We start from the raw sequence: 259,773 nt of genomic DNA, 5'->3' as shown, positions 1-259,773 counted from the left end.
AGCTGTTGGAAATGATGAAGCTAAAATGTGACATCATCGTAGGGTATAAAATCCAAATAAATTAGCAAACTATCAGAACTAATCAGAAGATTTAATAAAATGACTGTGAATCGATAAATGTAGCTATTAATAATGCTCTAGTATTTCAGCAAGATAATTTCTCCCTCACCTCATCTTATGTTTTTAATTGCAGTATAGTTGATTTACAACGTTGTGTTAGTTTCACCTCATCTTTTTAAAAATGTGTGCTAAATACAGTTGGTTCTTGTTATGTGTGGTAGTTAAGTTCTATAAAGTTGCCACGAACTCTGAATTAGTGAATATTGAACCACTGCTTCTAGGGGGAACACAGGGATGGGTTTCTGTGAGCCTCTGGTCACAACATTTTTGTCGACTGATCAATATATGACCTTGCTTGTTGTGTGTTTCTGTTTAAAGACACTTTATTTAATATATAGTGTTGACTCACTAACACTGATCTCACAGCCAACAACACTGTCACTCAGGGGACTTCCCTGGTGGTGCAGTGGTTAAGACTCCACACTCCCAAAGCAGTGGGCCCAGTTTCAATCCCTGGTTAGGGAACTAGATCCTGCACGCCACAACTAAGGAGTCCGCATGCCACAACAAAGATCCCGTGCACTGCAACTAAGACCCGGCACAGCCAAAATAAAAACAATTTTTTAATTTAAAAAAAGGCTGTCACTCATGCCTGATGGAAGCTTACCTAACACATATTTTCTCTGTAAGGTAATCACAGCCTTGCACTTAGGAACACTAGACAGCACTTCTGCTTAGGGCCATTTTAAACAGCAAAATCACCCACAAAAAGCACAAAAATGTGAAAACCATGGCACTAAATAGATTGTGAAAAGGACATTTGTTGACATTTTGAGAGCTGGCACAGAAGGCAGAGGGTCACCTTGTTCTGCCCTAGCTGGGAAGGTGCACATTCGGTGACAAACATTTTCCCCAGTCTTAGCATTTGTGTGTCTGAATGACCTGAAAGTGTTCTAAATAGTGGTTTGTGGTTACAAATAAATTTTAGTAAGTAGGCAAATTAAAAAATAGAGAATCTGCAAATAATGAGGATTGGCTGTATGTAAACTTACAAGCACACACATAATTTTACAAAAATACATATGTACCTTTTTTTTTTTTTTTGGTACGTGGGCCTCTCACTGCTGTGGCCTCTCCCGCTGCAGAGCACAGGCTCCGGACGCGCAGGCCCAGCAGCCATGGCCCACGGGCCCAGCCGCTCCGCGGCATGCAGGATCCCCCCGGACCGGGGCACGAACCCGTGTCCCCTGCACCGGCAGGGGGACTCCCAACCACTGCGCCACCAGGGAAGCTCCTGTACCTTTTAATGCAATTTTTCCTTTAGCGTTTTGGTTCCTTCCCCTTTTCATCCTCCTTCCTCTCCTCTATTACATACTCCTCTATTTTCATCCCTCCCCCAGGGTAATTTATGTTGATAACTTAATTGACATCATTCCATCTTTTCCTTATGCTTATTTAATCATATTAAAAAGCCCACATGCACATAAACACATGTTTTACAAAACTAGAATCTTAAACAAATCAAAACTAGAATATTAAACATTCTTATCTCCATCTTGCTTTTCTTACTCAACAATATCTTATGGAAATTCATCCAAGTCAACTAATGTGTCTCTAACCCAATCTTTCAATCTTTACAATAGCTGTGTCATATTCCATAGTTTTGGGGGGGTGTATCTATTTCCTTCTTGATAAACATTCACTTTGCTAGAACAAATAATGCTGCAATAAAGTTCATAGGACATATATTCCTTTATTTCTGTCAGCTAGGTCATCAGGAAAGGGACTGCTGGCTGTTGTCAGATTATTTTCCAAAAGGTCTCTAACAGCTGACATTTCTATCAGCAGCATATGAGAGTACTCTTAACACACATCCCTATAAGGAATAGATGTTATATGTCTTTTTTATTTTTGCCAGAATGCTAGTAAGAGAGTAATCTATCTCTTTATCATTTTAGTTTGTATTTCCTTGACTACCACTGAGATTTTGTTTGTTTTCATTTGGATTTGCTTATCTGAGGACAACCTGATTTTCCACTGTTCTGTCTAATCCCTTCTTGTTGAAATATAAGAGTTCCTAATATATCAGAAATCTTAAATTTGTTTTCTGATTTAAAAATACTTTTCCAAATTATTAGACTTTGATTATGGTATTTTTCCTAAACATGATTTTAACTTTCATATAGTCAAAATGTTCAAATTTCCCTTTTTTTTTTTTTCTTAAACAACAAACTTTAATTATTCACAGTTCTGGAGGCTGGGAAGTCCAGAGCAGAGTGCCAGCAGGGTCAGGTTCTGGTGAGAGCACTTTTCCTAAGAAAGAGAAAGTAAGTACTCTTTCTCTCTCTCTCTCCCACATAAAGGCCATGTCTCTTCTTATAAGGGCACTAATACATAGGGCAGGCCATCAGGAAGGGCAGGCTGGGGCTCTCCTGCACAGTCTGAAACTGCTATCCATAGGCAGAATTTCTTCTTCTTTTTTTTCTTTTTTTCTTTTCTTTTTAAAAAATACTTTATTTTATTTTCATACAGCAGGTTCTTAGTAGCTATCTATTTTATACATATTAGTGTATATATATATATATATATATATATATATATATATATATATATATGTCAATCCCAATCTCCCAGTTCATCCCCACCCCACCCCCACTTTCCATCCTATGTCTCTATTTCTGCCTTGCAAGCTGGGTCATCCATACCATTTTTCTAGATTCCACATATATACGTTAATATGCAATATTTGTTTTTCTCTTTCTGACTTACTTCACTCTGTATGACACTCTCTAGGTCCAGCCACATCTCTACAAATGACCCAATTTCGTTCCTTTTTATGGCTGAGTAATATTCCATTGTATATATGTACACTCTCTAGGTCCAGACACATCTCTACAAATGACCCAATTTCGTTCCTTTTTATGGCTGAGTAATATTCCATTGTATATATGTACCACATCTTCTTTATCCATTCATCTATTGATGGGCATTTATGTTGCTTCCATGACCTGGCTATTGTAAATAGTGCTGCAGTAAACATTGGGGTGCATGTATCCTTTTCAATTATGGTTTTCTCTGGGTATATGCCCAGTAGTGGGATTGCTGGGTCATAAGGTAATTCTATTTTTAGTTTTTTAAGGAACCTCCATACTGTTCTCCATAGTGGCTGTATCAATTTACATTCCCACCAACAGTGCAAGAGGGTTCCCTTTTCTCCACACCATCTCCAGCATTTATTGTTTGTAGATTTTCTGATGATGGCCATTCTGACCAGTGTGAGGTGATACCTCATTGTGGTTTTGATTTGCATTCCTCTAATAATTAGTGACATTGAGCAGCTTTTCATGTGCTTCTTGCCCATTTGTATGTCTTCTTTGGAGAAATGTCTATTTAGGTCTTCTGCCCAATTTTGGATTGGGTTCTTTGTTTTGTTAATATTAATCTGCATGAGCTGTTTATATATTTTGGATATTAATCCTTTGTCCGTTGGTTCTTTTGCAAATATTTTCTTGCATTCTGAGGGCTGTCTTTTCATTGTGTTTATAGTTTCCTTTGCTGTGCAAAAACCTTTAAGTTTCATTAGGTCCCATTTATTTATTTTTGTTTTTACTTCCATTACTCTAGGAGGTGGGTCAAAAAAGATCTTGCTGTGATTTATGTCAAAAACTGTTCTTCCTATGTTTTCCTCTAAGAGTTTTATAGTGTCCGGTCTTATATTTAGGTCTTTAATCCATTTTGAGTTTATTTTTGTGTATGGTGTGAGGGAGTGTTCTAATTTCATTCTTTCAAAAGTAGCTGTCCACTTTTCCCAGCACAATTTATTGAAGAGACTGTCTTTTCTCCATTGTATATCCTTGCTTCCTTTGTCACAGATTAGTTGACAATAAGTGTGTGGGATTATCTCTGGGCTTTCTATCCTGTTCCATCGATTTATATTTCTTTCTTTTTTTTTTTTGCCAGTACCATATTTTCTTGATTACTGTAGTTTTGTAGTATAGTCTGAAGTCAGGGAGTCTGATTCCTCCAGCTCCATTTTTTTCCCTCAAGATTGCTTTGGCTATTAGGAATCTTTTGTGTCTCCATACAAATTTTAAAACTTTTTTTCTAGTTCTGTAAAAAATGCCATTGGTAATTTGATAGGGATTGCATTGAATCTATACATTGCTTTGGGTAGTATAGTCATTTTCACAATATTGATTCTTCCAATCTAAGAATATGGTATATCTCTCCATCTGTTTGTGTCATCTTTGATTTCTTTCATCAGTGTCTTATAGTTTTCTGAGTACAGGTCTTTTACCTCCATAGGTAGGTTTATTCCTAGGTATTTTCTTCTTTTTGTTGCAATGGTGAATGGGACTGTTTCCTTAATATCTCTTTCTGATATTTTGTTGTTAGTGTAGAGGAATGCAACAGATTTCTGTGCATCAATTTTGTATCCTGCAACTTTACCAAATTCATTGATTAGCTCTAATAGTTTTCTGGTGGCATCTTTAGGATTCTCTATGTATAGTATCATGTCATCTGCAAACAGTGACAGTTTTACTTCTTCTTTTCCAATTTGTATTCCTTTCATTTCTTTTTCTTCTCTGATTACTGTGCATAGGACTTCCAAAACTATGTTGAATAATAGTGGCAAGAGTGGACATCCTTGTCTTGTTACTGATGTTAGAGGAAATGGTTTCACTTTTTCACCACTTAGAATGATGTTTGCTGTGGGTTTGTCATATATGGGTTTATTATTTTGAGGTAGGTTCCCTCTATGCCCACTTTCTGGAGAGTTTTTATCATAAATATGTGTTGAATTTTTTCAAAAGCTTTTTCAGCATCTATTGAGATTATATGGTTTTCATTCTTCAATTTGTTAATATGGTGTATCACACTGATTGATTTGCATACACTTAAGAATCCTTGCATCCCTGTGATAAACCCCACTTGATCATGGTGTGTGATCCTTTCAATGTGTTGTTGGATTCTGTTTGCTAGTATTTTGTTGAGGATTTTGGCATCTATATTGTTCAGTGATATTGGTCTGTAATTTTCTTTTCTTGTAGTATCTTTGTCTGGTTTTGGTAACATGGTGATGGTGGACTCGTAGAATAAGTTTAGGAGTGTTCCTTCCTCTGCAATTTTTTGGAAGAGTTTGAGAAGGATGGGTGTTAGCTCCTCTCTAAATGTTTGATAGGATTCACCTGTGAAGCCATCTGGTCCTGGACTTTTGTTTGTTGGAAGATTTTTAATCACAGTTTCAATTTCATTACTTATGATTGGTCTGTTCATATTTTCTATTTCTTCCTGGTTCAGTCTTGGAAGGTTATACCTTTCTAAGAATTTGTCCATTTCTTCCAGGTTGTCCATTTTATTGGCATAGAGTTGCTTGTAGTAGTCTCTTAGGATGCTTTGTATTTCTTTGGTGTCCATTGTAACTTCTCCTTTTTCATTTCTAATTTTACTTATTTGGGCCCTCTCCCTCTTTTACTTGATAGGTCTGGCTAATGGTTTATCAATTTTGCTTATCTTCTCAAAGAACCAGCTTTTAGGTTTATTGATCCTTGCTATTGTTTTCTTTGTTTCTATTTCATTTATTTCTGCTCTGATCTTTATGATTTCTTTCCTTCTGCTAACTTTGTGTTTTGTTTGTTCTTCTTCTCTAGTTCCTTTAGGTGTAAGGTTAGATTGTTTATTTGGGATTTTTCTTGTTTCTTGAGGTAGGATTGTATTGCTATAAACTTCCCTCTTAGAACTTCTTTTGCTGCATCCCATAGGTTTTGGATCATTGTGTTTTCGTTGTCATTTGTCTCGAGGTATTTTTTGATTTTCTGTTTGATTTCTTCAGTGATCTCTTGGCTATTTAGTAATGTATTGTTTAGCCTCCATGTGTTTGTGTTTTTTACGTTTTTCCCCCTGTAATTTATTTCTAATCTCATAGTGCTGTGGTCGAAAAAGATGCTTGATATTATTTCAATTTTCTTAAATTTATCAAGGCTTGATTTGTGACCCACAGTGTGATCTATCCTGGAGAATGTTTCATGTGCATTTGAGAAGAAGGTGTAATCTGCTGTTTTGGGATGGAATATCCTATAAATATCAATTAAGTCTATCTGGTCTATTGTGTTATTTAAAGCTTGTGTTTCCTTATTTTCTGTCTGGATAATCTATCCATTTGGTGTAAGTGAGATGTTAAAGTCCCCCACTATTATTGTGTTACTGTCGATTTCCTCTTTTAGAGCTGTTAGCAGTTGCCTTATATATTGAGGTGCTCCTATGTTGGGTGCATATATATTTATAATTGTTATATCTTCTTCTTGGATTGATCCCTTGATCATTATGTAGTATCCTTCCTTGTCTCTTGTAACATTATTTATTTTAAAGTCTATTTTATCTGATATGAGTATTGCTACTCCAGCTTTCTTTTGATTTCCATTTGCATGGAATATCTTTTTCCATCCCCTCACTTTCAGTCTGTATGTGTCCCTAGGTCTGAAGTGGGTCTCTTGTAGACAGCATATAGATGGGTCTTGTTTTTGTATCCATTCAGTGAGCCTGTGTCTTTTGACTAGAGTATTTAATCCATTCATGTTTAGGGTAATTATCGATATGTTCCTATGACCATTTTCTTAATTGTTTTGGATTTGTTTTTGTAGGTCCTTTTCTTTTCTTGTGTCTCCCAGTTAGAGAAGCTTGTAGCATTTGTTGTAGAGCTGGTTTGCTGGTGCTGGGTTCTCTTAGCTTTTGCTTGTCTGTAAAGCTTTTGATTTTTCCGTCGAATCTGAATGAGATCCCGCCAGGTAATCTTGGTTGTAGCTTCTTCCCTTTCATCACTTTAAATACATCATGCCACTCCCTTCTGGCTTGTAGAATTTCTGCTGAGCAATCAGCTGTTAACCTTATGGGAGTTCCCTTGTATGTTGTCATTTTTCCCTTGTTGCTTTTAATAATTTTTCTTTGTCTTTAATTTTTGTCGATTTGATTACTATGTATCTCGGTGTGTTTCTTCTTGGATTTATCCTGCCTGGGACTCTGTGCTTCCTGGACTTGGGTGGCTATTTCCTTTCTCATGTTAGGGAAGTTTTCAACTATAATCTCTTCAAATATTTTCTCGGGTCCTTTCTCTCTCTCTTCTCCTTCTGGGACCCCTATAATGTGAATGTTGTTGTGTTTAATGTTGTCCCAGAGGTCTCTTAGGCTGTCTTCATTTCTTTTCATTCTTTTTTCTTTATTCTGTTCCATGGCAGTGAATTCCACCCTTCTGTCTTCCAGGTCACTTATCCGTTCTTCTGCCTAAGTTATTCTGCTATTGATTCCTTCTCGTGTATTTTCCATTTCAGTTATTATATAGCTCATCTCTGTTTGTTCTGTAATTCTTCTAGGTCTTTGTGAAACATTTCTTGCATCTTCTTGATCTTTGTCTCCATTCTTTTTCTGAGGTCCTGGATCATCTTCACTATCATTATTCTGAATTCTTTTTCTGGAAGGCTGCCTATCTCCACTTCATTCAGTTGTTTTTCTGGGGTTTTATCTTGTTCCTTCATGTGGTACATAGTTCTTTGCCTTTTCATTTTGTCTATCTGTCTGTGAATGTGGTTTTTGTTCCACAGGCTGCAGGATTGTAGTTCTTCTTGCTTCTGCTGTCTGCCCTTGTTGGATGAGGCTATCTAAGAGGCTTGTGCAAGCTTCCTGATGGGAGGGACTGGTGGTGGGTAGAGCTGGGTGTTGCTCTGGTGGGCAGAGCTCAGTAGAACTTTAATCCGCTTGTCTGCCAATGGGTGGGGCTGAGTTCCCTCTCTATTTTTTGTTTGGCCTGAGGTGACCCAGCACTGGAGCCTACAGGCTCTTTGGTGGGGCTAATGGTGGACTCCAGGGGGCTCAAGCTAAGGCGTACTTCCCAGAATTTCTGCTGCCAGTGTCTTTGTCCCCATGGTGAGCCACAGCCGCCCCCCACCCCCACGACTCTGCAGGAGACCCTCTAACACTAGCAGGTAGGTCTGGTTCAGTCTCCTATGGGGTCACTGCTCCTTCCCCCTGGGTCCTGATGCACACACTACTTTGTGTGTGCCCTTTAAGAGTGGAGTCTCTGTTTCTCCCAGTCCTGTCAAATAGCAATCAAATTCCACTAGTCTTCAAAGTCTGATTCTCTGGGAATTTCTCCTCCCATTGTCAGACCCCCAGGTTGGGAAGCCTGATGTGGGGCTCAGAACCTTCACTCCAGTGGGTGGACGTCTGTGGTATAATTGTTCTCCAGTTTGTGAGTCACCCACCCAACAGGTATGGGATTTGATTTTATTGTGATTGCGCCCCTCCTACTGTCTCATTGCAGCTTCTCCTTTGTCTTTGGATGTGGGGTATCTTTTTTGGTGAGTTCCAGTGTCTTCCTTTCGATGACTGTTCAGCAGTTAGTTGTGATTCCAGTGCTCTCATAAGAGGGAATGAGCGTACGTCCTTCTACTCTGCCATCTTGAACCAATCCTCGACATTTTAAAATTACGTTTTCCCAGTCAAGGACATGATGCCTCTTTCCATTTGTTCAAACCTTATTTGATGGCTCTCAAAGAGGTTTTAGTTTCCTTCATGTAGATCCCAGTCTTGTTAAATTTATTTCCAAGTACTTGACAGATGTTGCTGCTATTATGAATGGAAAAATTCCCCCAATTCTTTTCCTAGGAAATTATTATTAAAATAGAGAAAGGTTATTGACTTTAGTACTTATAGGCCACCTTATGAAATTTATTAATACTAATGCATTTTCTTATTAGAATCTTTTAGGCTTCCTTGGTATAATATCATCAGCAAATAGCTGGTTTTTATCTCTGCTTTTCCAGTGTTAAACCAGTTACTTCATTTCTTCACCCTACTCTTCTTGCTGTAACTTCCAAAACAATGTTGAGTATTATGGTAGTAGCATGTAGTCCTGTTTTGTTCCTGATGGTATTGAACACCCAGTGAATGTTTGCTGAAAATCAGGCAGTGTCCTAGGGTCTGAGAGTACTCTGGGGAATAAAACAAAAGTCCCTGGACACATGGTGTTTACATTCTAGAAGGGGGTCCATGGAGGGACTTTGAGTACCTTTGTTCCACAAATGTTTGTTGTTTCTGATTTTCATCTTGTGGCTTTAGTGTTTTTCCATTTAAAGACATTGTTTACTATAGATTTTTCATAACAATTCATTCCTATTTTTTAAAAGGGAGAGCTGCCAAATTTTATCCAATGGTTTTTAAGGATGAAATGATATGATTATTTAATTTTTCTCTTTTTAACTTGTTGATGCATCTGTAATGAAATATATTGATTAGCTTACTGATACTGAATTATCCCTGCATTCCTGGAAGATACGGCATGATCTTGTTGTACTATTCATTTGTTATACTACTGGATTCTATTTACTAATATTTTATTTGAAATTTTGTATCAACTTTCAAAAGTGCATTTGCTCATTTTTGTAACTAAAGTTATGTAAGCTTTATAAAAAGATCTGAGATTTTCCACCTTTTTCTTACAGTGTGTAAATGTTCAAATAACATTGGAATTACATTATCTATTTCTTATTGGTTAAATAAATCTCAGGTGTTAATTAATCCTCTGATTCTGGTCTTATTTCAGTGGTAGCCATTGGCCTTTTGGGCCAATTGGCACTTTAACCTCATTCTAGCTCCAGTGGCTCAGGCGCTTTCCTTCTATTTGTGAGCGTTACCAAATTGGTCCAGAACTTCCATAAGTTACCTATCATGATAGAGGAAATCTTAAGTCTCCTCTGCAAATACTGGCGGGGATGCTTCAGCTCTCATACTGAACAGGTAATCTCAATTTTTCCCATCTGCCAGAAACACAATCCTGTTAAAAAGGTAAAGGTTGCCAAGGATGCCAGCCAATTCCTTCAGGCCCCTTTCTCCATCAGCAAATGGATTTTGTCAAACTCCCGTGGTCTCATGGGTACAGATATGTTCTAACCATAGTCTGCATTCTAAAAATAATGCTTGGAAGCTTTGCCCTGCAAATAGGCTACTGCCACAGTTTGAGCTAAATTGCTGCTAGAATTTTTCCCACCTGGGGAATCCCTCTTTTCCTCTCTAGCGACAGAGGAACTCACCACATTGCTAAGTACTTCCACTCGCACAAAAACGGCACTGTCCTTACCATCCTTAATCCACAAAAGAAAAAAGAATGAGCCAACGGAACACTCAAGTTAGTAAAATGCTGAGGAACTCAAGCTAACGTGACCCAAAGTCTTGCCATTAACCCTGATAATACTTTCTCACTTTCCTCTCAACATTGATTATCCCTTTATGAAATAATTACTGGCAGGCCCATGAAGATTTCTTACTCTTGTTGGACCATAGGAGGTTCAAATATGATCCAGACTGGTACTCTTAAATACTGCCAAGGTCTCATTCAATACACTCATATTTATGACTGATAGTTCAAGTGTACCTTTCCCCCAGACCTCCCACCTCAGACCTTACATGATCTTCATGTTGAAGACCTGGTCTTCTGGAAAAAAATACCATCAAAAGACCAATCTTGAACCCAGGCAGAAGGAACCTTATACTATCTTCCTAACCAGTTGTACTGCTGCAAAACTATAAGGAATACAACCTTTCATGTTTTAATATTTTAACAAGTCTCATTTTGAAGTTAGGAAAATTCACCCTAGAAGCAGACCTTAAACTGAGGCTCCTTGAGAGCTCCCAGAAGCAGATGATGACATGAGACAAACTGCTTTCTCATGAATTTTGGAACAAGCAGATGGCACCACAATGGGGTCAGCTTCCACCCAAAATGCTGGAACACAATTGCCTGGGATTCCCCTATCCAGTGCTCTCCATGTTCCTCCTTTGTATCCTTCTCATCATTCTTTAATTTTTCTATTGTCCATTAGTTTCAGAACTTCCTGAGCCATGTCTCCCCTATTCCTTTCCATTTCTGGCCTCCTTACCATTTCCCTCTCTATTCCTCATTTATCCACAGACATGCAGGGTCCCCAGTTGTTTCACGTTTGCTCCCCAAAACCTCTCTGACCTCTACATCATAAGCAAGAACATGTGAGATGCTAACCAAAGAATTCACTGCATTGCCTCCACAATCCTAACCCCATCCTTGAAGGATCTCCACACCAATTTCCTGGAATCCACTAGACTGGTTCTCGCTGGCCTTGGGTCTTGGTTTTACTCCTTATCATAGCCTCTAATGATCGATTTTCTGCTTTCTTTTGTAAGTATCCTAATTAAGTGCTTTTTCTCCAGAACACTTTCTCAGCTTCAGACCACCATCAGAGCTCAACAGATGATTAAGCTAGTGCTCCAAGGGGAGTGCCAACAAGAAACTACTGACTCTGTGGACAATTTCACTTAGCCTTGACCAAAACCCACGGAAATTACTGAGATTGTTCTAAGACAGATGATGTTTGTATGGAGCAAGAGGGGGCACTGACAAGGCCAAATACAGACCTTTCCCCTTTTGCCTGAATCTGCTGATGAGGCCAGATACTGACCCTCCAATTTCCCATTCTCTGTCTCATGACTGATTTGCTAAGATTAAAATTGTTTGTCCCCTGAAACTAGCTAACCACAGAGAAAACCATTTCCTCTTCACACAATTGACTGAGACTTCTGCTGGAAAAACAACCCCAAGTATAAATCATCCCTTCTGCAACTTGTTTACTCCTCCCCATAAAAGTCTAAGGCAGAATCACCCTGCGGAGACATTCAGATCTTTGGATCTTCGATGCTCCCCCTATTGCCTGAAAACAACCTATCTCCTTACTTGACTGACTTCTGTCTTTCATATAAATCACACTAAAAGTGAACAGACAATAGAGTAGTAGGACAAAATCAAATGGACCAAGAAACAGAAATCAATCTCTGTTATGTGTAAATTTGATATATGATAAATAAGGTACCACAAAGGAATGGCAAAAAAAAATTTTTTATTCGATGGTAGTGGGCAAATTAGCTCACTCCATGGAGAAAAGTAAAGAAAATAAAGTTGAATCTTTAACTTATATTAAATAAAAAGGGTGGGTCTCAGACTGCAGTCCTAAATTCAAAAGGTCAATTTATAAATCTAATTTAAGAAAATGTAGGAGAATATCCATGTGAACTAGAAGTGGGGGGAAATTTCCTAACCAAGACTCAAATAATGAATAAATTTGACTGCATCAAAATTAAAAATTTCTGATAAACAACGTACCCATTTGGCAAAATTAACAGAGACATGACAAACCAGGAGATGTTTGCAAATCTATAATTGACCAGGGATTATATCAAGGACAATTGATTTTAGATTATGATTTGTAGACCATTACTGAGTGATAAATTCAACTTAGAGAATTGCAAGCATAATTTTAAAAAGTAAAGTAGGAAAGAATAGAAAATATCAGAGTGCATAACAAGTATTAGGAGAAAATACTCATCAGCATTTTGTTTATACCATGTAAATGAAAATGTAAAATTAAAAATATACGCAATACATACATATATACAATAGTGTGTATTTGTTGGGAATATATATATTTACATATATAGTACATTAATACATATTAATAATTAACCATATATTTAATTATATAGACTTAATAGACACTTACATAATTATATATTACTGATATAATCAATATATACTCTAATAATATATTGATATATAACATGTATACTCATATATGTATATATGTATGTATGTACAAAAGTATATATGCATACTTATAAGATTATAACTATACATCTTATATATTAATATATTAATGTATTATATATTATATATCATGTGTGTTGGTTGTGATATAACATATACTTCTTCCTGTTGATTATGATCAAAACAGTGAAACACTCAATATTTAAGGGGCTCAAGCAAATCACTGAGAAAAAGATAATGATACTCAGCAGAAAATTGGGCAAAGTATATGAACAGGCAATAAATAGAGAGGGAAGCCTCAACAGCTAACGAGAATATGAAGAGGTTCTCAAACTTACTTGTAATCAGGGAGATATATTTTAAAACTATAGACACCATGTTACACCCATCAGAATGGCAAAAATAAAAAAGATGTCTGCTACTAAGTGTTGGAGAAGATGGGGTATATGGGAACTCTTGCAGTTTTGACGAAAGTATAAACTTGTAAGGTCATTCTAAAAATAATCATCTGGAGGTCCTTAGTGACATTAAGAATGTGAATTCTCTTTGACCCAGCAAATCCACTTCAAGGGCTATATGTGATGGCCCTCCACTCATGCCTTTAGGGTGGTACGTACTGGGGTGCTTCTTATGGTGGTGTTTATGGTTGGGGAAGTTGGAGGAAATCTAGGTTTTATCATTAGGGAAATGGATACCTGAAATGTGGTCAATGCACACTTATAATATGAATTACTATCCACTAGTTGGGAGCAACAGACTTGTCTGCAAACAAAGTCTGATTACTTAGAGAAAAACACAAAATATGAAAAGTATCTTTTCATAATATGGCTAAATATATTTGTCTTTTATAAAATTAATACAAATTCATTGTAAAATTTATAAAACATAAAAAGTAAAAACAGCTAGTATCCTCTTACCCAGAGTATAACCACTATTAATTTTGTGGTCTATATTCTCAATTTTTAATGTCTTAAATAAAAGTTGGATTGTATTGCATATTTGAGTCTATAGTATGTAGTATTTTATACTTTTTTAATTTCCTTAACTCTGTATTAAATGAGTTTATGATGTGATTTTTTTCCTTAAAAACCTGACTTTGGGGCTTCCCTGGTGGCACAGTGGTTGAGAGTCCGCCTGCCGATGCAGGGGACACGGGTTCGTGCCCCGGTACGGGAGGATCCCACATGCCGTGGAGCGGCTGGGCCCGTGAGCCATGGCCGCTGAGCCTGTGCATCCGGAGCCTGTGCTCCGCAACGGGAGAGGCCACAACAGTGAGAGGCCTGTGTACCGCAAAAACCAAAAAAACAACCAAAAACAAAAAAACAAAACCAAACCTGACTTTGTTGCATTCTACCATATGGACATATCAAAGCAAATCTAACCAATTTCCTACTGTACATTTAAGTGGTTTCTAACTGATTACTATTATAAACAATCCTGCAGTGAACACCCTCTAATAGAGGCTGACATTTGGCTCATAGGCATTGGTATAAGAAAAGTGGATGTTTACAAGCAGCAACTCTTCTGATTTAATAGATGGTCATGGTGATTGGCGATCCTATACTACCAGTGGTTGAATATAAGCCCTGCTTCTACCTAATTCTTAGTGTTTAGTTAATGTTGTTTCATTAGGATAAATTCATTGAAGTGGAACTGCTGAGACAAACAGTATGAATATATTGCCAACTTACCTTCCTGTAAGATTCTACCAAGTTAGACTCAGATAGCCGTTCTCATTAACACTAGGTATTATTATGTTTTCGATCTTTACCAATTTCTTGTTACATTTTAATGTTAAGATCTTGTACATCTCAGCACTCCAGTAACTCCAAATGCTTATTTCCTCAAACAGCAAAGTCCAGATCACTCTCCTTTGCCACACTGTCTTTCATTCTGAAAAAAAGTCTGACAAGTTAAACACCTTATACCCAAAGTGTTCTGTTCCCTGTTGCTCCTTTAGAACTAAATAAACTTTGTAAACAATTATCATTTCCTTCAGCATTTGAGAGATTATTTTTAAAATTTATTTTATTGAAGTATAGTTGATTTCTCATGTTGTGGAAAGATTCATTATACTCCTCAAAACAAATTTTAAAAATTTGCTCATAGGTTAAGTATTATTTTCTGAGGAAACTCTTGCCCAGTGCACAAGCACTGGCTTAGCTCACCTCTCAGGGTCTGGTGGGGGACAGGGGATGGCTTTCTATGTAGGCACATGTTAGAGACAGTTGGACCAATGAGGATTCTCTCACTGTGTAATCATTGGCCTAACATAGCTCCATTCCAGGGCCTTTGAGCAAGGGTGCCATCAGCCTGCTGCCCAATTCTTATAAAAATAAGAGGCATTTCTCTAAAGGGCTGAATGATCGTCCATTGTTACAGATCCTCTGATTTTAACCTTGGATTAAGCATACATTCAGAGAGTTACTCTATTTTTTTCTTTTCTTCTGATTTTCTCACATTAAAAAATCTCTGGAAACCAGACAGTATCCTTCTGAAACTAATTTTTTTTGGGTGGATCACAAATTGTCATTTGTATCATTTTTTTTAGATTCCACAAACAGGTGATATCAAATGATATTTGTCTGTCTCTGTCTCACTTACTTCACTTACTATGATAATCTCTAGGTCCATCCATGTTGCTGCAAATGGCATTATTTCATTCTCTTTTATGGCTGAGTAATATTCCATGGTATATATACATCCCACAACTTTTTTATCCATTCATCTGTTGATGGATATTTAGGTTGCTTCCATGTCTTCTTGCCTATTGTAAATAGTTTTGCAATGAACACTAGGCTGCATGTACCTTTTCAAATTATGGTTTCCTCCAGATATATGCCCAAGAGTGGGACTGCAGGATCATATGGTAGCTGTATTTTTAGTTTTTTAAGGAATCTCCATACTGTTCTCCATAGTGGCTGCACCAATTTACATTCCCACCAACAGTGTAGGAGGGTTCCTATTGGTTTTCTTTTCCTATTGGTTTTCTTTAACAAAGGACACATCATAAAAGGGTTTATAATCTTAATAGCACCTGTTATAGACAATATTAAAAGTAAATAAATCAGATTTCACGTATTACTCTTTTGTTTTGTATAAAGTGGGTGGGGAAGGGACATATTTTGATAAAAAGTAACCTAGAGAGCCATGATGATGGTCAGCATTGCTATGAATGGGAGGGCTTCTAACTCCATTTGTCTTTTTATTTCTAGTAAGGTTAGCAGTGCCCAAACATTATTCAAAATCTAACCATAATCTGGAAAAAAATACCATAGAGAGAAAGCAAAAACAATGACAATAACTTACTCTTCCCATGTGTCAATACCCTTCCTTCTTCATATTCAAGACCCAGCTCATATGCACACCATTCCCTGGCAAGTATAGACAGGGCAAGGCCTTTCCCTTACCTAAACTCCTGGTTAATTTTATTGACTTGAAATCTTCCTTTCCTTTTAACTTATTCAATTTCCTTATGATGGCATCATATCTGAATATTTTGGTTAAACTTATATGTTTTTCCCTCACAGTAGATTCCAGGTTCTATAAGGGAAGAGAACACGCTTCCAGCATCTTTATAGCCCTAACAGCCAGCACGTGGCCTGGTACACAGAACATGCTAGATAAACAAATTAAGAATCACTAAACGAATGAATGGATATGTGTGAATAAGTAGTTATCAAAACTCTCAAGTTAGGAAAAAAAACAAAAGGAAAATTATTTTACAAAATTAAAACTATCAGAATCCCAAAGCTTTGTTGCTTCATGATGTATATGCTATTTCTAAACTCCGAGTAAATGAAAGAAAATGAGCACTTCTACCCTGAAATAGGTATTACTGTATTAGGGAAAAAGAGAAGTATTTTTAGTATGGAATAAAAATAAAATTAAAGACAGAAGTACTACAAAGAAACATATCTGTTCTAATATAAAACAGGGGCTCAACCAAGGGACAAAATGTCACTACTGTCACTGAGGGAAAAAGATCTATTGGAGTCCTTATAAAGGTCTATACAGATTAGTGAGTGTCCAGAACAGTGTCTGACATTCAATAAATATTTGTCAAATAAGTGAATAATATCAAATCAAGAAAGTCAATATAATGGGAATAAATGATCAAACTGATAGTTGAAGAAGAAAGCAGTAAGCTAGGGGATCAAGAGAAGAAACGTTCCTAGAAGGCACTGCAGTAGAAAATGGGGCTTAAAAAAATAGTACTTAGTAAAATTAAAAATAAATCAATCCAGGAAGTTGTATAAAGTAGAAAGAAGAGTGAAGCCTCGTGAGGCCTACCATCGATATTTTATTGGTGGGCTTATAAGATCTTAATGGAAGAGATAATCCGTACCTTAAATGAACACTTCCATAAAAGAGCGAAAACTGCCAAACTCATTTCATGACTGAACTGCTTTTATGCCAAAACTAGATACAGATCGTACCAGAAAAGAAAATAATAGGTTCATTTCACTTACATTTATAGTTGTGAAGATCCAGAATAAAATATTAGCTAGCCAGACTCAACAGTGTGTTAGCAATCAAGGAACACAAGAAGGGTTCACGTGCGGTCAATTTGCAAGTCTACAAGACAGAAAGACTGGCCATAATTTTTCCTCTGCCAGAAAAGAACTTTTCCATTAGAAAAATACACCTTTTCTTCAACATGCCCAAGAGACTACAGTCAGCATAATTAACTAGTAACCTCCCCAAGGTCAGAGAGGAGGCTTCCCTCATTGTAAATACTGAGATCCTGAGGATCACTGGCTCTCTACTAAATACACTCATGTATTCACTAGGTCCTGAATTGAAGAGAGGGAAAAATGTTTTCCCGCTCTAGAAAGGAGAGTGCTGGTTGCCACAAACTGGATAAGGTTAGCTATCATCAAAACAAAGGGCCTTAATGTCATTACTGTTCTGACCCTAAAGTTTTACCATTATGCTAAAAATTTAAGTGTCTCTAAATACTAAGTACTTATCTATGTTCCCTATGGTTTTTTTAAAAATGTAAATTAAGATTTATTCTCTAAAATGGAAGCTTCTAGCTACTTATAAGTCACTAATATTGCACAATGGTATTTTAAAAGTATAGCTTTATAACAAAAATGTGTTCAAGATTACAAAAACTGTAAAGCAGAAGAAAAAATTATTTTGTAATCTCAACAGGTTTTGGGATTTGATCTTTTTATTTTATTTTTTAAAAAGAGTTGAAAATAATAAAAAGTGAAACAGATTATTTTCATACAAGCTGACCCAGGGTAATCAGTCACCCTGATTACAGCAGGCCTTTCTGGCTACATAGGGTTGTTGCCTTAGACAACAGAAGTTGTCTACAGCTTTTGGATCAGCATGGCAGAAGCACCTCCTCCTCCGCTGCAAATACTGGCAAGACCACATTCTCCTTGCTTCAAGGCATGAGCCAATGGACGACAATCCTGGCTCCACACATCCCAACTGTATGTCCGATAGAAACAGCTCCTCCATTGATATTCACTTTTGGGGGATCAATCTCTAGCATTTTAATGTTTGCTAGTATGACTACACTAAAGGCTTCATTTATTTCCCACAAGATGCACCTGCATCTTAGGTGCAGCATATGCAGGTGCAACTGGAAAATCAATAGGTTCTACAGCAGCATCAGCAAATGCTGCTATTCTTGCCAGTGGTTTAACATTGAGCCTCTTGTTGCATCTGCAGTCATCAGAACCATAGCAGCTGCTCCTTCATTCAGTGTGCTGGCACTGGGAGCTGTTACTGTACCATTCTCTTTTTGGAAACACGTCTTCAGCTTTGGAACTCTGCTAAAGTCAACATGTTTATATTCTTCATCTTCTTTCACCACTACATCTGGTTTACCTTTTACTGTAACTGTGACAGGAACAACTTCACTTCCAAATTTTCCAGCTTCTCATGCTGCTTTACTTCTGGTATAGGAGTTAACAGCATAAGTATCCTGTTCATCTCGTGCAATATTCAGCTTCTTTGCAGTATTTTCAGCACAGTTGCCCATATGAACTTTATTGTAGACATCAGTTAGCCCATCTTTTACAATCAAATCTTCAAGCTTTACCCCACTATATGGTGTTGCTCCTCTGTTCATTACGTAGGGAACATTGGACATGCTCTCCATCCCACCTGCCACCATCACATCCTGAGGTCCACACATAAGATTCTGAGAGGCCATCATGATAGCTTTCATTCCTGAGACACAAACTTTAGTTTACAGTGGTACATGGAGTAGAAATAAGTAAGCCTGCACCCAGTACTGCTTGCCTTGTAGGGGCTTGTCCTCCACCTCCTTGTAGAACATTAGCCATGTATGCTTCTTTCACTGCTTCTTTTGGAAACCCTGCCTTTTCAATGGCTCCCTGAATTGCAATGGAACCAAGCTCAGTGGCTGGCAGAGAGGAAAGGCTGCCTAGAAAGGACCCAATGGGTGTTCTCGTAGCACTTACTATGACCACTTCATTCAAAGTGGGTTTTGATCATAACTTCGTTCCACATATCTTATTTCCTGCATCCACCTCCAAAGCAGGGGGCTGCGCCTGCGGGCACCACCGCGCAGAAGGGCCACCGGTACAGCCATGGTCACCGAGCGTGGAGCGGAGAGTTACCAGTGGAGAGATGTGGTCGCACGTGGCGGGTCCCTGATCCCGCTTCCTCTATGGTTTTAAAGGTGTTCCAGTGATGCTTATATCTTTTACCTGGAATGACGTGTGTAACCAAAAAAAAAATTATGCATGAGAACAGCCCTGTTTAGAATATGGAATGAACTAAAATTTATTCATAAAAATGAACTAAGAAACTCCTCAAAGGAAATGACTGTGACCGACTTCTTCAGTTTTCCCTGCAGATACCAAACTAGTGCTGGATGCACAAATGAGTGATTAGTACTTGTTAAAACTGATTTCAGTTAGAGGGCAAATTTGAATATTTTCTATGAGTAGGACAGCAGCCGCTTTATTAAGAGGTTTAAATGTATGGATCCTACTAAAAATGTTGAAGTCAAGGCCTTCCACCTCAAGTGAAAGCTGGAAGATACAGCGGCATTCTAACAGATGCTGGAGTACAATTTTTTTTTATTGACATGGAAAAAGTACAAGATCATTGAGAACAGAGCCTGCATTCATTTATTCCCTTGCTCCCACAATCACTCCTTTCAAAGCCATTCAGCTCAGTTATGCTGGGCTGGTGGGACGATACACAGGCAGAAAAAGAGGCATAGAAGGGTCCTCACAAGGTTGTTTACATTTATAATAGGAGCAGGGGACAGCTATTTCTGTTTTCATTGTTAGAAAACCTTAGATCATTTGGCATCTTTTTTCAGACATGCAAACTGAAAGTAAATAATGTCTTTTTTTAATCAAAAATTTTTATTGAGTTATAATTAACGTACCACGTTAAATTAGTTTCAAGTGTACAACATAGTGATTCTATATTTTTATACATTATGAAATGATCAGTGCAATAAGACCAGTTGCCATCTGTCACCATACAAAGTTGTTACAATATTATTGACTATACTTCCTGTGCCGTACTTTACATCCCCATGACTTATTTATTTTAGAGCTGGAAGTTTGTACCTCTTAATCCTCTTCACCTATTTCGTTCACTGCCTTCCAGCCCCTCCTCTCTGGCAACCACTAGTTTGTTCTCTGTAACTATGAGTCTGTTTCTGTTTTGTTTTCTTTGTTCTTTTTTTTTTTTTTTTTTTTCCGGTACGCGGGACTCTCAGTATTGTGGCCTCTCCCGTTGCGGAGCACAGGCTCCGGACGCGCAAGCCCAGCAGCCACGGCTCACGGGCCCAGCCGCTCCGCGGCATGTGGGATCTTCCCGGACCGGGGCACGAACCCGCATCCCCTGCATCGGCAGGCGGACTCTCAACCACTGCGCCACCAGGGAAGCCCCCCCTTTTTTTTTTAAGATTCCACATGTAAGCGAAATCATATGGTATTTGTTTTTCTCTGACTTATTTCATTTAGCATAATACCCTCTAGATCCATCCACGTTGTCACAAATGACAAGATTTCATTCTTTTTTATGGCTTACTAGTATTTCAGTGTCTCTGTGTATCACCTGTTCTTCATCCATTCATCTACTGATGGATGCTTAGGTTGATTCCATATCTTGGCTATTGTAAATAATGGTGCAATGAACATAGGGTTACATATATCTTTTCTAATTAGTGTTTTCATTTTCTTCAAATAAGTAGCAGAAATAGAAGTGCTGGATTGTACGGTAGTTCTATTTTTAGTTTTTTGAGGAATCTCCATACTATTTTCCACAGTGGCTGCACAATGTACATTCCCACCAACAGTGCACAAGCGTTCCCTTAAGAGATTCAAATCCATACGCAGCTTCAAATATTTTGCACGCATCCTACCATGCTCTCCTGTACTACACAAGGCTGCTCAATGTTCATTTCCCTGAATTTCTTTCTTCTACTCCTTTGTTACTATCCTCTGCCTGCATTCTGCTCTGTTTTTGACCTCTCAAAACCTTTATCATCCTTCAAGATTCAATTCAAACATCACTGAACTGTTTCTTCCTCTCTGCTGCAATAACACCTCCTTTTCACTTTGTTACTACATTGAGCACAAAGTATAAGAAATTACTTTTTGGGGGGCGGAGTCAAGATGCCGTACTAGGAGGATGCGGGATTCACGTCTCCTCACAACTAGGGCACCTACCAGGCACCGGTGGGGGACCACGGACACCTAAGGGGTCAGGAGGAGCCCCCAGTGACCAGGTAGGACGTGGGGTGTGAGGGGGAGTGAGGGGGGAGGAGAAGTGAAGGCGGGACGGGTCTGGTGGCCCTGAGAGGTGGCTGGGGGAGGGGAAGGGATCCCTCGCCGGAATGGGGAAACTGGGGAACCATTGGGAGGGCAGATGATCAAAAGGGAGCGTGGCCAGGTTTCTGCTGCCCACTTGGGCCCCCAGGAACCTGTTGAGATCCTGGGCCTGATCCTCTGCCCACCTAGGCTCCCTCCAGCCACTTGGGTCCTGAGGGAGTGGGAGGGAGGGGAGGGGCAGCAAAAGTAAAGGCTGGACCTCTGGGACCTGTACCCCTGAGGGGTGGCTGGGGGAGGGGAGGAGTTCCTACACCCAGCAGGATCCACCCGTGGTAAGGGGTCCAGTGGCAATGGGGGAGAACCTGGGGGAGATGGTGGGGCAGTGGCACAAAGGAACGGAAAGGAGCGGGGCCAGTGCTTTCCCTATCCACTTAGGCACCGGGGAGCCTATTGGGCTCCCAGGCCTAATCCTCTGCCCTTGGAGCCTCCCTCCTGTCATGCAGAGCCCAAGCCCCGCCCCTACGCCCCCACCCACGGCCCCACCTCTACACTCGGAGTCCCCCTCCAACACAATGGGCCTAAACCCCACCCACACACCCTCACCCAGGGCCTTACCTCCAAACTCCTGAACTCCACACTCCACAGGCCCTCCTTTCCAAATGCTGCCTCTCCCCTTCTGCGCAGGGCCTTAGCAGATGCCCCGCCCCACGCTTGAACGTCCCCCTGCCTAGGTCCCACCCCACCCTAAACCTCGCCCCTCCCTAAGTTCCACCCCCACCGAAATTCCACCCCCATAGGCAAGGCTTTTCTTTTTTCTTTTTTCCTCATTTAGATTGGGCTTCTGTTTTACCTTGTTGATTCTTTCACTTTTTTTTTTTTTTTTTTTTGCGATACGCGGGCCTCTCACTGTTGTGGCCTCCCCCGTTGCGGAGCACAGGCTCCGGACGCGCAGGCTCGGCGGCCATGGCTCACGGGCCCAGCCGCTTCGCAGCATGTGGGATCTTCCCGGACCGGGGCACGAACCCGTGTCCCCTGCATCGGCAGGCAGACTCTCAACCAGTGCGCCACGAGGGAAGCCCGGTTCTTTCACATTTTTAGAAGAAGCTCAGAAATCAGGTGCCCAGCTGAGCCCAGCCACCAGCCAACGTGCCAGCTGAAGGATGTGCAAGAGGGACCATTGGCAAGACCAGCAGAATCACCCAGCTAAGTCCAGCCCAGGCTACCATCTTGAACAAATAAAATGGTTGTTGTTTTTAGTCACTAAGTTGTGGAGTTGGTTACATAGCAATAGATAAAGCAATGAGGTAAGAGTGAGATCTTAATATTTGACATCTAGAATGAGGGTAGTAACCAACCCTGTCCTGCTGGTGTTGGGCTTGGCCATGTGATTTGATCTCATAATGGAATACGAGCAGACATGATGTCCATCCTTCACGGGCTTTATATAGTTCAGATGGTTTCGCTGGGTCTCTTGTGTCTGGACCTGTGCCATTAGAAGAGCTGCCCTGGTGGGCCCTGCTCTTTAGTCTGTGTTCCAGAATGACAGACATGTGGGGCAGATCTAGCGGGTGCAGAACCAGCACAGCCAATCCAGAGACCGGTGAGCAAGAAACAGATGCTTATGGTCACAAGCCACTGAGAGTTGAGATTTGAGGGTTGATACTGCTGTAAAAACTAATATGCTCGACCAAAGATTGAAGAATATAATATGTGATCATTCTCAATTCATTGTCATAGTGATACTGTATTTGATATGCTAGCTAAGGCTGCTGGCTGGGGTTCTAAGGGACTGGACTGATTAATGCAAATCTGGCCCAATACCTGCACCACGCTAGGTGACACTGAAAGGCAAGAAAGCACCTGACCCAGCAGAGAGAGAAGAGTTCAAAGACGGACAGCACCCAGAAGTCTCTCTCCCCTTTCTTGTCATTAGGGGGCCGATCGAAAAGAGAAACATCTGAATCTTTTAAGATGTGCTCCCTGACCTTCCCTGTATAATAGCTAACACTTCCACAGCATTTTCTAGGGGCAAGGCTCTGTTCTAAGCACTTTACATATATTAACTCCTTCAATTCCCAAGCAACCAAATGAGGCAAGTAACAACTATTATATTGACAAAGAAACTGAGACACAGAGAAATTAAATAACTTTCTCAAGATGACACAGTTGGAAACTGGATCCCTGATACTGATAGAAATGAGAGGTGCCTAAGATGACTACACCCTGTGTGCTCATTATAGTGACAGCAGAGTGGGCACAGTAATCATGGTACAGAGACAACCATTGAGGGCCCTGGCCTATTGCTCCATGTCAAGCACAGGCCTTCCCCTGGCTGGGTAGTAGTACACTGTTACTATTCTGCCACTCTGGCTCTGTGTCCCAGTCCAGTGGGGAGCAAGGTGATCACCTCATTATGCCATAGGATATTATGTTGCAAGGACCTGAAGAGCATAAAGAAACAACTTCCTAAGACATCTTGGTAAGATTCATGTGTGATGAAATAGAAGATCAAAGTTGATAAGAATATGCTGTAGCAAAGTTTGGATTAATGCAGTATTCTGGAGCCTGTGAGGATCTCCCATTCCAAAGTAAAGAACAGGCCAGAGCACCACACATTCCCTACCATGAAGACAAACAATACCTGGAAATGTGAGGCCGTATATACCGCATACCATTTAGAATTCCTGTTCTAATAATTTTGGTTCAAAGATGGACAGCTTTGAGTGGGACCTAGCCCAACTCAGGCTGCAGTACAAATTGGTTACTCTTCTCTCATGACCCAGCAGACCTGTGAACAAATTTAAGCCTTGTTTGTGCCAAGAACTGTGAAGGATCTGAGATTTTTATCCTACTTGCTAACTAATGAGGTAGTTCTGGGAATGCTGGGTGAGGACAGAAGACACCTGAGACAAAACAAAGGACTGTTTATTACTTCCAACAACAGCAGTAGCCAGAGTATTAGCATCTTCGCAGCACCCTGAGCCCCAGGGTAACACAAAGTGGGCCAGATGACACGTGCACATATGGTGAGTTGCATTACCTGAAAGGAACCCTGAACTTAGGGAACTAGAATCTTTTTTTTTGGCTGCGTTGGGTCTTCATTGCAGTGCGTGGGCTTCTCAGTGCAGTGGCTTCTCTTGTTGCAGAGCATGGGCTCAAGGCATGCGGGCTTCAGTAGTTGTGGCATGCAGGCTCAGTAGTTGTGGCTTGCGGACTCTAGAGCGCAGGCTCAGTAGTTGTGGCGCACAGGCTTAGTTGCTCCGTGGCATGTGGGATCTTCCCAGACTAGGCCTCGAACCTGTGTCCCCTGCATTGGCAGGTGGATTCTTAACCACTGCATCACCAGGGAAGCCCTATTCAGAATTTTCCAATCAGAAAATCTGGAAAGAAGTTATTCTAATTTCCACGTATATTTCAGTGCTGTGTTATAATCAAACATTTAAATTTTTATTACCCATAGGGAGACACAATAATCTTTTCAGCACGTTGGGACTCTAAACAGTTTAGTCCCTCACAGTTTGCCTCTGGCCCTATCCTCAGCTCACTTCACGAAAAGATGTGAGGCAATGGGTGGATGCTTTGGGGATTCATTGCATTACTGTTACTCTGTCATCCAGAAACAGGTGGTCTTATGATATAAGGAAGCCTACTGAACGCTCATGCACTGTGGTCTCTTGGACACTGCGATTTCTCTGGCTGGATGAAATATATGTTCCATGCTGGAAATCCCCAGTATACAGGGATGTTTGCTAGCTAGAACACATTAATCTGGGAAATAAGGGGTGGAGAGTGAATGGTTATTTTTAGATTTCACTTAATAAACCTACCAAAAGTTTTGCTTTTTTGTGTTCTAAACTTTGAGCTCTGATAATCAAGTGGCCTATGGAACCAGTGTAGAAATACCAGTGAAAGCAATAATGATCCCACTGAATTGGAAACCAAGACATCCATGTAACCATTTCTGGTTCCTGGTATATTACGAAAACAGGCACAACAGAGGATAATCAACTTTACTGAGGAAAAATAGAGATGCTATAACACACTGAGGACCAAGATCAATTGGGTGGATCCAAGGCCACAAACTTCTACTACCAAGGATACCCCCGGATAAAGATCAATGGAAACTAACTTACAGCGTAATAGATGTCTGATTACCAAAGGGCAGGTTTACCAAAGGCTCGGATCCTTCACAAATGAAGACATTTCATTCTTCTGGGCAAAGGATCCTAATCAGGTGAGGTGCTGTTCAGAGGCAGGGAAGCACATGGAATGTGTGGTGGAGAGAGAAATCTAATGCCAGCTTTAGCGTTAGTTACAGGGTCACAAATAATTCACATTTCTTGAGTTTTGCTAAAGTATAATAATCATCACCATTTCCTCCTTTTCAACAGAAATGAAGAGAAATTGATAGCACCTAGAGCTTCTGGACTCCCAAGAACAGTGGCTCTATGACGTTACTTCTAGACCCCATCATTAGATATGACTTTGGGTGGTCTCTTTTGGGGGAAGAGGTGAATGAATTTGTGGTTACATGTAGAGTGAATTATCTTAGCAGGGGCATCTTTGAACACACAGGAAGACAGATGTGTACACGGCATGCATCTACATGCTCAAATAGCCAAAAGATGACGTGTATAGAAGGCTGTGAGACATTAATACTAGGGACAAATGAGTGTGGGTTATACGAGAACCCTCTGTGCCACCTTCACAACTTTTCAGTAAATCTTAAACTATTCTAAAAAAAAGTTTATTAAAAGAAGAAACACAGGGTAGACGCTGGAGCTTACACTTTTAACTTCTGTGCTATGTTTTATCTCTAGAGCCCTGGCCCAAGTGATGTTCTGAGGTGTTGACAAACTCCTGTTTTCCTAGGTCTCCAGAATGGTTCTCATTCCTCCCCATGGACAAGAACTGATTGTCCAGATTTTGCTTTGATTTTCTGGCTTTCTGTAGTATCCTTCCAATAAATTTCCCTTTTTATTATCATTAGACAGTATGGCTTTCTATCACTTACAACCTAACAACAACAGCTAACACTTAGAGTATTCACAGAGCCAGGCACTCTTCTGATTACTTTGCATGTATTAATTCATTTGACCCTCACAACAGCCCTATTAGGTAGGTATTAATATTATCCCCATTTTACAGGTGAAAACACGTAGGCACACAGAAATTAAATAATTTGCTCAGGTCACACATCTAGGAAGTGGCAAACCTGGGACGTCTGGCTCAGGAGTCTAATTGTTGGATCTACCTTGCCCACTATCCTCTCAAAAGAACTTTCATGATACACAGATACGGCCACTGTTTACAGTTCTCAGAGCTGGGCTCTACTGGACTGGATGCCTAGCCTCTCCCTATGTTGTCAAGAGCAGTCTGCAGCTCCTCCTGAGCTTTTCCAGGAGGGTGTCACTCTCTGATCTCCAAATGCAGTGGCCATCTTTTGACTACCTGGGGACAGGTGCTCTGAGAGTACACAGAGGTGAATCTTTTGGAATTCTACATGTTGCATGTAGTTTTGTAAATAAGAACCTCACCCAGACCCCGTGTTCGTCCAACCCCACGATGGGGCCACAATTCATTCTCTTTAGGTGCTACAGTCTGGTTTTGAAGTTGCCTCAAGAAACCCAAATGGTTTCATCTTTAATTTCCATGAGGCTCTGAAAGCACACATGGACAGGAGCCTCCTTTATCACCCAACCTTCCCTGGCAGGATTGCATTCTACTCATATTCCAATCTGAAAAGGGCAAGGCCCAGAATGGGCTCCAGTCAACAAAAGCTGAAAAATACAGAAAACCCGTTCCACACAGAGATGGTTATCATTTTGTATTTTTCTAAAAACCTCAAGGAAAATCCTCTATTATAAGTGTTGACATAAGAAATTTTCCATGTATTCAAAATAAGAGGATGGAATGGTAAACATGTTGACAAATAGCGATTTGAGTTAAAATGGTAATTCTATAGTATTTTAGTGAGTTTTTACATTAACATTTAAATATATTTTTTTCTAGGAGTTGTCTAATGAAACTAGGAAATAAAGAGAAAATTATGATTACCATTTGTTCACTATTCAGATTTTCAATCGATGAGCCAGCTAATTAGCAGTAATATTTGTTTAATTCACATTGTTTGTCCTAATCAATTTTTTGCATGTATCCCATGGGTGGATGTTACGTATTTGGAACATAAATGCTATAAAAATTAATCCCCCTAGCAGTACAGCTGTTGCGAGGGCAATAAGTGCGTGTCCTGGAAACGGCAGAGGGGCTTCGTCGACATAAATCTGCAACAGAAAAAGCAAAGTCTTTAAGCTTTTCTGAACCCAGTAATTCAAAACCCTGAGCTTGACATGATTCCCACAGTGGTGGAGACATTGTTACTCATTTAGCAACATTCTGTCCAGACTAATATAGATATTTAGCTTCCACAAAGCTTACAAACGGTCTCTTGACAATTTGACAGGTGGTGAATTTCCACATGATACATAGGGAATAGGAAATCGATTTATATCCTATTCCTTTATCCTATGTCTTTAGTGGCAGAGGTGGGCAGATAGAACACTTACACAGCAGGAAGTCGTTCTGTGTTCAGTTACAGAGGAACAGGCAAAGTGCTGCAGGAACATGGTTAGAAGTGCCTAACTGCTTAGAGTTATCAGGTAATGTGCTTCCTGAGCTGGATCTTGAAGAATAAGAGAAGGAGGAGAAGGTACATTCAAGGTAGAGGGAATAAGCATGGGCTCTTCCAAACTATCTTCTCTTTAGAAATCCTCTGTACAAGTGCTGACATTGGGAAATTTCTGTATATTCAAAATGTTTCCTCTGCCTGAATGGCTAATTAATAAAAACAAGTTCCTAGAGGGGAGACAGGATCGTTGACAGAGGCATAGAGTCGTCTTTTTCTCTGAGACTAGAGGCAAAGATGGGTGCCATAGACGTTACAAGTAGAAGTGGGGGCATGTGGAGAATAAGGTGGTTCAAGCTTATGTTTTCCCAGTGAAGTAGGAAGGAAGATCATGTTTGGAGGTAGAAGAAAGTAGAGATGAATGTGGCGGGAATGTGGGAAAATGCCAGGACAAGATAAAGGATTAAAAAGCTGCTTTAGGGTATAGATCAAGATAAAGGTATCTCCATCCTCCCAGTGACCTAAGGATGTATCTGTTTTTTAAGAAACAGTCCCATAAGCTATGAATTCTTTTATAATTTCTCTCACATTCATTCTTTCTCTTCCACTTTTGTTACCGCTATTGTGAGTTTTAATACCTCACTTTGTATAAATAGGCTCCCCTAACAGCTTTCCATGCTGTCAGTCCATGTTGACATAATAACATTGCCAGATTAATCTTCGTAAAACATCAGTCTGTCTATAAAAATTTTTTTTAAACAAAGAGAGATTGCTTCATTTGTGACGAGAAGAATCTTGACTATATAGAACCGGTACCAGAAATGGAGTATTGTAAGCAACAGAATTCAGAAGGTGGATCTGGCCAAGTGGTGTGGAAAGCAGTGAGAAACTGTGCTTTCCAATCTGGGAGATAATTATCTTCATGGTAATGGACCAGCTGGTTTAACCATGTCCTATTGTACTTGGAGGCTCAGACAATGTGCCCAATGCTACTGGAATTATTGGGGATTTGATAGACAAATATTACATATTGGATATGATATGCTACTTGTATTTTTCAATATGGTGCTACAAGATACCAAAAATCTTTCTTCTAAAGGTGGCCCATCAGAGGAGGTTGGATAATAAGCTTTGTAAGAATGATCTAGTCTGTGGTAAATGAGAGAGACAATTGTGCGCTTCATGTAATCTCAAAACCGAAATTTCTTTTCTATGCTAAAGTTAGGAAGAGCCAGAGGAAACCACCCACTGTAATCATAATCTACCTTTTCTCGGTTCTGCTTCCTCAGTGTTGGATAACTCCCTCCATAGTCCCAACAGTCCTTATGGCTGACAGTAGCTCCTGGGGCTGCAAACTTCCTTGTTCAATGTCATTAAGAAAGAGCAAGTCCGTGTCCCAGCACTTTGAGCAAAAGTCCTGTGATTCACTCTGACTGGGCAGGCGTAGATCATGTGCTCATCCCTGAACACCCCTTTTCAAGATGTTTAGTAGTTTCTCATTGTTGACAGGAATGTTCCAAAGTTCTCATCCAGACATTCAAGGTCTCCCACAATGGGACCCTAACCTACCCACTTTCTTATATATAACCTTACATTCCAGCCAAATGGATCTACTATTGAAGAGATTGCTTTATGACTTCCTACATCTGTGTCTTTGCTGCTGTTATTCTTTCCACCCAGAATGCCTTCCTTACCCATTTCTGCCTAAAACAAAATTTCAGTCACCTTATCAGAAAATACAAAAATTTCACTTGCTTAAGTCGTCTACTATATTTCTAAGAGTAGAAACCTCTATCACCTGTGAATCCTGTATTCTCCAGCTAAACTGCTATGTCTAAAGTTCTTGAAAACAGTTTTTTCTTTAAATGTTTCCCTCCCAATCTTCTATGACTATCTAAATATTCCATGCCATGTCTAAAGAAAAGGTGAACTCCAGAATCATAAAAGAGTATGTTCTAGACACAATGTCTTTTTATCATCAAAATACTTCAATTTGTGCTTCTTTAATGCAAAGAATTCACTTAACCAGAGTGCAATTATCAATACCAGGATATTAACTCTGAGACAACGCTATTATCTAATCTCCAGGTTTTACTCAAATTTTATCAATGATTCCAATAATGTCCTTTAGGATGAGAGAAAATCCAAGATCATGCTTTGCATTCCATTGTTTCAGGATACTTGTAAAAGTAGATTTCAGGAACCTTTGTCTTTTGCTATTGTTTCTTAATGATTCTCTTCCTTTATTAACTATGCAATCACTTCCTATTTTTCTTTTATTCATTGTTGTGGTTCTTCCTTCGTTCCTGAAGCTTTGTTTCTCTCTGTTGACACTTCTTTTTAGCCTGAAGAACTTCCTTAGGCATTTTTTCAGAGAAGTTCTGCCTACAGTGGATTATCTTATTTTTCCTTCATCGGAAATTGACCTTTATTTTCCCCTCATTCCTCAAGGATATTTTCACTAGCTATAGAGTTCTGGGTTGACAGTCCTTCTTCCCTACACTACAACTGTCCCCAGTACATTAAGGATGTTGTACAACTTTCTTCTTCTGTGGTTTCTGATGAGAAGTCAGCAGTCATTCAAATTGTTGTTCACTTACATGTAGTGTTTTTCTCTGGCTGCTTTCAAGATTTTCCTTTGTGTTTGATTTTTAGTAGTTTGATTATGATTTAGGCATTCAGGTGTAGTGTTTAGGCATGATTTTTTTTTTTTTTTTTCTCTGCGGCACGCGGGCCTCTCACTGCTGTGGCCTCTCCCATTGCGGAGCACAGGTTCCGGATGCGCAGGCTCAGCGGCCATGGCTCACGGGCCCAGCCGCTCCGCGGCACGTGGGATCCCCCCCCCGGACCGGGGCACGAACCCACGTCCCCTGCATCGGCAGGCGGACTCCCAACCACTGCGCCACCAGGGAAGCCCGAGGCATGATTTTTTTAAGTTCATCTTGTTTGGGATTCATTAAGCTTCGTGAATTTGTCAATTTTGTGTTCACCAAATTTAGGACATTTTCAGCCTTAATTTCTTCAGCTTTTCTTTCTGTTTTTTCCCTGTACCAATCTCTTTTTTCCTCTCCTTCATGGCCTCTGGTGACATAAGTGTTAGACCTTTTGATACTATCGCATAGATCCTTGAGGCTATTCTTTTTAAAATCTTTTTTCTTCAGGTTGAATTTTTACTGATTTATTTTCAAATTCACTGATTCTTTTCTCTGCAATACCCATTCTGCTATTGAGTCCATCCAGTGATTTTAAAATTTTAAATATCTGTACTTTTCAGTTCTAAAATTTCCATTGGGTTTTTTTTTTAAATAGCTTCTATTTCTCTGCTGAGAATTTCTTCCTTTCCCTTTCCCTTCATTTCAGAAGTGCTTGCCTTTTCCTAGAGCATGGTTATAATAGCTGGCTTAAAATACCTGTCTTGATAACTCCATTTGCTGTCATTTGCTGATTGTCTTTTCTTTCCCTGAATTGCTTATATTTTCTTAATTCTTGGTATACTGAGTAACTTTGGATTGTATCCTGGATATTTAAGATATTACGTTTAGAGACTTTGGGTCCTGTTAAAAATTCTCTGGGGCTTCCCTGGTGGCGCAGTGGTTGGGAGTCCGCCTGCCGATGCAGGGGACACGGGTTCGTGCCCCGGTCTGGGAAGATCCCACATGCCGCGGAGCGGCTGGGCCCGTGAGCCATGGCCGCTGGGCCTGCGCGTCCGGAACCTGTGCTTCGCGACGGGAGAGGCCACAACAGTGAGAGGCCCGCATACCACAAAAAAAAAAAAAAAAAAAAAAAAAAAAAAAATTCTCTGGAAAATGTTGAATCTTTTTTTGTTTCAGCAGTCAATCACACTGGTTGCATTCAGATCACAAGTAATGCCTTACTGTCTGTGGGTATGGCTCCAATGTCTGCTCAGTTTTCAAAAAAAGCCTTAGCTATGCTATCATGCCTTCCTGTCTCCTTTGCCACTTAGGGGAACTTAAGTGGGTGTTTATATTGTCGTTTTATTTTGAAGCCTTTGCTAAGCTTCTTTAGGTGTGTTCTACTCGTGTGCTGCTTGGTACTCGCGCTAGTACATATACACAATTAGGAATCTCCTCCTCCAGCTCTCTTCTCTTAGGGATTTCCCCCACACTCTCTACTCCTAGAGGCCCTTTTCCTTAGGCCCCTGGGAAGAAAGCTGGGATTCATTAGAGTTTTAGCCTTCTGTACTGCTGTGCTGTTCTATGAAACTGGGGCTGACCTTGGGACAAAGAGATGAGAAAAAAGAGAGAAAAGTAATGGGGATTTTCTCTCATGCTCCTCCTATGACAGATGCTTCTTTTCCTAGATCTAGTGGGATGGATTTTCTCTCAGGGTCTTAGATGTCTGCACTGCTGCCATGGCACCCATCACCGCAGTTGTGCAGATTCATTACTGAGGCAGGGCCAGGACAGAGAAAGGAAAAAAGAGAGAATAAGAGATTTTGTTTTTGATAATGTGGTACCAGTATTTGACAATGAATGAGCCATTAATCAATTTAATCAAATCCTTATTCCATCCCACCCGCCACAGGCAGCAGATATCATTACATGAATAAACAAAAATGAGTCATTGAACATCATAGGGTGATTTGGAGAGACTGACTTTGGTTTTCAATTCTTTTGGATCTTGACGGCTTTGGGAGTATTTAAGACTCTACCGTTACAATGCAAATAACCAAAGGGAGGATAATACTGGAAACTAAAGTGTTACAGACATAGGTCTCTGTGGGGAGTTGAGGGGGGGGGGTGTCAGAAAACCAAGCTAAATATGGAAGGTGGAGATGGAACAAAAACAAATACAGGCACTTATTAAAATTTTCCCAGCATTAATTGGTCCTGCAACCTATCAAGGGCTCTAACTTCATCACTGCTGATAATGTCACCACCAGTCTCCAGGATCCCCCATCTCCAGGCCTTGTCTATCATACAAATTCTCCCATTTTTTTCTCTTAAGTGTCTCCTGGATGGATGCCTGTCATATTATATCCCCAGCCATCACTCCCTTGGATACCACTGGATACCTGTGCCTTCACTATACCTGAAATTCTTCACCTAAGTTACAAAAAGAGACCCCTGGAACAACAGACACTCTGAAGTGAAAGAGCTCAGAGCCCTGTGGAAGAAACACACCAGGCATTAGCAACATTGACATGTATGTTCTTTTAAGTAAAAATATACACTGGGGCCACTTTCCCTACAGATTCTGCATAGAAAAATTCCAACCTCTTTTCTAAGGTTCTTGGGCATATACTTCATGTATCAAAATAAAAATGGAGGGAGAAGGACAAGAGTTAGAAACAGAGGGATTCGATAGCTGACACTTTTTTCTTTTTGAATGAAGAAACAGAAACATAAAATCCAACATGGCCTTGATGAGTACTTTGGGCTAATCCACATATTCATGGTTTTGAGACGTCCCCTAACTTTTATTGGCTTTCACAACAATCACCTAGATTATGTCAACTTGATGTGTTCTTAGGGGCAGCTGAACCCAGAAGACATGTGTCTGTACACGTCCAGGTGAAGAATACTGAGCCCATTTCCCCCTAACTTTTGGAAACACTTTTTCTGCTCCACCTTGATAATCTATTAGTCTTGCATTTTAGCTCAAAACATGGTAAGTTAATGTTAAATTCAACATTCAGATATCTTTAAATATTATAATAGCATCAAGGGAAATGGAGGGAAAATAAACTCCAAATAGTGATGCTATTTCCACCATTCATGGATACCTATCCTTTAAAACTAAAGACAAAGACATACAGGTTTTATCTAAACTCAAAACAGGAAAAATAAAAATGCTGTCAACTTACCTTTATACTTAGGTTGAGGCCTAAAGGATTATACACTGGAGCATGAAGAATCGATTCTAAGTAGTCTTTCATTTTTTTTACATTTTCTGGCACAGTGTGTTCTAAAATTACACAAAGTATATTTTAAGCACGTGTATGCTATTTTCTCATTCTATGTAAAGCTTCTTAAATACAGTAAGGTACAATGAAAGATTCCACTCCATAACATGGCTAAATTATACATAATTTTAGTTCTGTTTGACTCTGTGGAGAATATATTTAGGGGAAATTAGGCCTAGCATCTGACACTGCATCTTCTCAGGGGTATCCCTTTTCTCCCTTTTCTCCATACAGGATGTGAATATCATCATGGCTAATTTTAAGCGACGAATGGTTTAACAACCAGTATGCCATATGCTTGAATATTTAACAATCAGTGCTCAAAAAGAGCAGACTCCAGCACACCATAGAAAATGAGGATGTTAGTTAAAGCAAAATATTTACTAATTCTCTTTGCTCAGTTTTTCAATTCAAAAATGCATATGTTGGGCAGAGTAAGACTCTCACCGAATACCAAATGTCTGGATGCTTGATTACACTTGGAAATTTCATTTGACTCTATCTATTGATCTATCAATCTATCTACCTATTGATCTCCTTAAAAGTACGCATTCGTGAACAAACACAGATGTGCAACAAAGAAGTATATATTTGAGGTAAAATTGAATTGTGGTAGATTTTATTTTACTTATTTAGAAATACTTCTGCATCCTTTCAATTATTTTACCATAAAATATTTAAGAAACTTTTCTCATATAATTAGAAGATAGATCCTATAGATAATCTGGCAACACGTTTTATATCTCCTTCCATAACACTGCAAAAGCAATGAAAGGAGACACCAGACCAACGTGTAGCACAAATTCAATCATTTTTGCTGCTAATCTACATAATGGCTCTGAGTCCAGGTTACTGGAAGTGATGATGAAATAAGTGTGAGACACACAGACATAGAAAACAAACTTATGGTTACCAAAGGGGAAGCAGGTGGAGAGGGGATAAATTAGAAGGTGAGTATTAACATATACAGAGTACTATATATAAAATAGATAACCAACAAGGACCTACTGTATAGCACAGGGAACGCTACTCAATATTTTTTTTTCTACTCAATATTTTTTAACAACTTATAAGGGAAAAGAATCTGAAAAAGAATATATATATATATATATATATATGTATATATATATAACTGAATCACTGTGCTGTACACCTGAAATTAACATGATATTGTAAATTACCTATACTTCAAAAAAAAAAAAGTGTGAGATGATAGAAGCAGTGTGAACAGCAACATGACAAGTGATTCGACTTCTTTTCCAAAGAACTCTCAACTATCTTTTGTGTAAACAGTTTTGTAAACCACTTCTCTACATAATAACAACAGTACGCATAGCTGTAATAATTGTAGAAGAAAGCAAACCTTACTTAGGTTCCAGTTTTCCCTGTTATTCACTTCAGTCACAGTAACCAGGTATGGAGTTTCCACTGGGATATGTCCATCCTCACTGTAAATTTTCAAAGAAATTGGATATTGTGTAACTGGAAACTTAAAACGAGGAACCTAAAATGCAAATGCCAAGAATGAATGTAAATTTGGAAAATTCAATACTAACTCTTCATTTCCTGGTAAAGAATGAATAGATGTATTCCCAAGAATTTGTCTATTCTATATGAAATGTGCTTCTGAGGGTTTCTGCCTTCACAGAGCATTAAAAAAAAAAAAATCTGTCTTATAGTAGAATCGCTGTGAACTCCAAAAGTAGTGCACAAAGACTGTGGTAACAAAACTCCTGCCTTTCTGTCGGCCTTTTCTCACAGGAATTTGCTATTATAGTATCCACCCTTTTTCGGCCAACCCATATACCCTAAGATACTGCATGAATTAGGTCTTGCCCAAATCCCTTAACGACCCTCTCTCTGCCAGTCATCATCTTTTTTTTTTTTTGAATTTTATCTTATTTTATTTATTTTTTATACAGCAGGTTCTTATTAGTCATCCATTTTATACACATCAATGTATACATGTCAATCCCAATCTCCCAATTCATCCCACCATCACCACCCCCCCTCGCCACTTTCCCCGCTTGGTGTCCATACATTTGTTCTCTACATCTGTGTCTCAATTTCTGCCCTGCAAACTGGTTCATCTGTACCATTCTTCTAGGTTCCACATATATGCGTTAATATACGATATTTGTTTTTCTTTCTGACTTACTTCACTCTGTATGACAGTCTCTAGATCCATCCACATCTCTACAAATGACCCAATTTCATTCCTTTTTATGGCTGAGTATTATTCCATTGTATATATGTACCACACCTTCTTTATCGATTCATCTGTCAACGGGCATTTAGGTTGCTTCCATGTCCTGGCTATTGTATATAGTGCTGCAATGAACATTGGGGTGCATGTGTCGTTTTGAATTATGGTTTCCTCTGGGTATATGCCCAGTAGTGGGATTGCTGGGTCAATAAGGTAATTCTATTTTTAGTTTTTTAAGGAATCTCCATACTGTTCTCCAAAGTGGCTCTATCAATTTACATTCCCACCAACAGTGCAAGAGGGTTCCCTTTTCTCCACACCATCTCCATCATTTGTTGCTTGTAGATGTTCTGATGATGTCCATTCTAACTGGTGTGAGGTGATACCTCATTGTAGTTTTGGTTTGCATTTCTCTAATAATTAGTGATGTTGAGCAACTTTTCATGTGCTTCTTGGCCATCTGTATGTCTTCTTTGGAGAAATGTCTATTTAGGTCTTCTGCCCACTTTTGGACTGGGTTCTTTGTTTTTTTTAATATTGAGCTGCATGAGCTGTTTATATATTTTGGAGATTAATCCTTTGCCCGTTGATTCATTTGCAAATATTTTCTCCCATTCTGAGGGTTCTCTTTTCGTCTTGTTTATGGTTTCCTTTGCTGTGCAAAAGCTTTTAAGTTTCATTAGATCCCATTTGTTTATTTTTGTTTTTATTTCCATTATTCTATGAGGTGGATCAAAAAAGATCTTGCTGTGATTTATGTCAAAGAGTGTTCTTCCTATGCTTTCCTCTAAGAGTTTTATAGTGTCTGGTCTTACATTTAGGTCTCTAATCCATTTTGAATTTATTTTTGTGTATGGTGTTAGGGAGTGTTATAATTTCATTCTTTTACATGTAGCTGTCCAGTTTTCCCAGCACCACTTATTGAAGAGACTTTCTTTTCTCCATCGTATATCCTTACCTCCTTTGGCATAGATTAGTTGACCATAGGTGCGTGGGTTTATCTCTGGGCTTTCTATCTTGTTCCATTGATCTATATTTCTGTTTTTGTGCCAGTACCATATTGTCTTGAGTACTGTAGCTTTGTAGTATAGTCTGAAGTCAGGGAGTCTGATTCCTCCAGCTCTGCTTTTTTCCCTGAAGACTGCTTTGGCTATTCGGGGTCTTTTGTGTCTCCATACAAATTTTAAGGTTTTTTGTTCTAGTTCCATAAAAAAATACAAATTTTAAGATTTTTTTGTTCCAGCTCTATTGGTAATTTGATAGGGATTGCATTGAATCTATAGATTGCTTTGGGTAGTACAGTCATTTTCACAATATTGATTTTTCCAGTCCAAGAACATGGTATGTCTCTCCATCTGTTGGTATCATCTTTAATTTCTTTCATCAGTGTCTTATAGCTTTCTGCATACAGGTCTTTTGTATCCCCAGGTAGGTTTATTCCTAGGTATTTTATTATTTTTGTTGCAATGGTAAATGGGAGTGTTTCCTTAATTTCTCTTTCAGATTTTTCATCATTAGTATATAGGAATGCAAGAGATTTCTGTGCATTAATTTTGTATCCTTCAACTTTACCAAATTCATTGATTAGCTCTGGTAGTTTTCTGGTGGCATCTTTAGGATTCTCTATGTATAGTATCATGTCATCTGCAAACAGTGACAGTTTTACTTCTTCTTTTCCAGTTTGTATTCCTTTTATTTCTTTTTCTTCTCTGATTGCCATGGCTAGGACTTCTAAAACTATGTTGAATAATAGTGGTGAGAGTGGACATCCTTTTCCTGTTCCTAATCTAGAGGGAATGTTTTCAATTTTTCATCATTGAGAATGATGTTTGCTGTGGGTTTGTTGTATATGGCCTTTAGTATGTTGAGGTAGGTTCCCTCTATGCCCACTTTCTGGAGAGTTTTTTTTTTATCATAAATGGATATTGAATTTTGTCAAAAGCTTTTCTTGCATCTATTGAGATGATCATATGGGTTTTATTCTTCAATTTGTTGATATGGTGTATCACATTGATTGATTTGCGTATACTGTAGAATCCTTGCATCCCTGGAATAAATCCCACTTGATCATGGTTTATGATCCTTTCAGTGTGTTGTTGGATTCTGTTCGCTAGTATTTTGTTGAGGATTTTTGCATCTATATTCATCAGTGATATTGGTCTGTAATTTTCTTTTTTTGTAGTATCTTTGTCTGGTTTTGGTATCAAGGTGATGGTGGCCTCATAGAATGAGTTTAGGAGTGTTCCTTCCTCTGCTATATTTTGGAAGAGTTTGAGAAGGATGGGTGTAAGCTCTTCTCTAAGTGTTTGATAGAATTCACCTGTGAAACCATTTGGTCCTGGACTTTTGTTTGTTGGGAGATTTTTAATCACAGTTTCAATTTCATTACTTGTGACTGTTCTGTTCATATTTTCTATTTCTTCCAGGTTCAGTCTTGGAAGGTTATACGTTTCTAAGAATTTGTCCATTTCTTCCAGGTTGTCCATTTTATTGGCATAGAGTTGCTTGTAGTAGTCTCTTAAGGTGTTTTGTATTTCTGTGGTGCCTGTTGTAACTTCTTTTTCATTTCTAATTTTATTGATTTGAGTCCTCTCCCTCCCTTTCTTGATAAGTCTGGCTAATGGTTTATCAATTTTGTTTATCTTCTCAAAGAACCAGCTTTTAGTTTTATTGATCTTTGCTATTGTTTTCTTTGTTTCTATTTCATTTATTTCTGCTCTGATCTTTATGATTTATTTCCATCTGCTAACTTTGGGTTTTGTTTGTTCTTCTTTCTCTAGTTCCTTTAAGTGTAAGTTTAGATAGTTTATTTGAGATTTTTCTTGTTTCTTGAGGTAGGCTTGTATAGCTATAAACTTCCCTCTTAGAACTGCTTTTGCTGCATCCCATAGGTTTTGGAATGTCGTGTTATCATTGTTATTTGTCTCGAGGTATTTTTTGACTTCCTCTTTGATTTCTTCAGTAATCTCTTGATTATTTAGTAATGTATTGTTTAGCCTCAATGCATTTGTGTATTTTCCATATTTTTTCCCTGTAATTGATTTCCAACCTCATAGCATTGTGGTCAGAAAAGATGCTTGATATGACTTCAATTTTCTTAAATTTATTGAGGCTTGATTTATGACCCAAGATGTGATCTATCCTGGAGACTGTTCCATGCGCACTTGAGAAGAAAGTGTAACCTGCTCTTTTGGGATGGAATGTCCTATAAATATCGATTAAATCTATCTGGTCTATTATGTCATTAAAAGCTTGTGTTTCCTTAGTAATTTTCTGTTTGGATGATCTGTCCATTGGTGTAGGTGAGGTGTTAAAATCCCCCACTATTATTGTGTTACTGTTGATTTCCTCTTTTAGAGCTGTTAGCAGTTGCCTTATGTATTGAAGTGCTCCTATGTTGGGTACATACATATTTATAATTGTTATATCTTCTTCTTGGATTGATCCCTTGATCATTATGTAGTGTCCTTCCTTGTCTCTTGTAACATTCTTCATTTTAAAGTCTGTTTTATCAGATATGAGAATTGCTACTCCAGCTTTCTTTTGATTTCCATTTGCATGGAATACCTTTTTCCATCCCCTCACTTTCAGTCTGTATGTGTCCCTGGGTCTGAAGTGGGTCTCTTGTAGACACCATATAGATGGGTCTTGTTTTTGTATCCATTCAGCAAGCCCGTGTCTTTTGGTTGGAGCATTTAATCCATTCACGTTTAAGGTAATTATCAATATGTATGTTCCTATGACCATTTTCTTAATTGTTTTGGATTTGTTTTTGTAGGTCCTTTTCTTCTCTTGTGTTACCCACTTAGAGAAGTTCCTTTAGCATTTGTTGTAGAGCTGGTTTCGTGGTGCTGAATTCTCTTATCTTTTGCTTGTCTGTAAAGCTTTTGATTTCTCCATTGAATCTGAATGAAATCCTTGCCAAGTAGAGTAATCTTGGTTGTAGGTTCTTCCCTTTCATCACTTTAAGTATATCATGCCACTCCCTTCTGGCTTGTAGAGTTTCTGCTGAGAAATCAGCTGTTAACCTTATGGACGTTCCCTTGTATGTTATTTGTCGTGTTTCCCTTGCTGCTTTCAATAATTTTTCTTTGCCTTTAATTTTTGCCAATTTGATTACTATATGTCTCAGCATGTTTCTCCTTGGGTTTATCCTGTATGGGACTCACTGTGCTTCCTGGACTTGGGTGGCTATTTCCTTTCCCATGTTAGGGAATTTTTCTACTATAACCTCTTCAAATATTTTCTCGGGTCCTTTCTCTCTCTCTTCACCTTCTGGGACCCCTGTAATGCAAATATTGTTGTGTTTAATGTTGTCCTAGAGGTCTCTTAGGCTGTCGTCATTTCTTTTACATTCTTTTTTCTTTATTCTGTTCCACAGCAGTGAATTCCACCATTCTGTCTTCCAGGTCACTTATCCATTCTTCTGCCTCAGTTATTTTGCTATTGATTCCTTCTAGTGTATTTTTCATTTCAGTTATTGTATGTTCATCTCTGTTTGTTTGTTCTGTAATTCTTCTAGGTCTTTGTGAAACATTTCTTGCATCTTCTTGATCTTTGCCTCCATTCTTTTTCTGAGGTCCTGGATCATCTTCACTATCATTATTCTGAATTCTTTTTCTGGAAGGTTGCCTATCTCCACTTCATTCAGTTGTTTTTCTGGGGGTTTATTTCGTTCCTTCATGTGGTACATAGCTCTCTGTCTTTTCAACTTGTCTGTCTTTCTGTGAATGTGGTTTTTGTTCCACAGGCTGCAGTATTGTAGTTCTTCTTGCTTCTGCTGGCTGCCCTCCCAGTCATGATCTTTCAACCAAACTCATTAAACTCAGGCTCTGGAGTTCAAATCTAGCTCCATCACATATTAATGATGTGGTCTTTAGCAAATTACCAGGCTTCTCTGTGCCTCAAATGAAATGAGACAAGTAATGGAGAAGCCTTAGAGCAGTACATGGTAGACAGTAAATTCTCAAGAAATACTGGAATTCAACAAGGGTGGAGTTGTGGAGGTATACAATAGCAACCCTCATAGTTTATTGACTGCTGACTCTATGCCCAGTATTATAGTAAGCGATTTTATCCTTGTACAAAATCATTTAAAATAATGCTGTATACAGTCCAACAAGGCCTTTGAAATAGATCTACTCGAAAGTTATACCAAGTGCACAGGTAAGTCAGCTAATGCAGACACCAACATCAACTTGATACATGTTTGAATGTTTGGAGCCTAACAGAAGGAAGTATTTGACACAGAACCCATTCTCCTAACCAACATATTATACTGTCTTCTATTTTGTCACTAGTACCTTGAGCTTTCAGTTCTATATTCTCAGAACCTGATACATGTTTGATAGTCAATACTTTTTAAAATGAATCAATATTCACCATAACCTAGTGTAACGTTTGACAGGTTATACATTGTTTTCACATAGATAGAAGCATGTGTGTGTGTGTGTTATTTTATAAGAACCTGTGAAATGAACAAGGCAATGCAGATATTATTCTGTTCTACAGATGAGGTTAATTGCTGTGTCTGGGGACATTTAAATTCAAATATTTTTAGCTCTATGTCATATTTAATTCTATGTCATAATAAAACAGTATTTCTATGTCTTAGTTTTCATGTTTAACCAAAATGTGCATTTCAAAGTCTTATTAATATGAAAATACTGTCTTCAGGAAATTAAAGATTATCTTACCTTTTCTCTGCAATCTGAGAAAGCAACAGCATGTGAAAACTTCTGATCATTTGTGCAATTACATTCCTCCCGAGTAGACACATTTGCACACTGTTTGAATTTACCAGATTTCTGCAAATAGAATTAAAATAGGTTGATGTGCTTTTTTTGGTGGCAGGATTTATGCAAACTGAGTAAATGTGCAATAAATATTTGTTACCTGAATGAATAAAATCCCTGAGAAGTTAAAAAGGGAGAAAATCCATTAATAATAAGGTAAAAGCACAGTATTTCTGAATTTTGTCTATTTGCTTGGAATGAACCCAAGTATCACTCAGCTGCTTGCCAGTTTTCCTCAGGGCAGTTGATAGTCAACATGCATGGGACCCAGAAAGCCTGTGTATTTCTGAATGCAGTAATTAAGATGCCCACCTCCATCGCTGGCATGGAAACTGAGAACTAAAAGAACAGACTTGATATGATGGGCTGCTGACTATGGATACTCTCCAAACCTACCATTTTGTACGTATCTCTCCTCATAGCAGTTACTAAGGCTGTTTAAAATCTCCGCTATAACTATCCACTTGTCATTCATTTTTTCATTTGATCACTCTTGCTTGGTTTATTGGTTTTTATTTGTTTTTTTATTGGTTTATTCATTTTTTCAAAGAACTGGCTTTTGATTTTGATAATCAACTCTATTTCTAAAAACGTTATTCTTCCTTCTACTTCTTTTAAGATTACCATTCTCGTCCTCATTGCTTCTTTTTTCTTCTTTTTATTGAGATAACATTTACCATTTTTAAGTGTACAATGCAGTGGGTCTTAGTATACTCACAATGTTATTCAGTCATCACCACTATCTAATTTCAGAACTAATTTGCTGCTTAGTTAGGTTTATTCAGCTCTTCCAATCTTTTGAACTGTTTCATGATTACATTTTAAATTTCTGACTTCTTTTTTTGTGTGTGATGTCTGTCTCCAATTTTTTTTTCATGGTTGCAATATGACCTAAACTGTTCTGAAATAATTATTTTGCTTATTCTAAAGTTTGCTTGTATTTATGATACTGTTTTCCAAGGCATGAGTTTTTTAGTTGTTTAGATTTATGCTTCTTTTTTATTGTGGAAGTTTTCTTCAAATATTTGTTGTTTTACAGTTGTCTGCTTATCCTTGGAGAGTCTAACTGCCAACTCTGTATGTGGAATGACATCACACATGATTGTCTAGTAAGGGGATGATGTCAGCATAACAAGAAGTCACAGTGTTGGTTCAGATGTACTTTTTTCCCAGCTGTTATATTTTGAGGTGATCAGAGGCAGAATTACATAAATTTTGAGTAGTCTGCTCCACTAGATGATGCTATTTAATTTGTATAACTTTTAAAGCTTATTCTCCCCCATTAAAGATCCACGAAGATGTCATGTTTATCTTGTTCACTGTTGTCTCCCCAGAGAATATCTGTTTGTACAGTTTCTGATAACTCTGGAAATGCTGAAATTCACATTTGTTGAATGTATAAAAGGTGCCCCCCCCAAACCTGTTATTTACTTATGTGTAAATTAGATACATTTCCTATTCAACTCCCAAGAAAATCCAGAAGAAAAAAAAATCCAAACGAAGGATTTCCATGTAAATATATTAAACTCATATTTCAATAGATGAGGCTTGCATCTAGTGATGTATCAGACTTTATCTTTGGAAGAAACTGCAATTGAAGAATTCAATATTTGAGTTGCTCATTGCCTGGAGCAGAGCTGCTTACCTTGAAATCCAAGATTCAACAAGAAGTCAACCTTGTGTGTGTGTGAGTGTGTGTGTGTGTGTGTGTGTGTGTGTGTGTAATCATATGTGTATAAATGTGTATTATTCATTTGTTGAACAATTTTTAAGCACTCCCTATGTCAGGCACTTTTCTGGGTACTAAAGATATTGTAGAGAATAGAATAGATTTTTAAAAAAACCCAACAATAACCCTGCTTTATGTAGCTTACCTTTTAATGAAATACAATAAATAAATGGGTAAAATATGTAAAATTGTAAAAGTGCAGTGAAGAAAAATAAGGCAGGGAAGGGGGACAGGAGTGGGCATCAGTGGAGGTGGAGGTTACAATCCTAAATAGAGTGGCCAAGGAAGGTCTCACAATGATGGTGACATTTAAGCAAAAATCTGAAGATGGTGATGGAATGCGCTATGTGATATCTGGCAGAAGTACATTCCAGACAGAGGAAAGTTTTGAAACTTAAAGACCCTGAGGTGGAAATATGTCTGGTATACTTGAAGAACAGCAAGGAGGCCAATGTGTGCAGAACAGAGTGACCTGAGGGAAATCAGGTCAGATGTGAAGCTAAGGCTGAACCACAGAGGACCTTATAAACCATTGTAAGAATTTGGCTTTTACTCTGAAAGAGATGGGAAGATGATGAAGAATTTTGAACAAAAGAAACAACGATTTTCTGTCTTTGCGTGTGTGTGTATGTTCCTGAATGGATATGAATGTCTGCTTGTCCATATGTATATGCAGTTAGGTGTGTTTTTCTCAAGAGAGATATTACAGGTATCTGTGATGTTTCCTTGGGAAGCCACCCCATGATGTACTTTTCCTTTTTAAAAGAAGTATTTATTTATTTTGGCTGGACCAGGTCTTTACTGCAGCACGCGGGATCTTTAGTTACATATGCCTGCGGGCTTCTTAGTTGTGACCTGCACGCAGGACCTAGTTCCCCTGATCAGGGATAAAACCCAGGCCCCCTGCATTGGGAGCTCGGAGTCTTACCCACTGGACCACCAAGGAAGTCCTGAAGTATTCTTCTTTTGAGCCTAGTGGTTTCTCTCTGTTCTACCTTGCTCTCCCTGACTCCAGAGAGGCAGAGTGCTGCTGGGGTTTGGTTATTTTCTAGGCGGATCCTCGGCAGGAGTTCAAATGAGTCTATGTTGGAGCAAACACTCTTCTCTCTTTTTGGACATCATTCCTTTCACAGAGCTGTGAGATGGGTCTGAGGCCCCTTTCATTTAAAAAACAATGTTCTCACTCTATCTATGCTCTTTGAAATTCAAATGGGAGCTAGGGAGAGGTCAAGGGGAAAGAGTCCATTTAGACTTCTTGGTTCCAAAACTGTATCCAGGAGTAGCAGTAAGAGAAGAAAAGGCTACAGCAGTAGGAGGAGGAACAGGGATAGCAGTAGTAGTAGTAGTAGTAGTAGTAGTAGTAGTAGTAGTAGTAGTAGTAGTAGTAATGAGGGAGGAGGAGAGGGAAGGGGAGGGGGAGAGGGAGGGGGAGAAGTAGTAGTGATGTTATCAGGGCAGATTATGCTTAATGCACCTTCTCATTTAATCTCCACAGCTAGGTCTGTCCATGTGTAATTTTACTGAATGATTTCTTGAATTCAAATGAATACTAGTATATTTGCAGAAAAAATATTTACCTTTGACTTGTGAAATAGGTTTCTTGGTATGGGTTTGCTAGGATCCGCATGATAAAAATTATCTGTAAGTGGAATAGCTATTCCCATATTAGAGGGAGGCCTGTAGTTTATCTGAAAATGATTAAACAAAGTTAGTGTAAAATTCATTATTATTTACTAAGTCTTTCACTTAAAAATCTTGATTTTCCAGAAAAGCTTTCAAAACAAATATTTCACTTTCAGCTCCTGGTATTTAAGTAAATTTCTCTTTCCCCAGCACTCCCTCAACCCATGGTAATACAACTTGGACCTTGTAAATAAGTGAAAAATGTTTTAGAACCTAAAGTAGCTGTCATAAAGTCAATGCAATAAAGTTTAAACACCTTATAAAGAGGCTTAGTGACATATTTAGTAAATAATTCTTCAAGTTTGGTTATTTTTTTTGTCACAAAGAAAATGATAAGTAATAAGTTAACAAAGATATTTTAAAAAGAGTCACAGAGTCTGACAAGGCAAAAATTAAAATTGTTATTATATTGAAATGGGACCTGTAAGATATATCAGCTCAGGATGAGAATGAGTCAACTTAAGGGCAAATAACTGTATATATTGTTAAAGCCCAAGATTATGCCACCATAATATAGCATAAAATGTGATATTAATAATGATAAGACTAAGTTACCAAGAAAAATCATTATTTCAGAAAGTTTTCACATTTTAGTCATCGTATCCTCAAAATGACATGAGGATTGAAAAATAACTGGAGTGTTTTGAGCATTTCAGGAAAGAAATGCTAAGACTGAATGGCCAGCCGATCATACAAAAGTAATCTATCACTGGTACCCTTCAAACAATCTGCTTAGGTTTCTTACTGGCAAAACTTTGATCATATTAAAACCCTGACTGTCCATGTGAACTCCACTCATCCAGTCTTCCAATGGGATAATTTCACTAGGAATGTGATGCATAGACTTGAGATAACTACAGCTGCTTTTCAACATTGGCACGAATGTTGTAACAAGACACTCAGTCGATGCTCCCCACACAATAAACGCCAGTGAAGTTGAACCCTGGAAATATCCAAATAAATGAAGGTTATTTAAAGTAACTGTTATCGGCTGAACTGTGTCTACTCCATATGTTGAAGTCCTAACCTCCAGTATCTCAGAATGTGATTGTATTTGGAGATAAGGCCTTTAAAGAGGCAATTAAGTTAAGATGAGATCATTAGGGTAGGCTCTAATCCAATATGATGAGTGTCATATAACAACAGGAAATTTGAAAACAGACACACACAGAGGGAAGACCATGTGAAGACACAGGGAGAAGACAGCCATCTGCAGACCAAGGAGGGAGGCCTTAGAAGAAACCAACCCTGCCAATGCCTTGATCTTGGCTTCTAGCCTCTGGAACTGTGAGAAAATAAATTTCTGTTGTTTAAGCCACTCAGTCCATAGTATTTTGTTATGGAAGCCCTGGCAAACTAGCACAGTACCCAAGTAAAGAATACAGAAAATGAAAATGAAAAGAAATAGAAAAAGAATGATAATAGAAAACAGAAATAGAATCATAAGTTTGATCATAACGATCTGTTTGAGGATAAATCTTAACAGAAGACATATTCTTTTCCAGGAAGAAATACATTCCAATCTAATTGCCTGTGGGTGACATTTGGAAATGAGCAAGGATCAAGTGTTTATTATTAAATAAACACTATTATTGGATGCAGTTGGATGTAAATCCAACTTAGAATGGCAAGGCTTCCCTCATTCATTGATGAGCATTGACATTTGCTTGGATAATATGAGTAAAATAACTTCCATTGGTATACATTTTGAAAAGAAGATACTCACTTAGCAACCACTGTATTTCACAAAGATATGTTTTTAGTAGAAATTTATGTACAAAAACCATATTTGAACCTTGCATGATATTAAATATTCAACAAAATTTGATAAATTCTGTTTGAAATTTTTAAGTACTTCTTGAAATTAAAAAATGTAGAAATACTAATAATTTTACTGATATAGTAGGCTCTAGTAGTTTTGCCTCCATCTCTATACTCTGTAAGCCATTAAAAATAATCTATTTTTAATGAATTTTTGCGAAAACACATTGAACCAGAATCTAAGCAGGGTTCTATTATTAAAGGAAATTTGGGGTGGGTGGCACTAGTTCAATAAGAAATAAGGAAGTAAACAGAAAAATCTAGAATACTGGAGATTCTACAACATAACTGACTCAATTGCTACAATTCAATGGCAGGGGAAGAAAATGGAGTCATACCTACCTTAAACTAAAAGAAACTTAAGAGATTAATAAATAACCACATACTGTGTGACTTTTGTTTGGATGCCAATTCAAACAAACCAACCCTAAACATTTTTTTTTTTTTGAGAAAATTGCGGGAATTTGATTATGGACTGGGTTTTATAGGGTACCAAAAAAAAATTTGTTTAAAAAATTTCAGGGATGATAATGGCATTCTTGTTATGTGAGAGATAATACACATATTTTTTGGAGATATGTATGGAAGCATATAGGAGTGAAATGACATGATGTCTGCTATTCATTTAAAACTATGTCAGAATATAAACCAAAAAAATTAGAGATGATAAAACAGAAGTATCAAAACCTTGACTATTGTTTAATTTCAGAAATAGGTATATGGAAATTCTTCTTTTGTCTATATCTGAAATTTTTCGTGATAAACAGATTGTAGAATTTGCTGAAAAATATTTATTGACACAAAGGGATTAAACTATATAATTAAGTGGAAGGAGCAAATTTTTAAAACTGTATATACAATGCTCTCCCAGTTTTAGGGGGAAAAAAGGAAAATACTGTAAGTTCATAGTGATTGAGCATTTTCTATGTGCCAGACATTGTTTTAGATGGCCTACCTGAATTATCACATTTAATTCTCAAAACACTCTTAAGAGGTAGGTATTATTAGTATCACTTCCATTTTATAGATGAGGAAACTTAGAGTAAAGTAACTTTCCTAAGCTCACAAAAACAGTACCAGCAGTGAAAACTGACTCAGGTAGTCTTTTCCAGAGCTCACTTTTTTAATCTCTATGACATACAGCCTTTTCGTAATTCCCAAAATGTTAAAAGTGTTTAGTCATCCTTGATAGGTAGGATTATGCATAAATTTTCCTTCTTTTTCTTATCTTATATTCTAAATTTTCTATAATCCATAGATATTTTTTAATAATTAAAGAAAAACTTACTTGACGTAAAGTTTTGCTGGCTGCAGAAATTTCCATTAGATAACTATCAGTGTCATCAAAATGGCCTTCAACTTTAACTTCCAACAAATTTGGGTTTCCAACGACTACTTTCAGTAGTGGGATTTCAAGTGTTTGAACATCTTTGGAAACAAAGCCAAGAGTGAACATGAAAATTTTAAGCAATTTCATAATGACTGGCTGATCAGAATTCTAGAACATCTACAGAATCTATTTATACAGAGTTAACTTTAATAGTTCTTAGAAAAATTTAACTTTGCAAATATTTTCTCCTAATTTTTTTCACAGAAATATTGCTCCCCTCCACCCCTCATTCCTCAGCCAGATTCTCGAAGGCAGTCACTTGGATAGTCTTGGTCACACTGAGTTGGCTAACTCAGTAGAGAAACTGAGAATACACGCTCAATTTAAAGGGCTGTCAATCAGTTGCTGCCAAGAGAAAAACCCTAGGCATTTAACACAATACATCATTAGGCCATTTCCTGCCTTCAGGGCCTCTGTTTGCAACCTCTCCATACTGAGAAATTAAATGGAAAGAGAGATTTGGAAGACCATGTAATCTAATTGCCATCTTTACTAATTAGTAAATCAGAGCTGAGTAGTAAATAAGTTGCCCGAAGTCTCAGCTCTAGCTGTTTCCCTTAAACCAAAGTGATCTGGCCAGTGCTTCCTAAACTATAACTGGGGATTTTGTTAGAATGCCAATTCTGATTTAACAGTTCTGAGGATGGGGCTGAGATTCCACATCCTGTCCCCTTCATACCTTTATTGAGGTATACCGACAAATAAAATTGTATATTTTTAAAGTGTATAATGTGGAGATTTGTTGTACTTATACATTGTGAAATGATTACCATAATTAAGTTAATTAATACAGCCACCACCTCACATTTTGTGTGTGTGTGTGTGTGTGTGTGTGTGTGTGGTGGGAACACTTAAGATCTACTCTCTTAGCAAATTTCAACTATACAGTACAGTATTATTAACTATAGTTATCGTGCTATGTATTATATCCCCAAGACATTTATTTTATAACTGGAAGTTTGTACTCTTTGACCAACATCTGCCCATTTTCTCCATCCTCCAGCCCCTGTCAACTGGCACTCTATTTCTATGAGTTAGACATTTTTTTTTTTTTAAGATTCCACATATGAGTGAGATCACACACTACTTGTCTTTCTCTGGCTTATTTCACTCAGCATAATGTCTTCCAGGTTCATCCATGTTGTTCATCCTTCTTTTTTATGGCTGTATAGTATTTCTTTGTGCATATATACCACATTTCTTTATCCATTCATCTGTTGATGGACCCTTATGTTGTTTCCATACCTGGGCTATTGTGAGTAATGCTGCAATGAAAGTGGGAGTACAGATACCTCTTCAAGATACTGATTTTGATATATACCCAGAAGTGGGATTGCTAGATCATATGGTAGCTCTATTTTTAACTTTTCTGAGAAACTTCCACACTATTTTTCACAGTGACTGAACAAATTTATATTCCTACCAAGAGTGCACAAGGGTTCCCTTTACTCCACATCCTCAACAGTACTTAACTATCTCTTGTCTTTTTGTAACAGCCATTCTAACAAGTGTGAGGTGATATCTCATTATAGTTTTGATTTGCATTTCCCTGATGATTAGTGATATTGAATACCTTTCCATATACCTGTTGGCCACTTGCATATCTTTGGAAAAATGTCTATTCAGGTCATTTACACATTTTTAATTGGATTATTTGTTTGTTTGCTATTGAGCTGTATGAGTTCCTTTTATATTATAGATATTAACCCCTTATCAGATATATGGTTTGCAAATATTTTCTCCCACTCTACATGCTGCCTTTCCTTTTTATTTTTTAACGTTTTTATTGGAGTATAATTGCTTTACAATGGTGTGTTAGTTTCTGCTTTATAACAAAGTGAATCAGTTATACATATACATATATCCCATATCTCTTCCCTCTTGCATCTCCCTCCCTCCCACCTTCCCTATCCTTCTAGCTGGTCACAAAGCACTGAGCTGATCTCCCTGTGCTATGCGACTGCTTCCCACTAGCTATCTATTTTACATTTGGTAGTGTTTATATGTCCATATATATACTACCACTCTCTCACTTTGTCCCAGCTTACCCTTCCCCCTCCCTGTGTCCTCAAGTCCATTCTCTAGTAGGTCTGCATCTTTATTCCCGTCTTGCCCCTAGGTTCTTCATGACCTTTTTTTTTTTTTTTTTTTTTTAGATTTTTAGATCTAAAAATTTAGATTTTTTAGACTTTTAGATTTTTTTTTTTAGATATATGTGTTAGTCTACGGTATTTGTTTTTCTCTTCCTGACTTACTTCATGCTGTATGACAAACTCTAGGTCCAACCACCTCACTACAAACAACTCAATTTCGTTTCTTTTTATGGCTGAGTAATATTCCATTGTATATATGTGCCACATCTTCTTTATCCATTCATCTGTCAATGGACACTTAGGTTGCTTCCATGTCCTGGCTATTGTAAATAGAGCTGCAATGAACATTGTGGGACATGACTCTCTTTGAATATGGTTTTCTCAGGGTATATGCCCAGTAGTGGGATTGCTGGGTCATATGGTAGTTCTATTTTTAGTTTTTAAAGGAACCTCCATAATGTTCTCCATAGTGGCTGTATCAATTTACATTCCCACCAACAGTGTATGAGGGTTCCCTTTTCTCCACACCCTCTCCAGCATTTATTGTTTCTAGATTTTTTGATGATGGCCATTCTGACTGGTGTGAGATGATATCTCATTGTAGTTTTGATTTGCATTTCTCTAATGATTAATGATGTTGAGCATCCTTTCACGTGTTTGTTGACAATCTGTATATCTTCTTTGGAGAAATGTCTGTTTAGGTCTTCTGCCCATTTTTGGATTGGGTTGTTTGTTTTCTGGATATTGAGCTGCATGAGCTGCTTGTAAATTTTGGAGATTAATCCTTTGTCAGTTGCTTCATTTGCAAATATTTTCTCCCATTCTGAGGGCTGTCTTTTCTTCTCGTTTATGGTTTCCTTTGCTGTGCAAAAGCTTTTAAGTTTCATTAGGTCCCATTTGTTTATTTTTGTTTTTATTTCCATTTCTCCAGGAGGTGGGTCATAAAGTATCTTGCTGTGATTTATGTCATAGAGTGTTCTGCCTATGTTTTCCTCTAAGAGTTTGATAGTGTCTGGCCTTACATTTGGTCTTTAATCCATTTTGAGTTTATTTTTATGCATGGTGTTAGGGAGTGTTCTAATTTCATTCTCTGATATGTAGCTGTCCAGTTTTCCCAGCACACTTACTGAAGATTGCCTTTGCATTTTGTTTTTTGTTTCCTTTGCTGTGCAAAAGTTTTTTAGTTTGATATAGTCCCATTTGTTTACTTTTGCTTTTATTTCCTTTGCTTGTGGTGTCACATCCAAAAAAAAGTCATTGCCAAGACCAATGTCAAGGGGGCTTTTCCTTCATTTTTTTTTTTCTAGGATTTTAATGGTTTCAAGTCTTACATTTAAGTCTTTAATCCATTTTGAATTAATTTTTGTGAGTGGTGTAAGATAGGGGTCCAGTTTTATTCTTTTGCACATGGCTGTCCAGTTTTCCCAGCACCATTTATTGAAGAAACTATTCTTTCTCCATTGGCTCCCTTGTCAAAACTTAGTTGACTGTGTATGCATGAGTTTATTTCTGGGATCTCTATTCTGTTCCATTGGTTTATGCATCTGTTTTTATGCCATTACCGTAATGTTTTGGTTAATATAGCTTTGTAATAGAGTTTGAAATTAAGAAGTGTGGTTCCTCCAGCTTTGTTCTTTGTCAACATTGTTTTGGCTACTCAGGGTCTTTAATGCGAATACACCACATTAACAGAATGAAAGATAAAAATTATTATCTCAACAGATATAGAAAAAGCATTTGACAAAATTCAACATCCATTCATGAATAAAACTCTCAACAAATTAGGTTTAGAAGGAACGTACGTCAACACAATATAGGCCATATGTGACAAGTCCATAGCTAACATCATACTCATACTTATCATACTCAAGCTTAAAGCTTTTCCTCTAAGATGAAGAACAAGACAAGGATGTTCCCCCTCACCACTTCTATTCAACACAGTACTGGAAGACTTACCCAGAGCAATTAAGAAAGAAAAAAGTCATCCAAATCAGAAGGGAAGAAGTAAAATTGTGTCTGTTTGCAGATGACAGAATATTATATTTAGAAAACCCTAAAGGCTCTATCAAAACACTGTTAGAATAAAAAGGTTCAGCAAAGTTGCAGGATAAAAAATCAATGCACAAAAATCAGTTGTGTTTCTGTACACTAGCAATGAACTAGCTGAAAGAGAAATTAAGAAAATGACCCCATTTATAGCACCATCAAAAAGAGCAAAATAGGGCTTCCCTCGTGGCGCAGTGGTTGGGAGTTCGCCTGCTGATGCGGGGGACGCATGTTCGTGCCCCGGTCCAGGAGGATCCCGCATGCCGCGGAGCGGCTGAGCCCGTGTGCCGTGGCCTCTGGGCCTGCGCGTCCGGAGCCTGTGCTCCGTGGAGGGAGGGGCCGTGGCAGTGAGAGGCCTGCGTGCCGCAAAAAAAAAAAAAAAAAAAAAGAGCAAAATATTAGGAATAAATTTAACAAAGGAGGTGAAAGACATGTACACTGAAAACTATGACACCAGTGAAAGAAACTGAAGATGACACAAATAAGCTGAAAGACATCTCATGTTCATGAATTGGAAGAATTAATATTGTTAAAATGTCCATACCCCTAAAGCAATCTACAGATTGATTGTAATTCCTATCAAAATTCCATTGGCATTTTTCGCAGAAATACAAAAGAAAACCTAAAATTTGTTTGCAACCACCAAAGACTGTGCATTTCTAACAAGCACCCAAGTGATGCCAATGAAGCTGGTCCAGGAACCACATCTTGAATAGCATGGACTAGGTTTTTCTTCAAAGAGGCAACTGAGTTGATTTGCTGATTATTATTTGTTTCTTCAAACTGAACAAGTTTAAAATATAACAAATTAGTTGTTAAATACAATTAAAGCTACAATAGTTAGAACATTTGGGATTTGTACTGGAATACAGAGAAATAACAAAGGAACAGAATTTTTAAAACCCAGAAATGGTCAAAATAATAGGTAAATTGCATTGTTTTTAAAAATCAGTGAAGAAAAAATACATTATTCAATAAGTGATGTTGGAACAACTACCTAACCACCTGTAATACACCAAAACAAAGTGTAGATAAATTAAATAATTAGGTGGAAAGTTAAAGCCATAAAATTAAAACCCTAAAATTACTTGAAGGAAATACGGACAATTAGTCATATAATCAAAGAGAAAGGATTCTAAGGGTTTCAGAAAGAAGTTTTTTTTCAGAATATTTAGTTCACAATACTGACGGAAATAGAAATACTTGTCTCCAATTTTTTTCAAAGCTTATAATTTTTATTTTTATAAATTGCACTTGGTTATGTTTTTCAAATAAGCTTGTTTTTTTTTAAATAGTGTTTTGTCCTTTCATTATGGTTCATATGCTTTCTTTTATCTCTTTAAGAGTTTTACATATTTTATACTTTACAATTGTTTTTATAGTGCCTTTCTGATTTTTCCATCAACTCAAGATTAAAACTTTGTTTCCTATGCTTGTTGAGCTTCTCTTATGTTGGGTCATTTCCTTACATGGTTTTAAAATTCTTTCCCTCAATTTATGTTCATGAAGATTGATTTTTCTGTGGAATTCCATGTTACCTTGTTTATGAAAGTATTCCTACAGAGGGTTTTGTGCTTCCTTATGCTGGGACCCAGGCATTTTAATGATGTCTCAGTTTGGGATTCTTGTATTTGGTGGGTAGTATCTAGGTGTTACACAGTCTTGGAGTTTGGGTTTTTTACAAGAAATTCTTTGAGTTCCGTGGAGATGACAATCTCCCTACCTCTTTCTTTGAGTTGTTGGGTAGCATTTTCCTTATCCTCGCTTCACCCTTCACAATTTGATGGTTCCAGCTTTACTTAATGTTCTCATTTCCAACTTCCTACCACAAGGTAGAAATGTCTAAAGGTCTACATCTTCTACTAAGGCTTGGGCATTAAAATTCATCCCACTGCCTATATGGCCTATGTCTGAGCCTCAAAACCTTCCAGGAGCCACATATTAGCTAATTTTTTCGACTTTGGTTCCCTTTTCATTTCTGGTGACAGGATTTTCTTTTTTCCCTCCCCTTCCTTCCATATTTTTCCCTCAATTTCTAGCTCAGTAATTTACTAAAATTTTTTGTTTTATTTCTTTCCAGCGTGCCATTTCCCCATCATTTTTAGTAAGTTTTATATTAGTTTTGTAATAAATAAATATCTTGAAAAATGGAGCAAAGTATAGAATTCTATTTAAAAGTCTTTTTTTTGGCTTAAAATAAATACTTGAAATGATTATAACAACACAAAGGTAATTGTAATGTTTTCTTTTCAGAGGGCAGCAAAAATCTAAACTAAAATCCTGTGTATATTTGGGCTGGTAATTTAAGCTCATTTATAAAATAAGGATTAAAATCTAGACTTTTAGGGTTGTTACAAACATTAAATTTTAAAATGAATAAAAAAATCATTTAATACAGAGCTTTGCATAAGTGCTCAATAATTAGAGCTAATACTGTTATTGGTAGAATGCCACCTACTACAGAAACCAAAGATAAAAGAAATATCAAAGAGTATATTTTACATTCAAGAAAAGTAATAACATTTCCTTTTGATATTTTCCAATAAAAATAAACTTACCTTTTGTATTAGGTATGACTTTAATCTTTAAAGTATGAGATTTCCCCAGATCAATGTATTTCAGGACATTGAGGGATAGTGAATCATCATGTTGTTGAAACCAGTAATTACACGGTTTTGAACGTATGTTCCATGTTCGTCCATCCCTTTGCCCAAAGTTGTATAAGAACCAAGAGCCTTGTAGAAAGGTCATATTGTGGGGTACTGTTTCAGGCATGGTAGCGATAGCTAAAGCATTCTCATTATCTAAAATCCTTGTGATCAGGAAGCTGCTGTAACCGGGAATCACCACAGTCTTTTCTATATCCGAATCTTGAAATGAGGAAGTAACACCTGAAGCTAAAACAGGAATGATTTGGTATAAAATAAAACAGCCAATGTTCTCCAAGTAATACTGGTGGACATAACTGAGGAATACACTAGTTGAGTTTTTAAATTATGGTCTTAGCTAGAGGACACATTTGCCAGATTTCAGGTTATAATTCAAATTATTTTGTAGAAAGTGTATTGCAAATATGCCAAGCACAGTTTTTACTGTGAAACTAGTTCTATAAAATTCTCAGCAGGAAAAAAAACACATAGCGCTAAGTAATTATAAGAAATCTGATTTCTTTACCATAGAACTGGTAAGAGCCTTAATAACCCAGAGTCTTTATTGTGATTTTATAAGAGAAGGATAATGTAGCTAGTGTTTTCCCTAGGGCCTAAAGATCTGCCTATTACATAGCAGATGCTCAATAAATAGTTGTTGAATAAATGAATAATTGATTGCTTAAGAAGAGCATGAAGATTTAGAAGAAAAGAGGCTTGAGAGCAGGACCATAAGGAACACCATCATGTAAAAATGGGAAGGAAAAAAAAACTCCACAAAGGAGACAAAGAAGAAAAAGGAGACAAAGAAGACTGGAGAAAATCCATCAGAGAAAAGGAGACAGAAAAAGGAGACAAAGGAGACTGGAGAAAATCCATCAGAGAGGATATGAGGGAAGCCAAAAGATGGCTGTTTGAAGGAGAGGGAAGTCATCATTTTTAAATGTTTTTGAAACATGTCAACAATGATACTCACCTCATTCTGAAAAAATAAGTAGAAGTAGTCAGAAGAGAATCTCATAATTCCCTTTATTATGCACACACGCTCTAATTTTTCCCATTTCAACAAACCAGCAAAAATCCTTTCCTACATTCCCTCCAACTACCACATCATTTCTCTCCTCCCCTTCATTGTGAAATTCCCTGAAAGGGCTGCCTTTATTCACTATCTTCAATTCCTCGCCTCTCAGAAGTTTATAAACCTAACCCAATCAGACTTTTGTCTACATGACTCCACCCAACAATAGCTTTTATCAAGGTTACCAATGACTTGACACAGATCCATTGGGCACTTTTCTCTCCTCATCTTACCTCACCTCTTGGCAGCATGTAGCACAGCATCATCATTCCCTCCTTCTTGAAGTACCTTCTTCACTTGGTTTCTGAGACATGCTCTCTCTTAGTTCTTCTCCTAGCAGAGCATCTGGTCTTCCTGTTCTCTGACCACTAACTGTTGGACCTCAGACTTTTTCGTTTCTATACCTACACTAGCTTTCCCAGTGATCTCATCTGATCTCATAGCATTAACTATCATATATGCTGACCACTTGATTCCCCCCCCTTTTTTGAGATATAACTGATATATAACATTAGTTTCAGGTGTACAACACAATTCAATATTTGTATATATTGCAAAATAATAACCACAAAAATCTAGCTAACATCCATCACCACACACAGTTACAACTTTTTTTCTCGTGAGGAAAATTTTTAAGATCTACTCTCTTAACAACTTTTAAATATACAATGCAGTGTTAGCTATAGTCACCATGTTTTACATTACATTCCTATGACTTATTTATTTTATAATTACAAGTTTATACCTTTTGATCCCTTCACCGAACCCCCACCTCTGGCAACTACCAATCTATTCTGAGTTTATTTATTTGTTGTTTGCTTGTTTTTAGATTTCACATATAAGTGACGTCATACAGTATTTGTCTTCCTCTGTCTGACTTATCTCACAATAATGCCCTCAAAATTCATCCATGTTGTTGCAAATGGCAAGATTTCCTCCTTTTTTATGGTTGAATAATATTTTAATGTATATATATATGAACACACCCAATTTTCTTTTTTTTTTCTTTTTTTTTTTTTTTTTGTGGTACGCGGGCCTCTCACTGTTGTGGCCTCTCCCGTTGCAGAGCACAGGCTCCGGACGCGCAGGCTCAGCGGCCATGGCTCACGGGCCTAGCTGCTCCGTGGCATGTGGGATCTTCCCAGACCGGGGCACAAACCCGTGTCCCCTGCATCGGCAGGTGGACTCTCAACCACTGCGCCACCAGGGAAGCCCCCAATTTTCTTTATCCATTCATCTATCAATGGACACAGGTTGCTTCTATATCTTGGCTACTGTAAATAATGTTGCAATGAACAAGAGGGAGTATATATCTTTTCACGTTAGCATGCTCATTTTCTGTGGATAAATACTCAGGTGTGGAATTGATTGATCATATGGTAGTTCTATTTTTAATTTTTTGAGGAACCTTTATGTTGTCTCCCATAGTGACTGCACCAATTTACATTCCCACCAACAGTGCACAAGGATTCCCTTTTCTACACATCCTCCCCAGCAATTTTTATTTCCTGTCTTTTTTTTTAATATTTATTTATTTGGTTGCACTGAGTCTTAGTTGCAGCTCCAGGGTTCCTTAGTTGTGGCTCACCAGCTCCTTAGATGCGGCATGGGGGCTCCTTTCTTGTGGCATGTGAACTCATAGTTGCAGCATGCATGTGGGATCTAGTTCCCTGACCAGGGATCGAACCTGGGCCTCCTGTTGGGAGCACAGAGTCTTATCCACTGCACCACCAGGGAAGGTGAAGGTATGTATTTACTGGTGGATAAATACATACCTGCACCAAAGAATGTATATGTTAAGGCCGAATACATACCACCTTATGTATTAAGGTGGATAGGTATGTATTTATTGGCAGTTTGTTAATTGTTTCCTAGGTGTTTTATACTTTCTCTGTTCCTTTCTTCTTTTGCTCTCTTTCTTTGTGATTTGATGATTTTCTGTGGTTATCTGTAGTGGCTTAGATTCCTGTTTGTTTTGTGTATCTACTATAGGTTTTTGCTTTGTGGTTACCACTGGGCTTACATAAAACAACTTATATTTATAATAGTCTATTTTAAGTTGATAACAACTTAAGTTTGAATGCATTCTAGGGCTCTACATTTCTAACCCCCCCAATTTATGTTTTTGATATCACAATTTACATATTTTTATCTTGTGTATCCATTAACTAATCATTGTAGTTAGTTTTTTTACTACCTTTGTCTTTAACTTTCATTCTAGCTTTATAAGTGATTAACTACCACATTTACAACATAAGATTATTCTAAATTTTACTATATATTTGCCTTTACCAGTGAAATTTATACTTTCACACATTTTCCTATTACTGATTAGCTCTCTTTTGTTTCACCTTAAAGAAATTCCTGTAACATTTCATGTAAAGCCAGTCTAGGATGATGAACTCATTTGGTTTTTGCTTGTCTGGAAAACTCTTTATCTCTCCTTCAATTCTCCATGACAAAGTTGCTGGTAGATAGATATACTTGGTTGGCAATATTTTCTTTCAGAACTTTGACTATATCATGTCATTCCCTTCTGATGTGCAAAGTTTCGGTTGAAAAATCTGCTGATAGTCTTATGGGGGCATTCTACTGTAGGTAACGAGTTATTTTTCTCTTGCCACTTTTAAGATTCTCTTCTGGTCTTTAACTTTTGACACTTTAATTATAATGTGTCTTGGTGTGGGTCTCCCTGGGTTCATCTTATTTGGAACTCTATAGGCTTCCTGGATCTGGATGTCTGTTTCTTTCCCCAGGTTATAGAAGTTTTCAGCCATTATTTATTCAAATAATTTTTCTGCTCCTTTCTCTCTCTCTTCTCCTTCTGACTGTTCAAATGTATTTCTCCAGTCCAGAGATCTTTCCTGAACTCCAGAATTGTCTTTCTATATATCTACCTTATTTCTCCACTTGGATGAGTAACAGACATCTTATATTTAATAGGATCTCTCACCTGATTATTGCAATAGCCTCTTAAGTGATTTCTCTGCTTTCCTTCTTGCCCTCTCTGTCACATGCCCAGTCTGTTGTCAACAGAGCAGCTAGTTCAATCATGTCACTTTCTGCTCAAAACACTCCAAAGCCTTGCCATTTACTCAGAGTAAAACCCAAATCCTTATAATAAACTATACTAACTTTTGCTATGTATCTATCATATAATCCTTTGAAATAGAAATATGCTACATGACAGTGATTCAAAATTATTTCATTATGTAGGGTAAAGTCTGGACTTCTTGACTTTTCTCACTGTTCCTGAGCACTGTTAAAGACAAAATAACATCATATTATAGAAATAAATGATAGGTATTACTATTGATGAAATATCAATGAAGTGATAGCTAGGTTTCATTATATTAGAAATAAAGAATTCCTCCAGGAATCTAAGTATATGTAGACTTCTGTAGATTACCAATTGGACTAAATTTTGAAATCTATTGTTCTATAAAAGAGCATGAACACTTTTCCCAAAAGATAATTTCTCATTTTCCCCAGCCATCAGAGAGATATATTACTACACTTACTTTGTAATTGAAGAGTAAGCTTATAGGAGAAATTTCCAGCTTGATTAATGGAAAGGGAACTAGACAAACAAGAGCTTTCATTCACTTCCTCTATTCCAAAAGGGTCTATAATTTCTGCAATAACTGACGACAAAAATCCTTTAGGCGTGTTATGTTGCAATATCTTTCTTATGTAAGCTGTTCCAGTTTTCCTAAAAACAAACCAACAAACATCATGCAACTTGGGTAAAACAGTGGCTTAAATTAACAAGTTCATAACCATATAATTTATAAATAAAATTTACCACAAATGGCTAACAAATGAATATTTGAGTAACATTTGTTCAACCTCATTAGTAATCAATGAAATGTCAATTACAGCAATGGGATATGATTTTTCACCTATCAAATTAGGAAAGGTTTTTTAAAGGCAGAGTTTAATAGTGGTAAGAATTTAGTGGAGATAGGCACTAATGGGATTGTAAACTGGTACAAGATTCCTAGAAAGCAATTTGACATTATGCATTAAGAGCTCTAATATTATTTTTTTCACACTCTGATTCCATAAATCTACCGATAGGTCTCTATCCTAAGGAAAGAACTTGAAACATAGAGGGGGAGGGGGAGAAAAGCTTTCCATACAAAGATGTTCATCACAGCATTATGATAAAAGCTAGAAATAAAAATGCCAACAATAGGAAAATTAAGTAAATGATAATACCTGATCTACCTAGGCAAAATACATCTATTAAAATGCTACTTACAAAGAGTTTTTAATTACCTAAGGAAAGTGGTCACATTATAATGTCAAAATGAAAGAAGCATAGTGAAGAATGTTGAAATGCATGTTGAAAAGGACTAATCAGTAATTCATCAAGGTGTTAACAGTCATGATTTCAATTGTCTTCTTTATATTTGCCTTTTAGGAAATTTCTACAGTGAGCATGTTCTTTATAATCAAGAAAAAACATCCATTTTTAAAACGTTAAGCTAAGATATCCATGTGCAAAAAATAAATCTACACAGAGACCTTACACCCTTCACAAACAATTTAACTCAAAGTAAATTACAGACTTAAACATAAAATGCAAAACTCTAAAACTCCTAGGAGAGAACATAGGAGAAAACCTAGATGAACTTGGGTATGGCGATGACTTTTTAGATACAACGCTAGGGACACAATCCATGAAAGAAAAAAATTGACAAGCCATACTTTATTAAATTAAAAACTTCTGCTCTGTGAAAGACACTGTCAAGAGAATTAGAAGACAAGCCATAGACTGGGAGAAAACAGTTGTGAAAAACATATCTGACAAAGGACTGTTATCTAAAATAAACTGTAGGGGAGGAATAAAACCTCTTTTTCCTCTACCCTCCTAGGTTCTGTGCCTGGGACCCTAGAAATTAAACTGATGAAAGCCAGATTAACAATAAAAAACGAACACTTGATTAATGTGTGTCATGCTTACACAGGGGAGACACCTCAGTGATGAGTAACTCAAAGGGGTGGTTGGAACCTGGAGCTTGTCTAGCATCTTAATAAAGAACAATAAATTTGTGGAGAAGTGACAAGACAAAGAAAAAGGGCTAAGGCTTTTAGGGGTGGCAAACAGTGAAAAAGTAAATATATGGGAGAAACTATTGGAAGATAAGGTTGTTTTTAGTAATGCTTGTTATGCAGGTTCCTCTCAGTGTCTCTGAACTGGTAAGAGTCTCCAGTTGTCTCTGGTGATTAGGAATCATCCTGCCTTTCTTGGTAGAGAGGTGGAAGGCAAGGGATTTTTTCATATGTCTGCTTCTTCTTAATTGCCTTAGGCTAAAAATAATCTTTATGCCAAAGTGGTATATTTTGGATTGCCATATGCCAATCCCCTACAATACAAACAACTCTTAAAACTCAACAGTAAGAAAAGAAACAGCCCAGTTAAAAAGTGGGCAAAAGGTCTAAATAGGCACCTCACGGAAGAAAACATGCAGATGGCAAATAAACATATGAAAAGATGCTTATATGCATGATATATCATCGGGAAATACAAATTAAAACAACGAGATACCACTATACGCTTATTAGAATGGCAAAAGTCCAAAATATTGACACCACCAAATATTGGTGAGGATGTAGAGCAAGAGGAACTCTCATTTATTGCTGGTGGGAATGCAAAATGGTACAGCCACTTTGAAAGCCACTTACCATATGATCCAGCAATCAAATTCCTTTGTATCTATGCAAATGAGTTAAACACAAAACCTGAACAAGGATGTTTATGGCATCATTATTCAAAATTGCCCAAACTTGGAAGCAGCCAAGATGTCCTTCAGTAGGTGAATGGATAAAAAAACTGTGGTACATCCAGACAATGGAATGTCATTCAGTGGTAAACAGAAATGAGTTATCAAGTCATGAAAAGATATGAAGGAAGCTGAAATGCATATTACTAAGTGAAAGAAGCTAATCTGAAAAGCTACACACTGTGTGATTCCAACTGTATGACATTCTGAAAAAGGCAAAACTATGGAGACAGTATAGATGTCAGGGGTTAGTGGGGATGGATGGATGAAGATGCAGAGCAGAGAGGACTTTTAGGGCAGTGAAAGTATTCTGTATGATATTAATAGTATAAGGTGGATACGTGTCATTACATAATTGTCAAAAGCCATAGAATGTGCAACACCAAGAGTGAACCCTAATGTAAACTATGGGCTTCAGGTGACTGATGATGTGTCAGTACAGGTTCATGGATTGTAACAAATGTACCTACATTATATTATAGTATAGTGTCCTACACTATGGTGTAGGACATCAATAGTGAGGGGGGTATGTGTGGAGAGGGGGTATATGGGAACTCTACTTTCTGATCAGTTTTGCTGTGATCCTAAAACTTCTCTTAAAAAGTAAAGTTTATTACCGTAATTTAAAAAAATTAACCTCTTTGTATCTGAAGTCATTGACCAATAGCCAGGCTATTACTGAACCTGTCTTCCCACTTCTCCCACCACTGGCGAGTTAAATGAGCCTCTTGTACTCAAGTGTCTAGGATGGCTTTTGGGGGTAATCAAGCTCCAGTCTTCCAGGAGAGGTAAGAAGTCAGCTTTTAAAGGAGGGAATGGGGTTTGGGCAATGAAGGATGGGCTTAAAATTAGGAGTCAGGGAGTTCCTGAGGTGGAGAGGAATATCTGTTGAGGGGGGAAAACACTGCAAAAAGACAATTACCATCAAACTTAACTGCCTGTAATGCTAAGCTCCCATTCCAGTACCCATGCTGTTTCCCCAGCCCACTGCCCTCACCCCATGCCAATGAAGCTGCTTTAATCAAGGTTACTACAGCCTGGAATGTTGCCACATCCAAAGGTCACTTCACTTCTTTGTTTTATTTTACTCAGTCTCTCAGCTGCATGGGTCACAGTGGTCCACTCCATACTTTCCAAAACACCCACCTCCCTTGGCTTATAGGATCCCACATTTCCCTGGTTTTTCTCCTATCTCACTGGCTGCTCCGTCCTGGTTTTCTTGGCTGGGGCCTCCTCTTCTGCCTAATCTCTCTTCCTGGAGTGTCCAAGGCCTTTTCTTCCCTACAGACATCCATTTATACAGGAACAACTGTCAAATGAAGAGCTCTTGCTCTGACCCTGTGTGCTATGCATTAGTACATCCATGCAACTGCCAACTTCACATCTTCACTTGGGTACCTAACAGGCATTTCAAAATTAGTATTTCTAATATGGAACTCTCACTCACCCTGAGTAACTCTGCATTCCTCGTCTCATAAAATGACAGCATGATCTACCTAGCTGCCAACCAAAAACCTAAATAGTTCTTGATTGCTCTCTTGCTAATACCCACACCAGGCAATCTGTCATCAAATCCTGTCTTTTCTCAAATGCACCTGCTTCAACTGCCTTCATTTCTCACCTGTATTACCTCAATAGCTTTCCAAGGAGCCTGGAAACTTTGACTTCTCATTCTGTCCTATACTTTTCACAGCAGAGTGACCTTTTCGAAAATAAAAATAATTTCACTCTCCTATGTAAAACTCTCCAATGGCTTCCCCTGGCACCAAGAATAACACGGTAAACTCCTCATGCAGCCCACGATGCCTTATACGGTCTGGCATTTACCTACCCCCTCGCTCACCTTCCACCACACCATCTTACTCTGCACCATCCACACCAGCCTCCTTCCTGTTTATTAAATACACCCACGTATTTTCTTGCCTGACTGCATTTACACTTGCAATTTCTTTTGCCTGGAAAGCTCTTCGTTCTTTGTTCTCAGCTGTTTGCTTATCCTTCTCACTCCCTCTGTCACCGTGTTTACTTTCTTCATAGCATGTATTAGATCTAAAACTATTTTGTTTTTTGCTTACCTGTTTATCATCTGTCTCTCTTCATTAGAATGTCACCTCCATGCGGGCAAGGACCTTGTCTATCTTATTCACCACTATATTCCCGGTCTTAGCATAAGACTTGATGTGAAATAGTCACTCAATAATATTCATGGAATGAACAAATAGCTTTATCAAAACTTTGTGTAAATGTTGATGCTGTTTTCTTTCTGAGCAGTTTAGTAGAATTATTGACATTAAGTTATCACTTTTAGGATTTTGTGGAGATTTTTAAAAACAATTGACCTTGTTATGAAATGAGAGAAGTTCCTTCTCAATACTTCACCATTTGTGGAACGACTATACTTCCCATTATCAAGCAGATATAGATTTTTTATCTGTGAGTATATAATCAACTCCCACTGTGGAAAGGATTTTGATTCAGTATCCAACATCTCGTAGGTAGTGCCCCCAAAATCCAAAATCTTTGCTAATGTTCTGAATCCCTTGTGTTCCACCATTGAATCTTTCTTTAAACCATTTTTAGAAATTGAAGTATAGTTAATTTACAATGTTGTGTTAATTTCAGGGGTACAGCAAAGTAATTCAGTTATATATATATATATATTTTTTTCAGATTATTTTCCATCATAGGTTATTACAAGATATTGAATGTAGTTTCCTGTGCTATACAGTAGGTTCTTGTTGTTTGTCTGTTTCCATCATCTAACCTTAGTTCCTCTTATTCCTCAAATTCTCTTTTGAATTCCAAGAGACTGTCATTTCCACACTGCATGATTCCTCACCCGACAGTCTGTCTACCACAAGTACCTGTCTTCTTAAGCACAATATGAGAACCTCAGATTCCCTCACAATAATAAGACAAGATGTGGCTGGATGTGGCACACAGAAGACAAGCATAGATGTGTTTTATAAAGCAAAGAGCCAGGCAATAGAGTAAAGGAATGGAAATTACTCTGGATCCATTGCCCTGTTGAGTCTACCTCCCAAATATCTCTCAAATCAATCCATTCCTCTCCATTTCTACTATCAACATCTTAGACTGAAACACGAAAAATTTTAGCCTATACTATTGCAAAATCCTTCTAACTGCTCTCAGTGCATCCACAGTTGTTACCCTCTACTTCCTTCTCCCCATCTCAGCAGAGTGGTATTCTAAACAAAAGCTAGGCCATTTGAGATAAATGGGAGTTTATGAGTTTAAAAAGAAGATGGTACGAATAAATTCAAATACATTGGGTTGGCCAAAAAGTTCATTCGGCTTTTTCCATAACTCTCCAATTAAAAGACAGAGATTGGCTAAAAAATAGCCCACAAAACCTATATATGTTTTTTATGAGAGATACATAAGGAAGGTGGCAGTAAAAGAATCAAAATCATATACTAGACAAATATTACCCAAAGAAGGCTAGTGCAACTACATGGATAACAGATTAAAAACAACAAAAATAAAACAAAAACCATGGTAACAACAAAAAAATAATCTGATTGAAAAGTGAGCAAAGGACTTAATTAGACATTTCTACAAAGAAGATATACAGATGGCCAATAAGCACATTAAAAGATGCTCAACATCACTAATAATTAGAGAAATGGAAATCAAAACCACAAGATATCATTAGAATGGCTATTATAAAATAAAAAAATAGAGAATAAAAAATGTTGGCAAAGATGTGGAGAAATTAGAACCCTTGTACATTGTTGGTGGGAATACAAAATGGTGCAGCTGCTGTGGAAAATGGTATGGAGTTTCCTCAAAATATTAAACATAGAATTACCATATGATATAGCAATTCCACTTCTTGGTATACCCAAAATAACTGAAAGTATGGTCTCGGAGAGATAGCTGTACACCCATGTTCATAGCGACATTATTCAGAATAGCCAAAAAGTGGAAGCAACCCATGCCCATCAATAGAGGAATGGATAAGCAAAATGTGGCATATGCATACAACAGAATATTATTGTCTTAAAAATGAAGGAAATTCTGTCACATGCTATAACATGGATGAACTTTAAGGACAGTATGCTAATTGAAATAAGCCAGTCTCAAAAGATATGTACTGTATGATTCCACCTATGTAACTGATCTAGGTGTATCCACAATTGTTCATAGTCAAATTCACAGAGACAGAAAGTAGAACAGAGGTTGCCAGAGGCTGTGGGGAGAGGGGAATGGGGAATGAACTGTTTAGTGGGCACAGTTTCAGTTGGGGAAGATGAGATAGTTCTGGAGACGGATAGTGGCAATGGTTGCACAACCATGTGAATATACTTAATGTCACAGAACTGCACTCTTAAAAATGGTTAAAATGGTAAATTTTATGTTATGCATATTTTACTACAACCAAAGTACTATAATGCAAAAAAGCATTAAAATATAAAAATAATAATTAAATACCAATAAAATGTTCAACTCATCAAGAAGATGTAACAATTCTAAACTTATATGTATCTAATAACAGCCTCAAAATATATAAGGCAAAATTGACAGAACTACAAAAGAAACTGACAAATTCAATATCACATCAGAAAATTTTAACGTAACTCAATAATTGATAGGTCATACAGAAAAAAAATCAGTAAGGATACAGAAGATTGAAAAATCACAATTAACAAGATTAATCTAACAAATAAATACTAACATTGCACTCAACAATGTATGAAATGTATAAACATAGATAATACACAATGACCAAGATAGGTTTATTCCATGACTTCAAGTCTGGTTCAGCAATAAATCCATAATATAATTTACAACATTAAGTAAAAAGTTAAAGGGAAAAAATCTATAGATAAGCTCAATAGATACAGAAGAAACATTTAAAAACAAAAATAAAACACCTGTTAAACTGAAAACAAGATAACTGTCTATAAATGAAAAAGAGTTTTAAAAATGTATGGAAAAGATAATCCGTGACGGTGAAATGTTTAAAACATTCTTTTAAAAGTCAGGAACAAGGAAGCCCACTGTTATGGTCTGAATGTCTGTATCCCTCTAAAATTCCTATGTTGAAAACCTAAAGCCCAAAGTGATGGTATTCAGAGGTGAGGCTTTTGGGAGATGATTTAGGTCATGAGGGTGAAGGCTTTGTGAATCAGTTTACTACACTTTTAAAAGGGGCTCCAGAGCAATCCCCTGCCCCCTTCAACTATGCGAGGACAGGGCAAGAAGTTGGCAGTCTACAACCAGAAGAGAGCTTGCACAGAACCCAACCATGCTGGCACCCTAATCTTAGACTTCCAGTCTTCAGAACTATGAGAAATACATTTCTGTTGTTTATAAGCCATCCAGTCTTTGATATTTGATTATAGCAGCCTGAACGGACTGACACCCACTATCTTCATTTCTATTTAATGAGCTCCTAGATACTGTGACAGAAAAAAAATGTATAATATGCTAAGAAATGTTAAAGAAACAAATTATTTGCAGGTGATGTGATTATCTGCTTAGAAAAATATTTACCTCTACTCAGAAAATCCAAAAGAATATATAGAAAAAGTACTGGAATCATCAAAAGAATGTAGCAAATTTGAACCATTTAAGATTGCTGCACAAGGGCTTCCCTGGAGACACAGTGGTTGAGACTCCACCTGCCAATGCAGGGGAAATGGGTTTGAGCCCTGGTCCGGGAAGATACCACATGCCGCGGATCAACTAAGCCCGTGCGCCACACCTACTGAGCCTGTGCTCTAGAGCCCGTGAGCCACAACTACTGAGCCCACGTGCTGCAACTACTGAAGGCCGCATGCCTAAAGCCCGTGCTCTGCAACAAGAGAAGCCACCACAATGAGAAGCCCGTGCACCACAGTGAAGAGTACCCCCGCTCACTGCAATCAGAGAAAGCCCGTGCGCAGCAACGAAGACCCAATGCAGCCAAAAATAAATGAAAAAAATAATTTAAAAAAAAAAGACTGTTACACAAAAGTCAATTACAAGACATCTGCTTTTGCTTTCAACGCAGAAAGAAGCAACCCAACAAGAAACAAAACAGATAAATCACTAAGTCATCATTTTCCTTAAGCCATCAGATAACTAAAGTCACAAGATAACCAACTAACCTGAATCCAAGGGAATAAGCCATTCTGAGGAGAATCTGAACACAGGAACAGTCTCACTTATGGAAGAGCATGAGAGGAAGAAACAGTGCTGGCCACAAAAGAAGCAAGTAAGAAATAGCTAAAATTGTAAAAAACTGTCAAAGGCCAAGTATGGGCTGGTATGTGAGTCTGGAAATGCTGGGGCATCTTTCAAAACGGAGCCTGTACTCACTTGCAAGCTCCTTCCCATGGGTTTCCCTGGACGCTCAGGAGAAGATGGGGCAGGGAATAGACCAGACAGTCCCTGCTGGTGGTGCAGGCATCAAGGGAGTGTGGGAGAGGTCACTGTGGGGAGTGGGTGGAGAGGATGGGAGCAAGCATCACTCGCTTCCCTGAACCTTCTTTCATAAGAAGCAAAAGCCTTAAGCTACAGGAGGTTGGGCATTCAACAGTTGCACACAGGTCTCAAAAGAGGTGATCCATGCTGGGGAGAAGTGCTTGGGGGTGCTGGCACTGAAGCCCTGGCTCCCTCCCTCCCTCTTATCCCCTATACAGCAGAAGCCTGAAGCTACTGAGAGAGAGGAAGCAAAGCCACCCATCACTGGGGCACAGGCAAAGACACATTATGGATAAGGGAAGCTAAAATGATAACTCTCTATCCTTATGGAGAGTCAGGGAGCTGTCTTGGGCCTAAAATTCTAGGAGAACAAATAGAGTTATCCTGCTGCAGGAAGAATCAGAAATCTCCACCTAAGATCTAACTGCAGGTACAAGGCAGAATTTGGCTGCAAGAGGTAATTTTTATTAACAGGTTGTTGTGGTTTTTTTTCTTAATGGAACTTGACAAGCTGAATCTAACATTTAAATGCAAGAACAAAGGCCAAGAAAATCCAAGAGGGGGTGCTATTCATAGGAGTTACCTGGTTAGAGAAATTTTGTCATTGTGATCTAGGGAAGGGCAAATACAGCAATGAAGGAGAAGAGAGACAGAGACAGATTGATGTACATGTGGAACTAGGATATATCACAGGGGTGACATTGCAGATCAGGGGGAAAGATGGGTCTTGTTTGCACAATTGGTTATCTATATATATAAAAAAAGAAAGAAATCAGATTCCCACTTCATACTACACTCAACATCAATTCTAGACAGATTAAAAACTTTAAAATACAAAGCAAAAGTTAAAAACAACAAGACAAAATAGGAGAATAGCGAAATAGATTGTGGTATATTCATATGAGTGAATACAGACACATACATCAATACCAAATCATTTTTAAAGCATATGGGGTAATTTAAAAAGCATAAGGTTGTATGAAAAAGGCAAGTCACAGGAAAGGGTATACATTGCTAAGTAACACATCTGGCAAAACTAAACTATATATATATATATATATTTTTTTTTTTACGGTATGAGGGCCTCTCACTGTTGTGGCCTCTCCCATCGCAGAGCACAGGCTCCGGACGCGCAGGCTCAGCGGCCATAGCTCACGGGCCCAGCCGCTCCGCGGCATGTGGGATCTTCCCGGACCGGGGCACGAACCCGTGTCCCCTGCATCAACAGGCGGACTCTCAACCACTGCGCCACCAGGGAAGCCCTAAACAATATATTTTGATACACATATATGTTAAAGCTATAGAGAAACATTTCTTAAAATGTTTACACAAAATTCAAGGTAATGCTTATTTCTGAGGAGGCAGAGTGTTGGGGTGGGGAAGAGGCAGCAAAGCAAAGGAAAACTACACAGAAGCACAGCTGGAAGGGTGCAGGGGCCCCAAAAGAGTGGAAGACTTCCCGAGGCCCAGAGGTGACGGGGGCAGTTGTCTCCAGGTAGAAGTGTCACACCCATCAGCAGACCTCTTGTCCCTTTATCTCACCTCCATTTTCTCACCCAAACTCTGGAAGGGGCTGGAAACCATCAGCTATGAGGGAGGGGGGATATGAATCTAAAAATAATAATAATGAGGAAATTCTCCACCTTCCCACATTCCAGGCTCCCCAGGCTGGGTCCGGCTAAAACAGGGGCCGGAAAACAAACTTAACTTGGATAAGGATTTGAAGTTTCTTAAAACACTGGGCAGGAACGGAGTCATGTGGTAATTGACTGACTTAGACTTTTTTAAGCTAAGGAAATATTTATTTACTCTCTAAGGGAAAAGCTATGGGACTTGCTGATACTTCATCTAGAGGCAGAAAGGAAATAGGTCCACAGAGGTGGTCTGAAGAGACAGGAGGAAAAAAAAGTTGACATCCAGCTGATTCAGTAAACAAATTACACATAATTGATCTGGTTATTCACCTAATTTGAAGCCTTCAATGCTTCCCCCTCCCTTAGAATAACATCCACATTCCCTACTGGGACTCAGAAGGCCCCACCTGACCTGGTCTCGAATGACTTTTCTCCTTGGCTCACAACACTGAAGTCACTCTGGTTTTTCTTGGGCTTCTCAAGCACACGTCATGCTCCTTTTGGCCTGGGGGCCTTTTCCACTCTGTGCTCTCAGGCTGGAACCTTCCCCCCACCCGATCCCCTTCCTTCATCCTCATTTTCCTGATCTCATCATAAGCACCACTGCCTCTGGGAAACCTTCCAAGATCCTCCAAATAAGGGCTCAACCCCCCGGAACTCACTCTCTCAATGCTCCATGCTCCTCTGTTGCAGACTTACATCAACAGTAATTACACAACTGTCTCTGTCCTGTGCTAGAATACAAGTTCCAGGAGTACCTGGGTTTGAACGTCTTCCTCACTCTCTATCATAGCACCTTCCAGAGTACCTTGTTAGATAACTATTTGTGGAAGAGAAGAATGAAGGGTTCACCCTGCTTCTCCTTCTGACTATCTAGATATCTGCCTTTGGCCCACAGCTGACCTCATAACTTCCGGCTCCCACAACCTTGACCTTCCTGCTTGAAGTCCCACTTGCTTCCAGTTCCCTGATCCTGGCTCTTTGCTCCCATTTCCTTCCTCGGAGATGCTCATTCTCTAGTTTCTGTGCAAGTGGAGCACAGTTATTGAATTTGATCACAGAACATGCTGTGCTGGTTTTCAAATATTCTGATTCTTTAGAGAATTATCATATGCTTTTAAAAATAATTAGGATATAAGAAATTGATATTAATGTTGAGATGATGTTAATCATATGTTAATTTTAAAGAGTGATTCTCTATGTTTTCTACAAGGACCTACCTATGTAAACATGCACTAATTGATCTGGAATAGCACACATCCAAAAGCCATCAAAAACAAAGTTCTAGGTGATCACAGATACTTTTCTCAGAGGCTGAAGGTTCTACAGTCTTTGTGGAAGAAAACCCTAATACCAGCATTTGCTATATTATGTTTGATTCTTTTCCCCATCTCTACCTCTGAGTGAGCTGTCCCGTAGAGCTGGAGTTGTTGGCTATGGGACAAGATCCTAGTTGACAGCCCAAAGCATGTATAATAGATTTCAACCTGGTGGAACAGGGCTAACCACTTTGGAGATAGGTGAGTTTCTGGTAATCTGAAACTGTTTCTTTTCTGGTTGTTAGATGTGGGGGTGAGGGGTTATAGAATTTATATTGTTTTCCAAAGAAAGATTTCAGGCCTTAAAGGAAGCTTTCAGGGTCCCTGGCTCTTGCCAACATCTTCGAAGTAAGCGTTCCTCAGAACTCTGCATATCTTGCCATGCAGTATTTCTTGCAGAATGGCCTCCTCTACGTTAGATGTGCTTGTCTTTAGGACATATGACAACTGCCATGGGAGTGAACTCAGAGGATAAGCAGTATCCAGTGTAGCCCAGACATTTTTGATACTCAGGACGACAAACACACATTTCTTTAGCCTGACCAGATGGTGCTGACATAACTGGCCCCATGTTTCTCAAACTGGGGCATAGTGCAAGGCACCTTAGCGTCTATAAGTAAATGTATTTGGCCTCGCGAGGTCTCCAAAAAAGACTTACTCTCCTTGACTAGGAAGATTACTCCAAAAGATAGGCTCAAAATTTAGAATATCAATCTAAGTAAAATGTGAAGATAATCAGTACCTACCTGGAGTGTATCAATTTTCCAAGGTGAATGTCATTGAATTTCTTGGTGTATATACTTTCCTTCGGTTCATTCTCGGGCACATATGCATAAAAGATCATTTCATTTAAGGTGATATACTGTGGAGCAAGGACAGTCTCAAAGCCCATGTCAGGAGCCTGGAACACGAAAAAAGAAAGTACTGAATTTAAACGAGTTTAAATTTCCATTATGGCAAAATGAAAATAAGATTTGCTTCCAGTTCACATCAAAACAATACTGCTTTGCTTATCAATAGGAGGACTAGTTCAACACATTCTGTCTGAATGTCCACGCATGTGCAAGGGAAAACACACTTTTCTGTTGAGGAGGAAAAGAAATTCTGAGTTCAGTTTAAGATTCCCACGTAGAAGACTGCAGTGGGAGATGTGAATGTCTTGTCTTGTGTGTGTGGGAGGAGTCTGGAGGCGCAGATTCTAGAATTCAGTTCCTATTTGGAGTTTTCTGTAAGCGAGGGGCAGGGAAGAACCTGTCGTCACTTGAGAGCTGCCCCCCTCGCCCCGCAATCTCACGCTGGTGACTCTGCACAGCTGCCGCTGAGTCCCCAACACTGGTGGTTCACAAGGCTTTCCCTCACTGTCAACACGGGCACCTTTGGACCAGATTTCTGACCCACAGGTCTTCTTTCCAACACACCCTTCTCTGATCCTGATCTTGTCCAGATTTGGGAACTTGCAGGGGTGAGAAGACAGGTAGGGACCAGCCCCCAGGGGGATGCTGGAGTCGCCCTTGTTGCTATGACAGGAGGAGAGGTGGTAGATGGTACAGACTGGTTGGGACGCCACCATCAAGTAGTGCCTTCCAGACCCATTTTCTGTCATGCCTTTTCCTCTGGCCTCTAAAAGTTGGGAACCCACGGAGAAGAGAGAGTGGGAAACAGATGCCAGGAGAATACATGTGGGACTGAACAGATGGCTTAAGGAGTCTTGAAAATTACTGACAATGCTTTAAGGGTTCTGCATGACACTCTAGACTGGGAGTGGCAAGAACATCCCATGGAAAGAATGTGCAAGTCCAGGGAAAGGCCGCAGAATGACTGAAAGCTTGCTGCCTGATTCGATGTCTGATTCCAGTGACTAACCCGTGATGTGTGTAATTTGGGGTGAATTATTTAGCCTCCGTGCACTTCACTTTCCTTATGGGTAAAATGAGGGTAAATAATTGTTATAAAGATTAAGTGTTCATGACAGTGCCTGGCACCTAGTCGGAGCCAAATAAGGTCTAGGGATCGTTTGTATCCAGAGACATATGTATAGTTTGTTTAGGGAGAGGGAGGTCGTAATATTGAGAGTAAGTTCCTTGAACTCACTCGCCCTGAGTATAAAACCCCCCACTGGCTTTTGATTTAATAATTTAAACTTTCACATAAGAGAACTAAGACATTTCCTACAAATTGTGAAGTTAGTGAAAATTGAGGTAACTGCTTTTGTGGTTAGTGCTACCCTCCCGCTCACGTGATTTGATTTATTTCTATGCAGAGCCACACAACAGATGGGCAAATAAATACACAAGGAGTCGCGTGATGGCATCTTACTGTCACTAGAAAGTTCCACTTTACTCTCTACAAATATCGCGGACAGACAGGGAAGTTAAAACACCATGTTCTGAACCGCAGTTAAAACAGAGTCATCCTTGAGTCCTCCTTTATTCTGTTTCCTTTAAGCCAAAGGGCAGGTTTTATTAAGTCCCAGTCAAAAAATAGGTTTGATTCTTCGCTGATACATTGATGAAAATTCATTATTAATTATTATTAATTCATGATTATGTGCCCCGTGATGAGTTCTTAGGCATATATACCTTCATAAGTGGCACATTATACATTAAAATTATTAGAAAAATCTGCATGAAGTATCTTCTGTGACACACATAACACCTTTCTCTGTTAGCATTAGAAAAGGAAGAAACAAGGGGGCAGGGTTAATATGAAAGAAGAAAGGTCAAATATTGGGAAAAAACAGAACTCATGTTTCTTCAAGGTCAACCTTGAGAGGCAGAGAGTCAAACCCACCATGGATCTGGGTTGGATCTAGCTTAGAATATCTGGTGGTTTGTTGTGAAGACATTTATATGAAGATATTCTGGGTGGATATAAATCTATATAGCTCTGTATGTGACTTGAAAGATTTTGGAGATGTTCCCTGATATATGGAGGTTTTTCCTTTAGTTAAATAGAGCAAAGAGCATTAATAAGAGTTTGTAAGGAAAACACTTTCCCATTTCCACTTAAAACAAGACAAACTGTTTCAATGCATTATATCACTGACCTGTCCAAAAATACCTTTAGAATTTCCAAAGGCAGCAAGTGACCCACCAGCTTCAAAATGATCCGGAGTCAGTTTATGTATGAATCCCATGTGGTCATAGTATAATGTGAAAATTTTATCAGAAATAGATCCAATTTTACTATATCTTCCTAACCCTGTTAGGAAAGGAACAGACATCTTTTGATATTGATACGATACAACTAGAGAACTTTAAAAGCTATACCTTATAAAAACTCTATTTAAACTAAGAGGTGGGAGAAGGGCTCTGAGACTCCAGAATTAGCAAAATTCATGATAGTCTTTGGTAAGTCCTTGGAAAGTCTTTTTCAAGCTCCATTTCATTACAGAACCTGTTCGCTGAAGTAGGTGAAGGACAGAGTGAGGGGGTGTCTAGAAATATAGAGGAAAAGAGGTTAGCTCCTCCGGCAGTGGGTTCTCTTCCTAACACTGAAATCAGACTCCTGAGTAGGTAGAAGGCAGTGAGAAAATAACCCTTGGGGAGGCAAGGGGGAATTATCAGTAGAGACCACTGGGTCATTAGGTATACTAGGATTAATATGTTGAACCAAACTTGGTGTTTTGCGTTTCTCTTGTGTCTTAGGGCAACGTGTTGAGAGGAACTGGCAGTCATCTGGTGATACAGCAACATTCACTGAACCAAACACTGATCCAGACAAAGAAAGTGTCCCCTCTCCTGGATGGAGGATGGAGACAGAGTGAACGCTGAGGTTTCAGGATGCGAAAGGTTGATTTCCAACCCCTCCCCCCACCAAGCTCCCTAATCCTCCCTAGTTTCTCCTGTCCTGACCCCTAAACACTGGAGTGCCCCAGGACTCAGTTCTTAGATATCTTCTACCATTATTTCTGGAGATCTCATCCAGTTCCAGGATTTTACTTTATTTTTTTAAATTAATTTTTATTGGAGTATAGTTGCTTTACAACGTTGTGTTAGTTTCTGCTGTACAGCAAAGTGAATCAGCTATACGTATACATAAATCCCCTCTTTTCTGCATTTCCTTCCCATTTAGGTCGCCACAGAGCACTGAGTAGAGTTCCCTGTGCTATACAGGAGGTTCTCATTAGTTATCTATTTTATATGTAGTAGTATATATACGTCAATCCCAATTTCGCAATTCATCCCACCTCCCCTTCCCCCCTTGATATCCATAAATTTGTTCTCTATGTCTGTGTCTCTATTTCTGCTTTCAGGATTTTAAATCCATTTTTATGTGGATGATTCCCAAATTTAAACCTCCCATCTCATTCTCTTCCCTGAACTCCAGACTTACCTAACTGCCTAATGACATCTCCATATGCATGTCAGCCAAGCATCTCACATGGAACTCATCCCAAACGGAACTCCCAATCCTCACATTAAACCCCCTCCATCCTCAGCCTTCCTCATTTCCAGTAAGGGCAACTGTGTTATTCCTGCTGCTCAGTCCAAAAACCATACAGCCATTCTTAATTCCTCTCTTCCTCTCACACCCTGTGTCTAATCCATCAGCAAATCCTACTGACGTCAGCCTCAAAAAATATATATATAGAACGCAGCCACTTCTCACCACAATCACCCTGGACAAGCCAATATATATATTTATTTATTGTGAAATTTAGAATGAGGAATGAGCTCATGCAATTATGGAGGCTGAGAAGTTCTATGATCTGCTGTCTGTAAGGTAGAGAACCAAAGGCCCAAGCACCAGGGGAGCTGATAGTGTAACTCCCAGTTGAAGCCCAAAGGCCTGAGAACTGGGTTTGTGGGGTGGGAGGGCAGGAGAAAACTGATGATGTCCAAGCTCAAGCTGGCGGGCAAGAAGCAAAAGGGGTGAATTCCTCTTGCCTCCACCTTTTTGTTCTACTTAGGCCCTTAAGAGATTGGATGATGCCCACCCATACTGAGGAGGACAGTCTATGGATTCAAATGTTAATCTCATCCAGATACACCCTCACGGCCACACACAGAAATAATGTTTAATCTGGGCACCCCTTGGCCCAGTCAAGCTGACACATCAAATTAACCATTACAATTGTTAAGGTTCAATATGCCATATTTCATCTATAAACATAAGATACACTTTTTTTTCCTTCACATTTTCACATCGTGGAAATGGAGATATTTTATAATTGATCTGTCTTATAATCATTGTCCAATAGGTGGCACTCACGCCATAATAGTCAATTGGCTACACATGTATTATACTTTGTCTCCGCTCTTTATACTGTCATCACTTTACTGAATCACTGGTATAATACATGCTGAGCTTTAATGCTGCTTAAAATGCCTTAAAATATTACATTATAATCTGGTATTGAAACAAAATTATTATGGGTTCAGCAAGAGAGAAAAACAAAGCAGGGCATAGATTTATCAATAAAGCAAAAGTCGCTAAAGAATTACCACACTGCCACATTTTCTTGTAGAACAATCACCAAGTATTTTATAAGACCTAAGAAAAAAGAAACCTACAAGTAGATGAAATGACATTATGTTTTACTATGGAGATACACATGAAATTATTGCCTTATCACACAGAACGCTGGGGAAATGTCAGCACAGTCCATGCATCATCCACGATCACTGTTAAAACACTGTGTTAAAGTTTAACTGGAAGAGTTTTTCCTTTCTTTGTGTTAATAGAACAAAGTGCATCTTACACTCAATGAAGCTCACATTTGATGAAATATGTTTACAACATTCTTCTGTTGGTTTTGCATATGAACAACCAGTTGAGTTGGTTCTTAGGTAATATTTTTCTCTGAAAGTTCTTTAAAAGAATATGTGATATTCATTGTTGTAGCAGAAAAATCCAAGGCTGGCTTGATTTTTTGGTGTGCTTTAAAAATTTTTTTTTTTCTTGGCTGCATTTGATCTTCATTGCTGTGCACGGGCTTTCTCTAGTTGCGGTGAGTGTAGGCTCTTCTTCGTTGTGATGTGCGGGCTTCTCACTGTGGTGGCTTCTCTTGTTGCAGAGCATGGGCTCAGTAGTTGTGGCTCATGGGCCCTAGAACGTGCGGACTTCAGTAGTTGTGGTGCACGGGCTCTAGAGCACAGGCTCAGTAGTTGTGGCACAAGGGCTTAGTTGCTCAGCGGCATGTGGGATCTTCCCAGACCAGGACTCAAACCCGTGTCCCCTGCATTGGCAGGTGGATTCTTAACAACTGTGCCACCAGGGAAGTCCCTGGCTTTACATTTTCTATTTCAAATAATTCAGAAGTGGTTTTGCTTTTATTATTGGTTTTGCTTTTAGTTAAAAAAATTAATGTTTTATCAATTTTGGTTTCCTTTATTCTTCCTATTTTCAGTATTTACACATCCATTCATTCATATCAGAGGGCTACAATGTGCCAGGAAGAGAAATACAGAGCCACCACCTTTGTTCATCACTGAAAATCCCTACCACTTGCAATTTCTCAATCTTTAGCATCTATATTTGTCATCCGAGATTCTTTCTAATTATTTATTCATTCTATATGTGGACATGTTTCTATAGTTTATATCTATAATTTTTAATAATTTATATTGCCAATTTAGTTTAGTTTTCTGAGGTATTAAATATTTTTACTATTTTCAAAGTAATCTTGCTTAGTCTATGTTGACTTCTGTTTCATAATATGTGTTTATTCTCTATTTGCCCATTCCCCTGGATCCATTCTCAGACTTCCTCTTCCCTATTTGGTGCACTGAAAGGCTCACCCCTGTGTATTTTAATACTTCCACTCTGTTTCCAGCTGGATTCTGAATGGGTTTGGCCAGTGAAAGGCACTAGCAGGAGATAATAACAAGGGAAGGAAAGAGAAGTCTGTCTGTCTATCTATCAATCTATCTATGATCTATTTATTTGCATTACCCCTTTAACTAAAGGGACTGTAATGGCTTTCTTCCATTGTTAGTCTCTGGGTATTTTAATATTATTATTGGTTCCTTTAACTCTGTCCACCATTCTGCAAATAATTCCCTCATAAAGGCTCTTCAGGTGAAACACTTGAGTGGTACTAGGTTCTTGCCAGGATTATTACTGATACAGTATTTTTTTTTTTTTACCAGACATGTCCCTAGAAACAGTATCAAAGTGGGATTCTGGGACTGAGTAGCTTATACATTTAAGGAATGCAAAGATGACTTGTTATGCCTGGCAGATATTGTGAACTGGCAATCCGTACCAAGCACGGGCAACACAATTACTCAGATTATATTGGATGGAGTAGGTCTGTGGAGGGCAAGACTTTAGGTGATCAAATGGGGTGGCTGTGCTTGATTACAATAACAATCATGGGTTTTAGTATGACTTATTGGATGTATTAGAAAGCTTACCAAAAACAACAACAATAACAACAACAAAACAACCAACTTATGACCTTGAATATCCAGCCCAAGGCCAGCGTAGAGAACCTGACAGCTGTATGGGGAAGAAGGAACCTTACCTCACCACACACAAAATTAGAAATCTTAAACAGACCTATATAAGCAATCTAAAATAATTAATCTCCTAGAAGAAAACAGGAGAATATCATCATAAGTTTGGGATAGACAAAGATTCCTTAAACAGGATATACGAAGCAAGAAGCACTAACTATAAAGAAAAGGCTGAGAAATTGATCGTTTAAAAATTAATAATTTTGGACTTCCCTGATGGCGCAGTTGTTGGGAGTCTGCCTGCTGGTGCAGGGGACGCAGGTTTGAGTCCTGGTCTGGGAAGATTCCACGTACCGTGGAGCAGCTTGGCCCGTGTGTTGCAACTACTGAGCCTGCGCTCCAGAGCCTGCAAGCCACAACTACTGAGCCCGTATGACACAACCACTGAAGCCCGCACGCCTAGAGCCCATGCTTTGCAACAAGAGAGGCCACCGAAATGAGAAGCCCATGCACCACAACGAAGAGTAGTCCCTGCTTGATGCAACTAGAGAAAAGCCTATTTAGCCACGGAGACCCAATGCAGCCAAAAATAAATACATAAATTTATTTTTAAAAAAATTAATAATTTTGTTCATCCAAAGATACCATGGAAAGAATAAAAATTACAAGCCACTAATTGGGAAAAGATGTTTGCAAATTATATTTCTAAAAAAGGACTCATATCCATAATACATTAAAAACTCATAGAAATCAATAAGAAAAAAGGCAATCCAATAAAATTTTATTAAAAAGACTTGAAGAGATAATTTACAAAAAAAGATACAAAGATTGGCCAGTAAGGGACTTTCCTGGTGGCGTAGTGGTTAAGAATCCGCCTGCCAATGCAGGGGACACGGGTTTGATCCCTAGTCTGGGAAGATCCCACATGCCTCGGAGCAACTAAACCTGTGTGCCACAACTACTGAGCCTGCACTCTAGAGCCCGCGAGCCACAACTACTGAGCCCATGTGCCACAACTACTGAGCCCACATGCCACAACTACTGAAGACTGCACGCCCTAGAGCCTAAGCACTGCAACTACTGAAGCTTGCATGCTGCAACTACTGAAGCCCCCGCGCCTAGAGCCCGTGCTCCGCAACAAAGAGAAGCCACCGCAATGAGAAGCCCATGCACCGCAACGAAGAGTAGCCCCCGCTTGCCACAACTAGAGGAAGCCCGTGCACAGCAACGAAGACCCAACACACACAAAAAATAAATAAAATTTTTAAAAAAAGATTGGCCAGTGAACATGTGAAAATGTGCTCAACATTATTATTCATGGAAACTAAATCTTCAATGAGATACCATTACACACTCACCATAATGGCTTACTATTTAAAAGACAATACTAAGTGTTGGCCAGAAGAGGGAGCACCTGGAATTCCTTCATGTTGCTGGTGGGACAGTAAATTGATAAAATCACATTGGAAAAATGTTGGCAGCATTTAATATTTTTTCTCACAAAAAGCTAAACAAACATATACTTTAAGATGTAGTAATTCCATTCTGACATTTATACCCAACAGAAATGAAAGCTCTGTCTAACAAAAGACTTACACAAGAATGTTCATAACTGCTTTATTCGTAATAGGCTCCAAATGGAAGCAACTCAAATACCTACCAGCAGTGGAATGGATAAATAAATTGTTGTATATTCAGACCATGGAGGACCACGCAGCAGTGAAAAAGAGTAAATTACTAATACTTGTGACAATATTAGTCATAATCTCAAAGTCATAATATTGACTGGAAAAAGTCAGACATAAAATATATACCACAGGGGTTTCCCTGGTGGCGCAGTGGTTGAGAGTCCACCTGCCGATGCAGGGGACATGGGTTCATGCCCTGGTCTGGGAAAATCCCACAGGCCGCGGAGCGGCTGGGCCCGTGAGCCATGGCTGCTGAGCCTGTGCGTCCGGAGCCGCCTGTGCTCCGCAACGGGAGACGCCACAACAGTGAGGGCCCGCGAACTGCAAAAAAAAAAAAAAAAAAAAAAAAAAAATATATATATATATATATATATATATATATATATATATATACCACATAATTCTACTTATATGAAGTTCACAACCAGGCAAAACTAATCTATGGCATTAGAAGTCAGGATAATGGCTACCCTTAGAAGTATACTGACAAGAAAGGGCATGTGGGACCTTTCCAAAGTACTGGGAATGTTCCATAGCTTGCTCTACTTTCCAACCCCTCCCAATGATACTGATAGTTATTTTTGTTTATTTCACAGTCACAGGATGCCTGACCGTCAGAATTCTAAATGCTACTACTGCACACCTTCTGTCTCAACAAATGATTCAGACAAATTAACCACAAGATTAACCTTGATACCAACATAAATTGAACAAAATTTTATTGACAGAAACGAGAATAAACATTGTGGGGAAGATCTGAGGGACTAGAATCAGAATTTTGTGCTCTCTACTTATCCTTGAATAAGGAAGGACCATTGAGGAGATATTATGATGGTAAAACTGTTCCTGCTGGCGAGCATCAAGGACGCAGGATCAAGGCCTTAGAAACCATGCTTTATGAAGTCATATCAGAAACCTTTAGAAAGCTTGTTGTTTAGAATCATATCATAGACTTACAAGACCAGAAGAACCTGGTTTTAAGCTTGGACAGTCAAGAATGCTGGCAATGTTAAAAACAAAGAAACAAACAAAACCCCCCAGACCCATTCTTGTCTTGGAGACAATTAGTATATTTCCTACTCTGGTTATACCTAATCAGGTATCTCCAAGTTTACCCAATCTCCAAACTTACCCAATGATCTATAAAAGTGTACTTGAACATTGGGAGATCTACCTTCGGGGAAACTGTATTTCTTTTTTTTTTTTAAACCTTTATTGGAGTATAATTGCTTTCCAATGTGTTAGTTTCTGCTGTACCACAAAGTGAATCAGCTATATGTATACAAACATCCCCATATCCCCTCCCTTGTGAGCCTCCCTCCCACCCTCCCCATCCCACCTCTCTAGGTCATCACAAAGCATGGAGCTGATCTCCCTGTGCTATGCGGTAGCTTCCTATTAGGGGAAGGGGAAGCTGGGATGAAGTGAGAAAATAGCATTGACATATATACACTACCAAATGTAAAATGGATGGCTAGTAGGAGACTAGTAGTGAAGGTAGATCTTCCTTGCCTATTAAGTTATTGAATTTCAGCATTATTTTTTTCACAATTGGTAGTTTTATTATCTCATGAACACCTGAAAAAATGAACCTTAAAATGTATGAAAAATATAAACCTCTCTGAAGAAAACATTAAGAGTAAAGCTTCATGCTCATGAATTAGGCAATGGTTTCTTAGATAAGACAGCAAAATCACAAACAACAAAAGGAAAAAGAGATTGGACTTGGTTAAAATTTAAAACGTTTGTGCCACAAAAAAACACCATCAGGAATGTAAAAAATGCATAGAATGAGAGAAAATACATGCAAATCATATATCTCTTAAGGGACTTACATTCAGAATATATAAAGTACTTTTATAACTCACCAATAAAAAAACAATTAACTCAATTTTAAATTGGCAAAGGATTTGAATAAGTATTTCTCCAAAGAAGATATATTAGTGACCAATAGACACATGGAAAGATTCTTAATATCATTAGTCATTAGAGAAATGCAAATCAAAACCACGAGATACAATTTCCCATCCACTACAGTAACTAAAATTTTAAAAAGACAGATAATAATAAGTGTTGGTGAGGATGTAGAGAAATAATCCTCATACATTGCTGGTGGGAATGTAAAATGGTACAGCCATAGTTTGACAGTTCTTCAAAACATTAAACATAGAGTTACCATACGACCTAGCAATGAGAATCCTAAGTATATACCCAAAAGAACTGAGAGCATATGTCTACACAAAACTTGTACACAGATGTTCATAATAGTATTATTCATAATAGCCAAAACAGTGTAAAAAACATCAAATGTCCATCAACCCAAATATCCTGATGAATGGATAAACAAAATGTGCCAAATCCATATAATAAAATATTATTCATCCATAAAAAGGAATGAAGTACTGATATATGCTACAACATGGATGAAACTTGAAGACATATTAAATCAATAAGTCAGTCACAAAAGGACAAATACTGTATGATTCTACTTATATGGGGTATCTAGAGTGGTCAGATTCAGAGAGACAGAAAGTAGTTGCCTGGGGCTGGAGGGAAGAGAGAATGGAGAGTTATTGTTTAATGGCTATGGAGTTTAAGTTTAGAAAGATGGAAACATTCTGGAGGGAGATGGATGGTGATGATGGTTGCACAACAATGTGAATATACCTAATGCTACTGAGCCATACCCCTAAAAGAAATTAAAATGTTAAAATCTGTGTTGTGTATATTTTAACAAATAAATAAATTGGAGTAAACAAAACCACCAGCAGGAATCAACAACAACAACAAAAGAACCATATTATGCCAAAAGGTAGAAAAGTATGAGCTAAGGAAAGGAAGAGAAACTTCTGATGTAACAGGTCACACTACTCTATGTCTAACCCTTTAAAGCAATATAGAGAGAAGGAAGGTAAATCAACAAAATCCTGAGGACTCTCAGTAATATCCTCCTAAGGAGACAGAGGTTGACAGTGGATGAGATGGTTTCCAAAGGAAAAGCAAAGGGAAAAACCAGCCCTCTTAAGTGAAGTCAGGTTCACCACCTTCCAAGGTCCTTTACTGAGTTGAGGGAATGAATCAAGTGCTACCTAGATGAGGTGAAGCAAACAGTCTCAAGAATAATTTACCCACATTGCATCAGAGCAAACTGAAGATCTACCAGTGCTGTACACTTTAGTGATGAACCAGAGAAAAAGAGGAGGAGGAGGAAGAGAAGGAGGAGAAGATGTGAGGGAGGAAAGGGGTAAAGAAGAAGGTAGAATAGGGGAGGGAAGGGGAGAGGAAAAGGCAGAATAGGAAGGCACTGATAGCATATAAGAGATATAAAGAATCCAGTCGGACAAAGCATATCCCAAGATAAGGTAAAATTTCCTCTGTATTTTGCATCAAAAGACTTTAATGAATTAATAGATTCAACAAGACAAGATCTCAAAGCCTCAATAACTGAATGACAACATGAAAAGGCAGATCATAGAGATAGAGATAAATTGAGAGCCATGTCCCTTTATCATTCTAGGCTCCAAGACAGGTTAACAAAATTTAACTGTGTTGGAAGCAGGGAGGCATCTGTCAATAAGATCAATCAATATGAATTTTTCCTTTCAACTGTGCAAACTGAGAGGAGCTATGTAGGCTTGATCAATGACATCAATGACGCAATTTGACATCAATGACAAAATTACCAAACCAAGTAAATGGAGAGCCATATATCATTTACCCACCTCCACCTCTTACAAGCTGTGTGACTTTATTTTTTTTATTTTTATAAATTTATTTATTTATTTATTTATGGCTGCACTGGGTCTTCATTGCTGTACATGGGCTTTCTCTAGTTGCGGTGAGCGGGGGCTACTCTTCGTTGCAGTGCGCAGGCTTCTCACTGCGGTGGTTTCCTGTTGCGGAGCATGGGCTCTAGGCACATGGGCTTCAGTAGTTGTGGCTCGTGGGCTCTAGAGCGCAGCCTCAGTAGTTGTGGTACACAGGCTTCCTTGCTCCGTGGCATGTGGGATCTTCCCGGACCAGGGCTCGAACCCGTGTCCCCTGCATTGGCAAGCAGATTCTTAACCACTGCACCACCAGGGAAGCCCAAGCTGTGTGAGTTTAATCATATCAATTTAAACTGTAAAAGTAATTTAACATTACCTATTTCAACTTGGTTGTTGTGAATATTAAATGAGATGATATTTGTAACATGCTGAGTACAACTATAGTAGCTCAGTGAGTGGGAGCTATTATTATTTGTCTTTGGGAGGGTAAAAAAAATCACTGAAATTGTAAATGAGAATAAAGCATGATGTTTCAGAGTCCCCCTGCTTTAGGGTTGTTCATAGGATCCTATTTTTGTAGATCCTAAAAATCCATCATCACCACACACCCCCCCCACCAGAGGATTTTGGGAAGATGGGATGTACTAGAAATCTCTCTCCCCACTTGGACAACAATTGCACTGGAAGAATCTATCTGATGTAATAGTTTGGGAACTCTGGAGTCTATTGAAGGCTTGCAACTTCCAGAGGAAGATTCGGGTAGTAAATTGTGGTTAATTTCAGCCCTTAGCACAGTAGAAGCTACCCATCCTCCACCTCTAGCCTCAGGGCAGGCAGTCATGCATGTGTTCCTGGGGCTGTTGCACACAGCTTCCAGGAGCCAGTGTGGGCAAAAAGGACCTTGTTCTCCAAATATTGGGGATCTGTGTTCTGTTTGCTGATTGCAGCTTCTTATCACAGAGGTGCAGACAAAAAGGAGGGTGGCCATTCTTGTTGCACCTCTTTCAGTGTTGCAAGTCCACTCCCCACTGGCTGAAATGACTTCCAGGGAATTTAAAGGTCTGAGCCCTTCCCCCTTATCTACCCCATCATTTGTCTCTTTTTTTTCCCTTTTGGGAACCAGACATTAAAGACTAGGACATTTGAGGTATTATCAAAAAGACAAGAGGCAACAAGTGTTGGTGAAGATGTGGAGAAAAGAGAGCACTGTTGGTGGGAATGTAAATTGGTGCAGCCACTGTGGAAAACAGTGTGAAGACTCCACAAAAATCAAAAATAAAACTACCGTATGATTCAGTGATTCAACTTTTGGGTATATATCCACAGGAAATGAAATCACTATCTCAAAGAGATATCTGCATCCCCATTTTCAATGCAGCATTATTCAGAATAATCAAGACAGGAAAACAACCTAAGTGTTCACCAACAGATGAATGGATAAAGAAAATGTGGTATATATACACAATAGAATATTATTTGGCCATTAAAAAGAAGGAAACCCTGCCATTTGCAACAATGGATGAAACAGAAGGCATTATGCTAAGTGAAATAAGTCAAAGAAAGACAAATGCTGTATGACCTCACTTATATGTAGAATCTATTAAAAAGTCAAACTAATAGAAATTGAGAGCAGAATGGTGGTTGCCAGGAGTGTGGTGGCAGGGGAATGGGGAATGGGTAATTGGTAAAGGTGGTTGAAGGGGACAAATTTCCAATTATAAGATGAATAAGTTCTGAGGATGCAACATACAGTACAGTGACACAGTTAACAATACTATACATATATTTGAAAGTTGCTAGGAGGGTAAGTCTAAAAAGTTCTCATCACACAAAAAAATTATAACTATGTAAGATGACTGATGTGTTAACTAACCTTATTGTGATAATCGTTTTGCAATATATACATATATTAAATCGTTACACTGTACATCTTAAACTTACACAATATTATGTCAATTATATCTCAGTAAAGCTGGGGAGAAAGACTAGGACATTCAAAAGCAACTGCATACACAAGGAAAATTTAGAAACTGACCACATACACTTGGGGAAAGGTACAGGCTCAGGAAAGACCTAAGAAGGTCTTGAGTTTACATCTCAGGCTAATCCTTGGCACAGAGACAGCCCACAACAATAAAAAAACAAAAACATTAACAACAAAAAAGCAAACCCTGGGGAAGGGGGAGAATCTGACTTCCAGATCTACTATATTATTAGATTCAAATGTCCAGTATTCAACAAAAAAATCACAAGGCATACAAAAAAAACAGAGAATATAGCCCATTCAAAGGAAAAAATTAAATCAACAGAAATGTTCCATCTTAAAGATATTCAAAAAACTAAAGGAAGATGTGGAAAAAGTCAAGAAAATAATACATGAACAAAATGGAAATATCAATAAAGAGATAGAAAAACTAAAAGAACCAAAAAGAAATTCTACAGCTGAAAAAGCACAATAACTGAAATTAAAAATTTGCTAGAGGGGGGCTTCCCTGGTGGCGCAGTGGTTGAGAGTCCGCTTGCCAATGCAAGGGACACGGGTTCATGCCCTGGTCCGGGAAGATCCCACATGCCACGGAGCGGGTCTAGGCCTGTGAGCCATGGCCGCTGAGCCTGCGCATCCGGAGCCTGTGCTCTGCAACGTGAGAGGCCACAACAGTGAGAGGCCCGCGTACTGCAAAAAAAAAAAAAAATTTGCTAGAGGGATTGAAAGGTAGAAGAATCAGTTAATTTGAAAATAGGACAATGAAAATTAGCGAGTCTGAGGAACAGAAAGAAAAATCATTGAAGCAAAGTGAATAATGGTTTGTAAGTGTACTTGTGTTTTCTATATGATTTAAGAGACTAATACATTTAAAGAAAAAAATGATTAATGTAAAAGCTAGTATTACTTACTGTTAACTTGGGTTTGTAACTCCAAATCTCATTTTCTACATAATTTAGGAGACTTATGCATTTAAAAGAATTACTAATTTATGTTTGGAGGCACACAATGTATAAGGATGTAATTTTGTGACATCAACAGCTGAAACAACAGTAGTTGGAGACTTCAATACCCCACTCACAATTATGGACAGAACACCGGACAGAAGATAGGTAAGGACATCAAGTACTTAAACAGTGCAGTAAACCAACTGGATCTAATAGACATACACAGAACATTCCACCCAACAACAGTACATACACTTCTTAAGGGCATATGGAACAATTTCCAGGACAGACCATATGTTATACCACAAATTAAGTTTCAACAGACTTAAGAAGATAAATATCACACAAAGTATCTCCTCTGATCACAAGGAGATGAAGTTAAAAATTAATAACAAAGAAAACTGGAAATTCACAAAATTGTGGAAACTAAACAACACTCATTTGAACTAGCAACCTACCAAAGAAGAAATCACAAGGGAAATTGTAAAATACCTACAGACAAATGAAAATGAAAATACAATATACCAAAACTTATGGGATGAAGTGAAAGTGGTGCTAAGGGGGAGATTTATTACTCTAAATATTTACATTAAAAATAAGGAAGAGAGCTTCCCTGGTGGCGCAGTGGTTGAGAGTCCGCCTGCCAATGCAGGGGACACGGGTTCGTGCCCCGGTACGGGAGGATCCCACATGCCGTGGAGCGGCTGGGCCCGTGAGCCATGGCGGCTGAGCCTACGCGTCCGGAGCCTGTGCTCCGCAACGGGAGAGGCCACAACAGTGAGAGGAAGAAATGAGTGAAGGGAGCCAAAAAGTACAAACTTCCAACTATAAAATAAATAAGTCATGGAGATGTACAGGAATACCTAGGAGATACTGCAAGTTTGTTTCTAGGCCAACACAATAAAGCAAATGTTGCAATAAAGCAAGTCACATGGATTTTTTGGTTTCCCAGTGTATATAAAAGTTACGTTTACACTAGACTGTAGTCTATTAAGGGTGTAATAGTATTATGCCTTTAAAACAATGTATATACCTTAATTTAAAAATACTTTATCACTGAAAAATGCTAACCATCATCTGAAAATGGATGGTTGCTACAAACCTTCAGTTCGTTAAAAAAAAGCAATATTGCAAAGTGCAATAAAGCTAAGCACAATAAAATTACATATACCTGTAATGTACAGCATGGTTACTATAGTTAATAATACTGTATTACATATGTGAAAGTTGCTCAGAAAGTAGATCTTAAAGTTCTCATGACAAGAAAAAAAAATCTGTAACTATGTATGGTGATGGATGTTAACCAGACTTATTGTGGTAATCATTTTGCAATGTCTACAAATATAAAATCATTATGTTGTATACCTAAAACTAATATAACGTTATATGTCAATTATACCTCAATTAAAATTGTTAAAACAAAAACCAAGAAATTTCTCAAATCAACAATTTAACTTTAAAACTTAAGGAACTAGAAAAAGAAGAACAAAGTAAACCAAAAGCTAGCAAGGAAAAAGGAAATAAGAAAGATTAGAGCAGAGATAAATGGAATAGAGAGTCAAAAAACAAGACAGAAAATCAATAAAATCAAAAGTTGATTCTTTGAAAAGATCAATAAACCTTTACCTAGATGAACTGAGAAAAAAAGAAAGACGACTCAAATTACTAAAATCAGAAGTGAAAGTGAGAACATTACTGCTACTTCTACAGAAGTATAAAGGATTATAAGAGAGTATTATAAACAACTGTACACCAGCAAATTGAATAAGCTAAATAAAATGGAAAAATTCCTAGAAAAAAAACCCTACAAGACTAAGTAAATCATGAAGAAATAGAAAATCTGAATAGACCTAAAACTAGTAAGGAGATTGAATTAGTAATAAAAAATCTCTCAACAAAGAAAAGCCCTGGACCTGATGGCTTCACTGGTGAATTCAACAAAACATTTAAAGAAGAGCTAATACTGATCCTTCTCAAACTTTTCCAAAAAATTGAAAAGGAGGGAACATTTCCCAACTCATTCCATGAAGCCAGTGTTATCCTGATACCAAAGCCAAACAAAAACACTATCAAAACAGAAAACAGAAAACTGTAGACCAATATCCCTGATGAGTAATGATGCAAAAATCCTCAACAAAATACTAGCACACAGAATTCAGCAGCCCATTAAAAGGATTATTCATCATGACTAAGTAGGGTTTATTCCTGTAATGCAAGGAACATTGAATGCAAACAACATATGAAAACGGATTAATGTAGTATACCACATTAACAGAATGAAAGAAAAAAACCCACAACATCATCTTAACTGATACAAAAGAGCATTTGACAAAATTCAACATACTTTCATGATAAAACTTAACAGACTAGAAATAGAAAAAAACTATGGGAGGTGGTGAGTGGGATGAATTGGGAGGTTGGGATTGAGATATATACACTATTGATACTATGTATAAAATAGATAACTAATGAGAACCTACTGTATAGCACAGGGAACTCTACTCAGTGCTCTATGGTGACCTAAATGAGAAGGAAATCCAAAAAAGAGGGGATATATGTATATGTATAGCTGATTCACCTTGCTGTACAGTGTAAACTAATACAATATTGTAAAACAACTATACTCCAATAAAAATTATAAAAAAAGAAGAAAACTAACTAAACATAATGAAAACCATATATGAGAAACCCACAGTGAACATTATACTCAAGGGTGAAAGACTTAAAGCTTTTCCTCTAAGATCAGGAACAAGGCAAGGAAGCCCACTCTCACCACTTCTATTCAATATAGTACTGGAAGTTCTAGCCAGAGCCATTAGGCAAGAGAAAGAAGTTAAAAGCATCAGAATTGAAAAGGAAGTAGTAAAATCATCTCTGTTCACAGATGATGTGATCTTATATGTAGAAATCCCTAAAGTTTCTACAAAAAAAAAAAAGAAAGAAAGAAACCTTTTAGAACTAATAATGGAATTTAGCAAAATAGCAGGATATAAAATCATCACTCAATCAGTTGCATTTCTGTACACTAACATGAATAATTAGAAGACAAAATTAGGAAAACAATTCCATTTACAATAGCATCAAAAAACTACTTAAGAAATAACCAAATTAGTTAAGGGTAACCCACAGAATGGGAGAAAATATTTGCAAATCATATATCTGACAAGGGATTAATATGCAGAATAGATAGAAAACTCTTAAAACTCAACACTAAAAACAAGCAATCTGATTAACAAACAGGTAAAGGACTTGAAAAGACATTTCTCCAAAGAAGATTAAAAAATGGCCAATAAGGACATAAAAAGATGCTCACCATCACTAATAATTAGGGAAATGCAATCAAAACTATAATGAAAAACCACTTCACATCCATTAGGATGATTACGATCAAAAGACCAGAAAATAACAAGGGTTGGGAATGATGTGGAGAAACTGGAACTCTTTTGCACTGGGAGTCAGAATGTAAAATGGTACAGTGCTGTGTAAACAGTATTGCAGTTCCTCAAAAAATTAAATATAGAATTATCATATGATCCAGCGATCCCACTTCTGAGTATATACCCAAAAGAAATAAAAGCAGGTCTCAAAGATATATCTGTATAGCCATGTTCATAGCAACACTATTCACAATAGCTAAAACATGGAAGCAACCCAATTGTCCACTGATGTATGAAGGGACAAGCAAAATGTCATATATACCATACAACTGAATATTATTCAGCCTTAATGATGAAGAAAACTCTGACATATGCTATTACATAGATGATCCTTGAGGACATTATGCTAAGTGAAATAATCTAGTCACAAAAGGACAAACACTGTATGATTCCACTTATATGAGGTACCAAAGTAGTCAAAATCATAGAGACAGAAAGTAGAATGGCAGCTGTGAGAGGCTGTGGGGAAGAGGGAAGTGGGGATTTATTTTTTAAAGGGTATAGAGTTTAAAGATGAAAAGAGTTATGAAGATGGATGTTGGAGATACTTGCAGAATATCTGCATGTATTTAATACCACTGAACTATACACTTAAAAATGGTTAAGATGGTAAATTTTGTTATGTTTATTTTTATTACAGTAAAATTTTTTTTTAAATCCATCACCCCTAATAGGTCTGTGACCTTAGGATTAGTTCATTAATATGGCAGATTTTAAAATAAATCTTCTAATCCCTGGCTCACAGGTAGTGCTTATACCAATAAAAGTGAATTCCTCACCTGCCTTTGTCAAGTAAACCTTTCCACTTTGGGAAACAAAAGTAATAGCTGAAGTATAAAAACTATGATAAGTATTCTTTATGATATCATCATGAAAGTCAGCTATTAATTCAAAGGTGTTGCCGCCATCAATTGAAAGCCATACCTAAGGGAATAAAAAGATAATACCTCACTAAAGAGCTGCCATGTAACAGTCATCAGTTACCTAATCTTCCTACATAAGAAAAGTCATGCACCATGACCATACTCCCACATCCATCCCCCACACACAGACGTACAGACAGACTCCTTACCTACTTGGTCAACCGTCTATTTCCTTCCTAGAGTTTGTGCAAAAGTGTACATGGCAGTCTTCAGTTTTAAACAGTATGCATTGTGAATGTACCAAAGAACAAAGTTATTCCATCATCTCCCAACTGGTCCTCCTTGCTCATAAAAGGATGATGTGTTGGATGTATTTGGATATGGAGGAGAGTGCTTATCCATATTAAAATGAGACTTCTGTGCTGAATTCCTTTATTAGTTCTAATCAGGTTTTTTTGTTTTTGTTTTGTTTGTTTTGTAGAATCTTCAGAGTTTTCTACATACAAGATCATATCATCTGTGCATAGAGATAATTTTACTTCTTCCTTTTATATGCAGATACTTTTAAATTTCTTTTTCTTGTCTAATAGCTCTGGTTAGAACTTCCAGTACTATATTGAATACAAGTGTTGAGAGTGGGCTTCCTTGCCTTCTTCCTGATCTTAGAGGAAAAGCTTTAAGTCTTTCACCATTGAGCATAATGCTCACTGTGGGTTTCTCATATATGGTTTTCATTATGTTCAGGTAGTTTTCTTCTATTTCTAGTCTGTTAAGTATTTTTATCCTGAAAATATGTTGAATTTTGTCAAATGCTCTTTTGTATCAATTGAGATGATGCTGTGATTTTTTTTTCTTTCATTCTGTTAATGAGGTGTATTACATTGATCAGTTTCATATGTTGAACCATCTCTGTGTTCTAGGAACAAATCCCACATGGTCATGGTATGTATAATCCTTTTAATGTGCTGCTGAATTCAGTTTCCTAGTATTTTGTCGAGAATTTTTGCATCAGTGTTTTCTAGGGATTTGGTCTCTAGTTTTCCTTTCTTGTAGTATCCTTGTCTGGCTTTGGTATCAGAATAATGGTGGCATCATAGAATGACCTTGGAAGTGTTCCTTCCTCTTCATTTTTTTTGGTATGAGTTTGAGGAGGATTAGTGTTAATTCTTCTTTAAATATAATATTTGGAAGAACTCACCAATGAAGCCATCCCATCTTGGGCTTTTCTTTGTTGGGAGGTTTGATTACTGATTCAATCTCCTAACTAGTTATTGGTCTGTTCAGATTTCCATGCCTTCACAATTTAAGAATTAGTAGGTTGTATGTTTCTAGGAATTTACCCATTTCTTCTAGGTTATCCAGTTTGTTTGCATACAACTGTTCATAATATTCTCATATCCTCCTTATTTCTGTGACATCAATTGTAATGTCCCCTCTTTCAATTTTAGTTGTCTTCTTTTTCTTAGTTAATCTAGCTAAGGCTTGTCAATAAAGCAGCTCTTAATTTCATTGCTTTTTTTCCTATTGTTTTTCTATTCTCAATTACATTTATCTCTTTTCTAGTTTTTATTATTTCCTTCCATCTGCTAGCTTTGGTTTGGTGGGTCTTCTTTTTCTAGTTCCTTAAGTTGTAAAATTAGGTTGTTAATTTGAGATTTTTCTTTTTAATATGTGTTTATAGCTATAAACTTCCCTGTTAGTACTGCTGTTGTTGCATCCCATAAGTTTTTATTCACAGATTATTTTTTATTTTCTTACTGAAGTATAGTTGATTTACAATATCATGTTAGTTTCAGATGTACAGCACAGCGATTCAGATATATATATATATATATATATATATATATTCTTCAGATTCTCTTTCCTTATAGGTTATTAAAAAACACTGGGTATAGTTCCATGTGCTAGACAGTAAGTCCCTGTTTATCTGTTTTATATATAGTAGTGTATATGTGTTAATCCCAACCTCTTAATTTATCCCTCTCCCCACCCCCTTTTCCCCTTTGGTAACCATAATTTGTTTTCTATGTCTGTGAGTCTCTGTTTTTGAAATAAGTTCACTTGTATCCTTTTTTTTTCTTTTCAGATTCCACATGTAAGCGATATTATATGATAGTTATCTTTCTCTGTCTGATTTACTTCACCTAGTATGATAATCTCTAGGTCCATCCACGTTACTGCAAATGGCATTATTTCATTATTTTTTATGGCTGAGTAGTATTTTATTGTGTATATATACACCACATCTTCTTTATTCATTCATTTATCTGTTGATGGAAATTTAGCTTGCTTCCACACCTTAGCTATTGTAAATAGTGCTGCAATATGTCTTGTTTTCATTTTAACTTTCTCAAGGTATTTTATGATTTCCCTTATGACTACCTCTTTGACTCACTGGTTGTTTAAGAATGTGTTAATTTCCACATACTTGTGGATTTTCCAGTTTTCCTTCTATTGACTTCTAGTTTCATTCCACTGTGATTGGAAAATATACTTTGTATAATTTCAATCTTTTTAAGTGTGTTGAGACTTGTTTTGTGGCCTCACATATGATCTTTCCTAGAGGATGTTCTGTGTGTATTTGAGAAGAATTTATTCTGCAGTTGCTGGGTGCAGTATTCTGATTACATTGGTTAGGTGCAATTGGTCTACAGTGTTGTTTATGTCTTCTGTTTCCTTATTTATCTTCTGTCTGGTTGTTCTATCCATTATTGAAAGTGGAGTATGATGTCTCTTACGATTATGTTACTAACTATTTCTACCTTCATTCTTTCAAAGTTTGCTTCATATTTATATTCAAAGTTTGCTCTGATGTTTCATGCATAAATATTTATAATGGTTATATCTTCTTGGTGAACTGACCTTTTATTCTTATATAATGTCTTTGTCTCTTGCAATGATTTCTGACTTAAAGTCTATTTTGTATGATTACAAAACAGTATAGCCATCCCTGCTTTTTGGATGCCATTTGCATGAAATATTTTTTCAACCTTTTTGTTTTCAGCCTATGTTCTCAGATCTAAAGTGAGTCTCTTGTAGACAGAATATAATTGCATCCTTTTTTGCATTTTTTTTTTTAAATCAGTTCAGCTAATTTATGTCTTTTGATTGGGATATTTAGTCTATTTAAATGTAAAATAATTACTGACAGGGAAGGATTTACTATTACCATTTTGTTTATTGTTTCGTATGTCTTGTAGCTTTTTGTCCCTCCTTTCCTCTCTTACTATCTTGCTTTGTGTTTTTTTGTAGTGACATGCTTTGGTTTCCTTCTTGTGTTCTTGTGTATATATTCCACATATATATTTTTCTTTGTAGTTACCACTGCAATTACATAAAATATTACATTTTATTTTTTTGTTTTGTTTTGTTTCTGTTTTTGTTTGCGGTACGCGGGCCTCTCACTGTTGTGGCCTCTCCCGTTGTGGAGCACAGGCTCTGGACGCGCAGGCTCAGCGGCCATGGCTCACGGGCCCAGCTGCTTCATGGCATGTGGGATCTTCCCAGACCGGGGCACGAACCCGTGTCCCCTGCATTGGCAGGCAGACTCTCAACCACTGCGCCACCAGGGAAGCCCACATTCTATTTTTAATCTGATAACAACTTAACGTCAACTGCATACAAAATCACCTCCTATATAGCTCCACCCCCACACTTTACGTTACTGATGTCATAAATTACATGCTTTTATATTATATACTTGTTAACATATTTATAGTTTTTAAAATATTTTTCTCATGTAAATCCTATACAAGAATTAAAAGTGAACTTACGCACCAAAATAACATTAATACAAGTTACTGTATTTGTCCATGTTTTTATATTACTGCAAAACTTTTTATTTTCATGTGACTTCATGTTGCTATCTAGCATCCTTTAGTTTTGTCTTGAAGGACTCTTTTCAGCATTTTTTTTTGCAGAGCAAGTATAGTTGTAATGAACTCCTTCAGCTTTAGTTTACCTGGGAAAAATCTTAATTTCCCCTTCATTTTGGAATGACAGTTTACCAAATACAGTATTCTTTTTTTTTTTTTTTTTTTTGCAGTACATGGGCCTCTCACTGTTGTGGCCTCTCCCGTTGTGGAGCACAGGCTCTGGACACGCAGGCTCAGTGGCCATGGCTCACGGGCCCAGCCGCTCCGCGGCATGTGGGATCCTCCCAGACCGGGGCACGAACCTGTGCCCCTGCATCAGCAGGCGGACTCTCAACCACTGCGCCACCAGGGAAGCCCTACAGTATTCTTGATTGACAGTTTTTTGTGTTTTTTTTTCCCTTTCAGCACTTTGAATATATCATCCCACTCCCTCCTGGCTTGCACTGCTTCTGCTGAGAAATCCACTGATAATTTTATGAAAGTTCCCTTGTATGTGACAAAGTCACTTTTCTCTTGCTGCTTACAAGATCCTGTCTCTGACTTTTGACAGTTTGATTATAATGTGTCTCAGTGTTGGTCTCTTTGGACTTATTCTGATTGGAATTTCTTTAATGTGTATGTCCATTTTCCCCCTCAAATTTGAGAAGTGTTTGACCATTATTTCTTTAAATAAGCTCTGTGTCCCTTTCTCTCTCTCTCTTCACCTTCTGGGACTCCCATAATTGCATATGTAGGCCCATTTGATAGTATCTGTAAATTCCTGAGGTTCTCTTCACTTTTCTTCATTCTTTTTTCTTTTTGCTCCTCTGACTTGATGATTTCAAATAACCTCTCTTCAATTTGCTGATTCTTTCTTCTGCTTGATCTAGTCTGCTGTTAAACTTGTCTAGTGAGCTTTTCAGTTCAGTTATTGTATTTTTCAGTTCCGGAATTTCTGTTTGACCTTTTCAAATGATTTCTATCTCTTTGTGATATTCTCATTTTGTCCATGCATTATTTTCCTGATTTCACTTAGTTATCTGTGTTCTTGTCTGACTCATTGAGCACCTTTATGACAGTGGTTTTCAATTCTTTGTCAGGCATCTCATAGATCTGCATTTCTTTAAGGTCATTTTCTGGAGTTTTATTTTGTTCCTTTGATTGGATCATGTATGCCTGTTTCTTTGTATGCCTTCTGATGTTGCTGTTGTTGTTTTGAGACTTGGGCATCAGATAAAGCAACCACATTTCCAGTTTTTATGGACTGGCTTTATGCAGACCTTTACCAATCTGCCCAGTTAGAGATTCTAGGACCTCTGAAATCCTTTCTGAGGATGTGTCTTCTCTGGCTTGTTCTGTGCTTTTAGTTGTCTCAAATTCCCTAAACTGCTTATCCCTGCTTCTTCTCAGAAGCCCATAAGCTCTTGCCGCCGCTGGCATCTGCCTGCAGAACTGCAATTTTAACATGCTGTAGTGATCATATCTGTTTTCAGCAGTTTCCAAACAAGGCTGCCAGTTCCATCAGTGCTTTGAGTCAAGTGAGACAGATTCCAGTCTGTCAGGCAGCCCCTGGTCTGGCCAGAACACTGGATGCACTGTTAGCTCTTTTGTTTCTGTCCTGAGGGAGACTCCTCGGTGTGGGAAGTTTCCTTCAAGCTGTGCTGCACTAAGCCAAATAGGAGGAGAGGCATGGATATATGTGCAAAATGCTGCAAGTTTTTCTATCCCTTTTGCTGGAATCCCTTCTTGGTTTTAGCTTGGTTTGGGTGCTGTAGCTTCTCAACAGGCCTGTAGAGTTCTTGCAAAGGTATGCTGGTTTGTATATTGCTATCTTTGTGGTTCTGGGGGAAAGTGAGGGTCTGAAACTTCCTAGCCTGCCATCTTGTCAATATTACTCTCCCTTTTCAGCAGTTTCCAAACAATGCTGCATGTTGCATCAGTGTTCTGAGTTAGGCAAGACAGAAACCAGTCCCTTGAGCAGCCCCCAGACAAGCCAGAATGTTGGACACAAGGCCCACTCTTCTGTCTCTCTTCCAAGGGAGGATCCCTGGTGTGGGAGGTTTCTTCCTGGTTGTGCCATGCCAGATTGAATGGGGGCAGGACAGATGGGCAAACACTGCAAATTTTCCCACCCCTTTGTTAGAATCCTTTTTTGGTTTTATGTTGGTCTGGGTGCTGTAGCTTCTCAACTGGTCTCTAAAGTTCTTGTAAAGGTACTCTGATCTGTATATTGTTGCTAACTCAGTGTCTCTGTGGAAGAGCAATGGCCTGAAGCTTCTTAGTCTGCCATCTTGCTGATCCAGAATTCTTCTTTTTAATGAAGGTGAAGTTCTCTTTTTCTTTTATGGTTATTGTTTTTTTTTGGGTTTTTTTGCGGTACACAGTCCTCTCACTGCTGTGGCCTCTCCCATTGCGGAGCACAGGCTCCGGACACGCAGGCTCAGCGGCCATGGCTCACGGGCCCAGCCGCTCCGCGGCATGTGGGATCTTCCTGGACCAGGGCACGAACCCGTGTCCTCTGCATCGGCAGGCGGACTCTCAACCACTGTGCCACCAGGGAAGCCCTGTGGTTATTGTTTTTTTAGTCTTGTTTTAAAATGCTTTCCCACACTGAGTTCAGAAAGATATTCATTTCTTTCCCTCTAAAAGTTTTGATATTTAAATTAGTAATCTGTCAGAACTTGAGCTTGATGTATGTTGCAGTGTGGGGATATATTTCAACAGTTTCCATATGTATATGTATACCAAACTTCCCATCCCATTTTGAGCAGTCTCTTATTTCCCCCTGTGATGTCACTTTGGTCTCTATCAATATTCTAGATTTGCATGGGTCTACTTGTGGGCTATTTTATCCCATTGGTCAATTTGTGTATTCCTGGCCCAAAACTGCATTACCAAAATTATTACAACTTTTAAAATAGTGTTAATATCTGGTAATACAAGTCCCTCCTTCTTATTCTTCTTCAGAAGTGTCTTGGTTACTCTTGGTCTTTTGTTTTTCCATGTATAATTATTTTTTTTCTTTTTGCTTTACTTAAAAAAATTTTTAATTGAGGTATAATTGACATATACCATATATATTTTAGACTCAACTTAAACTCCACAACAAATCTTGGGATTTTGATTAGAGTTGTATTAGATCTACAGATTAATTTAAGGAAGAATTGGTATTATAAGTCAAGTTTTCTTGTCCACAAGCATGTTTATGTTCATTTCTTTATAAAGTTTTAAATGTCCTTCAGTGAAGTTTATAATTTTCTACATATAGGTCTTAGAAATCTTTTCTTAGATTAATTCTTAGGTACTTAGAGTTTTTGTTTGTGGATTTCTGTTTTGTTTTGCTTTGTTTCTGCTATTGTAAATAGTGTCTTAAAAATTGTGTTTTCAAATTTATTGTTGATCGTGTGCAGAAATGAAATCGACTTTACCTCCTGCCTAGTTTAACTTTAACTCCCATCTTGTTTTAGTAATTTGTATGTATCTTTTAGATTTTCTATATAGACAATCAGATTTTCTGCAAGTCAATAGATTTTGTTCGCTACTTTTTAAAATTCATGCCTTTGATTTCTTAAGTTTTTTCCTTTGTCTTATTGCATTCCCCTCTGTATGCTTTTTCACTTCTTAATAGTTTCTTGGTAGAACTCCAAGAAACTGTTGTATTGTGGTTAATACAACCCCCTGCCTTTTCCACAGTTGAATGTGGAAAAGAACATTTGATAATGCTGAACTGGTCACATATTGAATTCATGAGCACAAAGCTCAGGCAATCATACTGGATTACCTTACCCAGTTCATTCTCCCATCTTCCTAGGCAACTATTTTACTCTGTTCTCTCTTTCCTCAACCCCTCAACATTCCTCCTCCATCCTCACTAATAAACAATAACTTTGATTTTTGTTGAGAAAATAGAAGATAAATTCCCACAACTTCCATTACCATAGCTACCAACCTACCTACCAGCTTCTGAATCCGAAAACCCTTCCTTCCTCCCGTTACTCTAGAACAACTGTCTGTGCTCCTAAGGCCAATCTCTCCACTAGTTCATAGACCTCATCTCCTCTCACCTCTTTAGAAATGTCACTCCAGAAATTTCTTTCCTCTCTTTCCTGCATCGTCAGCTTTTCCTCTCTACCAAATAAGTCCCATAAGCACACAACGTAATTCCTCCTATCTTTAAAAAAACTCTTCTTTTGACCTTTCTTTCTTCAAACACTGCCACAATTCCCTGCTCCACTTTTCAGCAAAACTTTGCAAAATATTTGTTTGTATTCACTGTCACTAACTCCTCTCTTCTCATTCTCTCTTCATCAGGCTTTCCACCTCCCTGACCATCAGAGCAACCCTGTTCTTTACTTGATGTATAACCACTCAGCATAGAGCAAGTGAATGATCTACATCTATACTAGAGTGTGAAGTTTCATACACACCTGATTACCATAAGCATACAGAAAATGGCTTCGTGGGTGGAATGTCATTCCAACAGGAGAAGAGAATGATGAAGGAAAAAAGAAAATTGGAAATTTTTGTATTAATCTTGGTTTGTTGTTTTTTAGGATCCTCACAGAGACAGTGGTATTTTTCTAGAAATAGATAAACAAAGCAGGAGCAAATCATAAGAATTTTTCCACCAATAGTACTAGTCTATGTTACAATTTTTAGAGTTTCCTGTTACTTGGATTTGGATTAAGATAGCAACAAAACACTTAACACAGCATAGAACTGGAAGGATTAGCAACTATTGGTATCTCTTTACTCTGCTTCCCCCCACCATACATGTCTACTTTATAGATGTTGAACATGAAGTAAAGGAGATTAAATAATTTTCCCATTTATTATTTAATAATAATAATTTAATTAATAATAATTTAATTATTATTATTAAATAATAAATGTCATGGGGGGATTTATTGTAGAATCATTACTGAACTCAACAGACTCCAAGGCCCATGCTCATAACTATAATGTCAAACTACTTTTTAAAAGTGTGGATGCCTAGGCCACACTCCAATTCTGTCAGATCATGATTTTGAAGGGGATCAGCATATGCACCCCCAAGGCATGCCACTTTGGTATAAAGATTATTTTAAGCTGAAGATATTTGAGATTCAAGAGATGCAGACAAAATCCTTCCCTTATCTTGACGAAAAGCAGCAACTTCTGGGATAAAAGGCTGCCATTAATTCCTCTTCAGAGCAGATCTACTCCCAGAAGGCAGAATGTGAACAAAACCTACCCCAAATCCCTTCTCCAGGGGAGTTTCATGGCCCTGAAGGAGACGGAAAGACCACGCATACCTGTACAAACAAACATCACAAACTTCCTTACCTCCTGTTCGTTCTCCTGTAAACCATTATCTTTTCATTTGTTTTCCCTTAAGTACCTTTCTCACTCAACCCCTTAAACTATTAAGATGGCATATAACCTCCAAATTTTAACTACCTTTTGAATTATTCATCACTGACTTTCACTCCCATGTATGGGCCCTGCATGCATAAAGAAATTGTTTTCTTTTCTCCTGTTAATCTGTCTTTTGTCAGTTTAATTTGCAGGGCCCCTAAAACTGAACATAAGAGGGCAGAGGAAAATTATTTTCTTTCTCCCCTAAAATCATGAGGGTAGGGCTAGTTCCACTTTTTGTTCATTTAAACTAACCATTCTACAGACACTTAAATTTATATAGACCAAACTCAGCTTACATTCTCCTGAAGAATAAGCAAAGAAGCATTACTACACAAACAGCTCTGTATTTTCCATTTTCATCAAACTGAATGACAATAAGAGGCAAGACATCTATGAAGTATCAAACTATATTGTTAACCATAAATATTTCACTGTAGCCAATTTTATCACCTTCTATTGTCAAAGATAAAAAGAACTTGGAAATAAGTTTTGCAAAGGTAAGTTTTCACTATTGTGGTGTCAACAGCAATCACCTCTGGGCTATAAGGCCTACCTGGTTATGGAAGAGGTAGACTCCAGAACTTTGCTCTTGGTCAACAAGAAATGTTACCACAGTTGAAAGAATAGTTTTCATTCCTTTTGAAATGGGGGGTAAGCAAGGTAACCATTCAAGAAATGGTTCTTTACTATAAAAACAAGAGCTTGCCTACAAAAAGACAAAGGAAAAGTTAATGCCATTCTTGAACTAAAGAAGTCCTAATTAGTTCTTGCAGGCAAATAAACTAATGAACTACACTAATTGTGTTGTCATGACTGGCCACAAATAACAGTGATATATCTTTAATACCTGTGTTTCTCTTCTGGGGGATATGAGTCTAGAATACACTGTAAAGCATCCCTTTCTGGCATGGATTGTTTTTCTAGAACCACTGTGTGGGTCTAGATTTAACATAATTAGCTAATTACCATTAAATCTAAGTACAGGCGCCACTGGGAGCAAAGAGTGATTGTTAAGCTTTTGAGTCTAAAAATTGCCATTTTTTAGGTTAATAACAACCTATGAAATCATGCACCATAAAATTTCTTACTTTTTGAAATATTTAATACCATACCTCACTTAGGGTCCTGTTTCTCTCAAAGGTGATAGTAACATAATCAACTATAAAATATAAAGGTACAGAAATTATAAGTAGGATCTATATTTTTAAACGTATCACTAATTAAATGATACAATTAAATTGTATCATTTACAATACAATTTTCTTGCACTTACAACAGGGCATGCCTATTGTGTCAGATTTAAACTAATTTTTCCCCCAGTTTTAGGCCATTAACTTATACAAAACAAACCTATCTTTATATTTAATTCTATTTTTATTTTATTTCATTTTATCTAATCTATATATGCTAGCTATGTTGAAAAAAGCTTATTAATAGTTCTTTAACTAAAATTTACCTTCAAAATGTTCTCTGTTAGCAAAACATCTTTCATTATACCACAGTTTTCCTTTGATGTAGTCAACCTACATAAATAAACAAAAATGTCATTTAGGCAATATGTAGCCTTAAGATGTAAAAATAGAAAAACTTATAAGAAATTTTAAAAGTTCAATAGTTCAGGGATGTGAGGCAAATAAAAAAAGGAAAACTGTATGCCAGCAAAATAAAAGTTCGTAGAATGAGGACAAGAAACAAGAATGTGCTTTTTGAACAACACACAAAAAAGGAATAAAAAGAAATTTCGCATGATTGACATATGTTAATGGAAGATGCTACTATCTATGAGCTGTCTTTCCGAGGCTCTCAGGAGCTGTTGATCTTTCATTACAGTTAAAATGGGCCACATGCTTATCTTTTATTCTCCTTCAGCTGAGCTAGGTTTAAGGAGACTTCCCAGAGGCCTGACAGCAGCAAGAAGCAATAAGAAAAAAAGCCACAAAATACAGGTTTTGGAAAATTGGTCATACAGGAGAAGCTTCCAAGAAGGCAAGATTATAGATGTTGGATATGAATTATATGCAAGAATTTGAGATGGTTTTGTTATAGGTGTCATTGAAAAAATGTTGCCTGCCATATCAGTAAACAAAGGATGTTGCAGCCATCAAGCCAGTACAGCCACTCCGATGGTGAGCCCTGAGGGAACTCAGGACGGAGACAAATGAGCTGCCCACTGCCAAGCCCTCAGTCACTGCAGCCACCTCCCAAGGATGCACCCTGAGGAGACTCAGGATGACAAAGCACAGGATACTGGCCCCAGATAGCTGAGGTGCACATCAAAGGAATGATTTCAGGGAGCCCAGACTCTTGCATCTTTCCGTACATAGAAAAAGGACTAAATTCCTTAACATGAGATATCTGGTTTTCTTTAATTAACAGTAATCTTTTGACGTTCTGACTACCTGGTCTTTGTTGCAAAAACTCCTAAATATCCTCCTCCTCCCTTACCTCTTAGGAGTAGTCTCTCAGAGCTATCTGAGAGTCTGTGTCCCAGGCTTATGTCCTCAGTTTTGTCCACTGAATAAAACATAACTCAGCTTCTAGGTTGTGTGTGTGTGTGTTTTTTTTTTTTTTTTCGGTACGCGGGCCTCTCACCGTTGTGGCCTCTCCCATCGCGGAGCACAGGCTCCGGACGCGCAGGCTCAGCGGCCATGGCTCACGGGCCCAGCCGCTCCGCGGCGAGCGGGATCTTCCCGGACCGGGGCATGAACCCGTGTCCCCCGCATCGGCAGGCGGACTCTCAACCACTGCGCCACAGGTAAGCCCTGTGTATTTTTTTGGTCAACATAGGAAGATTCTGACTCTCATATTATTGTTGAGACAAAAGGAAGACCTTCTTACATATTTAAAGACCAGTAATAAAATCTGCATAATCTGTGCATTAAAAGCCTTTAAAATGTTCTAGAATAGATTGTGGTGATGCTTGCACAACTCTGTGAATATACTAAAGGCCATTGAATTGTACACTTTAAGTGGGTGAATTTTATGCTATATGAATTATATATTGATAAAACCGCTGAACAAACAAAAAAGCCTTTTAAAATGGAGTGGACAATAATTTATTTGAATTTCAACCTATGGTTTTATATCAATGAGCTTTTGAGTTCTCATATTAATCTGCAGTTTTTCAGGATGCCATAACTATCATGATTATAGCTGGGCAATTAGTATAGAATCTTTATCGGGCCCTGATTCCTTTTTTACTCTTTAGATCCCTTCTTTTTTTTGTTTTTTCCTACCTGGAATAAAACTCGTAATAGTCCAGTGAATATCCTTGGGGATAATTTAATCTGATCAGGCTGACTTTATTCCAAGGATGAGCTCATGCCCCAGGCCTGATTTAGAGTCACAAAGGTGGGTCAGGAATGAACACATATCCAAGTCAGGTTAATGAGTCGGCGCTGAGGCTTGCTGGAACCACCGGGGAAGAGATATTTTATTCCTGTGGGGAGTGCTAAACTGATGGCACATAAACCTGGTGGCTATTCTTACTGACAATTGGAGAAAACCCACTGAGAATGAAGCTAATGTAGAGGAAAACAGACTCAAATGCTGAGAAGACAGGGTTGGACGGACATCTGTTAGGCACTAAATCCAGTCATGTCTGGAAGCTGGATTCATTCACTCCTTGAATTCCCTGTTCATATGAGCCAACAACTTCCTCTCCTTTGCTAAAATCAGTTTTAGTTTGGTTTCTGTCATTTGCCTTCAGAAGTTTCTATCTGTCTGGGGAGAAAACACAGCTTTTTTTTTTTTTTTTTTTTAAAGTTGCTACTTTGATTCGTGAACCGGGCTGAGGTTTTTCTTATGTAATGTTATTTAATCACTTCACCTCTAAGAGGTAGATATTGTCATGCCCATTTTAAAATGAAGAAATTGAGGCCCAGAGAGGTATATGACTGCTCAAAGTTCCATGCTGCATGGCTACTAAGCTCATCCAAGATTGGACTCCTGTCCATCTTCATTTATTCACTCATGGATTCTGGAAATATTTATTGAGACAGCCTATCTACAAGGCAGCCTAATAATAGCATACAATAGTAAATAGGATAGTTCTTGACACAAAACCTAAAGTCTGGTGAGGTTAGTCAGAGGGCTCAATGGATAAAATAGGGTGACAAATGACAGCAATTGGTATTGAGAGGTTTGAGACTGCATACTGCACTCAATATACATTGAGTATAGATGTATAACAGATTTTGCCTCACGCCAAGTTCCCAATTTAGGGCCTTTGCACCTCTGTCTGGACATATTTTGTCGAAATCATTTCTTCAAATCATTTGAGTTTCTGCTTAAATTTCACCTCCTTGGAGAGGCCTGCTATAATCACCATGCTTAAATACAATATTATCTTCCCTTCACTTTCTACTTCTCTTTCCTGCTTTAATTTCAATAAACCCTTGTTACTCTCTACAATCATATTCTGCATATATTTGTGTACTTGTTCATGGTCTAGCTCCCTCAGGAGAATGGGAAGCTACAGGAGAGTCAGGACTTTATCTGTCTTGCTCACTATGGAATCTTCTTTGTCTAAATAAGCCTGGCTCAACAAACATCTGTTGAATAGATGAATAAGTGAATGAATAAATCACCAAGTATTAACTCCTTCAAATTCCTGGCTGGACAGCCACATACACCCCATTCTTACTATCCTTCCTTCAATCATTTTAGAAGATGTCTTTCCCAAAGGTAAATCCCTATACTTTTAAGAATAAGTTCACTTCCCCCTTTCTTTCCCCTGCCACACGACCTCACTATCTTTGGGACACTTGTAGTTCCCCTCTCCCTCATCACTACCAGAAACCCCTGTGTTTTGCTGAAACATTTTAGCTCACGAGGATTTATTTTAATATCCTTGTGAACGGTAAAAACCTCTATGAGGGCAATTTGTGATTGTCTTTTAATATTGCACAAGCATTTACTCCTTGATGTGTGAATCCAAGTTCCAGGAATGTATTGTACTGATATACCCAGACATGTACAAACTTGTTCGGTATAAATTTTTAATGGCAGCATTGTTTGTAATACAAAAGCAAAAGATTAGAAAACTACCCAAGTATCCATCAATAGGAGACAGGCTAAGTAAACTCTGGTTAAGTTCACACAACGGAATATTTGCAGCTATAAAAAAAAGAAGGGCAGGCTTAGGTCTGGTAAAAAGCACAAACAAGGTTCCTGTCTCACTTACAGCTTACATTTCTAGGTCTGTCTTTATTTCTGGCATCCCACTCCTTCACGGGAGTCTCTGGATAGTAAGCTCTCCTGATGCCTTATCTGTGACAATTTCTTTTCTTCACCCTCATTCTTGAATGTTATAGTTTAGCTAGGTTTGGAATTCTCTCTTGACAGTTTTCCCCCTTGCTCTTTCTGATGTAAATCACTTTTGCCTACCTGGCCTTCCCAGTTCTCAGCTTCACGTTTCTTCCAATCAATACAGCAAGAAGTCAGTTCCTTTTGTTTCCTGAGAAGTAAGTGCCCCTTTGCTTTAGACAGTGTGAGTGAGTGTGCGTGTGTATGCACAGGTGGGTGTGTGTCCACAGGCCAGTATGAGGACAGGATGGGGAGGAGACATGGCAAAAGGCTAGAAATGCTCATAATTTTGTTGTGCTTTCCAAACTAAAGCATGCTTATATGTTGATGGGAATGACTTAGTTGAATCTCAGAACTTGACCTCGTAACAGAGAGGGGAGATAACTGATGGAACAAAATCCAGAATCAGAGCTGTAGAATCAGAGCTTACATGGTACTTGTATCAAATTAGAAAGAGTGCCCCGGGACTTCCCTGGTGGTGCAGTGGTTAAGAAACTGCCTGCTAAGGCAGGGGACACGGGTTCTGAGCCCTGATGCAGGAAGATCCCACATGCTGCTGCAGAGCAACTAAGCCCGTGCGCCACAACTACTGAAGCCCGCGTGCCTGGAGCCTGTGCTCCGCAACAAGAGAAGCCACCGCATGAGAAGCCCGCGTGCAGCAACAAAGACTCAGTGCAGCCAAAGATAAATAAATAAAATAAATAAATTTATAAAAAAAAAAAAGAAAGATAAGGTAGGCACAGACCCACACGGGGGTGGGGGGTAAGCGGATTGGGGAGTCAAGTGTTAGCCATATTTCGGCTCTCACTATCTTTTCAGCTGGGTGTCCTTGTGCAGAACGCACTGAACAACCACAGCAATCCTGGACAGAACATATAAAGATGGGATGGGGACCACCTCAGAGACAAAGAGGGGGCATTTCCTCCTTTGAAACAGAAGGGGGTATCATTGCTTAATGGTTACTGGAAATACATCTTTTTAGTTCAAACTGTAAATAATATTATAGTATCAGCAATAATAATCTATATTATGAATTCTTGTCTTGTACCTCATCTCTTAGGTCACCAAGGAAACATATCTTTTAACCAACCCTTGGAAATTGAAAGCTTCTTACCCTTTCGAAACCACAAAAGTCTGCCCTTGAAAACTAGAAGAAAGAAAAAAAGGAATTTTAATCTTTGCTTGTAAATCAGAAGGCATAACAAAACAGCAATTTAAATTATACTAAAGGAGATGACGTTTTTTACATCCCAGCAGTTAGGAGTATCAAACACTAAAACCAGCTTCTTAAGTAGTTTGCAGGGTATCTTGGAGATTTCCCCCTCAGTCTTTGCCTTGTTCCACCATTTGATTAATTTATTTATACTTTAACTTAATTCCAGAAAGGATTTGAGTTCAAAACCCCACCTTTTAATGATTTAAATGGAGGAGTTAAGAAGTGTATAGGAAGAAACTAGGTCGGCCACCGACTGGGGTTTAGGAAGGCACATCCTTATCCCACTATTTTCTCCATGGCCACTCTGTCTTCTGCCCAGCCCAGTGCAGCTCCTCGACCAGGCCCTCAGGATGTACAGCCCACACCTAACTCTCTGTGCTTTGACCTCAGGTCACTGCTCCTGGCTGTTTCAACTCTCTTCTTTAGCAACCACATGATAAGCACATAAAAGGCCAGATCTATTAGCTGTCTGAGCAACAAATGATACTTTCTTAGAGATAATGAGGAAGAAGGAAGGTTGTGAATATTTGTAAACCTGAAAAAAGGTAATAATTACCATGTATAAGAAATAACTACTTCTTAACCAATACAATCATCCCTTCTACACTTCCCCAATCTTTTCTCCTACTGTTCCTAAGTCTTTATTACTGTTCTTATTTCTGTTGAGGTAATTTTGAGAGCTATTTATTAACATATTTAAGAATTGATTTTCCTTCTCTCAATCCCAAAACTTACTTTTAATTACTTTATTTATTTATTAATTAATGTCTCTTTTCAATGCCTTATTTTGGAGCAGATGGGAGTGACAAAGCAGAAGCTGAGGAAGTGCTTTAAAACAAAAAACATGGTATCGAAGCTTTGATACAGCCAGTTAAGAATAAAAAGAGAAAACTCATCAGAAGGACATAATTTTAATTTATGTTATTTTGTAATATTATATCTGGCTTTATGTACCTTAAAGCATTTTGGGAACATATATGACTATTTACAAGTATATAGGGTATTTTCTATACGAATTATTTGAAACGCCTCATAAATTTGTATAGCAATAAAGCTAGCACCATTTCCAAATGATGTATTCAACACTATAAGGCAAAGGAAAATGTCACTATATTACGCTCTTATGTTTTTTAAAAGGAAGAAGCATTTTAGTTCTAAGATACACCACACATAACTCAAGTATCCACTATTTCTACTTTATGTCACAGAAGATATTTAAGGTTATTAGTTACAGAGCAATTCACCTACCATTAAGACAGAGGAGGATGGATAGCGAAGATCTCCACTTATAAAAAGACCCAAAGAGGTGAGGATAACTAAAAAATGATTTGTTAAAACCATATCCACCATGGAAAGCTCTGTGCGTTCTAAAGGAAGAAATCATACCATGGGTTAAAAAGTAAGGAAAAAGTGACGTCCTCAGCAAAGCAAAGACATTTCATAAATATCCATCAAGTGTTGATGTAAAGGAAATGCTGACGATGAAGGCACTGTTAGAGGAATTACCTTCTCCAACTTGGGAAGAGACCATGTCTGTCAGGTTATACCACGTGGTATCATCATAATTCCAAAATCCAGAAAAGCTGAGGCCTATGTAAACACCTACCATGAGAGAAAAGGGAAATTAAGGCAACACAACTTTGCAAAGTGAATAACCAACTCCTAAGGTGCTAGGTCTTTAGTGGGCAGAGCCTGCATCTGCCCCACCTTCCAGCTCACTCTCCACCCCTGCCTCAACTCCCCTCCTTCAGTTTGAATCTCACTTCCCCCAGCACTGGAAGATAAAGTAACTTGGGTTACACCACAGGAGTTTAGCCAACCATCTAATTATTAAGGATTTTGTTTTGTATTGAAGGGGATCAGAATATGCCACCCCCAGAATATGGCACTTTGGCAGAAGGATTATTTTGAGCTGGAGGCAACTGAGAATCAACTGATGCAGGAAGAGTTCTGTGCCTCCCCTTGCCTGCCTAAAAGCGGGGCATTTTCTAACCACCTCACTCTGTATCAGGAAGAGAAGAGAGAGCAATCTTATCACAAGAGACAGGGAGTTGACACCAAGATGAGTTTGCATAAACAGACTTTACTAAAATAACTCTTATCTCCCATTAGTCCACCCACATATTTCCTTGTCACTTCTCCACAGTTTCTTGTCCCTTGAGGCCTAGACCCCTTTCCTTTGTTAAGATGGTACATAAGTCCCCAAGTTTAACCACTTCTTTGAATTTCTTTTCTGTGAACTCTTGTGAATATAAATATTAATAAAAATTGCATGTCTTTTCTCCTGCTAATGTCTTGGTTAATTGGTAGGCCCCCAATCATAACCTAAGAGGGTACAGGAAGAGCTTTTCCTCCCTGAGAATATCCTTCTAAGCAAAAATATGTTCCTATTTCAAGAATATAATTATAGTCAACAGTACAAAAACTCCAAAGAAGAAAATTAAAATGTGAACCCCAAGAGGGAAGAAACTATGTTTGATTTACTTATAAAGTGATTTACTTTAATATTTGTGATTTTAAAAATAGAAAAAAAAACCTGTTAACATGAGAATATTAAACCAATTAAAACTTATGAGAACTTATTAAAAGGAGGCTGAGCATGTTGGAAATAGTGAAAGCGCTTTGCTCCTTGGTCTCACCTTTCCTTGGCCATAGCTAGGAATGCTTAGAGTCTTTTGTGTTTTATTTATTTTTTAAATTCTTACCTAGTTTTTTTTTTTTAATATTTGTTCTTTGGTTTTATTTATTTATTTATTTGGCTCTGCCACCCACACAGCACACGGGATCTTAGTTCCCCCACCAGGGATCGAACCCACGTTCCCTACAGTAGAAGCGCGGAGTCTTAGCCACTGGACCGCCAGGGAAGTTCTGAGTCTTTCGTGTTTTAAATGCAGAACATTAATCTGAAGTCTAGTCAACAGGCATAACTGTGGGGGTGGTGGAGGGTAGAGGGAGCCTGAAGAGAGTTGATAATCCAATGCACATGCTTTGTTTCCAAAAGATGAATGTAGGATCACTCGTATTGTGAAGTGTGTGTTTTAACTCCCAGCTCTTTTCTGTGTAGGGAAAGATGTAGAAGGAAATGTTATCATCATCCACTTTTTCCAGAAAGAGGAAAGCTAAAGACAAGCTTGTGCCTTTCTAAGCATGAAATCTAGTTCTGCAGATAAACTGCACTATATTCTAAGTGGGGATGATTATAGGTATCCAGCATATCACATGACCGGATTCCTGCAGAGTCTAGAAATATTTAATGGAGCAGTAAAATAAATGCTTTATTCTGGTTGATATTTTAGCCTGAAATTAAGTTATAGGCCACTCTCTATGACACACTGGCCACAATTGCATCCCAGGGTTACAGAAGCTGATGCAGATTTTGCAAAGATTTTGGATTTTATTCTAACGGGCAAAGGGAAGCCACTGGAATGTCTGAAGCAGGAAAATGATGTGATTCGTTTTACACTTGAGATCACTGTGGTGGCTGTAGGGAGGGTGAGTTGTACCGGGTTTAGAAACAGGGAGACCACTTAAGAGGCTGTGAATTAGTCTCGTGGAAAACCAGTGCTGACTTGACAAAGATTTTAGCAGAGGAGAGAAGTGGTCACACTGAGGATAGACACTGGATGTGGCATCGTCCTGGAATGCCATCAGAGTAAGAACAGTCAAGAGTGTACACTAGATTTGATTTTTGAGTAATTGGATATGAATTGGGATGAAGAATACTGGAGGAGAACAGATTTTAGAGGGAATGAATCAAGAGTTCTGGCTTAGACTTGTTATAGCTGAGATGCATCAAGAGGAATTATAAAACAGACAACTGAATATAGGAATTTAGCTTCAAGGAAGTGGTCAGCACCAGAAATACAAATTCAGGGATCATTAGCCTGAAGGTGGCATTATTACCAGAGGACTGGATTAAGTTTCCCAGAGAGAATCTGGTTACATAAGGAAGGAGAGTCGAGGACAAAGCCCCATTTCATCGACACTTCAGAGGTCACAACAAAAGAGCAGGCTTAGAAAACTAAGGAGTGATCAATGAGGTAAGATAAATGTAACTGAAGGTGGTGTCAAGAACCCAAGAGAATAAAGTGTTTTGAGGAGAAATAAAGTGGTTAACTGTGTCAAATTCTGCTGGGAGGGAAAGTAGAATGAGGATAAAGAATTGGCTGTTGGAATCAGCAACATGGAGATCACAGGCGATCTTGGGAAGAATTGTTTCAGAACAGTGATGGCAACAATCCGATACGCAGTGAAACGAAGATAAAATGGGAGGTGGAAAATGTAACACCACCTAAAATAAATTCTTCCCATACATTTTGTCTGAAGGAGAACAGAGGGATGAGGGATAGTGGTAAAGTGAGATAAATGAAGATTTTGGCTAAGATGGGGGATTTTAGGGTATGTTTGTATGCTAATGCCTCTAAGTCAGTAAAGAGGGAAAGCATGATGATACGGGACAGAAAGGTGAGAACTGTGGGACAGATGCAGGAGCGAGGTTCTCCAGATGACTGGGGAGAATGGGATGCAGGACACGAGAGGTGAGGAGTGGCCTTTGGTAGCAGCAGAGACACTTCTCACGATGCAACAGGCAAGAAGGCAAAGCACGCAAGTACAAAGGCAAGTAGGACGGCAGATGCGCACAGGAGCGATGATGGAGTGCCTTGCGATCAGTCTTAGTCTTCTACATCAAGTATTAAAGGCACAGCTGAGACCGGAGAAGGAAAGGAGGTGAGGTAGAGTGTTTGAGGAGTGGGAAGAGGTGTGACAAGGTCATTTTGCAGAGTGGGAAAATAAACATACCAGGGAAGAGAGATAAGATTTCTGGGCAGTGCTGAGTACCCACTTGGGACTTGTGATCATGAATTTATAGTGAGACCACTTTGTGGAATTTTAAAGTGAGACTGGTATGCAACTTTTTTCTAGTAATATTCTGCTATTCCAGTGGCATAGAGGTGGTTTTAAGGAGAGTTGGGATTGTGCAGGCAAAGAAGTTACAGAAGTATTTATAAGGAGAGACTATGAAAATTATGGTGAAAAAGTTAAGGATGTTGAGGAGTGAAAAAAGTGGTAGAAACAACATATTGAAGTCTCCATGAAATCAAAGAGATGTCAGAGTGTGAGTACTAGGGTAGACTGAAAGAATAGAAGGTAGTGGGCAGAGCGTGAGATGGTTGTAGTGAAGATTTTGGAGACAGTAACATCAGAGACAACAAGGTCAAGAAAATGACCACAGAAGTAAGATGGGGGAAAGATCATTGGAGGAGAGGATGCCGTGAAAGCATGGGTCCATATGGGTGGTGAAATCACCAAACATAGTGACAAAAATAAGGTGCAGAGGAAGGCAGGGGTCCAGACGCTAAACTCATCCATGAGTGTGAGTGATGGGAAGGTCATCATAGGCTGCCAACCAAGAAGAGTTAGAGGGAGTAAAGTTTGAGTTCAAAGGAGCTGGGCATTCTGAATGAGAAGACAGGAGTAATTATTAATAAGTAGCCCTTAAGGAACAAGGACAATGCCCCTTGAGACCCAGGCATGTGACATGTGAGAGGGCCGCAGGGGAAAGAATGTTAACTGGGAGTGGCCAGATTATTCTTTATGGCAAGAAAGTTAAGGGACCATTCTGAGAAACGATTAGTAGTACAGGGGAATTTGCTGATGACAGACCACAAATTCCAATGAATGGATTTGGGTAGATGGAGAGGGACAGAAGTTTGGGTGAATTTAAAGGAAGTCCAGAACAGTATGTGGGATAGAGTAACCATAAGTGACCTGGAGACTTAGGTTTCTGGTGGTGACATAGAACTGGGTGAGAGTCATGATGGCGTTAGGAGTGTCACAGAGGAGAAAGGTGGGTAATAAGTCGAAACTGGAACACACGGGGCTCCTCGATACCTGTTCCCACCATTAACTCCATGTGGGATGAAACACAGTGTGTGGACAAACCAGGGCCTCATAAAGAAACTGCTAGTTAGGCTTGATACTGTGGGAACTTACTTTCTGCTTCAGCACAGTGGGGGCCAGTTGGGGGAAAAGGCGGTTTCATCTAAAAACAGGTTTCCAAACTGTTTCTTTTCTTGAGACGTTGAAGCGATCGGGTGAGTGAGACCCCAAGGAGTTGAGACTGCCCCTTCTCTCCTATGACTCTCAGGGGTGTGGCAGGATGCAGAGACTGGCTCTTTTCCTGTGACTCACAAAAGTAAGGCAGGTTTGGACCGAGAGGAGGAGGGGGCCCTAGCCTGGCATCCGTGGAACAAAGGTAGAAAAGGAGTTTCCATCTGGTTGAGAGAGAGGAAAAAGAGACACAGGCTCTCTAAACTAATTCAGCACAAGCAGGCACTCCAAGCTAGAGGTATCTAAAAGACTACAAGACATTAGGAATTCAAAGAAATCTGGGGCAAGGCTATCTGTCTATTCCTATATCAGTGCATACTGCTTGAATCTATTACTTTATAATAAGTCATGGTAGGCAACCTATTGTGCTTTTTATTCTTCTTTAAAATTATGCTTGTTATTCATGTTGCTTTATTCTCCCACCTGAATTTTGGGATTGGTTTATCAATTTCCACACACACAAAATACTGCTGTAATTTTGCTTGGACTTGTATCAAACTGATTGATAAACATGGAGAGAATTAACATCTTTACAATACCAGAAGTTCCTGTTCATGAACATAAAATATCTTTTTTGTCTTTTTTTATAGCCTTCATTAAAGTTTTATAATTTCTATACAAAAGGCCTTGCAAGTCGTTTTTTGTTTATTTCTAGGTCCCTATTGGGGTTTATTACTTTCTGAATAGGATTTTTAAAATTATAATCTTTAATTACTCTTTGGTGGAGTGGTTTTTGTATATTGTTGATATGTTCCTCAATTCCATAGCACTCCCATATTTGTTCTGATAGTCTGTTGATTCTTTTGGATATTTATATAGATACACATATAATCTATGAGTAATAAAATTTTGTTTCTTATCTTTTAATTCTTTTTTTCACTCATATTTATTAGATTTGGGGACTAGGAGTTCATCAATCACCTAAGAAAAACAAACTAGAACAAGATGATTAGTAATTGAAATGTGTAAGGATGCTATTAAATATTACAACAGTAACTGAAAAACACGTATGTAACAAATAAAATAATGTGATACCTTAGAACAACTTTACCTATTCACGTATGGCAGGCATAGAAGATGGATTAGAAATGCAGTGAATAATCTCTGGGAGGGAGGAACATATTAACAGAGGGCAGAGTATCAAGGAAATTTGGAGAGACACTAAAGTCACTAGTAACATGGCAAAAGTCACAGAGAAAAAAGTTTATCACACTAGCAAGTAGACAAGGGAAAGTGATGAAGAGTAAGTTCTTAGGTGTTTTTTGGAGACATTTTCACTCCATTATGCCTCTGTGTTTAACTTGTACTGCCAGTTAAACATCACTGTAATAAAATACAAAACACCACCTCCAAATTTGAATAAAAGCTGCAAACTTACCATCAAGTGTTGTGTTCATAATGAAGCCAAGTAACACTACATCATTGGCACATGGGCACTTTGCTGTTTTGAGATCTACCACATGTGGATATAATTTACTGATGTCATTTTTTGTCATTATAGTCCCAAGTTTCCACTGAAGAATAGGTTCTGTGGAAATCAAGTTTTGGTGTTTAAGTTGTGGCAGCACTCTTGAAAATAGAACACTACTGTTTTCTTTTTTGTTTTTATCTTTAAAAAGTTTTTTTAAAATTTTTATAAATTGAAATATAGTTGATTTACAATGCTGTCTTAATTACTGTTGTACAGCAAAGTGACTAAGTTATACATATATATACATTCTTTTCCATTATGGTTTGTCACAGGCTATTGAATATAGTTCTCTGTGTATACAGTAGGACCTTGTTGTTTATTCATTCTAGATATATCAGTTTGCATCTGCTAATCCCAAACTCCCAATCCGTCCCTCTCCCACCCCCCTCCTCCTTGGCAACCAGCAGTCTACTCTCTATGTCCATGATCTGTTTCTTAGATAGGTTCATTTGTGTCATACTTTAGGTTCCACATATAAGTGATATCATATGATATTTGTCTTTCTCTGTTGGACTTACTTCACTTAGTACAATAATCTCTAGTTGCATCCATGTTGCTGTAATGGCATTATTTCGTTATTTTTTATGGCTGAGTGATATTCCATTGTATATATGTACCACATCTTCTTTATCTGTACATCTGTCAACAGACATTTAGGTTGTTTCCATGTCTTGGCTATTGTGAATAGTGCTGCTATGAACACAGGGGTGCGTGTACCTTTTTGAATTATGGTTTTGTCTGGATATATGCCCAGGAGTGGGACTGCTGAATCATATGGTAGTTCTATTTTTAGTTTTCTGAGGAACTCCCATACTGTTTTCCACCGTGGCTGCACCAACTGACACTCCCACCAACAGTGTAGGAGGGTTCCCTTTTCTCCACACCCTCACCAGCATTTGTTATTCATAGACTTTTTAATGATGGTCATTCTGACCCACGTGAGGTGGTACCTCATTGTAGTTTTGATTTGCATTTCTCTGATAATTCATAACTGCTTTCTTTTATGGGTTTTAAAGGCACTATGTAAAGGAACTGTTCCATTGTTTTAAAAAATGGGTGTATTACCTCACTTTTCATCAGTTAAAAATAGATTGTTGATTCTTATTTTCCAGAGTAGGAGGAATGAAGTCTAATTTCCTTGAAGGGGGCCTGGCAAGGTCATACTGCAGAAGAGCAGGTGAGGTGGGAGATACTGCTTTGAACATCTTTGGAAAATACAATTGGTCACAGGATCTATCTCTAGAAACGGAGTTGCTGGACCACAGGGTTTGCACATTTATAGCATAGAGAATAACTTCTGCTTTGAGAGGCCACACATTTACTTTCTGTTCACTTTCCCAATCCCATAGAGAGCAGGAGATATATATATAAATAAGAATAAATCTAGAAAAGCAATAGGGAACAGGGAAAGTTGTCATCAGTGGCCAAGACACTTAGAAGGATTTCTGGAAGATACAAAGGAGTTAGGGAGGGACAAACAGGAAAAACCAATCAGAGGTAGGACATCTCCAACCCTTCAATGCAGCAATCTACTCTTAGATATACAAAGGGTTGGAGTTGGATAAAGTCAAATTTTAAAGCATGAGAAATGGGAGGTTTTTTTTTTCTGAAAAAATGAGAAAAGAGAATACAAAAAGTAAGCAAGGACAGTTTGACAGAGTACTGTTGTCTGAATTTCAAAAATAGTCAAAGGACTTTTAAGAATACAGACACAATCACTCTGTAGCTGTTTACATTTCTGCATCGTGAGTCTCCTCCATCTCCTCACCAAACTCTCAATAAAATCTGCTACAAAGCCAAAGACTTTAGGTGATATATGCTTCCCTTTGTGCAAAGCAAGAAAAGGAGCTAAGTTTCCTTCTGGGTTGACATAGTGTAGCACAGCGACAGCCAAGAAGAAGAAGAGAAACAATTTATAACCAAACTAATTCACTCTGAAATTCAAAGAAATCTGGGGTAAGGCAGTTGACTTTCCAGGGTATAGCATATGTGTACAATTAATGACCAGATCTTAAAGGACAGGGAGATTTGAGCTTGTATCTGGGACATGATTGCACTGAATCGAAAATGTCTCTTTACCCATGTGGTCTATTTTAAACGTTTTAAGAATGAGGGAGTGATCAAAAGTCTTGGCTGCTGAGAAGCTACAAAGGAGATGGAAAAGTGACCAATGTGAAAGTGACTGGTGATTGTATTAAGAGCAATTTCAGTGGAGTAGTCTGGACTCCGGATCAGAGATGAGGAAGTAGGGACAATATTTTTCAACATCTCATTTGAGATAGGTAATGAAGAAAGGTTCCCAACTGTAACTCTAACCTTAATGCTTGATTGCCACTTCCCAATGTTTTCTCCTCATGTCTTCAGCATCTCAGAAAATGATACCACCATCCACTTCATTGCTCAAGTAAGAAATCTAGGATTCATCCTTAATATCTGTGTCCTTCATCCCCAGTCCACCCAGAGGTCATATCAGCTCTACTTCTAAACTGTATCCTGAAGACTCTAACTTCTCACCATCTCCACTGCTCGTCCCACAGCCCAAGTACCCCAGACCATCTCCTGCGTGGACCGTGGTGACAGCTGCCAACCAATTTCCTTTATTCCATTCTTGTCCTCCTTCCTCGACAGTCAGTTCTCTACACAGCAGCCAAAGTGATCTTTTTCATAGAGCAGAAGTCGGAATTTATCACTGCCCTGCTTAAAATACTCCAGTGGCTTTTCATTATAATTAGAATAAAATCCACACTTTACCGTGGTCTCTGCCAGTCTCTCTACACTCACCCCACACCACTCTGTCATTTACTGTGCCCCGACGACACTGGCCTCCTCTCTGCAGCTGCAACCTTTAAGAATTATTCATTCTCCACGGTGGCCGGACCGATTTACATTCCCATCAACAGTGCATAAGGGTCCCTTTTGTCCACAGCCTTGCCTACACTTGTTACGTCTTGACTCTACAATAATAGTCATTCAGACAGGTGTGAGGTGATAGCTCACTGTAGTTCCGAGTTGCACTTCCCTGATGATCAATGATGTTGAGCATCTTTTCATGTGCTTGTTGGCCATCTGCATGTCTTCTTTGGAAAAATGTCTGTTCAGTTCTTCTGCCCATTTTTAAAATCAGGTTTTTCATTTTTTTTTATGTTGAGCTGTATGAGTTCTTTGTATATTTTGGATGTTAACACCTTATCAGATATATCATTTGCAAATATCTTCTCCCATTCAGTAGGCTTTTGGTTTTGTTGATAATTTCCTTCTCGGTGCAAAAGCCTTTTACAATAGCTGATGTGGTCCCATTTGTTTTTGGCTTTGGTTTCCGTCGTGTGAGGAGAAAGATCCAAAAAAAGACTGCTACAACTGATGTCAAAGTCTGTACTGCCTACGTTTTCCTCTAGGAGTTTTATGGTTTCAGGTCTTACATTTAAGTCTTTAATCCATTTTCAGTTATTTTTGTATAAGGTGTGAGAAATTAGTCCAGTTTGATTCTTTTGCCTGTAGCTTTCCAATTTTCCCAAAACTAATTATTGAAGAAGCTGTCTTCTCCCCCACTGTACATTCTTGCCTCCTTTTTTGTTTGGTAGATGCATTGAATGCATAAGTGTAGATTCATTTCTGGACTCTTGATTCTGTTCCATTGATCTATGTGTCTGATTTTTGAGCCAGTACCACAGTTTTAGTTACTATAACTTTACAGTACAACAATTTAAAATCAAGGAGCATGATACCTCTAGCATTGTTCTTCTAAAGATTGTTTTAATGAGGAAATAGGTATACATATAGCTGATTCACTTTGTGATAAAGCAGAAACTAACACAACATTGTAAAGCAATTTTACTCCAATAAAGATGTTTAAAAAAAAAGATTGTTTGGGCTATTCAGGGTCTTTTGTGTTTCCATATATATTTTAAGATTCCTTGTTCTACTTCTGTGAAAAAATGCCATTAGTATTTTTTTTAAACATCTTTATTGGAGTATAATTGCTTTACAATGGTGTGTTAGTTTCTGCTGTATAACAAAGTGAATCAGCTATACATATACATATATCCCCATATCTCCTCTTGCATCTCCCTCCCACACTCCCCATCCCACCTCTCTAGGTAGTCACAAAACACCAAGCTGTTCTCCCTGTGAATGCAGCTGCTTCCCACTAGCTATCTATTTTACATTTGGTAGTGTATATATGTCCATGCCACTCTTCTCACTTTATCCCAGGTTACCCTTCCCCCTCCCCATGTCCTCAAGTCCATTCTCTACATTGGTGTCTTTATCTTGTCCTGCCCCTAGGTTCTTCAGAAACATTTTTTTTTTTTTTTTAGATTCCATATATATGTGGCAGCATACGGTATTTGATTTTCTCTTTCTGACTTACTTAACTCTGTATGACAGACTCTAGGTCCACCATCTAACTATAAATAACTCAATTTCATTTCTTTTTATGGCTGAGTAATATTCCATTGTATATATGTGCCACATCTTCTTTATCCATTCATCTGTCGATGGACACTTAGGTTGCTTCCATGTCCTGGCTATTGTAAATAGAGCTGCAATGAACATTGTGGGACATGACTCTTTTTGAATTATGGTTTTCTCAGGGTATATACCCAGTAGTGGGATTGCTGGGTCATATGGTAGTTCTATTTTTAGTTCTTTAAGGAACCTCCATACTGTTCTCCATAGTGGCTGTACCAATTTACATTCCTACCAACAGTGCAAGAGGGTTCCCTTTTCTCCACACCCTCTCCAGCATTTACTGTTTGTAGAGTTTTTGATGATGGCCATTCTGACCAGTGTGAGGTGATACCTTACTGTAGTTTTCATTTGCATTTCTCTAATGATTAGTGATATTGAGCATCCTTTCATGTGTTTGTTGGCAATCTGTATATCTTCGTCGGAGAAATGTCGATTTAGGTCTTCTTCCCATTTTTGGATTGGATTGTGTTTTTTTTTTTTTTTTGATATTGAGCTGTATGAGCTGTTTGTATATTTTGGAGTTTAATCCTTTGGTCGTTGCTTCGTTTGCAAATATTTCCCCCCATTCTGAGGGTTGTCTTTTCATCTTGTTTATGGTTTCCTTTGCTGTGCAAAAGATTTTAAGTTTCATTAGGTCCCATTTGTTTATTTTTGTTTTTATTTCCATTTCTCTAGGAGGTGGGTCAAAAAGGATCTTGCTGTGATTTATGTCATAGAGTGTTTTGCCTATGTTTTCCTTCAAGGGTTTTATACTCTCTGGCCTTACCTTTAGGTCTTTAATCCATTTTGAGTTTATTTTTGTGCATGGTGTTAGGGAGAGTTCTAATTTCATTCTTTTACATGTAGCTGTACAATTTTCCCAGCACCACTTATTGAAGAGACTGTCTTTTCTCCATTGTATATTCTTGCCTCCTTTATCAAAAATAAGGTGACTTTAGGTGCATGGGTTTATCTCTGGGCTTTCTATCCTGTTCCATTGATCTATATTTCTGTTTCGTGCCAGTACCATATTGTCTTGATTACTGTAGCTTTGTAGTATAGTCTGAAATCAGGAAGCCACAATCCTCCAGCTCCGTCTTTCTTTCTCAAGATTGCTTTGGCTATTCAGGGTGTTTTGTGTTTCCATACAAATTGTGCAATTTTTTGTTCTAGTTCTGTGAAAAATGCCATTGGTAGTTTGATAGGGATTGCATTGAATCTGTAGATTACTTTAGGTATAGTCATTTTCACAATGTCACAATGTTGATTCTTCCAATCCAAGAAAATGGTATATCTCTCCATCTGTTTGTATCATCTTTAATTTCTTTCATCAGTGTCTTATAGTTTTCTGCATACAGGTCTTTTGTCTCCTTAGGTAGGTTTACTCCTAGATATTTTATTCTTTTTGTTGCAGTGGTAAATGTGAGTGTTTCCTTAATTTCTCTTACAGATTTTTCATCATTAGTGTATAGGAATGCAGGAGATTTCTGTGCTTAATTTTGTATCCTGCAACTCTATGAAAATCACTGATTAGCTCTAGTAGTTTTCTGGTAGCATCTTTAGGATTCTCTATGTATAGTATCATGTCATCTGCAAACAGTGACTGTTTTCCTTCTTCTTTTCCGATCTGGATGCCTTTTCTTTCTTTTTCTTCTCTGATTGCTGTGGCTAAAACTTCCAAAGCTATGTTGAATAATAGTGGTGACAGTAGGCAACCTTGTCTTGTTCCTGATCTTAGTGGAAATGGTTTCAGTTGTTCACCATTGAGAACAATGTTGGCTGTGGGTTTGTCATATATGGCCTTTATTATGTTGAGATAAGTTCATTCTATGCTTACTTTCTGGAGGGCTTTTATCATAAATGGGTGTTGAATTTTGTCAAAAGCTTTTTCTGCACCTATTGAGATGGTCATATGGTTTTTATCCTTCAATTTGTTAATACAGTTTATCACATTGATTGATTTCCATATATTGAAGAATCCTTGCATTCCTGGGATAAACCCCACTTGATCATGGTGTATGATCCTTTTACTGTGCTGTTGGATTCTGTTTGCTAGCATTTTGTTGAGGATTTTTGCATTTATGTTCATCAGTGATATTGGCCCGTAGTTTTCTTTTTTTTTTTTTTTTTGCAGTATACAGGCCTCTCACTGTTGTGGCCTCTCCCGTTGCAGAGCACAGGCTGTGGACACACAGGCTCAGCGGCCATGGCTCACGGGCCCAGCTGCTCCGCGGCATGTGGGATCTTCCCAGACCGGGTCACGAACCCGTGTTCCCTGCTGCGGCAGGCGAACTCTCAACCACTGCACCACCAGGGAAGCCCTGTAGTTTTCTTTTTTTGTGATATCTTTGTCTGGTTTTGGTATCAGGGTGAAGGTGGCCTCGTAGAATGAGTTTGGGAGTGTTCCTTCCTCTGCTATATTTTTGAAGAGTTTGAGAAGAATAGGTGTTAACTCTTCTGTAAATGTTTGATAGAATTCACCTGTGAATCCATCTGGTTCTGGGTTTTTGTTTGTTGGAAGATTTTTAATCACAGTTTCAATTTCAGTGCTTGTGATTGGTCTGTGCTTTTCTGAGAATTTGTCCATTTCTTCCAGGTTGTCCATTTTATTAGCAAATAGTTGCTTGTAGTAATCTCTCATGATCCTTTGTATTTCTGCAGTGTCAGTTGTTACTTTTCCTTTTTCATTTCTAATTCTGTTGATTTCAGTCTTCCATTTTTTCTTGATGAGTCTGGCTAATGGTTTACGAATTTTGTTTAACTTCTCAAAGAACCTGATTTCAGTTTTATTGATCTTTGCTATCATTTCCTTCATTTCTTTTTCATTTATTTCTGATCTGATCTTTATGATTTCTTTCCTCGTGCTAACTTTTTTTTTTATTATTCTCTCTCTAATTGCTTTATATGTAAGGTTAGGTTGCTTATTTAAGATTTTCCCTGTTTCTTGAGGTAGAATTGTATTGCTATAAACTTCCCTCTTAGAACTGGTTTTGCTCCCTCCCATAGGTTTTCAGTTGGCATGTTTTCATTGTCATTTGTTTCTAGGTATTTTTTTATTTCCTCTTTGATTTCTTCAGTGATCTCATGGTTATTTAGTAGTGTACTGTTTAGCCTACACATGTTTGTATTTTTTACAGATTTTTTCCTGTAATTGATATCTATTCTCATAGTGTTGTGGTCAGAAAAGATACTTGATATGATTTCAATTTTCTTAAATTTACCAAGGCTTGATTTTTGACCCAAGATATGATCTATCCTGGAGAATGTTCCATGAGTACTTGAAAAGAAAGTGAATTCTATTGTTTTTGGATAGAATGTCCCACAAATATCAATTAAGTCCACCTTGTTTAATGTATCATTTAAAGCTTGTGTTTCCTTATTTATTTTCATTTTGGATGATCTGTCCATTGGTGAAAGTGGGATGTTAAAAGTCCCCTACTATGATTGTGTTCCTGTCAATTTTCCCTTTTATGGCTGTTAGCATTTGCCTTATTTATTGAGGTGCTCCTATGTCAGGTGCATAAATATTTACAATTGTTATATCTTCTTCTTGGATTGATCTCTTGATCATTATGTACTGTCCTTCTTTGTCTCTTGTAATAGTCTTTATTTTAAAGTCTATTTTGTCTGATATGAGAATTGCTACTCCAGTTTTCTTTTGATTTCCATTTGTGTGGAATATCTTTTTCCATCCCTTCACTTTCAGTCTGTATGTGTCCCTAGGTCTGAAGTGGGTCTCTTGTAGACAGCATATATATGGGTCTTGTTTTTGTATGCATTCAGCCAGTCTATATCTTTTGGTTGGAGCATTTAATCCATTTACATTTAAGGTAGTTATCAATATGTATGTTCTTATTACCATTTTCTTAATCGTTTTGGGTTTGTTATTGTAGGTCTTTTCCTTCTGTTGTGTTTCCTGCCTAGAGAAGTTCCTTTAGCATGTGTTGTAAAGCTGGTTTGGTGATGCTGAATTCTTAGCTTTTGTTTGTCTATAAAGCTTTTAATTTCTCAGTCTAATCTGAATGAGTACCTTGCTGGGTAATCTTGGTTGTAGGTTTTTCCCTTTCATCACTTTAAATATGCCCTGCCACTCCCTTTTGTCTTGAAGCATTTCTGCTGAAAGATCAGCTGTTAACGTTATGGGGATTCCCTTGTATATTATTTGTTGTTTTTCCCTTGCTGCTTTTAATATTTTTTCTTTGTATTTAATTTTTGATAGTTTGATTAATATGTGTCTTGGAGTGTTTCTCCTTGGATTTATCCTGAATGGGACTCTCTGTGCTTCCTGGACTTGATTCAGTATTTCCCTTCCCATATTAGGGAAGTTTTCAACTATAATCTCTTCAAATATTTCCTCAGTCCCTTTTTTTTCCTCTTCTTCTGGGACCCCTATAATTCAAATGTTGGTGCATTTATTGTTGTCCCAGAGGTCTCTGAGACTGTCCTCAATTCGTTTCATTCTTTTTTCTTTATACTGCTCTGTGGTAGTTATTTCCACTATTTTATCTTCCAGGTCACTTATCCACTCTTCTTTCTCAGTTATTCTGCTATTGATTCCTTCTAGAGAATTTTTAATTTCATTTATTCTGTTGCTCATCATTGTTTGTTTGCTCTTTAGTTCTTCTAGGTCCTTGTTAAACATTTCTTGTATTTTCTCCATTCTATTTCTAGCATTTTGGATCATCTTTACTACCATTACTCTGAATTCTTTTTCAGGTAGACTGCCTATCTCCTCTTCATTTGTTTGGTCTGGTGGGCTTTTTACCTTGCTCCTTCATCTGCAGTGTCTTTCTCTGTCTTCTCATTTTGCTTAACTTACTGTGTTTGGGGTCTCCTTTTCGCAGGCTGCAGGTTTGTAGTTCCTGTTGTTTTTGGTGTCTGCCCCCAGTGGGTAAGTTTGGTTCAGTGGGTTGTGTAGGTTTTCTTGTGGAGGGGACTGGTGCCTGTGTTCTGGAGGATGAGGTTGGATCTTTTCTTTCTGTTGGGCAGGACCAAGTCCAGTGATGTGTTTTGGGGTGCCTGTGAACTTATTATGATTTTAGGCAGCCTCTATGCTAATGGGTGAGGTTGTGTTCCTGTGTTGCTAGTTGTTTGGCATAGGGTGTCCAGCACTGTAGCTGGATGGTTATTGAATAGAGCTGGGTCTTAGTGCTGAGATGGAAATCTCTGGGAGAGCTTTTGCTGTTTGATATTACGTGGGGCTGTGAGGTCTCTGGTGGACCAATGTCCTGAACTCGGCTCTCCTACCTCAGAGGCTCAGGCCTGACACCCAGCCGGAGGACCAAGGCCCTGTCAGACACATGGCTCAGAAGAAAAGGGAGAAAAAAAGGAGACAGAAAGAAAGAAAGAAAAATAAAATGAAGTTATTAAGATAAAAAATATTGTTAAAAATAAAAAAATTAAAAAGTAATAAAACAAAAAGAGAGAGCAACCAAACCAAAAAACTAATCCACCAGTGATAACAAGTGCTAAAAACTATACAAAAACAAACAAACAACAACACAAAAAACAGAGAGAACCCTCGTACAAATGGTAAAAGCAAAGCTATACAGACAAAAGTCACACAAAGAAACATACACATACACACTCAGAAAAAGAGAAAAAGGAAAAATATATATATATATAAAAGGAAGTGAGCAACCAAGTAAATGTACAAATCTACCAATGCTAATAAGCTCTAAATACTAAACTAAGATAAACATAAAGCCAGAAACAAATTAGATGAGGAAAGCAAACCCCAAGTCTACAGTTTCTGCCAAAGTCTACTGCCTCAATTTTGGGATGATTCGTTGTCTATTCAGGTATTCCACAGATGCAGGGTATATGAAGTTGTGGAGATTTAATCTGCTGCTCCTGTGGCTGCTGGGAGTAATTTCCCTTTGTCTTCTTTGTTCGCACAGCTCCTGGGGTTCAGCTTTGGATTTCACCCCGCCTCTGTGTGTAGGTCATCTGAGGGCATCTGTTCCCCACCCAGACAGGACAGGGTTAAAATAGCAGCTGATTAGGGGGCTCGGCTCACTCAGGCTTGGGGTAGGGAGAGGTATGGAATGTGGGGCGAGCCTGTGGCGGAAGAGGCTGGCATGACATTGTAACAACCTGAGGTGTGCCGTGCGTTCTCCCAGGGAAGTTGTCCCTGGATCACGGGACCCTGGCAGTGGCGGGCTGCACAGGCTCCCGGGAGGGGAGGTGTGGAGAGTGACCTGTGCTTGTACACAGGCTTCTTTGTGGCTGCAGCAGCAGCCTTAGCGTCTCATGCCCATCTCTGGTGTCTGCACTGATAGCCTCAGCTCGTGCCGTCTCTGGAGCTCGTTTAGGTGGTGCTCTGAATCCCCTCTCCTCATGCTCCCTGAAACAATGGTCTCTTGCCTCTTGGGCAGGTCCAGAGTTTTTCCCAGACTCCCTCCTGGCTAGCTGTGTCACACTAGCCCCCTTCAGGCTGTGTTCACTCAGCCAACCCCAGTCCTATCCCTGGGATCTGACCTCCAAAGCCCGAGCCTCAGCTCTCAGCCCCCACCTGCCCGAGCGGGTGAGCAGACAAGCCTCTCGGGCTGGTGAGTGCTGGTCGGTACCGATCCTCTGTGTGGGAATCTCTCTGCTTTGCCCTCTGCACCCCTGTTGCTATGCTCTCCTCCGTGGCTCCGAAGCTTCCCCACCGCCCATCCCCCATCTCCACCAGTGAAGGGGCTTCCTAGTGTGTGGAAACTTTTCCTCCTTCACAGCTCCCTCCCAGAGGTGCAAGTCTCATTCTTACTCTTTTGTCTCTGTTTTTCCTTTTTTCTTCTGCCCTACTCAGGTACGTGGGGAGTTTATTGCCTTTCGGGAAGTCTGAGGTCTTCTGCCAGTGTTCAGTAGGTGTTCTGTAGGAGTTGTTCCACATGTAGATGTATTTTTGATGTATTTGTGGGGAGGAAGGTGATCTCCATATCTTACTCCTCCTCTGTCTTGAAGTTCCCCCACACCATTAGTATTCTGACAGTGATTGCATTGAATCTGTAGATTGCTTTGGGCAGTATGGTCATTTTAACAATGTGAATTCTCGTGTTTTTGTTTTTTAATCCATTCAGCCACTATGTTTTTATTGGAGCATTTAGTCCATTTGCATTTAAAGCAAAATTATTGAAACGTATATACTTATTACCATTTTGTTCATTGTTTTCTGGTTTTGTGGGTTTTTTCTTTTTTCTGTTCCTCTCTTCTTCTTTTGCTCTCTTCCCTTGTGCCTGATGACTATCTTTAGTATTATGTTTGGATTCATTTCTCTTTTTTGTTTATCCATCATAGGTTTTTGGTTTGTGGGTACCATGAGGTTCATATATAACAACCTACATACATTATTATTTACATGATAATATACATGATTATTTTAAGTTGATGATCTCTTAAGTGAGTCTGACTCAGACTCTTTTCAAATTACTGCCTCTGCACTGAGACTCAGAGCATGTTAGATTTCGTGTGTGCCCTTTCAGAGCAGAGTCTCTGTTTCTCACAGCTCTCTGGCTCTCCCACACACAAGCCCCACTAGCTATCAAAGCCAGATGTTCCAGGGGCTTGTCTTCCCAGTGCAGGACTCCTGGTCTAGGGAGCCTAATGTGAGGTTTGGACCCCTTGCTCCTTAGGGAGGACCTCTGAAAGTGTGATTATCCTCTCATTTGTGGGTTGCCTACCTGGGGATGTTGGTCTTGACTATACAGTGTCTCTACCCCTCCCACTCATTATATTTTGGTTCCTTCTTTATTTGCTTAACTGTGGGAAATCTTTTTTGCTAGTCTTCTGGTCATTCTCATAGATAGTTGCTCTGTAAATAGTTGTAATTTTGGTGTGCCTATGGAAGGAGGTGAGTTCAGGGTCTTCCTACTTCACCATTTTGGCCCTGAATCATCATTATTTTCTTAAAGCTACCCAGGTGTTTCTTTCCATAAGATGAAATATTTATTTTTACTCTGGCTTCTACACAGCACCATATCAAAGTGGGTGCAAAAGAATAAAAGTAAAAAGGGAAGGTGAGGAAAATGAGACTAAATACAAACTCCAGGATGGAGGTTTTTTTCTATATACTATGGCTGACCCCAAAATTGGGCTATAGATCAGACAATTGAAAAAGAAAAGCCTAGTCAGTTATATGCCTCAGTGCTCATAACCTTAAAACAACCAATTTTTTTATGAAGAAATACAAATGTTCTTACTAAGACTGAGCAAAACTTTTTGCTTGATGGTCCTCATAAAGTAGACTGTGATGCAATAAACAATATCTTCTATAACATCTTTATAGAAGATGCAAAAACTAACTCTATAAAGCCATTGTTTATGATGACCCCCCAATATGGCTATAGAAAACATATATTTCCATATTTCTATAACACTCTTTTTTTTTTTTTGCGGTATGCGGGCCTCTCACTGTTGTGGCTTCTCCCATTGCGGAGCACAGGCTCTGGACGCGCAGGCTCAGTGGCCATGGCTCATGGGCCTAGCTGCTCCGCGGCATGAGGGAGCCTCCCGGACCAGGGCACGAACCCGCGTCCCCTGCATTGGCAGGCAGACTCTCAACCACTGCGCCACCAGGGAAGCCCTCTATAGCACTCTTTACTGAGCTCTATTAACAATTACCCATGTGTATTTAATTCTTTGCCTCATCAGATTGTAAGCCCTTCAAGAGTCATGATCATCTCTTATTTATCTATCTCCAGCACTTAGCACAGAGTCTGGCGTGTCATAGCTTACAAGGTTTGTTGAAAGAATATTACAAATTTTCACTTCACTTTTATCTACTGGCATTTACCTCGAACACAATCCAATAGTGTTCCTTCAGTAGTATAAATATTTAATCCATGTTGCAAAGTGATCCTTACTAACCATTCTTCTACAGCTGCAATATCTGTTTGAAAACAAAAGGCAAACAATCAGCTATTTTTTTGTATGTCACGTTGGTGAAATTTAAGACTATATGAACATTACCAACCACAATTACCTTTTATTTCCCAATCATTTTGATTGCATTTATATATGTTTTCCCAGCAAACATTTTGATGATAAAATAAGGAAAAAAGAATTATGAAGTGATCTTACCAACACAGCAATGAACCCAGACAATAATATTTTAGATTATAATTTTTCTCTGAGAACTCTTGTAGCTTGGTAAGAAGCAAATTGTGACACTTCAGGTGAAGTGGTATAATATTTTTTGAAAGTAGACCATGATTAATTAAAATATTTAGTATATCAGGAATTCCCTGGTGGTCCAGTGGTTAGGACTCTGCTCTTTCACTGCCCAGGGCACAGGTTCAATCCCTGGTCAGGGAACTAAGATCCCACAAACTGCATGGCATGGCCAAAAATAAATAAATAAAATAAAATAAATAGTATAAACCCTAGGGCAAACACCAAAAAATTTCTTTAAAGAATAATAAACTAATAGTTGAGACAAAACAGAATCATAAAAAATAATTAATATGGATGAAGAAAGAAAAAGAAAAGTAAAACAGAAGAGATAGAATAGAAAAAACCCTAATGGTAGATGTCAGTACAACCATACTAAAATTTGCATTAAATGTAAATGGCCTAAAAATACTAATTAAAAGACAGATTTCCAGATTAGATGTGAAAATCAAGACTGAAAGATATGCTAACTCTAAGAAACCCACTTTAAATACAAAAGCATAACTGAGTTAAAAGTTAAAGAATGGGTGGGCCTGGGGAAGCCAAGGTGATGAACTCAGCCTGGGTGCTGCAGCAGTTGTACCCATAAGTCGAGGCTGAAACCAGGGCGTGCTCACGAAGAACATGCCTGACCCGAACAGCTCAGCTACACAAGCCCTCATGTCCATCCAGGCCTCTAGGTGGATCTGTGCACCACCCTGGTGAGGATATGGCTCTTCTAGTGGCTGCTTAAACAGGTAAATAAGTAGATCAAGTGCTATTTATGCTTCTTGCTGTCACTGCTCTTTATCAAGCAATTCCTGGATTGGGGGAAAGATAATGGTATGAGAAATATCCTATATGTTTCTACAAAAGGAGCTTCCTGCACAACTGGCCAACACAATGAGAGAAGTCAATCTTCTGATGGGTAACAACTGGACTTCAGTGTGCCTGGTTCAAAGTTGGTATAGGCATAGCTTTCTTGAACTTCTGAAATATGAAAATAAGAGCACTGAGAATCCACAGGTCTTGTATAACTTTATACAAGTCTTGATAAAAATCACAAATAGAAACAACAATGTGGTTCCTATAATGGTACATGGAGTGATCGAATGTAAGGGAAAGTATGGGTTTCAACAGCAAGTAAGAGCCAATATTTTCTGGATTGGTTTTATACCAACTGTATCTCTTTCCACATGCATATTAACTGGCACACACTTCTGTTTGGTGGTGATACTAACCCTGCTCATCCTAAACACACAGGAAATATTAATCCCACCTGTAATGTGGCTCATACAGTGAAAGATGTATATGAAGCAGCCAAGAGACTGTGTGAACAGTGTCAACTGGTAGACCCAGAGCTGGAAGTTGAAGAGGTCAATGCCAAAGCTCCAGGCAAACCTATTCAGGTAGTTTATGTGACCTCATATCTGTTTCATATGCTATTTAACAACTCAGTGAGAACAACAATAGAACTGCACCAAGAGTTACAGAAAAGAGGGCTATCTGGCTGTTAAAACCTTTGTTACTTTGGGTTAAGAAGACACATCCATTAGATCAGTGACTAAGGTGATGGTACCTATTCTGAAAAATAGCACCATAGTTATTCCACTGATCGAATGTTTATTTTCTCTATATCAGCTGGATGTTTTCCATGTAGTCCTTCCTACAGCTACTCCTGTTCTTCCATTAAACTAGTAACTTGAGTAACTTTTCATTGTACCTTGCTGCAGTGTGGTTAGTGCCTGACATAGAAGAGCGCAGTCTCCCTATGGTTCTTGTAGCCTCATACCCTCCACCTCATTATTATAGAGTTGAGTGTCCACAGTCTCTTCAGGATTCTGAACTTCTTCCCCTTTCCAGACACAGCAGGTACCTACTGTTGCTCTTTGTGACCAAGTATCATGCTTATCTCAGACTACCAATTAGGGACCAAGGTATCTGGAAGTTAAAGACGTCAGTTGAATCTACCTTGATAAGTCAGTATGCCAAGGTCCTTCCTCCCTTATATGCATCTCTCCTCCAATCTCTGGTTTAGATTTATGCCTTCCTCCACCATTGTGAGGCATCTGTACTTTTGTGTTAGATCGCAGTCATTGATGCACTGATTGTACTTTAAAATTCACTTGTGTACTTCTATTCTGTTGCTTAATGTGTTCTAAAAGTTGTCTTGGGGAAAAAAGGTAAAAGAATGAAAAATATATCTTATGCAAATACTAATCAAAAGAAAGGTGTAATGGCTATATCAGTATCTGACAAAGGAGACTTCAGATCAAGGTAATATCAAGAATAAAGAGGAAAAATACATATGATAAAGGGATCAATTCACTGAAAAGGTATGACAGCCCTAAATGTGCACATGCCTAACAGAGCTTCCAAGTACATGAATCAAAAGCTGATAAAACTGGGGATTTCCCTGGCAGTCTAGTGGTTAGGATTCCGGGCTTTCACTGCAGTGGCCCAGGTGTGATACCTGGTTGGGGAAATGAGATCCCACAAGCCGTGCAGCATGGCCAAAACAAACAAACACCTAATAAAACTAAAAGGAGAAATAAACAAATCAACAATTATAGTTGGATATTTCAACACTCCTCTCTAAATAACTAATGAGTGAGGATATAGAAAAGCTGAATAACACTATCAACCAACTGACCCAATCCACACTTATAGAGCACTCCAGTGACAAACAGCAAAGTAAGTATTTTTTTCAAGTGCACAGGGAAGATTCACCAAATAGGCCATAAAAACCATCTTAACAAATGATTATACAAAATATGTTCTCAGAGCATAATAGAATTAATCTAGAAAAATTAGTAACAGAAAGATATCTGGAAAATCCCCAGATATATGGACATTTTACAACACATTTCTAAATAACCACAGGTCAAAGAGAAAGTGGCATGGGGAATTAGAAAATACTTTGAAAGAAAATGAAAACACATAAAATTTATGAGATGCAGATAAAGCAGTGCTGAAGAGAAATATATAGTAGTAAAATATATTAAAAAAGAAAGATCTCAAATCAATTATCTGAAGCAGGGATTAAAAGATAGTACTGGCTTTATAAAGTGTCAAATAGTAAATATTTGGGGTTTTGTGGGCCATGTGGTCTCTGTCTCAACACTTCAACTCTGCCATGGTAGCCAAGAAGCAGCTATAGAAAACATAAATAAATGAGCACAGCTGTGCTCCAATAAAACTTATTTACAAAAACAGGCAGCAGACCAAATTTGGTCTGCAAACTGTAGTTTGCCACCCGCTGATCTAAAGGTCCCCAACTTAAGAAACTAGAAAAAAAGGAGCAAATGAATCCCAAAGGAAGTAGAAGGATGAAACAGTGAAATCAACAAAATGAAGACCAGAAAAACAATAATCACAATCAGTGAAATCTAAAGATGATTCTTTGAAAGGATCAATAATGTTGATGAGCTTCCGCCAGATGAATCAAGAAGGAAATAAAGATGCAAACATCAATAAGATGAAATAGGGCACATCACTATAGACCCTTTAAGGTTAATAAAAGAATATCACAAAAACATGTAAGTTACAAATTCAACAATTTAGATGAAATGGACAAGTTCCTTGAAAGATACAAACTGCGGAAAATCACTTCAGAAAAAACAGAAAACTTGAATATTCCCATATCTATTAAGGAAATTGAATTTGTAGTTAAAATCCTTCCCACAGAGAAAACTCCATGTCCAGAAAACTCCACTGGTGAATCCCACCAAACATTTAGTGAAAAAAATACCAATTCTGCAAAAATTCTTCCATAATATAGGAGGGAACTCTTCTCAACTCATATTTATTTATGTATTTCCCTTTTTAGAAATGAGCTTTATTTCAATGCAATTTAGATCTAAAAGCCTACATACTTACTTTGTCCTCTGACCAGGTTTACCTACCAGTCAGGATTTCAAAAACCACAAGCAAATCAAACACCTTTGAGATTATGGACAGCGCCCACCTTCGTTTCATTTTGGCAATTAAACCAGGACTCCCTTTGAAAGAAGCTTCTGTGCAAAACTCCGTATTTCCTAGAATAAGGCTCATTGTTTTCCCACCTTGAATTCACCCACTTAAAAAGCAGATCCAGAAACCCAAGCTTTTAGAACTCAGTCCCAATATCACCACATAAGTCACTTTCATTCTAGCAATTGTATAGCTAATAGCCCCCAGATTTCCTTTATTTAACAGAGGGCTTCAAGGCAAGGCAAAATTTCTCAAAACACCCCTGTCTGCATCTGCCAACTGTTTTCCGTGGGAATCAGCAATACTTCACTCTTATAGTCCTGGAGACGACCCCACGTGGCAAGCAGAGCCAGATCCCACCAGGAAGGAATGTAGACAAAGGGATCCTTGCTGGTCCCAGCACTGCTGTCAGACCCAGAAACAATGAACTTGTTCCTTACTCATAAACACTGTCCAATAAAGAGGCTACCATGAAACTCAGAAACTAAATTTTCTGCTCAGATTCCTGGATAAAAACGATTTTTAAAAATCTGTGTAATTCAGACCAAAAGATGATTATTTAAAAGAAAATCAAGAAATAGAAACAACTTTCTAGTAAAAGCTTGTTGGAAGACGGATTCCAATACGATTAAAACGATCTAGATAAGTCCTTTTGTCTATGGAGAATGCAGTGTTATCAGCCCCTTACACGAGCCCTCCTGATACTCCTTATAGACAGCATTTCAGTTCAGAAATCAAAGTGGAAATACCTTTGAAATGAAAACAGTGATGTGGCTGGAAAACCATGTGCATCAACGTTTTCCCACCCACCACGAGTCTGGGTTTTCTGAAAAGGTCACTGGCTTGGCTTTCCCGTCAAAAACATTCTTGAACTCGTAGGGAACAGAGGAATGGAGACTTGGTGTCTGAAGCGCGTGTCTTCCGGGTTCCATATCTGGGGCTCAAGAGCCAACAGCAGGATCCTGTGGGACTCATGGAAGATTCCCCAGGGCAATGAAGATTCTAAAGTTTCTTAAGCTCAGTATGAACTCAAGTCTGGTATCACCTGTGCTGGGCTCCCTCAACTCCTGCCCAAAGCCCTGTGTGCCCTTGGTTTTCAGCTTAAAGCTGAGCACCACCCCCAGCGTTCATCAGCAGCAGCAGCTAAGCAATTCATTTGATAAAGACAGCATTACCTGATACCGAAACGAGATAAAGGTATTACAAGAAAATAAAACTCCAGACTGATAACCCCAAGAACCCACTAGCCAAATGAGTCCAGCAATACACAAAAAGGATAATGCATCGTAACTAAGAGTTGTTTATCCTAGGATTGCAAGGCTGGTTGAGAATTCAAAAACGAATCGATGGAATTCTGCATATCATGGGATGAAAGAAGAAAATCCTCATAATCATCTCAATAGATGCAGAAAGAGCATTTAACAGAATTCAACACCAATTCTTGAACTCAGCAAACTAGGAATAGAAGGGAACTTCCTTAACCTGATAAGAGGCATCTGCAAAATACTTACAGATAACATCATACTTAATGAGGAAAGGCTGAATATTCTCTCCCTAAAGTTGGAAACAAGGCAGAGATGTCCTCTCTCACCATTCCTATTCAACATTGTACTGGAGATCCCACCAGCATAATAAGGCAAAGATAAACAAGTAAGTACGTAAGTAAATACATATATAAATAAATAAAATGAATCATATTAGAATGGAAGAAATATATAAAATTATCTCTATTTCTAGATGGATGTTTATCCATGTAGAAAATCCCAAAGAATATACAAAAGACTACTAGAACTAATAAGTGAATTTAACAAAGTTGCAAGATATAAGGTCAATCTACAAAAATCAATTACATATTTACATATTATTAATGAACAATTGGAAATGAAAATATTAAAAATAACCATTTAGGGCTTCCCTGGTGGCACAGTGGTTGAGAGTCCGCCTGCCGACGCAGGGGACACGGCTTCGTGCCCTGGTCTGGGAAGATCCCACATGCTGCGGAGCGGCTAGGCCTGTGAGCCATGGCCGCTGAGCCTGTGCATCCGGAGCCTGTGCTCCGCAACGGGAGAGGCCACAACAATGAGAGGCCCACGTACCGAAAAAAAAACCAAAAAAACCATTTAAAGTAACATCAAACCCATGAAATACTTAGATATAAATTTCTTAAAGTATATGCAAGATCTCTATGCTGAAAACGACAAAACCCTGATGAAATAAATCAGAGGAGATGTAAATAAATGGAGAGATATACTGTGTCCATGGATTGGAAGACTCAATATTGTTAAGACGTCAGTTCCCCCTAAACTAATCTATAGATTCAATGCAATTCTGATTGAGATTAAAAAAATCACAGCAGAATTTTTTGTAGAACTAAGCAAATTGATTGTAAAATTTACGTGGAGAGACAAAAGAACTAAAAGAACAAAAGAAAAAGATCAAAGTTGAAGGGTTAGTATTACTCATTATAAGCTTATTATTTATAAAGCTAAAGTAATCAAGTGTGGCATTGGTAAAGGATAGAGAGCCCAGAAATAGCAACTCAGTGGACACCAAATAGCTTTTACAACAAAGACGGTGGAATAATTGGATATCCATATTTCCCCCAAATTACCCTCAGTCCATATAATGTACAAAAACTAACTTAAATTCCGTCATAGGCCTAAATACAAAACCTAGAACCATAAACTTCTAGAAGTAAATATAGGAGAACTTTTTTGTTGGTTAGGCAAAGATTTCTTAGGTATGATGCCAAAAGTACAATCGATAAAATAAAAAACTGATAAATTAGACTTCATCAAAATTAAAAACTCTAATCTACAAAGGACATTCTTAAGAGATTAAAAATACAAGCCATAGACTAGGAGAAAATATTTATAAATCATATATCTGATAAAGGAGTTGTATCCAGAACATACAATGAACTTGCAAAAGATTTGAATAGATAATTCACCAAATGGCAAATAAGCACAAAAAAGGTTGTTCGTTGTCATTAGTTATTAGGGAAATGCAAATTAAAACCATAATTAAATATCACTCTACACCTATTAGAATGGCTAAATTAAAACATACATATTTATACATATTAAAATATATTTATATATAAGTATACATATATACATATTGTATAAATATACATATATGTATAAATGTATATGTATACATGTATACAAACATACACACACACTTATATATACTAAGTGCTGGCATGGATCCAGATAACCTGGTGGTGAGAAAGCAAAATGATACTGCTACTTTGGAAAATAGTTTGATAATTTCTTATACAGTTAAACTTACACTTACCATATGACACAGTAAACCTACTATCTGGTATTAGCCAAATGCAACAAAAATTTGTGTTCATCACAAAAATCTGTATGAGAATGCCTATAGCAGCTTTATTCATAATTGCCAAAAACTGAAAAAATCCAAATGCCCTGCAACAAAATAAACTATAGTACATCCATACAGTGGAATACTACCCAGTAAGAAAACAGAAAAAACTACAACATAGTGAATCTCAAATGAATTATGCTAAGTGAAAGTAGCCAGACTCAAAAGACTACATATTTGATGATTCCATTTATATGACTCTGGAATAAACAAAATAATAGGAACAGAAAACAGATCTGTGGTTCCTGGGGTTCACGAGACAGAGAGTTCACTACTGGTGGGGTTAATTTTATTGGATGATGGAATTGTTCTAAATCTTGATTCATGAGTACACAATTGTATACATCTGTGAAAACTTACAGAGCTAGGCACTAAAAAGGGTATATTTTACTGAATGTAAATTATACCTTATTTTAAAATGAAAAAAGAACAAATTGTGAAGTATAAATTAAGGAGGGACTCTTTTTACCTTCAACAGTTCTAGGTAGTTCAAACTTCAAACTGCCTTCACCACTTTCTAGCTATCACCAAATCTCCATATGGCTCCATAGGCCTCAGTTAAAACATTCGAAAATGGAGCTAACAATAGTAACTAACACACATGGAGTAATAAATGAATTTAGTTAGGTAAAGTGTTTAGAGTCATGCTAAAAATATAAGAATTCAGTAAATGCTACCGGCAAGTTCTACTACTATTACGATGATTATTTTGCTACCTTTGCTGTTGATGTTACGTAAACTACCCTTCCCAAGATTTTACAGATACATAATACTCAAATTCATGGCATGGCAGCAAATAAGATACGATTAAGGAGTAAAAAGTGAATGAGCAAATATGGTCTCCTTCCCCCTTAAGATTTTCTTTCATGATTTCTAGCATATTACTAACATTAGACCATTCTCTTCTATTACATTATAAGCTCAAATATATTTCTTTTTACTCAATCCAGAAGTTGTGTCAAGATAGGCAGAGATAATTTGGTCTCTTTCCATAAAATACTTAAGTTTTCAGATCACCTTTGTTCTTGCCTGGGTGATCTTAGAATCAATGCATTTCTGAAATTAAATTTTATAAATAGAAGAAGTGAAAATAACAAGTGATCTTCACTTCTTCGATTGTCAAACTAATGTCAATATTAGGCAAGCAGCTAGAACAATCCATCTTTAGACTGTACTCCCTTTTTTTTTTTAAAGGAGTACAATCTTCAGGATGAATTCCTTGAAAAAAAATCACAAAAAGTTCCGATAGATTAATTTGAAAAAAATGAGATAAATAAAGGATAAAAATAGTGATATAATCCATGTTAGCTGTTATAAATACTGGGGCTTCTTTTGCAGTTTTTATCTTTGATGCTTCCTTATATAGAGTCTTTTCTATCCTTTCTGCCTTATTCTCACTTTCCCCCTGCCGTTTACTCTGTAGGACACACAATTTGGTTCGTCCTTTAACTTTCCCATACTTACAGGGGTTTGCCTGTATGATCCCACCATCTCACTGTCCCAATTCATCATCACCTGCTACATTTGACTGGCACACAAGTGGGTGCAGGATCAATTCTAGGCCAATTGAAGATACTGTCCTAGGGATTTGGAATTGGGCTGGCCCCTAGGAAATATATATAAAACTTTGACAGCAGTGAGGCAGCTTTAGGAAACTAGTCTGCATAAAAGGAAAAATAATTATAGATGTACAGAAAATACAGATAAGAGAAACAGGGTAAAATTATTCCCTGGGTTCTTGATGGTTCTCCATTTCTTACTTCTAATTCCTTCTTATAATCTGGCTTCACTTTTGTCTTTGGGTTCCACAACAAAAAGAAATTTAGTCTTTTTCCTTTAGCGAGGTCAGGATGGTTTCTATTTCTTGCACCTACCATATTAGAATAATATACCCTTTATCATTTTTAAACTATGGGTCTGTATCTCATGCCTGAAGATCTACTAGCTCAGTTCACTAGCTCAATACTCACACCTTCTGGAATTTGACTTTCCTGCTCTTTCCTTCTTGGTATTTACAGTAGTATATAAACTAGGCTGCCACATAGCATTTAATAGTAGACCCAATAGTAAACTAATACACTACATATTACATTTTAAAATTAATGATTCCATTTCATTAAAATTAATTGGTACCTGACTTTCTCAATACTATGAATTTCAAGTTCTAGAAAATGAGTTTACTTTAACTAAAGAATAATATAAATGCTATGTATGTCAGAGCCATCTATCTATAATAAAACTGCCAGGTAAAATACAGGAAGTCCAGTTAAATTTGAATTTCAGATGAATCACTAGTTTTTAGTAAGTATGTATGTCGCAAATACCACAGGAGACATTAACATGAAATAACATAATTTTTTAACATAATAAATGTTTTTTATTTGGTAAATTTGTCAATCCAGACCCATGTGTAAAATAGTGAATTCAGATCATTCTTACCTGTATTTTTTGTAATGTTTTCTCTGGGAATATCAATCAACCAATAAACTCGATCACTGAACTTGAACAAAGAAGACAACAGAAAACAGTGTTTTACAATGTTAATAGCAACACTTATTTTGGCATATTCTACCCTATATTTTAAAAACGAAAATTAAACAAAAACATCCAATGTATATGTCCTTTACCCAGCAATTTCACTCTTGGGAATTTATCCTGCATTATACTCACATATGTGTGAAATGAAATGTGTTCAAGGATATTTTTCATCATTGTTTGTGATAGTACAAGACTGGAAATAACTAAAGTATTCATCAGGTATGTGTAAGAATATAGCCACAAAATGGAATATCATACAGCCAAGCTCAGACAGCACAAAGCTGAAGCATTACTGGCTTGATGTGTCAGAGGACAGAACCTGCTGCTGACAGAAAATTTAGGAATGTAAGAGGAAAATCCCAGGCACAAGGGAACTTTAAAAATAATGATCTAAGAGTTAAATATAAACTCTTTCCATATCCTTGGGCAACACAAGTGCAGGGGAGATCCTCAGAAGGCCATGTGAAAAAAAAAACTCAGCAGTGGAAGTTAGTAGAACTGAGCAGAGATAGCAGCTGCTGAAACCATAGGTAAGACATTTTGCAATTTGTGCCAGGGCAATTAATAGCCTTTTAGACCACCACCAACAAAAACATCAGCAAATTCTTATAAGAAAATAGCAGAATCCAGGGTTGTTACAGCTTATTATCTTCAATGTCCACTTTTCTTCCAAAAATGACAAGACATGGAAAGAAACAAGAACATGTAACTGATATTCAGGGAAAAGAAGATAAACCATAAATTGACTCAGAATGAGTTCAGATACAGATGAAGACTTCAAAGCAGCTATTACGAATATGCAAACGGATTTAAGGAAAATGTGTTAATGAGGGAATGGATAGGAAATCCAGCACCGAAATGAAAAATACAACAATAAAACGAAATGGAAATAGTGAGGCTGAAAAGTATAACTGAAATAAAATATTTACTAGATGAGTTCAATAGATTGGAGATGGCAAAAGAAAGAATAAGTGAACTTAGGGCTTCCCTAGTGGCACAGTGGTTAAGAATCCGCCTGCCAATGCAGGGGACACAGGTTCAAGCCCTGGTCCAGGAAGATCCCACATGCCATGGAGCAACTAAGTCTGTGCGCCACAACTACTGAGCCTGGATGCCACAATTACTGAAGCCTGCGTGCCTAGAGCCCATGCTCCGCAACAAGAGAAGCCACCACAGTGAGAAGCCCATGCACCGTGACGAAGAGTAGCCCCTGCTTGCCGCAACCAGAGAAAGCCCGTGCACAGCAACAAAGACCCAACGCAAATATAAAAAAATAAAATAAATGAATTTATTTAAAAAAAGAAAGAAAGAATAAGTGAACTTAGATATATAACAATTGAAATTATTCAATTTGAAAAAGGTGGAAAATGATTAAAGAAAAATAAATGGAGCCGTAGAGATCTGTGGGTCAATAAAACGTGTTCCAAAATGTGCCTAATTGGAGTCCCAGTCAGGCAGAGAGACAGAGAAAGGGGTAGAACATTTCTTTGGAGAAATAGTGGTTGAAGACTTTCCAAATTCAATCCAAGTAGCCCAGAGAACCTCTCAGGGTAAATACAAAGAGAACATCTTAAAAGCACCCAGAGAAAAATAACACATTACATACAGGGGACAATAATAAAATTAATAGCTGACTTCTCATTCAGAAACAATGGTATCAGGTGACATATTCAAAATGCAGAATGACATATTCAAAATGCTGAAAGCAAATGAAGTCACCCAGCAATTCTATATCTGACAAAATAATCATTCAAAAACTAAGGTGACCACTAAAAACTACTAGAATTTATAAATGAGTTCAGCAAGTTCAGGATATAAGATAAATATACAAAAATTAAGTGTATTTTTTATACACTTGCAAAGAACACTCTGGAAATGAGAATAAGAAAGCAATTCTCCTTACAACAGCATCACAAAGAATAAAATATTAGACATAAATTTAACAAAAGAAGTGCAGGGCTTCCCTGGTGGTGCAGTGGTTGAGAGTCCGCCTGCCAATGCAGGGGACACGGGTTCGTGCCCCAGTCTGGGAAGATCCCACATGCCATGGAGCGGCTAGGCCCATGAGCCATGGCTGCTGAGCCTGTGCGCCCGGAGCCTGTGCTCCGTAACAGGAGAGGACACAACAGTGAGAGGCCCAAGTACCACAAAAAAAAAAAAAAAAAAAAAAAAAGGAAGTGCAAAACTTATACTCTGAAAACTACGAAAAACTGTTGAAAGAAATTCAAGAAAATGTAAATAAATGGAAAGACAACCCATATTCATGGATTGGAAGATTACTAAAATGGTGATACTCCCAAAACTGATCTACAGACTCAACACAATCCCTATTAGAATTGCAGCTGGCTTCTTTGTAAAAATTGACAAGTTTATCCTAAAATTCATATGGAAACTAGTGAAATTTATATGGAGGCTAGCAAAAACAATCTTGAAAAAGAAGAACAAAGATGGAGGACTCTTCCTTCTCAATTTCAAAACTTACTACAAAGCAGCAGTAACAAAACAACATGGTACTGGAATAAGGGTAGATGTATAGATCAAAGCAATAGATTTGATAATCCAGAAATAAACCCTCACATTTAGAGTTGATTGATTTTCAGCAAAAGTGCCAAAACAATTCAGTAGGGAAACAGTAATAGTATTTTCAACAGATGGTGCTAGGATAGCTGGATATCCACAAAATAATGAATGTGGACCCCCCTATCCCACACCACACACAAAATTCAACTCAAAATATATCAAAGACCTAAATGTAAAAGGTAAAACTATGAACCTCTCAGGAGAAAACATAGGGGTAAATCTCCATTACTCTGGATTAGGCAATGGATTCCTATTTATGACACTAAAAGAATAAGCAACAAAAGAAAAAATAGATACCTAAGACTTCATCAAAAACATTTTTGTGCATCAAAAGACAGTATCATGAAAATAAAAAATCCACCCACAGAATGGAAGAAAATATTTGCAAGTCATTTGTCTGATAAGGGACTTGAATTGAGAATGTATAAAGAACTTTTACAACTCAACAATAAAAAGACAACCCAATTAATAATCTATATAGATATCTTCACAAAGAAGATATTCAAATGGCCAATAAACACTGTTGAGCAATGAAAAGATGCTCAACATCATTAATCATCAGGGAAATGCAAATCAAAATATAATGAGATAGCACTTCACACCCAGTGGGATGGCTATAACAAAACAAAACAAAACAAAAAACAGAAAATAACAAGTGTTGGTGAGAATGTGGAAATTTGAACCCAAATATACTGATGATGGGTATGTAAAAGAGTCCAACCACTGTGGAAAACAGTCTGGCAGTTCCTCAGAAAGTTAAATATAGAGTTACCCTATAACCTAGCAATTCCATTTTCTAGTTATATACAGAAGAGAAATAAAAAACCAAAATTTCCACACAAAAACTGTACACAGAAGTTCATAGCAGCATTATTCATAATAGCCAAAAAGTGGAGAAAACCCAAATGTTCATCAACTGATGAATGGATAAACAAAATATGGTACCAAAACAGTGGGATATTATTTGGCAATAAAAAGAAGTGAAGTACTGATACATGCTATCACATGGATGAACCTTGAAAACGTTATTCTAACCGAAAGAAGCCAGTCACAGAAGACGGCATATTATATGACTTCATTTACATGAAATGTTCAGAATAAGCAAATCTACAGAGACAGAAAGTAGATTAGTGGTTGCTTAAGACTGGGGAGTAGAAGGTAGAATGTGGAGTGATTGTCAATGGGTATGGGCTGTCTTTTGGAAGTGATGAAAGTGTTCTAAAATTAGATAGTAGTGATGGTTGCACTCTATGAATATACTAAAAACCATTTAATTGTACACTTTAAATAGGTAAATTGTATGGTATATAAATTATATCTTAATGAAGTTGTTACCCTAACACACAAAAAGGTGAAATAAAGGGGAAACAACTTCCAGAGAATTAATTGCCAGCAGACCTGCACTGTAAGAAATGCTACAAGTTCTTTATGCTGAAGACACTGGATGGCAATAAAAAGTAAAAAAAAAAAAAAACCCCACATGAATCTTTTTCTTTTCTTCTCTTAATTTCTTTAAAAAATGACTTTAAAGTAAAAAGTATAACAATGTATTATTGGGTTTAAACCACATACAGATGTAATATTACTGGACTAGCTGTTTTTAAAAACACATGCTAAAAGGAAGAGTATTCTTCTTGTTAATAACATACCACAAAATAAAATAAAATGTAATTACCAAAGTTAAATTAAAGTGAAAGATGCCCGTATATGTACTATTTATGATTCCCAAGCTTGGAGCAAGTCCTCCTGATGTGAACACGCTTAGAAATTCCTTTGAAGTAAGCTCAATTTCAGATTGGAAAAAACACTGGATTTTCTTCAGGAAAGAGAAAAAAAACAAGTAGTGACAATTTGATGGAGAAGAGCATATTTTACATTAATTTGAAAGTGAGGAGAAATCTATGAAAAGTAGATGCTGCTGAAGATTGCTATCTCTAGTAATTCTAGTCTTTAACTTGGAAAAAAATCTATTTTGAAAAGTACACTTTCAGAACCCATCAGCCTATTATGCCACTGTCATCATAGGTTTCAATTCATCCTATAATAATCTTTTCTGTCATAGAAATGGTCATAGAGTTATTATGTTTAACAAACATAGACTCAAAGTCACATGCTATCACATGTAGAAATTCCTATTTTATTAAAATCATTATTTTGTGTCTAAATAAAAAAGCAAATATATAAAGCAAAACTCATTTTACTGCATTTTTATTGAATATTTCCCAGTTTTGAGAAGGTATATGAAAAGGTAGCAATCACAAATGGTAGATTTCCCTGAAAACCAATATGGATAAGAAGAGCTTCATCTAACTTAGTTCTCCTAGTAGTTAAGATCCCTCTGGGCAAGTTACCTATCTGAATTTCAGTTTCCCTATCTATAAAATGGGGAAACATGTTCATTCCAAAGATATTTACTGACCCCTTAGCATGAATCAGGCAGTGTTATAGGTGCTGGTGAAACAGAATTAAACCAAACAGGCAAAAACCCCTGACCTAATGGAACTTATTTTCTAATGGGGCTTGGCAGGGAGATAAACTCAAACCCTTTTCCTTTGTCTTCAACTTCTCCACAATTTATTGCACTTTGTTAAGATATTATATAAGCTCCCAATTCTAAGGATCCCTTTGAGTTACTCATCGTTGAGTTCTCCCATGGGTATGTGCATTGCATGTGTAAATAAACTCTGCTTTTTTTGTTTTGTTTGTTGTTTGTTTTTGTTTTTTAGGGATTTTTTGGCTGTGCCGTGAGGCTTGCAGGATCTTAGTTCTCAAACCAGGGACTCAACCTGGGTCACAGCAGTGAAAGCACTGAGTCCTAACCACTGGACTGCCAGGGAATTCCCAAACTTCATTTTTATCTCCTGCTTAATCTGTCTTTTGTCAGTTTGTTTTACAGGCTCCAGCCACTGAACCTAAGAGGGGAGGTTCAGTACTCCCCTACAGTACTTATCTTACAGAAGATTAAATGTCATAATGAACATAAAACATTTTGAAAAATGCCTGACAAACACTTTATAAATGCTAGCTATTATTTCTACTAATACTTCTTCTAGAACTACCACATCACAACTATCCAAAAAGTAGATTATACTTCCCTTTCAAAAGGACAAAACTGAGGATCAGAGAGGTTAGGTAACCTGCCCTAGGGCACACATACCATATATGGCAGAACCAAAATTTGACCCCAGCTCTGTAGGTCTCTCTTCCTATAGAGCCCGTTCCTTTTCCATAATATTTAATCACAAATAGGAAAGACACGTGTGACTCAAAGGGCTTGCACTTCACAATAGTTGTAAATAAAAAACTAAATATACGTTTGGCATATTAAGAAGGAACCGGGAACTAAGTCAAAACAGACTTTAGGATAAATGTATTTGTCCTCATGGGGTGTTTTTCTTCGTTTTGTTTTATTTATCATAGACTTTTAGACAATCTGTGCAATTTTTATTAATTTATGTTTTTGTTAGCATTTGCTGCATGACTATCTTAACAGTAGAGCTTATTTTGTTGTGTTTTTAAAAATTTTGCCATTATTTGAATCAAAGGAGTCAAATAATCCCCTACCCAAAATGACACCTACAATGTGGTACTTGTTATAAAAGGGAAAGATTCTTTCCCAAGGTCATGTGAGGTAACGTTCTTTCACTAACAGGCTACATCTGTCAAACTTCAGATGGACAGATTAGAACCATAAAAAATGAAGAGCATTACAGCCAGTCTTTTTAAAAAAGGGATGGAGCCATCTTAAAAAAAAAAAAAAAGCAAACCACCCAGGGTGTTCAATGGCTAAATGAAATATTTTACTTGATCCAAGTGGAATGAAATAGAAAGGATAGAAAGGATTATTTATATCAAATTTCACCTCCCCAAGTCTGAAAATAGTAGAAGGTATTTGAAGAGCGTACAGTGCTAATGGTTTCACCTATGCACTTAAAAGGAATATGAGGGCGTGTAGCACATGCTATTAGTGGACCTTACCAAGTCATCAGAGGAAAGATACAACTTGATTATTTCATTCTTTTGGGGGAACCCTTCGCTAGCACAAGCAAAGCGTTTCTCCGTATCACCTAAATAACACAAACATATATATATATATATTTTTAGGTCACTAATGAAGAATTTCCATTAAAAGAACCATATTTTTTAAACAGAATATATTTTTAAAGTATAAGAATTATAATTGTATATTTTAAATTCACATCACTCTAGATAAAGTTTAAATTTTCCACTTTATTTTTTCATTTTAAAGATACAATATCAGGACACTAAAAAGAAAGGTTTGACTGAGCACTAAAATAAAATATAACACATGCTAGGCTATGATACAGATTTTCAGAGGTGGCCAAAAACCAGTTCTTCACTCTTAAACTCCTCAACCTTGGTGAACATATAAAAGGGACAGAAGTTGGAGATTGGAGTGAATTTATGTTTTGATAGAGAGCTACTGATATGACTCCTCTCCCCAAAGGGTGGGAGTGTTGGGAGGAAGATCCCTCCTTCTTATCTTGTTCTAAAGTGAGTCTCTCTGGGAATTCCCTGGCAGTGCAGTGGTTAGGACTCTGCGCTTCCACTGCAGGGGGCATGGGTTCGCTCCCTGGTCAGGGAACTAAGATCCAGCATGCTGTGGCATGGCCAAATAAAATAAAATAAAATAAAATAAAAGAGTCTCTCATAGACAGCATAGAGTTGGATCATGTGTGATTATTTGTTTTTGTTTTTGATCATGTGTTTTTACCCATTCTGCCAATCTCCCAGTTTTGATTGGGAAATTTAATCCATTTGTAGTTAAAGTGATTACTGATAAGGAGAGACTTACTTCTATCATTTTGCTATTAGTTTTCTATATACCTTATAACTTTTTTGTCCTTCATTCCTGCATTACTGCCTTCTTTTGTATTTAGTTGATTTTCTTTTTGTAGTGAAACATGTAAATTCCTTTCATGTATATTTTATAGCTATTTCCTTTGTGATTACCATGGGGATTACATTTAACATCCTAATGGTATACTACCCTAATTTGAATTTATAGCAGCTTAACTCCAATAACATAGAAAAACTCTGCTCCTTTAAAGCTCCATCCCCACTCCTTTCAGTTGTTGATATCATAAAATTATACCTTTAAATATTGTGTGCCCCCAAAACAAGAACTAATAATTCTTTTGATGCATTAGTCTCTTAAGTTATGTAGAAAACAAGATTTGGAGTTACAAACCAAAATTACAATGATAGTAACTTTTGTACTAACAATTTTTTTCTTTAGAATGTATTAGTCTCTTAAATCATGTAGAAAATAAAAAGTGGAGTTACAATCCATTGTTACAATATAATTACCCACATATTTACCTTTATTTCTCCCTACTGCTTCAAGTGACTGTCTAGTGTCCTTTCATTTCCCCTTGCAGGACTCCCTTGAGCATTTTTTACATGGCAAATCTAGTGGTAACAAGCTCCCTCAGCTTTTGTTTACCTGGGAATGCCTTAATTTCTTCCTCACTCTTGAGGACAGTTTTCCCAGATATAGGATTCTTGGCTGACTGGTTTTTCTTTTAGCAATTTGAATATATCAGTCCACTGCCTTCTGGACTCCAAAGTTTCTGATAAGAAATCTGCTTATTATCTAATTGAGGATTCTTTGTGTGTGGTTATTCATTTCTCTCTTGCTGCTTTCAAGATTCTCTCTTTTTCTTTGGCTTTTGAAAGTTTGATTATAGTGTGTCTTGGTGTAGGTCTCTGTCAGTTCATCTGACTTGGAGTTTGTTTAACTTCCTGGAGAGATATATATATATATATATATATATATATATATATATATATATTATACATATTTATGCCTTTCATCAAATTTAGGAAGTTTTTAGCCATTATTTCTTCAAATAGTCTCTCTGCTCCTTTCTCTCTCTCTTCTGCTGTTACTCCCACAATGTGTGTTGGTCCACTTGATGGTTTCCCAGAGGTCTCTTACACTCTACACTTTTCTTCAACCTTTTTTCTTTCTGTTCCTGAGACTTGATAATTACAACTGTCTTACATTCAAGTTGCTGTTTTTTTCTTCTGCCTGCTTAAATCTGCCTTTGAATCCCTCTAGTGAGTTTTTCATTTCAGTTATCGTACTTTTCAGCCCCTGCATTTCTTCTTGGTTTCGTTTCAGGTTTTCTATTCCTCTATTAATACTTCCATTTTGCTCATACATTGTTTTCTTGACCTTCTCCACATCTTCTTTGGTTTTGGAAGCAACTTTAACATGGTTGTTTTAAAGTCTTTGTCTAGTAGATCTGCCATCCAATCTTTTTTCAGGATAATTTCTGGTGACTTATTTTTTTCCTTTAATGGGCCATACTCTCCTGTTTCTTTGTATGTCTTATAATTTTCTGTTGAAAACTGGACAGTTGAATCTAATAGTGTGGTAACTCTGGAAATTAGATTCTCCTCATTCCCCAGGATTTGCTTTTTTATGTTACTGTTTTTGTCTTTCGGATTTCTAAAAAATTGTTGTAGGCTGTCTCTGTATCAAGGATCAACCTCAGGTGTAAATTTAAGGTCTTCTTAGGTCTTTTATGAGCCTGTGTCTTTTTTCCCTGGGCATGTGTTGTCACTTTGTAATTTATCCCCTTAAATGCAGTTTTTTTTGTTTGTGTTTTTTTTGATAGTCTTTAATGTCTGGCTCCCAAAGAGGAAAAAAATGAAAAAGGGAGTAAAAAGGGCACTGGTCCTTTAAGTCCCTTGAAAATCTATTCAGCTGAGGGAGAAAAGTTTGCAACAATGAGGGGAGGTACAACAACAATGGCTGCCTGCCTCTTTGCACCTCTGTGATCAGAAGCAGCAGAGTACAGATTCTCAATATTTGGAAGACAGGGTCCTTTTTGCCCATCCTAGCTTCTGCAAGTTGTGTGTGACTGCTCCAGTAACACGTGCACAGCTGCATGCCATGAGGTTGAGGGTGGGGCATGGGTAGTTTCTACTGTGATAAGAGTTGACAATGACTGAAATTAACTGCAACTTACTGTCCAAGCCTTCCCCTAGAAGTTGTAAGCCTTCAGCAGACTCCAGAGTTCCAAAAAAGTTGTATCAGACAGATTCGGCCAGTGCAGTTGTTGTCCAGTTGGGGAGGCAGATTTCTTGTGCTTCTCACTCTGCCATCTTCCCAGAATCCTCTATCCCTTCTCCTTATCTTGAGTTTGAGGAAAGAGGCTGTGATGGGACCACTCATCAATGTCATATGTATTCCTCTAATCTGGGGCATAAATTCAGACTCCTTCTTGGAAAAAGGCAGGACTTGATTTGATGAAGAGGATAGGCCCTATCCCTTGCTAGACCTGTATAGCTATTTTCACAAGAATCCTACTAAGTCATCTTAGAGAGAAACGCCCCCCATCCTTTTTTTAAAATTTATTTAATTAATTTATTTATTTATTGTGGCTGCATTGGGTCTTTTGTTGCTGCACACGGGCTTTCTCTAGTTGCGGTGAGCAGGGGCTACTCCTCGTTGCTGTGTGCAAGCTTCTTATTGTGGTGGCTTCTCTTGTTGCAGGCTTCAGTAGTTGTGGCTCACAGGCTCTAGAGCACAGGCTTAGTAGTTGTGGCGCACAGGCTTAGCTGCTCCGCAGCATGTGGGATCTTCCCAGACCAGGGCTCGAACCCGTGTATGCTGCATTGGCAGACAGATTCTTCACTGCACCACCAAGGGAAGCCCGCCCCATCCTTGATATCTAACCACTCTCAATATCTACTCAAATTCCTCATCCCCTACCATCCACCCAAATGGTCATGCTGGCCTGCCCTCAGCAAGAATACTGTTTGGTTAGCTGAGCAAGAATCCTCCCTACTCTTGATGTCTCCTCTTAGTAATTTTCCATACAAAGACACAATTTCCCCCACAATGAACCTGCTCCTTGGCTATAAATTCCCACTTGCCTATGTTGTATTTGGAATTGAGACTAGTTCTATACTGAGATCTTTTTTCCTCAATTGCAAAGTCCCTGAAAAAATTGTAGTTTTACAGCTTTAAATATTGTCCAGCTCTGGTTTTCTATGTCTCAATGAAGTTGAAGCCAGATGCTGCAAAAGTACTGAAGGACATCAGACGTAAGGCTAGATGAAGGGTGACTACAAACATCTTTTGTAACAAACATGGGTTTTGGTGGTATACAATGGCAAAGTACTTCTTAAAAAACTGTCTAAAGATGAGTTAGGGATATTTTTATATTACTTTTTAAAAAGTGTTTTAAATTTTCTGACCCTTTTTTTTTAAACATCTTTATTGGAGTATAATTGCCTTACATTGTTGCATTAGTTGTTGCTGTATAACAAAGTAAATCAGCTATACCTATACATATATGCCCGTATCCCCTCCCTCTTGCATCTCCCTCCCACCCTCTCTATCCCACCCCTCTAGTTGGTCACAAAGCAACAAGCTGATCTCCCTGTGCTATGTGGCTGCTTCCCACTAGCTACCTATTTTACATTTGGTAGTGTATATATGTCAGTGTCACCCTCTCACTTCGTCTCAGCTTACCCTTCCCCCTCCCCATGTCCTCAAGTCCATTCTCTATGTCTGCATCTTTATTCCTGTCCTGCCCCTAGGTTCTTCAGAACCTTTTTCTTTTTTTTAGATTCCATACATATGTGTTAGCCTACGGTATCTGTTTCTCTTTCTGACTTCCTTCACTCCTCTGTATGACAGACTATATTCCATTGACAGTAATATTCCATTGTATATATGTGCCACATCCTCTTTATCCATTCATCTGTTGATGGACACTTAGGTTGCTTCCATGTCCTGGCTATTGTAAATAGAGCTGCAGTGAACATTGTGGTACATGACTCTTTTTGAATTTTGGTTTTCTCAGGGTATATGCCCAGTAGTGGGATTGCTGGGTCATATGGTAGTTCTATTTGTAGTTTTTTAAGGAACCTCCATACTGTTCTCCATAGTGGCTGAACCAATTCACATTCCCACCAGCAGTGCAAGAGTGTTCCCTTTTCTCCACACCCTCTCCAGCATTTATTGTTTCTAGATTTTTTGATGATGGCCATTCTGACTGGTATGAGATGATATCTCATTGTAGTTTTGATTTGCATTTCTCTAATGATTAATGATGTTGAGCATTCTTTCATGTGTTTGTTGGCAGTCTGTATATCTTCTTTGGAGAAATGTCTGTTTAGGTCTTCTGCCCATTTTTGGATTGGGTTGCTTGTTTTTTTGTTATTGAGCTGCATGAGCTTCTTGTAAATTTTTGAGATTAATCCTTTGTCAGTTGCTTCATTTGCAAATATTTTCTCCCATTCTGAGGGTTGTCTTTTGGTCTTGTTTATGGTTTCCTTTGCTGTGCAAAAGCTTTGAAGTTTCATTAGGTCCCATTTGTTTATTTTTGTTTTTATTTCCATTACTCTAGGAGGTGGGTCAGAAAGGATCTTGCTGTGGTTTATGTCATAGAGTGTTCTGCCTATGTTTTCCTCTAAGAGTTTGATAGTTTCTGGCCTTACATTTAGGTCTCTAATCCATTTTGAGCTTATTTTTGTGTATGCTGTTAGGGAGTGATCTAATCTCATACTTTTACATGTACCTGTCCAGTTTTCCCAGCACCACTTATTGAAGAGGCTGTCCTTTCTCCACTGTACATTCCTGCCACCTTTATCAAAGATAAGGTGACCATAGGTGCATGGGTGTATCTCTGGGCTTTCTATCCTGTTCCATTGATCTATCTTTCTGTTTTTGTGCCAGTACCATACTGTCTTGATTACTGTAGCTTTGTAGTATAGTCTGAAGTCAGGGAGTCTGAATCCTCCAACTCCATCTTTCTTTCTCAAGATTGCTTTGGCTATTTGGGGTCTTTTGTGTTTCCATACAAATTGTGCAATTTTTTGTTCTAGTTCTGTGAAAAATGCCATTGGTAGTTTGATAGGGATACAACTGATTCTGTAGATTGCTTTGGGTAGTAGAGTCATTTCCATAATGTTGATTCTTCCAGTCCAAGAACATGGTATATCTCTCCATCTGTTTGTATCATCTTTAATTTCTTTCATCAGTGTCTTATAGTTTTCTGTATACAGGTCTTTTGTCTCCCTAGGTAGGTTTATCCTAGGTATTTTATTCTTTTTGTTGCAATGGTAAATGGGAGTGTTTCCTTAATTTCTCTTTCAGATTTTTCATTATAAGTGTATAGGAATGCAAGAGATTTCTGTGCATTAATTTTGCATCCTGCTACTTTACCAAATTCATTGATTAGCTCTAGTAGTTTTCTAGTGGCATCTTTAGGATTCTCTATGTATAGTATCATGTCATCTGCAAACAGTGACAGTTTTCCTTCTTCTTTTCTGATCTGGATGCCTTTTATTTCTTTTTCTTCTCTGATTGCTGTGGCTAAAACTTCCAAAACTATGTTGAATAATAGTGGTGAGAGTGGGCAACCTTGTCTTGTGCCTGATCTTAGAGGAAATAGTTTCAGTTTTTCACCATTGAGAATGATGTTGGCTGTGTGTTTGTCATTTATGGCCTTTATCATATTGAGGTAAGTTCCCTCTCTTCCTACTTTCTGGAGATTTTTTTTATCATAAATGGGTGTTGAATTTTGTCAAAAGCTTTTTCTGCATCTATTGAGATGATCATACAGTATTGATCCTTCAATTTGTTGATATGGTGCATCGCATTGATTTCTTTGCATATATTGAAGAATCCTTGCATTCCTGGGATAAATCCCATTTGATCATGGTGTACGATTCTTTTAATGTGCTGCTGGATTCTGTTTGCTAGTATTTTGTTGAGGAGTTTTGCATCTATGTTCATCTATGATATTGGCCTATAGTTTTCTTTTTTTGTAACATCTCTGTCTGGTTTTGGTATCAGGGTGATGGTGGCCTTGTAGAATGAATTTGGGAGTGTTCCTCCCTCTGATATATTTTGGAAGAGTTTGAGAAGGATAGGTGTTAGCTCTTCTCTAAATGTTTGATAGAATTCACCTGTGAATCCATCTGGTCCTGGGTTTTTGTTTGTTGGAAGATTTTTAGTCACAGTTTCAATTTCAGTGATTGTGATTGGTCTGTTCATATTTTCTATTTCTTCTTGGTTCATTCTCAGAAGGTTGTGCTTTTCTGAGAATTTGTCCATTTCCTCCAGGTTGTCCATTTTATTAGCAAATAGTTGCTTGTAGTAATCTCTCATGATCCTTTGTATTTCTGCAGTGTCAGTTGTTACTTCTCCTTTTTCATTTCTAATTCTGTTGATTTGAGTCTTCTCCCTTTTTTTCTTGATGAGTCTGGCTAATGGTTTATCAATTTTGTTTATCTTCGCAAAGAACCAGCTTTTAGTTTATTGATCTTTGCTATGGTTTCCTTCATTTCTTTTTCATTTATTTCTTATCTGATCTTTATGACTTCTTTCCTTCTACTAACTTCGGGGATTTTTTGTTCTTCTTTCTCAAATTGCTTTAGGTATAAGGTTAGTTTGTTTATTTTAGATGTTTCTTGTTTCTTGAGGTAGGATTGTATTGCTCTAAACTTCCCTCTTAGAACTGCTTTTGCTGCATCCCATAAGTTTTGGGCTGTCATGTTTTCATTGTCATTTGTTTCTAGGTATTTTTTGATTTCTTCTTTGATTTCTTCAGTGATCTCTTGATTATTTAGTAGCATATTGTTTAGCCTCCATGTGTTTGTATTTTTTACAGATGTTTTCCTGTAATTGATATCTAGTCTCATAGCATTGTGGTCGGGAAAGATACTTATACAATTTCATTTTTCTTAAATTTACCAAGGCTTGATTTGTGGCCCAAGATATGATCTATCCTGGATAATGTTCCATGAGCACTTCAGAAGAAAGTGTATTCTGTTGTTTTTGGATGGATTGTCCTATAAATATCAATTAAGTCCATCTTGTTTAATGTAGCATTTAAAGTTTGTGTTTCCTTATTTATTTTCATTTTGGTTGATCTGCCCATTTGTGAAAGTGGGGTGTTAAAGTCCCCTACTATTATTGTGTTACTGTCAATTTCCCCTTTTATGCCTGTTAGCATTTGCCTTATGTATTGAGGTGCTCCTATGCTGGCTGCATAAATATTTACAATTGTTATATCTTCTTCTTGGATTGGTCTCTTGATCATTATGTATTGTCCTTCGTTGTCTCTTGTAATAGTCTTTATTTTAAAGTCTATTTTTGCTGATATGAGAATTTCTACTCCAGCTTTTTTGATTTCCATTTATCTTTTTGAAATGACAAATGGCTGTCAGGAATATGCTGACACATAGTTTCAAAAAGTAAATCAGGACTCAGTCTATCCATTCAAACTGAAGGTTCATTTGAACAATGAACATTAAATTAAATACCTTTAAAAATGCATGCTGTGGAGAGAGCATTTTGAATATAGGCAGCTGGAAATGTTCACATTAGTATGTGATTTTGTTACTGGAAATCTCATAAATATATCTATAATAACTGTCATATCTGCAATACTTTAGAAACTTGAAAATGGAAATTTTTTTTACTTGATTTAAATATTTCAAATGAATTTCAATGAAGTTTGGAACTATTTGCTTAAAATGGAAAAAAGTTGATTGACATACAGAAAGTTGAAAGCTTATTAAAATTTTTTCAATAAAAACCTTTACAAAGTTGATAGATAGGATTGAAAAATGAGTATCATGATTTATTCATTAAGCCAACATGCATTTATCCCATTTAGATATACAAAAATTTGTGAGATATATTTTTAATATAATAGCTAATTTAAGTTAAATACCAAAATAAATTGAATTAGAGCCAGATATTCAAATCTCTATAAACTTTGACTCCAAGATTTAAAAAAATATATTTACATCACATTTTCTCACCAAAAATCTTAAAATTTCAAAGAATTTTATGATGTTGATCAGTATACTTTATAATAATTTAAAAAGATTATTTCATCCTTTTTCATCCCCTTTTAATTTCTGGTTTTTGTGTAGGTTTACAAGGTACACAATATATTAGTACAGTAGTACAAGTACATAATTTAAAAATAAATAGAAAATATTGGAGAACCAAGCTTGCACTTTTTTTTTTCCAACTGATGCAATACATGACCAAAAAACTGACTTCGTGACTGAAGATCTGGTGTAAACTACTGTCATCGTCTTCTGTCTGTTCTCTCTGCCTACCAACTTTCCCTTCACCAATCTACTTTACATAATGCTGCCACATTAATCTTCCTAAACTGTAGCTTTGAGATGTTACTCCCCTATCCAGTCATCTTAAATGACTTTCCAATGAATATAGACTAAAGCCCAAATTCCTTAGCTTGGCATTCAAGTACCTCTATAATATAAGCCAGTTTCCTATCTTTCCAAAATATTTTACTTCTTCTATTCCTTCATTCAAGTCAGAATGAACTATTTACTGCTCCCTTCATGTTCTGTGGTTGCCTACCTCTACGACTTTATTCATCACTTACCTGATGTTGTCTTTGTAGGATGCTCTTCCCCATGCATGTACAGACATTTGGGGGACAAATATGGATTGATACCTTTCATACAGTGTTTTCTCTGACTCACTCCATCCCCTGCCCCAGTTGGAAGTACATTCTCCCTTCTCTGAAATCTCATAAGTTTGCCAGTGACTATCCAATCTTTGGTTATGTCCATACTTGTGTAATATATTCTCTAGTGGAATATAGGAATTAGAACTGGTTCATCCCAGAACTCACCCAATTCTGCAACACACCCATGTGTAGAAGAGACCCTGAGTCTCTCCATCCACTCAGTCAACAATTTTTTGACCATCGACTATGTTCTGGTAGATCCAGTTCAGGATACTACAGAATCTATACAATCTGCACAAATGGAGGTGGATTTGTCTTATTCCTTTTGTAAAGTTTTACACCATGAAAGTCCTATTGGGCAATTTAATCCATGTATTAATTTCAGAAAATTCTCAGTCTATTAGCCTATAATTCAGTTTACAATTCATCCTACATGCAACCATTCATGGAGGAAAAATCAAAAAGATCTATCCAAATAATTCAAGTTTTGCAAATATAAAATGTTCCTTAAAATTTAAATATTCTATGACTTATAAGTAATGAAATACTATAACAAAAGAAAAGTCCCGATGTACACAATGATATTATTAGAAACCTCTGGACCAGAGTACAATAGATAATACCTGGGAAAAACTGGAAGATAAAGTAAAGAAGAAGTACTAAAAGAAAAATATTTTAACTGTTAGTGAGGAAGGGATATAAAGGGGAAGTCTTGAGAGATATTCTCTATTTTAGAGAGTAAAAAGAGTCTGAAACTTACCTTTATTATATGTTATTCCTGATGAAAAATCAAAAATGTTCAAAAGTAAAATCATAACATATAAAAGTGGCAATTCCATCTGTTGGAAGAAAAAAATTATTGCCATTCAATTATTCTGAAGATATTTTTTAGTTCCTTTTGCTATAAACAATGGCAAAGAAATCATCTCTTCTTTGAATTAAAAATATTTCTCATTATGTGACAAAAGCAGACAACAATTGACTAAGCTCTACACTTACTCCTTAACTGGTATTAAAGATATTTATAAATATAATTATTGCAAACTAAAGAGCTGTGGCTCAGGGTTTTCTGCAACTGTTAGAAAGGCATGATCAATTCTACATCTGTGTAAAACACAACCTGACTTGATAAAGATGCAGGATGGTACAGTTGTACCTTGATCTGAGACTGTGACAGTATTGCTCTTGGGAGAGACAATCCATGTGAGTCCTGAGCACCCCTGTACATCCTTGCTGTGTGCCAGGAATGCAAGGCCCTTTTCTCAGAGTTGTGCTTGCAGCAAGCAACCTTGAGGCATGAGGTAACATCCTCTGGACAAGCACAGGATTGTTTCCATGGTGAATCTCCCAACTCCGTGTTCTTCTCCTGTAATGCACACCACTATGTGTGTTAGCAAGTATCTGTCATGGGCTGAATTGTTCCCCCCTCCCAAATTCATATGCTGAAGTCCTAACCCCCAGTATATCAGAATGTGGTCATATTTGGAGATAGGGTCTTTACAGAAGTAATTAAGTTAAAATGAAATCATTAGGGTAGGCCCTAATCCAGTATAACTGGTGTCTTTATAAGAAGGCGAAATTTGGACACTCTCTTGTACAGGTAGAAGACGATATGAAGACACAGGGAGAAGGCAGCCGTTTACAAGCCAAGGAGAGAGGCCTGGAACAGATCCTTCCCTCGTGGCTCTCAGAGGGAACTAGCTCTGCTAACATCTTGATGTTGAAACTGAGCAGGACCCTTTGGTACCCTCTCACTTCGTTTGGGACTCTCTGTGCCCCACATCTCTTGAAGTAAAAGAGGTTTCTCCTGACGTCTTCAGGTTTCTCCCGAGTCTCAAAAGGCTGGCTAAAGAGTTAATGATTAGGAAAATGTGAACATATAATAATAAAGAATAACTGTTGGGCCAGGAAAGTAAACTGGTAACAATTTAAACAAAAGATCAGCCATAACAGCAGAGTCACAGGACCTTTAGTTCGTCCATGAAGGACACAGATAACAATGTCTGAAGCACATTCTTAAGTTGTTTTTACAGAAACTAGACTCCCACCAGATGGAAACAGCTGACCATAAGTGCGTAGACTCCAGACCAATTGGGATCAGAAAGTTGATGATGTTGACTCTGGAAACATCACCCTGTTACCTCATTGCCAATCAATCAGAAGAATGTCCATGAACTGATCAGGCACCCTGCAACCCACATCCCTAATGGTGCCTTAAAAAACCCTTCCCTGAAAGCCATCAGGGAGTTCAGGTACTTTGAGTACTAGCTGCACATTCTCCTTTCTTGGCACCCTGCAATAAACGTACTTTCCTTCACCACAACCCGGTGTCAGACTGGTTTTGCTGCACATCAGGGAAACCGACCCAAATCCAGGGTCGGGATAATCTCAGATTTCTAAACTCCAGAGCTGTGAGACAATAAATTTCTGTTGCTTAAACCACTCAGTGTGTGGTACCTTGTTAGCCCTAGTAAACTAATACAGCATGAGACTCCATGGGACTAGGGTGGGAGGAGGGAGGGAGGAAGGGGACATGGAGAACTGGAGTGAACATCATGTTGACAGTGACTACTGCTTTTGCTGTTAGTGATAAAGTCCTACATCTCTGATCCAGGAGTCTGTATCTTTTGCCAGCACCCAAGAAACAGTAACAGACTGACCTGCCAGCTATAGGAAGAGTAAATTCCAGCTCCTTTGGGGTTCCTGACAACTGCTGAGTAAATTAAATTTAACTGATGTTTTTCTTCCCTCAAAATTGATTTTCTTGATTCAATACATTTAACTGACAGTAGAAAGCTCAACATTTGTTGGATTTTGAATTCCTCACCCTTATCACATGGTTAGGGGAGAATTGTTTTTTAAGTGCATTTTTTAGTCATCTAAGAAAACAACTTGTTTTCACAAGGTAAAAGGAAATAAATGGTCCATCAAAATTACATCTGCACGGTGCTAGGCTCAATATTATTTTTGGTATAAGAATGAATTCAACATTAAATGGAGAAGTTACCAGAGACAAACTTTGAAAATAGTGCCCTTATCAGGCAAATCTTGTATTATTTTGCTAAACATTCAAATTAAATGACATAACACCATTATTAGAACCCATAAGCTTTCCTCATCCCTGAAATACTGTCTGAAATGTATTATATTCCAGGACCCCAGTTTGGATGACTTCTTAATAAGTTATCTTCAAAGTTGCTCCAATTCAGTTCTCTCAAGTAAATATAAGAAGATCTCTAATTTCATTGAAGTGGATTTGACTGTACCTGTCTTTGAGTCAAAAACTAAAAACTTAATTTGAAAGGCTTTTAAATGCTTTCATTAAGGAAAGGAAACCCGAGAGAGCATATTTACGGGCAAGACAGCCAAGGAGTGATCTTTGAACACTGCATGGCTTTGTGCTAGCTGCACATTCCCTTACTCTAATAATTCAGCCCATATATATAAATTCATATTTATAGCTTATATATATAATTATATATATAATTTTTTTAAATTTAGAGATGAAATGTACTTTACTTTAGAGTTGACATATGAGACATTAAGTAACATGTCCAAAGTCCGTTACTAGCTAGTTACAGAGTTGGGCTTAGAACCAAGGTTTCCTGATTGAATTGATCTAGTCAGCGTAAAAAGATGCCACAAAATGAAAATTTCAAAACTTATTCCACATAACATTCTTGAGTAGATTTGACCGCTCACCAAAACTGCTAAATTTGTTCACCATAATTCTGCTTCATACATACATTAGTCTCATTCTTCTCCTTCTTCAATATTATGACTTTCTCAATTTGGTACTACCTTCTTTCAACAATTATCTCATGGTTAGAAAAAAGGCACAGACTTTGGCCTAAGATCAGCTCTGCCCACTGAGATGTTTGATCTTGGGAAAGTTACTTAACTTCTTCAAGTTTACTTTCTATTCAGTAAAATAGGGACAACACTTCACAGGGTTGTTGTGAGAATTAAATGAATAATATACTAAAACATCTAACAGCTAGCTACTTTACACAAACTAAGCACTTGATAAATATTAGCTCTGAATCCATATCTTTATACATTGAAGCAACTTCTTTATCTTCATCACACTCTCCTATGCATCCTTAACAGTCAAATTATCCCCACTTACTATTCCCATTTAATGCTTATGAGTTTCATGTAACGGTCAGATATAGGTCATATATCTGGGTATTTTCTATTCTCTGGCATCAAATAAATATTGGGAATTGTCCCAAAGGAGGAACCTACCGGTTCATTCGTAGTTACTCTGTTATCATGGAACAGTGATTACACTGTAAATTCATACTATAGTAGGGCCCTTATTTCTTACTGTAATTCCTTCTTAGTGGGGTGCCCAACCAGTTGCACTTTTCTTTTTTATATTTTCCCAAGCTTTCTTCTATACAGGCTGAGAAAGAAGACCCAAAACTGGGAGCTGAGTTTTCACAGTTTACTGGTTTAGTAGTCCACTTAACTCTGGTAACAGCCAATCAGCTGCTACCAAGTATAGAAGCATGCTTAGAAAAATCTAAAGGACAGGCAGTTGGAATTTCCAATTAACTGCCTCTTCAAAGAGCACCAAAGATCATTTTCTGTGTTCACATCAGTGTCCTGAAAGAAGAGTGGGACTTAAAAGAATGAAGACCTTATTGATAGGGTAAGCAAGAAAATTAAATACACAAAGCAAAAAGATAGGAATGAACTACTTGTGCATGGGAATCAGTAAGACCAAATGATATGCCAATCTGCTCTTCAGGTTCATTCTTGTGTAAATGTCCTTGGTGGGGTTGATTATACCCACTCAGCCTGCCTTTGACCAGTGGGCTGAGACTGAACCTTTCTTACTTAGCACCCTAACTAGTCATCAAGGTCACAGAAGCTAACAAATAATTTTTTAAATGATGATAATAAAACCTGCTTTACATTCATGTTTTCCTTCAGAAGTCCCTTCAAATGGCCATGTAGAATCTGCTTATACCCATATCATGAAAGATAGCTGGTTATCTGGGTTACCTATTCCTAAAGAGCCCATGTGAGAAAAACTTTCTCTCACATTTTCTGGTGACTTTAACTGAAAGAAAAAAGTTACTCCTCAACCTGCAACAATGTGCAAAACTCAACAAAATATCTCTCCCAATAAAGACTCAGTTCCTCCCCTATTAAGGGTAAGGATCTGCTTTCAGTCAGTTACTGTTGAATTACACTTTGATTTGAAGGAAAGCTCCCATAGCAGAGCTTTTATCTGTAACAGTAGAATGAAAATGTTCTTCTCCCTGGAAAACAAGACAGGCACGGGGCATCTAGTTAGGAAATTTGGGGACAAGGAAAGGGGCTCATTGGAAGGATGACTTTGACTTTTTCTGCAATTTTTCTCTGACTATAAAAGTGCTCATTGTGCAAAACTTGAAAAATACAAACAGGTACAGAGAAATTAATTACCCATAAACCAACAATCAGATATAAGCACTATTAACACTTTGACCTATTTCTACAATCTGTTCCCTACACATTTATGTGTTTCACATAGGATCCTTCTGTATATAGCTTCAGTATATAGCTTTCAGTCATTGTTATTCTGACCATTTTTTCATGTAATTCAACTTTAAAAATTTTTTTCACAATTACATATCTAAAATAACTACAATTTATTTAAACATAAGTCATTCAGTTGTTTCCAGTGTTTTCCTGTTATGAATAGTATAACTGAATAATCCTGAACAAAAATATTTCCCTGCATTTAAATATATTTCTTTAGGATATAAATATATTTAAGATTCTTGGTATATGTTGGAAAATTGCTTTCCAGAAAATGCAGTGTTTGGGGCTTCCCTGGTGGAGCAGCAGTTAAGAATCCACCTGCCAATACAGGGGATGTGGGTTCGAGCCCTGGTCTGGGAAGATCCCACATGCCTCAAAGCAACTAAGCCCACGCGCCACAACTACTGAGCCTGCGCTCTAGAGCCCGCAAGCCACAACTACTGAGCCCGTGAGCTGTGACTACTGAAGCCCACGTGCCCTAGAGCTTGTGCTCCGCAACAAGAGAAGCCACCACAATGAGAAGCCTGCACACCCCAATGAAGAGTAGCCCCTCACTCACTGCAACTACAGAAAGCCTGTGCGCAGCAACGAACACCCAACACAGCCAAAAATAAATTAATTAATTAATTAAAAGAAAAAAAAGAAATGCCTGTGGGACATACAGTTAAGAAAAAATGTAGTGCTGAGAATTAGATATAATCTGTAACAGTTTGATAGGCAAAAAAGTATCTCATTGTTTTACTTTTTAAAATATTGGTGCAATTTAATATTTAAGATATGCTTGTTAGCCATTTTGTCTTCTATAAATTATCTGGACATATTCTTGACCATTTTCTGTTGGAATTTTAGTGTTTTGCTTGTGAAATGGTAAAAGAATTTCTTGCAATACTTACAATGAATATTAAACCCAATTAGTCACTTAATTTTGTTTACAATGGGTTTTGATACATAGTAATTCAAATCTGATGCAATCAAATTTATCAGTATTTTCCTTTGTTTCTGTTGCCTTATAGTTTCAAAGTCTACCCCCATCCAGAGACATACTTTTCTTATGCTTTTTGTGACCACCAAGATGGGTGGGATAGGGAAGGTGGGAGGGAGATGCAAGAGGGAGGGGATATGGGGATATATGTATACATATAGCTGATTCACTTTGTTATACAGCAGAAACTAACACAACATTGTAAAGCAATTATACTCCAATAAAGATGTTAAAGAAAAAATTTAAAGACTCAAAACGTTCAAAGAATAAAATAACAAGGACATTTTGATTACCCCAGATTAACATTACTACCAGTTTAAAAAAATTATTATGGGATATTCCAACATTAGAAAAAGATTCCAAACAAAAGAAAAAGAAAGACTGTACAATCAGCCTCTTTGTATCCATCATCTAGCTTCAGTCCTGTTTCATCAATACATACACCCATTTATCATCCTCCTTCAGGATAATCTTGAAGATATTCTAGACATTTATACATATTTCAGTACATACTTCTAAGAGAAAATGACAATTTAATTTATTATTTATTTATTCATTCATTTATGGCTGTGTCAGGTCTTAGCTGCAGCACACGGGATCTTTGTTGATGCATGTGGGATCTTTCGTTGTAGCGTGCAGGCTTCTCTCTAGTTGTGGTGTGCTGATTTTCTCTTCTCTACTTGTGCCACGCAGGCTCCAGGACATGTGGGTTCTGTAGTTGTGGCACGCGGGTTCCAGAGTGTGTGGGCTCTGTAGTTAGAGGCACAGAGGCTCTCCAGTTGAGGTGAGCAAGCTCAGTAGTTGTGGCACATGGGCTTAGTTGCCCCACAGCATGTGGGATCTTAGTTCCCTCACCAGGGATCAAAACCTTGCCCCCAGCATTGTAAGGTGGATACTTTACCACTGGACCACCAGGGAAGTCCAAAAATGACATTATTAAAATAAAACAAAACCACAATACTGGACTTCCCTGGTGGTGCAGTGGTTAAGAATCTGCCTGCCAGTGCAGGGGACATGGGTTCGAGCCCTGGTCTGGGAAGATCCCACATGCTGCAGAGCAACTAAGCCTGTGCACCACAACTACTGAGCCTGCACTCTAGAGCCCGTGAACCATAACTACTGAGCCTATGTGCTACAACTACTGAAGCCCGTGCGCCTAGAGCCCATGCTCTGCAACAAGAGAGGCCATCCAAATGAAAAGGCCGCGCACCGCAGTGAAGAGTAGCCCCCGCTCAATGCAACTAGAGAAAGCCTGCACGCAGTAACGAAGACCCAATGCAGCCAAAAATAAATAAATTAATAAAAAACAAAAAAAACACAATACCATATCATGTCTTAAAATAATAATGATTTCTGGATATCTACCCAGTGACTGTTTTCATTTCTTCAGTATACCATTCTTAAATTTTTTTATAGTTTGTATGAATCAAGATCCAATAGGGTTCATCTCTGCAATTGGTTGATATATTTTTGAAGTTGTTAAATCCACAGATTACTCTCCTTTTCACCCCCATTTTCTCTCTCTTTTTCCTTGCAACTTATTAGTTGAAGAAGTAGTTCGTTTCAATGTTTTCCTCTGGATTTTGCTGATTGCATCATCGTGGTATCTTTTACACAGTAAGTTTATCTCATTTGTCCTGTAAATTGCTAAGTAGATTTAAATGCTTGATCAGATTCAGGTTAATTTTTTTGGCAGGGACACTTCATAGGTGGTGTTGAATACGTCTAACAGGAGGTACATAATGACTGGTTCTCTCTTTCCATGATACACCAGCAATCATTTATTGCCTAGATCTGTTAAATTCACTGGAGGTTGCAAGATGGTGATATTTTATCATTCATTCTTTATTCATTCACTGGAATACTTCTATAAAGATCGAATTTCCTTCACCAACTATTTGGTTACCCAGAGGTATATTTCCTAAGGAAAGACAAAATAAATGCTTCATTCTTTTCCCTCACTTACCAGTTTTGATTCCCTAGCATTGGCTCCCTAGAATTGATTTTCTAGCATCCTCATAGAAGCAAACAATAAGATTTATTTTTACGTATCATTATGAACTCATAGCTTTCTGTTTAAATATATTTCAGTGTTTCTATCCGTTACAGTTACTATCCATACTGATGCTCAAAGTGTCTGATTTTTGGCAGGTATGGTCTTCTTAAAGTTGGCTCCTGAGTCCTTTTGACATGGCTCTACTTGAGTCTTTGATTGCTTGCTTTCTTCCCTTCTTCTAGGACAAAATATTCCAGGCTCACTTTATACACTTCTGTCCCAAACATAGGATCAGTCATTTCTGTATGGAATTCTGATTCCTTTTACTGGGAAATGGTATTTAGAAACCATAATTTGGGAACTAGGCCAGTCTTAAAATATATATAAATATATAAACTTTATGGAAGATACATTGTGGCTACTCAAAACTGTATTTCTCCACATATTCACCAAAAAAATCACATAAATAAAGAGGAGAATTGATAAAACAACCCTAGAGCAACCATTGCACAGATATTACTAAGAATTTCAATTTACATAAAAGTAGAAAAATAAACATCTAAACCCAGCAGGATCAAATCCAGAGTCCACACCAGAGCAAAGTATGGTAGAGATTGTGTGGAAAAGAACAGAGGTTCACAGGAGTATAGCAGTGGTAGGATACAGGTGAAATCCTCTCTAATAGAGTTCTACCTGAGAAAAGAAATACTGAGAAAAGGTTTGAGAACTGGTAGATTAGAACACTCGTTTGAAAATCTCCTTGCAGTTTTAGGAAGGCAGCATTCAGAAGAAGGGGTAGCCTCTGAATGGGGAGGAATTTCTCAGATGTTTGATGGTGAAGAGAAAAAAGAAAGCAAACAATGGAAATTAAAGATCTTACAGAAACAAAAGAGAACCACAAAATCGGGAAACACACTGACCCCACACCCAAAAGTTTCCATCTACTTAAAAATTCAACTTCCCTTTAGCAACAGAAGAGGATGCTTTTGTAACTGGTGTTGGAAAAACTGGACAGTTTAAGAATGAAACTGGACTACACTCTCACACCATAAAAAAAAAAAAAACCAAAAAAAAACCAAAAAAAAAAACCTCTCACACCGTAAAAAAAAAAAAAAACCAAAAAAACAAAAAACTCAAAATGGATTAAAAACTTAAATATAAGACCTGAAACCATCAATCTCCTAGAAGAAAACATAGGCGGTATGCTCTTTGATATTGGCCTTAGCAATATGTTTTTGGATCTGTCTCCTTATGCAAGGGAAACAGAAACAAAAATAAACAAATTGGACTACATCAGACTAAAAAGTTTTTGCACAACAAAGTAAACTATCAACAAAAGGAAAAGGCTGCCTACTGAATGGAGAAGATATTTGCAAACAATATACCTGATGAGGGGTTAATATCCAAAGTAATCAAAAAACTTACACAACTCGACATAAAAAAACAAACAACCCAATTAAAAAATGGGCAGAGGATCTGACTAGACATTTTCCAAAAAAGACATGCAGATGGCCAACAGCAACATCAAAAGATGCTCAACATCCCTAATCATCATGGAAATAAAAATCAAAACCACAGTGAGATATTACCTCACACTTGTCAGAATTGCTTTTATCAGGGACTTCCCTGGCATTCCAGTGGTTAAGACTTCACACTTCCAGTGCAGGGGGCTGGGTTTGATCCCTGGTCAGGGAACTAAGATCTCACATGCTGCATGGCACAGCCAAAAAAAAAAGAAAGAAAGAACTGCTATTATCAAAAAAACAACAAATAACAAATGTTGGCAAGGGTGTAGACAAAGGGGGACCTTCGTGCATTGTTGGTGGGAATGTATTAAACTGGTGCAACTACTATGGAAAACATTATGGTAGTTCCTTAAAAAATTAAAAATAAAACTATCATACAACCAAACAATTTCACTTCTGGATATTTATATGAAGAAAATGTAAACAACTAATTCAAAAAGATACTTGTACCCCTATGTTTACTGCAGCACTATTTACAATAGCTAAGATATAGAAGCAAACTAAGTGTCCATCAACAGATGAATGAATAAAGAAGATGTGGTGTGTATATAAATACGTACAATGGAATATCACTCAGCCATAAAAAGAATGAAATCTTTCCATGTGCGACAACATGAATGGACCTAGAGGGGATTTTGCTAAGTGAAGTAAGTCATAGAAAGACAAGTACCATATGATTTCACTTATATGTCAGTGTATATGGAATGTGGAATCTAAAAAATAAAACAAATGAACAAACATAACAAAAGAGTCCTAGACACAGAGAACAAATTGGTGGTTGCCTGAGGGGAGGGGAGTGGTGGTATGAATAAAATAGGTAAGGGAGATTAAGAGGTACAAACTTCCAGTTACAAAATAAACGAGTCGCAGGCATGAAAGGTACAGTACAGGGAAATAGTCAATTATATTGTAATATCTTTTTATGGTGACAGACGGTAACTCGATATATCATGGTGATCATTTTGTAATGTATAGAAATATTGAACCATCGTGTTATAGACCTGGAACTAACATAATATTGTGAGTCAATTACACTTCAATTAAAAAAATATGTAGACACTGAAATAATGTATTAAAATGCTAATGACAGTTATCTCTGGGGGGTGGGTTATGGGTGATTGTTGATTTTTACTTTATGCTTTTATGTATTTCTAGTTGTCTGCAATGAATGTGTATTGCTTATAAAATTAGAAAGAAAACCAATAAATGTCACTACAAAATGTTTGTAAAATTAAAAAAAAAAAGAATTGAGAAACCAAATTTCATTAAAAGTGAAGTTTTCTGCTATGTGAAAGGCACTGTCAAGAGAAAAAAAAACATGGAGTGGGAGAAAAAAAATACTGGGTTGGCCAAAAAGTTCATTTGGGGTTTTCCGTAACATCTTACAGAGAAACCCAAATGAATTTTTTGGCCAACACAATATTTGCAAAAGACACACCTGATAAAGGACTGTTATCTAAAACATACAAAGAACTCTTAAAACTCAATAATAAGAAAACAGCCCGATTAAAAAATGGGCCACAAATCCTAACAGACACCTCATGAAAGAAGATATATAGATGGCATGTAAGTATATGAAAACATGTTCCACATCAAATGTCATCAGAGAAATGCAACTCAAAACAATGAGATACCATTTCACACCTATTAGAATGACCAAAATTTGGAGCGCTGACAGCACCAATGCTGCGAGTATGCAAAATGGTACAGCCACTTGGAAGACAGTATGGTGAGGTTTTTTAAAAAAAATTTTATTTATTTATCTTTTTATTTTTGGCTGCATTGGGCCTTCATTGCTGCACACGGGCTTTCTCTAGTTGCAAAGAGTGGGGGTTACTCTTCATTGCAGTGCGTGCGCTTCTCATCGCGGTGGTCTCTCTTGTTGTGGAGCACGGGATCTAGGCACACGGGTTTCAGTAGTTGTGGCTCGAGGGCTCTAGAGCACAGGCTCAGTAGTTGTGGCGCACAGACTTAGTTGGTCTGCAGCATGTGGGATCTTCCCAGACTAGGGCTTGAAGCCGTGTCCCCTGCGCTGGCAGGCGGATTCTTGACAGTGGTGCCACCAGGTAAGTCCCTGGTGAGTTTTTAACAAAACTAAACATACTCTTACCATATGATCCAGCAATTGCACTCCTTGGTATTTACTCTAAGGAGATGAAAACTTAAGTTCACACAAATACTTCCACACAGATGTTTATAGCAGCTTTATTCACAATTGCCAAAACTTAGAAGTAACCAAGATGTCCTTCAGTTGGTGAATGAATAACTAAATTGTGGTACATCCAGACAGTGAAATGTTATTCAGCACTAAAAAGAAATGAGCTTTTTACATGGAGGAAAATTAAATGCATATTACTTAGTGAAAAAAGTCAATCTGAAAGGCTACTTATTTTATGATTCCAACTATATGACATTCTGGAAAAGGCAAAACTATGGAGACAACAAAAATATCAGTAGTTGGGCTTCCCTGGTGGTGCAATGATTAAGAATCTTCCTGCCCACATATATACAATGGAATATTACTCAGCCATAAAAAGAAACGAAATTGACTTATTTGTAGTGAGGTGGCTGGACCCAGAGTCTGTCATACAGAGTGAAGTAAGTCAGAAAGAGAAAAACAAATACCATATGCTAACACATATATATGGAACATAAAAAAAAAAAACGGTTTTGATGAACCTAGGGGCAGGACAGGAATAAAGACACAGATGTAGAGAATAGACTTGAGGACACGGGGAGGGGGAAGGATAAGCTGGGACCAAGTGAGAGAGTAGCACTGACATATATACACTACCAAATGTAAAATAGATAGCTAGTGGGAAACAGCTGCATGGCACAGGGAGATCAGCTCAGTGCTTTGAGACCACCTAGAGGGGTGGGATAAGGAGGGTGGGAGGGAGATGCAAGAGGGAGGGGATATGGGTATATACATATGCGTATAGCTGATTCACTTTGTTATACAGCAGAAACAAACACAACACTGTAAATCAATTATACTCCAATAAAGATGTTAAAAAAAAAAAAGAATCTGCCTGCCAATGCAGGGGACATGGGTTCGAGCCCTGGTCCAGGAAGATCCCGCATGCTGTGAAGCAACTACGCTTGTGCACCACAACTACTGAGCCAGCACTCTAGAGTCTATGACTCACAACTACTGAGCCTGTGTGCCACAACTACTGAAGTCCATGCACCTAGAGCCTGTGCTCTGCAACAAGAAGCCACTGCAATGAGAAGCCTGTGCACCACAACAAGGAGTAGCCCCTGCTCACTGCAACTAGAGAAAGCCTGCATGCAGCAACAAAGACCCAATGCAGCCAAAAAGGAAAAAAAAAAAAAATCAGTAGTTGACAGCAGCTGGCAGTGGGGAGGAAGGTGTCAATAGGCAGAGCACAGAGGATTTTGGCGATAGTGAAAAATACTCTGTATGATATGATAATCATGGATACTTGCCATTTTACATTTGTCCAGACCTACAGAATGTTCAACACCAAGAGTGAGCCCTAAGGTAAACTATGGACTTTGGGTGATTATGATATGTCAATGTAGGTTCATTAGTCGTAACACATGTACCACTCTGGTGGAGGATTTTGATAATAGGGGAGGCTATGCATGTGTCAGGGCAGGAAGTATACAGGAAATTCCTGTACCTTCCTCTCAATTTTCCTGTAAAACCTAAAACTGCTCTAAAATTTTTTTCTAAAAATTTGAAAAAAAAATAAAAGAATCACATGGGAAAAAAGGGACATAGATACTCAAACCTTGCCCCCTACCTGCAGGCTTGTACAAAAAACATATGACATTTCAAAATGAACACAAAATAGCAGGAAATATCCATGCAAAGCTATAAGATAGAAATGTGAATTCAAATATTTCAGCAGATAAGAATATTCTCTCTGCCTCAAGCAAGAAACAGAAAAACTATAAAACAGAAAAAACTGTAACACAACACTCTAACCTGAATTAAAATGTTGAAACAAGGATTTGCACATTGAAACAAAAATTACCTTAAGTAATAAGTTCTAAATAAATCAGACTAGAAACAGAGAAAATACAGGAAGATGTGAAATGAGAGTTGACCAAACTCAGGAAATAGAAGAAAACGACAAAATAATCTCAGAAATTAAAGATTAAATTTCAAGGGGCCCAAAGGAAAATAGTTTCGACCAGAAATATAGTAAGGGTCATAGAGAAGAGGAATGAAAACTATTGAGAGGACAATATGAAATAAAGAAAATAGTAAAAGCATTGGAGAAAAAGTAAAGAAAATCTAACATTTCCTCAGAGCAAAAGAAACACTCAAGTATATAGACTGAAAGGAGACACAGAATGCCAACACAAAAGATGAAAACAGGCACATATCTGGACACACCTCATGAAATTTCAGGACAGAGAAATTCTCACTAAAGAGATAATCAGAATGGCATAATTCCTATCAGCAATACTGGATAATAGAATAAAATGGGGCAATGCCTTCAAGGCCTTACAGGAAAATTAAATGAGTTTTTAACCTAAGTACCCATTAAACAATAAATGGATAGAACAAAAGCAAGAAGAACTACAATCCTGCAGCCTGTGGAACAAAACCCACATTCAGAGAAAGATAGACAAGATGAAAAGGCAGAGGGCTATGTACCAGATGAAGGAACAAGATAAAACCCCAGAAAAACAACTAAATGAAGTGGAGATAGGCAACCTTCTAGAAAAAGAATTCAGAATAATGATAGTGAAGATGGTCCAGGACGTCGGAAAAAGAATGGAGGCAAAGATCGAGAAGATGCAAGAAATGTTTAACAAAGACCTAGAAGAATTGCAGAACAAACAAACAGAGATGAACAATACAATAACTGAAATGAAAAATACACTACAAGGAATCAATAGCAGAATAACTGAGGCAGAAGAACGGATAAGTGACCTGGAAGACAGAATGGTGGAATTCACTGCCATGGAACAGAATAAAGAAAAAAGAATGAAAAGAAATGAAGACAGCCTAAGAGACCTCTAGGACAACATTAAACACAATAACATTCGCATTATAGGGGTCCCAGAAGGAGAAGAGAGAGAGAAAGGACCCGAGAAAATGTTTGAAGAGATTATAGTTGAAAACTTCCCTAATATGGGAAAGGAAATAGGCACCCAAGTCCAGGAAGCGCAGAGAGTCCCATACAGGATAAACCCAAGGAGAAACATGCCAAGACACATAGTAATCAAATCGGCAAAAATTAAAGACACAGAAAAATTATTGAAAGCAGCAAGGGAAAAACAACACATAACATACAAGGGAACTCCCATAAGGTTAACAGCTGATTTCTCAGCAGAAACTCTACAAGCCAGAAGAGAGTGGCATGATATACTTAAAGTGATGAAAGGGAAGAAACTAAAACCAAGATTACTCTACTCGGCAAGGATCTCATTCAGATTCCATGGAGAAATCAAAAGCTTTACAGACAAGCAAAAGCTAAGAGAATTCAGCACCACGAAACCAGCTCTACAACAAATGCTAAAGGAACTTCTCTAAGTGGGAAACACAAGAGAAGAAAAGGACCTACAAAAAAAACCCCATAACGATTAAGAAAATGGTAATAGGAACATAGATATCAATAATTACCTTATATGTGAATGGATTAAATGCTCCGTCCAAAAGACACAGGCTTCCTGAATGGATACAAAAACAAGACCCATATATATGCTGTCTACAAGAGACCCACTTCAGACCTAGGGACACACACAGACTGAAAGTGAGGGGATGGAAAAAGATATTCCATGCAAATGGAAATCAAAAGAAAGCTGGAGTAGCAATTCTCATATCAGATAATACAGACTTTAAAATAAAGAATGTTACAAGAGACAAGGAAGGACACTACATAATAATCAAGGGATCAATCCAAGAAGAAGATAGAACAATTATAAATATATATGCACCCAACACAGGAGCACCTCAATACATAAGGCAACTGCTAACAGCTCTAAAAGAGAAAATTGACAGTAACACAATAATACTGGGGCACTTTAACATCTCACTTACACCAATGGACAGATCATCCAAACAGAAAATTACTAAGGAAACACAAGCTTTACATGACAAAATAGACCAGATAGACTTAATAGATATTTATAGGACATTCTCCAGGATAGATCACATCTTGGGTCACAAATCAAGCCTCAATAAATTTAAGAAAATTGAAGTCATATCAAACATCTTTTCTGACCACAACGCTATGAGATTAGAAATCAGTTACAGGGAAAAAACTGAAAATACACAACACATGGAGGCTAAACAATACGTTACTAAACAACCAAGAGATCACTGAAGAAATCAAACAGAAAATCAAAAAATACCTAGAGACAAATGACAATGATAACACGACATTCCAAAACCTATGGGACGTGGTAACAGCAGTTCTAAGAGGGAAGTTTATAGCTCTACAAGCCTACCTCAAGAAACAAGAAAAATCTCAAATAAACAATCTAGCCTTACAGCTAAAGGAACTAGAGAAAGAAAAACAAACAAAACCCAAAGTTAGCAGAAGAAATCATAAAGATCAGAGCAGAAATAAATGAAATAGAAACAAAGAAAACAATAGTAAAGATCAATAAAACTAAAAGCTGGGGCTTCCCTGGTGGCGCAGTGGTTGAGGGTCCGCCTGCCAATGCAGGGGACACGGGTTCGTGCCCCGGTCCGGGAAGATCCCACATGCTGTGGAGCGGCTGGGTCCGTGAGCCATGGCCGCTGAGCCTGTGTGTCCGGAGCCTGTGCTCCACAACGGAAGAGGCCACAGCAGTGAGAGGCCCATGTACCAAAAAAAAAAAAAAAAAAAAAAAAAAAAAAAAAAAAAAAAACACTAAAAGCTGCTTCTCTGAGAAGAGAAACAAAATTGATAAACCATTAGCCAGACTCATGAAGAAAAAGAGGGAGAGGACTCAAATCAATAAAATTAGAAATGAAAACGGAGAAGTTATAACAGGCACCACAGAAATACAAAGCATCCTAAGAGACTACTACAAGCAACTCTATGCCAATAAAATGGACAACCTGGAAGAAATGGACAAATTCTTAGAAAGGTATAACCTTCCAAGACTGAACCAGGAAGAAATAGGAAATATGAACAGACCAGCCACAAATAATGAAATTGAAACTGTGATTAAAAATCTTCCAACAAACGAAAGTCCAGGACCAGATGGCTTCACAGGTGAATTCTATCAAACATTTAGAGAAGAGCTAACACCCATCCTTCTCAAACTCTTCCAAAATACAGCAGAGGAAGGAACACTCCCAAACTCATTCTATGAGGCCACCATCACCCTGATAACCAAAGCCAGACAAAGATACTACAAAAAAAGAAAATTACAGACCAATATCACTGATTAATATAGATGCAAAAATCCTCAACAAAATACTAGTAAACAGAATCCAACAACACACTGAAAGGATCATAAAGGCATAAACCATGATCAAGTGGGATTTATTCCAGGGATGCAAGGATTCTTCAATATATGCAAATCAATCAATGTGATAAACCATATTAACAAATTGAAGAATAAAAACCATATAATCATCTCAAGAGATGCAGAAAAAGCTTTTGACAAAATTCAGCACCCATTTATGATAAAAACTCTCCAGAAAGTGGGCAGCGGGAACCTACCTCAACATACTAAAGGCCATATATGACAAACCCACAGCAAACACCATTCTCAGTGGTGAAAAACTTAAAGCATTTCCTCTAAGATCAGGAACAAGACAAGGATGTCCACTCTCACCACTATTATTCAACATAGTTTTGGAAGTCCTAGTCACGGCAATCGGAGAAGAAAAAGAAATGAAAGGAATACGAATTGGAAAAGAAGAAGTAAAGCTGTTACTGTTTGCAGATGACATGATACTATACATAGAGAATCCTAAAGATGCCACCAGGAAACTACTAGAGCTAATCAATGAATCTGGTAAAGTTGAAGGATACAAAATTAATGCACAGAAAGCTCTTGCACTCCTATACACTAATGATGAAAAATCTGAAAGAGAAATTAAGGGAACACTCCCATTTACCATTGCAACAAAAAGAATAAAATACCTAGGAATAAACCTACCTAGGGAGACAAAAGACCTGTATGCAGAAAACTATAAGACACTGTTGAAAGAAATTAAAGATGATACCAACAGATGGAGAGATATGCCATATTCTTGGATTGGAAGAATCAGTACTGCGAAAATCAGTATACTACCCAAAGCAATCTACAGATTCAGTGCAATCCCTATCAAATTACCAATGGCATTTTTTACAGAACTGGAAAAAAAAGTCTTAAAATTTGTATGGAGACACAAAAGATCCCGAATAGCCAAAGCAGTCTTGAGGGAAAAAAACGGAGTTGGAGATATCAGAGTCCCTGACTTCATACTGTAATACAAAGCTACAGTAATCAAGACAATATGGTACTGGCACAAACACAGAAATATAGATCAATGGAACAGGATAGAAAGCCCAGAGATAAACCCACGCACCTATGGTCAACTAATCTATGACAAAAGAGGCAAGGATATACCACGGAGAAAAGACAGTCTCTTCAATAAGTGGTGCTGGGAAAAACTGGACAGCCACATGTAAAAGAATGAAATTAGAACACTCCCTAACACCATACACAAAAATAAATTCAAAATTGATTAGAGACCTAAATGTAAGACTGGACACTATAAAACTCTTAGAGGAAAACATAGGAAGAAAACTCTTTGACATAAATCACAGCAAGATCTTTTTTGACCCAGCTCCTAGAGTAATGGAAATAAAAACAAAAATAAACAAATGGGATCTAATGAAACTTAAAAGCTTTTGCACAGCAAAGGAAACTACAAACAAGATGAAAGGACAACCCTCAGAATGGGAGACAATATTTGCAAAGGAATCAACAGAAAAAGGATTAATCTCCAAAATATATAAATAGCTCATGCAGCTCAATATTAAAAAAACAAAGAACCCAAACCAAAAATGGGCACAAGACCTAAATAGACATTTCTCCAAAGAGGACAAACAGATGGCCAGGAAGCACATGAAAAGCTGCTCAACGTCACTATTAGAGAAATGCAAATCAAAACTACAATGAGGTATCACCTCACACCAGTTAGAATGGGCATCAGAAAATCTACGAACAACAAATGCTGGAGAGGGTGTGGAGAAAAGGGAACCCTCTTGCACTGTTGGTGGGAACGTAAATTGATACAGCCACTATGGAGAACAGTATGGACGTTCCTTAAAAAACTAAAAATAGAATTATCATATGCCCCAGCAATCCCACTACTGGGCATATACCCTGAGAAAAGCATAATTCAAAAAGACACATGCACCCCAATGTTCATTGCAGCACTCTTTACAATAGCCAGGTCATGGAAGCAACCTAAATTCCCGTCGTCAGACGAATGGATAAAGATGTGGCACATATATACAATGGAATATTACTCAGCCATAAAAAGAAACGAAATTGAGTTATTTGTAGTGAGGTGGATGGACCTAGAGTCTGTCATTCAGAGTGAAGTCAGTCAGAAAGAGAAAAATACTGTAGGCTAATGCATATATATGGAGTCTAAAATAGCTTTTTTTCTTTGGGGAACTTATCCTATCTCTATAGTCTGGTGGGACTGCTAATCAAGATTCACTGCCTTGACATAGAAAACAAACTTACGGTTACCAAAGGGAAAAGGTCGGGGGAGGGATAAATTAGGAGTTTGGGATTAACATATACACACTACTAAATATTAAATAGACAACCAACAGGACCTGCTGTATAGCACAGGGAACTATACTCAATATTATGTAAAACCTATAAGGGAAAAGAATCTGAAAAAGAAAAAAAATTATATATATATAACCAAATCACTTTGCTGTACACCTGAACCTAACACAACATTGTAAAGCAACTATAATTTCTTTAAAAAGTAAAAAAAAAAAAAAAAAAAAAAAGAACCCCTGCCTTCTTTCCATAGCTGGCTGGAATAATTAAGATCTAGCCTCTTAGCAAGCACAAGCACGTGCCTCAAGCCAGGACAAACAGGTGCTCCTTTCCTGGACCAGGAATCATGAGCAGAATGACAAAAAGACTGGTGATGGTGGGAGTCCATTCTTGAAGCAGGTTCCAAACCAGATTGATAAGCACTTTTTGTATAATCCTCCCTGGAGCTGCCTAATCTTTATCTTTTCTAATCCTGGTTCATCAGCCTTTGAGTCAGTGAGCACCCTCTTATCCTTCAAATAAATTCCTTTTTGATTAAGTTACAAGTCTATTTATACTGTAGGATCTAATTGATACAACTAGGACTCAGAAAGAAAACTTGAAGATATTAAAGGCACATTATTTTCTTGTTATAACAACAAAATGAAAGGGAATAAGAAAGTCTAGAAAAATCCAAATGCTCTACAATAAAGCAATGTTCCAAATCATAATAAAAGATGACACTTCTTAAAGCTAGGGTGCTTTACTTTTCTGTTTTTTTAAAATCAGTTATATATGCATACACACACACACACACACACACACACACACAAATAGTTCTACAAGGCTTATTGCAAAAATACAGTAGTTCCTTGTATCCTCCACTCCATTTTCTCCACCCAGAGACAATCACTTTCAATCTTTTGCTGTTTTGCTTTGTTCTGTGTTCATTTTAGGCATTATCTACTGGCTTTCCACTCTGCAAGAGGGCGATTTGGCTCTCTTCTCCTCCACTCTCCCAACACATATGAACCCTTTCCATTCCTCCATTATCCAACTATCTTTTGATCTGTTTATTTAATTTTCTTTCCACTCCTATTTCCTATCTGCCTTTTTGTTGAATTTTATGAGTTTTCTAAATTTTGTCTTCCAAAGCCTTTATATTAATTTTTTTACAATTCCTGTATTTATTTTCTAATAATTGTTTTACTCTCAGAATTTTCCTTTCCATAGATTCTATTCTTATTTCATTTATGTAACATTCTCTCTTTTCTGAGGCTATTAATGATAGGGTGTGTGTGTGTTTGTTTGCTTGTTGTATAATCTCTTTGCATAGCTAGATTCCTCCAAGTCATTTTTTTTTCTTTTAATTTTTTCTGGTCTAAGTCTTTCAGTTTTGAGACTTTCCCAGCATTCTTCATGATCCTTGGTTGTTTTCTCAGATTTAGAAGCCGGTACTAAGAAGTTTACTTGAAGTTCTGGATCCAAGAGAATAGCCTATCGACTGTGAAAAGAGATAAGAAAGAGTAGCATGTTCTGGAGAAGTTGTTTCATTTGGGAACAATCTCAATGTTTTTAGCTCTTTTCTCTTTGGCTTCTCAAATTTCCCCTGGTCTTCCCATCTTCTTTCTAAAGAGTACAAGCCTGGCTGCTAGCACTCTGGGGTGTATTTAGTATTTAAGCATTCACCTCCCCCTTTCTCAAATTGATTTCAATCAGTCCAGCAACCTCTGCTTTACCCTCTCCCAAGAATAAACCTCCAGCCACTGGCTGGGTGGGCAAGGGCAGCTGCTAGGGTACAGAATACTGAGGATCTAAAAACTCCTTCCATGTGTATGTAAACAATCCTACTTTTAGCCCCACTTTCATCTTCAGTTCAAGAGGTACTTGTTGCTACAAGTCCTGAGCCCTTTGGGGGTCCTGCAGTATAAACCCCATTGCTTCCAATCTTGCCTCCACGCCAGTTTAGGATTTAGCTTTCCTAGGTCTGCTAATTCAGTTACCATTTATCTATCTGCTTTGCAGCTTTCTAAATTTTGTTCCTACAGTCATTTCTCCAGTTCTCTCTGTCCCTATGGGTTTATGCCACTTTGGAAATCCCTTTAGTGTTCAGTTTGGTAGGAGTGAGAGTAAATATGTGTGTTCAAAACCAATAAACAGCAATCCTAAATGTGCCATGAATTTAAAGAATTGAAGGAGGGTAGTAAAGAAGAAATCCACTTGATTTTCATGATAGGCACATTCTTTTTTAAAATTTAGATAGTTTCAGGTGTACAACATGATAATTTGATTTGTGTATACTGTATTGTGAAATGATCACAATAAGTTTAGTTAACATCCATCTAGGAACATTCTCTTTGATGGGCTAGAGGTTGACATTGGACCCACTAGATCCAGGACTGGAAATGAACAGTATTTACACAATCATTGTGGCTGACATAACCTAAGGTGACCCACAAAGATTCATGTTTTTGTATAATCCCCTCTCCCTGAGTGTAGGCAGGACCCATGTCTTGCTTCTAACCCATAGGATATGGCAAAGATGATGAGATGTCACTCCTCTGATTAGGTTACATTATATGACAAAGGTGATGGTATGTCACTCCCAGGATGATGGTTCATTATATAAGAAGACTGAACAGGCTGGAGGGATCTTCCTGCTGGCTTTGAAGAAGTGAATAGCCATGTTGGGAGTCGCTGGAAAGGGCCATGCAGCAGGGAACTGCAGGCAGCCATTAGGAACTGAGGGTATCCCCAGGTAGTGAGAAGCAAGGGCCCTCAACTATACAACCACAAGGAAAGACATTCTGCCAACAATCTGAGCTAAGATGAAAATTCTTCCCCAGTTAAGCCTCCAGATGAAAAATCAGCCCAGCCAATACCTTGATTGCAGCCCTATGATATTCTAAACAGAGAACCGGCTAACTTGTGTCTGGACTCCTCACCCATGGAAACTGTGAGGTCATAAATATGTGTTGTTTTAGGCCACTAAGTCTGTGGTGCTCTGTTACACAGCAGTGGAGAATTAGTACAGGTCACAACAAGGATTTCATTGACCTGCAAGTAGAGACTGCTACCCAGCCACTCCAGGTTCTTCTGCCTCCAAATCAACAGATGAAGAAGGAGGTTAGTCTACTGGCTGGGGTGATTGATCTTGACTACCAAGCAGAAATCAAGTTGGTCCTACAAAAGGCGAGTAAGCAGGGGTATGTATGGCTTACAGGAGAATCCCCCAGAGCATCTTTTAGCACTTTCATGTCCTGTGATTAGAGTCAGTGGAAAACTACAACAACCCAATTCAGGCAGGATGGCTAATAGGCCAGACCCTTCAGGAATGAAGGTAGGGTCACACCACCAGGCAGAAAAGTACAGTCAGCTGAGATGCTTGCTGAGGGCAAAGGAGATATGGAATGAGTGAAGAAGGTAGTTATACATACCAACAATGACCACATGACCAGTTATAGAAACAAAGATGATAATAGCTATAAGTATTTCCTCCTAATTTTAATATGAATGTTTGTGTATATATGTGTAAATATATATTTACATATATAAATATATATATATCCAAGTATTATATATATCTCCAAATATTTTCGTGCTTTCCCTCTCTCATCCCCTTATCATCTAGCAGGTTAATTTTACATCTCAGTACTTAAGTTACAGGATAGCAAAGGAGAAGAGTGCAATCACTGAAGGACTCTGTCCTCTTCTGGGGGAAAGGTTAGCCTGTTTCAGTTGTGCTGGGCAGAACTGCATTATGTGAGGCAGAAATATGACTCTGTTATGTCTTTATTTGGACATTAAGTATGATTTAAGCAAATGTGTATGAAAGCCAAGTGGACAAGGGGTAGACTGTGATGGCTTTGTGATGTGTCAGCTTGGCTACATTCCTTGGAATTCTCCTTCTACCACGTTTCTAGTTAGGTTGGGCTACAAGGGATATTTTCTCACTAGCTGGAGGAAACAGAAAGCCACAGCCATTTTGTAGAGTCCATGTACCTTCTCCCAGTTATTCAACCACTAATCTAGGTACTGCTGTGAAGGGATTTTGCAGGTGCAAAGACCCTAACCGAAACGGGAGGTTATCCTGGATTGACCTAACTTGATCAATTCAGAGGCTTCAAGCTTCAGCTCTTGCTCCTGGGCTCCAGGCTGCCTGCAACCTTCCCTTTCTGACTGCCTGCCCTACAGACACCAGGCTTGCTTGGCCAGCCCCCCACATTTGCATAAGCCACTCCCTCATAATAAACAAAGTAGTGTGTGTGTGTGTGTGCGCGCACATTCACATATATGTCTCTAGTATAAAGACACATGATAGATAGATGATAGACAGACAGGTAATCTCCTTCTGGTTCTGCTTCTCTGGCTGAACTCCAATACAATCACAATAAATGCTACTGACTGGTTTCTGACGTTTAAACTGAACTTTTTGAAAAAGCATAGGTTGGCAAATCAAAAAATAGAGGAATCATATTTTGTAAAGTTATAGGGGATAATCATTGGACAAACACAGGAACTATGAGAAAAGATGTCTCTGGAGAGGGGGACTAAGGCAAGAACTGACTGGAGCCTGAAACTATTGCTTTTCATCATTATTTCTTTGGTGCTACTTTGTTACCACATATTTGTATATCTTTAAATAAAAGAAAGCAACATTTGGACAGCTTTTTAAAAATATATGAAAAAAAAGAAAAAGTAGAAAAAAAAAAGAAAAAAGGACTTGTCTGGTGGTCCAGTGGTTAAGACTCCGTGCTTCCACTGCAGGGACACAGGTTTGATCCCTGGTCAGGGAACTAAGATCCCACATGCTGTGCAGTTTGGCAAAAAAAAAAAAAAATCTCTGTGTGTGTGTATAAAATTTTCCTCCCCAATGGAGACAATATAGATTAGTAAAGAGAAGAGACTGCAGTTAGATTTCTTGGACTCTTATTCCTATGGTGTTTACTAACTGTGCTACTTTGAAAAGGTTACTGACCCCTCTAACCCTCAGGTTCCATCTCTGAAAAACGGGGATAATACTACTACTTATCTCACATAGTATGTGAGTGTGTGTTTTCACATATACTTCTGCTTTTCCTTGTAAAGTATCTTCCTATACACCCTGTTATGTTCTATACTTTTGAACCTAACAATGCATCTTGAAGCTCTTTCCTTATAGCTGCCCCATTCCTTGTTAATGGCTGTTTCTTATTTCATCGTGTGGATGTACCATAATTTATATAACCAGCTACCTATGATAGACATTGCAGTTGTTTCCAATCTTTTTCTATTGTAAAGAATATTCTCACCCACATGTCATTTCACACTTGTGTAAATATGGCTATAAGTTTCTGGGAATGCAATTGTTGGCTTAAAGAAAAAGTGCTTTTAATATTATACCATTATCAAATCGTCCATCACTGCTGATGTGGAAATTAATATTCACTCTTACCAACAGCACGTGAGGGCCAGTTCTCCACACCCTCACTGACCACAAGCTATTATGTCCCAGAAAATACCATGTTGTCACGGTATTTGCATTTCTCATAGTATATACTTTCTTTTTTCTGAGGTTTTGCCCATTTATCTGGAATGTTGATCTCTTTCTTACTGATTTGTAAGCATTCTTATATGTTAAGCAAATTAGCCCTTTGTCTATGAGGTGAATTACAAAGAATTTCCTCCATCTGTCCTTTGTCTTTTTTATGGTGACATGATTTTTTTGTAGTTAAATAAATGGATTTTCTCTTTTATCTTGTGGTAATTTATGGTTTCATTTTTTAACATGACTTCTTTGATTCATCTGGAAATCGTTTTGGTATAATCTGTGAAGTAGAGATCCAACTTTTTTTTTTCAGATGGCTACTCAGTTGTCCCAACACCATTTACTGAATAATCCTCTTTTCCTCCACCGTTTTGAAATAAAACCTTCATATAATTGCTGTATATATTTTGGGTCTGTTTCTGGGTTTTCTAGTCTGTTTTTGAATTGTTGATTCACAAATGTACCAGTATCTCATTGTTTTTATTATTGCAGAATAAGTTTTTATATTTAGTACAGTTAGTGCCCTTTCATTAATCTTCTCTTTTCAGAACTTTCCTGGTACAGTAAGGCCCCTACATATGAACGAGTTCCATTCCAATAGCGCATTTGTAAGTCCAATTTGTTCATAAGTCCAACAAAGTTAGCCTAGGTACCCAACTAACACAATCGGCTATACAGTACTGTACTGTAATAGGTTTATAGTACTTTTCACACAAATTATACACAAAAAACAAACACAAAAAATAAAACATTTTTAACCCTACAGTATAGTACCTTGAAAAGTACAGTAGTACAGTACAACAGCTGGCACAGAGGGGCTGGCATCGAGTGGCAAGAAGAGTTACTGACTGGAGGAGGGAGAGGAGGTGGGAGACGGTAGAGCTGAAGGATCATCAGCGATAGGAGATGGAGGGCAAGCTGCAATTTCACTCACTCACATCCTGGGCTTGAAATAAAGATACTGTACTACTGTACTCTACACAGTACTGTACAGTAAAGTACACAAAAGCACAACCACTTGTAGAGGATGCACACACATGACAATGTATGCCAGACATGTGAACTAACTTACGAGACTGGACATGCGAACGCACGTTTGCATCTTTGAATGTTCACAACTTGAAGGTTCGTATGTAGGGGACTTACTGTGATTGTTACTTCTTAATTTTTCCACATGATTTTTAGAATAAGCTTGTCCAATTCCAAACAAAATAACAACAACAAAAACACCCTCCTGGGGTTAGTCAGATTAACTTATGGAGAATCAATATGATGATGATATTGAATTTTCCTATCTAAATGTGGCGATACTTTTACATTTCCTGCACACTGGCTCCTGGGGGGCTTTCACTTTCCACAGCCAGCACCTGTGTCTCTGTCTGAGGGCTGCTCTCAGGCTGCAAAGACCACTTTGCCTGATAGCCTGAGGTTCCTGGGAATTCATACCTCAGGGGCAACACTTAAACCAGTGGTCCTCAGCTGGGGGCAATTCTGACCTCCAGGGGTCAAACTGTCTAAGAGGCAGTTTTTGTTGTCACTACCGGGTAGGGAAGGGGGTGTCACTACTGGCATGTAGCAAGTAGAAGCCCAGGGATGCTGCTGGACACCTACACTGCATAGGACAGACCCTTGCAACAAAGAACTATCAGAAACTCCACCTTAAACAATGACTGATTGGCGGGGAAGTATAAACACTCCCGTTCTCTTGGACCTGATTTAGATACTTCTGAGATATGACCTATGCTGTCTCCAGAGCACTCCTGTGAGACTGAACTAGAATTACCTCCTTGGACTTATACATATCAAAAACAAACTTAGGGTTACCAAAGGGGAAACGTGGACAGGATGCATAAATCAGGAGCTTGGGATGAACACACACACACTACTAAATATAAGATAGATAACCAACAAGGACCTACCATATAGCACAGGGAACTCTACCCAATATTCTGTGATAACCTATATGAGAAAAGAATCTTAAAAAAGAATGAATATATGTATAACTGAATCACTTTGCTGTACATCTGAAACTAACACAAAAATCAACTAAACTCCAATAAATCAACTATACTCCAATAAAATTAAAAAATATTTTTAAAATTACCTCCTTGGAAGTTTGCCTGCTATTGTATCCTTGTTTGGTTTCTTTCTCTTCCCTGTCCACTTCCCCACTGCCCTACTGCCCTTTCCACAGAATATTTCCTGATAAACCATTTACACAAGTCTTCATCTCAGGGTTACTTTGGGAAAACAACCCAAAACAATATGTACAAGTTGTAAGGATAACTACAGATTTTATGTACACACTATGGGGTAGGTTACTAAACGGTTGGCTCTGCCCTAACAGAACCCATGTAGTTGGACATACCCATAAGTAGAGAGTTCGAGTATGTTAAAGCCAAACCAGGAAAGCATGGTATGGGGTATGGTAGGAAAAGACACTGAGAAGTTAGGAAACTTAAGGCATTCCTGATTGTTAGACTTTATTAGACGAGGCAATGTGTTATTGAAGGAAACTATAGCATAGTCTCTAAATACATCCCTAAAAATAGCATAGACTATAGCTTCTTTTCTATTTAAGATTTGGATGGGCTTATTCAAAACAGATCTTGAAATGTTATGTGACAGAACTAAGCACCTATCCAAGAAGCTAGATAGAGGAGAGCTGGGGCCTGAATCTCAGCAAGCTGGACATTATTCTGAAGAATCAACTCTCAGTCACATATTGGGATTTAAATATTCTGTGATTATGCATCCCTCTCCCCTGCAACCACCAAAGAAACCTCCCTCAAGTGTCCACTAACCTGTGGATACAACCTTGGGGGCTGAGTTTTCTCCTCTAAACATTTTCTTAGAGCGAAAAAGTTTCCCCAAATCATACATAGGTAAGAGTTAGAGAAAACTAATTATTCTACAGCGGGCTTATCTGAGTTGATAAAAATTTAAGTGTACAACATATTTGCTTATGAATCCGGGTCTATTCATGTGACAGGTGGTACGATGACTCCATACTTAACTTTGACTTGACATTCCTATTGGCCCAAACCTCTCACGCCCTTTTAAAACAAAGAGCTGGCAGTAAAATCCAACACATTGTATAACTAGCCAATGTTACATATTGCTCAGAAAACTCTACACTCCCAACAGGAAGTTCCAGGAATGAAAGTGTTTCTCAGTTTCATTATTAGTTAGGTGCCCTATTCCAGTCACCACAATAGGTAGGCTACAATGAACACATTCATTCCTGGGTTGTTTATTTCTCTGAAAGTGATTTAAGGAACAAACTTAAAATTTTTGAAGTAGGTCTGACATAATGAATTCTTTCTCATCTTTGAAATAATATACTGAAATATGCATCAGAAAAGCTTCTAAGGTGCTTAAATTTTTGAAAGACTAGCTGCTGTTAATTGCAAGGTAGGGTGACAGTTGAGAAGGAGCCCAAAGTTTTCAGTTGGCTCCGAAGGTGGATGTCCTGCACCCTGCACTTCACCTAAGTCTTGCCCATCAGGAGTCAGGCAAGGAGAGGCATACTGATCCCATTAGAAGGGCCTAGATTCTGTCTACCACAATAATACCACAAGGCACTTTGACCACCTGCTGTCAGTGGCCAAACCAATACATGTTTAACAGAAAGGCAGAGTTTTGACTTTTCAGATCTAAGGTCTCAAAGCTGAGACTTTACTCTCAGTAATACAACTGTCCATGTTTTAGCCAGCAGCAAAGCAAACATTTAAAGCTGTGATTTACACTACTTACAGTTACTAAATGCAAAACTTAAAAAACGAAATAGCAATGATTTTTTAACCCAAATTACCATAACCTTTCATCTCATGGGGACACTATATATCATCAGAGAGAATGGAATGAACATTTGAGATTCAACTCTAAATTTTCCAATATGTTTTACAAAATGCACTTATTCTTAAAGGCAGGGAGGCAACTGAGGGTACTAATTCAAATGAAGGCTATTTTACGGCCACTTGGGGTATTTAAGAAATAATAATAAACGCAAAAACTAGATTTCCTTTATTTCTTCACAGTTTGACTTGTCAATATTTGATGTAAAAACAACAAGAAGTCAAGGCAAAGGACAAGCTTATAGTAAGTTATGTTTCCTTTCCAGTCATGCCAAAATAATTCCATTTCATTACTCAAAAAGAAGAGACAGAGCTTCCCTTGTGGTACAGTGGTTAAGAATCTGCCTGCCAGTGCAGGGGACACAGGTTCGAGCCCTGGTACGGGAAGATGCCACATGCCACGGAGCAACTAAGCCCATGTGCCACATCTACTGAGCCCGCGCGCCTAGAGCCTGTGCTCCACAAGAGAAGCCAGCGCAATGAAAAGCCCGCGCACTGCAATGAAGAGTAGCCCCCGCTCGCCGCAACTAGAGAAAGCCTGCGCGCAGCAACGAAGACCCAACCCAGCCAAAATATAAATAAAATTTAAAAAAAAGGGAATGAATGTAATTCAACTAGGTAGATCTCTAATTGGTTACATAATGGTTAAATCAATGATATTTAAAACATGCATATTAGAGGAACAGCTCCTAGTGGCAAACATTTGAGCAACATCTCTACCTTGGCCGCTTTAAAAACTTTATCAATAACTAAGGCACAAAGATATAACAAAATGATTTTTAAATTTTGAATTATACAAAGACATAGGCTTATTACCTGGATAATATTTGATATCTCAATATTTCTTCTACAAGTAAAATGGGCAGTAACTTATGTTATGAAGTTATTATATATTCTAAAATGATTTTAGCCAAAATATGGCAGTTAACACATTACCTGGGGATGTAACAAGTACTTGATGTTTGTTGAGTCAAAGATCACCAGACTAGACTTCAGGAAACATGAATACTTGATTCAGCTCTGTCACAAATTAGCTGATAAATCTATGCAACATTTACTTTAGATCCCAGTCTTTTTTTTATAAAATGTTCATTTTGTCTCTAAGGTTCTATGATTCTAAGATCAATCAGATGGGCTAAGTAGCTATTAATATATTAAAATAGGAATAATAATTTGAAAATACATACCTCATGTTAAATGTCATCAATTAGTATAAAATAGGATTGGAAGAGGAGGAAGGAAATTGGCCTAAGACTTAGTGGTTTTATTGCAAATCCAAAGAGTGATAAAATGGGGTAAAATGAATGAAATCCTGGGTCACAGTAATAGAAGTATAGCAGCTAGACCACAGAAGGGAATCATCTTTTTGCAAGTGCTATGAGCTGGTCAGATCATATCTAGAACATTTAGTATTAACTGCAAACCAGAAATGCTGCAATTTCTTAATTTTATAAAATAATTTATTTTAATGTTTCTTCAAAAGCAAAAGTTGCATAGCACTGATAATTATTAATTCAGGCATCCAGGGCCCTAAACCCAAACTTGGGTTAGGGTGAGAAGAGGCAAGGTGTGATGGTGAATTTTATGTGTCAACTTGGAAGGTGTTTGTGGGTTAGATTAACATTTAAATTGGTGCACTTTGGGTAAAGCAGATTGCCCTCCTTAATGTGGGTGGGCTTCACCAATCTGCTGAAGGCCTGAATAGAATGAAAAGACCAAGCTCTCTGAGCAAGAGGGAACTCTCCAGCAGAGTGACTTTCAGACCTCATCTGGGTCCTTGCCTACTGGCCTTTGGACTGGAACTGCACCATCTGCTCTCCTGGGGCTCGAGCCTGCCTGCCCACACTGCAGATTTTGGATTTCTCAGCCTCCAAAATCGTGTGAGCCAATTCCTTACAATTTATGTTTGTGTGTGCATATGTATGTGTGTGTACATATTTTAAAATTATTAAATACATTAATTACATTAAATATATAATTATATATTTTATAAATTATATTAATTTATAATGATAAATTATTATGAATATATATTTCTATATCTCCATATCCTATTGGTTCTTTTTCTCTAGAAAACACTAAAGCAGAAGGTTTCCTGAGAAAATGATTCTGAGACACTCACAATATGTAGAAATTAGGTAGATGAAGTGGGAAAGAAAGCGGAAGGCACTGACTAAAGTGTTTTAGGCAAAGGAAAACAACATGAGCATAGCTCCAAAGGGCAAGAATGTATATGAGACACCCACATAGAAAGCCCCAGACCTAAGCTAACGATACCAGGTATTGAGATTTTATCAGAGTCTGTCTCTTATTCTGTATCCTGAGAAAAGGAGAAATAAGTATTCCCAAGGACCATAGATTTACATATCATCAAATTACTTCTCTTTTTCTCAGGACTATTTCAGGAGACTTCTGGCATGTAATTTATCTCTGTTCGTTAATATTAACTATTGCTATTTAACTTGAGTCAGATTCAATTTGGAAGACATCCAACCATTAATGGTCATTCAGTTACACAAAAATCAGTTGAGCACTTCTTCCCACCACTTTCTCATAGACATACATGTGAGGCAGTATATAAACACACACTGAAAAAATTAAAAGTTAAAAATTTAAATGACTGGCACACAGATTTAATTATAAAAAAGAAAAAAATACAGAAATACAGTTTTCTCTGGAACCCACATATAATCAATACCCTGTACCCATAGTTGATTTGAAAGCTACATTTACTTAAGTCATTTATCTGCATAAGATAAAGCATTTCTCATGTGCTTATAATTTTCTTTGGGTATGAATATGAACTTCTTCAAATGGACATGATTACACTTATGACCAACTGGCTTGGTGATGGTAAGTCATGTTTTATTCCTGTTTTTCCCTCCATGCTTGGAAACTAGAACTTTGTTTCTACATATTTGTTTCTTCATTATCACTCCACCTCTATGACAAAATTATTTGGAATCTTAGCAGATATAGTCTTTTCCATAAATGTAAGCTTCCAGATGTTTTTTATAAGTACGCTATAGTAACCCTCCTCCCTTCAAAAAATTTTATTGATGGTTTCTGTAACTGTGACCATATCCTAGAGACAGTAAGCAGAAAGGTTAATCTCAGATTAAGTAAATTCCTCAGTAGCTTAGCTCTAAGGACTTGTAACTTCTCTAGCAAATAATGCTGTGTATATACTAAACTGGTGATGACTACCCTGCCATATTGGTTAATGCTGTGGATGAAAAATTGCTTTCCAGTAACTTTCAATCCACAAAACGGGTAAAGACAGCACTGAGTGAAAGAATCTCTTTCCTTAAAATTCTATAATAGGTATAACAAATTCACCTAGAGGTTTTTTTTTCCCTGCCAAGATTCACAACCTGGATGCAAATTATTGCCACTGTGACTCACTGCTACTGATGAAGTATGTTAAACCCCTCAGGTATGCCGGGGAAGAAAAATAGTGAAAACTATTATCTTGTTTCATATACCCAGGTAATATCATTAGGAAAAAAATTTTTTAAATTCTGTCAGCTTTCAGGAAAGAACTAGGAATAGGAACCCCCAGAGCATTTATTATCTCCACAGCAGAGACAGAATGCTAGACACACGGAGCACTCATGCCTCTTAGAACTGTACACTCTGAGCCAAAAAACAATGACATCATTCCAAACATTTTCCTGTTTTGTTGTTTCTGCAACTTACTTTCTTCTGGACTAGGAAAAGGAAAACTTTTCCCCTTTGTTTTTTCTCAAGCTTAGTGTTTTCTGGACTGGGAAAAGAAACAAACTTGACTGTGATCAAATCTGTCATAATGTTTCCATCACTCTTCCAGCCCTGCTGTAATCATTTATTCCCCTCACTTTCAAGAAAACAGATGTCATTTTTCTAATTCTACAAGAGAAAGGACATGTGTGTTGCGTGCATGGACACACACACACAGTTTAAGGCAAATCCTACCATTTTAATGTTACTCTCTTGACTCTCGATAACACTATTTCCCTGAAAAAGCCCCCTGTCGTTAGCCCACTCTTCCTTTTGCCTTGTCCATATGTTTCAAAAAATTAAAAATATCTTTAAGAAAAAAAAGAAATGTTTTTAGAAAAGACTACTTTTTCAATGTCCCAGAGAAGAAACTGTGCTTAGTTAATAAACAATCTAGTTTTAACATTTTAAGAAAATGTTTCTGATGCCTTTTGCCTCTCCTTCGTTTTCCAGTCTGAAAAGACAGAAAATAATTAACATATGTGACTACATTGGGGAGTATAAGTATGAATAAACACACACACGGAGAAAGTAAATGCAGAAAACTGAGCATACTTTCTCTTTGGCTTTCCCAGATACTCTAAAAATAATCTCTTACAATACAAAGACGTCCATTGTCTTTTTTGGTTAAAGTTAACTAAAAAAAAAAAATCACATTTAGAAAATCAACCTCAAGGCTTCCCAGGTGGCGCACTGGTTAAGAATCCGCCTGCCAATGCAGGGGACACAGGTTCGAGCCCTGGTCTGGGAGGATCCCACATGCCACGGAGCAACTAAGCCCGTGCGCCACAACTACTGAGCCTGCGCTTTAGAGCCCGCGAGTCACAACTGCTGAGCCCACGTGCCACAACTGCTGAAGCCCACGCACCTAGAGCCTGTGCTCCACAACAAGAGAAGTCACCGCAATGAGAAACCCACGTGCTGCAACGAAGAGTAGCCCCCGCTCGCCACAACTAGAGAAAGCCCATGTGCACCAACAAAGACCCAACACAGCCACAAATAAATAAATTTATTTTAAAAAGAAAGAAAGAAAGAAAGAAAATCAACCTCATCTCTACTATCTTTTAAAGCCAGGAAAACCCAAATATACAAGTAACCGAGATAAAAACTGATTTGCAAGTGGTATTGTTCTTACAATAACCACAGTACTTCCCTAGGTTAAGAATTCTGAGGTAATTCTTTTCAAATGGTCACTTGATATATACGTACATCCTGTTTTAGCTCAGAGTAGCTCAAGGAAAATAATACTTCCAAATGTACTTCTTTTGAAAAAAAACCCCAGATAACTCATCAATATATTACGAACATGAGCATTTGAAGTAACCTAAGACAGAAGGAAATTAAATGATGACAATTAGTATATGAAAGAGTCATACGGAAGGAAGACCAGGAACAGATTTTCTGATCTTGTATTTGCTCATTCATTGACTGAAATCCATCAAATTTTACTCAGAAATATTCTGTGTGTTCTGATATATTCACTATAATATAAGCTTTATGAAGGCAGTTTTTGTTTATTAGGTGTATTCCCAGCATCTAAAAATGAGTGGCACAAGGTAGTTATCCAACAAATATTTGTTGAATAAACATCCCTATGTTCTAGGTAGGTGGGAATTTACACTAGAGGACTCTTCAGGTCTTGTCCAGACACAAGAGTCAATGATTTTATTATCACTGATCAAATTAGTTTTCAGATTTTCTATGAAAAGAGCAAAAATTGAGCATGAGTTTTGGTAAACAGCGGAGATGGGGGAGAGAAGGAGGAAGGAGGGGAGTGAGGAAAGGAGGAAAGGGAAGGATAGTATAAGTATTTTGTATACATTTCTCTGAAGGAAATCTAAATTATGACAAGGTGTCTTATGTAAAAAGAAAAAGTGTATAGTATTAGGAAGTGTACAGTATTAGGCACCTTGCTGAGAGATCACTATACGACTACATCATTATGAGTAAGAAAATATTACCCACCTTCCTTATCCCCAGCCTTACTATCTGTGAGGACATGTCCTTAATACTGAGCTGTATATAGGGTTAGGTTTACTTCTCTGAACAGCCTCTTCTCTGAATCCCTTTCTTAAATTCTATCAGAAAAGGTCTTCAAAATTCTCATTCTGTCCTTCGAGGATTAGAACTGTGACCTAACCAATCTTTTACTCAAGTTCTTTTCTACAGAAGACTTATGAATGCTGTTTAGGCTGGTAAATAACTTAAGTAGGTTATTTACATCTTACAGGAAAATTTCAAAGCTGGACACAATCTAAGTATCCTTCCATTTTATACAGGAACCAAACTTAACTGGTTCCCTGCAAAAAAAAAAAAAAAGTTTAAAATAAACTAATACAATTTTTGTGCTTGGTAATGATACATAGTAATCTGTTAACATGCAACAATAACATAAAATCTGATGAATACTCAGCAACTCACGAAATTTAGCATCAATTATGTTATAAATACTGCTCAGAATTTCAGAAATTATTTTCTTTCTAGGTCTATTTTTCCTAGGCTGTAACTCATAGTGTGAGGTTATCGTATTTCTCTTTTCTATAATTAAGAAATACGTCAATGAATTTTAAAAGTAAATGTACTAATAGTGTATAATCTAGCATTATCTCTCTCCACAGGAAGATACTGGCCTTTAGCTATCACTTCACTGAGCAATATAACATGACTCAGTGTGCTCATTCATTTTTTTCTGTTTATGCACTGCTATATCCCTAACACCCAAAATACTGCCTATCAGTTGAATGAATGAATGAACAAACATTTACTATGTATCCATTATGTGCCAGGAACTGTGCTAGCCTCAGGAATGCAACAATAAACAGGACTCTGCTTTTGTGGAAACTGCAGTGTAGAAGAGACAATAAACAAAATTTATGCAATTATTTAATCACAACTATGATAAAAGCTATAAAGGAAAATTATATATGAAAATAGGAACTAACATTGCCTAAGATGTAAAAAAAGGCTTTTCTGCGGAACAGACATTTAAGCTAGCACCTAAAAAAATAGGATATGGCAAAGGGAAGACCAAAGAAGAAAACTATGCCACACGGATGAAAAAACACGTGCAGAGATCCTGAGGAAACTAGGTGAATACTGTCTTCCAAGAACGTAAAACAGATCAGTGGAAATAGTTCAAGATGTGGCTGGAATGGAAGGCAGAGCTCAGACTATGCAGGGCCTTATAAACTACGTGAAGGATTTTGGACTTCACACCAAGAGCAATGGGAACGAAGGAGTGACAATCATATTTGCGTTTTAAAAATACCACTCTGGCTGCTGGGTAGAGAATGTATTAGAGGGAAACAAGAGGGAGACCGATTATGGGGAAAGTACAATACTACAGGTGGAAGATGACTAGGTAAGTTACAGTTGAGATGGAGAAGTGGGTGCATTCAAGATCTACTTATGATGTACATTTCTGAATAGGGTGATTGATTGACTATGGAAGATGAGAGAGGAGTTCCAAGTTGATTTCTAGGCTTCTGGGATGACCAACCAGGTGGATGATAGTTCATTTTACTTAGATGGGGAGCAATGGAGGCCAGATTTGTGGTAGGAATGGGAAATCAAAAACTGTGTTTGGGATAATGTTCAGGAAAAGATGTCCACATTAGTCAAATGATAGTGAAGCTCGTTAGCAAGATTTGTATAGAAGCATAAATTTGGCAGCCTTTAGCAAGTAGACAGCATTTGCAGCCATGGGAATAGATAAGATTGCCCTGAGAGATAATGTAGAAGGAGAAGAGAGGATGGTCTAGGACTGAGTACTAAAGAATTCCCAATTTTTAAACTGCATGAAGATGAGCCAACAGAGAACAAAGGAAAGGATAGTCTAGAAAGGTAGTAAGACAACGCACAAAGCTTGAAAGCTAAGGGAAGAAATGGTTTCAAGGAGGAAGAGCTCTATTGTTAAGAAAACTGAGTAATAAAGAGAAAATAGCTGAAAAGCACTTAAAGCTTCAGCATGAGGTTCAGTGGCATGGCAAGGATGGAAGAATGAAGAAAACAGGCTAAGAACAGAGCAGTTAGAAATTACCTATGAAGAGGAGACCAAATAAACCAGAATCTAGAATAGGGTGGGAGGTCTAGGAATTTCTTAAAAGAAGGAAGTAGGCCACAGAGAGGCCAGAAGTGTAGGTGACCTAACATACTATGCTGAGAAACTAATGCTCCTACTCATTAATTACACTTAAGTTCTTAATAATTACTCAGGAATTTGTTGGGATTGTTTTCTACCAGTTACAATACTTGTTAAGCAAGCAGAAATGAACGTTTTAGCTGGGAATGAATAGGCTGGTGAGAGAAGGAAAGTGAAGAAAGAATAAAATTTCCTGTGATAATGAAATCAGAGCTTCTGGGAATCTTCACAGGCCACATGTAGACTCATTCATAGTAGTAGGGCCCAGGGGGATCCCAGGGGATCTGGGAAGACAGATCCACACCAGGAGCATGCCGCATTGCCCTTGTTTTATATAATGTTTCCATAGGTTCCTTCATCGATACAGACACTTGACCTCCACAATGATGTCTGTTGGGTTCTTTACACTGAACTTATCACCAACCTATTTTGAGAGAGTCATGCATGCACCAAGGAGCTCTGAATGATGATAGGAAGACTCCAGTAGAGGACAGGCTCAAGGAATGAGAGAATAGGCATATTAAAAGGAATGAGATTCCTGAAAAAGCAGAGTATTGGATTCAGAATTCACAAGAAAGAACTGACTTGCTAACATAACAGAGGATGGATACAAGTAAGAATAAGTTTGTGGATATGACAATGGGATGGTGAAGGAATGCCTGACATTGTTTTTTTGTGTGAAGCATGAAATAATATATTCTATTACTAAAGTAAAGACAGGAGTAGGTGGGTTGAAGATTAGAAGAGGGTGGAAGGAAGTACAAATTTTTTCACAGTAAGTCAGCTGATAAAAAAAATGAACTAAGATTGCTAGTTTGGCCAAGTCAGTGATCACGAATTCACAGTGCTGCCAATCTGCCTGGTTTCGTGTGTTTCAGATCAGAGATTTAAACCTTTCCTAATTCCTTTGGCTGTATTTAATTATTTCTTTAGTTGAGCCTCTAAAGCATTCTGTCCATACCTCAAATCCTGCTTCTTATTGCAATCCTGCTTTATATTGTTTTATTTCCCTAAATTAAACCCCAGAGTAAAGAGCATCTTTGTGTCCCTGAAAGCACCTAGAACAGCTCTTTGCATGAAGTGCTATATAGATATTTTTGTATTTATTAAATATATAAAAATGACTAATTTTAAAATTTGTTTTTAATTTAGTGCATACATTGTATAATCAAGAAAGATTAACGATCTAGAATTAAACTAAAAGACAACTTAGAGTCACAGTCAACGAAATTTCTCTCTGTTAAAATTAAGGACAAATCTATTTTATCCTCCTGCCTCAGAAACTAAAGAACGGTGACCTAGAAAACAAATTCCACATCAAGAAAACAAATTCCACATCATGAGAAAATGAAAACCATCATATTCTAAAAGACATATCTCATTCAGTGATTTATCCCAGCATGGAATCAGGTATCTTTTAGCCATTTGAGAATGCATACAGACCTTTCTTTCTAGACATCTACTGCTATTATCAGAGTCCTATGGTTTAATATAGCTATATAGTTGCTATAGTTATATGATTTAACTTAGTTATCGATTTTAATAAAATACTGTTATTTTAGAAATCAGACTTTTTATACATGAAAAGGTTTAAAAATCTGTAACTACTAAGTTAAAAAATTTTTCCATGAGGAAATTACTGAAAATGTAGGCAGCATTCATCTTCAAATAATTCATCACCCATAAAATATAATCTAATTTTATAGAGCTACATTAATTCTTGTAAACAAATAAACAGAAACTCAATAAAATAGAGTTGGAAGACCAGAAGGGGGAGCTCTCATGCCCTGCAATGCTAGCAGAGCCCAACAAGAAGGAAGACTCCTCTTCTTTCCTGGCAAGGACTCAGCCAATGAAAAGCCATGGACTCTTTGTTTATGGTAGTCCTCCCAACTTCCTTTTCCTCTCTGTAAAAGTGTTTTCCTTTGCTGGCAGGCGGGGACTTGCTCGTGACTCACCATGTAGCCAACCCCAAGTTGCAATCTTCTGTTGATCCCAAATAAATCCACCTTTCCTAGAGAAATATCTGGCAATTTTGAATAAAAAATGTTGTCATATCAGTATGGACAGAACAAAGGACACTGCCATCAAGCTGCCCGAGACAGTGAGCCCTTAGGGAACTCAGGACAGAGACAAACGGGCTGCACCCAGAGAGAACTCAGGATGGGAAAGCACAGGATACTGGCCCCGGAGAGCTGAGGTGCACATCAGAGGAATGAATTCAATGAGCCTTGCGTCTTTCCACACACAGAAAAGTACTAAACTCCTTGAGATGCCTGGTTTTCTTTGGTTAACTGTAGACTTTTGATGTCCTGACTACCTGGTCCTCGCTGCAACAACCCCTATATACCCTGGCTCCTCCCTTACCTCTTCGGGGCAGTCCCTCAGAACTATCTGAGAGGCTGTCTTCTGGGCTTGAAATCCTCAGAAAACCACTGAATAAAACATAATTCTCAATTTTTATGTTGTGTATTTTTTTTCAGTCAACACAGTCTATTTATTTCAGGTCAACACTCTTTAATACCTTTTTAAGTCTTAAATCCGTATTTCAAAATGGACAGGTACTTCATATATGTCCACTTTTCATAACTCTCTTCTCAGTGTTTCAGCAAGAACTTCAAGCATTTGAAATTTACTGTTGAACAAGAATTACAACTAACATACCAGAAGAACACTAGGAGGTATCTGCTACAGTTAATTTTATGTGTCAGCTTGATTGGCCAGGGTGCCCAGATTAAACATTATTTCTGGGTGTGTCTGTGAGGGTATTTCCGGATGAGATTAGCACTTGCATCAATGTGGGTGGGCATCTTCTAATCTGTTGAGGGCCTGAAAAGAACAAAAGGCAGAGGAAAGAGGATTTGCCCTTTTTTTTTTTTTCTTGCCTCACTGCTTGAGCTGGGACTTCTCATCTCATCTTCTCCTGACCTCAGACTGGGATTTATACTATTGGTTCCTCTGGTTCTCAAGCCTGTGGACTTGGACTGAATTATACCACTGGCCTTCCTGGGTCTCCAGCTTGCATGGCAGATTGTGGGATTCCTCAGCTTCCGTAAACATAAGCCAATTCCTCATAATTAAAAGAAAACTTATATCTCCCTCCCTAGCTATCTATCTTCTATTGGTGCCATTTCTCTGGAAACCCTAATACAGTTGACCCTTGAACAATACAGGTTTGAACTGCACAGGTCCACTTACATGCAGATTTTTTTCAGTGAGTACATTCTCCAGTACCACATAATGCAAGGTTAGTTGAATCTGTGAATTCAGAACCACAGGGGGCCAAATACAAAGTTATATTCAAGTTTCAATGGTGTTGGGGGTGGTACCCCTAAGCCCCGTGTTTTTCAAGGGTCATCTGTGAACATTCTCACAACTACTGTAGATACAGACGTTTTATCTGGAACTTCCTTCAATACACCCTACCAAACAACAAAAGTAAACATACAGCTTTGAAATATCCATTACTGCCATAACATAAAGAGTTGAAATTTATTGCAAATTTCCAAAATCCTTCATAAAAAAACAATTATTTGATTAAACAGTGGAAATTTTTGTTGGGAAATATAGTTTCTGTACATTAGTATCAGAGAAATTCATATAACTGTATTCAAACAGAAGATCAGTTTAGGTTATTTTCAGACCACAATTATGTAACTTACTTCAAAATCCCACTGGTTCCCTCTGAACAGTCTGATAAGAGCTTATCTGATATACTTCAGTGGTAAGTTCTCTAATTCTGCTAAAAAATCATACAAAACCAAACAAAAGCCAAACAGAGATGTTATGTTTTGATATGGACTGCAGCTATTTAATTGTATTAATCTGAAGACTTATAAATAAATACACTGTTAGGGATTAGCACTGTGCAAACTATCAGCTATCAGTGTGAGCTCTCCATGGCTTTCTCTGGTTACCAAGTATCATTTTGGTTCTCTCTCATTGTTATAAGTGGGTAAAGGTCAAGAAATGCCAACTAAGTACAAAGAGAAGTGATTTTTTTGCATAGTATCTCATTTTTTATTACCAGTTTCTAATGTTTTTCTCATAACATGAGTAGCTATTAAGGAAACAATATCACCTGTATTCAGTACCTCTTCATCTGAAAAAGGCTTAAGTAAACACTAATTAAAATATCTGGGATCTTAGTTGTCAACACTTCTCTAACTGAAGTCTTTTAAATAAAAAGGTTTTCTTTTAATTTTTTTATTTACCTAGGATTCTAAGGCATACAAGAAACCAAGAAGTCATACCTTTCCTTCAAATTATACATTACACACATATTGTAAAAATATTGAAAATTAAATAATTAGAAATTGCATTAAATACATGACTACTTATAATAAATTTAGGAATTGAAAGCATTACTAGAACACAAAAAAACTGCTCAAATAAAATTCTAGCTTTTTTTAAACAATAAAGTCTGTTACTTATCTAAAAGCCAGTAAGTACACTTCTTTCTTTGGTATCTATTAAAATGGTTGTGTTTGCAGAGGATTTGGAGGGCAGTGAAACTACTCTGTATGATATGAGTGGTGGATACAGGTCATTTATGTATTTGTCAAAACTCACAGAATGTACAACATAAAAAGTGAACCCTAATACAAACTATGGAGTTTGGGTGATGATGCGTCAATGAAGGTTCAGTGACTTTAACAAATGTACTACTATGGTGGAAGGTGTTGATAGTGGGGGAGACTGTATAAATGCGGGGGTAAAGGGTATATGGGAACTCTCTGTACCTTCCTCTCAATTTTGCTGTGAACCTAAAACTGCTCTAAAAAACAAAGTCTATTTTTAAAAACTCTTTTAAAATAGTTGCCATTTGTCTCAAAGATTCAAAATACCACCACAAAAGGTGATTTTTCTCTTGAAAGTCCATGTGAGTACTCACTAATATGCCATTTTTCACAAATCTAAAAAAAATTATTTCAAAATGCAGTGTCAGAGAGTACCTGTCAACATCCCCGGTACACCATAAACTCTAGGCACCAGAAGCAAAGGGCATGTAAAGTATGTACATTTTGTAGCTTGAGAAGGTGGTACCTAGGAAAAGGGGAATTAGTGTTTATTTGGGAAAATCTTAATGAGATACACAGAACAAGAAATGAAAAAGGCATGCTTAAGTTACAGCAAAGTATACTTGTGGCCTGAAATATCACTATCTATCTCTTGGCACGTGTGGTACAAGGTAAGAGAGAAAGAAAAATGGAAGATGAAGCACTTAGTCTACCCATTAGCAAAAATAAAGTCACTACTTTCCAAGATCAGGGATGGTGTTATTGGTTTCTCCAAACAACTGTGCTTTTTGGTCATAGCTTGTCTGACCAACTAAACTGAAATTATCCCTACATACTGAGTTGTAATGAGTACCCGAGAGAAACTGCAAAAGAAAATATTTATTTGCTACATAATGTTATCATGTATGGCCAGTTTTAAAATACAGGAACATATTCTAATGTTGTGGATTATAGAACAAGCAATTTCTATTTAAAAAACTAAAAACAAGGAAGTGATTATCATAAAATATTAAATTTGCTCTTTAAGCTCATTTAATTCTGCTAATTACGATGGGCCATATGGATGATAACCTTATTTCAACTCCAATTAAAACAAAGAGGATGTGAAGGAGGAAACATAGCAAAATGTGTGTACACCGGGTTTCCAATTAAACTTCAACCTTCTGGTGTTTTCATTTATTCTTGCCAAAATGTAGTTTTCTATATCTGAAGTTTCTTAGAGATAAATAGCTTACTAAGTGGCAATGTGATGACTTAAGGGTAAGTAATGATAAACACAGGCCACAAACTTTCCCCAAATGAGAAGAGTTGAAGTGGTTCAATTCACTTTTGCTTTCTGAGGGAAAATATGTAGCGAGGGGTTAAACAGTGGAGTTAAGATCTAATCAATCTTGACTAGCACTGAAACAGTGGTAAAGCCTAGTACTAACAGAGACTTGATATAGTGGATTTTGAATATCTATGTAAAGCTTTAAAAAGCCTATAAACATAATATAGCAGCAACTATCTATGATTGATATTCCCATTGACTTTATAATTTATTTAGTTGCCCTAGTAATACTACCCATTTATTTTATTGTCTATTTCGGCCAGTTTTAAAGCATTTCCTTTACTTTGGATATCTGGTAAAATTCATCCCATTTTTTACCAAGTTTGATTTTCTATTAGATCCATTATATACTATAATTATGGCCTCCATAAATAAATTGATAAATGTACTGATCTGTCTCTTCAAAATGGTAGCAAATTGAAACTGTAAGTCTTCTAAAAGAATGTCAAGTTTGTCACCAAATTAATGTGCAGGGTCTTCAAGATGGATTTAATTTGTGCCACTTGATAACAACCTTTTCTGGATTTTTAACTGTCTCTTTCCACTGGTTCGCTGCTTCAATGTTATTACTGTCTTCACTTATCCAAATCTGTAAAGGAACAGTACACTCATTAAACTTAACACAATAATGGTAACTGAGTTCAAACCATTAATTACTCTTACTAATGAAAGACAGCTGGACGTTTGGTTTACATATTTTCAACTAAACATCTTTTCATTTTTCCAAAAGTTTGATTTCTCTCTTTGAAACGTGATGTTAAAACACTTAACCTATTTAGTCACTGAAGACTATTTTATATGACCCAATTCAATGTGAGATATTACAAAATCACTTCCTCCAAAACGGTTATTAGTATCCTTTCTTTCTCAATAAATCTAGGAGCTCAATTTAAAATTGATCCCAACCACTCAAAAACATTTTTGTAAAGATTAATTGAGACTAATCATGATTTAAACTGATTGGTACGGAATGTGCATTTTAAGTATCTTTTACATTAAATAAAACTGTAATTTTAATTGAAATCTAATAGTCATTCTTCATACCAAACAATTTCATTGAACCTATCACTTATGTAACTTTATATAACAGATGTGAATGAACTTGGGAAAACCGTAAAGCATTTTGCAAATATAAGATATCACATTGTATGTTATGTATCACGGAGACAAGGTGAACAAGGAAACAAAACAACCTGAATCCTCAACTCAGCTACAGCTACAGTAACAGCTGTAGCTGTAGCTACAACTCAGCTACAGCTACAGTAACAAATGCTGTTACTTTGGAGTTAACTTCTTTGAGACTCAGTTTCTAATTCTTTTAAAAAAAGAAATTGGAGCAGGGCACTCCAAAAAGGTTTGGTTTTCAAACTTTTTTCTCTAAATTTCTTGGTCTGAAGAACTTTTCCTTCAAATAAAATCTTACAAAACACCCCAACATATGAAACAGATAACATAAGAGTGCGTTGGCGGATAGAGGAGTGGGAGACCTTGATTTCACATGTGCCTGCCCCACCATGGTGGCTCCTGAGGCTACCAGAGGAGCCAGAGGGAACAGATGGCCAACAGGAACCTTCCAGAATTATTACTCTTCACTAAAATCTCAACCAAGAAAGTGGAATCACCAAAAAAGTTATCCTGAAAATCATCTGTCAGGTAAATCTATTCCATTCATACATGGTAGTTGAGGCTTGACGATATGCGAAAACTTTAACTGAATTCATTTCATAGGCCTCACGACTTTGAAAAGTTTGCTAGTTATACTAGGTCTTGAGTTCAAACTCTTTTCCAAATAAGAACAGATGAAGAACAACAAAACTATAATATTTCTGACAAATACTTTAGGTAAAATATATGAAGTGAGTGAGAGTATCAATCTTTGAAAATTCACATATAATTTGAAGATTACAGGTAGACTGCTAATAACATCTTGTCAAGTAGAAGCCTTTAGACTAATAATACAGATTTTGGAATTTAAACGTGAGTCAAACAATTGTAATTAAGATAAAAGATACTGGACAGCTACCAGTAACTCATTTAGAGTAAAGAAAGAACTACAAAAGGAAACAAGTTCCTGTAGGACTGGCAAGTAAGCAAGTGTTATGTTGTCTTATACAAATTACTATGAATTTTTCAATAAGATTAATCCAGATGACAATACTGACTAAATAATATCACAACCACTGTTAAAATCGATGTTTTCTAGGAATTCAAATCTAACACAATTCAGCTAATAGCATACAGAGTTAAACATTAAATTGAACATGACACAGAATAAAGTAAGTTGGATACCTTAAGTAAGCCTTAAGAAATTTGACTGAAATACTTAGTGTTCCCTCCTTCACAAGGAACGAGTCAGGAGTACTGAAAAACTGATCTTTCTTACTGATTTTAAAGTTGAAATGCTCAGGAGAAAACTTATTTTAAGATAAGAAGCCTGACTGCTCAGAAATTCCAACTATTTTTGTATTAAAGCAGAAAACCTGACAAGATTTGATTTTTGTGGTGAAACTGAATTTTAATTTATGATGAACAATTTTACTCTATTCAACCTCAAATTTATCCTGTATTCCCTTTGTTAACCAACTGTTTAAATGCATAGAAAAGTGCAAGGATAGAACATGAGATAAAAACTCCCCACTAACCTGCCCCACAAAGTGTCTTCTTCCTACAGAGCTTCGACTGTAAAGCTTAATGAGAAAAGTAATTTCTTTTTCATTTTGTATAAGTGGAAAAATCATAGTCTCTCCCCACTTTACTCTTCCATTGGAGGCCTTCAATAAACGTGTCTTCTTCTTATAAATCAACTCTCCCGAGCTAAACATTGCCACCTTCACAAAAAAACCTAAAGAATAAGAAATTTTGATAAATAAAAAATTTTAAATGTCATATAAAGAAATATATCCATATATTGTCATAAAAATATCAATAAGCTACTTTTAAAGATCTGATGAGCTAACTGCCATAACAGGAAATATCTCTAGTAAATTTTATAATTATTATCATAATTTATAAGTAACTAACCTTAAATGAATTTACTCTTCCTCTAAGCTGGATGCCCTTAAAGACTGGAACTGCAGACATAAATAACAATCAGCAGCAAAGGAGTACACATTGAAAAGGATTATACAAAAGAGAGGTGCCAACTCTTTGGAGAGTTGGAGGAATTTATTTCACAAATTTATATAGGTAAAATTCTTTGCTTGAGACTCCAGAAGTTAAACATATGCCCACTAGAGAAAACCTATTCTTTAAATAAGTTTGAGATGTAGAGCTTCCAGTAATGGTAGAATAGCTTTTACAGACTAACCTCTCATAGATGACAATTATAAACTCTGGGGAAAATATGAAAAACAACTGTTCAAGATGCTAAACATTGACGAAAAGGAGAAGGAAACTAGAGGAGAGTCAACTTTAAAAGATGAGAACTTCACTAAGTAAAATTCAGGTTTATACAGTTTTTCACCTAAGCCTGCTCCCCAGTCTGACATACAGTGCTTACAACTCGAGCAAAAAGTGCAGTCTGACTAATTTGAGAAGTGATGGTACAGAGCTGGGGCTGCCAGACAGCAAGAAAGTAAAGAGAGAGTTTCCAGAAAGGAGGGAGCCACAAAGTAAGAACTGAGGCTGACCATTATTTATAAAATGGAGATCACTGGTAATCCTGATTAGCAGTTTTGATTAAAGGAAGATACCGGTTAATGTAATAAATTGCACTGTTTTGTCCTTGTTTCCCAGAATCAACCCTATATAGTCTTGGTAATTTAACTTATTCTTTTAATGCCAACTTGGACTTTACTTGCTTTTTATTTTATGATTTTTCCATCTATCTACATAAGTGATGGTAGTCTATAGCTATTTTTTGTGTATGCTGTCCTTTCTGTTTTGATAGCAAGAATATGCTAACCTCATAAAGTTACTTTTTCCATCTTTTTTCATGCTGTGGAACAGCTTATATAGAATAGGAATTATATGTTCCTTGAAAGTTTGGTAGGATCTGCCAGTAAAATCATCTTGGCCTCTGCTTTTATTAGAGGCAGTTCTTTTTTTTTTTTTTTTTTTTTTTGCGGTACGCGGGCCTCTCACTGTTGTGGACTCTCCTGTTGCGGAGCACAGGCTCCGGACGTGCAGGCTCAGCAGCCATAGCCCATGGGCCCAGCCACTCCGCAGCATATGGGATCTTCCCGGACCGGGGCACGAACCCGTGTCCCCTGCATCGGCAGGCGGACCCTCAACCACTGCGCCACCAGGGAAGTCCTAGAGGCAGTTCTTTAACTACTTTTACATGGTTATTGTTCTATTGATTCCTCTCTCTTCTGGAGTGAATTTCAACAGTTTTTTTCCTCAGAAAATCATTTATTTTATATAGCTGTTCAAATGAATTGGCACAGTTATAATTGGTATTGTCTTCTGTATTTATTTATTTTTATAAATTTATTTATTTATTTACTTTTGGCCGTGGTGGGTCTTCATTGCTGTGCGTGGGCTTTCTCTAGATGTGGCAAGCAGGGGCTACTCTTCGTTGCGGTGCGTAGGCTTCTCATTATGGTGGCTTCTCTTGTTGCGAATCATGTGCTCTAGGCACGTGGGCTTCAGTAGTTGTGGCACATGGGCTCAGTAGTTGTGGCTTGCAGGCTCTAGAGCGCAGGCTCAGTAGTTGTGGTGCATGAGCTTAGCTGCTCTGTGGCATGTGGGATCTTCCCAGACCAGGGCTCGAACCCGGGTCCCCTGCATTGGCAGGTGGATTCTTAACCACTGTGCCACCAGGGAAACCCTCTTACTTATTTTTGAATATATTCTGAGATTCAAAATTGAAATTATATCCTCTTCCTTGTCTATGTTTTCTTTATTTTTTTGCTTGATCCAGTCTACTATAGGTTTGTCTATTTTAATATTCTTTTCAAAGAAAAATCTTTTGGTTTTATTGATTTTGTGGGTTTTTTGTTGTCCCCATATTTATCAACTTCAACTTTAGCTTTAATTTCTACTTCTACTTTCCTTTGTGTTTGCTGTTGTTTTTCTAGCTTCTTGGACTGTGCTCAATTGTATTTATTTTGTAGTTACTTTGTAGTTACAGTGGACATCCATTGCTTCTACCTACCTCCTGATATTTTCTCTTCTTCTAGTAGGAAAGAGGAACACTCTTAGTCCTACTCTTAGTCCTTTAGGTAGGACTGACCTCAAACCTCCCACTCCAGCGGCAGCCATGTGAAGCAGCCCTAGACAACCAAAATATCAGAATCCCTGGCTGTGCTCAAAGGCACAGGCAAGAAAGTATTTTGAGGTTTGTATCTGATATTTTCAGTTTTTTTTAAAATTAAGTTTCTAGTTAGCAGAGTATCCAAAAAAGGGTACAGACCTAGAGAGAGGATAAATTATCTAGGCTGGTGAAATATAGCTGACAGTCTTCTGGACACTCAACCTATATTAACTAATGAGCTAAATAAAGAATAGCATCAAATGCAAGAAGGTCACAATTGGGTAAGAATCAAGAGACCAGTGGATTAAGGTAGACACAGTGGCTAGTAATTTGAAATCCAATAAAGTAATTTTAAGTTAAAAGGTAAGTATGTAAGTTAACTAACAAATGTAACTAAGATTTTAATCTTCACTGTAAGAAACACAGGAAAAAACTACCTTTTACAAATATTTTCTGAAGATTCCACTTTGAACCACTTTGACATACTTACTCAAAGTCAGGGGTGTTGATGAGCTTGGAAGGTATTGAGCCTCAAGAATCTGTAACTGAATTCTGCTATTTACCGCTTGAAAACAAGTCCCCAGTTCAAGTTCTGCATGGCAAACCTGCATATTAAAAGAGTGTCATTTGCTAATCAAGAATAAAGTTTTGGCATATTTCAAAAATTCAATAATAAAGAGCTAAAGTTAGAAATTTTGAAAGCACTGCTTTTTACTGACACACAAAGCTAAGTGTTATAAGAGAAGGGAAGGTTAAGATAAATGTCATGGATTCTGTCAATATGAGGTACTTACTGACTTTCATAAATTCTGATTATATAAGTTACACATACATACTGATCCTTCAAAATCAGGGAGACCAAAAGACAATTCAAATTAAAAAAAAAAAATTAGGGCTTCCCTGGTGGCGCGGTGGTTAAGAAAGAATTCACCTGCCAATGCAGGGGACATGGGTTTGAGCCCTGGTCCAGGAAGACCCCACATGCGACGGAGCAACTTAAGCCCGTGCACCACAACTACTGAGCCTGCACTCTAGAGCCCTCGTGCCACAACTACAGAAGTCCGTGTGCCTAGAGCGCATGCTGTGCAGCAAGAGAAGCCACCGCAATGAGAAGCCCACGCACCGCAAGGAAGAATAGCCCCCGCTCACCGCAACTAGACAAAGCCCACGCACAGCAACAAAGACCCAACGCAGCCAAAAATAAATTATATAAAAAAAATTAAATTCCTAAAAAGCTTTACTAGAGAAAATGTCAGTGAAATAAACACCAAAAGAGCATATTTTCAAAAGACTTAAATGTAGTCATTTGAATTATTTTTTCAGAATGTATGAAATATGATAAAAATGTTATATATGAAACGCATCATTATTTCTTCATTTGTAGAAATCAGAGGTAGTGTTACCAAAATCCGAAGACAAAGGATTACAATGAACAGATTTGTGGATTAAGAGCTGAATTACTATGCTAAATGAAAGCAAGCCAAAGATGAAAGTTGGCAAGAAGGAAGCTAGCAAAAGTGATGAGGCAGTAAATAATAAGGAAAAGGTCAAAGAAAACCTGAGGCAAACAATATAATGAAGGAGATTTAGCAAGGGGGAAAAGCTAAAATGTGCTCTTCAGTATTGTTAAGAACAGAAGAAAGTAATTTGTCTTACACAAGCCAACCTATTTACATGGATTCTAGCATCCTTGGAGTGAAAAATAAAAGAGAAACATAAGTCGGCCAAATACAAAAACATTACTGTTCACATGATGAAAAGAGTAAGTATGGGATTAAAGAAAGAACATAATGTTAACAGATCTCACTAGGGCGCAGCACAGACTGACACAAAAGTCTTTGCTAGTATTGATTCCAACAAAGCTATAAAACAGCTGACTGATACTTCATCAAGCGATTTATATTTGATAATCACGCAGTATTCCCTAGTAACTGAAGCGTGGATCATAAAAAAGAACTTTCTTATGTACATGCCATTGACTGAATCTTGGATATTTTCTTAATACAATATTCTGTAATGGTCAAAATGGCCAAAATTGGTCATGCCATAAGAAATCAAAAGATACAAAGTGAAAAGTGAATCACTTAAAAGTATAAAATCGGGCTTCCCTGCTGGCGCAGTGGTTGAGAGTCCGCCTGCTGATGCAGGGGACACGGGTTCGTGCCCCGGTCCAGGAAAATCCCACATGCCGCGGAGCGGCTGGGCCCGTGAGCCATGGCCGCTGAGCCTGCGCATCTGGAGACTGTGCTCCGCAACAGGAGAGGCCACAACAGTAAGAGGCCCGCGTACCGCAAAAAAAAAAAAAAAAAAAAAAGTATAAAATCATCTGTTGAGGTTACACTCCCTCTTGAAAAATCTAAAATGATGATAAAAATTGTCTATTTTAGCAATAAATGCTGAATTCTAATAAATAAGTGAATGTACTGCTTTTGCTTTTAATCAGAATAAGGATGGATTAATAAATCTTTTTACATGAACTAATTTTGGTATCCATATATAACACCTTTGCTGATTAAAAAAACAAATGTTGCAGTCCTTGGCATTTAAAAAAATACAGTTATTTATTGTTTACAAGATACAAAGGAAACCATGGATAACATTTTTTCATTAATTACTTGCATTACGGTTTCGTACCCACGATATAATAACACTTATGAAAACATCTAAAGGTGGCAAAACTTCTTAGTGTTACACACTTGTAGAGTTTCACTCTCATAAAACAGAGCAGCACTTGGCAATGGATTTACCATTTCTTACTTGCCAAGGTTATTTCATAAATTCAATTTATATTCCAAGATATTAATTCAGATCATGAAAAACTATTCAAAGTGGTTTTCAATCTCATAATAACCAAAAAATTAAAATTCTAATCGATTAGTAGGTATACATGAAGTGCATTTTTAATGAGCACAAAACTGTGGAAGATAAAACATACGACCTCTGTTCCTGAATAATGTGTCATTTTTTAAAGAAAAGAGAACTTTTTGAGCTTCCTGGATAAAATGTTAAGCATAATTAAAGAAATCCCTTATCTGGTGATTTTTGAGAATATCCTCTTAGGGGGACAATACATAGCTGATAAAAGATATTTTCACATATTGAGGTCTGGGGAAGTCATTCTGGCTTACACATGAGTTAACTTGAATTTTATGCTATAACGAAAACAGCCTGTTTGTGGCCTATCAAGCATACATTGTACATCTGCTTTAATTATTAAAGAAAAGGGCGCACTGCCCAGAAGTAAAGAATGTCCATGTTAAAAATAAAGATTAGGGCTTCCCCGGTGGCGCAGTGGTTGAGAGTCCGCCTGCCGATGCAGGGGACACGGGTTCGTGCCCCGGTCCGGGAAGATCCCACATGCCGCGGAGCCGCTGGGCCCGTGAGCCATGGCTGCTGAGCCTGCGCGTCCGGAGCCTGTGCTCCACAACGGGAGAGGCCGCAACAGTGAGAGGCCCCCGTACCGCAAAAAAAAAAAAAAATATTAAATGCCTCCCTTCCTGGGATGCCACTGCTGGTCCCCCATCCAGGATAAGACTCCCTTCCCAGGTGCCAAGGCCATACTGACTTGCTGTGCACATGCTGTAAACCTTGAAGGAATGTATCCCTGACTCGTTTGATGTTTTTTTTCTGACAAGATATAAAACTGTGCTGAAAACCATGCTTCTCCAGAGCAGTTCCTCAGAGTTATCCGAGAGGCTGTTTTCTGGGCTATAGTCCTCAGTTTGGCTCAAATAAAACTCTTTTCGATTCCTATTATAGACTGTTAATTGATCATTTTCTTCGACACGGTAAAGAGAGCTGGCTGTGGAATCAGAATACCTCGGTTCAAATCCTGATTCCCCAACAACAGGCTGTATTCAGGCAAGTGCTTCAAGGTCTTGCTCTCCACAATAGGGATGACAAGAGCAGCAAGCTCGTAAGTTCGGTGTGAGCATTAAATCACTTAGGACCAAGTCAGTCATATGCTAAGTTTCTTCAAATGTCAGCTATTTCTTCAGGGGAACCTTATGTCTTCTACATTATTCAACACAGAAATTTGAGTTGTCAGCTAGTTGTTAAGGTCAAAAACTCTGTACTCAGGAAACTATTAGCTCTGTATGAAAATTCTGCTGTTCATGATAAAACAGTTGTCAGTGTGAAGGATGGGTATGTAAATCTGGCTCTTTCAATGTCACAATTAGAATATCGATTTTCCTCCTCAACACAGGAAACAAAGCATATTATTCTTGCTTTTAGCCAATAAGAAGAAACATTCACACTCAGTAATATAAATTTACTGGTCCAATATAGCCTGAAAGCCCTTCTTTCAAGCCATCAATCTTTGTATCCCTAGCACGTGGCATAAAACAGATAGACAAATGTTTATAAAACATCTGATATGCAAAATATAATTTTGTAGAAACTGTGCCATAATCATTCATTCAGATTCTCCAAGGCAGATTAAGATTATGTCTCAATTCCCCAGAAAATACATTTGCTGAGTTATCTTCTACTATACTCTATACTAATTTTTAAAGATTTAATCTACTAAAAAAACCAAAAAACCTATGAGGCAGATTACTGCCCTAGAAAATCTCAAGGCTATTGGAGAAGTCAGATATGCAATCATAATAAAATGCTGTGTTATAATAATATTAAAAAGATTCAATCTATGAATTATCCATTTAAATAGTAATATGTGCCTTTTGTAAAATATGGTTGCAGATTACTGTCTACTAAGCTAGTAGTAGATGTAAATGATAAACAAGATGTAAGTGATAAACTCCCGTCACAGTTAGAAAACAAATTTGCTATACTTTAACAGAAAATAACAATCTAATTTAGCATGCTTCCATTCATCGTTTATTCTTTCATATCAACCTACATACAAATATTCAATGCCAAGAATATGATGGGCCCTTACTACGGGCACAGTAAAAAATGAAGAAAAATGATGGAAGCTCAAGCCTTTTTTTTTTTAAAACGAGTAACTTAATTCTAAGTTATAATAAATGCTATAAAGAAAACACATTTGGTATGGAGACAGAAAATAATAGACAAGAAATAACAAGATTTTTCAATTCTTCTTGATTAATCTTTTGTTCTTTATTTTTTAATCCCTAATTTCCTCTCAATTCAGTGGTTCTCAAGCTAGGCTACACATTAGAATCACCTGAGTAGCTTCTGAAAATTACAGATGCCTCTGGCTCACTCCTCCCCAAATTCTGATTTAATGGTTTAAGTATGGGCTTGTTTTTAAAGCTCCCCAGGTGATTCTAATGTGTAGCCAGGTTAAGAACCACTTCAAGCACCTTAAATATTTTTGAAAGTAGGTAAAATATAAATCCTATGTAAATTTAAAATCACATATAAGTTCAACCGTATAAAGCGTTATGACTGATTTCTATATATATTATCCTGACACAGAAACTACATAATTAAATCATTAGGAATTTCTAAACAACTTAAACAGTGTTCAGCTGGCTAGTTGAAAGAAGCAACTACTGGGTCTCAAAAATCAATCAGCACTATAGATAATGAAATTCTTTACAAAAAAACACCAGCTGTAAGATCCTCCATTCTACCCAATTTATGGACACGGTGCTTACTCATGATTAAAACTTTCCTAATCTATTTCAAGGCAATCTCTCATTGAGTTTGGAGTTTATTGATTCTGTCTTGCTTTTCCTAAGTTATTAGCTACTGAAAAAAAAAAACCTAAAAAATTATTTAAAATTATTCATACTTAGGGTTATTACATTGAAGTATGAAATATTAATTAAACATGTACTAGGAGAAAGTAACGCTAAGGTTATTTTCCAATGGAAAAAGAAAAGGGGCTGTTAATTTTATCAACTTTTAAAAAAATTATTAAATAATGACATAATTACAACTTTTTTACATTACATTTATGTTACTATTGCTTCTTGAGAGCCTTCCTGATCCTTTAATATATTCTAGTTTTCAAATTATACTCCAACAAACAAAAATTCAACCATTAAATAATTCTCAAAGTGTGAAATACTTTACATATTATATCACTTACAGAAATTTTTGAAGGTGGTGATATATCCAAAGAGTAATCCATTTCCTGTGTGCTAAGAGTTCTGAGTGATAGTGAGCATTCTCCAATAGTTTTCTTCCTAGGAGTTTGGGTTTGAATCTTAAATACAAGTCTTACAGTTTGTAGACTGTGGAGTTTAATAGCAAATACAAACGTTTCCATAAATTCAATAGTCTAAAATAAAAATCAAGAAAATATAAAATATATTAATAGAATGACTGAAAAAAGGGTCATATACCAATACAAAATAAACAAAAATAACATTTATAATCTAGGAAAGGCAAATTTAATATTTTTACAATAACAAAAAATATTTTTTAATGAAAATGAGAATGGCCATGACTTGCTTTTCCAAAATTTATTCTGGATACTGCCCTTCTTAATTTCACAAATCCTTTTAATTACTTAGTCAGGAATTTAGTCAATATCAACACCAAGTTCACCAGAATACAGCTTTTTCCCTTTTCAAAAATTAGGTTGCTCTCCATCTTTGGTTCTGGAGTATCATTCCTGCTATTCACCACACTTCTTCAACAGTTAATGAGAGTACTTCAAGAATCTCATGCAAGCTCTCACAGTATGTAAAATCTAATTTGTTCACATTAATAAGAGACTTGAATTATTTCTTTAAAGGAGATATTCTTTGTCTAATGTTCTTCCCATCTAATTTGGGGTTCATTTTATCTTTTAGTGATGTTTGTTCCACTCTTTCCTAACTGAAAATCGATCTCCTTGATAAGAGAAGACAAAAATGTGAGTTCCAAGTTCTACCTTCTCTCATAATCTTCCACTGCAGGCAGCAAGTCAGTGTTTTCCATGCCCAGACTATTTTCAAATGTTCTTTTTATTACTTTTAATATTTTTAAAACCTTGGCTTACTGTGACCTAACATCTTCTTGACACTAGACTGTTTTCTGCTTACAAACTTCCTAACATCAATATTTTAGATACTGTGCCCAAATGTTCACTTTTACGGTAATCACTTATGTCTGTGTAGTCAGAATTGTGTTTCTGAGAACCTCCCAACCACCTGCGCTTTCTTTTTCTTTCAATCTCAAGCCATAGATCACATCAATAATACAGTATGCATAAAATGTTTAATTTTTAAACTCAGATGCAGTGAGCTTACAAATGAAGTACGTGTACTGGTTTACTTTACATTTTGCCATAATAGGGGACTCCTAAACAACTTGATAAATAATAAATTTTAAAAGATTCCAAGCAAGTTTTAATATGAGAACATTTTCCCCTAACTTTTCCTAAGTTAGCTTAGTTTTATTTGAAAATCAAAAAGTCAAAGTGTTTAATTCACTAAGTATTCATCTGTGAGTATCAGGATTAAAACCAGAGTTAAGATTTATTTCCATCTAGACTTTCTACAATGCATATTTTTGTAAAGTGAGATCCTAATATTTACACATAAATTTTGATTACTGCTTTTTCACTTATTAAGAACATTTTTCCACGTCCTTAAAAACTCTTCCTAAACATTATTTTTCATGGCTGCCTAGTATTCTATCACGTGATGTTATGGTTTGAATTGTGTCTCCCCCAAAAAAAGATGTGTTGAAGTCCTAACCCCCAGTAACTCAGAATGTGGCCTTATTTGGAAATAGGGTCATTGAAGATGTAATTTGTGAAGTTAAGATAAGGTTACACTGGAGTAGGCAGACCCCTAATCCAATAAAACTGGCGTCCTTATAAGAAGATAGCCATGTGAAGACAGAGACACATGGAGATGAAAGACACGTGGCCATGTGAAGATGAAAGCCAATGATTAGAGTGAAGCCAAGGAACGACAGGGATTGCTGGCCACCACCAGAAGCTAGGAGAGAGGCATGGAAGAGATGGAACAGATTCCCCTTCAGAGAAGGAACCAACACTGCTGACACCTTGATTTCAGACTTCCTCTGAAACAGTGAGAGAGAAATATTTGTTGTTCTAAGCTACCCAGTTTGTGTTACTTTGTTAACAGCACCCATAGGAAACAAATACACAAATACATGGTATACCGAGAGTTTTCTTCACCATTCCCCTATGGGAAACATTTAGTTTCCAACTTTTCCTCTATGAACAAAACTGCCAAGAATACTTTATATATATTTTGTTTGCATCTTAGATTATTGCCATGAAGTAGATTCCAAGTAGAAACACTATGTTAAAAAGTATAAATATTTTAAGGTTTTTTTCTTTTTTAAAAAAATCATTTATTGAAGTATAGTTGATTCACAATGTTGTATTAGTTTCTGATGTACAGCAAAGTGATTCAGTTATACATATATATATTCTTTTTCATATTCTTTTCCATTATGGTTTATTACAGGATACTGAATATAGTTCCCTGTGCTATACAACAGTAGGAACTTGTTGTTTATCTATTTTATATATAGTGTTTGTATCTGCTAATCCCACACTCCTAATTTATCCCTCCCACAACCCCTTTCCCCTTTGGTAACCATAAGTTTGTTTTCTGTCTGTGAGTCCATTTCTGTTTTGTAAATAATTTCATTTGTATCATATTTTAGATTCTGTATATAAGTGATATCATATGATATTTGTCTTTCTCCTTCTGACTTACTTCACTTAGTATAATCTTATTTTAAGGTTTTAATGTATATTGTCAAAATAATTTCCAGAAAGTGTTATGGTCTAGAGTGCTTGTAAAATTTTCCTAATTTTAATAAGCAAAAAAAGAAAGAAAAGAGAAAGCAGTATGTAATTTAAATTTGTATATCTATGAATACTAGTGAGAGTAAATTTTTTTCATGTTTATTAGTCATTTGAATTACCTTATTTTTAAATGATATGCTCTTGTAGAAGTTGCATTTGTATGGAAAAACACTAACCATTCAACCCATATCAGAAGACAAAAATGAAGATATATTTAAAGTGAAATCTAGAATCTATAAAACAAATTCAGGATGATAAGTCTTCCAGTTACGATCATTGAAAGTATTTAAAAGAAATTAATTGTAATCATGCAATTATTTCTCAAAGCAAAAGTGGAGTGGGGGAGAGAGGATGAAAATATAGACACATATATTTATACAAGAAAAGTAAATACAAGAAAAATAAATAGTTTCATTAGATATTACTCATCTTCTATATATTTTAGTGATTAAGGTTTTCTTTTTATATACAATGGAATATTACTCAGCCATAAAAAGAAACGAAATTGAGTTATTTGTAGTGAGGTGGATGGACCTAGAGTCTGTCATACAGAGTGAAGTCAGTCAGAAAGAGAAAAACAAATACCGTATGCTAACACATATATATGGAATCTGAGGGGAAAAAAATGGTCATGAAGAACCTAGGGGCAAGATGGGAATAAAGACACAGACCTACTAGAGAATGGACTTGAGGATATGGGGAGAGGGAAGGGTAAGCTGTGACAAAGTGAGAGAGTGGCATGGACATATATACACTACCAAATGTAAAATAGATAGCTAGTGGGAAGCAGCCGCATAGCACAGGAGGTCAGCTCGGTGCTCTGTGACCACCTAGAGGGGTGGGATAGGGAGGGTGGGAGGGAGGGAGACGCAAGACGGAAGAGATATGGGAACATATGTATATGTATAAACGATTCACTTTGTTATAAAGCAGGAACTAACACACTATTGTAAAGCAATTATACTCCAATAAAGATGTTAAAAAAAAATAAAAAATAAATGCATCTTAATATTGGACAATGAAATATCAAGTATTTCTGAGGCTCAAAACGATCTTTAAAAAAGCAAGGGGTACATAATTTGTAGTTTTCCAAAAATAAAACACTTTCTTATTCCAATTCTTTACATGGGTTAAAGTGACAAATAGGAGAAAAACATAAAAAGATAGTCAAACACAAACACTTACATTAGAGCCTTCCTTGACTGAAGATTTGAAATGTACTGGTTTGGGCAATGTTAGTATTCCTTTTATAGAAATAGTAGGATTATCTCCATAACTAGAGGGCCAACTTAAATCTCTGCACTAGAAAGATAAAATAAAAATACAGTTTGAGTTTTACAAAGGACCCTGACAATACAAATATTTGATACATTTCTTGAGTTAATGACTTAAATAAAAACTATAGGGCTTCCCTGGTGGCACAGTGGTTGAGAATACGCCTGCCAATACAGGGGACACGGGTTCGAGCCCTGGTCGGGAAGATCCCACATGCCGCGAAGCAACTAAGCCTGTGAGCCACAACTACTGAGTCCGCGTGCTGCAACTACTGAAGCCAGCATGCCTAGAGCCCATGCTCCGCAACAAGAGAAGCCACCACAACAAGAAGCCCACACACCGCAATAAAGAGTGGCCCCCGCTCGCTGTAACTAGAGAAAGCTTGTGCATAGCAACGAAGACCCAACACAGCCAAAAATAGTAAATAAATTTATAAAAAAACTATAAAAGTAAACTTTAGTCTACTGAGATCTTCTGTTTCATCAACATTAAAATAATCTGACAGTGTTTTAGACATCATATCAATTTCCTTCTTGAGGTTAAAAGCAAACATATTTCCATCATGCCTATAGATTTATTTTTCTTTAGATTCTTTATTAAATACTATTTTCTGTAAAATCCTATAGAACCCTAAATTCCAAAGAAGGTATTGACCCATTCCCTGGAACAGAGCAACAGTAGATGCTTATAATTTATAGTCTAAATATTCAATTATGTACGAAAAGTTTGTATTAACTGTATTAACTTACCTGTAAAACTGTGATCCAGATCTGCTCTACTGAAGAATTATAAAACATTTTCACATTTAATCTCCCCAAATCTCTTTCATCTCCTGATAGAGTAATTGTATCTGCATTGTAAAAGAACAAAGATGGTTGAATTACTACACAATCCTTCCAATCCAACTGAGTTTTGATACAACCCAATTTTAAGAGCACAACTGAAAACTGCTATAATTACTTTTTAAAGTTGTCAATTTATTAACACAAAAATCACACTTCAATGCTTTTATTGAAGTGCTGGGGGAAGATATACTATAAAAAGTACCTGGCTTAAAAACTTAACCCAATTATAACCTGAAAAATTTAAGTTAAAACTAAGAAAAACTTTCCCAAATAACACTGATATGGCCTTAATACTGTATGCTTCTGGAAATTCCCTCACTAACATACTTTAAAACAAACGAAAGATATTTAATTTTAAAGATGCCTTTATGCCTGAACACTAAAAAATGGACCATCTGATCTGAGTATTCACATGCAGATAACACTGACAACATACATATAATCATCTAGACTTTTTTTAACCTTATCATAACTACATTCAAAATACTACTGGGTAGAAATAATTCCCTTAAGAATATAAAAGTAGAATACTTTATTCCTTACCCAGGCTTCTGTTACTCCCCTGAGAATTTTTCCTTGAAGAAGAACTACTGGGCATACTGGACAATGAATCATGTCTCTACAAATAAAATTCTTCTTTAGTCAGATGTTGCATATCAGACTTTAAGGATTCTGAAACTGATGCCCCAATACCCACCCTAATATCAAACTGAGTGCTAATCATTCTGACAGTGTTACTGGTCAGAATTTTTCACTTTTAGATAGTAAAGGGGGAAAAGGTTTTCTGTGTGTGTGTTACCAGGAAAATAGTAAATATGTTACTAGGTAATATATGGGAAAGCCTTTGCTGTTTTTGGTTTGGCTTTGTAATAAGGAGGAAGAGATTACTGTTTATATGTCATACTTGCAAATACTAATGAAAATCAGAATATATTTGGAAGTGCCCTGTTACCTAAAAACCTATAAAACAGCAGTTATCAAAGCATAGTCCCCTGGGCCAGCAGTTTCAGCATCACCTGGGAACTTGCTAGAAATACAAACTCAGGCCCTGATGCAGAGCTACTGAATCAAAAGCTCTGGGGATGAGGCCTGGCAATCTGTATTTTAACAAGTTCTTCAAACAATTCTGATACGGTAAAAAAAAAACTGGTGCTATAAAGAATTAATTCTGCAAAAAATTAACTCAACTGAGGATTATTAAGAATACATTTCCATTTAAATGTATGCATATACATTCACATGGAAAAATGTCCACAGGTACCTATAACAATATTTTCATAGTACTTTTATTCTCAGTTATAGGAACATAGGTGATTTTCTTTTTACCTTGCTTAATTCTGGTTTCTACTTTTAAAATAATAATCACAGCTTACTTTATTTAAAAAAACATTTTTTAAACATCAAAAAACTCAATTCTATTTCAAAAAAAGGAGAACATTGTGTTAATATTAATGAATAATTAAAGTTCTACATCTCAATAGAAATACTAAGTTTTACTAACTCGGTAGTTATGTTCAATAAGAAAAGTCAAATCAATAAGCACTTTTAAGTATAACATTTTAAATTCCAACTGCCTCAAGACTGCCTCATTACATACCATGAGAAAAGTAAGATTCATAAAAGAACAAGAGAAAAACTATTGCCTTTTAGTATTCAACTGAGACCTTCCTGAAATAATGCACATAGGAAATGCCAAGTGTTTATTCTTTAGCTATTAGGACAGATACATCTACAAAATATACATAACATGTTGTTCCTAATGTAATTCACACATTTCTGAAGTTTTAGCTTGAAAATAAATTACTGCATATAATTAAATTCATATAAATAATTTACCTCAATGAACTGCTGAGATGAACTTGTAAGATCAAACATAGACTTGCTTAGTCCAGGGGAATTGGGAAGTCTATTGGTCCTTAAGTCACAAACTACAAAGGGACATGAGAAAATTACTTATTTTTATAGTAAAGAAGAAGAAGGACTTCCCTGGAGGCGTAGTGGTTAAGAATCCGCCTGTCAACGCAGGGGACACGAGTTCGAGCCCTGGTCCAGGAGGATCCCACATGCCGCGGAGCAACTAAGCCCACGCGCCATAACTACTGAGCCTGCACTCTAGAGCCCACGAGCCACAACTACTGAGCTTGTGTGCCACAACTACTGAAGCCCACGTGCCTAGAGCCCGTGCTCCGCAACAAAAAGAAGACACCATAATGAGAAGCCCGCACACCACAATGAAGAGGAGCCCCCACTCGCTGCAACTAGAGAAGGCCCACGCACAGCAACGAAGACCCAACACAGCCAAATTATGGTTTCTAAAATAGAAACCATAATTGTTTATAAACAATAAATGAATAAATTTTAAAAAAACACACATTAAAAAAAAGGAGAAACACTTAATTCTACTTAATTACCATGAACTGAATCTCTATAGGAAATATAGCATGAATATTATATGCAAATCTACTTAAGAGACAAAGCCTTCTAATCAAGTTTAAAAATTGCTTTTCAATTATTTTACTTTTGTTTGAAACAGAAACCAACACAAATCAAACAATACATTTTCACATCCACATCAAATATCAAGCAGGAAAAATTCATTCTTTTTGCTTACATGATCCAATTCTTCATCCCAGAAGAATAATCTAAGAGGATGTAAGTCCTCTGTACTAAATGCAATTCAACTATTTAATGAGCACTTATTACAATACTGAATTCCATGTACTGTTATATTTCGAGTCTGTATATGTAGTTTCCTTCCTAAACTATAAGATCATTGAAGAATGGAATTCTGTGTAATAATTGTATAGTCTAGCACAGTGATGAAATACATATTTAAATAAGTATTTCTACTTTATTTCTAGTACGTCAGCCTGAATTCAGTGGTTGAGATAGCTATATATTTTTCCTGAATATCAGTGAAAATTTTGTGAATCAGATATGTACAGATAGTCTATAATTGATACAGTCTCAAATATTAAATTAAAGAAGACTGGTAATCATTTAGGCATTTTCTATTTTCTTTGTTTACATTTCTAATCTCATCATTAGTTTCTAAATGCATCATTTTCACTGAATAGAGCAGAAAATAAATAGAGCTAGTAAATACTTGTTGTAGAATATGAATGGATAGATGTTATATAAAATATGTGCAAAATCTAAAAATAAAATTTCTTTCAAAAAAGGACAAACAAAATGGAACTTGGAACTACCAATATACATAACTCATTAATCTTTCGTTTTTACATTAGATATAAACCACAGAGAAGTTACGATGTTTATCATATCACTTCTGAAGCCTGCTTTTCTCTTTATTTTTAAATTGCTTTTCATAAAATGAATCATTTCTTCCAGAATTTAGATTTAATTTGATTTCTACATTTGTTAAAGAGGAAAAATTTTTTTCATACCTGATCCATATCGTTTCGTTGTTTCTGAACGAGGAAGAAAGCGCCGACTCAAATCTGGTGACACGTGCTGATACATATAGAATGGGTTATATACATCATAGCTGGGTCCATGCTGAGACGAACTGGAAAGTTCTACCTTTCTAGCTCCAAAAGATGCTCTGGCAGATCCTGAAAGCAAGTGTTTCTAAAGTTTTACAACACCCTTTTCTTGGAGTTATTAGCCAACAACTGGTGTACCCAAGGCAAAGGGAAAAAAATGTCTCAAGTAATACTAAATCACATGCATTTGATATCTAAAAAAATGAGCAGATGTTTATTCAGGCCTAACTGTGTGGAGTATTCTCCCAGGTGTCAGTCATGAACCTTGCTCTCAAGACAGTCTGATAAATGTCTGGCATTCCTCTTTGCCCTACAGATAATTCTAAATTTTGTGACAGGCGTTTCCTTTATTTTTCTACTGCAGAAAGAACATCTTTTAAGTAAAAAAGATAATCATTTTTTTTTGGAGATGCACTCTTTTCACAAAGACAGAACATTTATAAAAACTGACCACATGCTGAGATACACTGAGCAAGTCTCAATAAATTTGAAAGGACTGAAATCAGAGTATGTTCTATAACCACAATGCAATAAAGTTAGAAATCAAATAACGAAAAGAAGAATAAAAAATATTTATATGGGGGCTTCCCTGGTGGCACAGTGGTTGAGAGTCCACCTGCCGATGCAGGGGACACGGGTTCGTGCCCCGGTCCGGGAAGATCCCACATGCCGTGCAGCGGCTGGGCCCGTGAGCCATGGCCGCTGAGACTGCGCGTCCGGAGCCTGTGCTCCGCAACGGGAGAGGCCACAACCGTGAGAGGCCCGTGTACCGCAAAAAAAAAAAAAAAAAAAAAAAAAGTATATGTAAACATAAAGAACCAAGAAACACCAAAATATAATCCTTAAGAAGAAAAACAAGATTGAAAGATTTGCTCTACTCAGTATTAAGAATAGAATATTTGAACAATAATAAGATCAATGGAACAGAGTAGAAGGCTCAGAAAGAGAAACCCCTTTTATGGACACTTGATTTATAATCAATGTGGCACTGCATAACAGTGGTAAAGAATGGTCTTTTCATTAAAAGGTGATGAGTTCCCTGGGGGCCTAGTGGTTAGGATTATGGGCTTTCACTGCCATGGCACGGGTTCAATCCCTGGTGGGGGAAGTTCCCACAAGCCACACAGCGCAGCCAAAAAAAAATAATAATAAAAGGTGATAAGAAAATTGGATATTGATGTAGAAAAAAAGAACACTTCAATCCAATAAAACATATTCACAAAATATAAATTCCATGTGGACTGTAGATCTAAATTAAATGTTAAAGGCAAACCAATAAAACTTCTATATTTAATTAAATTTATAAGAAAGTTCTCACGGCCTTAGACCAGGGAAGCACTTCTTAAATGGAACATCGTATTAACCATAAAAACAATTTTAATAAGCCTAACTACATTACAATTGAAAATTCCCATTGGTCAAAAGACTATTTAAAGAGAGTGAAAAAGTAACCACAGAGTGGGAAAAGATATGTGTAACATATATAACTGACAAAGGGCTCATATCCATAATATATGAGGAACTCCCATAAACCAGTAAGAAAAAGACAGGCAAGCCCAAATATAAACTGGCTTAAGACTGAGCAGGTACTTCAGAAGAGAGGCTATCCAAATAGCCAATAAACATGACCTAGTGATCAATCTCATTAGTCATGAGGGAAATGCAAGTTAAAACTCCAATGAGATACCACTCATTCATAATGTTGAATGAAAGAACTCATAACAAAAGAATATATACTGAACATGTAATTTCATTTATATAAAGAACCCATAACAAAAGAGTATATATTGTATATGTAATTTCATTTATATAAAAAACACATAACAAAAGAATATATATTGAATATATAATTTCATTTATATAAAGGTCAGAAAACAGAAAAAAACTAAACCACAACATTTAGGGGTATGTGCTTAGGTGGTCAAAAGTAAAAATAGCAAGAAAGTGATGATTATTACAACTGGGATTCTGATTACTCTAGAGTGACTGAAAAGGGGGAAGATGGAAGCTTTTGTTTTACTAGTAACACTCTATTTGAGTGGTGACCATACACGCACTTTGCTTTGTAGCAAATCACTGGGCTGTAAATTTCTGTTTTGTTCCTTTTTTCTATGTGTATTATCTCTCACAATTTTTAAAGGGTAAAACAATAGATCAAATTCCTTTCAAAGTTAAGACTCACATTAGAAATAATAGACATAAAGTTTTTCAAATGTTTAAATCATCACCATCTTTTAAATCTTTTTATCCCATTTAAAATAGAAACCACAGTAGAAATTAATATTTTCTGAAAAAGCTAAACAATAAAACAGGTGGCTTCACACTGAGTTCAGAAAAGAAAAAGAAAATATGTGGTTATGAAGTGAGATCTTATCCTCACACTCTGGTTCAAATAACTATGTGTACAATCCAAGCCCTGTACAAAGGCAGAGGGATGCCAAGAGGGAGGTATCATGCCAGAGAGCCTTATAAGGAGCCTGTACACCTTATAAGCTAACTCTTAAATTGTTCAGCACATAAACACTGCTACAAAAGTCTGTTTATGGTAATAAGAGTAGCACTGTCAAGAGCAGTAGCACCAAAGATGACTCTCTATCTTTATAGGCTAGCCCTAAAAATGAATATTCTTACTCCATTTTTCCTTTAAAAGTCAGTCAGTAAAGAATTCCAATTTTCCCCTTAAAAAGATATCAGTTTTAAAGTTCAAGAGGCATTTCTCTCAATTTACAGAATCACAGTGCTATAAAACTAAACGTAAAGTAGCACAACTGCTTATACCTCTCAAAAGCCCAATTAAAATTTTCAATATTTATTCAAAATGCATTCTCTTAATGGATAGGTAGATAGATATGGGATGAAGCAAACAGAGTAAAATGTTAATAATACAATCTGTTATCAAAGCAGTAAGCTGCAGCTATAATCAGATCCATCAGCAAGTAAGCAATGCAACTTAACAAATTTAAAATATCTGAAACATAATTTTAGTCATTATTGATAGTGGTCTGCTCTACCTTCTCAAAATCTCCATATCAGCCCATCACTCACACATTCATGTAAACATACAAGATACACATGTTTGATTTCCATAATTAGGCACCAAGAATACTTTCCTGACTCTAATTAAATAAAATAATTTTCTCTCCAATATGCTAAAAATCAGATGGCTTTACCAGATCTTTATTGAGCCTATAATTTAAGTGTAAACCAATTTCTCACTCATTCAACTCAAAAAGTAATCTGTTTTCTAGTGATACAATGAAAAAAAAAAAAAAGACAAAAGAAAAACTATAACATATTGCCAGGTAGGTATTTCTTACTTATCTTCTGATAATGAAAATACATAAAATACCCTACATGTCTAAAAATAGAGAATTTATTAACTAAATTATGGTACATCCATGTGATTTAGTACTATGGGGCCATTAAAAAGCTTCACAATATATGATAAGAATAAAACAGATTACAAGACCATTTATATGGTTTAACCACAATGTTGTTAACAAGTGCGAGAGAAAGAGAAAGATCAATCGATCAGGGTATCCTGTGAGCCAGAACTTTTAAAAACTGTTTTGGAGAGACACTGCTGATATGTGCAAAACAGGGTGGTAGGCCAGGCTTAGGGTTCATCCTTCCTTGCTTAAAAAAAAAATTATCACTGCTACCAGACCCAACTCTCCCGTAGATAACTACAATAAACTCTAAACCAAAACCAAACCAAACAAACAAAATACCCTGAAGGTACTAGAGAGTGAACAAAAGTAGTGAGGATTCTGAACAGCACTTGACTCTGGGACAAAGGGGAATGGCCACCTGTTTTTAACGACTTTTAGCCTGTGGGCAGGACAAAATTGGCACTGTGCAGTGTGGATAAAATTCCGGTAGAAAACCCAGTCTTTCTGGCCTGAAGAACAGAGCGCAGAGTTCAGAGCAACCACAGCTGCTAGAAAGTAAGGTGGGAATCTTGGAAAGGAGAAAACCTCAAGTTCTATGACTAAAAGTCTGCTCAAATATCTGGCTGATCCCTGAACCACACATGTGTGGGACAGACTCCAACTAAGGATAAAAAAACTAAGCTCAGATAGCAGCTGCCACCAAAGACACAGAATCTGCAGCACAGTACAATCAAGTTAATTGCCTGCTGAAGTTAGGGAGGGAGGGAGGAAGGGATGGAAAGGAGGAGGGAGGGAGGAAAGGAGGGAGGGAGGAAAGGAAGGAGAGAGGTAGGGAAGGGAGGGAGGGAGTGAAGGAAGGAAAAAAAAAACCCATCGGAGTAATGTAACAGGTTCCAGAGTCTCCACCACATAACATCCAACATCCAGAACACAACCCAAAATTACTCCACACAAAGAAACAGGAAAATGTGACTCATTCTCAAAAAAAGACAATCCACAGAATCCAAACCTAGATGACCCAGATGTCAGAATAGTAGACAAAGATGTTAAAACTCAAAGACCTAAAAGAAAATAGGTTCACAATAATGGGGGCGGTGGGGGGGAAGAAATCACAGAAAAGAAATAGAAACTATAAACGAAGAACCAAATGTAAATATTACAACTGAAAATACATCTAAAATTAAAAACTCACTGGATGGACTAAACAGCTGAATGGAAATAATGGAGGAAAGAGACAGTGAACTTGAAAATAGGTCATTATTATCCAGCCTTAAGAACAGAAAGGAGAGGCATGCAGATGGCGTCACCGGGAACTTGAGCAGCTGCATGAGGGTATCAGACAATGGCCAAGAACAAACTAAGAGGGCAGAAGTCCAGGAATGTATTCCACATAGCCAGCCAAAAAAGCTTAAAAGGTTGAAACTAAAGCAAAACCAGTTACCACTAATCTTAAGAAGATAAACATTGTGAGTGATGAAAAAGTTAACAGGACTTCCCTGGTGGCGCCGTGGTTAAGAATCCACCTGCCAATGCAGGGGACATGGGTTCCAGCCCTGGTCTGGGAAGATCCCACATGCTGCGAAGAAACTAAGCCTGTGCACCACAACTACTGAGCCTGTGCTCTAGAGCCCGCAAGCCACAACTACTGAGCCCACGTGCCACAACTATTGAAGCCCGTGCACCTAGAGCCCGTGCTCCGCAACAAAAGAAGCCACCACAGTGAGAGGCCCGCGCACCACTGTGAAGAGTAGCCCCCACTTGCCACAACTAGAGAAAGCCCACGCACTGCAATGAAGACCCAACGTAGCAAAAATTAAAAAATATAAAATGAATAAATAAATCTTTAAAAAGAAAAGAAAAAGTTAACAGAGTGAATAAAGCTTCTGTAGATATACAAAAGAACTTGCAGCTTCTCAAAAGGCCTTTCCCTTGAACCTCTGCAGAAACAGCTGACTCCTCAGCAGTATCATGAAAATGAACCAGTTAATGTTGATGAAGCTACAAGATTAATGGCTCAGTTGTAATACACTGGTGATGCATCAAATTCCCCAAAAAGACCAATAAATTAAATGTCTTATACAAAAAAAAAAATAAGAAGAATAGAGAGGAGCAAAATAGGTGGAAAAAAAAGAAGCCTCACAGACACATAAGACAATATCAAAAGGTCCAACATATGTGTAATTGGTATCCCAGAAGGAGAAGAGAGAAAGGATGGGGCAGGAAAAATATTTAGAGAAATACTGTGGATCTTGATAGGAGTTTGGATTACATTGGTATATCCCTTTGTCAAAGCTCAACAAATACACGCTTAAAATTTGGGCAGTTCATTGTGTTTAAAGTTTATGTCAAAAGAAGAAAACTGTAGACAATTGAACTTTAGTAAATGATATATATGCTTAAGTATTTAGAGGGAAGTGTACTGATGTCTGCAATTTACTGTGAAATGCATTCTCCCCTTACCCCCAAAAGGATTAATAATGGTTAGAGAAATGGATAGATAGGTATGTGATAAAGTATAATAGTAAAATGTCAATGACAGAATCTATGTGGTGGATATACAGGCATTCACCATTAAGTTCTTTCAACTATTCTGTATGTTTGAAATTTTTCAGGGAATAAATCATTGTGAATGACAGTGTTTCAATGAACTAAAATGAAATATTTCTAAAATACAAGAGTTACATGTTGTTCCCTTTTATCTTCCTTAGTTCATTGGCCTCTAAAACATCAGCCAAAATTCAGCCAATGAATCTACCTCATTCAAGTGGCTGTTTAGGCTGGGAAGTGTATCTAGACTGAGAAGTATAATAATAAAGAAAGAAGGGAAGGAAGAAAGAATACTTCATTGCTTCCTTATTTCTCTTTACACTAAATTTTAGAAAATAATAAGACTATTTCCTGTATTTACTGATCTAAAACAGAATAATTCCTCTATTGTTTTTCTTTCTAGATGTGTGAAGAATAACTGACATATTACAATTATATTACTCCATTAGAAAGGTCAAATCTACACACAAATGTTGATTGTGATCAGATTTCATAATGGACTTCAAAAACACTGTACAGTAAGTTCCTCTACAGAAAGAGCAGAACATATAAAAAATGAAATGTAAAATTTGTACATAAAAGATATTTTATATCTTTACATATGTAAAAGAGCAAAATAACAGCAATAACAGCTTTTAAATGCTGCAGGTTGATTTTTAAATCCTGCCATTTTACTGTTTACCTTCAAGTTCTTCCAAATGTGAAGGCGTTCCTTGCATCCTGGGCTGAATATAAGATAACTTAAACCTGGGCACCACAAACGGTACTTCTTTGCCATCAGATGGTAATTTGGAAAGTAAATAATCCTCAGTACAGCCAACCTGAGGCTTTACAGAAACGGACGTCAATGGAGGTATACAGATAGCAGTATTTTGACTATTTGATACTGCTGCTTTAAAGTCTCTTTCCACAGATACTGAGTAGAAGAGAAGAGAAAAGAGAAAAAAATCACAAATATGTATGTAGATTTATATATAATAATCTAAACCTAACATGCTTTGGTACTTATTTAATCATTTTAAAGGAAACTGCTGATACACAAACTACTCATGGGTCCTATCAAGCACTCTGGAATCTACATTAATTCTGTCTAGCCACTATTTGAGAAGTTAATATACTACTGCCAAAGTATATTAACTTATCATAATGGTAAAAGCAGTTTTTAAAGAGTCTCATTTCCACAAAAGAGCTCATAGATGGAAAACAAGTTTATACTGTAGTTAATTCCACAGTGCATTCAAATAATAATCTAGTCATTTAAATAAAAATACTGTCAACAAAACAATTCTTGTTGTCAATACTAGCGGTTAATTTCAGTCTTAAATACCAAAAGTTACTTTGAAAAGAAGCTAAAGGTCTCGAAGTCTTTACCAAAATCTTTACCAAACCACAAAATAAAATGTACTTTGACCCTAGAATAATATCGACTCTCCCTGTACTAGCTTCTATGACCTATTTTGTCCATTATCTTGAGAGATACTTGATTCCTAAGCTGTGTGACTTAGGATGGGGAGGTAAGGGACACCTAGAGCTAATCTTCATGTACAGTTAGTACCGTCTATAGACTGAATGGAAGTACAATTACTATTGTGTTGGAATTTATGAAATGCTTTATTGCAAAAAAGAAGCCTTCATACTCAAAAACATACTAAGAAGCTATGCTTTAGACAAAGAAATATAAGAAAGAGCCAGAGAAAAATAAAGTTCCAGTCATAACCTTGAAGAGCTGAGGAAACCATGCAATAGAAAGCGAAATCTCCAGGAGTCCTTGATAAATGTGGGTCTTGATAAAGTTACAGGTCTCTTCTCTATTGGTTGTTCATTCATTCATGAAAGGCACTTTTTAATGCATTGTTCGTAAATTGGAAATTCTCTGTATTTAAATTAAAACATTTGCCAGAGTATGTTATCCCCCAAATACTTCCCTACTTTTGCCCATACTATTTCATCCACCTGTAATATTCATGTCTAATCCTCACATTCTCTTACTCCCTGCTTCCCACTCAGCTTGCTAAAATCCTCTTCAGACTTCCATACCACGGATCATCTTCTTTGTGGTGATGTCCTAGAGTGTCTCCTGAGTTGAATTCATCTCTCTCTCCCCTATGCCCCAAGGTACTTTCATACTGAGCTAGTGTGCCTTACATTTATGTTTCTGCCTCCCCCGTGAAGTTAGGAAACATGTCTCATTTACATTTATATCACAAAATGTCACAAATAAAGAAGACATTAAATAAATGTTGAAATCAAAACAAAGCAAAACTCACAGTTGTGCTTTTCTGTTCCACCATAGAAACATCCTCTACAGCAACTCTTTATAAATTCTGTTGCCATTACATTCAATCTCCAATATCCAGCAAAAGATACAAATTTCCAATTTTAATATTAATCTGTTGGTAGAATAGAAAACAAGTTAACATGATCATGCTTAATGTCATTAGATATCATTAAATAAATCACATAATCTGTCTTTCTAAGACATAATGAGGGCTCCAAAGCAAAAATGTTTAGAGCAAAATAGATTTTTGTTCCTTTATGCAATTTTATATAACCTAGGCTCCTTATAAGCTATTAAAATGACATGCTTAAAAATTACTAAATGAACAAATGTTAAATCTGAAAAAAATTCCACTCTCCATTTTCTCTTTCGACTGATATATCTAAATCAATGTCCAAATAAAATTTGCAAGAAAATATGACACTCATAGAAAGTGTGAGAAAATGTTCACTTCCTCCAAATTGATTCTTTTGGTAATCCAAAGGCCCTATAATGAATGAGGGCCAATAAACAAACAACTTCGTATTTTTTGAGTTAGTTTAATACTGAGAATTACACTAACAGAAAAATCTAAAACTCTCTGTCTCTCTCTGTCTCTGGCTCTCTTTCGCACGCGCACGCGCGCGCGCGCGCACACACACACACACACACACACACACACACACACACACACACCAGCTAACTAAACCACAAATAAGATATAGTGGAAATACAGAGAGTCTGTTTTAAATTTACCAGGAACATAAAATTGTATAAGAAGCCAATTGCCTACCTTGGCTTCAATGACTTTGTTCCAAATGCACTCTTTTCATTTATGCCTACTACCTGTACATTTTTCATGGGAAATTTCAAATGCATACAAAAGAAGATAGAATAGTATAACAAAACACCCACCACCTAAACAATGATCAACTCAAGACAAATCTTAATTCATCTTTATCTCTCTACTAACCCTGTCCTTCAGATTATCTTGAAAAATATTCCAATCATATAATCTCACTCATAAATATTTAAGTAATTATCTCTAAAAGATGTGGCTGAAGGACTCAAGACTTAACTCCAAGGGGTTCTACTGGCTAAACATGGATCAATTTGAGCATCAAAATAAACAGTAACTGTAATGGGTTGTAACATGTCAAGTATTTCTAAAAGGTACTCTCTTTTAACATAACCATAATAACATCATCACATCTAAAAAGTTTAAGATAATCAACTACCCAATGTTCAAATTTCCCCTATGGTGAAATATTTTTTATAGCTGTTTTCTGCAAATCAAGATCAAAATTTGGACTGTTTCCAGTCTTTTGCTGTTAGAAATAGTGACACAGTAACTTTGTACACACATATTTTCAGATATTTCCCAGTATATATCTGTAAGACAGATTCTTAGAGATAAGGACTACTGGGTCAAAAGGTAAATATATGTGTAATTTTGCTTAATACTGCTAAATTTCTCTCTAAAGTTGTACCATTCTGCATTCCCAGTAGCAATGTATGACAGTACCTGTATCTATCACCAAGAGAATATTTGTCAAAATGCTGGACTTTTGCCAATATGATAGGAAAGGAATTATATCTTGTGCTGTTTTAATTTGCACCTCTTATTATAAATCAGGTTGGGCACCTTTTCATATAAAGGCTAATATGTATTTGTCTCTATGAACTCACTGTTCATTATCTCTTGCCCATCTCTCTATAAAGTTATTGGTCCTTTTCTTCCTCAGTTTTAGAGGATTTTCATAAATTTGAGAGATTAATGCAATGTCCATAATGGAAGCGGCAAACATTATTCCAGTTTGTCGTCCTCTTTTCACTTTGGTTTACTAGTGAAATTGATTTACTCTGATGATGGTGTTTTCTGCTATGCAAAAAAGGAGGGGGAGTGTGTATTGTATATACAAATATGCATATATACACATATACATACATATATAAGTGTGTGAATACTGTACATCCTGGTACAGTATGAGAAGTGAATCCAATCCTAGCTTTTCTTAATTGACTATCCCAGTATCACAAACACCACTTATTAAAAATTCCTATTTTTTTCATTGATTTTAGGATGCTGCTTTTATTATAGACTAAATTTCTACATGCCATTGGGTTTTGGTTTTTGGTTTTTAATCAATTCATTCATTTATTTTATTTTTCGCCGTGTTGGGTCTTCGTTGCTGTGCTCGGGCTTTCTCTAGTTGCGGCAATTGGGGGCTACTCTTCGTTGTGGTGCGCATAGTTCTCATTGCAGTGGCTTCTCTTGTTGTGGGGCACAGGCTTTAGGCGCGTGAGCTGCAGTAGTTGTGGCGCATGGGCTCAGTAGTTGTGGCGCACAGGCTTAGTTGCTCCGTGGCATGTGGGATCTTCTGGGACCAGGGATCAAACCCCTGTACCCTGCATTGGCAGGCGGATTCTTAATCACTGCACCACCAGGAAAGTCCTGCCACTGGGTTTTGGTTTTATATCTTCTATTCAGTTGATCTGTATTCCTGAACCAATACCACATTTTAAAAGTTATTATGGCTTATAATATGTTTCATTATCTAGCAGGGCTAGCCTCCCATCCTTACTGTTCTTCAATTTCAAAGTTCTTCTAGCTATGCTTGCTTATCTGTTCCTACAGATAAACTTTATAATCTGTCCAGACCTAGAAGGAAAAAAATCTGATGACATTTTTATTGGGATCATGTTACATTTATAAATTATTTTAGAAAAACCTGATATCTTTAGGATGTTGAGTCTTCCTATTCAGAGTATTTGTTCAAGTCAAGTTTATGTTTGTATCTTTAGGAGTTTTTTTTTTACAATTTTCCTCATAAATTTTGAACTTTTCTTGTTTATTGTATGCTTATGAAATTTGTTTGGCTAAATGGTACTTTTTCTTCCATTATACCTTGTAACTGATTTCTGGGTTTTTTTAAATTTTTCAAACGCCCTTTTCAGTCTGTTTAAAGGATGCATTCCCTGACCACCCGGATCATACTAATTTCTCTCATCTTTAAACATCTAGTGAATTAAAAAAAAAAGAAGTTTTACATTTTTCATGACATTTCATGACACCTGTTCTATCTCCCCTACTAGAACAAAAACTTTTCAGAAACAATGTTGTACTCACTTTCTACTTAAAACTCAGAACCTTGTATGATGCTGGGAATTTAGCAGGAACTCAGCAAATATGTAGTTGATAGACAAGGAAACAAAGTATAATAACTAGCTTATATAAAAACTCCTAACATACTCCTCAAACAACATTTCTGACCCCAGTAAGCTTGCAAATACTTAACATTAATCATGAGGGGAATGTGAGAGGACTGGTTAAAAATGATTACTACTTCTGGGGGTAAAGTTTTCAAAGCTGACGGCCTTGAGTCATCCAAAATGAATTGGAGAAGATGGGAGAGGGATGCAGAAAAGGAAACAAGTTTATATAAATAAGAATAAGGGAGCTAGAGTTTGTACAGATTACTGGAGAGTAGAGATGTGTACACAGAGAGAAGCACAGACATCAGTAGAGGGTCCCACTTAAGTATTCAGCAGAGTGTTGATCAGAGAATGCATGCAAGAAAACTACACAAGACTGGGGGAAGACCACCAGAAAAGTTTAAAAGACCATAACAACACTCACCAAGGTCAGTAATAATGCCTGTCCCCACCAACAAAACTGGAAAAACCTCACACAGGATACTGAGGAGAGGACTCAGAGAGTCTTGCCTCAGTGGTGGGGAATAAATAGCCCTAAACTAAAGACTAGTCTGACCTAACAAATCTTAAAATCAAGACTCAAAAGGATCAAACTATTTCTAAGAAACTTGACTATGTCCCAAAGCAAAAAATAATTACAGAAATCTAAAAATATATAGCATGCAAGGTAAAATTTACATTGTCTGGTAGCAGCCAATAAAAAATTACCAGACATTCAAAGAAAGGGAAAAAAATTATGAGGAGAAAAATCAATCTACTGGAACCAACACAGCAATGAAATGAACAGTTAAGGACATCAAAATAGTTATAAGTGATTCTATATGTTCAAAAAGTTAAATAGAAACATGGAAGATACAAAAAGAGATGCAAACCCAACTTCTAAAGATAAAACTATAATGTCTGAGATGGAAAATACACTGGATGGGATTAATAGCAGATTAGATATTGCAAAAGAAACAATAAAGTACAGTAATAAGAGACCCAAAATGAAATACAGAGAGAAAAAAAGAATAAAAACAAAATGAAAAGAGCATCTGTGACCCATGGGACAATTTCAAGCAGCCTAATATACATGTAATTGAAATTCATGAAGATGGGGAGAGGCAGAAAAAAATAATACTAAAATTTTCCAAATATGATACCTACAAAACTCAGGTCTAAGAAACAACAAACACTAAGCTCAAGAAGTATGAAGAAAACCATGCCAAGGCACATCATATTAACATGGCTCAAAACTGGTGATGAAGAGGAAATCTTTAAGGCAGCTGGAAAAAAAAAGACATGTTATATACATAGGAACATAGGTATCATTAGGAACAATACAAGTAAGGAAACAGTGGAGCAAAAATCTTTAAAGTATTGAAAGGAAAAAACAAAAAACTATCAACATCTAATTTGATACCTAAAGAAAATCTTCCAAAAAAGGAAGTGACAAAAAGTTTTTCGGACATAAAAAATTGAATGAATGCACCACCAGCAGATCCATACTACAAGAAGTGTTCAAGGACATCCTTCAGGTAGAAGAATAATACCAGATGAAATATAAACCCACACACAAAGAATTGAGAGTACCACAGATAAATATGTAAGATTTATTATAAAAGATTATTGATGCTTAGACAAAAATAATAACATGGTGATGTGGGGTTTATAGCACATGTAAAAGTAAAATGCATGACATCAACAGCACAAACGCCAGCAGGGAAGAATATTCTATTGTAAGGTCCTTGTAGAAGATGTGATGTGGTATATGTAACACCATTTGAAGGTAGACTGTGGGAAGTTAAAAATATGTACTATAAACTCTATAGTAACCACTAAAGTAAGAAAACAGAGGTGCAATTAATAAGCCAACAAAGGAGATCAAATGGAATCATACCCCTAAAATACTCAATTGATATAAAAGCATAAAAAGAAGAAAGGGTAAACAAAGAACAGATGGGATGAACAGAAAAAAAGCAAGATTGATTTAAACCTAACCATATCAATAACCACACTAAGTGTGAATGCTCTACATATGCCAATTAAAAGTTAGAGATTGTTAGATTGGATAAAAAAAAGCATGACCCAAGTATATGCTACGTAAACATACTTTAAATATAAAGACACAAATAAGTTAAAAGTAAAAGGATGAATACTCTTCATGAATATAGACACAAAAATCCTCAACAAAATACTAGCAAACTGAATCCAGCAAATTATAAAAAGAATTATATATCATAAACAAGTGAGATTTATCCCAGGATTGCAACATTGGTTTAACATCTGAAAATCAATTCACATAATACATTATATTGTAGAATAAGGGACAAAAACTACATGATCATCTCAATAGATACCAAAAAAAGATTTGAAAATCCAACACTCATTCATGATTTTAAAAAGCTGAGCAAACTAGGAATAGAAGAGAATATTCTCAACATAATCAAGAGCATCTATGAAAAATCTACTGCTAACATCATAGTAATTGCTAAATGACTGAATGCTTTCCCTCTCAACCCAGGCAAAAGATAAGGATCCACTCTCACCACTTCTGTTCAACACTGTAATAGATATTCTAGCCAGGGCAACTAGGCTAGAAAGATATAAAAGGCATTCATATTGGAAATGAAGTGTAAAACTCTATTTACAGATCAACATGGTCTTGTAAATAAAGAGAGTCAAAGGAATACACTAAAAACCTACTAGAAGTAATACACAAGTTGAGTACAGTAGCAGGATATAAGATCAATAGTTATGTTTCTATACACTAACAATGAACAGTCTAAAAATGAAATTAAGAAATCCATTCCATTCACAATAACAGGCAAAAAAACCCAAAACAAAAACAAAAAAAAACCCTAACATACCTAGGAATACTTTAACAAAAGAAATGCAAGACTTGTACACTGAAAACTACAAAACATTACTAAAAGATATTAAAGAAGACATCAATAGGGACTTCCCCGGTGGTCCAGTGGTAAAGAATCCACCTGCCAATGCAGGAGATGCAAGTTCGATCCCCAGTCAAATGCAGGTGATGTGGGTTCGATCCCACATGCCACAGGGCCCACACACCACAACTACTGAACTCACACACCTCAACTAGAGAACCCACGTGCTGCAAACTACAGAGCCCACGCACTCTGAACCCACGCGCCACAACTACAGAGCCCACGTGCCCTGGAGCCCACACGCCACAACTAGAGAAAGAAAACCCACACACAACAACTAGAGAGAAGCCCGCGCACTTCAACAAGAAGCCCACACTGCAATGAGAAAGATCCTGCATGCCTCAATGAAGATCCCACGAGCTGCAACTAAGATCCAACAGAGCCAAAAAAATAAAGAAAATTTAAAAAAATAAAATAAAGTCTTCAAAAAAAAAAAAAGGAAACATCAATAAATGAAAAGATGTTCCATGATCATGGATTGTAAGACAAAATATTGTTAAGATGTCAATACTCCCCAAACTGGTCTACAGATTCAACACAATCCATATAAAAATCCCTTCCAGCTCCTTTACAGAAACTGAAAAGGTAATCCTAAAACTCATGGAAATGCAAAAGACACAGAATAGCCAAAACAATCTTGAAAAAGAAGAACAAAGTTGCAAGTCATACTTCCTGACCTGAAAATTTACTATAAAGCTACAGTAATCAAGACTGGTATCAGCATAAGGACAGACATATGCAATGCAATAAAACTGAGAACCCAGAAATAAATCCTTACATGTATGGTCAGTTGATTTTTACAAAGGTGCCAAAAAACTTTAAAGGGAAAAGAATAGTCTTTTCAAACAAGGGGTGCTGGGACAACTGATATCCACATGCAAAAAAAAAAAAAAAAAGAATTTGAACAACTATCTCACACTCTACACAAAAACTAAGTAAAAATTGATCCAAATCTATATGTAAGAGCTAAAACTACAAAATTGCTAGAAGAAAACATAGGAGTAATTCTTCTTGAACTTGGCAATGATTTCTTAGATAAGACACCAAAAGCACAAGCAATGACAGAAAAATTTGAGGGCTTCCCTGGTGGTGCAGTGGTTGAGAATCCGCCTGCCAATGCAGGGGACACAGGTTTGAGCCCTGGTCCGGGAAGATCCCACATGCTGCGGAGCAACTAACTAAGCCCACGAGCCACAACTACTGAGCCCACATGCTGCAACTACTGAAGCCCGTGCACCTAGAGCCCATGCTCCGCAACAAGAGAAGCCACCGCAAGAAGCCCGTGCACAACGAAGAGGATCCTCCGCTCGCTACAACTAGAGAAAGCCCGTGCACAGCAATGAAGACCCAACACAGCCAAAAATAAATAAATAAAATTAAAAAATTTATTAAAAAAAAAAGAAAAAGTTGATATATTAGACTTAATCAAAAGTAAAAATGTTGTGCTTCAAAAGACACCATCGGGCTTCCCTGGTAGCGCAGTGGTTAAGAATCTGCCTGCCAATGCAAGGGACACGGATTCGAGCCCCGGTCTGGGAAGATCCCACATGCCGTGGAGCAACTAAGCCCGCGCACCGCAACAAACAGTAGGCCCCTGTCGCCGAAACTAGAGAAAGCCCGTGTGCAGCAACCAAGACCCAACGCAGCCAAAAAATAAATTAAAATTTATTTTTAAAATTAAAAACAAAAAGTGAAAGACAACTTAGAGTATGGGAGAAAATATGTGCAAATCATACATCCAATAAGGGGCTTATATCCAGAATATAAACAAACTATTACAACTCAATAATAAAAAGAAAATAACACAATTTAAAAAGGATTTGAACAGACACTTCTCCAAGTGGCAAAAAAAGTACATAAAAAGTACATAAAAACATATTCAAAACCATTATTCATTAAGGAAATGCAAATTAAAACTACAATGAGATAATACTACACACTTATGAGAAATGATGAAATTGCAAAGGCTGACCATTCCAAGTGTTTACAAACATGTAGAACAAGTAGAACTCTCATATTCAACTGGTGGGAATATAAAATAGTTTGGTAGTTTAAGTTAAACATACACCTACCCTATGATCCAGACATTTCATTCCTAGGTATTTACTCAAGAAAAAAGAAATCTTATGTCCATTCAAAGACTGGTGCATTAGTGTTCATAGCAACTCTATTTGCAAAAGCCAAAAACCAGAAACTATCAAATGTCCATCAACAGGTGAATAAACAAATTATGCTATACCTGAATAACCAATCTATGATTAGTGTCTTTCCACCTGTACTGGTAGATTTTCCAGTATTAAAAAATTCTCATTCATTATCTCTTTAAATATTGCTTTTGCCCATTCTCTATTTCTTTTCTTTCAGGAACTCCACTTACTAGACTTTCTCACTATAACTTCTCATTCTGATCATTCTAATTTTCATGTATCTTAATCTCTTTTGTATTTTCCATTTCTGTATCTTTGAGCTGTATGCTGAATGATTTATTCTGATCTATATTCCAGTTAATTCATTCTCTCTTGGGGTTTGCCTAACTGCCTTATCTGTGGTTAAACTTAAATGAGTTTTGAGTTTTTATTACTGCATTTTTCATTAATAGAAATTACATTCAGTTCCTCTTTTCAACCAGCTTTGTACCTCTGTCACTTTTCAGACTCCTGCTCCCTGCATATATTTTCAAACGTGCCTTTTACTTACTTAAATAGAGCCCATCATGGTTATTTTAATAATAACTAGTAATTACAATACATAAGCCTTTGCAAGTTTTCTTCTAAATGTCTATTGTTTCTGCTGATTCTTGTTCAGGTTGTCTTATTTCCACGTGCACTAGGTTATCTTTGACAAATTATCCATTGACCTCAAAACTTTACTGGTAGGACTTTTTTTAAGCCAAAGATGAAAGCGTACTACTACAGAGAATATTTGCATTTGTTTACTATCATTTTACATTCATGCCTTGACATATAACCCAATTTAAAAATGAGCAAAGGATGCGAACATTCGCCCCCCCCCCAAAAAAATAGACAATTGGCCAATAAAGACACGAGAAAGTGCTCAACAGCATCAGTTATTAGGGAAATACAAATCAAAACCTCAATGAGATACCACTCCACACACAGTAGGATAGCTATAATCAAAAAGACAGACAAAAATAAATGTTGATGAGGATGGAGAAACTAGAACCCTCATACATTGCTGGTAGGAATGAAAACTGGTGTAGCTGCTTTGGAAAACAGTCTGGCAGTTCCTCAAAACAAACACAGAATTACCATATGACCCAGCGATTCCATTTGTAGGTAAATGGAGAATGAAAATATATTTTCTATGAAAATGGAAATTACATTTCCATACAAAAACTTGTATGCAAAAAAAAAAACTTGTATGCAAATGTTCAGAGCAGCATTATTCATAATAGCCAAAAAGTGGATATAACCATCAACTAAGGAATGGGAAAGCAAAACATGGTATTAACCATACAATGGAATATTATTCAGCCATTAAAAAGAATGAAGTACTGATTCATGGTAAACATGAATAATCCTTGAAAACATTATGCCAAGTGAAATAAGACACAAAAGACATATTGTATGATTTCATTCATATGAAATGCCCAAAATAAGCAAATCATACAGACAAAAGTAGATTAGAGTTTGCCAGGGGTTGAGGGAAAAAGGGGAAATGGGGAATGACTGTTAATGGGTATAAGGTTTTTTTCTGGGGGTAATAAAAATGTTCTGGAATTAGATAGTGCTGATGGTTGTACAACTTTGTGAACATATGAAAACACACTGAATTATACTCTCAAGGGTGAATTTTATGGCATATGAATTATATCTAAAGAAAAAAAGATTTTTTAAAATTCACATCTTGAAATTTTTTTAGACCACCAAGGTGATGTGTACTTCCCTCATGATCTGGTAGTTACGACTGCCCAAGGACAGGTTTTTTTCCCTTCTGCTTTACTTGGCCTCAAGACAATTTTCCTTGCAGATCCTTGAAGGAGGTTGAGTTTTCATCCTTTCCATGACATCGAAGACCTTTGGGATCCCAGAATTATGGGCAGAAAGTCTCTTGTTAGCTAACCTTGAATGAGCCCTGGGCTGACTTCTAATTATACCTCCGGTCCTACAAATCTACCAAATTCTTATTCAAATCCAATCAAGTTCCCTCAGTTTAGCAAATACCCTCAAAGCAAATAAGATTTAAGGGCTCCTATAGTCTCTCAGATTTTCATCTTTCTCTTAGATTTTGACATATTAAATCCTAAGTACCTTAAAAAATTTTTTAAATACAGCTATTCTTTTTCTAAATACAGCTATATTCAGTGTGAAGGTTTTTCCAAATGTCTTAACTATATTCCAAACGTACAAATCCAATATTTACTTTTCAAGTTGAAGTTAACTCTAGTGAGTTAGGACAGGATTTGCAAAAACTAAAGACAGCCTAATATAATCCACAATAAAGTAGCTTTAGAAGTACTTGTGACCTCGGATGAATACAGTAGATATTTAAGACTTAGATAACATACTCCTGTATACTAAGATGAAAAGTTTACTTTAGAAAAAAATTAAACTTTAATTTGAGTTTTAAAAGAAGCATGGGTGGGTGACCTGCCTCTTAGGTATGGAGGCTCTTTTACAACTAAAGTAAAAGTAAGATTGCAGCAAGGATACACAAAGAGACCAAAGAAAGAACAGCCCAGAAACATATGAACATATGTATGAAAACTTGACATATGATACTTAGAGATTACTGAGAGGAAAAACAGAATATTCAATAAACTATGCTGAGAAAAACTGACAACCTATATGGAAAAAAAAATGAAACTGGATCCCCACTTCACACCACACAAAAATCAATTTCACATGGACTAAGGACACAAATATGAAAGGCAACATTTTAAAGCTTTTAGAAGAAAATATCAGACTGTATCTTTATGACCTCAGGGAAGGGAAAGATTTGTTAAACTAGATATCAAAAGAACAAACCATAAGGAAAAGGCTGACATATTCAACTACATTAAACTACAGAATGGGTCTATCAAAAACCACCGTAAAGAAAGTGAACGACAAGCTACTTACTGGGAAAAAGATATTTGTCACATGCATAATTGACAAGGGATTAGCAACCAGAAATAAATAAATTAAATTTTATATATATATTCTAGAAATCAATTTCAAAAAGACAAAAAAATTAAGAACGGGCAAAAAACATAAACAGCCATCCCACTGAATAGGAACTATGAAAGGTTCAACATCATCAGTAATTAAAGAAATGTAAATTAAACCCTACCATTTCTCATCTACCAGATTGTTGAAAAGAAAAAATTCAGATAATTACAAATGTACAAATGTCTCAAATGTTGTTGAGAAAGGGAACAAAGTGAACACTTAATACGCTGCTTGTGAGAGTATAAACTGGTACAACCACTTTACAAAGCAATTCAGCGTTATCTAGCAAAACTGAAGATCCACAACTCTACTCCTAGGCAAAAAACATAGGAAATTCTTGCAAATGGACACAGAGAAACACATATTGGACAGTAATAACAAAACAGCTTTCAATAGCAAAAAGTAAAATTAAATTTAAAAAAAGAAGACTGAAAACACCCTAAATGTCCATTAACAGGAGGATGGATAAACAGCTGTAAATTCATATAACAGAATAGCAAAAAAAGCAAATGAACTATAACACAGCAACACAGATGAATCTCATAAATATAATTTGTGCACCCAAAAAGCCATGGAATAAACAAAACTAAACACTACATTACTTATGAATACCTATGTATATAGTAAAACTCTACAGAAAATCAAGGAACATGGAAAGAGAAAGACAGAATCAGGGAGAAAGATACAATTAGGGCTTCAAAAATATTATGTATTATTTCTAACGCATGATATAGGTACCGGGCATTTATTTTATTTGTATTCTCTAAATCTGTAGATGTGTCAAAAGTACTATTCTGCAAATATGAATTTTTCACTTAAAAATTAAGCAAACACAGTAACAACCTAAATGGGAAAAGAATTTGAATAAGAATAGATACATGTATAACTGAATCACTCTGAAACTATCACAATATTGTTAATCAACTATACTCTAATATAAAATAAAAAGTTAAAAAAATAAATTTAAAAAAATTAAAAATTAAGCAAATACATGTCGTGGTAGAAAATATGAAAAATATATAAAAACTATATGAAGAAAATTAAAATTATCAATAACCCCATCATCCTGAGATAACTATAATATTTAAAAGAAATAAATATACTTAAATGGTATGTCTTCTTCTACTCTGTATTTTGTTTTAGTTTGGTTTTGGTTTTGGCCTCAGCCGTGCAGCATCTTAGTTCCCAGACCAGAGATCGAACCCATGCCCCTTGTAGTGGAAGCATGGAGTCCTAACCACTGGACCACCAGGGAATTCACATTTTACTCTCTATTTTTATTTACTTTTTTTTTTACAGCTTTATTGAGGTACTGACTTACAGTGAATTGCTCATATTTAAAATGTACAATTACATGAGTCAGACATATGTATACAGTGGTGAAAGCATCTTCACAATCAAGAAAACTAATATACCAATGAATACATCCACATCCCTAAAAGTTTCGTCATACCCCCTTTGAATCCATCCCCCTTTTCTTTCCCTTGCCACTCCCCCCGCCTCAGGTAACCACTTATCTGTCTTCTGTTACTTTAGTTTGCAGTTTCTAGAATTTTTTCAGGTATAGTCTGGGCATACTTTATTCATATGTTTCACTTTAGTACATACTGCCACCAATTTACACTTTTACCAGCAGAGTACAAGAGTTCCAGTTGTTCCACATCCTTATCAACACTTGATTGTTTGCTTTTCCATTTTTAGCCATTCTTTTCATATCCTAAGGAACACACACATAAAACTACTGCCTGAACAACAACAAAAATTAAGCTCTCAATGAAGACTGGAGTGAAACTCATAAAGAAATTTTCATCTAAGAGCATTTTCTTTTAAATGCATAATAATAACTGAAGCAAAGGCCCTAACTGATGTATGCCTCATGAATTCTGATTTAGCCAAAATGTGTGATACCTACATAAGATTTTTAGAAGAGTCATTGAGATACACACTAGAAAAATCACATGACAAAAGTAAGCTGGAAGTATCTAAGTACTGGAACTCAGGAGAAATACAATCCAACAGTTTGTTAACATGTGACTTTGACACTGATAAAATCACCTGAACCCAAAGGACCAAAATACCACTAAAATAGTGTTCATAATTTGAATTGGGGAGATTAAACACTTATAGTTTTAGTCAATATGTGCAGCAACTTGCTGTCAGCTTCCCATGCTGGGTGATGCACTTTAACATAAAAGTATTCTATTGGCCTTATATTCTTTCCAATCTGACTATAAACTCCCCTATCACTCTACCACCCTATCACTCCTCCTTCAAATCTTTGTGTCTCAAAATAAGGATTCTACACTATCTTTATTTCTTCATCCTCTATTTACTCCTCAAAGTTCTTCAAATTTGGCTTCCATCCTTATCATTTTACTTAAATTATGTTTGTTGAACTCAATGACATACTCCTAACTACCAAAACCAATAGGCACTTTATCAGCCCCAATCTTCCTTATTCCTGTGACTCATTTGACCCTAAAATAGATTTCTATCCTTATGAAAACTCTTCCGTCTCCCGGTTTCTAGGACACCACTGTCTGTTAGTTTGCTTCCTTCTTTCCTGAATGTTTGTTCCGCCTTGGTCTCCTTGGCTATCTCTACCTGTCCCTTAAGTCCTGGTGTTTTCCATCCTTGGTGTTCCTCTCTTCTTACTCTACTTACTGGAAAGTTTTCTTCCACTCTCACAAGATGAACTATCACAAATCCACGGGTGGTTCCAACATTCACAACTCTGATCCTGACTTCAGAAAATCCCGCTATCAACATATCTAACTGCCAACCAGGCAGCTCAGCCAGAGGCCCTACAAGAATCACAAACTCATTCTTTCTCAACCTGAATTAGCCCCTCAATTTGTTAGTTTTTATTTGTGAATACACAATTATAACTCAAGTGGAGCCAATAAAATACAAGAGGAACTTAAAATTGTTCCTTCTTCAAGGGTTAAAAAAAAAGCAAATTTTTATGAAGGCTTTTTCCTCCAGTTATGAAGACACTCAAAGTCATTAGCAAAAACTATAAATTACAAAATGTATGATAAAAACCCAAATCTCCTCGAATCCCAGCTCTCAAAGGCAAGCAATATAAATCTCTCCTTCCAGAAAGAGCAATTTTTAGCCATGATAAAGTTCCATATCGAAATATTAAATTGGTAAGTAGGCGGTGGTGCTATTAACATTTCCAGGCTATTTATATCAATCAGGGGAAACACCTCTAATAACTGCCTACCTGGAGTGAGAATCAGTATATTTTAAATACGAAAGCAATCCTTTTACATGCTGTATTTTAAGCACTCTAAAGGAATCAATGTTTTTGGCTTGGCATCTATGTTGCCTATACCTGCACGTCCACCTGTGTGCGACATACCCACGATTCATGCACAGTACTTCCTTGATTTAAAGAAAACCATAGTAAAGAAAGAAGAAGTAAAAAGAAATTGGAGGAGATAGATATAAACCAAATCTAAAAACCTAGCTGGGTAGATGAATTCATGTTTTGCAAAAACCAAAACAAAGTGATGTTTACCACCCCTTAGCCGCTTCAAAAAGTTTCAGAAACTTCACAGATAAAAACCATCCGCTAACCGGTTCTCATCAGACTCTCCAAGCAAAGGAAATGCGTTCGCTTTCCTCTTAACCCAGAGGCCAGAGCCCACCTGGGTCCGGCGGTCGCAAGCGCGCGCTCACGGCGGGGAGCACGACGCGCGGCCGGCCCCGCCGGGGCTGGGGTCTCCCCTCCGTCCGGCCCGCGGGTCCCAACGAGCGGACCGGTGAACCCAGCGGACCTACAGCCCACCGTGCTCCCACAGAGCGAGTCCCTGTCCTGCCGGCCTCGGATATCGCGGCTGTCGAGGGGCCCCAAACCTCCCTCAGGCCTCCGGAGAGCAGGCGTCGCTAAGGAGACTCGGCCCCGCGAGGCTGGGGGCGACGAGGCTACGGCCGTCCACGAGTCCCACCGGGAGGGCAGGCAAGCGGCCGCTCGAGGCCCGCGCCACGCTGCTCGCCCGGGGAAGCATCCGCGACCCTACACCTGAGCCCCCCCCCACCCCCGGCTCTCTCCCGCGCCGTGTCCCCGGGGTCTCCACGCGCCGCTCTCGGGGAGCCGCCGCCTCACACAGCGCTGAGGCGGCCAGTTACCTGCTCGAGGCAGTGAGCGTTCTGGCGTTGCCGCCCGCGGGAACCGCGATCCGGTCACCTCGCGCGGCCGCGCCCCGAGGCCCCGCCCCCTCCCCAGGTTTCCCCCCCGCCCCCCCAGGTCCGCTCCGCCAGATCTGCCCCGCCCTCCCCAGGTCCGCCCCGCCCGTCGGGAGGCGCAAGCCGAGGGGCGGGAGGGGGAAGGGCCGCCCGTCAGTGTACCTGAGCGCCAGGCGCCTGCGCCCTCGGCTTCTCGTCTCTCCCAGCCGCAATTCTCGGGTGCTCCCTCTGGAAAGGAATAAAATGAAGCCAGGCAGAGTTTGGAGTGTGTTGAGCAATCATACGGGATTAGACGGGAGATAAAAGATAGGGGTATAGTGGGAAAGCAAGTGACCTGATGAACCTCCTTGAATAGGGAAGGAAGGAGCAGTTTCTCTTGCCAGAAGATATTTCTGCACGCAGAGAAACTTCTTGGAAGCAGAGAAACTTTTCTTAGTTGTGTTACTGGTCTTTAGGGTTTACATCCTAATTATAAAGTCTTTGAGAATCAGCTCGCAACTCTTCACTTCTGTGACTTTACATTTCCTATTGCTTTGCTAGCAGGGGTACGTTGGAAGGAATCCCCAAGGTATCCACTACCTGCCCCACCCCCATTCTATGCTGGAATCCCCTCTGGCACCCTGGCAAGGAGTTGACTGGCCCTTTTTTGCCTTCCTTGCTGGAAATCTCAACACTGTACTTGGAAAGCTGTTGAGTGAATTCCTAGGTTATCTGTTGATGAATGGCTAAGCTTTGGAGAGGCTGCTGGATTGTAAATTGAAGGTGATAACTTTCTTCCTGGAGAGTAGTCTTTCCCAAAATGGGTTCTGTTAATCTCCAGGCCCTAGATGCTGGAGTGGGGGTTGGGATGGTTGTGGGGTGGAGAGGAGGCCTAGATCCTGAGAACAAATTAATCTGGGGAAAGAGGCACAATAGAGTTACTCCTTGAGTTGACAAGGCATTCAAGGCCTAAGAACTGTGTTTTACTTTGTATCATCCTGAATTTCTCAAATTTACTGGACCTGAGGAGTGACAGAATATGCCACCCCAAAATATGCCACTTTGGCATAAAGATTATTTTCAGCTAAAGGCACTTAAGAATCAGATGGAAAAAGGACCTCTGATCTTCCTTTTTCTTCCCAAAAGCAGGAGATGGAACTCCCAAGTGAACGATGTCCTCCCGCTACCCTGAGGAAAGAAACAGTCTTATCACCAGAGATGGGAGTCAAGGATGAGGGAAATCTATACAAACAAACTTTGTTAAATTAACCCTTATCTTCATAGCCACTTCTCCACTATTAACTGCCCTAGCCCAAGCCCCTTTGTTTTGTCCCATTTTCACTACTTACTACTTTGTCCAACTTATTATGTGTTCTGCTCTAACTGCTTCTTTGGTCTTCATTGACTTGTGGGTGCTCCCATGTACATGTAAAAAATCTTTATGCGTTGCTGCTGTTAATCTTTCTGTGTCAATTTAATTCTCAGTTCCAGTCAGAACCCCTAAGAGGGTAAAGTTTTTGCCTCTCCTCGAGACCATACAACTCTCTTCTTGAGAAATGCCAGTTACCATCCTGGGGCCTTAATGTTTCAACTAACACACTTTGATAAACACTGCCTTAAGTCCTAGTATATTCACCTTCAATAATTTTTCACTCTATTACAAATGTTTGCAAAGTTCTGTACTGTTTACACAAAGCTTTCACGTGAGTCATCTCATTTAAGCCTCACAATTGTGATGTAGTTGTTATTATCCTCATTTTACAGTTGAAAATATTGAGGCTCAAACAAACAGTGGTTACCCAAGTATAGAATCAACATTGACTCTGGACTTAAGACTCCAAGGCTTTAAAAATATATATTATATAAAGTATGTAGATAATGTACTTATTTAAGGGTCAAATGACTCTGTGAGATATATATATATATATATATATTACCGAGTCCAAGCTCGCTCTGCTCTCCACACGACAGGCCAATAAATCGGAGATGAGGTGTTGAGACAAGGAATACGACTTTATTCCGAAAGCCCGCAGACTGAGAAGATGGCAGTCTAAAGTCTCAAAATAACCATCTTACTGGGGTTTGGATGCCAGTTTCTTTTAAAGCACAGAGAGGGGAAGGAGATGAGGAAGTAAAGTAAAAGGGCCATAAGTTTTGCAAATATCCCCTGGAATGGCCAGCCTGGGGGAGGGGATGTGTTAATTTCTTCTTTCGTGTAGCCATCCACAGGTGGACAGGGTCCGGATGTTTCCCTCAGGCAGAGGGGCAGGGTTCTCCTAGGCAGGCCATTATGTATAGACAGTATCCTTTTGGTGAACAAAACCAGCGGAAAGCAAAGGTTAAAGTAAAAGAAACAGATCCAACATGTAGTCCGATTTGGCTCTTCCCTGTTACACACACACACACACACACACACACACACACACACACACACACACATATACTTTCTCTCTCATTTGACACTTAAGTACAGCACATCCTTGGTTAGAAACCTCTAGATTCCTGTCTTATTTCTCCAGGGCAAGGACCTTTACCTATCTTTTACTCCCTGCAGCACCTGACATCGTGGTGTAGGGCACAAAAGTGTCACTTGGATGTGCTGGATGAACAGAGTGAATGAACGCTCAATAGTCCTTATTGAACTGGACTGGGTGCTTGGTTCCCTGACTGAACAGCCTTAACAACCTCCTCACTGATGCAGAAGTCCCCAAACAAGAGCTTCCCAAATTGTTCCTAATTTTCTTCCATCTAAAAAGGCTTCTTGGACTTCCCTGGTGGAGCAGTGGTTAAGAATCCGCCTGCCAATGCAGGGGACACGGGTTCAAGCCCTGCTCCGGGAAGATCCCGCATGCCGCGGAGCAAATAAGCCCGTGAGCCACAACTACTGAAGCGCGCGCACGTTGAGCCCGTGCTCCGCAACAAAGAGAAGCCACCGCGATGAGAAGCCCGCGGCACCAGCACCGCAATGAAGAGTAGTCCCCGCTGGCGGCAACTAGAGGAAGCACGCGCGCAGCAACGGAGACCCAACGCAGCCAAAAATAAATAAATAAATTTATATAAAAAAAAGAATCCAGACAAAAAGGAGCCCATAAATAAATAAATAAATATTTAAAAATAAAAAGGCTTCTTAGAAGAATCTACTCTGCTGACAGATAGAGTTCTTTGAAAACAATGAAACCACTTCCTTTGTTTTCTTCGAAACGTCCCTCCTTCCTGTTCCACTTTCAGAGGCAAGGCCACATTGATACGAATGGAGGATATTGTACACCTTTCTTTGTGCCCTTGTGTTCCCTCTTCCCATAGAATGATGGTTGTTGCAACATTCTGAGTGGGGTTTTGTTTATTGTTTGTTTTTTAATGTTAAACATTAGTGTTTTTAATGTTTAATGTCATTATTTGAGGCAGATCTAAGGAGAAAAAGAAATTTGGGTTGATGTGGGTAACACTGCTGCTTAAATTTTGCTGTGTGTATTATTTCATTTGATGGAGACAAATCACTTAATCCCTGTCCTAAATCCCTTTTCATTCTTCCTTCATTTAGTACAGTTTGTAAATGCTTAGTGACTTATCCAGCCCTACCTCTCCAGCCTCCCGTGCAACTGCCCACCACCACACATTTTTGACCTTCTGAATTAATTGCAATTCCCAAAGGTGCCAAATTTGCACTACTGTTCTCTTTATCTCCATTTTATGCGTATCAACTGGCAAGTCCATGTTCATTCAGCTGCCGTATCACCTCTTCTGAAAGATGAAACTCCACGACACCCAGCCAAAAGTGAATGAGGTGCCCTTCCTCAGCATTCCTGCCATAATCCACCCATATCTCCATCATGGCACCTACTCAGTAACTGCGATTATTGGCTTTTTTCCCTCTTTCTATTAAACTCATTCCATGTGAGTTACCAATAAACAGGAATTAGGACTTCCACCCGTTCTCTGAACACATACGATAGTCCCTGACATGTAGCAGCACTCAAATATTTGTTGAATGAACGAAAAACAAATCTTTAAAAGAATACGAATTCGGGCTTCCCTGGTGGCGCAGTGGTTGAGAGTCCACCTGCCGATGCAGGGGACACGGGTTTGTGCCCCGGTCCAGGAAGATCCCACATGCCGCAGAGCGGCTGGGCCCGTGAGCCATGGCCGCTGAGCCTGTGCATCCAGAGCCTGTGCTCCGCAACGGGAGAGGCCACAACAGTTAGAGGCCCGCGTACGGCAAAAAAAAAAAAAAAAAAAAAGAATACGAATTCCTAGAGTGCTTGTGAAATAATTTTACAAATATATATGGTTGCATGAACACAGTGGGTGTGGCATACGGATTTCGGCTTCCCTCCAAATGATTGCCTTCTCATTTTCTGCCTTAGAAAAACAGAACAGCAGAAGCCTATACATAGTCATTCATTCATTCATTTATTCACTTGTTCAACAAAATTTTTGAGTGCCTGTAGTATATCAAGCACTTGCTCAGAGAGAAAGTGACATTTCAACAGAGTCATGGATGCCCACCAAACCTTAATTCCTTCTTCTGGCCTCAAAGCTAAACTACACTGTCCCTTCCCCTTGTATCTAGGTAAAGCTGTGTGACTGGTTCTCATCAGTGGAATGTGAGCATGAGTAGAGTTTCACTCCTGGCCCTATGCAATGAAAAACTTGGAGTCTCTCTCCCTCTTCCCATCCCTTGACCACCTTGGACCATCGCTAAACCATTGTTAACCATTGCTAAAGCTAAGAATGCAACCAGATGGAAGACGTCCTGGTTTCTGCTTGACTCCACCCACCACCCACTAATCTTGATTGGATTGTGTTGTGAGTGAAAAACAAACTTTTTTGTGTAAACTACTAATACTGGGGCATTTTTTCCCCAACAGCTAGCTTTACTTACCTTGATTAACATTGCCGTAAATGATGACAAAGAGATTACACAAAACGCTAGAAAACATCTTCTGCTCTAGGCATTGCATGGGAAACATGAAACACGAAAATTGATCAGAGAAACTATTAAGGTCATGGAGACTTTAAGTTTGTCCCAAATGGATAACGAAAAATCCTTATGGATACACAGCTCTTTTCTCTCTCTCTGATGGCCACCCGATCCAAATGCTGACATCTTGACATGAAAACAAGCATGGCGTCACCATCACATCATCATCATCTTTATCAGCCCTTGTCAGTCACTTTCATGCGCTCTGAAGGGTTTCCCTGTGAGCCTCAGGAAGTTCAGTGTTACTCAGAGTATGTACTAAGGAGTGATGGAAGATAGGAATACAAAGATAGGCTCTGAAGGCTCTTGAATATCTTACCAAGGAGACTGTATATTAATCTACAGGACACATAGTTGAATAAACTAGGGACTATTTGTGGCGGGATGAGTTTTTTTCCTTTTTTCTCCTTTACTTCCCAGTTTCTCCCATAATTCTGTGAGATCTTATTCCTATATCAATAATATCTAGTGGTGTGCTCCCCTGATTGAAGCCCTCTGGTTCACCATGCATGTGCTTGGCTGCCCAACAGGAGGATTATGTGAATTGGACCTTTCTTTCCTTCCATTATTAAAGGCAAAGTGCTGGGGTTATATGTAGGAACTATGGAAATCTGGGCAAAAAATTACACCATGGTAGAGGGCTCCCCAAAAAGGTGGTTACTTGCCCACTGGTTACATAGTGTGAATTTATCATAGTATGGAAACTGACTTTCAGCTTTTCAAGCTCAGAAACTTGTTTCTCCTCCCCTGCAGCTTACTAAGTTAAACTCTGTTAAAGAAGAAGACTCAGCCAGGCTCACTAGAGGGTGAACTAGACAATAGGGCCTATTAATATTAATAGGGCCTATTAAAATAACATAAGAAATAGAATTATTCTAGGTCCCAGACATTTGTATCTAAAGGTAAAAATACTACACCCTGCAGAAACAGCCATACAGGAAGCTAAATGATAATCAGAAGGTTGTCTGGGGAGGGATATGGAACCAAAATTAGAAGAGTTAGGAGGAATACTGATTGATTAATAGCATCAAGTTATGATCGCCATCATCAATACCACAGAACAGAGTGGTCTGTCACAGTTGCAGATAAGCTGTGTGATTCCACTCACCAAGTGTACAGTCAGGGTTACAGGCCTTCTTCTCTGTAGTAGATTACAGTACTGGCTTCAGCCCTCACTGTATCCATACTCTTTGCCATGACTTTGAAGTTCCTTCCACTCAAGGAGTGGAATATATTTCCCTACCCCTTGATTATAAGTTCAGCCATGTCACTTGCTTTGACCAATAAAATGAAATTGAATAGTGTTCAAGTTCTGAGCCTAGGCCTGAAGAGGCCTCAGATGTTTCTGTTTGCCTTCTTGTGCTTCTAGCAATGCTGTGAGAAAATTTTGCCTGGGCCAGCCACCTGGTCCAAGGAGGATGAGGGACACAGAGCATCCCAGATAAGCCCAGACTAGAGGAGCTAATCCCTAGCTGACAAGCAGACAGGTGAGAAATAATAGATGATTGTCATTTTATATTATGGCATCTGGGGACTATTTGTTACACAGCAATAATTGCCTGACATACCCTCCAGCCATGATTTTCTGGGATGGGGTGGAGGAGGTGCTCCTACCCTACTGTGGCCCCAGAGTTCCAGACCAGCATGCCCAGGATTCCCCTCCCAAGTCACTTGGGGTCACCAACTGGACCAATGGTAAGTCAGAGGATTCAGTTCCCCAGCCTCAGTAAAATCCTGTTTGACTTTTTCTGTTCTTCTGGTTAGATGTAAAATCTAAATATTTGCCACAGCAGAGGAGAGAAAGATTTTTAACTCTTCAGAAGGCTACTTCTGAATATTAATGGTTGTTTACAAATGCAACTGAAAATCATTATTTGAAATAAAATTGAAAACCTATCATGTGTGAGTTTTGCTTTCATCAGAGTTTTAGGAAAACTCATATGCCCAGCAAAATCCCCAGGCAGCTTAGAATGCCAAGACTTTCTTCCCCTCTCTTTAAATCCGCTCCAAGTCCATAAGGAGACTTCATGAATAAACGCGGTTGGCAGAGGAACCATATTTTTCCGATAATTGCTTCTTAATCTGTTAGTTTGAAATATGCATTAGTCTTTATACGAATTAGTAATGTGTGTGGGGGGGGGTCTCAAAACACTTTACAATCCCATTTTTTTCAGACATTCCTTCCTCTCCCTGCCTTTCACTAGCCTCTCCCACCCTGCTAGTTTATGATGGGACTGAAAATGTTGGGATATTTTTTGAGGAAATGTGGGAGGTCAGCAATCCATTTCCTACTTGATGTGGGTTTCATTTACCAGAAGGAGAAACAACAACAACAATGCAAGCGCACTTCCAGCACAGCTGGACAGCATCTCCGTGCACTGGCTTTTAAAGAGCTATCCTATCACTCCGCGAGGTGACAGCACTCAGGGGACAGGACAGGGTCTGTGAAGACCAGTGAAGCATACCCTTCCATTCCTGAAAAACATCCCCTCAGGAAACAACTTGGCGTTTCCGGCAAAACATGAACTTGCTTGGCAGTCTGACCAACTCATCGCTCCTGTTCATCACATACTGCCTGTCTGATTAATAACAATAACTAGTCCAAAAACAGAGTGACTACAACTTCAAAAGGAAAGGGGGAAACAGGAGATAAACAGTGCCCTCGCCAAACAAACACATGTGCACACAGGTTCACACCCCCCTAAACATAGAAAGTCACTTTAAAAATGTCGAGAAATACAAAATGACTCAATCAAAACCACTTTACGTTACTGGAAACAAGGTTGAAAATTACTTCTCATCTCCCATCCAAATATGTTTGGAATGATACTAGCTGCCATTCTTCATTGACTTACCATGTGCCAAGCACTGTGTTAACGGTTCATATACATACACTTTTTAAAATTCTTGCAAAAACTCTGCAGAGAAGATATCTAAACTCTACAGATAAGTAACCTTTCCAAGATCACAAAGAAGTGATCAAGGAGCCAGGATTTAACCCAAGGTTGTTTGTGACGCTAAAAGTCAAGCTTATTTTATGAAATCACAGGCTTGATTGGTAAACTGTGAAGCCCAGGCGTAGTTGTTTTCACATAAACCCAAGCCATTCCTCAAGGCCCATGGAAATTACCACCTCATCTATAAATACTTGACTTGTTCTAGACAAAGCTCTGATGGTTGTAAGTAATAGAAATCCACTCAGATTCATTCAACTGAAAGTGGATGGGATCCTAGTCCCAGCCCTATCCTGGTAAGAGAACAATGGAAACATATAGGAACTCAGGATCTGAACAAGTGGACCTCAGAAAGGTCAGGACCTGAAGCAGCCCAACACCCCTCAGTCCCTACCAGGTCTCTGAGCTCCAGGTTTAGCCCTTAATTTTAAATAGCCTCCTGATGCTCTCCAATTGCCTTCTATTGCCTTCTATTTATTTTCTAGGTTTCTAGAGAACCACATCTTATCATCATGATATCTGCAACGCCTAGCAGAGTGCTAAGAACACAGTGGACACTTAAAAATGATTTGTTTTATTAGAGTTCATTGTGGGGTAGAACAATGCAGATGATCAAGAAGAATTCCTTTATTCCTTCCTTTGCCCACAAAAAGATCATCGGAATTAGAAAGAGAATATCAAATGTGATCCCAAGTCTTTAACCTCACTGGCTTAGCTACAGCACATGCAGAGAAGGAAATGAATTTGACCCTTTAGTACACAAACTCCAAGTCTCCTTCCAAATCTTAGAAGGAGATGCCTCAAAGAGGCATCTAGGCCAATAGCTCTCAACCTGGAGTAACGCTCCCATGAACTATATCCTTGCTCTGATGCCATCCTCTTATCACCCATTCAGAGAAGTCTACTAGAATTAAAATAAATGACTCTTACACTATTATAGTGGTAAGCTTTATTCCGCTCTGCTTTGCAAAAAAAAAATTAGTTTCAAAACCTAAGTATTAAATTATTAGTAACTAATTATTAGTAAACATATTACAATTGGTATTGTGATTGAGAGTGGTTAATATAAGACCTTCTGCTGCCCACAGCTGAGATGACACTAATTCTATCAATAAGAATGTTTTCTGCCATTAATAACAGAAAACCCAGCTTGAATAGTCATAAACATAAGGAAACGTAATAGCTGGCGTGGTGGCTTGAAACACGCTCGTAATTCTTTGAAATTCCTCTCATCAAGGTTGGGATCTATGTCCTCTCCCCTGTGTCTAGGGTAACCATAGTGACTGACTGACCAAGAGACTACTGTGGAGATGACAGAATGTGGAGATAACAGAATATGCCATCCAAGGCTAGGTCATAAAAGCAATACAATTTCTGCTTGGTTCTCTCTGTTCGCTTACTCTTGGAATCCAGCCACCATGATTTGAGGAAGCCCAAGCAGTTTGTGGAGAGGTCCACATGACAAGGGCCATGACTCTCACATTGACTGAGCCAGCACCAACTCTCCAGCTATGTGGTGAGCCATCTAGAAGTGGATTCTCCAGCCCCTAGTTGAGCTGCTCCAGCTGATACCTCATAGAGCAGAGAAAAGCCTTCCCCACTGAGCCCAGCTGACATTGCAGATTCATGAACTAAATAATGATAACATGTCGTTTTAAGTCACTATGTTTGGGGAAGGTTTGTTACACAGCAATAGGTAATTGATATGTCTAACCTAAAAGGAAGCCCAAAGGTAGGTCAGATTTCAACAGATTGATGATTGATTCAACAATTCAATTTCAGATTGATTCAACAATTCAATCATTTATTATTGACTGTTTTTCTTCCCTTTTGTCTGTTCTAGATTATGTGAACATCATCCTAAATCTAGTTCCCTCATGTTTATAGAATGGCTTCCAGGAACAATTAGACCTTCCTCTTTCTTTCTTTTTTTTTTTTAACTTATTTAATTAATTGATTTATTTATGGCTGCTTTGGGCCTTTGCTGCACGCGGGCTTTCTCTAGTTGCAGCGAACGGGGGCTACTCTTTGTTGCAGTGCATGGGCTTCTCATTGCATTGGATTCTCTTGTTGTGGAGCGCGGGCTCTAGGCACACGGGCTTCAGTAGTTGTGGCTCGCAGGCTCTAGAGCACCGGCTCAGTAGTTGTGGAGCATGGGCTTAGTTGCTCCATGGCACATGGCATCTTCCCAGACCAGGGCTTGAACCTGTGTACCCTTCATTGGCAGACGGATTCTTAACCACTGCACCACCAGGGAAGCCCTTGCTTAGCCCTTCTTAGTCACTATCTCCCCATCCTTCACTAGTTTCCTTTCACTGCTCTGGACCATCTCCAGATTCCACCTTCCTTCTTCACTTCCTGGACTGGCTAAAAGTAATGAGGACTCAACTTTTCTACCTGAAGTTTTCCTGCTCATCACTTTTGACATTGTGCTGACCCCTTTAAACACAGCACAACATTGTGATGGAGTTCAGCAAATATTTCATTTCCCAAAATTGAATAGGATAGTTCTGGAAAAAAAATAACTTTGTGGATTAAGTTTAGGATGTCCAGAGTAGACATCTATTCAGAGTCTGATCATGGGAACCACACCTCCTTCCACTCCAAACTTGTACTCCTACGAGAAGCTACTATATCTTCCCATGATTTCACTCCCCTAATCAGTTGATTGGTTCATGAGAAGGCATCTCACCTGAGCAGTGTCAATCACAATCTTTCTCTAGAATCTTTTTTTTCAAACTATAGCCAGGAAAGGACAGTTAGTCTTCTTTTTAGCAATAGAAGACACTTTGGTGGCCATGTCTCCTAGGAAGAAGTCAATATATAATAAAAGAGAGTGAAGTTGATATGCTTCCAAAGACATTAGACTTCCTGGTTCCATTCAGTCCTGAGGGAAGATGCACCCTGTTGTTCCCTTGTACATAAGCCACATCAGGTATAAACCCATAAATGGCATCCTTTGCCTAAATTAATGCATGTTTAGTTTCTGACCCTTAAACACAAGAGACTTGATATGAGTTCTCAAAAAACTAGGTCCCTGTAAGATTCTTTGAAACTGGGTCTTTGGCATTTTCATCCCATTGTGATTTGCATACATTTTCATTTGCTTTAAGTGCTCACCTCTTAGTATTTTGTTTATGACATGGAAAAAAAAAAATGGAAGGGCAGCCCCAAAATACTATTTAAGGGAAGCCCCAAAATACTATTTAAATTAATATGATTAAGGCCACAACAGCGGAGTATATATATAAATATTTTCATTGGCACGTTGAGTTGATCTTGGGCTGAATGACAATTTCAGTGTTGTGAACAAAACTTCCTATAAACAAGATGTGAGGGCTTCCCTGGTGGCGCAGTGGTTGAGAGTCCGCCTGCCGATGCAGAGGACACGGGTTCATGCCCCGGTCCAGGAAGATCTCACATGCCGCGGAGCGGCTGGGCACGTGAGCCATGGCCGCTGAGCCTGCACGTCCGGAGCCTGTGCTCCGCAATGGGAGAGGCCACAACAGTGAGAGGCCCACATACCGCAAAAAAAAAAAAAAAAAAAAAAAAGTGAAGTGAATGGAACTTTTGTCCACCATCCCTCCATCCACTCTTTGGTTATGCTCCCTCTGGTGCAGATAATGTGTCAGAGTGTGTCTGATGCCAAGTTCTAAAAGTAGCCAATGCTCTGCAGCCACTGGATGCTGTTGCAGAAGCATCAAGATGGAGGCGATGGTGAAGAAAGAGGTTATTAAAATGATCTAAGGCCCTTTCACTTATAACTAGCACATAACCTTACTTCTCCATTCAAAGCATCAACACATCTAAGGCTCCCACAAAAGTCTCAGGATGCAAATTGCCCATTTGTGACTCCTTTTTCCCTTCCTAATCACCCACATAGAACTTTACAAAGAAGACACAGGGACTCAAGAAGCACAGTTGCCCGGGGCCATTCAGTGTACGGACAAACAGACCTACACACTGTACTATAATATAGCAAAGCGTAGCCACAAGGTTTAAAATGATAATTCTGAATCATCATCAAGTAAAACTTTGCACATAACATAGTCTGGCTACTGAGGCGAGAAAGTGGTCAATACTTCATTTTAAAAATCCATCAACATGACTAAAATTATTTTAAAGGTTTATTGCTTCAGAAAGTATGTTCTGAATTGTCTGAAACACATTTGAAAAATGATTCGTTTTTCAATTATTCAAAAGAACCTTAGTTTTTGGGTATCGTTATTTATCCAATGGTTCAGTAAGTTAATTGTAAGCATTAGATGCCCATAACATAAAAATCCCTACTTAGCGTTGTACAGTAGGTGAAAATGAACAATCTCCCAACAATAATAAATATATTCCATTGGGATAAAAATGTTTTGCCTCACTAACCTTGACTTTTAATTTGTAAGGGAAATCTGTCTTTGGTCAAATTTCCTACAGGTAAAGATTGTTGAAAAAAATGAATTATTGTGGGCTTTGGATTTTTCTTTTATCCCCACCAATAGATCACTAAATTGTTGTTAATTGTTTGAAACAAATCATCTCCCACTTTCCTACCTTAATAGATGTAATATAATATGTAAGCCACACAGAAGAAAGGCACGTTTGCATTTCTCACTGTTCTCTCAGAACAGTGAGAGCGCCAGAGGCACTGGGTGAGAGAAGAGAGGAAGAAGAGTAGAAACTGGGGACAGAGGAATATGGGGTGGGATTCGGGGTAAAAGGAGATAGTGTGGGCCATTGTAAAGACATTTGCTTTTACTCTGAATAGACTGAGAAGCCACTGGAGGATTTGGAGTAGAGGAATGACATGAGCTGATTTAACATTTATATAGATCAGCTGCTGGGTTGAGAATAGATTGTAGAGAGCAGGAGGAAAGGTGGAAGCAGAGAAACTGCTAGCTGATGAACTAGAATAGAGGTGAGGAGGATGGGTCGCTGGGACCAAGGTGGTAATAGGGCAGTAGTGAAGATGTGAGGATTAAATGATATAACACATGCACAGAAAACAGCATCATGATTGGCACAGTCAGTGCCCAGTAGACACTGGCTAGTATTAGTATTACATCATTCTGAACCCCAAGACTCATCAGTAAATGGTTGGTTGATTGAATGGCAGAGCCAGGTGGGTGATTACAAATTAGAGGGTCAATAGTAGGATTAGAAAAGGAACTTTTAATTTTTTTTTTTTAACATTTCTGCATAGATCAACCAAAATGAAGTGGAATTGAATCAAATCTAAAGAGTTCATGCTCCCCCTCATTGAACTGTCTGCTTGGATTGTTTTTTAAATTACATACACACACACACACACACACACACACACACACACACACACACACGAAAAATCGAAGAATCTGTGGTCAAAATGGTTGTTGAATTGCTGCCATTGACCAGAATCCAGCCTGACCTTGCAGCACTCCTAGATATTAAAAATCCTTTCCATGGTCTTACATTTTTTGGTTTAACAACTATAAGAGGCCATGAACTCCAATATCTGAAGCAAACGTGTTAAACATCTGGGATCTGGCACGAGTTTCGCCTGTGGGATGCTTTGTTTGGGCAAACTTTTATTGAATTGAAAAATAAGTAAGGACTGAGTTTCAAAATATTCGTGTAACCTAGTAAAACTATTTCTCTGAAGCCCGAGTCAAAATACAGAGTTCTTCAAACCAACAAATAAACCTAATTTAAAATCAGGCTAGAAATCAGTTCTTAAAACACAAAGTGGTGTCTAAAGGGAATCAAGCGGACGTATCCAGAGCTCTTGCTCCAACAAGAAGATGGCTAGTCTGAATTAAGTGGATTTTTCTAGACTAAAGGCTGCAGTTCACAACCACTCGAAGAAAGTCCATGACATTTGCAGGAAGGGCACCAGTCTGAAGTTTGGGGCAAGCTCTGTCACTTAAACACAGATGATCTTGGGCAATTTACTTTACCTCTAGACTTAAGTTTCCTGTATATCCCATAAAAATTGGAAAGAACAACCACCCCATGGGTCTTAGAAATTTACAAGCATAAAAAAATAGAATAATAAGGGTGATGGAACATTTAAAAGCTCCTATAGGTACATAGGAGAAGAGGAAATATTGTAAGGAGGAAATAGAATGCAAGAGATTATTATTAGAAGATGCAAGAGATCAAACAAGCTGAACAAAGCTTTCAAAGAAGAGAAGCCGGGCTTCCCTGGTGGCGCAGTGGTTGAGAGTTCGCCTGCCGATGCAGGGGACGCGGGTTCGTGCCCCGGTCCGGGAAGATCCCACATGCCGCGGAGCGGCTGGGCCCGTGAGCCATGGCCGCTAAGCCTGCGCGTCCGGAGCCTGTGCTCTGCAACGGGAGAGGCCACAACAGTGAGAGGCCCACGTACTGCAAAAAAAAAAAAAAAAAGAAGAGAAGCCAAGGGTGGTCTTCTGGAGTGTTCTTCAGGGCAGGCTTGTATTCTTTTAGTATCTCCCCGAAGTGCCCAGGGCAGCATCCACTGACTGACAGACAAACACATCCCTCTCAGCTTCCACCATCTACATCCTGACATTCCAAAGGGTGGGGTGAGGGTTACGGTTAAGGCCAACAACCTATCCCATTGTGTCTGGCAGGCAGAAGGATGGAAGTAAAGCAGGAACATGTCTTCTGAAAGGGGGACAGAAATCGTTTTTAAAACCCACCTTTCCCTTTTAAGAGGAAAAGTATTTTCAATCAACCAACCATTTACTGATGAGTCTTGGGGTTCAGAATGATGTAATACTAATACTAGCCAGTGTCTACTGGGCGCTACTCCCTGCAAAGTATTTTGTGCAGCTGAGTATCTGGAGGGGTTTTGGCCTGAATGGTGAACTGGGAGCTGAGTTTGAGAGTAGGCATTCTGCATCCTAGAGCCAGATGAATCTGGAGTTTGTGGACTTCACGGGAAGCAGGGACAAAGAGGCAAGTTGAATGGAAGAGGAAGAATAGGGCGTGGCAGAGGACCTACTGAAACAGCAGGGATGGAGAGCTGAAATGTAAATTACTCTCTGTCCCACCCTCCACTCTCAAATCCTCAGTAAATTTTGACTCCATTCACAAATGAAAACAGTGTTTGTATTAGTTTCCTAGGACTGCTGTAACAAAGTACCACAAACTGGTGGCTTAAAACAACAGAAATTTATTCTCTCCCAAGTCTGGAGGCTAGAATTCCCAAATCAAGGTTTCAGCAGGACCATGCTCTATCTGACGCTCTAGGGAAGAACCCTTCCTTGCCTCTCTCCCAGCTTCTGGTGGCTCCTGGAAATCCTTGGCATTCCTTGGCTTATAGCTACATCACTACTCTTCTGCCTCCATATTCACGTGGTCTTTTTCTCTCTGTATATCTTTGATATGTCCTCTCCTCTTCTTATAAGGACGTTAGTCATTGGATTTGGGGCTCACCCTACTCCATTGTGACCTCATCTTAATTTGATAGATTATCTGTGCAAAGACCCTATTTCCAAATAAGGCCAACTCTGATGTTCTGGACGGGTATGAATTTGCGGGGGACACTATTCAATCCACTACAGTGTTGTTGCATCATTTTTTGCGTAAAAATCAGTTTCATGTCAGAATCAACTGGCAAGGGACTGGGGGTCGGGGGACTGTGTTGGTGGTGAAATGGCCTATGAACCAAGTAAATTCAGAGAAGTTCAGAGTTTGAAGTCAGAGGTGACCACCTCCCATGAGAGTGTTCAGAAATCTGGAAAGGCTTTGGAATTCTACAGGGCATGGAATGAGGAGCTCAAAGCAATATTATCTAGATCTCATGTACCAGGAGACCACAGCTGACTTCCGGGTTATCGATGAAAGAAAGACACCTGGAAGAGGGGGAAACAAGTGGAAGAGAAGGAGGAAGAGGAAAAAAGGTGGGGAGATGAATAAGAAAGACAGACGAGTTTCTAAAGGGAGACCAAGGAAAAAGAAAGCAGGGTTAAGGAACTAATGTAAGACCTGGTATATTAAAAGTGCTCAAGATAGGGCTTCCCTGGTGGCGCAGTGATTGAGAGTCTGCCTGCTAATGCAGGGGACACAGGTTCGAGGCCTGGCCTGGGAAGATCCCACATGCCGCGGAGCAACTAGGCCCGTGAGCCACAACTACTGAGCCTGCGCGTCTGGAGCCTGTGCTCCGCAACAAGAGAGGCTGCGATAGTGAGAGGCCCGTGCACTGCGATGAAGAGTGGCCCCCGCTTGCCACAACTAGAGAAAGCCCTCGCACAGAAACAAAGACCCAATACAGCAAAATTAATTAATTAATTAATTAACTCCTACCCCCAACATCTTCTTTAAAAAAAAAAAGTGCTCAAGATAAGTTTGAAGAAGAAAGAAAAGGAGAAAGGGAGGGAGGAAGAGATGTGTATGGGAGGCCTCACACAGTGTCACCAAAATTGCCTCCACTGTCACCCAGAGCTGTCCGTATCGTGGTGGCTTGCTCATGACCCTGATCAATTTCAAAGACGAGAGCACCATGTGGGAACCCTTATTGCTTCTCTCTCTGTATCAGTGTTCTGTGGACTAAAGAGGTCGCAGTCCATTTTCCATCCAAGGGTCCTGAAGTCTTTTTTTCCGATAACGCATATTCTGTCTCAACTCTAATTTGAGTTGCCACATACTTGTGATCTCCTTGTGGTTTTTGCTGTCCCTCATTGTGCCACAGTTTACCTTACTGAATTCCCATGAAAGGACATGACAGTTGTCTAAATTAGTGAATGTCCTTCAGCACAGAAGGGCAAGGAGAACCCTTGTGGATTAAGCAAATAGCTTTCAGATCACTTGAGATACAAACAGTTTAAACAGCTCAGGATTGGAAAGATTCTGTGGTTTAGGGGAAAGAGAACTACTAGACCAGGAATCGGGAGACCTATATGTCAATCTACCACCAGGTTACCTGGAGCAAGTCAATTCCCTATTCTCAGCCTCGGAATCTTCATTATAAGGCAATTGGACCTCATGACATGATTTCTAGATCCTTTCGGTTGTCATGGTCTATATGGACGCATTATCAATAAAATCCAATTAAAATGACCTCCTTAGGACATCAACAGTGTATTGGAAGAGTGAAAATGTGGCTGGAAACCACATTCCCACTTTGTACAAAGTTGAGATGAAATGGACCTGATTTCAAGTTGAAATGAAATGAAATGAGAAGGAAACTGCTAAGAGTATGCTGAGAGAAGTGAAGCCACTTTGGTCCTTCAAGTTCCAAGAACTGTTTATAAACTGAGTCATTGCTCGGGTGAATGGCTTGGATACTTGGAATATTTGAGGTGAAGAAAGGCATGGGGCAATTGCTGCTTGCTAGGATAATAGGGAAGAAAATCACGAAGCATTTCCACATACATCATCTTATTTCTCAAAACAACAAGGAGGTGAGTATCATTAACCCCATTTCACAGATGAGGAAAGTAAGGCTCAGAGAACCCAGGCAACTTATTCCAGGTCACAGACTGATAAGTGGCAGAACTGGGACCCAAACCCAGGTCTATTCAACTCCAATCCCAATGTTCCCTCTGCATCCCCAGATTGACACTATTATACCCAGTTGTCTGAGCCAGGACAAAATTCCTGTAAAGAAGCTGAGTTGTGCATACCTCATTTTTTCATCCTCTAGTGTAAAGAACACTTTCTAGTGTAAAGGCATACTTTCAAATTGAGAGTGATGGCTATCTGGCCAGAGGCCAGAGCAAAGAACTGTTTGAGCAGGGATTCTTAAGCAGGTCAAATCCAAGAACAGAGTAGAAACTTGAAAAATATTTGTTGAGGAGTCAAGTGAGTACAGGGTTCGAGGTTAATATTTTTTCAGGTTACAAGGAAAAATCTGAGGCTCAGAGAGGCCAAGTGTCTTGCCCTAGGTCAAGAGAGACCTAGAAAAGTTCTCTTTGTCCAGAGAGAGCTGGAAAAAGAACCAAAGCTGTCTAGACTTCCAGACTAGAGATATTCCCACCACATCACCATAACTCCTAAGGCCAATAGAATTTTTCCTATACATTTAATTAAATGCAGTATACTTTAGGGGGAAATGAATGCTAACCTCCAGCCAAAAACATTTATTTGCCTAATGGGTTAATAAGAAAATGACTCTGCTGTTTCGGAAGCTAATAGATGGCATGGTTAATGTAATTTTCAGTTTTGATATTGGTCCATGAGTCATTTTTGTTTATCTTAGCATTCTTTCCTCAGGTGTGGTATGTACTGACCATAATTACTGGGAATAGGAGCCCCGTCACTCACTCAGGAAGCAATTGACGGACTCTCAGGGAGTGGATGACTGCTTTCATGAGTGTATTTGGTCTTTTAGGTCAAAAAATGGATCCTTGGGCTTCTCATCCTCAAGGAGCCACCTCATCTGCATCCCCGGGACCACTTCTCAAAGGTCCCCAGAACTCAATCTCTAGCGTCAAAATCTCTCCTCCAACACATACTTCTGACCATCTTCAGAATACCTCCACCTGGATGTGTTACAGCCGCCTTTGCCGCCTCAAAGCCAGCAGATTCTACCTGTCCAAGGCTATCTAACTGTGCAATTAAGACCTATGCACCTCCCTGTATGTAAATTATACCTCCACACAAAAATAAAAATAACAGAGCAAGTTTAAAATGGAGTTCATCTTCCCCTACTTCCCAAACCCCTCCTCCTGAGGTATTTCTCGGCTTGGTTCAGGGTGTGCCTTAGCTCCGTAAGCCTCCACACCCAGTAAATCAGCAAGACCTATTGATTCCATCTACTACAGTTCCCCTGACTCTTTCCCCTTCTCTCCATTTTTCTCTTGTCAGTTCCCATCATCATATTCACTTGAATGACCCTGACCCCCTACTTTGTGCCAGGTGCTATGCTAGCCCTTAAGCCTATAGTGATGAGCAACGTGTAAATGGTGTTTTGAAGGAGTTTGCAGTTTAGAACTCTGCACGGTAATCACAACCACAGGAACACAGGTAACAGGAGTGTTTCTTTCTACACAGGAGTAGAGGGCGGAGTTGGCGGTGTGGTTGCAGGGTTTCAGGGATGGGTTTGGAAAGCTCAGAGAGGAGCTGACCTCTGAGGGGAATACTGACAGATGAAG

General features: G+C 37.8%; 2 protein-coding genes and 2 pseudogenes across 9 annotated transcripts; 1 reads left to right on the top strand and 3 right to left on the bottom strand.

Moving 5' to 3' along the window:
• Window positions 1–18,006: 18,006 nt before the first annotated feature.
• LOC307182144 (acetyl-CoA acetyltransferase, mitochondrial-like) lies at window positions 18,007–22,098 on the bottom strand (annotated as a pseudogene). Its single transcript, XR_013831733.1, has 2 exons — window positions 22,084–22,098; window positions 18,007–19,380 (listed from the first exon to the last, which is right to left on the bottom strand). The product of XR_013831733.1 is annotated as an acetyl-CoA acetyltransferase, mitochondrial-like (transcript).
• Window positions 22,099–27,584: 5,486 nt separating this feature from the next.
• CATSPERB (cation channel sperm associated auxiliary subunit beta) lies at window positions 27,585–194,398 on the bottom strand (the record flags this gene model as incomplete). The annotated part of the gene is made up of 27 exons (XM_079912794.1): window positions 194,380–194,398; window positions 155,457–155,535; window positions 145,170–145,258; window positions 142,867–143,007; window positions 138,513–138,573; window positions 128,356–128,451; window positions 115,038–115,187; window positions 109,055–109,150; window positions 108,797–108,915; window positions 107,447–107,479; window positions 102,482–102,548; window positions 102,138–102,184; window positions 101,579–101,731; window positions 100,053–100,205; window positions 91,688–91,832; window positions 74,729–74,883; window positions 72,429–72,583; window positions 60,030–60,220; window positions 55,341–55,673; window positions 48,542–48,681; window positions 46,178–46,375; window positions 45,327–45,437; window positions 41,922–42,032; window positions 35,388–35,523; window positions 33,921–34,021; window positions 33,146–33,220; window positions 27,585–27,752 (listed from the first exon to the last, which is right to left on the bottom strand). Exons 2-27 carry the CDS (start codon window positions 155,533–155,535, stop codon window positions 27,585–27,587), a joined length of 3,303 nt encoding a protein of 1,100 aa, XP_079768920.1. The 5' UTR covers window positions 194,380–194,398.
• TC2N (tandem C2 domains, nuclear) lies at window positions 193,861–241,034 on the bottom strand. 6 transcript variants are annotated; one of them, XM_079912345.1, is made up of 15 exons: window positions 240,755–240,809; window positions 225,308–225,430; window positions 223,723–223,956; window positions 217,003–217,170; window positions 215,432–215,523; window positions 214,139–214,214; window positions 213,500–213,600; window positions 212,661–212,777; window positions 208,788–208,979; window positions 203,253–203,367; window positions 200,208–200,407; window positions 198,080–198,154; window positions 196,671–196,761; window positions 195,378–195,457; window positions 193,861–194,544 (listed from the first exon to the last, which is right to left on the bottom strand). In XM_079912345.1, the coding sequence occupies exons 2-14, from the start codon at window positions 225,372–225,374 to the stop codon at window positions 195,420–195,422; spliced, it is 1,566 nt and encodes a 521-aa protein (XP_079768471.1). In that variant the 5' UTR covers window positions 225,375–225,430; window positions 240,755–240,809; the 3' UTR covers window positions 193,861–194,544; window positions 195,378–195,419. The 6 variants fall into 6 exon arrangements, with proteins under 6 accessions (XP_079768471.1, XP_079768474.1, XP_079768472.1 ...); XM_079912348.1 differs by having other exon boundaries at window positions 195,378–195,454; XM_079912346.1 differs by lacking the exons at window positions 193,861–194,544; window positions 240,755–240,809 and adding an exon at window positions 240,974–241,034 and having other exon boundaries at window positions 195,267–195,457.
• On the top strand, window positions 221,408–223,670 carry LOC307181666 (ribosomal biogenesis factor-like; annotated as a pseudogene). The gene is made up of 2 exons: window positions 221,408–221,959; window positions 222,455–223,670. The product of its transcript is annotated as a ribosomal biogenesis factor-like (transcript).
• Window positions 241,035–259,773: the final 18,739 nt, after the last annotated feature.

This window comes from Stenella coeruleoalba (genome assembly GCF_951394435.1).
Source record: "Stenella coeruleoalba genome assembly, chromosome: 2".
In the NCBI taxonomy this organism is placed as follows: domain Eukaryota; kingdom Metazoa; phylum Chordata; class Mammalia; order Artiodactyla; family Delphinidae; genus Stenella; species Stenella coeruleoalba.
This window is presented reverse-complemented; position numbering and strand designations above follow the sequence as displayed.

Coding starts and splice junctions, on each gene's coding strand:
- TC2N (XM_079912346.1), bottom strand. CDS start 225,374: ATGGCAACAGAATTTATAAAGAGTTGCTGTAGAGGATGTTTCTATGGT. Junction 215,524..217,002: donor AACGAAACGATATGGATCAG/GTATGAAAAAAA, acceptor GTCCCTTTGTAG/TTTGTGACTTAAGGACCAAT. Junction 195,458..196,670: donor TGTACCGGGGATGTTGACAG/GTACTCTCTGAC, acceptor ATGATTTTTTAG/CAGAATTAGAGAACTTACCA.